Genomic DNA, 288,358 nt, shown 5'->3' on the forward strand with positions numbered 1-288,358 from the left:
AACTGCAAGACTGCAGGGGTAGTCTATCTACTCACATGCAACTGTGACAGATTCTATGTCGGAAAAACTTCCATTCCATAAACGAGCCTCTCGTATATACAAGTGACAGATTCATGGTAATAACCACAATTCATTAATAAATGTCAATGATATGGTCTTAGATTACTTTTTATTACCTCTGCTAGTTTATTAAGAAGTTAAATAGTGGATATGTAAGTGCAACTATTTAGTGGAAGCATTGGGGGTTATTTACTAAAGGCAAATCCACTTTTTATTACAAGTGCAAACTACAAGTGCAAAGTGCACTTGAAATTGCAGTCACTGAAAATCTGAGGGATAGATCTGAAATGAGTGGAAGCACTGCTGAGTTTATCATCCAATCATGTGCAAGCTAAAATGCTGTTTTTTATTTTCCTTGCATGTCCCCCTTGGATCTACAGTGACTGCACTTCCAAGTGCACTTTCAGTGCAATTTCAAGTGCACATTGCATTTGTAATTTGCACTCGTAGTGCAAAGTGGATTTGCCTTTCGTAAATGACCCCCATTGTGTTATAAATTGAATGCTGAGATTTAGTGAATAAATGCTAAACATTAACCACTACCCTCCCACCATATAACAGAATGACATGCACAAAGTGGTTAAGTTATCCTGACTGGACGTCATATGACAAGCAGCAGGATAATCTGCAATTGCGTGCCTGTGGAGGTGGGCAGAGCGGCGATCGTTAATGTGGTGTGTCAATCTGACACACCGCATCACCGATCTCAGTAAAGAGCCTCTGACATAGGTTCTTTACCATGTGATCAGCTGTGTCCAATCACAGCTAATCACAGCGTAAACAGGAAGAGATGTGTACCTGTGTACAGGCTTTGAAGCGAGTAGAGGAGAGACAATTGGCTGCTTTCTTGACAAGGGGGTCTGTGCTGTTTCTACCCCTGAGGATGCCCACCCAGGACCACCAGGGATGCCACCCGGGACCACCAGGATTTCCCACCATGGATGACCACCCAGTGCCACCGGGTATGACCACCAGGGTTGCCAATCAGTGCCCATTAGAGGTGCCAATCAGTGCCCAGAGGTAATGCCTGCCAGTGCCTCCCTATCAGTACTGCCTATACAAGCCATCTATTAGTGCCCATCAGTGCCACCCATCAGTGCCACTTAACAGAACATAACAGAAACAAAGAAAACATTTTTTTTTAATTTTCAGTCTTTTTTTATTTGTTAAGTGAAAACAAAAACTCAGTGGTGATCAAATACCACCAAAAGACTGCAATTGTCATTCAAAGTGCAACAGCGCTGAAAGCTGAAAATTGGTCTGGGCAGGAAGGGGCGAAATTGGCCCTGTATTGAAGTGGTTGAGGACCTAATAATAATAATAATAATAATAATAATAATATTATAGGAAATGTCTGTTCTAAATAGTTTTAGGCCGGAATCACACTAGTGCGTTGCGTTTTTGAGCTGCGTTCCCGTTGCGAATTTCTCTAGAGGGTGTTCTGCGGATCAACTGCGGTTTAGCTGCGGATCGGGTGCGATTTATAAAAAATAATTACTTGAGCTGCGTTTTTGGTGAGGGCCAATCATTGTTAGCTGTGTGATGATGTAGGTAATAAAAGGGAGTGACCTTTCTTGAACTCTTCCTTTTTCACGAGCATTCAGTATAGTGTGGAATAGGATTTGGATTTCCTAAGAAATGTGTGCTGCCCTGCCCATGATCATGCCTACAGTTGTTGCTGCAACAGCAGCAATCTTGATGGAAGTTGAAAGGAGGAGAAGGAGGAGTAGAAGAAGAAGATACTGGGTTCATCCTATCATTGCAAATAGGGATGAAAGAGGGCAGTTCATTATATTATATGAAGATCTCCGTGGGCATGAGGACAAGTTTTTTAATTATACACGCATGTCAATAACCAGGTGATTATTTGTTTAATTTTGCTAAACATTTTCTTTCTCCATTGTTCCATATTAAATTTATAATTAAAAATTTTATTTTTGTTTGAAGTTTTGATGAATTGTTAGGACTAACGTACCATAGTTTGGAGCGCCAGAACACATGCTTCAGAGCAAGCATCCAGCCTGCACAAAGATTATTAATCACATTAAGGTACTTTTCCACACCTATGTGCATTTTCAAATTGATGTTGAAGCATGTATTCATTTTTGGTTTCAACTATCCAACATCTGTACTTATAAATGAACAACCAGACATAAGATGCCCAAAAATATATTTATTTTTTACTTCTTTCACAAAAATAAAGAAATAGACAACATATTTTTGCTTGGACTAATATAAAAAATAAAAACTTTGCCTTCAAGTTTTCCTCTGGATTAAACTTTGATTCAAAATATGCACACATGCTTGTTTACTGTGGGCATAACGTAAACTTTAGAGATGTTGATATGTTTTGGGAAATAATGGTGTGTCTGAGGAGTATTGACTTGCTGAGGTAGATTCATCAATCTCGGTGCTTGAAGCATGGCTAGACTCGACATGGTGCTGTGGCACATGGTGCTGTGGCACATGGTGCTGTGGGCCATGTTGCTGTGGGCCATGTTGCTGTGGGCCATGTTGCTGAGGCACATGGTGCTGTGGCACATGGTGCTGTGGCACATGGTGCTGTGGCACATGGTGCTGTGGGCCATGTGTCTGAGGCCCATGTGTCTGAGGCCCATGTGTCTGAGGCCCATGTGTCTGAGGCCCATGTGTCTGAGGCCCATGTGTCTGAGGCCCATGTGTCTGAGGCCCATGTGTCTGAGGCCCATGGTGCTGTGGCACATACATCCCCTGCATTTGTGTTTGTGGCATAATTGAAGGGAATGTGGATGGGATGGGATATGGAGTTCGCCTCTGTTGTACCTCATATATTGAAGTTGGCTCCTGAAAGCTTGAAGTGTAGGATGGAGGAACATAGGGGTAAGGTTGGTTTCCTGGGTCTGGGTACTGGCCTGACATTGGTAAGTGTATGTGTGTTGTTTCTTTAGTTACATATGGCCTTTCCAATGTATGTTGCTCGCTTGGCACTGTAAATGACTGCAGAACGTGTTCTACTGTGGTTCGCATTTCTAAATATCTCTCAGGTACAACTTTTTTGATCAATGGTACAAAATTAAGCGCCAGTATTGTAGCTGGACATAAGAAAGCATCCACCTTTCCAGCCATTTGTTGTAACATCTCTAGAAGACGCTCGCTTATGTCCATCTGCGATACTGGCGTTCGCTTACGTGCCACTTTGGCAGGCCGCGCAATGGTTGTTGGAGCTGAGGAGGGTCCAGGCATAGGCTCAGGCAATCCAGAGTCAGTCTCTGGGTTTGTGACCCATAGATCTGACCCAAGTGGCATTTCAGGTATTTCCTCATTTGGATCAATGCAAACTGCTGGCACGGATTGGGCCTCAGATTGGCTCTCTGGTTGATCCTCCAGGACATCCTGTTCGTCCCAACTTGCTTCTGTCCTGCTTTTATTAAAAAATAGAAACATTACTAATGCTAAATATATAGTCACGATACATAGATGATGTAGAGGATAACTTACTCTCTCATCTCTATGAGTGGTTTCAAGAAGGCAAGGTCCTCTGCATACATATAGGGTACTCTAGCTGGTGCCCCCGAGCCACTCCTCACTTCTCTTAGATGTTTGTTGTATTTCTTGAAGGCATCACGCATGCTTCGCCAACGATTCTTGATGTATACCACTGTAAAAAAGAGAAGATAATAATTATTTAATATTTCTTATTTGTTCAAGGTACCTAGCTACAAGAAAATTCATTTGGAAGTCTCCACTATGAGTTTAAGGTTGGAAAATCAACTATATCTGGCATTGTACATGAAACATGCCTTGTTATATGGAATGTACTAAAACCATTGGTCTTCAAAAAGCCTACAAAAGAAGATTGGTTGAAGATATCAGATGATTTCTGGGAGAGATGTAATTTTCCAAACTGTGTGGGAGCCATCGATGGCAAGCACATACGCATCCTGAGGCCATTTGATAGTGGGAGTCAGTTTTTTAATTATAAAAAATATTTTTCGTTTGTATTAATGGCAGTGGTAGATGCCAAATATAATTTCATTTATATTGATGTGGGTGCTTATGGTAGCAGCTCTGATTCTGGTGTATTTAATCATTCCACATTTGGGAGAATGATAAGGGCGAATAGTCTGGATTTACCAAACGATTCCTCCTTGCCCGGAACAAATGAGCCAGCCCTCCCATTTGTTTTTGTAGGGGACGAAGCGTTTGCCCTTGGTAAAAATCTTCTTCGACCATTCTCAAGTAGAGCGCTGAGCAATGATAAAAGAATATTTAATTATCGGCTCACTAGGGCACGTCGAGTAGTAGAGTGTGCATTTGGAATTCTTGCCAATAAATGGAGAATATTGCACACCGCCATCAATCTCAGTTTGGAGCATGCTGTCTCTGCTGTGAAAACTGCGTGTGCACTGCACAACTATGTGCGAGAACGTGATGGAATTGATTATGAGGATTCCATGATGCATAATATGGAGGCGGCACAGTGGAGTTTGACTAGGGGCACTAGCAGTGGGAAATTGATTCGAGATCAATTTCTTAATTACTTTCTATCGCCAGCTGGCGAGTTACCTTGGCAGATGCAGGCAATTTAAAACCAAAAAATGTGGTGTTGTCATTAAAATATATGGCCCTTTAAATATTAAAACCTAAAATACTAAGCTAAAAATGTCACTATGTGTAATTTGAATGCATCTTGAAAAAAAAAGATTAAAGTTATCTTTTGGCAGCATATTAAGGACTCCGAAGTGATTCTCTACCTGCAATTGGACAAAAACACCAAAAATTGGCTTGGTGATACTGTTATGTGTGTTCTGCTGGGTGTCATTGTACAGAGGATGATGTCTTTGTAAGACCACCATGGCCAATAACGTCATAATAGGATGACAAATACAGATAGTCACTCCCCCAAGGATCTGCAAACATACTTGGTAAAGTGAGTTTACATATTTTGGTGATAGACACACGCAGACTCATACAAACAATGACCAAGGGTGTGGGAATGAGTCACGTGCCACCAGCAACACGGGGACAGGGTGCATTAGGAACACCATGCCAAGATATAAAACATGTGGCATGGTATGGGTTAGCAGACTTTACATGTCCACACAGAATGCATGCTTGGATAAAGGCCTGCTCTGGATTTGTGGGCGGTATGCACTGTAGTTATTGGGGTCTACTTAGAATTATAATTTAAGAAGTTAGGGAATGAAAAAATAAAACAAACTTACCTTTGTCAGCTTGAACTTGGGATGAGCACATGCTCCAATCTGGCAAAAGGCTTTTGGTAATTTCAACCCAGGTAGTTTTTTTCAATACATTGTCCTTATATTTAGGATGCCGGGTGTCATAGATTTGTGGGTTCTCCCTGACAAGGCGGATAAGCTCCTCGGAATCCACACAGTCCTTCACCTTAGCAGTGACTTTTTTGCTCCGTTTTTTGGACATGGCTACTCACCTCAGCAGCATGAAACAGACAGAGGAGGAACTAGGAAAAGGGGGAGGTGGTGGAGGAGAAAAAAAAACTTCCGTTCAAACCGCAACACACCTGCGATTTAGATGCGTACCCATAGAAGATAATGGGACTGAATTCGCACCTGAGCCGCACCGCAAGACATAAAAACCGCACGCGGTTTGGAGGCAATGCGCAGTGCGGATGCATCGCACATATGTGAACCAGCCTCATTGAAAACAATGTATTTTAAAATGTCCTGCGATTTGGATGCGGTTGAAACCGCACTCAATTCGCTTAGGTGTGAACCTAGCCAAATTACCAGTCCCCAAGTCCCCAACAGTGGAGTCATAGCCTGGGAGTCCCTCCACCTGCTCCAGCGCTAAACTCTGTGCGATAACCTCCTCCTCCGGATTTAATCGTAAAGAGCAGGCTGGTCCTCCTCCCGTTCCCCTGCTATGCTTTCTGATTAGGACAATTTTGTCCCTGACTCGACGACGCATGTCAGTAAATTTTTTTTGGATGTCCTCCCAGGACCTCTCCTCAATGCCCAGTGCGTTTATGCCCAATGTAATAGCCTCATATATTGCCCTCCTTTGGGCTACGGTGGTATTCTTCCGCTCTGAACCAAAAAGAACGGCAGTATGGCGCGTCAGTGCCGCAAGCAGTATATCCATCTCAGCGGAGACAAAATTTGCTTATCTTTTTTTTTTCTTATCAGTAGGTGCCATCTCAGAAAAAAGGGCAAAATTACCTTGCTCAGGGGGGGTGGAACAAGCAGGATGTAATTTTGCACAGGACCTGCGCAGGTCTGCCCCTATTTATTTGCTCAGTGCAAGCAGGTGGGCAGAATTTGCCCTGAAAATAGGCGCAAACCACTGCTGAGTGGAAAAAAGATAATTTGCATAGGGCACACCCACTTTCACTTGCGCTGCCTTAGGCCCTGATTTTTGCCTTACAAAGGAGCAAGTTAGCAGACAAAAGGAATCCTGAATCAGGTGGCAATCTTTCCAATTTGCCCCAGCGCAGAGCAAATCAGCTGCTCTTCACATGTGCAACTAATGGGCAAATCTACCTGAATCTGGGCCAGTGAATATATGAACATGGAAAGTTTTTGTGTGTTGCAATGTCCCAAACAGACTTTTTTTCTTTGTTCAAAGCTAGTAGAATTAATTTTCAAGATTCAAACCCCAGATACATAAATGAGGTTTGGATTAAAGTTTGCAATTTTGGAACTCGGTGGGCTCGTCGAACAGCTCATGAACCAAACCCAGACCAATTCACTCATCCCTATATAAGAGGGCTCCTAGAGTGCTCTTAAATGTGTATGGATTTATGCTTACGGTATACATGTGAACATACTTAATGGGCTTTAAATAATTTTGTAAAGCTGGATCAGAAACTATCAGCATTCTAAACAGCATTAATTATCAATCCACTGTGCCAATCTATGCTCTTTAAGCTTCCATTGCACTAAAACAACAAGTTTATTTTTTATTTGGTGGAACAGTGAACACGGATGTTTGTATCAGTGGGATTATATTACTAAAGGCAAATAGGTGTTTGTCTTTGCAGGGCATTTTTTAACCTAGAGCTTAGTGAATATGGTTTTAAAGAATATCTAATCATGGAAATGCAAGGAAATAAAAAAATATAAATTTTTGCTTGCACCTCGTCGGATGATGGAAGTCAGCAGAGCTTCACCTCATTTACTAAGCAAAATCTAGGTTTTCTTGCAAACTTAACAGCCTATTTATATCATGAGACTTTTTTTGTAATAAAGATAATCTAAGTGTGTGGTGTGTCTACCATGGAAAAATAATTCAGCCCTAGTAACTGCAATAGGAGTCTCAAGAAAAAATTGGCTTAATAGGTACATATATATATAAATATTTAAAATTGTATTGATTCCATAAAAAAAAATGTAAACAGTAAAATACTGTACTTGTTTCAGAATTATTTCAGATATCACAGTATTGGGTCACAGGCTAAATGTAATTCCCCCTAGAGGATAGGTAAGTATATAAAACTTGAGTATAAGCATAAACCAAAATTCATATACCCTCCAGACATTGGGATTCCATTGTGCTCACTCGACCTTGTAAGTTGTGCTCTACATGTTATGGGACCTAGTCGCTTCTTCAGGAGCTTGAACAATCTATTTAGGTAAAAACATACATTAATTAGAATATTTGACTACGGTATATGTGCAAGTATATATGTATATCTATACAGTACAGACCAAAAGTTTGGACACACCTTCTCATTCAAAGAGTTTTCTTTATTTTCATGACTATGAAAATTGTAGATTCACACTGAAGGCATCAAAACTATGAATTAACACATGTGGAATTATATATAACAAAAAAGTGTGAAACAACTGAAAATATATTTCATATTCTGGGTTCTTCAAAGTAGCCACCTTTTGCTTTGATTACTGCTTGGCACACTCTTGGCATTCTCTTGATGAGCTTCAAGAGGTAGTCACCTGGCGCAGCACCCCATCACTCTCCTTCTTGGTCAAATAGCCCTTACACAGCCTGGAGGTGTGTTTGGGGTCATTGTCCTGTTAAAAAATAAATGATGGTCCAACTAAACGCAAACCGGATGGAATAGCATGCCACTGCAAGATGCTGTGGTATCCATGCTGGTTCAGTATGCCTTCAATTTGATTAAATCCCCAACATTGTAACCAGCAAAGCACCCCCACACTATCACACCTCCTCCTCCATGTTTCACGGTGGGAACCAGGCATGTAGAGTCCATCCGTTCACCTTTTCTGCGTCGCACAAAGACACGGGGGTTGGAACCAAAGATCTCAAGTTTGGACTCATCAGACCAAAGCACATATTTCCACTGGTCTAATGTACATTCCTTGTGTTGTTTAGCCCAAACAAGTCTCTTCTGCTTGTTGCCTTTCTTTAGCAGTGGTTTCCTAGCAGATATTCTATCATGAAGGCCTGATTCACATAGTCTCCTCTTAACAGTTCTAGAGATGTGTCTGCTGCAAAAGGTGGCTACTTTGAAGAACCTAGAATATGAAATATATTTTCAGTTTTTTCACACCTTTTTTGTTATGTATAATTCCACATGTGTTAATTCAGGTTTTGATGCCTTCAGTGTGAATCTACAATTTTCATAGTCATGAAAATAAAGAAAACTCTTTGAATGAGAAGGTGTGTCCAAACTTTTGGTCTGTACTGTATGTATATATATATATATATATATATATATATATATAGATATATATATATATACACACATGTAAACTTTTACTGCTCTCACTACATCTAGAGAGTGCAATAAATTTTCCTTCGCTGTTTGCGGTTCAGGAAAAAAAGGAAGGCAAAACAATGTCTTGATTTAAATGAAACGCTGACACCACCTTTGGAAGAAAGGTAGGATGAGGGCGTAGAACAATTTTGTCTTTGTGACAAATTAAATAAGGCTCTTTACAAGAAAGAGCTGCTAACTTCGATACCCTTATAGCAGAAAAGATAGCAATCATAAAGGCCAATTTCCTGCTTAAAAAAAATCAAAGGAATATGGCAGATAGGTTCAAAAGGTTGCTTTTGCAGAACTGATAATACTAAGGTCAATCCCAGGGACACAAGGGTGACTGGACTGGCGGGTTTATCCACAGTACTCCCTGAATGAATGCCCGGACTAGGCATGAAAAAAGACTGATAGAGCCGATATTTGACCCTTAATGGTACTCAGGGCCAATTTCATATCCACTCCTAATTGGCAAAAGGTGAGAATTTTACTTATAGTATACTTTAGAGGATTTCACCCTGTGGAAACATACACCTTCCAGACTCTGTAGTAGACCAGTCTGGAAGCTGGATTTCTAGCACTAATGAGTGTAGAAAGAACTGGACCCGAGAGTCCTCGTTTCTTCAAAATGTGAGTCTCAGTAGCCAGACCGTCAAATTTAGCTTCTGTAAGGAAGGGTGGAACACTGGACCCTGTGACAGCAGGTCGTGACATGGTGGAAGCACCCAAGGTCTTCCTACCGCCATCTTTATGATCTTGTCGTACCAGGACCTCCTGGGCCAATTTGGGGCCACTAGGAGTACTGGTATTCCCTCTTTTTTGATCCTGCACAGAAATCTCTGTAAGAGAGGGGTCGGGGGAAATGCCTAGATCAGTGAAAACTGATTGCAAAAATTGTCAGAGCATCCGTTCCGTAGGCCAGCGTCCTGGACACAAAGTTGTCCAACTTCTGTTGAGCCTGGAAACTAGCAGGTCTACATCCAGGGTCCCCCCATCTCTGGCATATTACCTGAAAGACATTGGGGTGGAGAGACCACTCTCCTGGTGACTTAGTTTTCTACCGCTGGAATGAAGATTGCAGAACGACAAGGAACATATTTTTCTGCCTATTTCAAAATCGTATTCACCTCTTTCTGAGCATCCCGGCTCCGGGTGTCTCCTTGGTGATTAATATAAGCTACTGTAGCAGCATTGTCGGATTGAATTCGAACCGGGTGGCCCTGTAACCTGGGTGTCCAGGTTCTGAGGGCTAAATAAAACTGCCCGAATTTCAAGTATATTGATGGGCAGGCTCTCCCTCGGTTATGGCCCAGGTACCCTGGGCTGAAGCTTCTTCTAATACTGCTCCATTTGGTTTTGGAACCACAAAGAGCTTTGAATAAAACCCTGCACCTTGCTCTTTTAGGGGACTTCCTTGATTACCCCCTGAGACAGCAAATGATCCAAACACCTCGGAAGAAAGAGTTTCTCTTTATTGGATTTTTGGAGACCCCTGAACTTTGGAACCAATAGGGTGGGGTCTCTCTAAATTTCAGCTTGTACCCCAGGGATACAACAGAAATCACCCATTTGTCCTGGATCTCTGTCTGCCAAGCCCCGCAAAATTGCTGAAGCCGTCCCCCCATTCGGCCAAGTGGGGGAACCCCTTCATGAAGAAGAATTGGGGCTTTGCTTGTTAGCTCTTTGCCCCCACTGCTTCCTGTTCCTCTGGGCCTGGCCCTGGTCTTTAGCCTTTGCGGCTGTCTGAGAATGCTGTCGCCACTGCCTGATGGTAGATGTTCCTGGAGCTGGGGTGAGAGAACGCTTAAAACAAGGACGCTTGTTTTTCTTTTTCTCCAGCAATAGAGTAGTCTTGCCGCTTGATATCTTTTGGATATACTTTTCCAAATCATCCCCAAAGAGGCATTCACCATGGAAGGGAAAGCTGGTCAAAAGCTTTTTGCATGGGGCTTCCGTTGACCAGTGCTTCAGCCAAAAATTCTGTGCATGTGCACCAGCTGAAGCATAAGGCGAGATGCTTGTTGAATAGAATGCCTGATGGCATCTACTGTGAAACATAAGACCCTGGGCATATTCTCCCAAAATTTGATCCGCTCCGGAGGCAGGTCTTTCAGCCCCTGTTTCATCTGATCCTTTAAGACCTGACACATGCCCACTGCCGCCACAGCAGGTTGGGTCACTTCGCCCACCAGGAGAAAGGAAGACTTCAGTAAAGATTCCAACTTTTTCTCAGAAGGATTTTTAAATACCTGGGCATTGTCCACCGGACAGGTTAAGCTTTTATTTACATAGATAGCCGCATCCACTGAAGGCAGACTCCACTTCTTGGTAAACTTCTCCTCCATGGGATAAAGAACTTCAAACTTCCTAGGAGGAGAAAAACGCCTAACTGGATGCTTCCATGTCTGTGTAAATCAGATTCTGCAATACAGGATGAACCAGAAAGGAGCATGCAGCCTGTGGGGATTTTAATGAACCCAGGAAGGAGACAGGTGAGTCAGTTAACTCCGCAGACGGTAACTAGTGATGTCGCGAACCTAAAATTTCGAGTTCGCGAACGGCGATTGCGAACTTGCGCATATTTTCGCGAATGCGCGAACCGGGCGAACCGCCATAGACGTCAATGGGCAGGCGAATTTTAAAACCCACAGGGACTATTTCCGGCCACAATAATGATGGAAAAGTTGTTTCAAGGGGACTAACACCTGGACTGTGGCATGCCGGAGGGGGATCTATGGCAAAACTCCCATGGAAAATTACGTAGTTGTCGCAGAGTCCGTTTTTAATCCATAAAGGGCATAAATCACCTAACATTCATAAATTGTTTGGAATAACGTGCTTTAAAACATCAAGTATGGTGTTATATTGATCAGGTAGTGTAAGGCTTAGGGTTAGGGTTAGGGTTACAGATAGGGTTAGGGTTAGGGTTAGGTTAACAGATAGGGTTAGGGTAACATATAGGGTTAGGGATAGGGTAGGGTTAGGGTTACAGACAGGGTTAGGGTTACAGATAGGGTTAGGGTTACAGTCTGTAACCCTAACCCTAACCCTAACCCTATCTGTAACCCTAACCCTAACTGTAACCCTAACCCTATCTGTAACCCTAACCCTATCTGTAACCCTAACCCTATCTGTAACCCTAACCCTGTCTGTAATAGGGTTAGGGTTCACAATGACAGTCCAAACTCTGACAGATCAAACTCCCCGTTTAACGCACCGCAAACACCTGCAAACAGTCCATTAGCATTAGCTAATTAGCATCATTTTTTTTATTTGTTTAGTTGTACTATGCGTGCAAGCTACTGTGACACCAGATATTAGTGGCACTGTGCACTGGCAGAAGTTGGCAGAGTAGACGCTGTAGGCCTGACATACGCCTGCAGACAACTAACTGCTATTCTATTGCAGTCAAAATTGTGTTTTTTCTTTTTAAATTTAATATACTATGCCATCAGATATATGAGTGGTGGCACTGGGCAAGTGGGCACAGTTTACACTATGAGCCTGACACACGCTGGCAACTGACTACTATTCTATTGCAGTCAATTTTTTGGAGTTTTTAAATGTTATGTACTGTGCCACCAAGATAGATGAGTGGTGGGTGGCACTGGGCACAGTGTACGCTGTACCCTGACACACACTGCCAGCCAGGCAACTGACTACTATTATATTGCAGTAATAATTTTTTTTTTAAATGTTATCTACTGTGCCACCAAGATAGATGAGTGGTGGGTGTCACTGGGCACAGTGTACGCTGTACCCTGACACACGCTGCCAGCCAGGCAACTGACTACTATTATATTGCAGTAATAATTTTTTTTTTATGTTATCCACTGTGCCACCAAGATAGATGAGTGGTGGGTGGCACTGGGCACAGTGTACGCTGTACCCTGACACATGCTGCCAGCCAGGCAACTGACTACTATTATATTGCAGTAATAATTTTTTTTTTAAATGTTATCTACTGTGCCACCAAGATAGATGAGTGGTGGGTGGCACTGGGTACAGACACCAGAGAGCAGTGTGTGTGTCCCACGAGCGCAGGCCCCTCCTCCTCTGTGGGTGTAAACAGAGAGGAGGGCCGCCGTGCTGGGTGTACCAAGATTGCCGTGGCTCCGGAGCTAGGCCGAAGCCGCAGATTACAGTGTGCCGATCTGAAGGGGGTGACCCCTTCGGATAACGGATCAGCGGTGATCCGTGGCACCATTAGCGGCCATGTTAAATATTGGCCTAATTTGGATAAAAATCGGCCTGCCGTTATATCGGTCGACCTCTAATCCAGAGTACTTTGTCTATTTGTCTCTAAAGCCCTGTACACACGATCAGTCCATCCGATGAGAACGGACTGAAGGACCGTTCTCATCGGTTAACCGATGAAGCTCACTGATGGTCTGATGTGCCTACACACCATCAGTTAGAAAACCGATCGAGTCCAACGCGGTGACGTAAAACACAACGACGTGCTGAGAAAAATGAAGTTCAATGCTTCCATTCATGCGTCGACTTGATTCTGAGCATGCGCGGGCTTTTAACCAATGCTTTTGCATACTAACCATCAGTTTTGACCGATCGGTTAGGCATCCATCGGTTGAATTTTAAAGCAAGTTCTACATTTTTCGACCGAAGGATAACGGACCGATGCGGCCCACACACCATCGGTTTGGACCGATGAAACTGACCTTCAGTCGGTTTCCATCGGTTTTGACCGACCGTGTGTACAAGGCCTAATGGTAATTGGGAGGGTAGATGTATCATAGAAGATGTATATTGAGACATAGGAGTAGGGGGGTGGTATACATTGTCTAGTATCAGTTCTACCTCCCCATTGGGGTGGGGGTGGACCTAATTGTGATGTCTGAGGCATGAGATTGCCTGTGTGCATACATTGTAGGGCTTGTGTCGCATTGGGCCCCATATATGTGTTGCAAGGTGTATCCACGTTGTGACCGCCCATCACCTGCTATGTGTGCCACATGATTGAGAGGGAGTAGGTGTGAATTTGGGAGTAGGTGTTAGCATTTGTGGGTACCCACCATCATAGTGATCCCACTTACTTGATCCCGTTTAGGGCTGGTTATATGTTCTAGACTGTGATTGGTGAACTTGTGAAGTAGAAGAAGACATGGAAGAATCAGATTCAATTTCTTCATCTGGTGGTACAGAGCTATTATAGTTAGCATTATGCCTATGTCTATTGCCCGACCCTCGACCTGTGGGTTGGTTAAGTTATCTATATGCGTAGCCTTCTGCAAACGCTATTCTAACTTTCGATATCTTTGCTTGTTTTTTACCAATAATGTCTTTGTTGAGTTCGCTAGGAATTCTTTGAGTTCCTGGCATTTACCCTCATAGCTGGTATGTTAATTTTCAGTACAAGTGGTGACTAGAAAAATATCTATTGGGGACACAACCTGTTACTCTAGTGGCAGGTACGGTTGTAATCATTTATAGAAAAGCTAAGTTAGAAAAAATTGGATACTGCCACCTATAGGTTAATTGGAAATTGGATGCTTCCACCCTGGATTAGTATTTGGAACAAAGAGGTTAGGTGTCCATTTGGTGGCTTATGGGCACCCAAAGTATTCACCGTGCCACGTCCTAATATATATTCAATAGAAAATTCAAGAAAAAAAATTCTTTATAGGCACATATATATTAAAATTAACAATTTTATTGATTCCATTAAAATCTTTTTTGACAGTAAAATTACTTCAGATATCACAGTATTGGGTCGCGGCTAAATGTAATTTCCCCTAGAGGATAGGTAAGTACTGGTATATAAAGCTTGAGTATATGTATAAACCAAGATTCATATATCCTCCAGACATTGATATTCCATTGTCCTCACTCGACCTTATAAGTTGAGCTCTTCTTCAGGAGTTTGAACAATCTATTTAGGTAAAAACATACCCCCAACAGACCTGGTTTGGCCCCCCACCAGGGACGGCCACAGAAATGTTTACTTGTCCAAATGCAGGGAACAAAAAACTGCTAGAGAAGATGTAAAAGCAATTAATATTGAAATCAGTAATAGTAAATTACATGCCCAGAGCGGACACCCTGGATGGTTTGAAGTATACCTTATGCACAATGGCCCAGATTCTCGTAGATTGGCATAACTTAGGGTGGGCATAACGTATCTCATTTACGTTACGCCGCCGCAAGTTTTTCAGGCAAGTGCTTTATTCACAAAGAACTTGCCTGTAAAGTTGCAGCGGCGTAGCGTAAATCACCCGGCGCAAGCCCGCCCAATTCAAATTAGGCGAGTAGGGGGCGTGTAGCATTTAAATTAAGCGCGTTCCCGCGTCGAACGTACTGCGCATTCGCCATCCATAAAATATCCCAGGGTGCATTGCTCCAAATGACGTCGCATTGGTTTCGACGTGAACGTAAATGGCGTCCAGCCCCATTCACGGACGACTTACGCAAACAACGTAAATTTATAAATTTTGACACGGGAACGATGGCCATACTTAACATTGATTGCGCCTCATATACCCAGGGGCAACTTTACGCCGGGACAAGCCTAACGTAAACGTCGTAACTTTACTGCGTCGGCCACGCGTACGTTCGAGAATTCGCGTAGCTAGCTAATTTGGGGAAAACGACGGAGGCGATACCTAGCGGACAAAAAAAAAATTGCATTTAAGATCCGACGGCGTAAGAGCCTTACGCCTGTTGGATCTAATGGATATCTATGCGTAACTGATTCTAAGAATCAGTCGCATAGATACGACGGCCCAGATTAGGACTTACGACGGCGTACATGGCGTTGCGCCGTCGTAAGCCCTTTGAGAATCTGGGCCAATATGTCCGACTTAGACGAAACTGCACACATGAACAAGATTTTAGGACACAAACAGCTGCCTTGTGACAATGCCTTCTCCAGTAAGGGTACAGCAAAACCCTCTTGCGGAAGGCATACAATCAAGCTCTTACCCAAAATGGTATTTCCCTTTTTACCCTGCCCAGACACCCACAATTGAACAGCTAACAACTAAATTTATCACAAAATACACAGCATCAAGATCTACAAAACTGCTTTCAAAAACACTTTTTACACCTCCTCAGTGAGGATACTACCCTTAAAAAATATGTAAGGGAATCCCCAGAGATAGTGTTCCATAAGGCGACAAGTGTGGGTAATAGAATCATTTCTAGCCGCTCCTACCGCTGTTATCTATATGCTCCTACCTCGAATACAAGGAGGCCCCTCTAGGTGTCTTGAGATGTGGATAGTGTGCTTACTGCCCCGGGTTAACATAAGTATACACTTTCAATTACCTAACAAAGAAATACTCACCCCACGCAAGTTGTGAAACGCAAGGATTAATATATCTTATGTCATGTAAGTGCGGGGCCTACTATATTGGCATAACCATCCGCCAATTTAGGCAAAAGAATGAACAACCTTATATATTACTCACATAACATGAAAATGGTTACCCCAGTCAGCCACCACCTGGGCCTGTATCACAAATTTGACACCTCATTTGTCCAGTTTATGATACTAGAGGTGATATTGGAGGACCCGTGGAACGGGGACTGGGAAAGACAAATTCTTCAGAAATAAACTTTATGGATAGAAAGACTTGAAGCTACGAAACTGCCAGAGATTAACAAAATACTGTTCTACAAATAGTTTCTCTTTCTTTTTGACACTATCTCTGATACAGTCTAAGTTATGCTATCAATTGTTAAATGTTCCTTGTGGCTTGTCACATTGTGATCTGTTGCAATGTGTATATATGTTTTATGTGCCAATTATATTTTATGTATGAACTGTATTTCTTTTCCACAGCAGGGATATGCCTGCATGGGGTGTCATGTTTCAGTGTGGCCCCCTCCGTGGAGGCTCTGCAGGCACGGATTCTCTGTCTCAGTCCATAAGTGCGGCCACCCAGGCCCGTGGGGTCCATCAGCATTGCCTGCTCTGGTGGTGACACAATGGGAGGCCTCGCTGGCAGATATCTGCGGCACCAGGGGACAACTGCGGTGCTCTACAGTGTTCCAGTCATTCACTGAAAGTGCGTACATCTGGCAGGCACTAGGACCCAGCCAGCAGTCCGGTGCCTGATGTGCATGCGCCGGGATGTCACGCATGCACGGTTTGATCGCAGCCAGGCTGTGTGACTTCAGACGTTCAGTCAGCGTGGTGTCCCTGGCTGAGACACACAAATAGTAAAAGGAAAAGCGTCAGACTATCAGGTGCTCAGAGGGACACGGATGTTCCCTCTGTACTTCCCCCCTTTACTGCACGGAGAACACTGGTCATTATCAGGAAACAACCCAGGACAGGTAACATGCATCTACCTTTTATTTCTGATTGAATTGACTAGTGCCCACCTTCCCCCCTTTGTTAACCCTTTTCCAACTGGTGTTTTGGAGATGATAGAATTATATTTATGTCCTTCCATGCTCATTTTGGGGTAAAGTTTTATTATCTTGGCTCCCCTTTGTCATACTTGGTAACATTTCCTATTCATGTACTGTATATATGTAGTGATACTTTGGTCTAATTCTTCTATAGGCATTGTGGCATGGACTATTGCCCAGCCCTGTCATCTGTGGCCTAAACTAAATGTTGCAGCTCCACACCTGCTGCAACAGACATAATATATAGACATCAGCGTAGATTCTGTACCAAGTTATAGTCTTTGTGACGGTATTGGTATGATATCCCCGTCAACGTTCCCTTCTTCCCATAACGAAAATCACCCCAATATTCCACGAGGAGGGATATCCCTGGAATCGCCCAGAAAGCCACACATGCCAAGCTTACTGCTAGAACAAGACACTTTAATGACAGAAAAACTCAGCTTATATGTGGTTACAGCCTGTTAGGAACGCCCCCCTCACACAGTGGGGTTTCCCATACAGATTATAGGAGACAAGTCGGAGCCGACCATGCAGACACGTTTCTTTAGATAAAGACATCAGTGGAGTTAATTAATACACTGAAGCAATCAGAATAATTAACATACTACTTCTCTAATCATTTAGCCTGATGATACAATACACATCTTTTAAGGGTAAACACAGATCTTCTTCACACAACACAATAGATCAATTAACGTTTAGAATAGTGAGGGGACATTAGCACGTCAATAACCTGTCAGAGGAATGAATCACACATGAAATTCCTTTCTACCTCTACCCATATGGCTAGCAGGGAGCAGTAAACTGAGACATATAGGCAAATGTATCACAATGGCCCCCCTTTTACTCCCTGCTCCGGCAAACCCGGTTGGACCTTCCCTGGTCCAGTAGGGTTGACGGGTTCAGAGCTTTTAGTCCGAGGTTAACTCCGTTTGACATGACTGACCTCCCTTGACAACTGCTTCAGACTCAGGTATGTCACCGGGTCGTCAGATCACACGCCGGTCAGTCCCCAAGTCTTTGTGCGATCTGCAAAGTCACCAGAAGTCAGTGTGAAGACAGCGAATGGGTCTGTGCGCCACCGTCTAGGTGTCCCGCTATGGGAGGGGGCAGGTTACGGCTCTGAAGTGACAATCACAGGAGATTCATAAAAAGAAAAAGTTATATTTGTTGAAATGCTGTAGCACTGGTGCTCAGAGTCCGGGGGGGGGGAGAGGGGACTCAGAGCCCCATAAGGTCAGCCACCCCCTGCTCCCTCCGCAGCCGCCGGTTCTCCTCTTTGAGCTTCTCCAGCTCCATCTCCAGTTCATGGAGCCTGGGGGGGTCAGCCCGCTGTGACCTCAGGTGGTTGTTCTCCTCCTCCATGCGGCTTATGCACTCCTCCAGCTCTATGTACTCACGGATCAGATCCTGCTTGCTCATGTCCTGCAGGCTTTCCACGTGGTCCTTCATCATCAGGAACTGGGTGGTGGTGTAAGGGGCCACCGGTGGGCCCTTGGCGAACATCTGGGGCGCCCGCTGCGATTCCATCTCCTCCAGTCACTTCTTCTCCTCCCAGGTCCGCTGGTTATATGACTTCCAGGACCTCTTCTTCTTGGAGGGTAGCTGGCGGTGCCTTTTTCTGCCCAGCTCCCTCCAAGGCCCCTCTGGCTCATGGCTGTCGCCCATGACCAGCTGACAATGGTGTTTCCTGTTGTCCGTAATAACAGATTGTACCATGAGGGCTTCGTAAGGGGTGCCCAATGGTTCTTCCTGACCCAGCTCCTGGGGATCCCAAGCCGAGTCTACACAATGGGCTGCTGCTGGTGGGCGGTACCCAGGTTGAGACCAATTTGACCTGGTGTTGTCATTCATGGGGCAATTCTGCTTGAAGTGACCCAACTGTTTGCACCGGAAGCAGCTTTGTTCGTTGTCCTCCTGGCGTGGGTAGCGAGGGCTATATGTCATCGGTCTGTTAGGCGGTTGGTATCTAGCGGCTGGTGGGTGTGAGGGCGCCGTTGGTTGTGGGGGTTGTACCCGTGGTGTGACCTGGTTTGTCTTGCGAGTATCCGCATATTCATCCGCCAACTTCGCGGCCTCTGGTAGAGTCATGGGCCTGCGATCTCTCACCCAATCCTTGACGTCCGTCTGGATGTGATTGTAAAATTGCTCCAGGAGCATTAGTTGCAAAATGTCCTCTGCGGTGGTGGCCTGGCTGCTGTTAACCCAGTTAGAGGCCGACAGGGACAACTGGCATGCCCATTCTGCGTAAGAGTCTTTCGTGGTTTTGCGTGAGTCCCTGAACTTCTGTCGGTGGGACTCTGGGGTTACTGCATAACGAGCCAGGAGCACTTCTTTAACCCTGGCGTAGCTATGGATATCCTGATCTGGCACGGTCCGGAAAGCATCAGAAGCTTTGCCTGACAGTTTGCCTGACAATATTGCAACCCACTCTCTTCTAGCTATTCGGTGCAGGTTACATTGTCGCTCAAAATCCGCCAGGTAGTTATCAATCTCACAGTCCTTTTCATCAAAAGCTTTAAAAGCGCTAAACGGGATCTTCCTTGCGTCTGCTGTGCTGTACTCACTGTTTGGAGAATGTGCGGCTGCTTTTAGTTTTAACTGTAGCTCTGCGTCTCTTATTTCTTTAGCCTTCTGTAGTTCTGCGTCTCTTATTTCTTTAGCCTTCTGTAGTTCTGCGTCTCTTATTTGTTTATCCTTCTGTAGTTCTGCGTCTCTTATTTCTTTAGCCTCCTTCGCTAACAGGTCCATCACTCTCAGCACCACATCTGCCGTGTGGTTCAGGCCGAACCATGCTAGCTTCTCTCTCATTAGCTTGTTGGCTGGCGATTCCTCCTCCTGAATCACTGGTGTCTCCATCTCTTGTACTGCTGGCGTTGCTGCAATCCCGTCCTCCTGGTCTATCTCCATTGATTCTGCTATGATGACCCGCTTGGTTTTGTTGCTAGCAATCCTTCCACGAACTTCCAGTAGTTCTTCCAGTGTCTGCTTGGAATCCGGGTGTGAAGGGGAATAGAAGGGAAAAATCCCACTGCTGCCAACCAATTGTGACGGTATTGGTATGATATCCCCGTCAACGTTCCCATCTTCCCATAACGAAAATCACCCCAATATTCCACGAGGAGGGATATCCCTGGAATCGCCCAGAAAGCCACACATGCCAAGCTTACTGCTAGAACAAGACACTTTTTTTGTTTTTAACAGAAATGTTTTTATTGATACAAAAGGAAGCATTTGAGACAGGACAATGCAGAGTTTTAGATTAACAGCTTAACAGAACTGTGGTACAGCAAAATGCAGTATTTCAGGAAGTACAATACATTATGATTACTAACTTAGGTACAGATTATGACACTGGAATGAGACCCAGCCGGGTCTAGGTCGGGAGGCCGGATAAAATGAAGATTGCTCATGTGTAGTGCAGGGTAAGAAGCATTTTCCCCCTGCCTGGGGGGGGGCGAGGTGTAAGTCTCTATAGTGGTACAGAGGAGAGAGCTCGTGGTAGTCTTTCATTGTGGATCAATGGCATTTAGCGATTCGTGACCCCGGGGTCTCCGTCCAAGGGCAGAGCATTTTCAGCATGTAGGGGGTAGTGCGTGGGGCTAGGCACAGCAATAAGGCCAGGCATTCGGTCATGTAGGGCGTCACAGGTCTACGGGTGTCGTCAGCCACACTACCGCACAGAGGTTGACCCAGCCGCCACCCACGAACCCCAGACCTTGTCAAATTTCTGGGGGCATTTCCGCCCCATGTATGTCAGCTTGAAGAGAGGTAACACGGAGTCTACCAGAGCAAGCCACTGAGCCACCGTTGGGGGGGCCGTTAGTCTCCACTGGCGCAAAAGTGCCTTCCTGGCGTAGAAGCTAAGGTAGAACAGTTGTAGACCAGCGTGTGTAGACTGTGTGACCCCTTCCGTGATACCCAGGAGAAGAACCTTAGGGTCCAGTGGCACTCGGAGGCCAGTGGCGGCAGCAATTTTGCCCGCCACCTCCTCCCAGTAACCCCGGATCACCGGGCAATCCCACACCACATGATAAAACGTTCCCGTCTCTCCCTGGCATTTCGGACACTGGTCCGATTGGGTGCGGAATATCCGGGCAAGCCGCTGGGGGGTGTAGTAGGCCCTATGTAAAAATTTCAGCTGGATGAATCTATCTCTAGCAGATATGACTGTTGGAATATAATGTGTCAGCGCAGTCTCCCAGTCATCATCCGAGAGATCCGGGATGTCTACTCTCCACACTCTGAGAAGGGGGGACTCCCCTCCTGGGTCTTCACACGTGAGTCGGAGGTAGGTGGATGAGACTATCCTGTCAATCCCCCGGGAGATAAGGAACCTCTCTATCCTATGTGGTTCTACCAAAGTTGTCCTGGAGAACTGTGCCTGGGCCGCGTGTCTCAGTTGCAGATATCTGAACAACATCCGTGACGGAAGTCCAAATGCCACTCGTAGCTCCGGAAATGAGAGCAGCGTTCCAGCAGGCATGATATGTTGAATTTTAATTATTCCATATCCGGCCCAGACGCTGGGGTCTGGGATAGATCTGAAATGCGAGAGCCTCGGGTTGCCCCAAAGGGGAGCATGGGGCGAGATGGAGTCAGGGGCCGCCATAGCGGCCGTAACTTCATCCCACACCTGGACTGTGGTGCGCATTGGGAGGGTAACCTGTGGAGAGGCCCTGGGCCCCCTATAGACCAGATTCGTGAGGGCGGCGTATGAGCCCAAGGCAGCAGCTTCGAGATTCACAGCGGGATTGGACCTAGTCTGTTTAAACCACCAGCGCACGGTGACCAGCACCACCGCCCAATAATATTTTTTAAAAGAGGGCAAGGCCAATCCCCCTGAGGACAGGGGGAGCTGGAGCTTACGCAAGGCTATTCTAGGGACCTTCCCCCCCCAGACAAATGAGGAGACCACGCTGTCCAATTTACGAAAGAAGGAGGCAGGGATAGGGATCGGGGTATGTCGGAAGATGTAAAGTAACTTGGGGAGAAATACCATCTTGAGTAGGTTCACCCTTCCCACTGGGGTCAGAGGAAGAGTCCTCCAAGCCTGGCATTTCACAATTAGGGCCTGTAGAACCGGGTATAGATTGTCAGTGAGGTAGTGGTCCAAGGAATTACTGATCTCCACGCCAAGGTAGCGGAACTTAGACACCCTACTCAACGGCGTCAAGTCCGCCGTGGGGGGGTTGAGGGAAGACAAGCGGAATAGACTAGATTTCCCCCAATTAATTCGGATCCCGGAAAACCTACCGAACCTGTCAATAATTTCAAGGGCTGCCGCAAGGGACCGGGAATCGTCGCCAAGATATAGAAGGGTGTCATCAGCATAGAGCGACACCCTTTCAATCAACGGGCCTACCTCCAGACCCCTCACCTCGTGCGTCGAACGGAGCATAATAGCCATAGGTTCGATGGCCAGGGCGAAGAGTCCTGGAGACAGTGGGCACCCCTGCCGCATCCCTCTACACAAACTGAATGGGGGGGATATATTACTACCAGTGCGAACCCTGGCTGTAGGCGATCCATACAGCAACTTGATCCAGCCTATGAACCTAGAGCCGAAGCCGAATTTAGACAACACTTTCCACAGGAAGGCCCACTCTACCGAGTCAAAAGCCTTCTCTGCGTCTAGTGAGGCCACTGCCCCTTCAGTGTTCTGTTCACTAAAGAGTGCTATATTAGTGTGGAGCCTGCGAATATTTATATCCATGCCCTTCCCTGGCATAAATCCCGTCTGGTCACCATGTACCAGCGAGAGGATCACTGTGTTCAACCGACCGGCCAGGATCTTGGTCAGAATTTTGGCGTCTACATTGAGTAGTGATATTGGCCGGTAGGATGAGCACAGCTCCGGGTCTTTCCCAGGCTTAGGTATTACCACAATCACTGCATCCATCATGGAAGGCGGGAGGTTTTGGCTCTCCAACGCTGCACAGAGTGTAGAGTGAAAATAGGGGCCTACCACCTCAAGATTAGATTTGTAGAATTCCACGGGGAGTCCGTCAGGGCCTGGGGTCTTACCTGCCTGCATAGATTTAATTGCATTTTGGACCTCCTTCAGCGTGACAGGGGCCTCGAGGGTTCGGCTGGCAGCGGAGGTCAAGGAGGGGAAGTCTAGGGTGTGCAGGAATGCGTCAAGGTCTTCCATGGTATAGGAAGCTCTGGACATGTAAAGGTCTTGGTAGTAGCGCTCGAATCTAGCGTTAATTAACAGAGGGTCCGAGATCAAGGTATGATCCTCGTTCCTAATATTTGCTATACAGGAGTTCCCCGATCGCTCAGTCGCCAGCCAGGCCAGCATCCTACCCGCCCGCTCCCCCTGCTCAAATATTCGCTGGGTTTGAGCCAGAAGGAAACGGCGGCAGGAGGCAGCTCGGATGAGTGCCAACTCCCTATAGGCAGTGAGCATGTCGGCGTGGGATCCCGGGTCGGGTGTCTCTGCATATCTAGTTTCTAATCTCATGGCCTGTCTCTCTGCCTCAGATAGCTCCAACCTGGACTCTTTTCTCACTTTAGAAATGTTAAACTGGTATCTTCCCCTGGTATAGGCCTTGAAAGCGTCCCAAACCACCCCAGGGGGAGCCGTGCTGTCATTGTGGGTCCAGTAGTCCCCAAGCTCTGAGGGCATTAAGGGCTCCAGTCTCTCGTCAGTAATCCAGTATCTAGAGAGCCTCCACAGACCCTGCGCAGCGGCAGTGTCCGTGGAGAGCTCCAAGAGGACCGGGGCATGGTCCGAGATCCCCCGCGACAGGTGAGATATCGCCTGCACCCTGGACAGGAGGGGGTCTGTGACATACATCAAGTCTATCCGGGACAGTGTCGCGTGGGTGGCTGAGTGACATGTGTATTGTTTGTCATGCGGGTATTTCCATCTCCATACATCGGTCAGTCCATACACCTTCCCATCTAGACAATGCCGAGTCAGTCATTTGGTCAGGGTTCAATCTGTCAACAATGGGCTTGGGGGCCATGTTGAAATCACCTGCCCAGAGCACCGTGGCCAAGGGGTAATCAGCAATGGCTGTCTGCACCTTGCGTAGAACCGTCATGCCCATTGAGGGGGGCAGGTACAGTCCGACGATCACTACCTCTAGTCTGTCACACAGAGCATGTATAACGACATATTGGCCATCGGGGTCTAGGCGTAGATCCAGGAGGACGAATGGAAGCGCTTTGTGAATTAGGACACTGACTCCGCGGGAGTGAGAGGAGTGGGTGGAGTGAAAGTAAGAACCCACCCAAGGCTTTTTAAGTGAGAGGACCCTGGAGCCAGTAAGATGGGTCTCCTGGAGTATGCTTATGTGCGGGTGATATCTCTTGAGATATGAGAACACCAGGGACCTCTTAAATTTAGTGTTCAACCCCCTCACGTTCCAAGACAATATTCTCAGGGGAGCCATAGCGAGGGGAAGAAAATATACTGCGCTCCACCGTCTCCCGGACCCCCGCCCATCCCCCTAGTTAGAGAGCAAGGACACTCCCCTTCCAGCAACCACATCACACCCTTCATAGTCAGTAGGAGAGCAAAATTAAGCATGTAATCACATCTATTATTAAATGCACCTGTACCGTACCAGTAACTGAAAAAAAAGAAAAAACAGAAAAGAGAACTGAACCCCCCCCCCCCACCCCACGCAACCGCTAAAACTTGGGCGCGTTTGAAATCCCAAACAGTCCATGACTAATAGTCTCTGGGAGGCAATGCACCAACAGGGCGCCTAGGAGGCCCAACAGAAGATGTCCACTAGATGGACCTGCATCTATGCCACCCGCTTCATAAAGGAAGTGTAAAACAAATAAAAAGATGCATAGAAGCAAGGATTCCGGATAAGAAAAAGTATATATAAACGTTTTCCCTGCGAAGGAATCTAATCACCCAGCTACTGCTGGGGGCACGTTCTTAAAAACAAAAAAAGGTTAAGCGGTGCCCCGCCAACTGTTACAAACCAAGAGTGTAGGTAACGGAACCTTGTTAGGAACCGAATCTGCTCTGCTCCCAGGTCCCCGGGCAACAAGTAATAAAGTAGCTCCGTCCCCCGTCAACTGTTACAAACCAAGGAATGTATGTAACGGAACCTCGTTAGGACCCGAATCTTCTCCTCTCCCGGGTCCCCGGGCAACAAGTAATAAAGTAATAAAGTAGTCTCGTCCCCCAGCGCCCCACATACTCACAAATGGGTCCATGGTCAGGCGTCCAATGGCGGGGGGAAGCATCTTACCCGTCGGTATCCGCAGGACTCGGAGTGGTGACGCACGGCCGGTGAAGGCTGGAGAGGTGAGTCCACATCAGGGCGGGCAGGGGGAGACAAAGCTGATCGAGTGGAAGCGGGATCCGTCCGGGAGATCATCGGGAGCGACGATCAGGAAGGCTCCACAAGAGAGCACACCTGCTGTGTTGATAGCTGATCAATGGCGCGGAAGGGTCTCCAGCCAGGCAGCCGCCTCTTCAGGAATCACAAAAAAGCGATGGGACTCCCCATCCTGGACACGTAGTCTGGCGGGGAACAGCATACTGTACTTGATCCCTCTCTGGCGTAGGGCCTGTTTCACCTGGTCGAATGATTTCCGTTGTTTTTGAGTCTCCACGGAAAAATCAGGGAAAATCATTAGGCGAGCTCCCTCGAAGCGCAGGGCCTCAATCTTCCTGCTTTCACGTAGCACTGCATCCCTGTCCCGAAAGTTTAGAAGGCACAGGATGAAAGTGCGTGGGGGTGCACCTGGGGGGCCCCGGGCAGCCGGCATCCTATGGGCCCTTTCCACGGTGAAGTATGGAGAGAAGGGAGCCTGGGGGAGCAGCTGGCAAAGGAGGCGTTCTGTGAAAGCGACGGGGTCCGGGTCTTCTGCCCTCTCCGGGAGGCCGATGATACGGAGATTATTCCTCCTGTTACGATTTTCCGCGTCCTCTGCGCGGTGCTCGAGGGCTCTGACCTTGGTAGTAAGGGTGCGAATAGAGGAGGCATGGTCCCCGAGCACTTCTTCCGCGTCCCCCACGCGGCGCTCGGCCTCCGTCAGTCTGGTCCGGACCTTATCCATATCTTTCCGGATAAAACCCATCTCCAGCTGCATGCCATCTATTTTCTCGGTCAGGGTAGATTGGCAGGTGGAGATGGCTTGCATCAGGGCAGCGAAGTGGTCCTGGTCTTGCAGCGCCGGGTCTGCTTCGTCGGTTTGGGATGCCATGTTGGACACCACGAGGGATCCGGGCTTCCCGCCACTAGGACGAACGCGGGCTGGAGGAGACTTCTGAAAGGTGGTTTTCTTCCGCTTGTAGGGCATACCAGCCCAGGGGGCAATCCGGTAGGGTCCCCGATCGTCAGGGACAGGATAAACCGCAGGGAAACAGGATAAATAGCGGGTATGGCTGCGGAGCTCCTCTGCTAAGCGTCCATCTCCGTCGCCATCTTGGACACGCCCCCAGAACAAGACACTTTAATGACAGAAAAACTCAGCTTATATGTGGTTACAGCCTGTTAGGAACGCCCCCCTCACACAGTGGGGTTTCCCATACAGATTATAGGAGACAAGTCGGAGCCGACCATGCAGACACGTTTCTTTAGATAAAGACATCAGTGGAGTTAATTAATACACTGAAGCAATCAGAATAATTAACATACTACTTCTCTAATCATTTAGCCTGATGATACAATACACATCTTTTAAGGGTAAACACAGATCTTCTTCACACAACACAATAGATCAATTAACGTTTAGAATAGTGAGGGGACATTAGCACGTCAATAACCTGTCAGAGGAATGAATCACACATGAAATTCCTTTCTACCTCTACCCATATGGCTAGCAGGGAGCAGTAAACTGAGACATATAGGCAAATGTATCACAGTCTTTATTAGTAGATATAAGGTGAGGCATACAACTACTTAATTCTAGCCATGTAATGGGCTATATTTCATTCTTACCCAAAAAGCTCTTTTGGTTTTCAGGTCAGAGTCATTTAGCCCCAGAATTAAGTGTGTAAGTACTATAGGGCTAAGTTTCAAGTAACACTTCTAAATTGAAACATATACCCATTATTATTATTACTTTCACTCTTACTTTCGCTTTTATCATTCCTCTAGGGGGAATAACATTTAGCCCACGACCCAATATTTTGTTATCTGAAAAAATTCTGCAACAAGTATTTTACTGTTTAAAAAGATTTTAATGTAATCAATAAAATTGTTAATTTTTATATATATTTGCCTATAAAGTAATTTTTGTCTTGAATTTTCTATTGCATATATATTAGGATGTGGCACAGTGAATACTTTGGATACCAAAGTATTCACAAAATGGACATCTAACCCCTTTGTTCCAGCCCTAGTAATTGTTATCTATAGCAGTCTATGTAATGTTTGCACATTGTATTCCACTACAGATTACTCTGAAAAAAAAACTTTCACCTAAAACATGTGAACAATTTTAAGTAATAATTATCCAAAGAAATTACTTCCAGCGTATTGATATCGCAGGAAATAGGAAATAAGATAAATTCAGAATACCAAAAGATAAGTGATAGAAAAGATTAATCCATAACATGTACTAATCCTCAGATAATAAATTATGTTGCTGACTATAGTAGTGATTAGAGAGCTAAAACGTGGCTGGTGTTTATGGATTTGTAAACATTGCTCTTAAATAAAGGTCTCATTGGTTCACTTCTTAAAATGAGTGACATTGTTGACTAGTCAGGTTCCTTGCTTTCTTTTTCATACTCATTTTAAAAAATAACTGCTTACATTGGTATGATTGTTTTGGGTCTGCACTGGGTGTGATGACTTAAATCAGTCATATGGTGCTAATGGGGTTTATTTACTAAAGGCAAATCCACTTTGCACTGCAAGTACACTTGGAAGGGCAGTCACTGTAAATCTGAGGGGAACATATAAGGAAAATAAAAAACTGTATTTTTTTCCTGCACAAGATTGGATGATATAAATCAGCAAAGCTTCCCCTCATTTTTGGTCAAATGTTTTTATTGAGATTTCAATAGGGGAACATAAGTTAAGGGGGGGGGAGAAAATAAAAAAAGGAAATGTACTGAAATACATAAGTGTATATATATATATATATATATATATATATATATATATATATATATATATATATATATCTGGGTTACATTTTCAGTACCTAGTACAACACATTTAATCAGAACATATGCAGTTAACTGTTCCCTATAAATTAACAAATACACATAGAAAATTAAGTGAGTATATAAACTAAGTAGGAAAAAATTGAAGATGTATCGATCCAACTATTTGTCAAGGAATTATTATAATGTAATAGGACATGAAACCATAATAGAGTTATGAGTGAGTAACCCTAGAAAAAAATGTTAAATTGCCTTCTAGTAACCCTAGAAAAAAAATGTTAAATTGCCTTCTAGTAACCCTAGAAAAAAAATGTTAAATTGCCTCGCGATTATCTTATCGTTAAACAAAAAAAAGAGAAAAAATTTAAAATAATAAGATAAATAAAAAAGCCTGTAGATAATAAAAAATAATAAAGGCTACAGGAGAGGAGAAAGTCAAGAATATGAGAGAAGATTATCTTCCTCTGCCCTGATATATCCCTGGAAGGTGTGTGACTTACCAAGATCGTCCCCTGCTCCTACCTGGACAATTTGGTGGATTTTGATCGACTGGATCAGCAGATAGCTGCGATCTGACTTCACAAAGCTAACTGAGGCCATCTTGGGGCCTACGACTCCTTCACCAGTGCCTGCCCTTGGAGATTGTATCCCGTGGCTTAAACGGATCCACCGACCTAATCCAGCCGCCACCTCTGTACGAGATTCCGGCGGGTGTAGGACTTCTGGAGACCCGACGGGCTGCGATCCCGTATACAGCCACCCGCCCGCCTCCGACATCAATCGGGTCGTTTGTAGATCCCTTCGTTCCCCGGGACCCCTCTGTGGTCTTCCCCGTGTCCAGCTCGGCCTCCGGTCCTTCGGTACATCGCCAGAGGCGGCCGGCGCTGCGTCTTTCCCCACTTCATCTAATCGAGGCCGGGGCTTCGGCATATTCTTTGGAAGCCCGGCGGCCATCTTGCTACACCCACAGCCTCTCCTCCTCACAACCCTGTGACGAACTTCCTCCTGCTCCTCCCTATATTGCCTATTAGGCCTTGCTCCACCTACAAACCTCCTACAACTAAATGGATTGACAGTGACACAGTGGACGTACTAATACACCATAACCTTTATTGGGATAGCACTTGTTTCATTAAATTATTGACATTAGATGGGAGCAAGCGGCAGGAGGGTGACAAGTGACATAAAACAGTCCGTCCAGGAGGGAGTGACTTGCGAGCGACTGAGATGGCCGCTTGAGTGAGAAGCACTGATGGATACCCGGGGATTCACGGCTAAACGATCACTTCAGACACGGCAACCGGGAAAACGATTGATACGATCGCATGTAACGAGATGGATCCGACACAGCGAGGTAAACGGAAGGAACAAAAATCCAACAAGAAGCTAGTTAACTTCTTTGAAACGCCAGACCAAGCGGGTGAGCTGTCACAGGATGGCGGGAGTGACGCAGTACATTTAAAATTGCGGCCATACACTGACTTACCTGACGATAGTCCCAGCCATCAAGTCTCTGAAACGAATAGTGACCAAACCCCTGATTCCCCTCTAACCAGCCCTTCTTCCCAGAGCCCTGCAAAATCGAGGAGAAAGGTTGATGGCGGATTGCATATTCAGCAATCAAACATGGCGGCTGTCAGTCAGTTTATAACAGGCCCTGGTGATGCGTCATCAATAATTGACTATCCCACAACAGGACTACCCGTACTGGACACAACTATGAAAGCAATGCTTGTTTCCCTGCAATCTTCCCTTATGTCACATTTATCTACCTTGGTAAATAGTTTTTCTTTGGAAGTGAAAGGTCTGAATGACAGGGTGCTCAATATGGAACATGAAGTGAAAGATCAGTCTGAAACTGTTCATGACCTAGTTGAAACCTGTAAGGAGCAAGTGGAAGAGAACATTTGGGTCAGGGCTAAGCTCGCGGACCTGGAGGACCGATCAAGACGCTGCAACGTGAAATTAAGAGGTGTCCCAGAGTCCATTATCCCAATTGATCTGAACAGGTATGCTACAGATTTGATCACCACTTTGCTGCCGGATATACCTCCGATAGAACGCATGATAGACAGAATTCACCGCATTCCTAAACCGAGACAATTGGATGCCTCTATTCCCAGAGATATACTAATGGCTGTCCATTTCTTTCCTACTAAAGAAAAGCTGCTTGCTAAAGCCAGGATCTTAAAGATATTACTGGAACCCTATAAATTTATACAACTATATGCTGACTTGTCACAGCACACTTTGGCTTTAAGAAGACAGCTGAAGGTTGTTACAAAGTGTCTGCAAGATCATAAAATATCTTACAAATGGAAACATCCAGCAACTTTGTTGATCACTAAAGATGAAATAACCACTATGGTGTCCACTCATCAGGATGGAATGAGACTTTTGCATTCCTGGGGAATAACTCCTGCGATGCCTCCTGTGGATCACAGCTACAAAGGAGGAAAGAGAATGAATAACAACAAACAAGATGGATACTTTCCCCCCAAGGGCAAATGAAGATTGATAGAAGAATAATATGTTCCTTTTTGTTTTCCCTTTTTCCTTTTTTATCCTATTGCAATATCTACATACACCCCCCGGTGTCTGTTGCGCTTCCTTTTTTTTTCTTGTCATTCTTACTAACTTTTAGACATTTCCCTCTCTCTTAGTCGGATCGATTATTCCCGACTTATAAAAACTCTGTTGAATTAATTTCTCAATAGAATATATACTACGATATTTATTTGTCTTGTTGGGAACATACTTACCCATTTATTTGTTTGTTTATTTATATATTTATTTTATCTATAGTGTTTGTTTCGTTACTTTGTTTTGATTGTTTTTGTTTTGAATTTCTTTGTTATTTACTATTATTTATTTATTTATTTATTTTTTATTTCAGTTTTTCAACAAGTACTCGTCTGTCCTCAACAAAGTAAGTCACGTCTGTTTTGTGTCAACCTACTGTCTCATCTGATTTTCCTTTTTTTTTTATTCTACCACCGCAGATTTTATAGATCCGTAAGTACTTTATTGTCTGAGTCTCGCATCTTGACACTATGGGGGTTATTTACTAAAGGCAAATCCACTTTGCACTACAAGTGCAAATTGCACTTGAAATTACACTGAAAGTGCACTTGGAAGTGCAGTCGCTGTAGATCCGAGGGGGACATGCAAGGAAAATAAAAAAAAGCATTTTAGCTTGCACATGATTGGATCATAAAATCGGCAGAGCTTCCCCTCATTTCAGATCTACCCCTCAGATTTACAGCGACTGCACTTCCATGTGCACTTTCAGTGCAATTTCAAGCGCACTTTGCACTTGTAGTTTGCACTTGTAGTGCAAAGTGGATTAGCCTTTCGTAAATAACCCCCTATGTCCATTAATCTCCTCTCTGTAAACGCAAATGGCTTGAACCATCCGGCTAAGAGGTCCTCTCTATGGAAAACAACACTTTCTGGAGGTTACGACATTCTTTGTGTTCAAGAGACTCACTTTGTTCTAGAAAGGGCTCCACAATGCAAACACAAGAATTTCCCTCATATTTTTAAGGCCGATTATACGCGTAAACAGAGAGGAGTTTTAAGTGCAGTCCGAGACACATTGGCTTTTAGTTTGTTACAATCGTACACTGATCCGGGCGGTAGATATATTATATTGGTATGTACACTTGATGATATAAATTACACTATTGTGAATGTATATGCACCAAATGCCAGACAAATGCAGTTCCATAAAAAGGTTTTAAAGAAAATAAGACAAATGCAGAATGGTCACCTTCTGATTGCGGTGACTTCAATCTAGTCCCAGATGTTAATATCGATTCTTCCTCAGGCGCCAAGAGATTTGCCTCACCACTATCAATTTTTTTTTCAGAAAACGATTTATTTGACATATGGAGATGTTATCATGCGGCAGAGAGAGATTTTACGTTTCACTCTCCCCGACACAATACGTATTCCAGAATAGATCTGTTTGTCTCTGAAAAGTGGTTACTTCAGAACATAATTGAATCACATATCCATGATATTACCTGGTCGGATCACGCCCCCATTAGTGTCAAATTAAAGAATGCAAACTCCTTAGGGGATCCTACATTTGGCGCATGAATAATTACCTTCTGCAGCAACCTGATAGGAAAATTAGCGAATTTTTTTCAGATAATGTGGGGACGGTGTCCGACCCGGCGGTAATATGGAACGTGCATAAATCCTTTGTCAGAGGTCTTTTCATACAACTAGGATCTCAGGCTAAGAGAAAGCGTAATACAAAAATTGAAGATATAACTTCAAGACTAAAGACTCTAGATGCAATGAATAGAAATATTCCCTCGCCCACCCTTCGGTCTGAAATTTTCAAATTAAGACATGAGTTACGCTCTATATTACTGGAATCTTATGACTTTAAACTTAGGAGATTAAAAGCAAACTCCTATGCCACTAGTAATAAAGCAGGTAAAATGATGGCCAATCGTATCAAAGGTTATAGGACTAAAACTAAAATTCCTTATCTTATAGATCCTGTCACTCAAGCGAAGATAATACACCCTCAAAAAATAGCGGATGAATTTAGTTCATATTATAGCAATCTTTATAATCTAAATAAGAATGGTAATATTCACCAACCCTCTGTCAATGATATTCAATCTTTCCTCTCTCAAATTAATTTACCCAAATTACCTGCAGTTGATCTTGAATCTCTAAATGCTCCCTTTAATGATTTGGAAATATCTCACACCATTGATTCCCTACCTGTAGCCAAAGCGCCAGGTCCAGACGGCTTCACTGGTGAGTACGTTAAATTATTTAAAAAATTGCTGGTCCCACATATGAAAAATGTATTTAACCAATCTGCCTCAACTTCCTCCTTTCCAGATGAAATGTTGTCTGCACTAATTATAACTCTTCTCAAACCAGGTAAAGACCCAACATCTCCCTCAAATTTCCGTCCTATTTCCCTGCTTAATATCGATGTTAAAATATTCGCCAAAACTATATCAAATAGACTAATCAACATACTTCCGGATCTGATTTATATTGATCAAACTGGATTCACCAAAGGACGCCAAGCTTCCGATGCAACTAGGCGACTAATTAATGTCATTCATAATGTGAATATCACGGGAACGCCTTCTCTGCTCCTGTCCTTGGATGCAGAGAAGGCTTTCGACAGAATCAATTGGAATTATATGTATACGACTCTTCGGAAGTTTGGTTTTGAAGGCCTTATACTGAATTCCATACTAGCCCTTTATTCTAGACCTAATGCACGTGTTTTGGCTTCCAACATATTATCTCAAACCTTTCCTATCTCCAATGGCACTAGACAAGGTTGTCCTTTATCTCCCTTAATATTTAATTTACTAATGGAACCTTTAGCCGAACACATAAGATCTCATTCCAAAATATCCGGAGTAACTATAGGTTCACACACACATAAGATCAGCCTGTTTGCTGACGATGTGATATTGATGCTAACCTGCCCATTCACCTCCCTGACTGAAGTGCAAAAAATTATATTTTGGTTCAGCAAGATATCTTATTACAAAGTGAATACATCTAAATCGTCAATACTTGACATAGGCATAGACGCTGTAACTAATACTCTTCTACAACATCAATTTCCCTACACCTGGGCTGATTCTGAGATCCCATATTTGGGTATTCATCTGACCAAAACTACTAAGTCTCTTTTTATACATAACCATATGCCCCTCAAAAATAAATTGCAGTCGGATTTAATTACTTTAAGTAAACATGAACTCTCATGGTGGGGTAGGCTTTCGGCGTTCAAAATGATTCATCTACCTCAAGTCCTATATTTATTTAGATGTATACCCATCCCATTACCTGTAAGTTTTTTCAAATCACTTCAATCGCTTCTGTCCAAATTTGTGTGGCAGGGGAAGAAGTCTAGATGTGCCCATCATAAACTGATAAAGCATAGACTGTGTGTGTGGGGGGGGGGGGGTAGGTTACATTGATTTTCAAGACTACTTCAATGGCTCAGTACTAACGCAACTGAAAGAGTGGTTTCAATCTTCCTCATCGACGAATTGGGGAATGATTGAATCATCTTATTACATTCAGAAACCAACTAATCTTTGGCTTTTTGGAGCGCAAATAGGGTTTAAGATTCCTTCGCATCTTCCACCAACTATGAAAGTTTCAATCTCGACATGGCTTAAAAGATACGGAAAACTCTTTTCCCAGGATTAAAATAGGTATTCCCTTTCAAGTTTTACAGTTGGTTATGGACCAGGTTACTCTAGAAATATGGAGCTTGCACGGCATTAAACTTATTCAAAACCTATACTGTGGATATGATATTAAATGCATTAAATCTAAATATAATATACCTCAAACATGCTACGTTCAATATAATAAGATGTTACGCTACTTGAAGAATTTAAAATCTAACAATCTTTACGTCCACACATATGCTTGGTCTTTTCTAACGTCCCAGACTTTAAAGAAAAAAGGTATCACATTATTTTACAATGTACTTCAGGGGAAAAAAGAGTTTGTGAAATCCTCTTCCCACTTAAAATGGGAAGAGGAACTGGAACATTCATACACGTGCGATCAGTGGATTATTGCATGTAAAATGAATCAATCTGCCTCCAAATGCGCTTCCTTATGGGAATTGTCGGTCAAGATAAGTTTAAGATGGTATTATACGCCCAGCGTCTTATCTAAATTTGGTAGTCAGCAATCCAATAAATGCTGGAGATTATGTGGAACTAGGGGGGACCTGCTCCATATCTTATGGAAATGCCCTAAACTGAAAGATTACTGGGAAAACATATTCAGTATTATAACAAGCATGACGGATATAAAAATAAACCCTGATCCAGCACTGGCTTTATTGTCCATAGGTATAGAAAACTTTTAGCCCACCCAACGCAATTCTATTATCCACTTACTTCTTGCCGCTAGACTTTCAATTACCAGGAGATGGAAGGATTCCTGTCCCCCTTCTGTAATTGAAGCTATTGATCTTACGAATCTCCATATGTCATATGAACGATTGTTGGCAATATCCCAAAATACTTTATACAAACATGATACTGCATGGGCCCCCTGGAAAACATGGTTTAACCACAAAAATTTAATGCCCATTTTGTTGCTCATTATGTGAAGTTTTCATTTTTCTAGAAATACCCTTTTTCAGGTATGTCATGTTCGAGAACGAAAATGATAAGTATATTTCTTTAATAAGATTTTTTTTTCTTCTTTTCATCTTGAATATTGAATGGTATTTTATTGGTTGCAGAATTTAGGAATGATAATAGTCTACTGTGCTTCTTTACTGACTTACTATTTCTTTCTTATGTGGAGTCACTCTTGAGTACAGTTATATATTTGGTGCATCCCGTATTTTTTCTTGTGTCATACGGTACTGTTTATTCATTGTTGATACTGCTTACATGAAAAAAAAAAAAAAAAAAACTTACTTATGTATGAAAATTGAAATACTAATAAAAATTTATTGAGAAAAAAAAAGAATATGAGAGAAATAATAAGAACCCCGGGATGGTGGTCTGACTCCTGGCATACATATACATATTCTTTGAAATATTGTAAAAGATTCTAGTTTGGTAACAACAAAGACTGGTCAAAATCGGCGGGGAGGTAATGTTTCACCCAAGGCTGCCACATTTTACGAAATGTACTTATGTTATTTTCTTCAATAGCTGTCATTTTTGCATATAACATTGCTCTATTCACTCTATGTTTAGCCTCTGCCAAGATTAGAGAGTTTGATTTCCAAGATTTGGCAATAGTCTGTTTGGCAGCTGTAGATCTACAGAAAGTGCACTTCCAAGTGCACTTATAGTGCAAAGTGGATTTGCCTTTAGTAAATCAACCCCAATGTCAGTATTTATTTACTAATAATGCATTCCTATTTGCATCCCTGTTTTGAATATTTTTGCAAAATCTGATTACAGATTTTAATTTATATATAACAATTTAAAACATGTTAAAGATAAATTATGTTGAGAAACACCAGGCCTAAATAATTCCTATATTTGTTTTTATTTAAAATCATGTTAAATAGCATATAAACACTATCTGATAAAGCCGTAACCGCTATATAATTTTCTGATATTCCAGTCATCATAAAAAAAAGGTCCTCTCTTATTAAAAGTGCTGTAGGAATTTAACAACTTATAATGTTTACCAAAATGTCTCTGGAAAGGATGCATCTGCATGTTCTAAATGTTATTTTTACAAGAACGGCTGTTTTACTGAAGTGGACAAGGCAGGAAAGGCTTTGGGGAAAATGAAGCTTTTTGATAATTTGATAATTTTGACCTCATGCCTGAATCCACAAATGGGCAGATATGTCTGCTTTGAAGTATCCACAGTAGAGAAATAATTTTAATTCCGTGCTGTTCTAAAGTATAAGAAGAAACAAGTATTTAGCTAACAAATGAAATTAAAATATGTATACATATCATTTTAAAACTTCAACATGTTACTGTGCTAACAAGAAAGTTAAAAAAAATGTTCTAAGACCTCTAAAGTTGAGGTGCTTTGTCAAACCTTTGAAATTGTTAGATAAATGAACTATAGTTACTACAGGGAAGGGCTTGGGGAATAACAATACAAAGTAACCACTACAATTATGAAGGAGGCCAGAAGGCAACAAAAAAGCCCTCCACAAAAATAAAAGCAGAAGACACATACTTGTCAACACTTGTAAGAGTAGCTAAGCAGACATTTATTTATATAGCTTACCATTCATCTTGATTAGTGTTCAGCTTGTCATGATTTTGGCTATCTATTCCTTTTATGATTGAATATGGCAATTCAAATTTGTGCAAAATAGCTTTTTGTGGTTTATGAACAAAATGGATTCTTGGAATGACCAAGAGATTCTAAAAAAAAGGTCTTGAACAACAACCTTTTCAAAATGAGTCGGCTTGTTCTTAGTTTGTCGTGCTCTGCAGAAGCTGAAACAGTCTTTATAACTGAATTGTGTTGCTTTAACCCTTTCCCTGTCAGATTCATTTTTGTGATTCTGGCACACATGTTTAAAAAATAAATCTAGGCGTGAAGATTACACAAAACCCACAAACATAAAATATATATATTATTATATATTTTCTGAAGGCAACATTTCAGTAAAAAACACAGTGATGTGAATTTTAGGGCAAAAAAACACAATAAATTACCCAAATTGTTGGTAGAATATAAAAGACGAGGTTGCACTAAGTTAATAGATACCCAACATACCAAACCTTAAATTTATGTGCACCCGTGAAATGGTGACAAACTTCAGTGCCCTATATTTTTTATAGGCGATGCTTCAAAAGCCCCCTATAGGTATCAGTTTTAGGGGTGTTGAAAATGATCGCCACATTGATGCATCACAATTATGCCTTTCACGATTCGGCATCAATGCGGTATGCAGCCTAATCGATTATGCATGATGTCATTCCGGCTCCTCCCCCTCGCCCGCACAGCAGTGTCTTTTCCGGTCATGACAAAGCACCAATGAGCTGCCCCCACCCACGCTCCCCCCCTCCTCAAGATTTGTACCTGTGTGGACAGTGACACCGGTCATCTCCCCAATGCACGGAGCTGTGAGACAGATCACTGTAGTTGTCTTATCATCCATGGGATAAGGCATTGCGTCGACTTCAGAAAACAAGCTGTGAGGAGAGGAAGGGGGGTGGTAGGAGTGCTCTGGAGGTGAGAGATAAGTCTGTCATGCTTGATGTTTGTGAGGGTGAGTGCGTAGAAGTTGCACATCCCCCCCCCCCATCTGCTGCACCTATCCAGTATGTACTATGTTCCTAACACATTGGGGAGCTGATCCACTAGTGCTATTGAATTGTAAACTGAACACCCACTGGAAAAAGTGACATGCAAAAAAAAAACAAAAAAAACTCCTGTGATACCATAGGATCTTTTTAATCATTCCTATTACATCTAAACATGTACTGGTCCTTCATGTTTTTTTAATCAAATAAACTTTTTTTTTTCTTTATTACTGTCACTGATGGATTGACTTCATTCTGGTATTAACCCATTGAGCGCTGACTCACATTGGGGGCTGCACAGTGCACACTCTTTTTCTGTCTAATTTCTTCCTAAGATTTCCCTATCATCTCTCCCCTCTGGAAACATCCACTGATCTGCAAGCAGTATATTTATTGCTGATTGGAATGTCTTCCTTTTTCTTTCTTTTTTCTTTCTTTTTTTTGCACTGATGTTTACCTGTTTACTATCCAAGTTGCTGCCAAAAGACTCAATGATTTGTTAGTGATACTAAAGGGTATTATTTTTTCCTCTAAAATAAAAAAGATATCAGGCCAGATTTACTTATCTGGCCGTATCTTTGTGCGGGCGTAGCGTATCCTATTTACGCTACGCCTCCGCAACTTGGACAAGCAAGTGCAGTATTCACAAAGCACTTGCTCCGTAAGTTGCGGCGGTGTAGCGTAAATTGGCCGGCGTAAGCCCGCCTAATTCAAAATAGGCTGGTAGGGGGCGTGTTGTATGTAAATGAATCGTGACCCCACGTAAATGACGCGCCTAACGAATGGCGCAAGGCGCGCAAATGCTCAGTATCACGTTGAATTTACTCCATAAGATACGCCAGGCCCAATGCCTGTGACGTGAACGTAACCTACGCACCCCATTCACATACGACTTACGTAAACGACGTAAAAAGCTACGCTTGCCGACGTCCATACTTTGCATTGGCTGCGCCTCATATAGCAGGGGTAACTTTACACCGGACGTAAGCCTAACGTAAACGGCGTAGCAGGCACAAGTACGTTCGTGAATCGGCGTATCTACCTAATTTACATATTCGATGCGTAAATCTACGGAAGCGCCCCTTGTGGGCAGCGTAAATATGCACCCAAGATACGACGGTGCAGGAGACTTACGCCGCTCGTATCTTGGCCAAATATATGCGCAACTGATTCTAAGAATCAGGCGCATAGATACGATGGCTCACATTCGGACTTACGACAGCGTACGTGGAGATACGCCGTCGTAAGTCCACTGTGAATCTGGCCCATCATATTTACCTGCTTACTGTCTTCTGTACTATGTTTGCAGTCTCTGACCGTCTCTTGTACCATGTCTGTAGTCTCTGACCGTCTCTTGTTCTAAGTCTGCAGTCTCTGACAGTCTCTTTTACTATGTCTGCAGTCTCTGACCATCTCCTGTACTATGTTTGCAGTCTCTGACCATCTCCTGTACTATGTCTGCAGTCTCTGACCATCTCCTGTACCGTGTCTGCAGTCTCTGATCATCTCCTGTACTATAGCTGCAGTCTCTGACCAACGCTTGTAGTATGTCTGCAGTCTCTGACCATCTCTTGTAGTATGTCTGCAGTCTCTGACCATCTCATGAAGTATGTCTGCAGTCTCCGATCATCTCCTCTAGCATGTCTGCAGTCTCTGACTATCTCTTGTAGCATGTCTGCAGTCTCTGACCGTCTTCTGTAGCATGTCTGCAGTCTCTGATCATTGCCTGTAGAATGTCTGCAGTCTCTGATCATCTCCTGTAGCATGTATGCAGTCTCTGACTATCTCCTTTTGTAATTTGGGGGGGAGTGGTTGTCTGCTGTGTTTAGACTTTGCTGCATGCAGGGAGTGTTGTTGTTTTTTTTTTAAAGAACAGATAAAATAAAAAAAATTGAGTTTTCCTGACTGCTTGAATTATTTTTTTTGAAAACCGTACGCAGCAATCGTGATGCATCATGATGCATCACTGAATCAAATCAAATCGAATATTTGACATGATAATCAAATCGAATCGTGAGGTCAGTGAAGATGCGCACCTCTAATCAGTTTAGTGTTACGGAGGATGTCTGGTGTTAAAATGATTGCTCTCACTCCGGCTTATGTAACATATGTATCGCAATTGACGTTTACACAGGTAGATGCCCTGACATATGTGTTTATGTTTGTGCATGTGGGAGGTGGGGGGTCTCAAAAAAAATTGGGTGCAGGGATTTTATGTGCTTGGGTGTAATCTTTTTAGGACAAGGTACAGTAGTGTTGGAGGTTGTTACGCCACCACGCCTCCAAAATGCTACTACTGGTTGTGACACACCTCTCTCCTCCACCCCCTCCTCTTCTTCCTCTGTGGCCTCTTCCTGTGCTGATGTGTCCCCGGAACCAGCGGTTCTCCCTAGGCGTTCAAGCGCCTACGCAGGTACGCAGACAAAGAGATGCCATGCGGTGCTTGAGCTGGTGTGCTTGGGAGACAGAATCCACACTGGGGCAGAGGTTCTGTCAGCTATGCAGGGGCAGGCTCAGAGGTGGTTGATGCCACGCCAGCTTAAGCCAGGAATGGTGGTTTGCGACAATGGCACCAACCTCCTCTCCACCCCGCGACAGGGACAACTGACCTATGTGCCCTGTTTTGCTCATGTCCTTAATTTGGTGGTGCATCAGTTCTTGGGCAGGTACCCGGGCTTACAGGATGTCCTGAAGCAGGCCAGGAAAGTCTGTGTGCATTTCCGACCGTCATATAATGCCAGTGCTCGGCTGGCAGACCTCCAAAGGGAATACAACCTGCCCAAGAACCGCCTAATCTGTGACATGCCCACCAGGTGGAATTCTACGTTGGCCATGCTGCAGTGGCTGCACACACAGCAGAGGGCCATCAATGAGTATCTGTGCCAATATGGCAGCAAAACTGGGTCAGGGGAGCTTGTTTTTTTTTCCCCATGCCAGTGGGCCTTGATCAGGGATGCATGCACTGTCCTGTCACCATTTGAGGAGGCCACAAGGATGGTGATCAGTGACAGTGCATGCATCCGTGAAACTGTCCCTCTTATTCACATGTTGGAGCACACTCTGCATGGAATAATGGACAGGGCCCTTGAAGCAGAACAGAGGGAGGAAGAGGAGGACTTCCTTACCTCTCTATGCCCTCTTTATCCACACAGTGTTCCTGCTTGCCCTCCTATCACACAGGAAGAGGACGAGGAGGAGGATTGTGTCAGCATGGAGGTGGAGCCTAGCACTCAGCATCAGCAGCAGTCTTCAAGGGATCAATTACAGTCCCAAGGAACCCATGGACTTGTACGTGGCTGGGATGAGGTGGCTGCGGATCATGTTGTCCTCAGTGACCCAGAGGACTCCACACCGAATGCCTCAGCAAACCTACGCTGCATGGCCTCCCTGATCCTGCAAAGCCTGCGTAAGGATCCTCGTATTCGTGCTATCAAGGAGAGGGATCATTACTGGCTGGCAACTCTCCTTGATCCACGTTACAAGGGAGCAGAAGATGAAACATCTTCGGGAGGCCTTGCAGAAAGGTCTGTGCAACGCGTTCCCAGAGACTGGGGGGTTACAAAATTCTGGTCCTGGGCAACGTGTTGCTAAGGCTTCGGTCAGTCACAGAAGGAGCGGTGGAGAAGGTGGCAATCTGACCGATGCGTTCAGACAATTTTTTAGTCCGCAGCCCCAAGGTATGACTGGTTCCAGCAACCATCGCCAGCGTATGTTTTACATGGTGCGGGAATACCTAGGGGCAAGATCAGACTTGGCCACCTTTCCCATCGAAAATCCTCTGGCTTACTGGATCTTGAGGCTGGATCACTGGCCAGAGCTAGCACAGTATGCAATTGAGCTACTGGCTTGTCCTGCATCCAGCGTTCTTTCAGAACGCACGTTCAGTGCTGCTGGAGGCTTTGTAACCGATCACAGGGTGCGCCTCGCCACCGACTCGATCGATCGACTGACCTTCATAAAAATGAATCAGGCTTGGATCACCACCAGCTACCAAGCACCTGATGCTGATGTAACTGAGTAATTTTTTTTAAATGTCAGATCCCTTCAAGACTGGCTATGCTAATGCTGAGTGACTATCCTGTTATGCTGAGTGAATATCCTTTTCCTCCTCAATGATCTTGCTGATAGCTTGTAAGAACATTGTTGGTTCTGGGCACTGCCACCAGTGGCCAAGGCCCAATTTTTCTGCCTCTGTTTGACAGGTGCGTGTAATTACAATTTTTGATGCAATGCTTTGCAGCAGGCTCATTGCTGCGCTCCAACTAGAGTATCTGTGAGGGGTTGCAGTGTTGTGGCACAAGAACCAGTGCCTAAGGCCCAACTTTTCTGCCCCTGTTCAACAGGGGCATGTAATTAAAATTCTTGATCGAATATTTCACAGCAGGGCGTTCCAGCACCCACCAAGACTAACTGTGAGGGCTAACAGTGTTGTGGCAACACCTAGGGCCCAAATGTATGCAGAGTATATACGGCAGGCCCCTACTTTCAAACATCCAACTTACAAATGACTCCTACTTGCAAACGGAAGGAGACAACAGGAAGTGAGAGGAAATCTACCCCTAGGAAGGGAAATTCTCTTCTGTAAAAGATGTCTCCTGTCCACTGATGCCAGGGCCGTCTTTAATATGGTTTGGGCCCTGGGCAAACATTTTTTTTGGGCCCCCCTCCAGCTTATTTTGGGCCTGGCTGGTTCACATGTATGTTTTGGCAGTCCTCATTTGTGCAGGTACAGCAGCCCATTGATTTGAATGGGCTGCCATGCCTTCGTTTCCTGCAGAAAAAAGGTGCATTCAGCATTTTAAAAATACAGTTGCCTTGAAATCCATTCTGCTTTTGCACCATGCTACTTACCTGCAGTTCTTGCACCATGCTACTTACCTGCAGTTCTTGCACACACAAACGCACTGTGTTTTTAAAAGCGTGACCTAAACATCTAAAAATGCAGCAAGTTTGACAGTGCGGGAACTGCAGATAAGTCACAGCAGACAGCAGAATGGACAGACAGTGCTGTATTTCAGTGCTTGATGGGCATAGGCGTGCCGTGTGCGCAGCCTATTACATGAGGCATGCGCTTTTCTTTGCAGGAAACGCAAGCATGGTGGCCCATTCAAATGAATGGGCTGCTGTGCCTGCGCAAATGTGGGCCGCCAAAACACATACATGTGAACCAGCCCGGCCCAAAATAAGCCCATCAAGCAGTTAAATACAGACAGTAATGTCATGTGCTCTGAGGCCGTACTCAGCCTGGACTGCAGGTCTGGTCTGTGATTTAAAGAGTTCCTCTATTTTACACATGGCATGGCATGGGGTCCCATGGTGCTAAAGCAGAATGGACAGACGGTGCTGTGACCCCATGCCATGTGTAAAATAGAGGAACTTTTTAAAACACTGACCAGACCTGCAGTGAATCATCACATATTATAAAGACTTTGGGCACACTCTACAGAAAACTTCAATTTACAATATAGATTAGCAAACAGTGACATAATACCTTGAGGAGCAGGACATGAAGAAGTCAGCCTCGGGAAGAGCAAACTGGGGATGTTATAAAATCACATTCTAATTCACTTTTATATACAAGCAGCACCCAGTGGCAGGAAGGGAGAAGTGCACGTCTAAAGGGAAGCCAGGGGTGCTGTACATTTTAAAACACTGGGAAGGGAAGCAGTACTGTCACTGGCTGCGTGCCGCTGATGATTTTCAGCCTGATTTGTGGGCATCAGGAATTATGGGGCCACTTACATAGCTTCAGGCATGGGCCCCCTGGAGCAGAGAACCGGGATGGGGGGTGCTGCCGCCTGAAATTGAGAAGCAGGGGGAGCTGCCGCGAATTTAGAAGCGGGGGGCCCTTTACAAAAATGAAATAAAGAAAAATATATATAAAAAAGGGGTGTAGCCATCCGGGGCCCTGGGGACGTCTGGGCCCTTTAATAAAAAGAAAAAAAGAAATAAAAAATATATATAAAAAATATATTTTAAAAAGGGGGTTGCCATCTGGGGCCCTGGGGACCGCTGGGCCCTTTAATATTTTTTTTTTAATAAAAATAAATTACAAAAAAAGGGGGTTGCCATCCGGGACCTCTGGGCCCTTTAATAAAAAATATATATAAAGAAACATTTATAAAAAAAAAAGGGGGGGGTTGCCATCCAGGGCCCTGTGGACCTCTGGGCCCTTAAATAAAAAAAAATAAAAAAAATATATAAACAAAAATAAAAAAATAAACATTTATAAAAAAGATAAAGGGTGTTTGCCATATGAGGCCCTGGGGACCTCTGAGCCCCTGGGGGCCTCCGGACCCCTAAAAAAAATTGGCCCTTTAATAAAAAGTAAAATAAAAATATATAAAATTGTCCCTTTAATAAAAATATATAATTTTTTTTTTATTTAAAAAAAAAAAAAAGGGGGGTTGCCATCTGGGGCCCTGGGGTCCTCCGGGCCCCTGGGGGCCTCCGGACCCCTAAAAAAAAAAAAAAGGGGGTTGCTTTGGGCCCCCAACAGTGACAGGGCCCAGGGCACCTGCCCCATTTGCCCTGCGGTAAAGACGGCCCTGACTGATGCTTTATCACAATCCTTGTTTCACAAAAAAAAAAATTATAATAATTTGTCATTGGGACAGAAAGTGAGGTGCAATCTTCTGAACAGATGCACACAGACAGCAAAACAAATGTTACAGGGGTGATAACCCCTCTCTATGTTTTCCATAAAGCTTAACCACTTAAGGACCACCTCCTGTACATATACGTCGGCAGAATGGCACGGCTGGGCACAAGCACGTACAGGTACGTCCTCTTTAAGTGCCCAGCCGTGGGTTGCGGGCAGGTAAAGGTTTAGGAGATATTTTTTTTTACCTACAGGTAAGCCGTATTATAGGCTTACCTGTAGGTAAAAGTTAAAAAAACCCTATACAACCACTTTAACCACTTCATTACTGGGCACTTAAACCCCCTTCGTGCCCAGACCAATTTTCAGCTTTCAGCGCTGACGCATTTTGAATGACAATTGCGCGGTCATCCAACACTGTACCCAAATTATATTTTTATATTTTTTTTCCACAAAGAGAGCTTTCTCTTGGTGGTATTTGATCATCTCTGCGATTTTTATTTTTTGCGCTATAAACATAAAAAGACAGAAAATTTTGAAAAAAAAAACACAATATTTTTTACTTAATATTCCGATTTAAAAAAAGAAAAAAAAAATTCCCTCGGTTTAGGCCGATACGTATTCTTCTACATATTTTTGTTAAAAAAAAATCGCAATAAGTGTATATTGATTGGTTTGCGCAAAAGTTATAGCGCCTACAAAATAGGGGATAGATTTATGATTTCTTTTTTTTTTACTAGTAATGGCAGCGATCTGCATTTTTTTTTGTCAGGCCTGCGATATTGCGGCGGACGTATCGGACACTTTTGACACAATTTTGGGACCATTCACATTTATACAGCGATCAGTGCTATACAACATGCACTAATTACTGTATAAATGTGACGGGCAGTGAATGTGTTAACACTAGGGGGTGAGGAAGGGGTTAAATGTGTATCCTGGGTGTGTTCTAACTGTGTGGGGGGAGGGGACTGACTGGGGGAGGTGACCGATGCTGTGTCCCTATGTACAAGGGACACAGATCGGTCTCCTCTCTCCCTGACAGAACGTTTACACACAAAGCTCCATGTCCCTGCTGTCACTGACGATCGCGGGTACCTGGCGGACATCGCGGTCGCCAGGCACACGCACGTTGTTTCCCCGCTGCACGCCCCCAGCGGCGCTCACGGGGAATGACAACAACAAGGCGTCCAGGGACGTCCACCCGGCACTTGTGAGACCTGTGCTGTGGACGTCTTTCGTCCATAGCGCGGATCCCAAGTGGTTAAGTGAACACAATATCTACATTAAAAAAAAAAAAAAAATGCAAAAAGAACATTGTTCACACCAATTTTTAAAGGAGTGTTTAAAGAGACAGGTAATTCCCAGGGAAATTGTTCATTGGAAAGTCAATAAAATCCATTGTTAGTGTGGAAATGATTTCTTTCTATGCTTTACTAGCAACTTTTTACCCTATAAACAGCATTCCTCCTTCAGCCTTGTACAGTTTATCATTCGAAAAACATGTTTTGTCTAAAAGTTTGATCTTCATCCACAGTGTTTGATTCAGTGCCAATGATGTGTCTACTCTTGCTGCTGGTCAGAGTGGACATACTGCTCATAACCTATTGAATGGACAGAAAATGGGTCTCATGGAAAAAAAAAATCAGCATTTTTTTTCAGCTGAGGCTATTTAGTCTGCAGAAGTGTAAGGCAGCACACACACAGACAAACTGGCGTCCTTTTGCATTCCACCATGGTAAATAATTTAGCACGATTAATGCTTATTAAGTGCAAATAGGAATAGGGTTGGCAAAGAGAAGTCGGTGATACAAATCCCTATATTACCAGGCCTGTGTCACATTCTGAGGATCTGCTAAAGGACTCTAAGGAACAAATCAAATAAAGACACACCAGCATTTAATTTTGTTCACACAAACCCTTGATGAGATGTGTTCCAAAACGGCTGCACTTAGTTCCAAAAATAATTTACTTTTAGAATATTCAACACATGAAAATGTATATACTGTAATATACAAATGTCCTTTTTTATCTGAATAATGTATATTTAGGTTATTTGAAAAGCATTACAGTAGCCAGTTTCAAAGGTCTATCTACAGACATAAATAAAAATAAGTCATACTTGGATTGGGTGAAGTGATTTATAAGTTCTTTGAAAAATGTGGGACAATTCTACTAAGATAGTATTAGTTTTCCATTTCCCATGCAGTTTCTACAATACATAATCACCAGTGTAAATTTGTAGCAGTAAGCTATAAGCAGATCATAAACAATAGTTATGCGATGTGAATTAACCTGACACATCCTATTTCATGCTAATTAATCAGCTCATAATCAAAAGTTTTGCTTCATGAACTTACAGTATATACTCATCAAATCATTATAAAAGGAAAATTGTTATGGGTATAAGCATTAGATCCTTTTTTTCACAACTTTTGTTCCAGTCAGGGCACCCCTAATAATGTCTCAAGGCACCCCAGTCTAAGGCTTGGTTCACATTAATGCAGGTTAGGCCCTGTACACACGGTCGGTTTGGTCCGATGAGAATGAACCGAAGTTAATTTTCATCGGACCAAACCGACCGTGTGTATAGGCTATCGGTCAGGTTTCCTTCGGTCCAAAATTTTAAAACATGCTTCAAAACCAAACTGATGGACCGCTGCCCCATCGGACCAAACCGATGGTTAGTACAGAAAAGCATCGGTTCAAAACCTGCGCATGCTCAGAATCAAGTCGACGCATGCTTGGAAGCATTGAACTTTGCTTTATTCAGCACGTCGTGTGTTTTACGTCACCACGTTCTGACACGATTGGATTTTGAACTGATGGTGTGTACACACATCAGGCCGTACGGCCACTTCAGAGGTGAACCGATGAAAACGGTCTGTCGGATCATTCTCATCGGTTTTGTCCGACCGTGTGTACGGGGCCTTAGAGAACGTGCACAAAATCCATCTTTTCCCAACACGCAGACAAATGCCCTACTCTTTAGCAGATGCACAGGGGTTTCATTAATTCTTAGGCCTCGTACACACGACGGGACCTGTCCGATGAAAACAGTCAGCTGACCGATTTCATCGGACATGTCCACTGGGATCATTTGGTCTGATGGCTGTACACACATCAGACCAAATTTCCCACGGACAGGATACGCAGTGACGTGGCCGCGCCGTGGCCGCGACGATGACGCGGCGACGTGCGTGACCCTGGAAGGTCAATGCTTCCACGCATGCGTCGAATCACTTTGATGCATGCAAGGGCTTTCGGCCGAGCGGACATGTCCGGTGAGTCATACAGACGACCGAACATGTCCGACGGACAGGCTTCCAGCGGACATGTTTCTTAGCATGCTAAGAAACATTTGTCCGCTGGAAACCTGTCCACTCGGCCTGGAATCCGGTCCGGTCGGCCGTACAGACGACCGAACGGACCAGTTTCAGCAAACATGTTCGGTCGTGTGTACGAGGCCTCAATGGTAACCCCAGTCCGGCATTTTTTGCAGGATTTTAAATTAATGGGCTACCCTACACACAGCATTCAGCCACATAGATGTGAACCCCCAACTGCTCCCCCTTTTTTTCTCTTTAACAGTTAGGTTAAAGCCAATCCTTCTTTTTTTTAAAGTGGTGAGAGGATAGAACCTATGTCAGGTTAAATGTGTTCCTGCTGGGTAGATTAACTGTCAAAAATGTCCTGGTGATCACTGTCACTAGGACTGGAAGTAAGGGGAAATCCAAAATGTTGAGTTGTTACCCCAACTGGAACATAGCGGAAACCTGCCAATGCAGTTCCATTGACAACTGTGTAAGTGCATTTTTTTCTCACTTGAATGTAAAGTAAAATCTCTCTCTACAAAAATGAAACAAAGTACATTTTAGGCAAACACCAGTCTAATATAGTAGAAAATTTAGTTTTTGCCTTCTGTCTTTATTTAGAGTCCATCTTAACAAAAATCATAACTGACTATCTGATTTTAGTGCATGCATGATGACATAGATGAGAGATAAGTCTGGTCAAAGAACCTTTAAAAAAAAGGTACAGATTGATTTGAAGGGGGGAGATTTACATGGTTGTAGTTGTGATCTAGTATTTAACTAACGACCCATCAATTCTAATTTACTTTACCTCACTTAAGTCTATTATATGACCTTGCAGAGATATGCCCTTACTTCAGGCCGGCCCTCACTGGATATCGTCACAAGGAAGCCTAATAAATACTTCTTCTCATTATAGGTTATTAATTGTCAAGTGCTATGCTTGCTTGGTGCAGCCAAAGTGCATTTACTGAACTGCCAAATCAGTTTATTTATTCACTGAAAAATCTGTAAATGTATTTCAAATACAGCTGGTAAACATGCCGAATGTCTTTATATTAGCCTCCTGCAAGGTTCTACACAGCATAACCTGGACTTAGGGTAGGAGGGGCAAAATGACAAGCACGTAAGATACTATTATATTGCAAGGTCTGTCAATCTAACACAGGAAATTTGATGACAGTTGGGAAGAGCGATGACCTTTTTGATTTGGTGAGGCTTCTTTAGTGTTTAATCAGGAGCCCGGAGTGACAAGTTTGAATTGCTGAATTGTAATATAGAAAAAAGTGATTGTTACGAGCTTGGATAAGCTGTCTGGTTGTGGTGCCTGGATCACAAGCATAATTACACAGATTTATAAATTCCTTGGCAAGTAAGAAGTTCACATATACAGTGTGCATTAGACATTTTTTTTTTCATCTGTTTGCATATAGTTCTTCTTGAAGACAAAAATTGTAACATGTCCAATTACAACATAACATGTTTACCTAAGTGTGTTGAATTTTGAAGATACATTCTTTAACACTGTTGTGTAAGATTAGGTGATCTGAAAAGCTAGCAGTCATGAATCACCAAACATTATTTGCCTTGTCCCAATCTGTCTTAGACATTTCCTTTTCAAATTCATTACATGTCAGTGCCTATTGTGATCTTTTTTAGAGTGCTGATGTTCTTGTGTACCCACTTTTGAAGTGTGCATGACCAAGGATCAAAACATAAAAGCTGCTCAAAAATCCATGTTTTTTTGATGTGTTTGCCATGCTTTCAGCAATACCTAATTCAACTGAAATGAGCCTGATGAATGCATAACAAACAAATTAAAACCACATAAAGATGCCTGTGTGCATTTAATGTGGTTTGCATTCATTTGTTTGAAACACCACAAGTACCAACAGTAGACAAATTAAAAAAAAAAAAAAAAATGTTGTAACTGTTTTGATGCATTTCAGTAGGAGTAGAGATATTTTACTGTTATAGCAGCTGCAGCACCGTTGTGTACTTATCTCTCTTCTAATAGTTTGAGATGCTTTGAGCTTTGTGACATGGTGCATTATCCTGCTGGAAGTAGCCATCAGAAGGTACAATGTAGTCATAAAATGATGGTCAGCAACAATACTCAGGTAAGCCGTGGCATTTAATTGCTCAATTGGTACTAAGGGGCCAAAAAGTGTGCCAAGAAAATATACCCCATACTATTACACCACCACCAGCCTGAACCATTGAAACAAGGCTGGATGGATCCATGTGGTCTTCTGCTGCTATAGCCCATATAAGTACCTTAAATAATAATAATCTGCTTCAAGTTTTGATGTGTTGTGCATACAGAGGTGATATTCTGCATACCTTGGTTGTAACAAGTGATTATTTGTATTACTGTAGCCTTTCTATCATTTCGAACCACTCTTCCCATTTTCCTCTGACCTTTGATATCAACAAGGCATTTTCGTCCATACAACTTCCACTCACTGGATAGTTTCTCTTTTTTGGACCATACTCTGTAAACCCTAAAGATAATTGTGCGTAAAATATCTCAGTAGATCAGCAGTTTTTAAAATACTCAGACCAGTCGGTCTGTCACCAACAACCATGCCACATTCAAAGTCACTTAAATTCCCTTTTCTTCCCCATTCTGATGCTCAGTTTGAACTTCAGCATGTCTAGATGCCTAAATGCTGATGTGATTGACTAATTAGCAATTTGTGTTACCAAGCAATTAAACAGGTGTACCTGGCCGGTGAGTGTATGTCCGTGATTTTATGATTTTGTTGGGGGACAGAATACCTTTAATCACATCCCACCCGGCTACTGCACATAAACGGCCTGGTGGTCCTTTCCTTGTTCTGAGTGGACATTCTGGAACGTCCCTTCGAATGAGTTCTCTCAGCACAGGCACTCGGAGACATCATTGAATCAAGCAGGAGACAGGAGCAAGGTCACAAGGATAGCCGGGTTCAGTAGCAGGCGGGTAGCGAGGTAACAAGACATAAGCAGAAGCAAGGTCAGATGGGAAGCCAGGATCAGGAACCAGTAATCGGAGTAATCAGAGTCCAAAAGCAGGGTCGAGGAAAGCCAAGTTCAGCAACAGGAATAAAGCAGGGTTTAACAGAGTTGCAGGATATCAGGACACAGCTGAAGACCAGTCAGCACTGTTCAGAAGTCAGGGCACCCTTTAAATAGGCCCTCTGGTGCCAATTGTGGCTAGGGGCGCGCTCCTGCTCGTGCACGCATGCGCATTAGTGTGTGTGGGAACCTGCTGTTCCCTGTGAGTGTGCGCGCCAGGTGCATTCTAATGCCTCATACACACGACCAGTTTTACCGGCAGGAAAACTGCCATGAGAGCTTTTGGCGGGGAATCCCGGCCGTGTGTATGCTCCATCGCAGTTTTCCCGACAGGACAACTGCGGGAAAAAAAGAACACGTTTTCTTTTTTTCCCACCCGGATTCCCAGCAGACTTTTTCCTGTCTGGAAAACCGGTCGTGTGTATGCTTTTCTGAGGGAAAAAAAACAGGCATGCTCAGAATCAAGTATGAGACGGGAGTGCTTGTTCTGGTAAAACTAGCGTTCGTAATGGAGATAGCACATTTGTCACGCTATAACGGACTAAAAAGCACGAGGCTGAAAATCGACTCTCACCAAAATTTTACCAACACAAGGATCAGCAAAAGCAGCCCAAAGGGTGGCGCCGTTTGAATGGAACTTTCCCTTTATAGTCCCGTCGTACGTGGTGTACATCACCGTGCTTTGGACGGGCGGTATTTGGCCTGAACGTGTGTATACAAGGCAGGCTTGAGAGGAATCCTGTCGGGAAAAAAATTGTTTTTTTTTTCTGCTGAGAAAAACGGTTGTATGTACAGGGCATGCCAGTTCTCTTACAGTAAGTGAAGCGAAAGAGGAGAAACTTCTGATTAATTACAACCTGAGAAACCAACTTAACATTATACTTAGTCCATACAATAGGTTCAGGTAATTTATAGATCTGGAGGAATGTAGAATTCAACCATAGGGGGGCATTTGGTGAAATTGCTGCTCTAGGATAGTGCTCACATCTATAAACAGCCCTCCAAGCTCGCAATAGTAGTAAGCATTAAGGGGGTCAAATGATAAGGGACCCGAGGGCCTCTAAATAACAGAAACTTAAGAGCTTCTATAGATTCCACCACCGCTGCTTCCAACCGAATGGAAGGATTAGATATATCTGGGCATAACCACTGTGTGGCCATCACCAGCTAAGTAGCTAGAAAATAATTATAAAGATCTGGAAAAGCTTGACCGCCCTGATTACAGGGGCGCATCAAATTTGTCAATTTATAGAGGAGAATAGTTGATTGAGTCTTACAAACAATGGTCCAGGGATCCACTGAGGAGAATGTCTAAAATAGTATGTACATTTTGGAATAATTTAAATTTTCAGAAGATTAATGTGTCCCAATTGGGATAACAGTAAAGATTCCCATGCCTTCAGTCTTGGCCGCATATCCCGCAAGACTGGGGTCAGATTAAAAAAAATGAACTCCAAAGTCTGCCGAGATATCACCACTCCACAATTCTCCACACACTGTAATGGGATATCAGAAGGAGCTGTATTTCGAGCTTCAATATCTATTGGGAAAACAATGATTATGTCCAGTCAACCCCGTAATGGACGGAAAGTAAGTTAATATCTGTAAAGCACCCTGTAGGGAAGGTCTGGCATCATTTAGGAACAATAGGAGATCATTCACATATACAATGCTCTGTTTAGTGTTGAATATTTTATCTAGGGCAGCTTTTCTCAACCTTTTTACCCCAGGGGAACCCTTAACATAATTTTCAGTTCTCTGAGAACCGCTGATAAAACCCATTCATTGGGGTTCAGTGGGAACAATGCCTCTTACTTTGGTGGTCCGTGAGAAGAATGCCCTTTTTTACAGTGGTGGTAAGAATGGCCCCCTTACAGAGAACTATGGAGAACATTGGCGTCATACCACTGGCTCCTCCAAGTGGAATTGGCTCAGAACTATGTAGGCACCATCAAACAGGTAGTAAATCAGCCACAGCTCAAGGAACCCCTAGCCACCTTTGGAGGAACCCTAGGGTTCCAGGGAACCCTGGTTGAGAATGGCTGATCTAGGGTTTGATGAGGTCTATCAAGTGTGTAAGAAATGTTGTATCTGTTCTGCATTTTCATTCACTCCACCTTTAGGTGTTGGCTCCCCAGGGCTTGTTTCAGACCGCATACAGCAAGAGTGTCGGCAAACTGAGTATATTCCTTCTTAATTTTATTATTCAATATACCGATCACACAAACTCTTTCCTCTTATGCGTTTCACCCTTCGGAGCTTAGTCTACGACTAAGCCCTGAGAGGTGAATTGCACCACAGGGAGAAGTTCATGTGGTCTGTGTTTTAAGTAATAAGGTTAAGTTGGGTAAATGTAGCCACAATTCTTGTATGCTTTTAGAACTTCTCATTTAGTAAAGCATACGGAATTCCACACAGAATACAGTTAAATTTGTAATTACGTTGTTTCTATGCAGAACCAAGCTGCAGATATGAATAAAATACCACAGTCGCTCATAAAATTTGTATTTCTATTCTGCTAATTCCACTGAGGTTTAATTAATTTTATAGCTTTATGTCACATTTGTAGATACAATGTAACCTTTGGGTTATATGTGAATATCCAGTTTAAATCAAGCATTAAAAAAGTACAACATCCATATCCAGTAAAACATCAAACGTTAAAGACAACTGCTGATTGGTATGAAATAATATTGTGGTTGAAGTGAGTTAACACTTTTCCCTGTTGTGTGTTACCACATCAGAGCAATAGCTAATACTGAACAATATGATACTTTTAAATATGGTTTTTTTTAATACTTTGTTTGAAAAACCATATGCTGTGGAATACTTAGACATATAGAACAGGGGGAACCATACTCTAGGGTGTCTACTAGAAAATCATATCCAAAGTTGTCAGATAAAATAATCTCTTTAAAAATCTTTGTTCGGGTTTCATTGCAAATGCTCGCTTTTATATGTGTTCTTTTGGGAGGATGTAAAAGTTCTAATGTCACTCAGAAGGGCATTTAAATGAATTACTATAGCAGTTGGTTTGAAGATTGGTTCGCATTTCAGTTAGCTTTCCATCCTCTCACTGTGGCAATAGATCAGGCCTTTCTGGGCAGCATAAGTCTGGAAAACACTGAGTAAATCATGTCAACATGGAAGTTACAGTTTTACATGAGCTGTGAGGATTGAATTAGTCTCTATTTCTTGCTTCCTTGTTTAACAACAGAGACGTAAAGGAAAGGCTACATAACTAGCAGCTTAATTCTTGAGCCAAGAAATTAACTTTCATCCTACAAAATGGTTTCATTGTGAATAAAGTATGTTCATTAATATTTTCTTATTCACAATGTAGGTTATATTTCAGGCAAAAGGAAACTTTGGAAATATAAAATATATAGCCAACCACACAAGAATACAAAATGCAGTATGAGGGAATCCTGTATGTAAATGCTGCATGCTGTACATGATTATTTTTCATTGTCATGTTTAACATTTTGGCATTGGCATGCATCTATATATATTTGCTGCTTTCCTTAGACATATAAATGTAAGCATGGACTTTCTATTACAAAGTGTAGACTTGTCATAAGAGGATTGTGAAAAAAATTCACATGTCCCTCTAGCATTGGAATAACATAGTAAAAAGGATAGACTTTCCCTGATTACCCTATGAGTACCACACTGATATACAATATATTGTCAAAAGTATTGGGACACCTGCCTTTACACACACATGAACTTTAATGCCACCCCAGTCCAAAGGCCCGTACACACGGTCGGACTTTTTGCCAACAAACTTCAAAATCTAAATAGGTTAAAACTCCTGCGCTGTCTGTGAATGGGAGAGGGAGGGGAAAGGGAGGTGGAGGGAGCACTGCTGCAAACACTAGGAAGGTCTACCTTAATAGACAAAATATGATATAGTAAACAGGTGAAAGGTGTCTGAACTGTGAACAAAAATTTAATATTAATTTATACTAAAACTATAAGAATGTGAAGGGAAAGGGCACAAGTGACTGGAGACAAGTGAAAAGTTACAGCATGGTAGCAATAAGATGAACAGTCTCTAGATATAAAATGGTAGCACACATATGATCTGAGGCAGGAAAGTCCGAAAACAAAGGACCACACAGTCACTGATAAGTCTGATTTAACTGATGGATGGAAGAAGAGAAAACACTCAAATGGAAGAAGATCCCGCAACCGAATCTTGTGAGAAAGGCAAGCCGCACACCTTGAAGTATCACACACACCTCTAGTGGTCTCAGCAGCTCACCTCACGGCTGACATATATAGCCTGATCAGAGAAACTTGCATATGAAGGTCTGGTCTTATAACGGATGTTGTTCTTAAGGTCCCAATACAGGGCAATACATGCAAGAAAATAACACACAGCAAGATGGTGTAATACTGGTATACCAGGGAACCTCGCACGCAGCCAGCACTGGATGCACTTACATGAAGTGAAAGGATAAAGGGCTTATCTACACGAGCAGCGAGCTCGTCAGTGTCCTGCTTCTCCTCTCGCTCCGAGTCTCCCGTGTATCACGCTGGGGATGCTAAGTGACTCGAGTAGCGATGTCACAAAAAATAGAGGGAAGGAGGGCACATCGCATAATCCAGTATACCAAATAAATTTTATTAAAAACAGCATAAAAAACTCACATTTGAGCAGGTAAACGGTGCATAGTATCCACGAGTAGCGAACTCGTTTGCCGTCTGTCAGGTGCTAGAGTTTGTTCAGCACTCCAATCCCGACGCGTATCGTCACACCATGTGATAAAGTCACATGGTGTGACGATACGCGTCGGGATTGGAGCACCTGCTGCCAGAGGACGGTTAGGTAGTCCAGACAGCGATATTCCAGCCTCCTACATCCAGCCAGACATCCAGCAGAACTCTGCACCCCCAGCGCTGACTCCTAACTCTCACTCCTAGGGCCAGACAGGCAGGGGTCTCCTCAGCCAGGATTCAAGACAGCTACTCTTCCTCCACCTTTGGCCCCCCTCTTTCCTCCCCATCATCAAGGTAAGGCCTTTTTTCGTTCAGTCCTATCCACCTCCCCTTGGGCTAATTCGCGACTGTCCTTTTCAGGATAAGTCGCGGCTGCGGCCCAACAAAGGGGATAACGGATAGATCTTCCATCCCCCACACTCCCAGCCGCAATTGGGGCATCCCCGCTGCCTCCATTCCTCAATCCCACCTCGACCTGAAGAATTCTGCGGCAAGCTCGTGGCGACCGCATTTAGGAAAGTCTGCGGCTTCAGCCGCGGCCTATCGGTGCGCCACGCTTGCTCCTCACAAACCCCCTCAAACTTCACTAAACCACCCCTGCCCCTGGAGGATCTCTACCATCGCCCTTTGGTGCCCCAGAGCCCCCTCCTCCCTACAACCGGGCCTCACCCAGCTGCACAGCCCCCGGCTCGGGCCTAGTCCCGGTCGGCGGCCATCTTGCTACACACCAGCAACTGTGATATTGCTGGGACATAGCCCCACTCCCCTTCCCCAGCCCTAAAGCTGGGATTTGGCTCCCACCCCCACATCCTCAGGACCAACAGCTCCAATTCCAGGGTCCGCCACCATTTAGTGTTTGACCCAGGGCTCCCCCGATCGCCCTTGTGGGATCAGGAAGGATTTTTTTTCCCCCCGGTCAAGGCAGATTGGCATAGCATGGCCAGGGTTTTTCCGCCTTCCTCTGGATCAAACGGGGAGGAAGATTTTCTGAGTGATTTGTAGGCATGTGCATTTCGTTTCGTTCCGAATCGAAATTCGGACAAATTTTTCATTATTCGGACATTCGGATGCATACGAATTCCCGAATTGCAATATTAATGAATTTACCGAATTCGAACGAACGTTTTCAAATCCGAATCGAAAACCCGCGGACGAAATTCGATCGGAATTCGAAAAATAAAAATAAAAATTCGATCGGAATTTGAAAAAAAATAAAATAAATTTGAATCTAATTCGAAAACAAATTCTATTCGAAAAGAGACTATTTGTTTTCAAATCCGGTCGAAATATTTTCAAATTCGACCGGATTTTTCGAAATTCGGTCGAAAACGAACGAATTCCGAAAACGGTCTAAATATTTTCGAATTCGACCGGATTTTTCGAAATTTGGTCGAAAACGAACAAATTCCGAAAACAAATTTAACACATGTAACGAATCTAACTTAACAAAATTAATTAAATAACAAATTAAAACGAAACGAAACAAAACAAATTTTTCCCTTTTGCACATGCCTAGTGATTTTCGATTTGGAAATCGCCCTTCCCATCATCATTGAATACCTCCCTAATCAATTATAACTTTCCCCGGCATTTTTCTGTGATTATGTCTAATCTGAGATACTCTGCAGAAATCATTTGGGGTCTAAAGCCATTCGCCTCAATATTACCAGTCGTCACCAAAAAAGCTCTAAGGAATGAGCAACTGTTAAGAATCAATCGACGATCGACAGTCAAAAATTACACGCATTTACCCCAACCTAAGCACATATCATGCGCTTTGGTCAGTACAAGGTCGGCAGTAAAACACAGACAAGAAATCCATGATTTCATTCTACAAAACAATTTAGACTGCCTTTTTATCACAGAAAGCTGGCTCACAGCTGACTGTAACACCATTCTAGGAGAATTGGTGCCAGAGAATTATCGCATCCTAACAGAAAACAGAGTGGGGAAAAGAGGAGGAGGCCTGGCCGTGATCCACAAGACCCACCTCTCGATCACTAAACCAGGCCTTCAGTACTCACTTCCATTAATGGAAACCCTCACTCTGCAACTGCAAACAAATCCCCAGGACACTGTTCACATACTCCTGTGCTATAGACCACCGGGTCCAAAAACACACCTGCTCATGTCATTGACAGAGTTCATCTCCACCTATACCCTAAACACCAAACATCTCCTGCTGCTCGAGGATTTTAGCCTCTGGGCCAACTCCTCACAGGACCCCGTCGCCAATGCCTGCATTGACTACTTGGAAGGATTAGGTCTGCAGCAACTAGTATGTGGGCCCACACATGCTTCAGGTCACACGCTCAATTTCATTTTCAGACAAGATCTGGAAATCAATAGTCTGGAAAATGAGCCGCAACCATGGACTGATCACCAGCCCATTAAATTCACAATCAACATAAACGCCACCTCAAAAAAACTGTAAAACCGGTGACAACACACTGGACTAGATCTCAGAAGAAGCTCCACTCGGAACTCTTCAAAACTACATTAGGGAACAAAATAAAAACAATCCAACTACATCAAACAGCCACAGAAACTATTGATGCTATAAACAAGGCTCTGCTACAGTCAGCCGACTTAGTAGCGCCCAAACGCACAACGTGCATCCGGAAAAATAACTCCAGCTGGTTTAACGACTAGCTGTCGTTGCTAAAGCAGAAGCGCAGAAGAGCAGAAGCAGCCTGGAAAATAAGCCCTTCAGAGGAAAACCACACCATTTATAAGATAATAACCAAAAAATACCATAAAGAAATCTTTATTGCCAAAAAAAAATAATTTTTCCAATATTATCACCAATGCTCTAAACCGCCCCCATGAACTCTTCAATCTAGTTACCAAGACCATGAACCCAGTCTGTCTAGAAACCCCTAATTCTGATTCACAAGAATTTTGCAATGAATTATCGGATTATTTCATCAACAAAATTGAAAGAATCCGTGAAAGTATTCAGCAAAATACAACCTCCATCTACCCCCCCCCCCCAAAATCACAAACCTAATACCCACATAATTCCGCCACAATCACCTAACTTCACTCTAAACCCCATTTCCATTGATGCCACTAAAAATATCATCAGGACTCTGCGAAATAGCACAGCGCCCAATGATATCATTCCCACCAAACTGCTGAAAGAATGTGCCGATATTTTGGCTCCAGCTATCATGCAGCTCATAAACCAGTCATTCAAGGAGGGCGTGGTGCCACCCTTGCTGAAACAAGGTATAATCAAACCAATTCTAAAAGAAAACACCCTCGACCCCAAAGACCCTAACCATCGTCGCCCCATAACAGGCCTGAATGTTTTCTCCAAGGTAATGAAGAAAGAAGTTGTACAACAGCTACAACATCACTTAGACACCCATAAATTACTTGACCCATTCCAGTCCGGTTTCTGTCCAGGTCACGGGACAGAAACAGTACTGCTCAAAATATGGGATGACGCTCTAGAGGCCGCAGACGAAGGATAATCTTGTCTTCTAGTACTGCTGGACCTAAGTGCAGCTTTTGATACAGTAGACCACAAATTATTACTGACTCGGCTAGTTGAAGTAGCCGGAGTTGCGGAATGTGATTTATCGTGGTTCTTTTCCTTCTTGGAAAACCGATCACAAATAGTGAAATTGGGCTCTTTCACTTCTGAAAAACGCACAGTCATGTGGAGTCCCCCAAGGATCCCCTCTGTCGCCTGTTCTTTTCAATATCTATCTTCGCCCTCTTTTTGAAATCATCAGCAACCAGAAGTTACTTTATCACTCTTATGCAGATGACACACAACTATATTTTCGCATCTGCAACAAAAAGGATCATTATCTTGGAATAGAGAAATGCCTTTCTTTGATAGAAAAGTGGATGACAAAGAGTTACCTTAAACTCAATGGCTCAAAAACAGAACTTCTCCTGTTTCAGGCCAATCGGAAGATTCATCCCGCAACAACATGGACGCCCCTGCCCATTCTGGGTCAATCCATCACCCCCAGCACCAAAGTCAAAAGTCTCGGAGTCATCTTCGACACCTACATGACAATGGATGCACAAATAGGGTCAGTAGTCAGCGGATCGCACCATCTGCTGCGCCTTCTACGCAGACTCACTCCCTTTATCCCAAAAAAAGACATAGCAGGCGTGGTGGGGACTCCAGACTTGACTATGCAAATGCCCTCTATCTTGGACTCCCAAAATACCAAATCACTCGTCTGCAAGTCGTTCAAAATACGGCCGCTCGACTTGTGACTGGGAAAAAAACATGGGAATCAATCTCACCTTCGTTGAGATCCCTTCATTGGTTGCCCGTAAAAGACAGAATCACTTTCAAAGCACTCTGTCTAACGCATAAGTGTATTCTGGGAAATGCCCCCCAATATCTATGCGAGAAACTAAAAGCTCACAACACCAATCGCATTCTGCGATCCACCAACCAAAATCTACTCCAGATACCGAAAGCCAGATACAAGTCCAAAGGAGAACGAAGATTTGCGGTCCAAGGACCCAGACTATGGAACGCTCTACCAACCACCATCCGATTGGTGGTAAACCACCTGGCCTTCAGGAGAAAGATCAAGACCCATCTCTTCTGAGGGCCCAGGGAATGGATACCAAGCGCCCAGAGGCGATTCAGTTTGCATGTGTTGCGCTATATAAGTTTCTCACTCACTCACTCGCTTCACCGATTTATTTATTTTGAGGTCCCAAACTCATCTAGCCCCTCCCCCTAAAATGTGTTTTAAAGTATAGCTTCACCATTTTTTTTGAGGTCCCAAACTCATATAGCTCCCCTCCCTAAAATGTTTTTTAAAAAATAGCTTCACGAATTTTTTTTGAGGTCCCAAACTCATCTAGCCCCCCCCCTTTAAATTTTTACAATGGGCCATCAGAGGGGGTGAGGAATGTGATAATTGGGCCTTATATTTTTGTATTTAAATGATCCTTAACCACTTAAGCCCCGGACCATATTGCTGGTCAAAGACCAGGCCACTTTTTGCGATTCGGCTCTGCGTCGCTTTAACTGACAATTGCGCGGTCGTGCAACGTGGCTCCCAAACAAAATTGGCATCCTTTTTTCCCCACAAATAGAGCTTTCTTTTGGTGGTATTTGATCACCTCTGTGGTTTTTAGTTTTTGCGCTATAAACAAAAATAGAACGACAATTTTGAAAAAAAAAATATTTTTCACCTTTTGCTATAATAAATATCCCCCAAAAATATATAAAAAAACTATTTGTTTCCTCAGTTTAGGCCGATACGTATTCTTCTACATATTTTTCGTAAAAAAAAATCGCAAAAGGCGTTTATTGATTGGTTTGCGCAAAAGTGATAGCGTTTACAAAATAAGGGATAGTTTTATGGCATTTTTATTATTCTTTTTTTTTACTAGTAATGGCGGTGATTAGTGATTTTTATCGGTACTGCGACATTATGGCTGACACTTTGGACACTTTTGACACATTTTTGGGACCATTGGCATTTTTATAGCGATCAGTGCTATAAAAATGCATTGATTACTATAAAAATGCCACTGGCAGGAAAGGAGTTAACACTAGGGGGCGAGGAAGGGGTTAAGTATGTTCCTTGGGTGTGTTCTAACTGAAGGAGGGGGGTGGACTGACTTGGGGAAATGACTGATCGCTGTTCATACATTGTATGAACAGACAATCAGGCATTTCTCCCCCTGGTTCTCGCTCTATAACGTACCCGGCGGTGATGCTGGGCACGCGCGTCGGCATCAGGGGCGAGCGGGGGGCACGCGTGGTTGCTCGGCGAGATGACGTATAGCTACGTGATCTCGCCCAGCAGACCCGACCTGCCGCCATATAACTGCGGCGGCTGGTCAGCAAGCAGTTACAATAAATGTTATAATGATGTTGGCCAATAATGTTTTCTATAATCTTCTTGCAATGTTATGTGCAAAAGTACTATTTTTTTTATCTTGTTTGATTCCACAGCTTCATTCCACGCCACAGGAATGGCAGAATGTGCCATCAGGGTTTGCTACACGGTGGGACTTCCCCAACTGTGGTGGAGCCATTGACGGGAAGCACGTCCGCATCGTGCCACCACCCCGTTCTGGTTCCCATTACTACAACTACAAGGGGTTTCATAGCATTGTGCTGATGGCAGTGGTGTCAGCACAGTATGAGTTCCTCTTTGTGGATGTGGGGAAGAACGGCCGGATGTCGGATGGGGGAGCCTTCAGGCAGATGGAGTTTGCGCTTCGTCTCCAGAGTGATGAGCTTGCATTGCCACCGGATACAGAGAATGTGGAAGGGCTCCCCTTTGTGCTTCTGGCTGATGAAGCCTTTGGCCTGGGACAGCATCTCATGAGGCCATTCCCCCAAAGGACAATATTTTAAATATATATATATATATATATATATATATATATATATATATATATTTTTTTTTTTTTATTATTATTATATAATATAATTAAATAAAAATATTAATGAGATCAGCATGAAAAATGTTAAAAAAGTTAGTCAGAACTCTGTGTGAATATCAGCAGCAAAATAAGTTCATTATTGTTCATTATTGTACCATTCTAAAGATGATTTAAATGCGCAGCTATCTCCATTACAAACGCTACTTTTACCGAAGGTGCGCTCCCGTCTCATACTTTATTCTGAGTATGCGCGGGTTTTTAAGCATACACACGAACGTGTTTCTCGTCGTAAACCAGCCCGAGGAGAAACATGATGAGGAAATTGAGATTCCTGACGAGAAAAAAGAGAACTCTTTTTTTCTTGTCGAGATCCACGACAGTTTTCCCCCGATGAAAAACATACACACAACCGTTTTTCTCGGCAATGATGCTCTGCCAGCATTTTCTTGGTGGTTTTTGCTGAGGAAAACGGTTGTGTGTACGAGGCCTAAATCTAGGCTTACCTGTAGGTGCAAGTTGCAAGAGTGGGTTTACAACCACTTTAATAACTGGTGAAATAAAATATTCATTGGGTTTTGTATTGCCTTTTCAGTTGTCCTGTTCTTTGGGCAAAATATAGATATACTTTCATTTAGAGAAGGAAATGAACAGAAGAAAAGCAAGCTATTAAAACTGAATCATGTGTCTAATACAATAAATTAGTCATTTCAAATAGGAAACCCCCATTGTTAATGCTTCCTATTGTTGCCTTTTAAAAATAACAAGATTATGCTTCAGATATTTCATGTAGTGTGGGTCACTACTCACTAGCTTAACATTTTGTTTAATCAATTGTTTCTTATATCTGCTCAATAATTTCATCCCCTTGATTGCCAAGCTTCCCTAAGGCTGTGAAGGCTAACCCCTGTACTTAACAGACAAGTTGTTATTTTAATACTGACGCCAAATGTTTGGAAATCGACTTCATTGACAATTTAACCAATTCTGACTTGAGAAATTAAAAAACGAATAACAATTCATGAATTCCCACCATAGGTTTTCCATGGTTATTTTTTTTTTTCAATAAAGAAAAAAATCTCATTACCCACACAAATACTGTATCTACTGTATGTGTCTAGATTCATAATCCATAAGGGTAAGGTTTATTTTTGTTTTTCTAAAATCATTCATGCCCTTGTACCACCAGCATCCTAAACCAGGCAGGGAATATTATGATGTACGATGATGCAGAATGAAATAATACAAATTCTGCTACTGACTTCCTATGTGCTTTATCAGTGCCACAGCAAAAGCTTACTATCAGCATCTTGGGCCAAATAGGTAATGGTTATGTGCAGCATGGTGTAGTGGCAGTAAACACTCAGAGTCTAGTTGCAGAGAACAGAACTTGCATTAATGGAGCCATGGACCTAAATAGGCTCTGCCTGGCCCAAGATGGCTACCAAAGTTATATGTGGTGGGAGCATCCAACAGGATAGCCCCCCCAGTGACCCAAGAAACCTGTTTCCTCTACCCCTGCAGTGCCGCTACAGTTGAGTGCCACCTGCAGTGGAGAAAGTAGACTACACCTGCCTACACCCCCCGTTTGACAGCTGTCCTCGACATCACAACACAGTAAAGAGCATCATAAGAAATGCAATGAACCTAATTAAAGCATATTAGGAACAAGTTTAAACAATATAATCAGTATTTTGCAGGAATCTGCCCGAGGTTAGACTGCAAAGGCAGTGTCCTCTGAGGAGTCAGATTTCACCACTCAGCACACAGGGCCTCACTGTGTTGAGGTGGAGACATCTCTTGACAGGATTAGGTTCCTCTGAGATTACGTCATACACTGGAGTAGGAGGAATGGGTTGTTGTTCAAACCCATAGGAGGTACCCTGCCACTTGGGCTCCAGTTTACTGCCTCGCTCATTCTTAGTATTTTTTACCAAAACTCAGTCCTCTTCTGGCAACACCATTACCGCTCGACAGGGGTCATCCTTCAAGGAGTTAATGACCAGCTCCACAATCAGCCGGATGGGAACCTGATACAGGTGTGCAGCACTTTCAAGTCTCATCTCCCACTCAACCAGAGAAACATGGGAGCCATTGAACTGGGGCACCAGAGTCAGAGCATATCCTAGCTGCGTCATTATGGTACCTGCTCCTCCTTCAGCACCTGCTGCAAGAAGGGTCATATTCTGCCAAGTGTGGAGAGGTGCAGCATTGTGCAGCAGCAGTAAACACACAGGGTTCATTTACTAACGGCAAATAGGCTGTGCACTTCGCAAAGCAGTTGCTCCAGAGCTTAATAAATGAGCAGAAGCGCTGATGACTTCCATTATCCAATTATGTGCATGTGATTGGGTATTCTTTGCAAAGGGAATTGTAACATCATTTACTAAGCTCTGGAGCAACTGCCCTTGCAGAGTGCAACTGCACTTTGCAAAGTGCACAGCCTATTTGCTTTTAGTAAATCAACCCTTATGGGGTATATACGTCGCTGTAGGAAAGCAGTAATACCAGGATCATGGTTGACCAGGATCATGATCTTGGTATCAATTTTTAGCTCCGGCAATTCCCTTTCAGGTAAAAGTACCCAGAGCGGCTGGGCAGCCGCTGAAATACTTTTATAGGTGGCGGAAGGGGGTCCCGTTTTTTTTTTATTTTTAACCACTTCAATACAGGGCTTTTATACCACCTCAATACCGGGCCTATTCTGGCACTTCTCTCCTACATGTACAAGTCATCATTCTTTTGCTAGAAAATTACTCAGAACCCCCAAACACTATATATGTTTTTTTTAGCGGACACCCTAGGGAATAAAACCCGGAAGTAACTCCTGGAGTGATGTCACCGGCCAGAGCAGTATACGGTGACCGCTACGGGGTGAGTATTTCACAATGAACTAGTATGCTATGCATACTAGCTCATTATGCCTTTGTCTTGCGGGTTGGCGGGTTTGTTTGTTTATTTTTTATTGTGGGTTTACAACCACTTTAAGACCCTAAAACCTTATAAATGCCCTGGGCCCGTAATGGCCTTCAGGCCAATTATTACAAGACATTTGCTGATTGTCTAGCCCCCACTTTTGTGACAACACACCTTTGGTCATGACACATTGACTGTCATTATTTTGATGCTGACTAAGCCAAACACAGACAGTATTGTTTAGTACTATTAGCTAAAATTCTCCTATGGATCAGAGGCATGTAGTTCGTTTTGCACTCCTGTGATCTGTCTTTAGCAGAGAGCGGGCTGAAGCCTGCTCAGTGCTGACGTCACAGAAGTCAAGCCAGGCTCTGCGTCATCATGACCATGGAGTCGGGATCCACAAGATTCCTGGACCAATACCCGGCTCAGCCTCTCAGCAAGCCATTGAGAGGCTGAGCCTGCCGCCCCCCATTTGAGCAAGGAGGGGGAAGAGTAAAGAGCTGTGGCTGACAGTCTAGAGCTCTCTGCTCACAGAGCTGTGAGAACCAAATGATTGACAGTGTTAGAAACGCCGGCAGACCGATGCTGCATCCACATAGGTGAGTAAGAATCTTAAATGTAGAACAAACCCATACTCCTCTTTTAACCCCATTATATAATACTTATTTCATAAAGATCAATTGGGCTTTATTCCTTGGTGGCAACCCAGTGATAATGTTAGGAGAGTGATTTTGTTACAATATTTGGGCCATTATAAAACCTTTATGCCATTATGTCACCTATGGTAATAGTCATCATTGAGTCAGGGAAAGATCTATGTTAGAGATGTTTACAAATTTAGCCATAAAAACTCTGCATGATACATTACAATACAATAAAAAAAAAACACTCTGCATAGTTCAGTGAGGAGAGCTCTGGCAGTTGATTGGAGGGAAGGGACGCACCCCCCTTCATGCAGCCCACTGGAACAGAGCTGAGCTTACCCAACCCTCTACCCAAGGCACCTTTTTTCTCTTGTTTTTTTCTCTTGGTGTCAGGAAAACTTGTCAAAAGTGATTCATGCTGATAGCAGAGGAATGAAACAGCAGCCAGAAATTACACTTAGTGCTCTTAATTGAGACAGGTACATACTATAGAAGGTTATGATTTGTTCATATCTCATGTCTGAGGTTTACAGCCACTTTAAAGCAAAATAAGAACATGAAGTATCCCACTCATAATATGACTAGGGAACAACTAGGAATTATTAAGGATTTTTTTGTCTTTCTTTATCTAGGCAAAATGAAGATACTGTCATATCAACCCTTCTAAAAATCAGAGTTTTGATAGGAGACTTCAAATACCTGTCAAATGTTTGTGGACACTGGACACTTAACTATCACACCTATATAAAGATGTTGGCCATTCCACAGAATTTGCAGTCATCAAACAAAGAAAATGAAAATAGGGAACTGACACTAACTTGTGGCTACCACAAAGTGATGTCAGTTATCTAAATTTATTTTTCTTTGTTTGGTTCCAGTAATTGCTAGGGCAAACACCTCATTACTTGGGTAGGGCACCACATTTTAAATCATAACAAGCCTTGCTGCTCTGAGGGGATTTCAACATAATTGTGTAGCGTGTCTGCAAGAATTAGTGCCCATTTAGCCAAAAAAGCATGTGTAGAGTCAACTACTGATGTTGGATGACCTCTGTTTAATCGACATTCCACTTCATCCTAAAGGTGCTTAATATGGTTGAGGTCAGGGATCTGTACAGGCCAATCAAGTTCCTCCATACCAAACTGTCTTTATGGGCCTGTTTTTATACACCAATCATAAATCTAGACATACTTTTCGCCATATAGTGTACCTCACACATTTTTGACAACCTTTTACCACTAAAGAAAAAATAATCACTAAATAATTATTATTATGATAAAACAATTATTAAGCAAAAGGATCAGGTTATTATTATAGGATGCTGGTGAACTGAATGAGCCATGAAAACCCAAAATTATTCTTTTCATCTATCAAGAGCCTGACATGTATAGATATCGTTTTCCAGTTTGACTTTTGTTTAAATTTTGCTGAACTGTTGCCCAACTCAATCTATGTCACACAGTTTACTTTGTTACTTTGTTAAGACCTGGCAGAAAGATCCAAGCAGTAGACTTGACATTGGAAGTGCTAAGGGATATGTGACAATTACATGAACAATACAAATATTAATTTTCTTTCTACTTGCTCTACAAGTAGGGTATTTTGAAACCTTTCATGTGTTAAGATTAAATACCCATTACAAGAAAGAGTAAGTGACAAGAAAATGTCTTAAAAAAGTATAAAGTAGGCAAATAATCTGTGCAATCAATTTCTATGGTCTTAGTTATAGTACAACTAAAGGCTATATGACAGTCTAAACAGGTACCAAATACAGTTACTAAGTCCTGCCCTAACCTTATAAAGTAAACACAAAAATGATTTTGTCTTCTCTGATTGACACAGATTCTCCTTCATTTATGTCTTGTATGGTCCACCTCCCAGAAACTGCATAACACAGTGGGAGGGTTTCAGCAATGGAGGCCTTTCCAGAAAGTTGTGGTCAGGTACTAATTGCCATACTACACATTAGTGAATCAGCCATGACAATGCTGATAGCCATGCCCCCTGCAACATATTTTCATCCCACTTTAGTGCAGCCAGAAAAAGCTAACATAAGTGGCAATGATTCTGGGCTGTTTCTGAATTCAGAGCAGCATCTCCACTCTCATCTGCCTGCACTACAATGGGATGAAAAAGTGCTGCATGTATCATGGCAATGAAGAGTACTCAAACATGTTGAAAGGCATATGGCTTGATATGATACAGGCAGGGGGGAGCCATATGCTTTCTGCCCTCCATTATATGTTAATTTAATTAAAAAAAAAGATCTTGTGGGATTCCCATTAATCCCTGCATACAGCCTGGGTGGCCAGATAAGAAAAAGCAGTAAGCATGCAGCTTCTCCTTCGTGTACCAGATTAGGCCAGATTAGGGATCATGACTTTTAACATTTGTGAAGGGATGTGGTAAAAAAAAAAGGGGTGGACAAAATATGTCCAAATTCCCTGCTTCTCGAATGTAAACAGACAACGAGGAATCTCTGATGATTCATTGATTAAATTAGGTCATTGACTATATTTGGTTAATTGCATCACCCAGGATGCCCGGCAATGTGTTACTTTATTGCAATGTCGGGGATCTGCCATTTAGCAGAAGGATTTCAGTGGGTAAACATCATGTCAGGCATCAGATGGTCATGATTAATCATATATAACTGGATGTCACGACTGATGATACATGTACATCGCTGCTCAATGTGATAAATGTGGATTTACATCTAGGGACATCAATAAAATTTCAATCCAAGGATTTTTTCACAGTTTTTTTTTTTCATTTTAAGTATCTGTGGGAATGAATAATAATGGGTAGTACTGTACTCCTATTCTAATTTCCTTGAGAGGGACAGATAACCGGGGGGGCTTATTTTTTTTAAAAAAAAAGAGGGCTTTGAGATTCATGTAAGTCCCTCACTTCCTTTTTTTTCAGAGGACATGATTCAGAGGTTAGGGAGGTCAACATTGGGACAAGTTGCATTGCAAAGGGGGGACTTTGCTGCTTTGCTTAAGGAAGCACTCCAATGTTGAAAGGCATGTGACCTGGTATAATGCAGGAAAGTAGGGATGCACACTTGCTGCCCGCCCTTTCCTGGCCACCCTGGCTGCATGTCTGGAGAAGGGTCTGATTGGATTTTTCCCCCCTTTTTTAAGTGACAGTATATGATACATTATTTTTTTTTAAGGTTTGGGGTTCCCCTAATATTCCAAACATCTTCTTAGAAAGAGATGCAGCCTGAGTTGCTAGAGAAGATAAGGCAACAAACAAATTAGCTATGGAAGGTGGGTACAGAATATCAACAGTACTATAAAAACTATCCAGGCTAAATAAAAGTTCCTAAGATCTATGGAGTGTCTAGCAGAGAAGAAGTAGCTCTGTAGGAAACAAGACTAAAAGACAAGCAGCGCTAATCTTAGTGCAGTAGGTAAAGTCAAAACACAGGTTTATTCATTGTTACACTTACAGGATAGTTGATAAAAGACAGCATGTATCAAGACCGCTCCATGGTATCCATTTCCACATATTTATTTTTATTTTTTTAATAAGCACCCCCCATCATGTCAAGGAGGCCAACAATGAGAGGCATACATTCCCATGGCACTGTGATGGGGCCAATTTACTTATACTAAGGGGACCCCCCAGGCACTATAATGAAAGGAATTTATTTTTTAGTAAATCACTGCTCATTTTAAAAATATGTTTTTTAAAAACTCTTTTTTCATTGATACATGCCCCCCAGGGCAGTGCCCAAACCCCCATACCACTGTATGCCCAATTACTTGCATATATGCCTTCAAACTGGGCAAGTAACATTTTTACAGTTCAAGCCCCATAGACTTCAATGGGGTTTGTTTTCAGTTCCGAACTTTTGCAATGTTCTAAAGTTCTGGTGCGAACCAAATAGGGGGTCGTGTGGCCCTTCCCTAATCTTGCCTGTTATTCTTGAAAAAGCCAGAAACTGCTACTGTCACCTCAAATAGACTTCGGTAGGGTTTTTTTTCCCCTTTATGTTGTAACTGATCCCACTCACACAAACCCTTTTAGTAAAAATAAAAAAATCTTAAAAACATCCATCACTTCTTTAAGTTTCTATGTTGTAGGAAGACTGCATAAGATCAACTAAAGTAAAATTTCATTTAGAACATGACGAATCACAATACTGTTTGTTAATAAATATACTATAACTTGTCCATGTATTATTACTTTGAAAACCCATAGGGTATGTGAAAGGTATCAAAACAGCAAGCTGGGCAGTGTAAGGGGAAACACATGATGAAATTTAAATTTTCAAAGGTCTAATATTAACAAATCAATGGGTAGTATTAAGTAAGAAAAAAAAATGCATCTCTGATTCTTAACACGTGAATGCCAATGGTGTTCCATATTGATGTTTTTTCAGAGTTTTGGTGCATATGCACCTGGGGAAACAAAGAACAAATATTTATGTAGCTTCCATCAGCCAAACACACTATACAACAATAGATCACTTTGTAAGTAAATATGTTTAACTCACTTTTTTACCCTGAATTTTTTTTCCTGAAACTTCCCTTTTAACGTTAGGGTGCGTGTTATACGCCTGTGCGTGTTATGCGCCGATAATTACGGTACTTAAGGTTCTCTTTCTGTTAATAACAACATTTGCAGCCTTAATGGCACTTTGAAAAAACATTTCCATCAAGTTGCTTCCATCATGTTGTTTATTTTGCTGCAATTATGATAAGGTTAAAATATGGAATATTTGATGACTAAACAACATTGACAAGTTTACATGTAGGCCAACTGCATCATCCTATAGATTTGGGAAAGAAAATGTCAAATTTTACCTGCAAATTGTTTAAATCCCCTTCCTCCAAAGAAATAAAAGATTTGCATATGTCAATATTCTTTTAATGTTATGAACATTTGGGGAATAAATCTAATGCCGCGTACACACAATCGGTCAAACCGATGAGAACGGTCTGATGGACCGTTTTCATTGGTTAACCGATGAAGCTGACTGATGGTCAGTCGTGCCTACACACCATCGGTTAAAAAAACGATCGTGTCAGAACGCGGTGATGTAAAACACAACGACGTGCTGAAAAAATCGAAGTTCAATGCTTCCAAGCATGCGTCGACTTGATTCTGAGCATGCCTGGATTTTTAACCGATGGACGTGCCTACAAATAATCGTTTTTTTTTCTATCGGTTAAATTTAAAACATGATTGCTTTTTTTTAACCTATGGATAAATAACCGATGGGGCCATCAGACCGCTCTCATCGGTTTGACCGATCGTGTGTACGCGGCATAAGATTTCAAGCTTCATCAGTTTTTAGGTTTTTGATATATGACTATTAACTACAGCACTTTCTTGATATTAAAATGTTTACTAATTTGTTTTGATTTTGATTTTGACATGTGGGGCATATGTTAAAATGTTAACTGTTTACATGCAACATTCATTAACCTCTGTGCACTCAGTATGCACAATGGTCATTTCATTTAAGTAACCATTTTACAATCTCATCATTATAAATATGTAAAGAAAGTTATTTCACAGTCAAGTGTGGCCTAACAAGATCAATTATGCACTGATGCTATGTACATTTTTGTAATGTTCAACTTTTAAACACATGCAGGTGAAAAATACATTTAAAACAGCCACACTCTTATATTAGTTTTCTATTTGATGTTGGTTCTGAAAATCACATGTGCATCATATATGCCTTGTACATCAGGGAAGGAGACTCTTGACTGGTTTGAAGCATGGCAGGCAGTGCTGCAGAGATTCCCTTTACATGGGGTAATGAGTAGACCAAAATAAAAGGGACAGCAGGAAGGTGCATAGCCTCTTTGTACTCCAGGTTGACAAGATAGAGCTGCCTGTTAGGATGAACACTGATCAGCTGGTATCTTGTTTTAGGCAGTTGATAGAGAGGGGAAGATGCTGCATGACATATTCCCCCAATCACTGGTGATCTCCACACCTGTCTTTATTCCTCCTTTGCCCAAACTTCTTTTAATGACCCCCCCCCCCCAATCCCCAATCCCCCACATTCTGAAAGTTACCACCATTCACAACCATCCACCTCATATAGAAGTAGAAGGTATGAGGATCCCGGGGCTTCTGGCCCTCAGGGTGCAAGCTTTACTTCTATTCCTGCCCATTATCTACATCAGAATCGGCACTAAGATCAGTCGAAGATGCCAAATCTAAGGAGTTCCTGGAGCCTGCCCAAGGACCCCTCCTCACACTGTTTAGATGCCCAGAGCAATGCCTGTTTAAGGTAACAGCTGCTAATGGAGCAACTTTGCTGCAGCTTGTTACACAGGCAAACAAATGTAATTTAATTCCCGCTCATATCCCATGCATAATATTATTAGTGATCATTGCAAAGCAGCTAATCCTTATCAAAAAACAATAATAAGCTGCTAAATTAATCTGTTCCCTGCAGGGCTGGACTGGGACAAGAATTTGGCCCTGGACCTTATCCAGACTGGCCCACTTTGACAGGTCTCTCCCATGGCGGCCGGACAACTCCCGCACCCCCCCCCCCCCGGCCACCCAAGCCCCCCCTCCCCCTTCACTAGCCACTAGCCGTTCTACTTTTTTAGATACTGGTACTCTTATAGGCAGTACCAGTGGGGAAGCTAGACATTATTTCACCTGGGGCAAAGAATCAGTTTGGTGCCCCCCCCCCTTATGGGACAAGATTAGGCAGAAGTGAGAAACTCCCAGGCCATAGCTGTTGAGTCAGCTGTCTGTCCCCTCCCCCCTGCTCCTCCCCCTGCTTCTCTGTTCCCCCCAGGTGAGCGCTGCAGGGAGGGAGAGACAGAGGAGCAGAGGGGGGCGGCGGTCCGCTGTCACTGAAGCCGGCCCACTGAGCCATTGGCCCACCGGGAAACTCCCTGTAGTCCCAATGGCCAGTCCATCCCTGGTTCCCTGTATCTCTAGCCCTATCTTTCCCTTACCTTTAGCTCTCACAGCAACATAGCTCTTGCCAGTGTTCCTGCTTCTACAGTTCAAGTGGATAGCACTTTCTCTTGGTGCATACCTACAGAGATCACCAGTTTACCTTTGTCACAGGATCATTTAAGAATAGTGCCAACATTCTCTCTGCACATGTGGATACGGTTCAGTGTTGTTGGAGCTTGTTCCATCACCATGAGTCCAAAATGCTAGTGGTGATTCTGCCACAGCTCTCTCCTCCACCCCCTCATCTTCTTCTTCCTCTATGGCCCCTTCTGCAGATTTGTCCTCTGAACCAGCAGTGCTCAGTAAAAGCGTTCAAGGTGCTATGCAAGCAGTCAGGCTAAAAGAAGCCATGTGGTGCTTGAGTTAGTCTGCCTACGGGACAGGAGCCACACTGGGGCAGAGATTCTGTCAGCTCTACAGGGACAGGCTCAGAGGTGGTTGATGCCACGCCAGTTTCAGCCAGGAATGGTTGTATGTGACAATGGCACCAACCTTCTCTCCGCCCTCCGACACATGTTCAATATTTGGCACACGTTCTGAATTTGGTAGTGCAACAGTTCTTGAGCAGGTACCCAGACTTACAAGATCTCCTGAGACAAGTATGTGGTCATTTCCGCTGGTCATACAATGTTTAACAGGAACATGTAGTTACAATTTTTTATATATTTAACAGCAGGTCCCTTTCCTGCGTCCAACAAGAGTAACTGTGAGGGGTTATAGTGTTCTGGCGCTACCAAAACCAATGGCCCAATTTTTTTGCCCCTGTTTAACAGGGGCATGTAATATTTTTTTTTTTAAATAATAGTTAGGCAGGGCCCGCTCCTGCACCTGACACGAGTATCTGTGAGGGGTTACAGTGTTATGGCACCACCAACACCTAAGGTCCTATTTTTCTGCAGAGTATATAGAGCAGCCCGTATAGTATATATACTGCTGTTCGGAGTATATACAGGCATTCCCCACTTTTAAGTACACAATGGGATTTATTTACTAAAGCTGGAAAGTGCAAAATCAGGCTCACTTTTGCATGGAAACCAATGAGCTTCCAGGTTTTGTTACCAAAGCTTAATTGAACAAGCTGGGGTTAGAAGCCCATTGGTTTCTATGCAGACGTGAGCCTGATTTTGCACTACCCAGCTTTAGTAAATAATCCCCATTACTGTACTTAAAAGTGGGGTATGCCTGTAGTGTCTGGAGGACCCCCACACCATGTTTTTTTATTTTCATGTGGGGTTCCCCTTTGTATTCACACCAGACCTGAAGGGCCTGGTATAGATTTGGGGGGGGGGCATGTATGGCATTTTTTCTTTGTGTGGGGTTGCCCTTAATATTCACAAAAGACCCAAATGGCCTGGTACTAGACTGGGGGGGAACCCACACCGTTTTTTTTTCAATGATTTGTATCTATATTGCTGGGATCTGACAATACATTACAGCCGCAAGAAGTTTTAAATTACATTATTTCCATTAGAAAGAAAATTTTGCTGTGGTACTGTTCTAAAGATGGGGAAGATGTGCTACTTTACAAGCAGACTAAGGAGACGCCCCCCCCCCCCACGATATTTAAAGGAATATTTCATTTTTATTGTTATAGCATTATTAAAATCACTGCTCCCGGAAAAAAAATTAAAACTTTTTTTGCCGTCAATACATGTCCCCTGGGGCAGGCCACAGTCCCCAAACACTTTTTCATGGCAATAACTTGCATTTAAGCCTTTAAAATGAGCACTTTTGATTTTTCATGTTCGCATTCTATAGACTTTAACAATGCACGTGTGTTTGCACACATGAAGAAGCGGGGGGTGTGTTCATCCTTACTTGGGAATTTAATAAGACTTTCAGACATTCACTAAAATTAGAAGAAAAGCGGTTTAACCTTAAACTGCATTGAGTGTTCTTTTCTGTAAGAACTGTAAGGATGTTAAAGTGGTTTCAGCTGGGAGCATCGATAATTCCAAAAAACGATTAGATAAGCACCTGAACGACCACAACATACAGGGATATACAATTTAATACTGACATAAAATCACACACATAGCTTGGACTTGATGTAACTATGTAATGATCAGTTGCAATAGGTTAGTGCACATCATTACTGCTTACTGATTGGTTGCTAAAGGTTATAGCACATCATCTCCTCACTACTTCCACACAATGGACTGGGGAGGTGAGGGGACACATCAATAGACAGGATCCTAGGATCAGGATCCTAGGATCAGTGGCTATGCTGGGAGAAGGGGGGGGGGGGTCTGACCAGTGGCAATGCTGGAGGGTTAATAGGATCAGTGGCAGTGATTGAGAGATGGGATTAGTTAGGAGGCGGTACACTGTGGAAAATTCTGAATCATTTAGAGCAAAGCTGGAAATCTTTGGCAAGTATATAGTTGGGGATTCTACACTGACCACCAATGTTATGGAGAATTTACAATGACCACCAATGTGAGGGGAGATTTACACTGATCACCAATGTGAGGGTGAATTTGCGTTGATCACCATGTAACGGGGGAGTTTATGCCACCCACCAATATAAAGAGGGAATTCTACACTGACACCAATGTAATAGGAGCATTTCCACCAACTACCAGTGTAAGGGGGAATATACAATGACCTCCATGTAAGGTGACACATATACAACAGGTACCAATGTTAGGGGGGATTTACACTGACCACCAATGTAAAAGGAGATTTACACTACACTTACCACTGACAACCAATGTAATGGGGGATTTTACATCAACAACCAAAAAGAGGGATATCTACACTGGCCACCAATGTAAGGGGGGGTTTACATTCACCACCATTTTAAAGGGGGCTTCTACATGGACCACCAATGTAAGGGAGGATTTAAAACTGACCACAAATTCAAGTTTGGATTTTTTTTAGCAATTACCAATATAAAGAGGAGTTTCTGCACTGGCCAATAATGTAATGGGGATTTACACAGACCACTAATGTAAAACGAGCATTCACAGTAACCACCAATGTAAGGAGGGATTTAGATTGACCACCAATGTAAGGGGGACATTCACACCGACCACCAGTGTGAATGAAAGATTGTACACCAAGCCCGAATGTAATGAGGAGATTTACACTGACCACCAATGTAACTGAGACATTTACCCTGCGTTCACATTTGTGTGTGTCAGGAATGCATGCAAAATTGCTTTCCTGACACCACAGAAACAGATGTTCAGCAGTGCTATTAATTGTTAATGACACCCTCACACATCTGCATATTCACATGCTCCAAAATTCAAGGTGCTGTGGCACCACATTATTTTGAAAAAGGCTTCCACCTCCAATTTTTTTACCTTTGCAGAACAGGCTGATGTTAGGCTTAATGAGCACATTTGCAGGCAAGACTTTCAAGCCTGCCCCTTTTCCTCCCAAGTGGGCAGCATTCAGCAGAAGTGATGGTGGATGTGACCCAAGGGGGGCATGATATACATATGAATGTCACCTCTATTTACATATCAATGCAGGTTATTTACATGTAAACACAGGGTCTGCAGGGGAGTCATCTATACGCGGCAATAGGGCAGAGCTGGGCAGCATTAGTAACATAACTTCACACTGAGATAACGGGACACATCACATGACTAAAACCTCAAGGAGCAAGGGAATTTAAACTGGGATCATTGGCAAGTATGAGGCAGTTGCTTTGGGCATCAAACACAAAAACACATATTTTGCAACTACTACCTCAAATCTGTTTTTCTCCAATTGAATCTCTTCTATTTCAGGTGGCGTTTAGATGTTCCTTTTTTAAAGCATTGTGGAAGAACTGGTTTCTAGCAGCCAGACCTGTACTGGCATTTTTCTAATTTAACAATATTTTTTTTTTTGTAAGCTAATGTAACGATATATATTTACACCATGAAAACTGAATAAGTGGATTAAGGAAAACTTGCTCTATAAAGATGCAGGGGTCTTTTCTGTCCAGTTTATTTGGCTCTGGGGAAGGGGGAGTAACCTAATGTTACTCCCCCTTCCCCAGTTTTCTTAGTTCATGCCAATTCTAAAAGTTTAGCCATTTTTAGTCCCTTGGAGTCTTAGGCCTCGTACACACGATCGGTTAACCAGAGGACAACGGTCTGATGGACCGTTTTCATCAGTCAAAACCGATCGTGTGTGGGCCCCATAGGTTATTTAACCATTGGTTAAAAAAAAGCCAACTTTCTTTAAATTTAACCGATAGATTCCTAACTGATAGGCACAACCATCGGTTCAAAATCCACGCATGCTCAGAATCAAGTTGACGCATGCTTGGAAGCATTGAACTTCGTTTTTTTTCAGCATGTCGTTGTGTTTTACGTCACCGCGTTCTGACACGATCGTTTTTTTAACCGATGGTGTGTAGGCGCGACGGACCATCAGTCAGCTTCATCGGTTAACCGATGAGAACGGTCCTTCAGACCGTTCTCATTGGATGGACTGATCGTGTGTACGAGGCTTTAGGTTATGCTTATTCAAATTGGGCTTACTCACATCTGATTTTTGTACTCGTTCATTGTGTATTGATGAAGTCACTACTGTAGAAAGTATGTGTTTCTTTGAGTTAGGTAGATATGAATCCTCTTATTGTTTGCTATATTTACAACCTCACCTTCTTTCTTAACCTTAGATTCTCAACCTATTCTGACCTGGATCAGCGATTTTTACATCAATGGGGTGGGTCATCTTGCTGAAAGCAGACAATATGGAAGAAACTTAAACATTCATTATGAGGTAGCTATAATTTGCTGGTGGGGTACCAAGAGTTTGCCCTTATTTCATGTTTTCTCAGCATATTTTCAGCTATGTAGATTTTTTCTGGTACCATATTAATAATTATCCACACAAGTGGTAATAATAGTGGGTGGGTACGAGGTGATGATCTGAAAACTATCATGAAGGTAAATTGTTCCATGTCAGGCCTGGGCTCATTGTATACCAGCCATCTACTTGAACAATAGAAGAAAAGTAAATTCACACGTGTCAAAATTTGCTCATAATATGGGGGTCCAAAGTTGTTTCAGTGGGAAGGTGATAATGGAGACTTATTGAGGGCTGATGGAATTCATGTGAATGATAGTGGCCTAGACATTTAATATTGGCCTCTGCTCCAGCATTGAATGAGCTCTGGCATCAGTAGGGTGCTACGTCAATTTGTGACTGACGTGCAGAGGGCAGATTGTCACTTTGCCAACTACAGATTATTTGTATAATCCTCAGTGGTTTATATTTAGACAATACCTGTCCTGAACCTATGTTTAAGACAGGTATGTTAGGTTATGGTAATTCATTCCTCACAGCTCAGCTGTTTTATTGAACCTTGATGTCAATTGCTTTGATTTCATTGAAGGTATGGATACTGGGGCAAATTTTTTAGCAGTTAAGTTACACTGGCGGAAAATTTCTACCTAAGTGCCCGATCCACAAAGCACTTACCTAGAAATTTTCGGCTGTGTAACTTAAGTGCCTCCGTCGCAAGGCGGTCTTCTCATCCAGGGGGCGATAACAATTTAAATGAGGCGCGCTCCCGCGTCGGACGTTCTGCGCATGCATGTGATGTCATTTTTCCCGACGTGCAGCACGCGAAATTACGTTACGTCGGGCTTTGTGGATTGCGACGGGACAATAAAGTTGCGTCGGGAAAAAAAAAAGTTACGCAGCGAAAAATAAAATTTGAAATTTAAAAAAAATAGCGGCGATCGAAAAAAAGGTATGTTTTTACAAGGTGTAAACAGTTTACACCTTGTAAAAGCATCCCTAGTTTTACGCATGCAAAACGTAACTTACGCAGAAAACACAAAGCTAAAAAGCTTTGTGGATCTGCCTAAGTACTCATTTGCATACGCAAAGCGGCATTTCGACTCAAAATGCCCCCAGCGGCGGATGCGGTACTGCATCTTAAGATCTGACAGTGTAAGTGTCTTACAGATGTCAGATCTTGGGCCAGATTCACGTAGCTCAGCGGATCTATAGATCCGCTCGATCTACGTGAATTAAGATCCGCTCCCGCAAGTTTAGGAGGCAAGTGGCTAATTCACAAACCACTTACCTCCAAACTTGCGACGGCGGATCCTAAATCCCCCAGCGGAATTCAAATTCCGCGGCTAGGGGAGTGTCATATTTAAATCAGGCACGTTCCCGCGCCGATTTAAATGCGCAGGCGCCGTCCGCGAAATTTCCCGGCGTGCATTGCTCCCACTGACGTCGCTAGGGATACGCAGGCTGAACAGCAGTTCCGCCTGCGTATCTCTTTTGAGGATTTGGCCCACTGTTTATAAATCAAGGTGTAGGCTTGCTCTTTCAATCAATAGTTTTGGTGTTTTTATTAAACAAGGAAGAGCAAGGTCTTGATTATGTTAGTTAAAAGGCGTCATGCATATGCCTATAAACAGTCAAGGAACTTGAATAAACAATGATGCAGAACTCTAAAATGCTTATTTAGTTGCATCTTAATACTCTAATGAAAGCAGCACAATTCTCCAATGATACCATTCTGTGAATATTCCACTGACTGTGGATGTGTACTAAAAGCAGAACCTCACCCAAAAGAGGAAGTTCTGCTTTTCCTCCTCCTTCCCCCTCCTCTCCCATACTAATGTATTTTTTTGGGAGTGAGAGAGTGAAAAACTTATATAGCGCAACACATGCGAACTGAATCGCCTCTGGGCGCTGGTACCTGATTTTGACCTGATTTTGAAGTTCGGCCCCCCATCCTTCCCTCGCAGCCTCTTTGGGACACTTCACAGATCCCAGGAGACTGCAGGACCATTCACAGGGGGAAGCGCATTGCGGCTTGTGCATGCTCAGTGGGCAGCCGGCTGTGAAGCCGCAAGGAGTAACAGTCTGGGTTTGACACATTCCCATAATGAATGTGGGAAATGCATTACAATTATAGTACTCTTGTAGTCATATGTTCCCAACATGTTGTTGTGCTGGAAAACTAATGTTATCCAAGCAGCTAACCTCAATATTTGGTCTAATAGGCAAAATGGTACAGTTGTGTTAAATTGATGTTCATATTTCTATCCTATTCACTCCTCTTGGAATGAGTAAAGTGAATGTCTTGATTTCTGCTCTTTATAAAGTAAAAATAAGGTGTTGCAGGTTTTCAGTTGCCTATGGCACCGAAAAAGTAAATGTAGCTTACTATTGCTGAAGCTGTAATTGCTATTGCACCCCAGCAGCATGACTGGACACATTGCAGATGGATGAACAATGAGATTAAGGCCGGGTACTAACGAGCAAACATGTACGATGAAACCGGTCCGTCGGACCGTTTTAACCGTACATGTCTGCCAGAGGGCTTCTGTACGATGGCTGTACTAACCATCGTACAGAAGTCCGCGCGTAAACAATACGCGGGGCGTGTCCGCGTCGTCGCCGCGACGATGACGCGGCGATGACGCGGCGACGTGGGCGGGCCTGCCATTTAAAGGCTTCCACGCATGCGTCGAAGTCATTCGACGCATGCGAGGGACGGCGGGCGCTCGGACATGTACGGTAGGTCTGTACTGACGACCGTACATGTCCGAGCGGGCAGGATTCCAGCGGATGGTTTTAAAACACGTTCAGGAATATTTGTCTGCTGGGAAAAGGCCCGGCGGGCAAATGTTTGCTGGAATTCGGCCCGCTCGCGCCTACACACGACCGAACATGTATGCTGAAACTGGTCGTGTGTACGGGGCCTAAAAGAAAGGAAAAAAGTGGTTCTTTATACAATATGTTGATTTTTTTTTTAGGAACATTGTCAAGCATTGTTAGTTGAAATTTTGGTTATTATTAGGGTTGTCCCGATACCACTTTTTTAGGACTGAGTACAAGTACCGATCCTTTTTTTCAAGTAGTCGCCGATACCGAATACCGATACTTTTTTTAAATGTGTCCCCAAATGCAGCCATGTCCCCCCACAGAATCACAGATGCAGCCATGTCACTCTAGCCATGTCCCCCCACAGATTCAGCCATGTCCCCCCACAGATGCAGCCATCTCCCCCCCCATTATCCAGCCATGTCTCCCCCCCCATTATCCAGCCATGTCTCCCCCCATTATCCAGCCATGTCTCCCCCCCATTATGCAGCCATGTATCCCCCCATTATGCAGCCATGTCTCCCCCCATTATGCAGCCATGTCTCCCCCCATTATGCAGCCATGTCTCCCCCCCATTATCCAGCCATGTCTCCCCCCCATTATCCAGCCATGTCTCCCCCCCATTATCCAGCCATGTCTCCCCCCCATTATCCAGCCATGTCTCCCCCCCATTATCCAGCCATGTCTCCCCCCATTATCCAGCCATGTCTCCCCCCATTATCCAGCCATGTCTCCCCCCATTATCCAGCCATGTCTCCCCCCCATAGCCCGCCATGTCTCCCCCCATTATGCAGCCATGTCTCCCCCCCATATCCCGCTTACCTGCATCCCCGCTACCGCCGACTGTGCAGTGCCGGCCCAAGACATTGTGCTGCCTGGGACCAAGAATGAAATGCTGTCCCCCCTCCCCAAATAAATCACGCCCACCAAAAGGCCCCCACATTCATGATTTTATATCATGATAACTAAAGGGGACACGTCATGGCTCTATACATGTATAAAAGGAGGGGGCCGACGGGGGTTGCTGACACAGAGGGGGCCGACGGGGGTTGCTGACACAGAGGGGGCCGACGGGGGTTGCTGACACAGAGGGGGCCGACGGGGGTTGCTGACACAGAGGAGGCCGAAGGGGGTTGCTGACACAGAGGGGGCCGACGGGGGTTGCTGACACAGAGGGGGCTGACATAATAAAAAAAAAAGTATATATATATATATTTCTGTTACCTCCATCCATGAGAGCTCTTATCTTTGAACTGTTGTGCGGCACCACCAGCTATTTCAGATATATATCAATTTAAAAATGTTATTGCAAGCAAATTATAGCTGTTTTATGATAAAACAGCTATAATTTGCTAGCAATAACATTTATAATTTATATAACTGAAATAGCTGGTGGTGCCTCTCAACAGTTCAAAGATAAGAGCTCTCATGGATGGAGGTAACAGAAATACTTTTATGCTGGTTATTACCTTCCTTAAACAAAGTGCCTTACCTTTCCTGTGGCAGAGGCACTGGCGGGCAAAATATGGTATCCGATGATGGTAGTTGTAGCACGCAGTAGGCTGGCTCAGAGCTGTTCTTCTGAGAGTCACTGACTCCACCCCCCGGGAGCAGGGAGTTGAGCATGTAGCCGGCGGGGCCGCGAACTACAACTCCCATAACCCCTAGCGGCGACGTCACCTGACAGACTGACGTGAGTCAGGATTTCAGCCATGACACATGCAACACTCACAGGCAGCGGAACGGGCTGGCAGGGGTGTCAGAATGCGGGGCCGGCTCTGCGACTGTGTAATACGCGCCGGGAACATTACAGCTTAGAATAGCTGTAATGATTGGCGTCGCGCATAGACACTCCCCCTCGCTCGGGATTGGACAGTTCACCCGAGCAAGGGGAAGTGTCTATGCGCGGCGCCAATCATTACAGCTATTCAAAGCTGTAATGTTCCCGGCGCGTATTACACAGTCGGCGGTAGCGGGGATGTGGCGAACGGCGGCGGGAATGCAGCGTGACGGTGATGGCGGCGGCACGGGGGGGGGGCGAAAGTATTCTATTTGGGTATCGGGGGTATTTGCGGGAGTACGCAAATACTCGGAATCGGTCCCGATACCGATACTAGTATCGGTATCGGGACAACCCTAGTTATTATTGTTACATTTGCTATGTTGCATAGTTATTACATTTCCTTTTGCTAAAATATAACCTTGCACGGCTATTGCAGCTGTGTCCAATTGACCTGCACATAGTGGGCCAGATTCAGAAAGGATATACGACGGCGTATCTCCGGATACGCCGTCGTATCTCAGAGTGTGCGGCGTCGTATCTATGCGACTGATTCATAGAATCAGTTACGCATAGATTTCCCTAAGATTAGACCAGCGTAAGTGTCTTACACCGTCGTATCTTAGGCTGCATATTTACGATGGCCGCTAGTTACGCAATGAATATGCTAATTAGGTAGATAAGCCTATTCAGAAACGTACGTCCAGCCGGCGCATTTTTTTACGTCGTTTACGTTAGGCTTTTTCCTGCATAAAGTTACCCCTGCTATATGAGGCATAGTATGGACGTCGTTCCCGCGTCGAGTTTTGAAAATTTTACGTCGTTTAAGTTTAAGTCATTCGCGAATAGGGCTGTACGTAAGTTACGTTCACGTCTAAAGCAATGATGATTGGCGGCGTAATTTCGAGCATGCGCACTGGGATTTTGCGCGTGGTCACCATTCATTTTAATAAAACACGCCCACATCATCCCCATTTGAATTAGGCGGGCTTACGCCGGACAACATACGTTACGCCACCGTAACTAAGGGCACAAGTTCTTTCTGAATACGGAACTTGCACCCTAATTTACGGCGGTGTAACGTATCTGAGATACGTTACGCCCCACCTAAAGATACTCCAAAGTATCTGAATCCGGCCCAATTGTGTACTTTGCTCAATGTATTGTATTTAGAGAAACTTGGAGAGACATTGTGTAAATGAGCATCATTTATATCTACACAGAACCACACACAGGGACACGATTTTGAATATGTGAAGAGATTATCAAGTAAACTTATTTTGGTAAACAAAATGTATCTTTAAAATGTCAATCAATAGCATGCATTTTAATTACACACTTTCTGGGATCTTAAATAAGATTTTGTGTCATTCAAATAGCTCAGTAAACTGCCAGGAGTGGAGTGCACAACAATAATATAGTAAATAGACCTGTTTCAGGTCTCCACATTTAGGCATGTTTGTATTTCAGAGTGAAAAAGAAATGTGTGCAGGTCTGCTCCTAATTAACAGGGAATACAGCGGTTTTCCAAATCCAGTTTGGCTCAAGAGCAATTTGTTTTCATTTTTTGAACTCAAATAAAAATCTTAATTTTTGGAAATAAAATTACTTAAACCCCCAGAACGTTATATGTTTTCTGTAAGCAGAGGCTCTGTAGAATAAAAAGGTGATAGTTGCATATTTTTATGTCTCATGATTTGCTTAACTGTTTATTAAGCAAAAAATTTCGGGAAAAAAGTAAAAAAATTTAATTTTGTGCAAAAACACACAATATAATACCCACTTTTGGTTAAAATATAAAAGATGAGGTTGCATCGATTAACTAGATACCAAACATTCCATTTCTTAAAATCGTGTGCGCCCGCATTATTGTCAAAAACTATGGTGCTCAAATATCACCATAGGTGACGATTTAAAAGCTTTTACAGCTCATCAATTTAGTATTGTTTGCATGCGAGATCAAGGCATGGATTTGCTTCAGTCTCAAAACGCTCTTCGTCCCCTAGCCGCAGGAGGGGGAAGGGCACTGACAGGAGGGGGAGGCACAGCGCTGCCATCTCTGTGAAAGTGATTGGCAGCTATAAAACTGCTGTATCACTTTCACTTTCAAGCCGGGAACTGTCTAAAAAAAACCTGCATAGTTTGATGGCTTGTGATTAACCTCCCTGGCGGTATGATTCTGTCTGGAATTACGTACCAAAAGCGGTACAATTATTTGCAAGGAAATTTGGTGTTTTATACTGTAGGCCTGTAATTCTTAGGAATAACTCACTTAAATCTGACCAAACAAGAATCTAATAGGCATCCCGGGTATGACATTTTTTAAAAAACAAAATTATAAATTATAATATAATAAATAATTATAAATAATTATAACAAATAATAATATAATTCTAATAAAAATTATTCAATAATGTAATCAAATCAAAATCACTGAAATTTTCTTAGTTGCAAAATTGTTGCTGTCATTATTATTATTTTTTTATGACGAATTTCCCCACAAATCGCTATCGCACAATTCTGCAAGTGATTATAATTTATTATCGCTGTTTTTTAGCTGATCTAAAACCATTTTTGACATAAAGGGACACTTTTGGTTGCTATGGACAATCTACAGTTTGCCAGCAGAAAAAAAAGTTTTTTATTATATAAAATGACATGTAGGGCACTGGGGAGACCACTAGGGACAAGGGGGGTATGTTTTTTTTACATACAGTACTGTAATCTATAAGATTACAGTATACTGTATGTATAGTGTTTGTTTACGTTTTTGAATTTGGCGCCGATCTCCGCTCCCGTGCGTCGTAACATCGCAGGGAACGGAGATCGGCGGCACAGGAGGACGCTGTGTGAATCGAGCGAGGTCCCGCTCGCTCACACAGCGCGGTGGCATCGCTGGATCCAGGACAAGGTAAGCCAGCGCACGCTGCAGGCTCTGCATAGCTTACCCTGAGCGTGACTCGGGGATACCGATCGCAACATAAAAAACCCACCCCGAGTCACGCTCGGGGATACCGCCAGGCAGGTTAAAGGTTCATTCTTTGGACGTACTGTACATAGTACATCCAAAGAGCTGCTGAACTACCGGTAGATTTAGAAAACTACCACAAATTACTGCCAGGTATAACCTCTCATGGAATGTGAGCAGACAACCCACATTTCCATCTCTGCTTGTGCAGTGATTACACAACATGAGCAGAGCCTGCAGGGTTAACAACTATTCTCCTCCCTCATGCTCTGAGCCAAAAGGGGAGAAAAAGGGAAGGAGGGAACAGCAGAGAGATTGGACCATACAATTCCAGCTCGTATTTTCTCTGTGCTGCCTGTCACAGACACAGACACACTGTTTATTGACCACGTTTCTGCCTGCTGCCTGGATCAATCCTGTGCCTGTTTGCTGACCATGTCTCTGCCTGCGGCCTGAACTGACCCATCTTCACATCACACTGACTACATTCCTGCAAGAGGCCAGTGGATTTGTGTCATGTACCTGACTGTAGAGCTTGGCATGTAGAGGTAGGCTTCTCTTACAGTTCAACTTTTAGGAGCTTCTGGTAGTGAGACAGTAGCAATGAGGAATGGGAGCCTGTAGTTCATCCAAAGATCTGTGCCGGTAGGTCGCTGGTGCTTCCTCAGGGATGTTCCAGGTGGCAAAGACAGCCGGTAACAGGTAGGTGCTAGCGGACCTGGGCTGGAAGACAGCAGCCTGGCAGATGCAGGGCAGGCAAGTGACCAGTTGGTGACCATATGTTGATGCTGCTTCCCTAGATATATGGTGATCATCACTATTGCTGTCTGGTAATTCTGTTACCTTTGGATGCGGTATACAATATTAGTTTGGCTGCTGGACAGGTTGTTGGCAGGTAAGCCCCCCCCCCCCCCAGTTGATGCTATCTGTGACTCCATCTTTATTGTGGCATGGTTGGGACTGTGGTCATTATGTCTGTGTTAGCAATCAGTGATGATAGTTATCCATTTTTGTCTCTCTGCCTGATGAGACCATTCGCTTTGACTGACTGGTTTGGATTGGATTCAAGGATGTGTATCCATGCTCCCCTTGGATTCTCCCATAGGAACAAGGAATTTATACAGGTATTTAACTTAGTTCAGTTGGGCTGTGTAAAGCCATTCCGTTCATTTAGTGGTATCCAGGGTTTTGTGTTTAGACATGCATGGTTCATGTTTTTTTGGGGCTTTTTTTACTTTTCAGATTTCCATTGAGGAATGTGTTTTTGCAAACATAGGCCCAGATTCTTAAAGACTTACGACGGCGTATCTCCAGATACGCCGTTGTAAGTCCAAATGGCCGCCGTTGTATCTATGCGCCTGATTCATAGAATCAGTTACGCATAGATTTGGCCAAGATACGAGCGGCGTAAGTCTCCTACGCCGTCGTATTTTGGGGTGCATATTTACGCTGGCCGCTAGGTGGCGCTTCCGTTGATTTCTGCGTTGAGTATGCAAATGAGCTAGATACGCCGATTCACGAAGTACTTGCGCCCGTTGCATTTAGTTACGCCGTTTACATAAGACATACGCCGGCGTAAAGATAAAGCAGGTCTCTAGGTGGCGCAGCCCATGCAAAGTATGGACGTCGGAACAAGCGTATCTTTTTATGTCGTTTGCGTAAGTCGCACGCGAATAGGGCTGTGCGTAAGTTACGTTCACGTCGTAGGCAGTGTTCAACGTATCTTAGGCATTCTATCCAACGCATGCGCACTGGGATACGTCCACGGACGGCGCATGCACCGTTCGTTCAAAACGTCATTTACGTGGGGTCATGCTTTATTTTCATAAAATACGCCCACCTCGAATTAGGCGCGCTTATGCCGGCACATGCCGCTTATGTCGGCACATTTACGCTACGCCGCCGTAACTTAGGACGCAAGTGCTTTGTGAATACCGCACTTGCGCCTCTAAGTTGCGGCAGCGTAGCGTAAATATGATACGCTACGCCCGCCAACACTTACGCCGCCCTACGTGAATCTAGGCCATAGTGTGATCGCTACCTTATGGCCTATAAGTGCTGGTGTCACACTTTATGTGTGTGCAGATAGTTTATTTGATTTAGGGGACTATTTTATACTATATACTTTATTTTTTCTTTCATGAATCCAGCTTTATGCTGTATCTGTTGGCATCCTTTGTTCCGTCTCTGTCTGTTGTGGGAATAGATGCATGGCGGGTGCATACATAGAAGGTGTCACTTTAATCTTTTAATGTTTGTAAGTCATAGTGGGTTATTTTGTTCTAATGATTTTTTTTTCTCCATATTTGGTTTCTGTTATAATTTTTGTTTTTCTTGTAGACCTTTTCTATATCATCAACTTCCTGAAGAAGACAAATAAAGTTGAAACTCTAAAGGCAGCATACACAAGCAGGTGTTATTTATTACCTCCTATATGGATTTATGAGCTTAACCCCTTAATGGCAAATAAGTGGCCCCACTGGACTGGGCTTTTTTTTTTGCAGGGCCACGTATTTGCATTTCTGTCTTGGGGCTGGGAGCGCACCGCACAATGCTTCCTGCACAAAGACTGGGGTCTCACTGAGAGTTTCGGGCCCTGAAACTACATCATATCTCTCAGTGTGTGGGAAAAAAATTATATAATAATAATAAAAAAAGTAAAGGTTTGATCTAGGTTAGTGCCAGGATTAGTGTTTGGTTCAAGGTCAGGGTCAAAAGGTCAATGTCAAAGGTCAGGATCAGTATTTTTTTGGCAGGAATTTTATTAATTATAATCAGTGTTAGTGTCAAATAAAAGCCCAAATTGTCCTGAAAAAACATGGTATAATCCATTTAGATGCCCAAAGTAGTTGTGATGATATATACGGTTTTATATGTCAAAATTGCAAAACTGTGTTTAGGCATTGACATTTATTTTACCCTTAGGCCTGAAGCTGGTTACTGATGTAAACTTTTAGAATGAATGCTCTCATTTATTGTGAACTTAGGTCTGTTTTTGAATTAATGTTGTATAATAAAATGTATGTATTTTTATTTGTAACATTTTTTGTGGTGCCTATAAAATTGTATCCATTGTTTAGTTTTTTTCAAGTATTATATATCAGATACTTTGGAAGTGCATGGTTTTCAGCTGTAATGTTAAGCTAAAGCAGTGAATATCGCATTCAGCAATCAGTCACTGCAGGTGCATCTTAAATGTACATGTGCTGTTAATTACACTGATTGAATCACCCTGAGCTCTTGAAACATTAGATTGTCTCTACTAGATATTTTTGGGAAGCTTTGCAACCTTTTAAATAAAGCATCCTCAATGGCTTCTGGGCTGCTGAAGCTATGCACAAGTCTGTCCCAAACAGCATTAAGACCTGCGGGAGGGTTGTCAATGTGAACAACTTTGAGTCTTTTGCTATGTTCAGCAAATTGAGGACCTAGCCACCCGATAAGCAGATCTAGTTCTTCTGTAGTTGTGACATCTAGTTCCCAGTGTACGACTTTGAAGGTGGAGTTGTCAGGCTTTTTTTATCAAAATTAGTATTGTTGGGGGGGGGGGGGGCGAATGGTTCAACCTGAACATGAGTTCAGAGAAGACTCAAATTTGCAGGGTGTTCGCCCTTCCGAGAGCCCTGCAATGCACAGTGCATTCTGCATTCTGCACTCTGATTGGGCAAAGTCTTGCCTAATCAGGGTGCAGTAAAAGCTGTTTGTTAAGGAGCAGGGTCGGGAAGCTGGCTGTGGCGTCCTTAACAACCGATGATTTATCAGCTGTCAATGGGCTTCCCTGCCTTCAGCTGAATAAAAAAAAACTGTTGCCAGTAAAAAAAATTGTAAAAAAAATGGTCCCTCCCAGTCCATGTGGTTGCCCTTTGGGTCTGGTATGGATTTTAAGGGAAGCCCCACACCAAAAACTTTTTGTGTGGTTCACCTCAAAATCCATACCAGACCCTTATCCAAGCATGCAGCCTGGCAGGTCAGAAAAGGGGGGGGGGTGAGTGAGTGCCCCCTCCCCTGAACCATACTAGGCCACATGCCCTTAACATAGGGGGGTGCTTTGGTGCATCATTTTTGATAATTCCTTTATTAAAAAATAAAAAAGTGTCCCCCAATGTATATTCATCATCAATCACGCCACCCGCCGCACCTGAAAAATAACAAAAAACCCTGCTCTGCCTTCATTGACTGCCGAATGCCTCCTCCGTTGTTTGAGAGTTCTAGTATAGGTAAGGGTGGGGCCACCTGAGGACGTCACCTGGTGCCCCTTGTAATGTCACAACCCTGCATGCATCTGTGTTTTTATTACTTTTTGATACTTTTATAGTGCATGGGTAGAGGTACTATGTACCCTATACTCATTTACATGGGGGGAGGGGGGATCTGGGGGCCCCCTTGTTCCAGATTCCAATAAGTCACAGACCCCCACAGACCACAGACCCACAGACCCCCTCAACCACAGCCCAGGGTTGTGGGGAAGAGACCCTTCTCCATCATGGAAACAAGGTGCTTTGTGATGGGGGTAGAGCCCCCTTGCCCTAAACCACCCCGCTTTTACATGGCATGTGGCCTGGTATGGTTCAGGAGGGGGGCGCTCGCTCATCCCTCCTTTATTGACCTGCCATGCTGTGTGCTTAGATAAGGGTCTGGTATGAATTTTGGGGGGACCCTAAGCCATTTGTTTTTTAAATTTTGGCGTGAGGTTCCCCTTAAATTCCTTACCAGATACTTAAGGTCTGGTTTGGACTGGGGGGACCCCACACTCTGTTTTTCTTTATTTTTTTTTCAATAGTTGGGTGTTGGCATTTGGCATGGCGAGTCAATTTACATGTGTTTTGACTATTTTTTTTTTTAGAGATGTAATTTTTGCTGCAGCATGTTCTATGCATGCTGCAGATGTGCCACTTTACAGGCATACTAAGGGGACCCCCAGACACTATATTTAAAGGAGTTTTTCATTTTGATTGTTGCACTTTAAGCAGATTAACCACTTCCTATCCAGCCTATAGCAAAATGACGGCCGGGCGGTGGTTCAGTTATCTTGACTGGATGTCATATGATGTCCAGCATGATAAAAGCTGCCACGCGCCCGTGAGGGCGCACATTGTGGCAATCAGTGGTGCGGTGTGTCAGTCTGACACACCACTACACCGATCTTTGTAAAGAGCCTCTGACGAAGGCTCTTTACCACGTGTTCTGATCACGATGTAAACAGGAAGAGCCATTGATCGGCTTTTCCTCACTGCCGTCTAAAAGGGGGGTCTGTGCTGACTGTTTATCATCGCAGCCCCCCTCAATTTCCCGCCCAGGACCACCAGGATGCCGTCGGGACCACCAGGGATGCGCACCCACACTGGACCACCAGGTATGCCCCCTAGACCACCAGGGAAATGCCAATCTGTGACCAGGCAGCTGCCAATCAATGCCCTGGCAGCTGCCAATCAGTGCCCATCCATAAAGCCTACCAGTGCCAGTGCCACCAGGGATGCCTATCAGTGCCATATATCAGTGCCCATCTGTGCCAAGTATCTGTACCCATCAGTGCCCAGAAGTTCCACCTATCAGTGCCCATCAGTGCCCAGCAGTGCTGCCTATCAGTGCCATCCATAAGTACCCATCATTGCAGCCTATCAGTGCCCATCAGTGTCACCTATTAGTGCCCACCAGTGCCACACATGAGTGCCTATCAGTGCCACCTATCAATGCCCATCAGTGCTGCATATCAGTGCCACCTATCAGTGCCGCCTACTAGTGCCCATCAGTTCGGCGCGGGGACGCGCTTCATTTAAATGATACACGCCCCCTACCCGCCAAATTTGAATTCCGCCGGGTGATTTACGCTACGCCGCCACAACTTTACAGGCAAGTGCTTTGTGAATAAAGCACTTGCCTAAAAAACTTGTGGCGGCGTAACGTAAATCGGATACGTTACGCCGACGCAGAGATACGCCCAAGGAACCAGAATCTGGCCCTAAGTGTCTACTACTGTTACACCCTTCACTTTCGTGAGCAGTTTGCTCTTAAACCATTAATCTTGTCAAGTCTGCGACATGCTTACTTTGTTTCTCCAATGCCTCCATTTTGTTTTCTTACATGCAGCTTTTGCTTCCATCTCTGTCTTCTTGAATGCAGCTTCTGCTTCCATCTCTGCTTTATTCTGGGAAAATGCCACCTGAATTATAGAAGCTTCAGCACTGCCACAGGCTTTAATAAGTTGTTGGCTGAGAGTGGAAGATCTTATTTTTAGCAACTTGGTGGATCTGGGGGAACATTTCGCAGATGCAAAGTGATTGGATTTAGAGTCATGAACTTGTGTGATTCTCACCTCTGCCTTTATTTTTGTTTATATGTATATGTATATGTATTTATATGTATATGTCATGATGATTTAGGGATTTATGAATGAACCCCTGGCTTTTCAGTCTGGGGGTCATTCAGGCTTTGAGAAGATGGTCAGGGATGGCTAGATCACATCAATGCACATCAATGCACATCACATCAATGCATTAAGAAGATCTCTGCAATTTATAAACATCAAATGTGGATCATGATACCCGTAATAATAAAAAGAACAGGTGCCAAATTTAGTACTGTTGACCAATAAATTTATTGCGCAAGTGGACAAGTACTTACAAACTGAAGGTAAAATTAAGCATGGATCCAGCAACAGTTTATAACAGCAGATGAACATCGTCAGCGGTAGGGAGTTGGGTGAAGTACTTGATAGGTGGTGCATGGGGCTACAAGGATTTCCACTCCGCCTCCCTTCCATCTACTTGGCCTGGGGGAGTGAGTCCAGAGAAGGCCACCATATGAGAGGGAAGCAGGAGAAGTAGTATAAGAATCATGAAGCCAGCAATTAGGTTGAAGGAATTTGTGATAAAGAGGTCATGGAGGGAAGTGAGTTTGTTACAGACAGAGTGGGCATTCCAGAGAGCACAGGAGAAGGGGAGGCTGGTTTTGGGAAGAATAGCAATAGAGACTGAGTTCTGTTGGTTGCGGCTCCTGCCAGATGGGAGTGTCAGGCAAAGCCAAATAACGTAGGTCCAAGGTTTTATGAATATGTAACCAGAGTCCTGGAGATTTTATCAGTATATGGATGTAGAATTAGCAAGAGTTGGTAGGAGCAATAACAGGAAGAGGACAGAAGGGAGGTTGATATATATATATAAACTGTGGGTGGAGAAGAGGGGTGAAGGTAAGAGTTTGAGAAGAGAGCACAAAACTGCCAGCAGGAGATAGTGCATGTTACAGATTTGAAGGATAGCTGAAAAAAAGACAGTATCACCTGCAGCCTGTTTGGTGCTTTTCAGTGTAGATTTATGTGTTCACTTTGTACAATCGCTGAAGTACAGAGTTTGAAGTGCATATCACTTTTATAGAGAATCACTTAGAGAAAAAAGCACTAAGGAAAGAAGCCCCACAGTGTGCTCCCCCAGCAACGTGCTGACCCCTTAAGGTGCTCCAGCTTTATGCTGTTATGTATGGGGGTGGATGTTTGTTAATTAATCATGAGTCAATTAAGGATGAGCCGAACACCTCCTGATTCAGTTCGCACCAGGACTTGCGAACAGGCAAAAAAGTTGTTCGAACACGTGAACACCATTACAGTCTATGGGACACGAACATGAAAACAATCAAAAGTGCAAATTTTTAGACATTTTTAGACATGTGCAATTCGTTTAGTTCCGAATTCATTTTTTAACAAATTTTGACAAATTAGTTAATTTTGAAATTTCCATTTCCGAACTTTCAGATTTTCGGAATTCCAAAATTTAGAATTTTCTAATTCCGAAATTTAGAATTTCCAAAATGTTGGAATTTCCAAAATTCGGAATTTCAGAAATTCGGAATTTCAGAAATTCGGAATTTCAGAAATTCAGAATTTCGAAAATTAAAAATTTTGGGAATTCCGAAATTTGACATTTCAAATTTTCAAGGGTTAGGTATACAGTGTTAGGGTTAGAGGGTTAATTCCAAATTCGGAAATTTGAAAATTCAGAATTTCGGAATGTCGGAAATTTCGGGTTAGGTTTAGAGGGTTAGGTTTAGAAGGTTAGGGTTAGAGGGTTAGGGTTATAGTGTTAGGGTTATAGTGTTAGGGTTATAGTGTTGTATAGGGGGGAACTAATGCACAAAACCACATTGACCAGGGCACTGAAACCTATATTATAATATAAATAAGATTAAATATGAAATTTAGAAACTAAAAAACTAAGCAGCAGCCACAGCTAATAAGTGCTCACACACTGGTAACAAGTAAAAATGAGGGGTGCAGTTGATCATTGGTTATTGGCAAGCGCCACTGCACCCCCCCTTTTTACTTTTAAGGGTTATAGTGTTAGGGTTAGAGGGTTAAGGTTAGGGCTTGGGTTAGAGTTAGGGCTAGGGCTAGGGTTAGGGTTAAGGGTTAGTGGTTAATTCCAAATTTGGAAATTCTAAAATTCAGAATTTCGGAAATTTGAAAATTTGAAAATTCAAAATTTCGGAAATTCGAAATTAGGAATTTTCAAGGGTTAGGTATTTAGGGTTAGGGCTTAGAGTTAGGGTTTAGGGTTAGGGTGTTAGGGTTAGGGTGTTAGGGTTAGGGTGTTAGGGTTAGGGTGTTAGGGTTAGAGGGTTAAGGTTAGGGTTAGATGGTTAGGGTTATAGGGTTAGGGTTAGAGGGTTAGGGTTATAGGGTTAGGGTTATAGCAGGGGTGTCAAACTCAATTTCATTGTGGGCCGCATTAGCATTATGATTGCCCTCAAAAGGGCCGGTTGTATCTGAAAGATTCGATGTTCAGCGCATCCCCTTCCCTTAATGAAGGGAAGGGGATGCTGCTGCTGGGAAGAAGCTGGATGCATTGCTTGAAAGCAGAAAATAAGGGTCTGGAGTAGGACCAGAGGAGGGCTGGAGCTCTCCTGTAGTTGCAGGAGAGGTGCAAGGGGCAAGGGCCACATGAAATGACCTGGAGGGCTGGGTACAGCCCGCAGGCCTTGTGTTTGACATCTGTGGGTTAGAGGATTAGGGTTAGGGTTAGGGGGTTAGGGTTAGAGAGTTAAGGTTAGGGTGAGGGTTAGGGATGGGTGTTAGGGGTTAGGGTAAGGGTTTAGGGGTTAGGGGTAGGGGTAGGGTTTCCCCTTGAAGAATAAGGCTATGAATTGGAATAGGGACCTCCCCTAGAGGTCAAAGATCAGAAGGAGGGTTCCCAGAGGTCAATGGTCACAAGGCATGGCTGACTCACCCCAACCAAAGACTACCCTAACTAAGTCAGGGAATGAACAAGTCAAAATACCAAAACTTTGGAAATTTAGAAAATTAGGAAATTCAAAATTTCGGAAATTCGAAAATTTGAAATTCTCTATATATTCGAATACCTGTAATTTAATAGTTAATATTAGTTAGTATTTCAAATTTTACAGATTTTCTTTTTTTCTTGGATCTTCGAATTTCCAAATTTAAAGTTTTGGATTTCCAGAATTTCTGAATTTCCGAAAAAAAGCAAAAAAAGAATGAAACGAAAACAAAATTATTATTTTTTTTGGCAGTGCACATGTCTACTATTTTTAAAGGCTTATATGCAAGTTCTTGCCATAAAAAGTGTTTGGGGACCCGGGTCCTGCCCCAGGGGACATGTATCAATGCAAAAAAAGTTTTAAAAATTGAATTTTTTTCGGGAACAGCGATTTTAATAATGCTTAAAGTGAAACAAGGAAAAATAAATATTCCTTTAAATTTCGTGCCTGGGGGTGTCTATAGTATGCCTGTAAAGTGGCAGATTTTCCCGTGTTTAGAACATTACCACAGCAAAATTAAATTTCTAAAGGAAAACATTTTCATTCATTTAAAACTGATCGTGGCTGCAATGAAGTGTCGGGCCTCATCAATATTCATAAAACTCAGTGAAAAAAAACGGCATGGGTTCACCCCCAGTCCATTACAAGGCCCTTTGGTTCTGGTATAAATATAGAGGGGAGCCCCGAACCAAAAATGTGGAAAACCCCAGTGGCGTCAGAGGTGGGCGGGGTCACCCGTTTACATCACCGGGTGGACCTGCCCTCATCTATATAACAACTGTCAAAGCGAGAAGAAGCGTCACTTGGCGGGAGCCGTCGGGGGCCGTCGGGGGTGTGGATTTACATCGTATTTTTTTTTTAAATAAAGGACTGTCTCTTGTCTTTTTTTTTATTTTTTTACACTTTTTTGTGAAATGGTAGAGGTACAATGTACCTGTTACCAATTCACATAGGGGGGCTGGAATCTGGGGGTCCCCTTGTTAAAGGGGGCTTCCAGATTCCAATAAGCCCCCCGCCTGCAGGGTCTGGTATGGATTTTGGGGGGACCCATATACCCTTTTTTTTAAAAACATTTGGCGCAGAGTTCCCCAGTTCCCCTTAATATTTATACCAGACCTGAATGGCCTGGTATGGATTTTGGGGGGACCCCCATTTAATTTTTTTTTACATTTTTTCAATGAGTTTTATGTGTATTGCCAGGACCTGACAATTCATTACAGCCGCAATCAGTTTTAAATTACTTATTTTTAGGGTTGAGCGAACCCGAACTGTAAAGTTCGGGTTCGGTACGGACTTTGGGTTTTTCCCGAACCCGGACCCGAACCCAAATAATTGGAAAAAGTTTGGGTCCGGGATCGGAGTTCGGGAATAAAAAATGCGCGGAGGTCCCCGCAAATTCAATGGAAATTAACGGGAACCCCGTTAGGTATGGTATGGATATTAAGGGGAACCCCGCCGTCAATTTAAAAAAAAAATGACGTGCGGTTCCCCCTAAATATCCATAACCAGACCCTTCAGGTCTGGTATGGATATTAAGGGTAACCCCGTCGTCAATTTAAAACAAAAATGACGTGCGGTTCCCCCTAAATATCCATAACCAGACCCGTTATCCGAGCACGTTGACCTGGATGGCCGCAGAAAAGAGGGGGAGACAGAGTGCGGCCCCCCCTCTCCTGAACCGCACCAGGCCACATGCCCTCAACATGGGGAGGATGTCCCCATGTTGATGGGGACAAGGGTCTCATCCCCACAACCCTTGCCCGGTGGTTGTGGGGGTATGCGGGCGGGAGGCTTATCAGAATCTGGAAGACCCCTTTAACAAAGGGGACCCCCAGATCCTGACCCCCCTGTGTGAAATGGTAATGGGGTACACTGTACCCCTACCATTTCACGAAGGAAGTGTAAAGTCTTGTAAAAAAAAACACACACACACCGTAGAATAAAGTCCTTTATTAATAAAAAAAAAGAAAAAAACTCCAGCGGTGATAATCCACTCGTTCCCCGGCTTCCTGCTCCAACGATGAGAAGATCCAGCGACGGGTGATCTCCGCTCCAGCGATGAGAAGATCCATTCATCCGGAGCGCAGCATCCCTGACCTCCTCTCACTGAAGCTGTGACATTACTTATATAGAGGAGGCAGGGCCACCTGTCACGTGACCCGGCACCCTCTGATGTACCCTCTGCTATGTCACTGGGGAAGCCCAGGAAGAGGGAGGCCGGGGCTTACCCAGTGACGTACCCAGTGCTACGTCACTGGGGAAGCCCAGGAAGAGGGAAGCTGGGGCTTACCCAGTGACGTAGCAGAGGGTACGTCAGAGGATGCGGGGTCACGTGACGGGTGGCCCTGCCTCCTCTATATAAGTAATGTCACAGCTTCAGCGCGTCATTCGCTGGGCTGTGTCCAGCGGTGAGAGGAGGTCCGGATGAATGGATCTTCTCATCGCTCGAGCGGAGATCACCCGTCGATGGATCTTCTCATCGCTGGAGATCACCCGCAGCCGTCGCAGGATCAGGACAACGTTGAAGCAGGAAGCCGGGAACGAGTGGATTATCACCGCTGGAGTTTTTCTCTTTTTTTTATTAATAAAGGACTTTATTCTACGGTGTGTGTGTTTGTTTGTTTTTTTTCAAGACTTTACACTTCCTTCGTGAAATGGTAGGGGTACAGTGTACCCCATTACCATTTCACACAGGGGGGGTCAGGATCTGGGGGTCCCCTTTGTTAAAGGGGTCTTCCAGATTCTGATAAGCCTCCCGCCCGCATACCCCCACAACCACCGGGCAAGGGTTGTGGGGATGAGACCCTTGTTCCCATCAACATGGGCACATCCTCCCCATGTTGAGGGCATGTGGCCTGGTGCGGTTCAGGAGAGGGGGGGCCGCACTCTGTCCCCCCCTCTTTTCTGCGGCCGGCCAGGTCAACGTGCTCGGATAACGGGTCTGGTTATGGATATTTAGGGGGAACCGCACGTCATTTTTGTTTTAAATTGACGGTGGGGTTCCCCTTAATATCCATACCAGACCTGAAGGGTCTGGTTATGGATATTTAGGGGGAACCGCACGTCATTTTTTTTTTAATTGACGGCGGGGTTCCCCTTAATATCCATCCCAGACCTAAAGGGTCTGGTTATTGAATTTGCGGGGACCTCCGCGCATTTTTATTTCTAAAAGTCCGTGTCCCATTGACTACAATGGGGTTCGGAGTTCGGGTTCCCGAACCCGAACTTTTTTTTTTAAGTTCGGGTTCGGACCCGAACCCGAACATCCAGGTGTTCGCTCAACTCTACTTATTTTCCTTTAGAAATGTCATTTTGCTGTGGTAATGTTCTAAACACAGGAAAAATCTGCCACTTTACAGGCATACTATAGACACCTCCCAGGCACGAAATTTATAGGAATATTTCATTTTTATTGTTTCACTTTAAGCATTTAAATTACAGCTCTCCAAAAAAACGGTAATTTTTTTATTTATTTTTTGCATTTATACATGTCCCTTGGGGCAGGACCCAGGTCCCCAAACACTTTTTATGGCAATGACTTGCATATAAGACTTTAAAATTAGCACTTTTGGTGTCCCATAGACTTTAACGGGGTTCCGCGGCTTTCGAATTTTCCCCGAACTCTGCATATTGCTCATTGTTCACCAAACATCCGAACAACCAAAGTTCGGCCCGAACTTATGCTCGGGCTGAACTGTTCGCCCATTCCTAGAGGTGATATAAGGATGCCTAATGCTGCGTACACACGGTCATTTTTTGTGATGAAATAAAACAACGTTTTAAAAAACGTCATTTAAAATGATCGTGTGTGGGCCTTACGTCGTTTTTTTGTCTTCTAAAAAACGACAAAAAAATTCGAACATGCTTCAATTTTTTATGTCGTTTTTCAAAATGTGGTTTGTTTGTAGAAACCAGACGACCTTTGAGGCATTCTCATTATCTTCTTCAGTTGTAACTGGTAGGTACTTTTTTACATGTGCCATTGTCATTTCATGTGTCAGTTTGTCAGTACCAGTAAAAGCTTTATATTAGAGGATTTGGAGACAGGCAGTGACATCTTACATGATTGGTTATTAGGGATGTACAGGGTTTGGTTTGCGTAACATTCAATAAACAGCTCACAAGTTTAAATGTTAATCGGAACCCCTTTGAAGTCAATGGTAGCCAATATTTTCAAGACTATTAGGCAAGAAATTGTCAAGGAAATTACTTGGGGCACTGCCCTGAAAAACATGTAGTAATGGACACATATTTAAAAAAAAATCTTTGACAGACAGCAGCAATTTTAATAACGCTTAAAGTAAAGCATTCAAATTCATTTAGATAACATGCTTGGAGGATGCCCTTAATCTGCCTATAAAGTGGTAAAATGCATATAGTGTATAGGGATGAGCCCGATGTTCAAGTCGAATGTAAGTTGGGCTCGAACATCGGGTGTTTGCCGAATAGCGAACAATTTGGGGTGTTTGCGTCAAATTCGAAAGCTGCGGAACACCCTTTAAAAGTCTATGGGAGAAATCAAAAGTGCTAATTTTCAAGGCTTACTGTATATGCATGTTATTGTCATAAAAAGTGTTTGTGGACCTGGGTCCTGCCCCACGGGACATGTATCAATGCATATATATTTTTTTTAAATGGCCGTTTTTTCAGGAGCAGTGATTTTAATAGTGCTTAAAGTGAAACAATAATAGTGAAATATTCCTTTAAATTTCATAACTGGAGGGTGTCTATAGTATGCCTGTAAAGTGACACATTTTTCCCGTGTTTAGAACAGTCCCTTCACAAAATGACATTTCTAAAGGAAAAAAAGTAATTTAAAACTACTTGCGGCTATAATGAATTGTCGGGTCCCGCAATACAGATAAAAGTCATTGAAAAAAATAGCATGGCCCCCCCAGTCCATTACTGGGGCCCTTTGGGTCCGGTATGAATATTATGGGGAACCCCAAACCAAAATTAAAAAAAAATTGTGTGGGGGTCCCCCAAATTCCATACCAGGCCCTTCAGGTCTGGTATGGATATTAAGGGGAACCCTGTGCCAAATAAAAAAAATGGTGTAAGGGGTCCCCCTCAAAATCCATACCAGGTCTGGTATGGATTTTGAGAGGAAACCTGTGTCAAAATTTTAAATAAATGGTGTGGGGGTCCCTCCAAAAATCCATACCAGACCATTATCCAAGCACGCAACCTGGCAGGCTGCACGAAAAAAGAGGGGACAAGAGAGTGCCCCCCTCCTGAACTGTACCAGGCCACATGCCCTCAAGGACCTGAGGGGCGTGGTATGCAATATATTTTTTTACATTTTGGTTAGGGGTTCCCTTAATATTCATACCAGACCCAAAAGGCCTGGTAATGGACTGGGGGGGACCCATGATGTTTTTTTAATGACTTTTATCTGTATTACAGGATCCGACAATTCATTATAGCCGCAAGTAGTTTCCTTTAGAAATGTCATTTTGCGCAGGGACTGTTATAAAAACAGGAAAATGATCCACTTTACAGGCATGCTATAGACACCCCCAGGTACAAAATTTAAAGGAATATTTCACTTTTATTGTTTTTTCACGGCCATTTTTAAAACATTTTTTTGCATTGATACATGTCCTCTGGGGCAGGACACGGGTCCCCCAAACACTAAGTATTTTTCCAACATAAATGTTGATTTTAACATGTATATGAAACATTTGAAAATTCCCCCAGACAGCTAGTGGTTAAGCAAAATGTCATTTGCATATTCTACGCCGACCGCAATGGAATCGCCACCAAGCGGCCGGCCTAGAATTGCATCCTAAGATCCGACGGTGTAAGTCAATTACACCTGTCGGATCTTATGGCTATCTATGCGTAACTGATTCTATGAATCAGCCGCATAGTTAGGATGGGCGGATCACAGAGATACGACGGCATATCAGGAGATACGCCGTCATATCTCTTCTGTGAATCTGGCCCTTAAAGCCCAAACAAACATGTAAAAAAAAAAAAAACAAGTGCGCAACCATTATTGAAGACTGTTGAAATGCAAGTAATTCAACAGATGGGTTAATTAGTAAAAGAAGAAGTTAATGTGCAAAGAAAAATTACATCACTCTTTTACAAATTAGTCCATACATCTGTGTATCTCTTTTGGAGAGTGCTGTGTAAAAACAAACAAATGTCCACGTGGATTATGGATATTTGAGATGACACAAAAACTCTGAGAATCAATCCAATAATGGCTAGGGTATCCCAGTGTTCAGGAGAAGCCTTGATCTATTGACAGCTGAAAAGATGTAATATTAAAGCTGCTTACCAGATAAACAGGATCTCATGTTCTGCAAAGCATGTACTGTAGGACAGCCCGCCGTCAGCAATGATGTCCACATGTATCCCGATCAAAGAATGATATACCCGTCTGATAGTAATGAACGTTGTCAACTTCAGATAGGTAAACTGACGAATCAGGAAAGGAATTTACAGGCGGAAATCGCTCAGCTTTCTAGGCACTTTCCTGGGAGTGGTGACTCAGCAAGAAAAAAATTCTAATGAAGGCTTCATAGTATAGTATTTCCAAAAAGTGAGGTTTATTCCATAAAAAACATAGCAAGCAAGCTCAAAGGTTATAAAAAATAGCAAATGTCACAGCAAGCAAACTGGGTATTAAAATATATATATATATATATATATTATATATATATATACATATATATATATATATATATATATTGTAAGATTGGGGAATCAGACTCCAATGGTAGGAGCGTTTTTCAGGGAGTATGCCAATCCAGACTGAGTTTTTTTAAGGGCCTGGTAGCCCACTTTCATTTAAAAGACATCATAGTTCACAGATACAACAGCAGCCCTCGCAGGGGTGTTCCACCATTTCTGTATCTTGGAAAAACATCAACAGTTCAGCCTCCCGGCTTTCACATTTGCCATATGGCTGTTTCAGGCCTTTAGCTTAGGCCCCAAGTTCTGCTCCTCAGAACTACCAGCTTCTTAGACATAAGCACCCATCTAGTTTACGTCCTGCTGCAGCTAAGCACACACCTAGCTTATATCTTGCTGCTCCAATAGTAATGACCTCTGCCTCCTGCAGAGATGCATCCACTCTGTGACTTCTCTCACAGAGCTTTCGGAGTCACCTGACTCCTAGCACAGACCTCCTGTCTGTGGGGTGGGGCACTGAATGCTGTTCAGGTCAGACTTAAAAAGCCCAAAACACAGCTGACCCATTAACGTGTGTTTCTCTACAGAATTTGGCGTAAAGCAGCCATTTCTCCCACAGCACAGGGTCCCATCCTCACAATATATATATATATATATATATATATATATATATATATATATATATATATATATATATATATATATATCCATGACCATATTTTATCAGTGAAACCAGTCACCACCCCTGCCCATTTTGTTTACATACAACTATGAGCCAGGGATCTGGCTTGACTAATCTAATTGATGCAGCCTTTTTAAAGTGAAAAGCTGCATGATAAATCTGGAACGTAACAATTTTGCATAGTAACCTCCTTTGTAGGTAGAATTTAATCTGCATTGCCATCCTGAGAGTGGAAAATTATATGGTTCAATGTATTTAAAGTATGTCGGGTATGTAGGAGAGACACAAGGAAAAACAGGTCACTTACTTTGGTTTTCAGATGGCAGGGGTCCAGTAATTTCCCTGTCAGGCTGTCGCCATGCGAGGAGAGAGTCCTCTGAAGGGTTGACTCTGAAAGGTGTGGTGGTAGAAATTGGAGGCATGAAGAGATGTTCGAGAAGTAAGAGACCTGGAACACAGAGAAGAAGACCCACAGGTGGAGGACAAGAATGATAAACAAAAAGCAATAAGCTGGGCTAATATACCTAAACTAGTCAAAGATGTGCTCATTATTAGAGAATGGTGCTGTGTTGCAAAAACATACAATTTTACTATATTAATTTATTTTATAAATATTAATTTACCAAACTACAAAACCACACTATAGTGTATCACTTCATGCAATATATATAATCCTGTAACCAATGTGAAAAAATTAATTCTTTAAGTGCATAAGTTCAACAGTCCGTGCTCAACTGCTTCAACATATGTGCCACTTCAATCCACAAATAGCACTTCATGTGGTGATCCAAAATGGGTCCCATATATATATATATATATATATATATATATATATATATATATATATGTATATACAGTATATATATATATATATTTGCAATAAAAAGTATGTGAACCCTTTTGGAATGATATGGATTTCTGCAAAAATTGGTCATAAAATGTGATGTGTTTTTAATGAAGAAAGTTCAAGAGTTTCTGCACTTAAAATCGTTTACCAAAAAAGTATTCAAGATATTCAGACATGGATGATATCCGTTTTGGGCTTACATGCTTACGCCCTTCCTCAGATCAAGTCAGAACACATAAAGATATTATGAAGATAATAATATTAAATTATAAAAAATAAAGAAACTATTTTAAAAACAGCAACTCTTAAACCTTCTTCATATATATATGGTCAGTGGGAAGACCTGTTTGCTGGCACTTGTTGTACACCGGATGCAGTTCTCGCCTCTCACGCTTAAGCAAATGATCCCCTCCACGTCATTGGTAAAGGAAAAGGGCCAGATTCAGGTACAAATACGTTACGCTGCGGCTGCATAACGTATCCCATTTACGCTACACCGCCGCAGGTTTACAGCGTAAGTGCCTGATTCACAAAGCTCTTACCTGTAAACTTGCGGCGGTGTAACGTAAATCCGCTCGGTGCAAGCCCGCCTAATTCAAATGGGGCGGGCACCATTTAAATTAGGCGCGTTCCCGCGCCGAACGCACTGCGCATGCTCCGTCCGTCAAATTACCCGACGTGCATTGCGCTAAATGACGTCGCAAGGACGTCATTGGTTTTGACGTTAACGTAAATGGCGTCCAGCGCCATTCACGGACGACTTACGCAAACGACGTGAATTTTAAAATTTTGACGCGGGAACGACGGCCATACTTAACATTGGCTAGGCCACCTAGAGGGCAGCCTTAGTTTTACGCGGCGTATCTCGACGGAAACAAAGTAAATTTAGAGCGACGGGTAAATCGTACATTCGTGAATCGCCGTAACTAGTCATTTGCATATTCTACGCCGACCGCAATGGAATCGCCACCTAGCGGCCGGCCTAGAATTGCATCCTAAGATCCGACGGTGTAAGTCAATTACACCTGTCAGATCTTAGGGCTATCTATGCGTAACTGATTCTATGAATCTGCCGCATAGTTACGACGGGCGGATCACAGAGATACGACGGCGTATCAGGAGATACGCCGTCGTATCTCTTTTGTGAATCTGGCCCAAAGTTCCTAGAGTTCTGTGTTTAGATGCGGCATGTCTAGAAATAACTGAGATGTTGTTGGAATTGGTGAAAATCTTTCCCATGTATACCTGCATGTATCCACAGCAGAGGGGTGACCTGGTACTGCGTAGTACCAATCAGTGGACACAGGTGGTACAGGCGTTGTTAAACAATGTTGATGAAAATTGGTTGCTGCACTGTTGGTTAATTTTGTGGAAAGTTGTCTCACAGTTCTCTTCGAGAGTGCTTCCAGTGGCAGTTATGTGCAGAAGGCGCTCAGGGGAATTGTTAGAGGATTCAGAAATAATAGACATAGTGGAGGTCTCACCGTGTGCTGGTTTGGTGGGGTGCATTCCTGCTGGTGCTGGTGCGGTCCGAGGTGCGGCTGAACGGTGGTTGGTACGTGGTGCTCATACTGTCTCACCCGCTAAACCTCATGTAAAGGAAGGGCTCGGAATGGACGTGGCAGTAGTGGGAATTCGGTCCATCAGTTTGAGGTACCCGGAGACACTTTGATAGGAAATTACAGTAATGGTAACTGTAATGGAAAAGTGTATGAGTGGCACTGTAGAGCACTGTCAGACAACTCTGAGCTATTGGTTGAGGTACCAATGGACACAGAAATGGTTAAAGAGATTGGTTTGGAAAAATGTGGCGAAAAATGTGCGTTGGTAGGACAATGTAGGATGTGGTGTTGATCTCAGATTGTGTGGTTGCCAAAGGTAACCACACAGGGGTTAGTGAACCTGAGAAAGAAATATTGTTGGTTAATGTTGCGTCAGGTAGTGAGAGTGGTCAGTCCCTGACAGATTTTATGGAAGTGGGTCCCCAACAGTCCCGGGAGAGTAGGTCTGTGGGAGGAAAAAGAAGGTTCCTGAGGCCAGAAGGTAGAAGGGATAGAGAGATTAGTGGGAGCCCATGGTTCAGGAAGAAGTGCTGGTGGAAGCACACCCGGAAGAAGATGTGGGTGGAGTGCCCCTTTAGAGAACAGGATGGGCAGATTAGGACTACTGCTGCTGATAGTTGGCACAGAGGCGCCACAATGAAGTGCTGGTGGAAACATACCTGGAAAAAATGGGCCTACGCAGCCAATCGCTGGCACAGAGGTGTCCCAGTTTTGATAACGGGTTTATGTTTTCCTCCCTCAGGTTCGAAACAGTGGGGGAGGATATGTAGTGGTGGGACTCTGTGCGACCTTAAAGATTCCTGGTTTACGCCATATTTTGGAGAGATGCACTAATTGCACAGCTGTGTGTTCAGCTATTTAGTTCTGACCTGACTATGGATCAGAGCCCCACCCAACAGACAGGAAGTCTGTGCTGGGAGTCAGGTGTGTAGTGATATAGATGTATAGTGTCCAGTAGTCCGGTTAGATAATTCATATCTTAGATGTTAGTATGATGACTATAAATTACGTTGTTTCGCAGCAACACACAGGCTCTCCAGAGAACGCAAATTTAATTAACTTCCAATAACATACAAAGTCCAAAGTCCACAGACGATACAAACAAATCCAACAGAGTAATTCAGAATTCCATCTTTTCCTAGACTTGTGCCATGTTCATATCAGAGAGAATACCGAGAACACATTCTCTCTGTGACAAGACTGAACTTCCAAGATTATATTGCTTATTCACTGATAAGCTGAGCAATTTGATTGGTCGTCTTTGATCTAACATCCTGTCATTCAGAGTGGCAGGTAGCCGGAGTCAGTAATTAGTATGCATCCTCGCATACTAATAAGCCCCCTCTAATAAGTAATTAGATTGCATGTGACCTGAGTAACTGTTTGTTTGATTGGTTTGATGTGTAAAAACGACTCCATCCTGTCTCTGCCTTTTTGACAATGGACAAATATCTTTTGACCTGTATCATGTAATTACAGGTCTGATGTGTAAACTAGACTTATCATTTAATTTAATTCAACTGATTGAGTAATGGTTTGATGTGTAGAAATAGACCCTTCCTGTCTCCCCATCCATTGACAATGTAAAACTGGACCCATCCTGTCTTTTTTGCATATTGACAATAGACAAACCTCTCTTGATGTGTAACATGTAACTACAGGTTACTGAAATCTGGCCTGATCAATCTTGGACTTATATAATACATATATATATATATGTATATATATATATATATATATATATATATATATATATATATATATATATATATATATATATATATATATATATATACATATATACAACACCCAACATATTACTACATATATTACAACATATTCCCCTACATGGATCGGAACCGATTCACAACCGATTCACAAACAAAACTGCTCAGGCTCTTAAGATTGAAGCCATCTCTAGGTTTTCCTTACCTTTCTGAATTATTCTTAATTGCCTTCTTCCACAACAATATAAACCAAACAAAAAACATATTAATACAAATTGAATAAACACAGAAATTATAGAAAGAGTTCTCAATAGCGGGAGAGTAAAAGTGTTATTGGGTATGCTCCACCAAGGCTCCTGAAATGCCTTAGTAATTTTATTAAAACTGATGAGGTTTTCCTTCACCAGTTCTTGTAATTCTATAATTTTCCTACTATCCCTCTTAAATAATGTATCCAATTCAACTGTAAGTGGTGGTATTTTCTTAAATAAAGGAGAAATCATAGAGTCCCATTTGCCAAGATCAGTTTGCTCAATGTCCATAGATACTTGATTCGTCTGGATATTAGCTCGAATGTCTTCCTCTCCAATTGTTAACAGTCCATCTGTAAGGTTCACACACCAGCCTGTGATAGGTGTCCGGCACTGAACTTGTTTCTGCCAAGTGAATGAGGGAACCCCTAATGCACAGACCCTCGAGTCCTCTCCATATATTATTATCTTCCAGGCCGGTTTAAATTTTTGCAATTAAACCATGCAGTTTCCAGAGTGTGTAGCAGCACAGCCATCTATGTACTCCAGCCGCTCAAAAGAACAGGAACAAAGCCAGGCCTGGGCACGTCTGGTACAACAGTTGGGATCCATGGTTTTCCACACTTGGTTGTCCTTGGCGACAAGTCTGCTTTGCGGTAGCAGTTGTTTCAGTATATTAGTGCCATTTCTCACCTCCACCTCACCAAGAACGATCATCTTGTATACGGGTAAGGGTGTTGCTAACCATGTAGGGATGTCGACGGTCAGAGGTATTTCCTGCTTTCCAATGCGATCTTTATTGCAAAGAGTATCCAGGCTCCTTACTTTGGCAAGGGCAAAGTTCCTACAAGTAACACCACTGTCTTTGATAAGATGGAATAATAAAGTTGAGTTCATTATCCTTGGCCATTCTCCTTGTTTGATTTCTCTAAGCTCTAGGCTCAGGTGTTCACTCAGCAAGTGTCCTATGATACCACAAACTATAGACTTGGATACATTATTGGTTTGAAGTGTTTTATTCAGTGCACTCACCAACATTTGAATGTTCTGCAAATCTGCAGCAATGGTGTGAATGTTCTGAATATCTACTTTCATTTCAGCTAGAGCGTTTAAATCCACTCTTCCCCCTTTAAGCAGTATCTTCTGTAATCCACCCACAAAATTTAGTTTTCTTATATTTAGGCTGTCTATATCAACCCTATTCCAAATTGAACTACCCAAACTGAGGCCTGATATGATATCAGTACCCAGATCCCTCATTGAGACTTTCTTAAAATTAAGCCCTTGTGTAGCATCCCGAAATAAGTTTATATGTGTTTGAAAGACCATTTTAAACCATAATCCTATTGATTTTGGGCAACTCTCTGGAATGTTAAATGACGTAAAATTCAACAATAATGGTACTGATAAGTATGAAACATCGCTATACACTAACATTTGAGTTCGCTCAAGGAAGAGTCCATGTTCTGGCCACGGTAAAATTGTAGGACAGTCTCTAGAATTTGTGACCATTATATTTAAGACTTTTGTATAGACTCCATCCTTCATATCATGAGGGCTACATGATATAATACCCTCCTGGAATATTGTAAAATTCCTTTCTAAAGTCATTTGCAATCGTGTCCTGACCACCCTCAGGGTCATGTTCCCCTCGGCCCCGGACTCCTGCTGGAGGTGCACCACAGCCAAGGGTACGTATAGTCACATTTGGTGGGAATGCGATCGGATACGCCCGTTTTGGTCCCAAATTTTCTTGATTTACTCCGACCTCTATGACAAACCACTCGCCCCCTCCCCATTTGTAGCCCTTCTCTCCATCTTACCCGGAGCCACTAAGTTTCAGAAGAACTCCCTTCTAAAATTTTGTTTGAGTGCTGGGCGGCAGTTGATTTCTAGGCATTGGAAGTCGACCTCCCCCCCTCGATTATAGAATGGATAAACAAAATGAATAGCATTATGCTTATGGAGGAAATGCAAGCCAGATCTCTGGATAGGTATGCTAAATTTTCCTTTACCTGGAGTGTTTGGAGGCATTACTCCAATTCAGACAAACTTAAAGACAGGGTCGCTCCTGCGGTGTCCACTTGAGGGCCGAAGACTAGCTTCAGTTACAGTCTCAGAAGCTTCTATTTAGTTAATTTATTTTCCCCCTTTTCCTAGGTGTCACTCGGCTGAGTCCGTCTGGGACAATATGATGCGCCCCTGATGGGGGGGTAAGTGCACCGCTTCCCATGCCCTATCCTCAACCCCTTACCTTCTCCTTCCCCCTTTCCCTTCCCCCTTTTTTCCATCTCGGACCCCCTCCTCTCTCTACTTCCTTTTTCCCGTTTCCTTTTCTGGCTGACTCTTCGGCCGCATCATGGTTTCATTATTACACAATCCGATTGCTGCATATGGTCGCTTGCTTGCACATTTCACTTTAGCATTCTAAAACTAATTGCATATTGTACTATTGAGTAAGGGTGTCCTGGTCAATTGCCTTTATCGGACAATTCGACCCTTCCTACTCCCCTGGGCCATGGACGCAGATGGATCCCATAGGGGCATCCGGGCCGGGGGGAGGCCATTGCAGGCCAAGGATGTGCCCTGTGTGAAGTGAAGTTTACCGTGTCTTTATCTTGCTGAAATGACTTCTTGTTTCATTTTTTACCTTTTATAACAAGGATTGTTTATGTTTTATGTTTTATGATTTTGTGTCCGAGTCGCCCTGTGTCGGGCTCTCGGTCACGCCATGTTATCCTCCTTTTTTTACTGTCTTAAAAACTCAATAAACCTTTATTGAACCTAAAGTCATTTGCATTTTTGGTCCATTCTTTGTCTCCACTAAAATTATATTTGTACTCCTGTGACAATCGCTTCCTTCTGGGTAAGTCCAAATGGCATATTCCATAAGGTAATCAGATTTTGACATCATGATCTCACATTCAATGGTTATCCACCCCCCGACTATGCCCTTGACAGTATCCCCATGTATCTGGATGCCTTCTGAGTTCTCTAAAACTGTAAGTTCTGTAGTATGATCCATTACACTTCATTTATTTCGATCAGATTTTCCCAATGGTAAGCATTTGAATTTTTTAACTTGACACTTTTCCACTCTGATGTTTGTGATGCAAAGTAGTAGAGTGATTGACGCTGTTATGAACACATATGCTAATAGAGGCTTGTATTTGTCCAGGGGGGGTGTCTTCATTTTGGTGTAGTCTTCTGATATTCACATTCCTCCTAGGACCTGAAAGACAATCTCAGGAAGAAAGTTAGACAATGCTCTCATCCATAAAATCAATTTTTCCTTTAAATGCTTTTATCTGACATGCATGACTCCATCTTGACCTACCCTCTCCCAAATCTAACAAGTAAACAGAGGGTCCAATCTTGTCTATGACTGCATAAGGGCCCTTCCACTTTGCCCTAGGGAATGGGTGAAACCCAGAAAAATCCTGTAACATTACACTAGTCCCAATTTGGTATTCACTAGTGTCACCCATTGCATTAAACCACTGTTGTGAGCTTTTATGAGTACATTCATCAGTAGCACACACAGCCTTATGTACTGTAATCACATGATCCTTTAAGATCTCTACTTGTGATTCAGATAATGACACAGTTTCTAATGCTGCTGGGACCGGATTTATCAGATGTTCCCAGGTTCTCATTGTTCTGCCAAGCAGAGCTTCAAAAGAGGCAAAGCCTATGGACCTGCACAGTCTGGAACGAATAGTTGCCAGCACAAATGGTAATTTTTCATCCCAATCAGTACCTTGCTCATTTACAACCTTTCTAAGAGCATTTTTAATTGTCCTGTTCATTCGTTCAACCTGTCCCGCAGACTCAGGGTGGTAGAAGATGTGAAATTTTTGGACGACACCAAGGAGCCTACATGTCTCTTGCACCACTTTACCTACAAAGCCTGGCCCATTGTCACTGTCTGAAACTTTTGGTATCCCCCACCGACTAAATATTTCTTTGATCAAGATCCTTGCAGTGGTAGTGGCAGTACAGTTTTTAGTAGGGAAAGCTTCAACCCAGTGACTGAAAGAATCCACAACAACCAGCAAATATTTGTTCTGGTGTGCAGTGTTAGGTAATTTACCTGTGTAATCAATTTGAATTTGCTCCCATGGTCCCATGGGAGCTTGTCTCATCAGTGCGCCTCTCCTCTTCCTTTTTGCAGGATCATGCCTGACACACATCAAACATGATAAGATATGGTCCTGCATGTGTTGTTTATTTTGAGGCCACCAGGCTACACGATCTAATCTCTCTAAAGCTAAAGGAAGTTTGGGGTGTCCACCAACAGGGGACCCATGAATCCATGTAAGAATGTCTTTCCTCACACCTTTTGGGGCAACCCATAAAGATAAATCATTTTTGTAGGTTATTAAAAGGCCATCCTTCACCTGCATCTCTTGACCCTCAAATTGTATGGGCCCAGTCCCACACATTTCTTTTAGTTGAGCTAATTCCTCATCCTAATCTTGTATTTTACCCAACTCACATGTCCTTTCTTCAATTCTTTTTGCTTGAGCACGTGTAAGGGCAGACACTGGAAATGACAAAGTATGCTCTATATGAGGCCATTCGGGGGATGTTACTGCAGCCTCCTTTGCTAATCTATCTACAGTATTGTTCCAGTAGTGCTCGGTTGTTTGTTTTCTGTGGGCCTGTACCTTTCGGATACTGATTTTTGAAAATAATTGGGTTTCCTCCTCTATCATTTTCCATAAGGATGCATATGTTATTTCACTGCCATCTGTTCCTTTAAAGCCCATCACATTCCACCATGAAAGATAGACAACTGCACCCTTGCATACCTGGTCTGAGTCAGAAGCAATGTTAACAATTCCACCATCATCTCTTAATTCAATGAGAACTTGCAAAAATGCCGCTATTTCCACATACTGTGCAGAACGAGCTCTACATGAATATGAAAATTGTCTCTGTACCCCGCCATCTTTTACACAAACACCAGCAAATCCTGAGATTCTATTTCCATCTTTATAGTAAGAAGAACCATCAATGTACCAGCACTCATTTTCCAAGTCAAAGGGTTTGGATACAGCAGTAAAAATTCTGTGCTGCAAACTATTTCCTTGCACTCGACATTCATGCGTTTCACCTTCAATCAACAATCCACCAATCAGGACATTAGGTTCTTTTAACATCAAACCCTGAATATTTTCTGTCAACAAAGCCGTAGTCCACCTTGCCAGCCTTTTACAATTTACATCTACTTCCTTCCATTTCCCATTTTCTAACATGACTATAGGAGTGTGATGACTAGCAATAATGATGACCCTTTGTGTACCTGTCAAGTACCTGAATTTGTTGATTGCCCAATAACAACACAGCACCATACGAGTACACAAAGGATACTTTAGTTCTACAGATGATAGTAAACGTGATGCATAGGCCACAGGTCTTTGTTTTCCAAAATAGTCTAGGGTAAGTGCAACAGACAAAGTACTAAGGCCCACATGTGGATAGAGTCTGAATTCTTTGTTGGGGTCTGGTGATGCTAATGAAGGGGCATTGCCTAACGTTTTCATTTAATGCTTCAATAGCTTGTGTGTGCTCTGATCTCCATCCCCATTCATCTTGCTTCAGCAGATTATACAAACATTCTGTTAATGATGCATAATGAGGCACAAATTCTCTGCAGAAACCTGTCATGCCTAGGAACTGCCTCAGACTTTTTTCATCAGTGGGCAAGGGTAGCTTACCTATCAGCTCAACCCTTTGCTCATTGATACTCTGCCCTGACTGTGCTACAGTAACCCCCAAAAATTGAACTTCTTACTTTCCCAATTGTATTTTCTTTGGATTAACTTTCAAACCTGCTCCTCTCAAAAGCAATAACATTTCACTCACATCGTTCACATGTTCCTCACTAGAGGCTGATCCAATCAAAATGTCATCAACATATGAAATTACTCTTTCAGGTTTTAAAAACTTATCAATCACTTCTTTCATATGTGAGTGAAATATTGCTGCACTGTCTTTGTACACTTGCGGAAGAACTGACCAATAATATTGAAAGCCCGCCCAGCTGAAGGCTGTTTTGTATTGACATGTTGGGTCAAGGGGTAAATTCCAATAACTGTTACTGATATCAATCACCGTGAACCATATCATTTCTGGTGTTAATTTGGCAATCATTTCAGGGTAAGCTGCTACCACAGGAGCCATACTTTCAGCATATTTGTTTAAGGCACGGTAATCTATCGTCAGCCTGAATGACCCATCAGGTTTGATGACTGGCCAGGCTGGCGAATTGCATGTTGATGCACCCCTTTTTAATGTACCTTGCGCCTCCAATTGTTTTATAGCTTCTGTTATAGGTTTAATGGCGTCTTTTGGAACAGGGTAGTGTTTGTGAGGTGCTGGATCAAATCCTTCCAATAAAATCATTGTATTCATCCTACCACAATCTTGTTTATGCTTAGCCATTATGTCATCAAATTCACACATCAGACTATCCCAACAGGGATCCCAATCTCCATGTAACACACTGACTGGCTTTACTGCTGCTGTCACCAATCCCATGGGAGGATGCCACACATGACCCAATCCATCATTTCCAGGCATCATCCACAACTTCATGTTTGCAAGATCAACCACCAGACCCTGCTGTACACAGGCATCAGCACCAATTATGTCCTGATTTTGACAAACAACGTCACACTCCCACTTCTCTCCCCCTATTTGCATCTCAACACCATGCACAAAAGGAGCTTTGATGGAATGTCCAGTGACACCTGTTATTCTAATTCTCTCATTTCCAGGGACAACATATTTACTAAAGCTAACCGCAGCTCCACTATCTAATAATGCGTTTAAACGAGTTCCCCCTAATGTTACATCAACAGTGGGCCGCCCCCAGGAATCTAACGTTGAATCAGTTAAAATCGTCAGGAAGGGGCGTGGGGGGCTCGGAACCCCTAACAATGACTGGTAGAGGGTGACACAGCACTTTCCATTCCTATTGCTGCTACCTTGACCCCTCCTGCTTTTATTCTTTCCATTTCTTCCTTTATCTTGTATAGCTCCTCCTGCAAACGATCTCTCTTACTTCTCATTTCACTAAACGGCACCCAAGGCTGTTTACTAGGCTTTTCTCTGGGTTCTGGCCTTCTATAACTACCTGTATTGTTATAAGATCTTCCTCTCCATGGCCCATAATCATCTCTATTATGCTGTCCCTCGACTCAAAAAACTCTAGCTGCATCAACCGCAAGACTGTCTTCTCTACACCTTCTCCTCCACAAATTATCTGCTCTTAACAAAATATCATTATAATCACTAGGATCAGGTGTAACAGATAAAATGCCTTCCCTGACATCATCATCCACTGCTTCCAATAACATTGACCTATGAACCAGACCACCACGTTCAAAACCAGGATTCCCAGTCATCACATATTTCATCACACTGCTAATTCTATCTGCAAGTTCATTCGAGCATTCAATCTTCATTTGCTTAATTTTTCCTGACAAGGACACATTTGTCGTCACACCATACAATGCTTTCAATAATTCTCTTAAAACATCCTTAGTTTTATGACGCTGGCCACAATTTTGCAAAATCCGTGCCCACAATCCATTGCCTACACTTTTCTGCAAAATTCTAGCTAGGTCCTCCACATTCAAGTTATATGTGTCTCTGACTCTCTGCAAATCACAAAACCATTTCATGAACCTATTTACATCATAGCGGGGTACCTAACCTACCTCTCTTATAATAGCTTCCATCTTCTGTGGCTTTAATTGTTTTGTGATCAATTTAATTTCACTTGTATCGTCAGTGTTCAATACAGTTGTTGTAGTGGTAGGAGCTGCTGGTATGCATGGGGCTGCATGTAACTCACCCCAGGGATATATTGGCTTATAATCTTTGGTATCAAGATGTATTTTAGAAGTATCATTTTGATGCGTGTAACTTGATTTTTATGCCAATTTATCAAAAGCAATGTTCGCAGCATGTTTACACTCCTCTAACTGTTTCTCAACAATTTGTATTTTCACTGACAATTCCTCATTTACCCGACTTAAATCATCACATAATTGTGCCTTCTCAATCAGTGCCTCCCCAGTAGTGATGGCATGTAACCTGAGATCTGACATCCTCTCATTCAACCCTTTTTCCATAACCTCATAGCTCTGATTATGTTCTAGGATTTTCTGCTTTTTCCCTTTAATCTCCTCTATTAATTCTGTACAACAAGACAGTAGTCCCTGAATAATGATACCCATACGTTTCTTTTCTTTTCTTTTTTATTTTCTTATCAAAGACACTATCAGATAAAACACATTTCATTAAATCCCATGACTGTCTACATTCTTGGAGAATCTCATAAGGCCCCCCATGACTTTTTATATAATTTAACAGCCATATATTCACATTCTCTCATTTAGGGCTATTGTCACCACCAGACAAAGCCAAAGCCATTGTGAAAAAATACAATGAGAAAGAAGAAAAAAGAAACGATTTAAAAAAATAATAATAATGAATAAGGCACACTTACTAATTGTTAGGTTTCTTGGAACTTCCTTCCTGGGTCCTCACGGTCTTCTGTCACCTCACAGATTGTGAGATCCAGTCTCCAGAAAATAATTCTAGGCTTTCAAACTTGTTAAATTTTGTAGATCAGACTCTTGGTTCTTCATCAGGAATTGTTGTCATCACTGGCTTCTGTTACTAAGTCCTGAAAATGCGCTTCTAGTCACTTGAAAGGCACCAATGTAGTGATAAAAATGTACAGTGTCCAGTAGTCCGGTTAGATAATTAATATCTTAGATGTTAGTATGATTACTATAAATTACGTTGTTTCGCAGCAACACACAGGCTCTCCAGAGAACGCAAATTTAATTAACTTCCAATAACATACAAAGTCCACAGACGATACAAACAAATCTAACAGAGTAATTCAGAATTTCATATTTTCCTAGACTTGTGCCATGTTCATATCAGAGAAAATACCGGGAACATATTCTCTCTGTGACAAGACTGAACTTCCAAGATTATATTGCTTATTCACTGAATAGCTGAGCAATTTGATTGGTCGTCTTTGATCTAACATCCTGTCATTCAGAGTGGCAGGTAGCCGGAGTCACTAATTAGTATGCATCCTTGCATACTAATAAGCCCCCTCTAATAAGTAATTAGATTGCATGTGACCTGAGTAATTGTTTGTTTGATTGGTTTGATGTGTAAAAGCGACTCCATCCTGTCTCTGCCTATTTGACAATGGACAAATATCTTTTGACTTGTAACATGTAATTACAGGTCTGATGTGTAAACTAGACTTATCATTTAATTTAATTCAACTGATTTAGTAATGGTTTGATGTGTAGAAATAGACCCTTCCTGTCTCCCCATCCGTTGACAATGTAAAACTGGACCCATCCTGTCTTTTTTGCATATTGACAATAGACAAACCTCTTTTGATGTGTAACATGTAACTACAGGTTACTGAAATCTGGCCTGATCAATCTTGGACTTAGATAATACATATACGGCCTCAAACAGCTGGATGGCAAGAATGAAAGCCAGGAGGCTAAAGTTTTGAGTATACAAGATACCCTTATGGTGGAACCCCTGGTGAGGGCTGCAAAAATGTATAAGAAAGAACCGGGACGGCCGCACTCCAAAAATAAAAATGTGTTCCTTGTAATAAAAACTGGTCACAACATGGATGTCACAGCAAAAAATCACGAAAAAGGGCTAACGCGTTTCACACTCTCATACAGTGCTTATGAATAATCCTGATTTTTTGCTGTGACATCCATGTTGTGACCGTTTTTTATTACAAGGAACTCATTTTTATTTTTGGAGTGCGGCCGTCCCGGTTCTTTCTTATACATTTTTGCATACTATTGCAGTGCCTGCACCCAAGTGTTTGGACTCCACTTTGCTGTTCTCTAGGACCTCTGAGCGGTAAACTTTATTTCTTTTCCCTGGTGAGGGCTACTGATGTATTTGTGAACTTTTTGTGCTTTTAAATAAAAGTGGGTTACCAGGACCTTAAAAATTCAGTTCTGGACTGGCGTACTCACTAAAAACGCACCTACCGCTGGAGTCTCATCACCCCAATCTTACAATATATATAAATTCACCAGAGTCTTGGACCCTGTTAAAGATGGCTCAACATGCCCTTATATTGAATGCTGCTCCTTGTCTCCACTCCACCAAAAAAGGTCAGGTACTCCACTCAGCAGGCTGAATCTGTATAACTAATACCAGGGAATATAAAAACACCACATATGTACTAGAATGCCTTTGTGGCCTACAATATATGGCCAGCACCATGGGCAGACTTGCAGTGTGGTTTGGCAAAATAGTTTTTAAAATTGTATGATTTTTTTTAACATAGCACAATTCTTTCATATTGAGCACACCTTTGACAGGTTTAGGTATATTAGCGCAGTTCATTGATTTTATTTATCACATGTATGTGCTATTGTTGGGGAGCACATTGAGAGCAGCAGCTTGATTTTTACACACAAAAAGTTAATTTATTTTAATCATTATTTTTAGATCCATAGCGCAGATGTTATCACAATATTTTTGGAGGCCAGGGCTGAGCTGTGTAAACTTTTTCTTTTTTTTTGGGAGGGTGTTATTTATTTATAGGGTTTTAATACTTATTTGCAACTTTTTTGCCAAAGGAAGGCCACACCTATTTTATATGTTGAGTAAATTATTTATAAATATATTTATTTCTGCAAAAACATTGTAAAAATGTAAACATTTCTAACAACATATTAGTTTCCATATTTGTAATATTTTTTTTTTTTTTTTATGGCTATTCTGCAAAAGCATTAGGCTGCATACAAATCATTTTAAATAAACAATCTTAGAAGTGTAATAATCATTTTTACATTACTGACTTTTCAGCAGACATATTAAGACAGGAGCTGCCACTTAAGAAATTATGCATGAGACCGCATATCATTTATGCATTGGTAGCTGAGATTCTCACAGAAGATAATTTGTATCACTAACACATAATCAACTTATTTTTTTTATTCCATTTATTTATCACAGAGAAACAGCTATGTTTCAGAGTTCTACACCAGCTCCTTCATCAGGCAACTGTGACCACTGTTGCCTGATGAAGGAACTGGTGAAGAGCTCCAAAGTATCCCTGTATCCCTGTGATAAATACAGGGAAAATAGGAGCAGCTGATGTGACCGATACACGTTACTCTCTATGATTTAGTCATGTCAGCACTCGAGATATATCACGTTAGGGTTCAGAAAGTAAAAAATGTAAAGCACTGTTTGGAGTGTATCATATTCCATTTTATTATGATGATCCTCAGAGAAGACTTAGATCTCATTCAACGAATGCATCATGCTGAACTTCCTGAAACAATACATTAAAGAAACCTTTTAAAGGAAGAAAAAAAATTGTGCAAACAATGAAGAAGAAAGAAAAAAATCAGCTACACAGACTTGACTGCATTGCCAAACATTGGTAAAATCAAAAGACCATCCAAATCCAAAGACCTTTTTACTGGGGATTCACTACACCAACCTGTATAATAGTTAATACATTTAAAATAAATTCTGTTGGACAGGTTTCAGCCAAATTTAAAAGTCAACTATCCAACAACATTCATCAGGGTTACCCACACTATGACATCTAGAATAGTTTTAATATTCTACTACAACAAACATTGTTCCATAATCAAATGTTATATTTCCCTGGGAATGTTACATTCACCCCATGAAAGACATGGTAAATAACATCAAAAACCTTTTACCACATAAATAATATATTGCATATTTGCATATTGGTTATCAATTAATTGGAAATACTACTCTTTTGCAGGGCTTTGCACCTGATTGAATTGCACTTGGGTTAAATCACATTAATTTTCAGAAAAGCCTGCATGATGTTTAATGCTGCATTGATTGTAGATATGAATTCAAATTACTTATGAAAATATGACCATTTTATGTACCTCATAGGCATTCACATATGTGGGAATAGGTATCTGGATGCCCCCTTATTGTTAAAAGGATTTTCCAGATTCCAAAAAGCTCCCTGCCCTCAGACACACGCAGGGCCAGGGTTGTGGGGAAGAGTTCATTGTCCTCATTAACATGGGGACAAAGTGCTTTGCCAGGGGTATTCCTCCTACCAAGATCCTCCCCATGCTTAAGCATGTGGCCTAATGTGGTTCTGGGGGGGAAGGGGGGGCACATGTTTGTCTTCCCCTTTCCTGGTCAGCCATGCTGCATGCTTGGATCAAGGAACTAGTATAGATTTTTACTGGGCACATTTTTGTGTGTGGAGTCCCCCTTAAAATACATATGAGAGACAAAAAGGTCTGGTATGGATTTTTTCTTATTTCATGAAATAACTCCTTTTGAGTTTGGTATGCATGTGGTGGTGGTTGGGGGGGGGGGGGGATGGGGGTCTATGCAAATGTATCTTTCATTCTGTTTTTCATTCTGTAGTTTAAAGAGGCACATCTCTGTGATGTGCTGCAGCAACACTGAAATTTACATAGGGAATACGCATTTTAAACTGCTGGCAAATTCATTTTATTGCTGGCTTCTTTACAAAAAAAACAGTGCACATGGCCCTCCAAATGTCCCCCAAAGTACATAGCAGTCCCCTCGAAGGAGTCAGTGAGTTTTTATTTTTATTTTATTTTTAAAGCTGGCAACGAAATGTAATTTCTCAGCAATTTTCTGCAGCACTTTCTGTACATCACCGAGATATGCCCCATCACAAGCAGGATAAGGACACCAAATCCCCCCCTAGGTATGTTATTTAAAGGATTTGGACATTTTTTTTATTTACCTTATTTACCTCCTCATGCAATGTTTTTGACAACCTCCTGCCTATTAGCCCAGAAAATGGGTATTTTTAATTTGACAGATTCACCTCTTATTGAATTCAAAGGGGATCAGGTTTGGCATCAAAACTTCTTTAAAGGTTTCTGAATAATGCTCAAACTTAACCCAGGGAAGTTTGGCTTATCCCTAGTATATACTGTAATATATAAATATACATGCCCCAGATATAGCACACATGTGTTTTCTTTATTATCCTACATAAAACATCTCTAAAAGCATATAATTATAAAACATAATACAAATATATTTGTGGTGTTTTTTTCTTGTTAATTTGCCATGTGTCCTACATGATTTACATGTTGAGGACCCATTTGTTAACCTTTAATAAAACACTCTTGAGACAGGAGAAAAGTGCCTGTCTCAAGGGACGTTCTCAAGGGAAGTTAAAAAAAATCAAAAAGCAACCCTAATGATAAGTCGTTAGGGTTGCTTTTTGATTTTTTTAACTTCTTAGCTTTTTTTTATACCTCTTGGCTTTTTAATTACCGTATTTATCGGCATATAACCGGCACAGACACCCTAACTTTAAGAGGGAAGTTTCAGGAAAAAAACTTTCTACAGCCCCCTGCGTATAACACGCAGGCACAGTTTACCCTCTATTTTCAGGGTAAAAAAGTGAGTGTTATACTCCAATAAATACAGTATTTATTCCTCGAATTAAGTCCTTGGGACCTAATTCGTAAGGCAGAGATAGGAGTTGTGGTTTCATTATGTTGAGCGGGTCTGTCCCGCAGTGAGAAGTTCAAGCACTGGGTTATTCTGAGATCTATTGTTTCTCTGGCATGTCATTTGTGAGTGAACTAAGAACTATTCACATGAGGGTTTTAAATCTATTTCAGTACTTTAATAAACAACCAAACAGAAAGCACTATGATGCTTTCTAGTCTTTAATTGAGCTCTGATCAGAACAGTGTTGCCAATCTTTTGATGGTTAGTAAAAAACAGCCACTTTTCTCCTGTCTGTCTGTAGACAAGAAAAGAGCACCTGTAAAAAATACCCTTGTTGATGTCTCTGAACTGCACAAGACCTAACTCGGAATCTGCACCGTCCTAAGTTTAAGTGTATTCTCAAACTGAGATACACTTAAACCTATCTAAGATATGACGGCTTGCGCGGTCGTATCTTAGGGTGAAATATTTAGGCTGGCCGCTAGGTGGCGCTTCCGTTGAGTTCGGCGTAGAATATGTAAATGCATAGATACGCCGAATCACCTACGTACGTGCGCCCGTCGCAGTAAAGATACGCCGTTTACATACGGCATTTTCAGGCATAAAGTTGTTCCATCAAATAGCTGGACTAGTAATGTTAAGTATGGCTGTCGTTCCCGTGTCTAAATTTGAAAATTTTACGTCATTTGCGTAAGTCGTCCGTGAATAGGGCTGGACGTAATTTATGTCCACGTCGAAACCAATACGTCCTTGCGGCGTACTTTGCCGCAATGCACACTGGGAAATGTACACGGACGGCGCATGCGCCGTTCGTAAAAACCGTCAATCACGTCAGGTCACCCCCCATTAACATAAAACATGCCCCTCAGCCAAATTTGAATTAGGAACGCTTACGCCGGCCACATTTACGCTACACCGCCGTAAGTTAGAAGGCAAGTACTTTGTGAATACAGTATTTGCCTATGTAACTTAAGGCGGCGTAGCGTAAATACGATACACTACGCCGCCTTAAAGATGCGGCGGTATTTCTGAATCCACCTATATATGTTGTTTTGTTTGTTACTTACTTCTGACCCCTTCACTTTATATATTATGCTGTACATAGACCTTACTAAAGGTGTTCATTTTTCTCAACAGTTGTTGGTTGAAGTTCTTGTTTAAGGTAGACTCAGTAAGACAAAAATATCCATTTTGTGTGCATTAAAACATATGTGCTAGAAACCTTAAATAAAAAAAAATGTTCCATTGTTCTGAGGTTTTTTGTGTCTGTGACTGCCAGTTTGGCACAGTAATTAGTATTTTGTGGATACTGTGGTATATGTGTGCAGTTTATACAGCAGGTGCAGATTGTGTTCAATCCCCCTTTTAGGCCTCGTACACACGATAGGTTAACCAGAGGACAACGGTCTGAAGGACCGTTTTCATCGGTCAAAACCGATCGTGTGTGGGCCCCATAGGTTATTTAACCATAGGTTAAAAAAAGCCAACTTGCTTTAAAATAAACCTATGGATTCCTAACTGATAGGTCAAAACTGATCGTTAGTAGGCACAACCATCGGTTAAAAATCCACGCATGCTCAGAATCAAGTTGACGCATGCTTGGAAGCATTGAACTTCGTTTTTTTCAGCACGTCGTCGTGTTTTACGTCACCACATTTTGACACGATCGGTTATTTAACCTATGGTGTGTAGGCGTGACGGACCATCAGTCAGCTTCATCGGTTAACCTATCGTGTGTACGAGGCTTAAGACTCTTCCACTGGCCATGCCTATTATTCTGAACTTACTTTTCTGTTCTTTCATAAGGTGATGGAGCACTTTCATAATCTTAGTCTTGCTTACATTTTGTCATGCTGTTTTGACTTTTTAATTGTAAAGCCAGGTAGATTACTTGTTATGAGTATTGTTAATGTTTACATATTGTTTGTACTGTTTAACCTCTTCCTAACCAGTCCTGGGCTGGACTGGGCACCAGTCCTCAGGAAGAATGTACTGGACATGGAGAGAGTGCAAAGAAGGGCAACAAAGCTAAAAAAGGTTCTGTAGGATATTAGTTACGAGGAAAGGTTGTGAGCACTGAACTGGAGAAGAGACGCTTGAGAGGGGATATGATTTCAATTTACAAATACCATACTGGTGACCCCACAATAGGGATAAAACTTTTTCGCGGAAGGGAGTTTAACTAGACAGAAAAAAGGTTTAACCTTAAACTATGTAGAAAGTTCTTTACAGTAAGAGCGGCGGCCAGGATGTGGAATTCCCTAAAGTTCATCTGTTCTAGTATGTCTTTCCTGACATTTTCCTAGTCGCATCCTACAGCAAAAGCCATGGCTCGGAGAGAGCTTCCAAAGCATCAGAGGGATCTCATTGTTAAAGGGTATCAGTCAGGAGAAGGGTACAAACAAATTTCCAAGGCATTAGATATACCATGGAATGCAGTGAAGACAGTCATCATCAAGTGGAGAAAATATGTCACAACAGTGACTGGACAAGATCTGGACGTCCCTCCAAAATTGCCGAAAAGACGAGAAGAAAACTGGTCAGGGAGGCTGCCAAGAGGCCTATGGCAACATTTAAGGAGTTGCAGGAATATGTGGCAAGACTGACTGTGTGGTATATGTGACAAGAATCTCCCGTATTCTTTATATGTCTGGGCTATGGGGTAGAGTGGCAAGATGGAAGCCTTTTCTTATGAAGAAAAACATTTAAGCCTTGTTAAATGTTGCAAAAACACATCTGAAGTCTCCCAAAAGCAATTTAAACTCTTTGACCATAATTCCAAAAGATATGTTTGGCCCAAAAACAACACTGCACATCACCAAGATAACACCATACCCACAGTGAAGTATGGTGGTGACAGCATCATGCTTTGGGCTGTTTTTCTTCACCTGGAACAGGGGCCTTAGTCAAGGTAGAGGGAGTTTTGAACACTTCCAAATACCAGTCAATATTGACACAAAACCGTCTGGCTTTTGCTAGAAAGCCGAACATGAAGAGGAACTTCATCTTTCTGCATGACAACGACCCAAAGCATCCATCCAAATCAACAAAGGAATAGCTTCACCAGAAGAAGATTAAAGTTTGGGAATTGCCCAGCTCCAGCCCAGAACTGAGTCCGATTGAAAATCTGTGGGGTGATATGAAGAGGGCTGTGCATAGGAGATACCCTTACAATCTGATAGATGTAGTGTGTTTTTGCAAAGAAGAGTGGGCAAATTTTGCCAAGTCAAGATGTGCCATGCTGATAGACTCATACCCAAAAAGACTGAGTGTTGTAATAAAATCAAAAGGTGCTTTAACAAAGTATTATGCCCTGTACACACGATCGGTCAATCCGATGAGAACCGTCTGATGGATTTTTCCATCAGTTAACCGATGAAGCTGACTGATGGTCAGTCGTGCCTACACACCATCAGTTAAAAAAACGATCGTGTCAGAACGCGGTGACGTAAAACACAACGACGTGCTGAAAAAAATGAAGTTCAATGCTTCCAAGCATGTATCGACTTGATTCTGAGCATGCGTGGATTTTTAACCGATGGACGTGCCTACAAACGATAGTTTTTTTTTTCTATCGGTTAGGTAATTTTAAAACAAGTTTCACATTTTTTAACCGATGGATAATTAACCGATGGGGCCTACACACGATCGGTTTGTTCTGATGAAAACGGTCCATCAGACCGTTCTCATCGGATTGACCGATCGTGTGTACGCGGCATTAGTTTAAGGGTGTGCACACTTATGCAACCATATTATTTTATTTTTTTATTTTTACTTCCTTCCACCCAAAATATTTCAGTGTGTTGTTCAACTGAGTTTATAGGTCACATTAAAGGTGGAAAAGTTCTGAAATTATTTATCTATGTCTCATTTTAAACATCACAGAAACCTGACATTTTAACAGGGGTGTGTAGACTTTTTATATCTACTGTACTGTACTCTAATTTTTGTTATTTTAACCAAAATAATATATTGTGGCCTAAATTTATGAAGAAAGAGTACTTAATTGCAAAAGATTATAACAGAAACTAAGAAAACATATTTACAAAATAAAGCAGTCTTTTTTCATTTATATAGAAACAAGTAAAAAAAAAAAGCACAGTGGCGATTAAATACCACCAAAAAATCTATTTGTTTCAAAAATATGATACAAAATTTAATTTGGGTACAGTTTTGCATGACTGTCATTCAAAGTATGACAGTGCAGAAAGCTGAAAATGGCATGGACTGGAAGTGGGTGAATGTGTCTGGACTTGAGGCTAAGTTTGCATTTGGAAACATGTTATATGTTACACCCATACTATTTAAAGCTGAGTTCCAGCCTTTTAATGTTTATTAAAAGTCAACAGCTACAAAAAGTATAGCTGCTGACTTTTAATAAACAGACACTTATCTGTTCCACGGTCCAGCAATGCGTCGCTCCTCTTTCGGCTTCACGGCCGGGCACGCTCTGCGCATACGCGAGTCACGCTGCATTCCCGGAATTGACAGGCGATCTCCTGGGACCTGTCATGTGTCCCAGGAGATCGCCTAGAGGGAGGGGCCGCCTAGGGGCAGAAGAGGAGTTGCCTAGGCGGTCCTTAGGTGTAAGTAGTAAGTGGGACAGGAAGTCCCACTCCTAACAAAGCCCCCACTTCCCCCCAAAAAAAATACATGCCAAAAAGGGGGAGAGGAGTGCTTAAAGCAGAAGTTTCACTTTTGGGTGGAACTCCGATTTAAGGTGTAACATGTTTCTAAGCTCCATGCTCTGATGCTGATGCTCTGTCCCATCAGCACACTCATAGTCCTTTGACACTTCCACCAGCTTTCTACCTGAAAAAGCTGGAGAAGGAATCTGCAGGAGTCTGACATTGTACCTATGATCTACTGATCCATTGATTGCAGGCTCCAGTGGGAAAAAAGTAATAAATGCACATTTTTTCCAGCAAAAACATGTGCATTTATATTTTTCCTTAATTTAGCATTTTAATATTGATTGTCTTGCTTTGTCTAATGGTTGTCAGTAAAAAATGTGCAGTCAAGTTTTTAATGTCTTGTTAGTAAGACGTCATCAGGGGTTGGTAACACTGTATCAGAACAATATGGATTCACTCCTGATGTGAATGAGCCTGCTTAGACCTCCTCTCTACTGACAATTCTAAGTTGTGTGCGAATATTGCACCCAATGATCCATTTCCTTGGCCCCCCTTGTCTAAAGCGGCAGTTGTGGATATGTAGGCAATCACATTATATTGCACTTCGGTTTGCAACTACACACCTTGTTACATACATACAATACAAGTGTAGTGCTGGATAATAAAATAATTTGTGTTCAAATATAAGTGAATAAATAACACAAAAATATTGAAATTATTGAGAAAATAGTGCTAATGTATACATAAATCATGCAACATTCTCAATTAACATTTGTAAACAGTTCATAAACGTGAATATCCAGTGAAAAATAATACCATGGAAGCATAGATGAAATCAATCAGTTCTTGTGCTGCCTGCCACCTTAGGTAAAAATTAAGGCTTACCAATAAGTCTGCGACCACCCTTGTTCAGGGGGGTCAAACAAGGCTTAGTAGAGTGACAGTATCCTCACTGGAACATGGACGCTCCTTTCATAGATGATCAGCTGCAAATGGTGAGTGTGCGCTCACATGTACATTTCCAAGGGGCAATCCATACACCTCAGTGTGTATACTCTTCCATAGATGTGGAGGCAGACATCTGGTGGGTAGCGAGAATGTTTTAAGAAGAGGAAACAAAAACATCCAATAGTGCAGAAGTTCCTCCAATATTTTTATTTAAAAAGGTTTCAACAAAAAAAGGACCAAGTCCTTATACTTATACATAATAAAACACTCCTTGCAAGGATTTAAAACAGCTCTGGCGTGTATCAAAAAACGGATGGTTCGCGCATGCGCAGTGCGTGACCCTATGACCGTTTCATCACAACTGATGTCATCAGGATATTCACGTTTATGAACTGTTTACAAATGTTAATTGAGAACGTTGCATGATTTATGGATACATTAGCACTATTTTCTCAATAATTTCAATATTTTTGTGTTATTTATTCACTTATATTTGAACACTAATTATTTTATTATCCAGCGTTACACTAGTTTTGTACATATTTTTGTTGTGCCCCATATCACAGATTTTTTTTCACAATTTTTTTCATTATTTTTCACTATACACCTAGCGCAAATTTATTTTTATAACTATACACCTTGTTACATGCATTGTGCTGCACTTACTTGAAAGTGTACACACTCATTAAGTAAATATTAAAGTATAACTAAAGGCAAAACCTTTTTTTTTTGTTATGTTTTGGATAGAGTGGAGATGCATTAGAATACTTGTCAGTTTATATTGCTGTCTTTGCCCATGTTAGGTAAATTCACCCTCACTATTTGTCCTGTTTACCATTAGGATTGAAAGTAAAAGAAAATCCCCGTACTGGGAATACATGGTATGACCAAACTTAGCACATTTAACAATTCACTCTTACATCCAATTGCAGCCTTTGGTAACCATTAGGGTTGTCCCGATACCACTTTTTTAGGACCGAGTACAAGTACCGATACTTTTTTTCAAGTAGTCGCCGATACCGAATACCGATACTTTTTTTAAATGTGTCCCTAAATGCAGCCATGTCCCCCACATATGCAGCCATGTCCCCCACATATGCAGCCATGTCCCCCACATATGCAGCCATGTCCCCCACATATGCAGCCATGTTCCCCCAGCCATGTCCTCCACATATGCAGCCATGTCCCTCTAGCCATGTCCCTCACATATGCAGCCATGTCCCTCTAGCCATGTCCCTCACATATGCAGCCATGTCCCTCTAGCCATGTCCCTCACATATGCAGCCATGTCCCTCTAGCCATGTCCCTCACATATGCAGCCATGTCCCTCACATATGCAGCCATGTCCCTCTAGCCATGTCCCTCACATATGCAGCCATGTCCCTCTAGCCATGTCCCTCACATATGCAGCCATGTCCCTCTAGCCATGTCCCTCACATATGCAGCCATGTCCCTCCAGCTATTTCCCCCATACCTTTGCCGCCGAAAGCCGCCGCATGGAGAAAATCACAGCATTCATTTGAATAGCTGTTTTGCCCGCGCGTATAGACACTCCATTGGACAGATCACGATCACCCATCCAATCCCGAGCAAGGGGGAGTGTCTATACGCGCGGGAACACTACAGCTATTCAAATGAAAGCTGTGATGTTCCCGCACGCCATTTAACCCATGCGGCGGCTTTCGATGAGGCGGCAGCGGCGGGGGGGGGGGAAGTATTCTATTTAGGTATCGGGGGTATTTGCGCGAGTACAAGTACTCCCGCAAATACTCGGTATCGGTCCCGATACCGATACTGGTATCGGTATCGGGACAACCCTAGTAACCATGACATTTAAAATGACTGTGAACTTATGTATGTTTTATTATGTTGTATGTTATGTGCAGGGCACGCCCCTACCCACCCCTAGAACCACCCCCTAGAACCACCTCTTTAGAGAATAGGGAACCAAGTACATCAAAGAGGCAGCTACAGCCCAGTCCAGCAAAGGGACAGCCACAGCCCAGTACATAATCTTTTCATGTACTCAACTAAGATTCAATTGAGAAAGGGGTCTTAACTGCGAAACGTTTTGATTACCACCTCCACTTGAGTGTCCTCATGTAAACTGAAGGTTTTTTCTAGTATCTATTTATGTGTATTGATGTTTGACAATTGCTCTACTATTAGCCTGGATCTCCTCCCTGCTCTAATGAAAATACATATGTTGTTTGTAGCTGAGAGGAACTATAGGGAAATCGTGTGCATGTACACTGTTGTACTGTTTTGTCTGTATATGTGGCTTTCTTTTTTATAAATATATGAAAATCAAAATGTTAGCTGTGGGAGTCCTGCATATTGTTTACTTATAGGGTCATTTTTGATGAAGCCTAAACTAGGTGCTAGCACCCATATGCATGCAATTATTTATTTAATCACTGATGTTGTGATTTTGCTGTGCATTAGCTTACCTTTTGTTTTGCTAATTTAATGTAGTTGTAAAACTTATGGATGACATTTAGTTTGCTATGGCACCTGGTATATTATAAACTGCCATTTTTTTTATATAAAATCTGTCACCTTTTTCTTCTGTTTTTGTATCTCAGTGTGGCTGATTTCCTGCCTCTTTTAGCCACATCCTGTCTGCTGCAACGCTGTATCCTGGCCTAGGCCAACAAGGCCCAGGCCTAGGGCAGCACTTTGCAGGGGGGCAGCACGGAAAGAGTCCCCGCCAGCTTGCGCTACACTGTAAGCAGAAGCGGCCCACCGGTGGTGCGTGTGTGCCCTAGGTGGAAGTGCAGAATCACGTGTATATATATGTGATTCTGCACAGGAGGGTCACCCTGTAGCAGTATATCTACTATGGGGTTGTCAGGGATCTGTTGCCCGACAACGGCGCGGGCGCATGCTGCTGCTCAAACTAGGCAGCTGCAGCTATCCGTGTCTGTGCGCTAGCACGCGCCAAATGCGCACGCGCCAGGGACGCGTGCGTGCATGTTAATAGTCACAGGTTCAGGTTGCCTGAACCTGTGACTATGCACCTGCCCATCGCACCCACTACCTGATTACCTATTGTGACCCGGCCTGCCTGACTCTGCTACTGCCTGTTGCTCTAAACCCAGCTTGCCTCACCAGCTCCTGTTGCCGCTGTACCAGTATCGCCAGCTTCTGGTTGCTGATCCGCGGCTCCTGCTCCAACCCTCCTCGGTTCCAGCCGTTCCTGAAGGATCACCATCCAGCACCTGGCTACCACCATCACTCCGGCACTCCTACCTCGCTGTGCTCCTGAGCTTGCTGTCCCCACTTCAGTAACTCACGAGCCAGGGCTGTAAGAGAGGCCTTTCTTCTGCAACTAGGCTCTGATTACCAGGTACGTTCGTACATAACAGGGGTGGTCCAGAAGTGGTTATAAAAAAAATAGGTGCTCCACATGGGGGAAGCAGAGGCTGAGACATGCTGAGACATGATGTGCTGATGTGAACACTGTACTGACAGAGTGTGGGACCCACAAATTGTAGCAGCTGAAGAGTGATGGTGAGCCAGTGCAGATAGCAGTAGAGTGCCATCAGGTCCAGAAAAAGTGTATATCCAGGGCGCTCCACGCATTTGAATCCTGACAGATAAAGTCTGTGTTGGAGAGGGTAGCAAATCTTCACATATTTTAGGCAGCACTCAGGGAGCCAAGCAATCTCTAGTGGAAACAGAAAAACAAACAAGGCACCTCTAAGTGCAGAAGTATAACATTTTTAATATCCCCTAGAGGGTTCAAAACACTTACAAGTGAATAAAACAGGCATGTAGCAGGTCAGTGCGTACAGGAGATGTTCCAGTGGCAGGGCAGTCCAAGTCTGTGATGGTAGAGCTTCCAGGGAAGTCCACAAGATAACAGCCAACTTGTGCTGTGAATGTTCAGAGGACACAATAACACTAGAGACTGGGGATGACGTCAGAGGAAGCGAGACAGAGATCAGCATGGAAAACAAACAGGAAGTGGACATAAGGTGTGTCATAGAGGCTGGACACATTTCGGAACAGCTCATTGGTTCCTTCTTCAGCCAGTGCCGTCAGTAGGGATGAGCTTCGAGTTCGAGTCAAACTCATGTTCGACTCGAACATTGCCTGTTCGCCTGTTCGGCGAACAACGAACAATTTGGGGTGTCCCCGGCAAATTCGAAAAGCCGTGAAACACCCTGTTAAAGTCTATGGGAGAAATCTAAAGTGCTAATTTTAAAGGCTAATATGCAAGTTATTGTCCTAAAAAGTGTTTGGGCACCCGGGTCCTGTACCAGGGGACATGTATCAATGCAAAAAAAAGTTGAATAGTGAATTTAATAATGCCAAAAGTGAAACAATAAAAGTGAAATATTCCTTTAAATTTCGTACCTGGGGGGGGGGTGTAAAGTTAGCATGTGAAATAGCGCATGTTTCCCGTACTTAGAACTGTCTCTGCACAAAGTGTCATTTCTGAAAGAAAAAAAGACATTTAAAACTGACTTGCGGCTATAATGAATTGTCGGCTCTGGCAATTCAGAGCGAATTCATTCATAAAAAAAAAATAGTGTGGGGGTCCCCCCAAATTCAATTACCAGGCCCTTCAGGTCTGGAATGGATATTAAGGGGAACCCCACTGTCAATTTAAAAAAAAATGAGGTGGAGTTTCCCCAAAAATCCACACCAGACCCCTTTCCGAGCACGTTAACCTGGCCGGCCGCAGAAAAGAGGGGGGACAGAGCGCGGCCCCCCCTCTCCTGAACCGTACCAGACCACATGCCCTCAACATGGGGAGGATGTCCCCATGTTGATGGGGACAAGGGCCTCATCCCCACAACCCTTGCCCGGTGGTTGTGGGGGTCTGCGGGTGAGGGGCTTATCAGAATCTGGAAGACCCCTTTAACAAAGGGGACCCCCAGATCCTGGCCCCCCCTATGTGAATTGGTAATGGGGTACATTATACCACTACCATTTCACAAAGGAAGTGTAAATAGTTGGAAAAAATACACACACACCGTAGAAAAAAGTCCTTTATTAATAAAAAAAAATAAAAAAAATCCAGCGATGGTAATCCACTCGTCCTGGCTCCCTGCTCCAACGTTGTCTGTATCCAGCGACGGGTGATCTCCTCTCCGGTCCAGCAATGAGAAGATCTTCCGTCATCCAGAGCTCCAGAGCACAGCATCGGAGGCCGCCTCTCTCCGCCGGACACAGCCCAGCGGAATGACGCGGCTGAAGCTTTGACATTTCTTATATAGGGGAGGCAGGGCCACCCGTCACGTGACCCCGCACCCTCTGATGCAAGGGGGAAGACTGGGCTTTCCCAGTGACATAGCAGAGGGTGCGGGGCCACCCGTCACATGACCCCGCACCCTCTGACGCAAGGGGGAAGACTGGGCTTTCCCAGTGACATAGCAGAGGGTGTGTCAGAGGGTGCAGGGTCATGTGACAGGTGGTCCCGCCTCCCCTATATAAGAAATGTCAATCTCCAGCCGCGTCATTCCGCTTGGCTGTGTCCGGCGGAGAGAGGCACCCTCCGATGCTGTGCTCTGTAGCTCTCGATGCCGGAAGATCTTCTCATTGCTGGACCGGAGAGGAGATCACCCGTCGCTGGATACAGACAATGTTGGAGCAGGGACCTGGGACGAGTGGTTTACCACCGCTGGATTTTTTTTATTTTTTTTTATTAATAATGGACTTTTTTCTACAGTGTGTGTGTTTTATCCAACTATTTACACTTCCTTCGTAAAATGGTAGAGGTACAATGTACCCCATTACCAATTCACATGGGGGGCAGGATCTGGGGGTCCCCTTTGTTAAAGGGGTCTTCCAGATTCTGATAAGCCCCCCACCCGCAGACCCCCACAACCACCGGGCAAGGGTTGTGGGGATGAGGCCCTTGTCCCCATCAACATGGGGACATCCTCCCCATGTTGAGGGCATGTGGCCTGGTACGGTTCAGGAGAGGGGGTGGTCGCACTATGTCCCCCCTCTTTTATGCGGCCGTCCAGGTTAACGTGCTCGGATAAGGGGTCTGGTGTGGATTTTTGGGAGAACTCCACGCCATTTCTTTTTTACATTTGGGGTGGAGTTCCCCTTAAAATCCACACCAGACCTGAAGGGTCTGGAATGGATATTTGGGGGGAACCCCACGTCATTTTTTTTTAATTGACGGCGGGGTTCCCCTTAATATCCATTCCAGACCTGAAGGGCCTGGTAATTGAATTTGGGGGGACCCCCACGCTATTTTTTTTTTTTTTTTATGAATGAATTCGCTCTGAATTGCCAGAGCTGACAATTCATTATAGCCGCAAGTCAGTTTTAAATGTCTTTTTTTCTTTCAGAAATGACACTTTGTGCAGGGACAGTTCTAAGTATGGGAAACATGCGATATTTCACATGCTAACTTTACACCCCCCCCCAGGTACAAAATTTAAAGGAATTTTTCACTTTTATTGTTTCACTTTTAGCATTATTAAATTCACTGCTCCCGAAAAAACAGCCGTTTTTAAAACTATTTTTTTGCATTGATACATGTCCCCTGGGACAGGACCCAGGTCCCCAACACTTTTTAGGACAATAACTTGCATATTAGCCTTTAAAATTAGACAAAAAACAAATAAAATCAAGCGCTCACAAAAATGAAATGTAGGAGATGGGAATACACATTTAAGGAAAGAGAAAAAAAGAAAAAATGGTGAAACTCATGTGAAAGCTGAAAAGATTAAAAAATTATAAAAAAATGGGCATGGAGAGAATTTTAGGGGGGGGGGGGTTTGTGATCAAATTCAGCTGTCCATGAGAGAGTAAACTGGAGAATTAAAAAAAAGGTGTTTTTTTAAAAAAACGATTAGAGTTATTTGTGATAAAAATTCAGTCCATTGGAGAATTCATGGGACAGTAGCACAAATTGTTTTAAATTCAATACACACTCTTGCTTGGAGGGCTGCCAGCTGTCAAGAAGAAGTAGTTCTGAAACAACAATAGGAAAAACAAAAAGCGGCGCCCTCTAAGCGTAGTATGGAGTTTAATAAGGACAAACAACAACAATTCATATAAGAAGTTACTCACAAAGATACAGAAAAATACGGGTATTGGAATAATGGTGTCATCTGAGACTGGCATCTGGAGTGTAAATGACTCTGCTGATAAGATCTTCTTGCAAGCTTCAGGCAGCGTGATGGTGCATCCACATGGTGGGGGCCGAGGGCGGTATCTCTGGGGGTCCCTGGATGGTATCGTGGCACTGTTATTAGGGAAGGCAGGCAGGCAGGCAGAGACGCCACATTCGGCGCAGTGGAATGCAGCCGTGGAGCGCAAACAGCTGAGCGTCACTTCCGGGTACAGTCTCAGGGCGGTGCACGCGTTCGAGACATGCGTGTCTCTTCGTCAGGCTCTATGGGGGCCATCTTGGATGAGGGACAGAAGAATAGCTCGAACGGAGCTGATTGGTTAATACTACAAGACCCGGAAATCAGCTTTACATAGCAAGCAATCGAAAAACGGGGAATCGAAAAGCAGTATGGAACTATATTGAAAAATCTCACAAGGCACTAGTACAGGACGGGCTTAGAGCTGCAGATATCTATTAGCAAAATTTATAATGTTACAAGAAAAAATTATTAAGAAGGAACATATATATATATATATAAGAAATATATAAAAAAATCCATACACACATAGAATATATATAAAAAAGAGATATACATATATATATATATGTGTGTAATTCGCAGCAACAGAATTGGGACACTGATTTTAGGAAAATAGATGTATGAATATATGGGGTGAACTACCCATTGGTGGCTTGATGTTAAAAACAGAATATCTGTTTAAATTGGTACACAAAAAGAGCTTTTTTTGAAAAGATCTATTTGACTGATACAAAAAAGATTATTTGAGGGTAGGTATGGAATGTGCACGAATAACATATAAGTAGATGCGTGCACATATACAGAACAATAATTGCTCATGAATCAGTATCAAAATATATAGATGGATATATATGTGTGTATCTCAAAAATACGCACTAAAAAGTGTGAAAGTTAAAAATATGTAGAATATGTAAAAAAGAAGAATTGCTATAAACCAGACATGATTTTAAGGAAGTTATGACCTCAAAATAAGATATACAGAGAAATACTATGAAAAATGGTGTATATTATTGTATATTATAGTTAAAATTAGAAAAATTAGAAAAATTAAAAAAGTTAATTAATTAATTTATTGAAAAATCAAAAAATTATCAATTAATAAAAGTTGGTAAAACGTTAATAAGAATTAATTGAGAGAGGAGTATTATAATAAGATATTAATTTCCAATCCCTCATTCAAGCCTCGAAGCGATAAACAATCCAAGGTGAAAATCCAATAATTTTCACATTCGCAGAGTTTTTTGTATCTCTCAGCCTGGGGGAGAAGTCTGGATATGGCCTCTATGACCCAAACACGAAGTTCTGAAGAGGATTGTTGGTGGACCTCTTTAAAATGCCTAGCGACACTGTACTTTTCCAGGCCTTTTTCAACGAAATTCCGATGTTCACCAAACCTCTTCCTTAGTGTCCGAATAGTATGGCCCACGTAGAAGAGGCCGCAGGGACAGGTGAGGCAGTATACCACATACTCGGAAGAACATGTAAAAAAGTCAGGGAGGGTATACTGCTTGCCTTTACAAGTGAAGTCTTTCTGTCGATGAGTTACATGGGGACAGGTAAGACAACGGGCTTTTCTACATTGATACATCCCTTTGATGTGGAAAAAAGTCAGGGAGGCGGTGTTGCTATTCCGTTTTTTGTTTTTCTTTATCTTACTGGGCGCTATACTTGCCTTTATGTTTTTGGCTCTTCTGTAGCTTACTATAGGGCGTTCGGCTAAGGAGGTTTTTAAGTGTGGGTCTTCTTTTAGAATAGGCCAATGTTTAGCAAGGATCCTCTCCATTTGTCTAAATTGGCTGTGAAATTGTGTGACAAAGCGCACTATAGGTGTTGTCTCATCTTTTTTATCCTGTGTCTTTTGCGCTCTGGGGATTAGTTCTGTGTGTGAGTAATGTTGAAAGGCACCTTCAATAAGATCTACAGGATATCCTTTTTCAGAAAACTTGTCTTTTAGTTTCAGACCATGTGTGATATAGTCCTTATGTCTAGTGCAATTGTGCTTAAGGCGACAAAACTGACTTTTTGGAATATTTTTTAGCCATCGGGGATGATGGCAACTCCGGTAGTGTAAGAAAGAATTCCCGGCAGTAGGTTTTACAAAGTTTTGGGCGCAAATGGTAGTATTGTCATATGAGAGCTCCAGATCTAAAAAAGCTAGGGTTTTGTCATCAGTGACTGCTGTAAAAGAAAGGCCCATGGTATTGGAATTACAATGTTCAAGGAACTTGGGGATTAGCTCATCGGGGCCATCCCAGATTATAACGATATCATCTATGTACCTACCGAAAAATACAAGATGAGAGGCAAACGGATTGTTATACCATATGTGGTGGAGTTCCCAATAGCCCATGGTTAAGTTTGCATAACTGGGTGCAAAGTTGGCTCCCATGGCTGTTCCTTGAACCTGTATAAAAAACTCACCATCACTTTCGAAATAATTGTGTGTGAGACAATATTTAAGTAAGTCCAATAGAAAGTGGATTTGTCGGGGATTCAGCAATGGATCTTTGTTTAAGAAATATTGGGTTGCTAGAATACCCACTTCATGTGGTATTGAAGTATATAATGATACTACATCCAGGGAAAGCCAACGGTAGGACTTCTCCCACTGATAGGGTTGTAGCATCTGGAGTAGGTGTGTACCATCCTTAATGTAAGAGGGAAGGTTCGCCACTAAGGGTTGTAGAAAATGATCTATGTAGATCGAAAAATAACTGGTGACACTTTCCATTGCTGCCACTATGGGTCTCCCTGGGGGATTCATTTGGTTTTTGTGGACTTTGGGTAAGTGATAGAAGTAAGGTCTCTTGTAAAAATCGTGAAGTAGAAAAGCCACTTCCGTTTTTGTTACCAGGCCTTCTGCTTTTGCTGCATAGACTAAATCGTGGGCTTCTTGTGAGAAGACCACCAAAGGGTCAGTTTTCAATTTACAGTAGGTGGTAGTATCAGATAAGAGACGAGAGCTCTCTACCTGATAGTCAGTCAAATTCTGAATCACTATACCTCCGCCTTTGTCAGCTTGACGTATAACAATGGAATCGTTTTCAGTTAGTCGTTTCAAAGCTAAATTTTCTGCTGCAGAAAGATTAGAGGAATTTTTGTGGGTGGTAGTTCGTTCACACATACGTAGAATGTCACTATAGACTACTTGATAAAAACTTTGTATAAATGGCCCTTTCGAATAAGTAGGGTAGAATATAGATTTGGGAAATTAGCATTAGCTTTAGATTTCAAACGTTCGAGTCCCATAGACTTTAATAGGGTTCCAAAGTTCACACGAACATTTGGTGTGTTCGCAAGTTTTGGTGCGAACCGAACAGGGGGGTGTTCGGCTCATCCCTAGCCGTCAGATAGCTGTGATGATATGGAATGAAGATTAACTCAAGTGTGAGTTGACTTATCCATAGGAATATCTTCATTGTAGGCAAAGGAAAAGGCAGGTGGTAGAGTACAAAGATCTGCGAGAATATGTGTTAATGGCGAGTGAAGTTGCAACCTGGTTTATGATTTGAATTAATGTATGATATGTGCACCTAATATTGCATGGATGCAATGCTACTCTCTTAGATTGGTAGACCTTTAACAACCGACTTAATAACACCCAACTGTGAACCACTTCAACCTTTATGCCATCAAACCAAGTGCTATGAAACTTCACCATCTAGTGTGAATATAAGCTCACCCATACAGTTGGACCTCTAAGTCATGGGAGGTCGTATACAGCTTTTGGATCTCTCCCCAGGACCCAGATAATGGCAGAAAGCTACTAATCACTCCGAGCACTCTCTCCCGGACTAGTGTTATCAAATATTTATCCTCAATAAAACATTTAAAGAATCATAGTGCTCTCCATTTTTATTTTATTTAAACATAGAATATTAAAAACACATACTGTACAAGTATCAAGTTAAAATTAGAAACAGCCAATCCTCTGTGCAAAGTTCAAAATCCCAGCCCAGCCACTGCTATACGATCCTCCGTCCACTTGCCTCTCAGCGTTCCTTTTCTCTTCAGACAGTGTCAGTGTGCTCGCTAAAGAATGATGTCATCACAAAGGATACCCCGCCTTATGAGTTGCATCTCATACAGACTTCATCAGTAAGTCTCAGATGAAATCTATATGGGACGTAACACATAAGCCAGGATTTCTCCCCTTCAGACATACTGCCACTGTCTGAAGGAGAGAAGAGTGAGGGGAGTGATTAGTAGCTGTCTGACAGGGAACATACAAATATAAGGATAGAGGAGGGGGACACTGTTTTTCCAAACTGTAGGTGGTGTCATCTAACTGTACGGAAGGCTGTATAAATCTTAGAACTGGATGGGCAATAAAACAAATAATTTAGCAGGTAAACAGCTTCAGTATATGTATTTCATCTGTGCAAATAACTTTTTCCTTGTCAAGAATATCTTTATTAAATGCAAGAATAAATTGTACATGAAGCATACATTCGTTACAGTAATCAGGTGGTTATTATAACATAAGATTGACTAACAGTATCATCTTTCTTAAACAACAATAAACGGGAATATTTTAGCCATGTTCTGTGTACTATCGCAGGAAGAGTTTAAGTAGTTAACATAGCCAAATATGTAATCCTTACAACTTGTCCTAGTGGCTAGTGGATAATATATCAAAGATAATACGTCCTTATTTAATGTAACCTTACTACCTATCAACTTTAAATTTCTAAAATGTGCTACCTTTTCAAAGTTAACGGTAGATACACGAGGGTACTACCTTATGCAGTATCAGATCAGGAAAAGGAAGAAGGGAAGAAAAGGAACGAAAATGGGGGGGGGGGGTCAGGTAAGGAAGTCTGCAGGGATGGGCTAGGATCCGTCGTCAAAGCATGAAATGTACAACGGTTATTTTTGTATAGGAAAGCTACCATGGCATCATTACACCTTTATTAAAATTTTCTGGTATAGCATATTGTATCCAAGGGTTCCATATTTTTTCAAAGTTGGCGATCGTGTCCGTTTCTAACGCTTCCATTTTGGCGTGCGTCATAGCAATATTCATTCTATTTTTTGTTTCCGTCGTTGATAAAATTGGAGTTTTCCAAGCTTTTGCTATGGTTTGTTTGGCTGCCGTAAAGAGTTGTGTTAGTAGCTTGAAGTGCGTGTGTGTTAGATTGATGGGCTTTAAATTCAGTAGTGCCAATTTAGGGTCTGGAAGTATTCTCAATTTAGTCACCGCATTTACCATCTTGAAAATCTTATCCCAGAATTTCTGTACTATTGGACACGTCCACCAAGTATGAAAATATGTACCTTCGGTGATGCAACCCCTATAGCAATGTCCGGTGCAGTTTGGTGCATATTTAGCTATTCTGCTTGGCACCAGGTACCATCTCATTAATACCTTATAGCCCGCTTCCAATGCTATTATATTCGAGGAAGCCGATTTAGTGTTTCGCCATATTTGATTCCAATCCGAGGTATTAAGTTCTATACCCAGGTCACTCTCCCATTTCTGAACATAAGGAAGCTTTGTTGTGTTATTGTGGGATAGTGACTGCAAGTACAGAACCGAAATTGTACCTCTTACATGAGGATTATCTTTACATATACTTTCAAAAGGTGACATCTGGTTTTTCAGAGCCGAAGAGGTCAGATGTGTTTCCATGAAATTTTTTATTTGGAGGTATCGAAACAATTCTGATTGAGGTATACCGTATTTTTTACATACTGTCGGGAAGGGCATGACACCCGATGAATCCAAAAATTTATAGACATATATACAGTCTTTCCTTACCCATTCCTTGAATGTGTTAGGGAAGATCCATGCCGGATAAAATGTTGGGTTTTTATAAAATGAAAGCAGTGGGTTGAGAGGGGACACCAGTGAATACTTGGATTTATAGCTATCCCATAGTGAGAGAGAATGTTTAATAATTGGATTGCAGATTTTCCCGCGTAGCTTGGGAAGAATCCATAGTAAGTTAGCTGGAGGGATGGGATCACACTCGGTTGCCTCAATCGCTACCCAGAGAGGTGTTTCCTTTTTTGCATGATATTTGGCCAAGGTTGAAATTTGCGCTGCCCTATAGTAGTTTGTAAAATTCGGATATGCTAACCCTCCTTGAGTTTTGGGGAGATGCAAGATTTTTGCCTTTATTCTGGGCCTAGATGTGCCCCATATAAAGGTTGTCATTCTGTTTTGTATTATCCTCAGAAAGTAAGCCGGTATTGGACTCGGGAGCACTCTAAAAAGATACAACAATTTTGGTAATATTGTCATCTTAACTGCGTTGATCCTACCTAACCAGGATAATGGGAGCTGGGACCAGGATTTGAGTAAGTTTGTTATCTGTTTAAGAAGAGGGGGATAATTATAAGAGAATAAATCAGATGTATCAGCCGTTACGTGTGTTCCTAAGTACGGGATGCTCTTATCCGACCATGTAAATGGAAGACCCACTGTGGCTGCACTTAATTCTAGTCTTGAGAGGGATATGTTTAGTGCTACACATTTCTTGGGATTAATGGCTAGACCTGAGAACGTCGCGAATCTATCAAGTATTGGGATGAGATTAGGGCCAGTTACTTGCGGGGAAGAAAGAAATAAAAGAATGTCATCCGCAAATAGGCATAATTTATGTTTATGACCTCCTAATTCTATACCTAGGATAGTGGGGTCTGATCTGATTTTCTGAGCAAGCGGTTCGATAAGGAGGGCAAATAATAACGGGGATAACGGGCAGCCCTGACGTGTTCCTCTTCTGATATCAAATGTGTCAGACTTATATCCTGCGTATTTAACATAAGCTTTAGGGTTATTATAAAGTTCCATAATCCAATTAGTGAAATTAGGGCCAAAGCCCCATTTCTGTAGAGTATATTTTAAATACGCCCAGGAAACAGAATCAAAAGCTTGTTTGATGTCCAGAGAGAGAAAACACGCCGGTATACCCCTTTTCTTTGCTATGTTGGCCAAGAGGCATGCCCTGCGTATATTATCGCCCGCTTGTCTGGATGGCATGAAACCTACTTGATCTCGATTGATTAGAGTACCGATAAAATTGTTAAGGCGGGTAGCTAGTATTTTACCTAATAGTTTTATATCTATGTTAAGCATAGATATGGGACGATAATTGCTACAAAGTGTGTCATCCGAATGTGGTTTGGGAATCATACAAACCGTTGCTAGCAACGTTTCAGGTCTGAAGGTTTTTTGCTCTAGTAAGTTGTTAAATGCCTCTGCCAGTCTGGGTGAAAGTAACTCAGTAAAAGTTTTGAGGTAGTTTGCCGAGAACCCGTCAGGTCCCGGTCTTTTGTTAATTTTGAGTTCCCGAATGGCTAAAGCTACATCCTCTTGCGTAATTGGTTCTTCCAACTGTTCTTTCTGTGATTGACTTATTTGTGGAAGATTAATTTGTGCAAAAAAGGAGTCAGCTTTAGATTCGTCAAATACAGTAGTTTCTGAGTAGAGTTGTTTTAGATGTGAGCTAAACTTTTGAACTATTTTAAGTGGGTTGCTGGAGAGAACCCTGTTGGCAATTTTTAACTTTATGGGTTTAAAAGTCTTATTGAGTGTGTTTAGCGCTCTAGCTAAATATGTCCCTGGTTTATTAGCTTGCTTGTAGAAAGCATGTCTAGATCTATTAAGTGTTCTATTTGCCGAATCGGTTATGAACAAGTCGTATTCCAGACGTGCTTTGTCCAGCCGAGTTCTATTAGTTTGAGTTTGGCAGTTTTGTAGGGCCAGAAATGCTAAGTTGAATTCTGTTTCCAATTTTCTTGCCATCAGTGCTCGCTCCTTTTTTAAGATCCCTATTTGCCGCTGGAATGCTCCTCTGAGGACTGGCTTATGTGCTTCCCATAATGTAAGTGGGGATATTTCAGGGCATGCATTGAGTTCTAGATAGTCTTTTAGAGCTTGTTCAATCAATTGGCAATGGGCAGGGTGTTTGAGTATAATTTCAGGAAGATACCAAGTGGGATCATGGTTTTTCGGAATGGTTGATGCCATTGTGGTGTACACCGCATTGTGATCTGACCAAGGGATGGGTATTATATTTGAATATAGTATTTCAGGGACCATACCGATTGTCACAAAAATATGATCAATTCGGCTGAAGGATTGGTGTGGGTTTGAAAAGTATGTGTAGTTACATTTTGTGGGATTGTGTTCTCTCCACGTGTCTACTAAATTGTATTTGGCTAATAAGTTGGGAAGGGTCCATTTAGCTTGGTGTTTAGGTGTGACATAGGGGGTTTTATCTAAGAATGGAAGAAGGACTTGGTTGGAGTCTCCGCAGATGAGGAGAGTCCCTATTTTATGTGAATTAATTATTTGGAAAAGATGCGATAAGAAGGGTAACGGGTTTAGATTAGGAGCATAATAAGATACTATCGTGATCTCCGTATCTAACACTTGGCCTGTTAATAGTATGTATCTGCCCTCTGGATCTTTGATTTCCGTTTTTAGAGTGAATGGTGTGGTGCGATGAAAAGCGATAAGGGTTCCCCTTTTTTTGACTGAAGCAGAGGCTGAATAGACTTGTGGATAGGAGGGGTTAAAAAATCTTGGAGTCGTGTTCGTAGTAAAGTGAGTTTCCTGTAGGCAAACAATATGGGCTTTTTTGGCCTGAAATGTTCTGAAGGCCTTGGTTCTTTTCTGTGGCACATTCAATCCCTGTACATTTAACGACAAAATATTCAATGGTGCCATGGTAGCTTTACTTCTCTGTCCATCTTGCCGTGATAAACCGGAGGACATCTGGCCAGCCCAATCCCTGCAGACTTGGGGAAAGAAAAGGAAAAGGGGTCTATGGGGTATTCAACCTTGAAAAAGAAGGTAAACACAGAAAAAATTTGTAAATAAACAGTCAACAATAAACCAATAAAGTTTGTTAGGTTTACCCGTGGCGGGGATGGACTACCCCGCCAGGGGAAAAGGGGATCCCATCAATCCCCCGCTTAATCTTGCGGGGAACTGAGGAGATCATGGTGGAGCACAGGTTGGTTCCGTGCGGTGGAAAACCGCTGTAAATATGTTCAAGTAAACACCGTCTGAGGTGTTTTTTCTCAACTAAGCTGTTAATAACATTTCGAACAGGATAACACTAACTACTCGCCTTCTGTTGTTTAGGCGAGAGATATGAGAGGGGGTTAACTATCCTTAATTAATTAAATAAAGAGATTGTAGAATTCATTAGCCTATACCAAAGATGTTTTAATTGGATCATGTGTTCCATTGGAATTTTAGGAAAAAATTCCTCAAGTAGGTCCAATAGTTTGGGTAAGATTAGGCTTCTATTGATCAGATATATGTCAGATTGGGTATCTACCTATTGACCATTAAAACAATGCAGATTCTACACATCAAAACTCGCCTTGCGCCTGGACGCTGACTGGGCTACTAGTGCACGAGGTGGTGTAATGTGGTGAAGCAACTTTGGATATTATAACTAGAGGAGGATAAGAGAATGGGTTTTAGAGGTGTCTCTTAGGTCCCCGGGGTGTAATTAAATGGTGTGGGATGTCATAAGTCTGAGGGACCCTGCGAATGAAGGGGCAGGCCTTGTCGTTTCCCCCCCCCTCCTCCCCACCCTAAGGTGAGGAGGAGGTGAGGAAATAAAAAGTGGGGGGGAAAGTGGGAAAAAAATGGAAAGAAGTAAGAATGTGATAAAGGTAGGAGTGCAAGGTAAAAAATGAAAAATAAGAATCGCAATAAGCGGTGAAAATGAGAATAAAATTGGGTCAAAAGAGAAAAATTTAAAAGTAGAAATAAAAAATAAGAGTAAAAAAAATAAAAATAAAAATAAAAAACATCAAGTTCTCAATCCATGCAATCTGTACATCTTTTCTTGTGAAGTGTTCTTGTGACCAGGGGAAGAAGAAATTCATGAGGTCCTCTGGAAGGTGGTCAGTCCATGGTATCCTCTTGGTCTTGGGGTTGAGACACAAATCTTCCTCGCTTGTTTGTGTGATGAGTTCCATTGTTCTTTTCAGGTTGAATGATGCCATTGCGGGAAGATGTTGATGCTGATCTTCTGCGGGAGGAGTTGTGTGTGATACTGTGATCAATGAGCTTCAGATCAATTAAAGCTTGGTGTAATTGATCAGGTGATCTGCACACTATCTTTGAGCCCTGGAATGTAAATCTGAGGGAGAAGGGAAATCCCCATTGGTACTTTATGTTTCGCTGTTGTAATTCCACTAAAAGGGGTTTCATTGCACGCCGTTTGGTAATTGTCAGTTGCGATAGATCGGCAAATATCTGGAAATTGTTTCCCTGGAATGTTAAAAACTGCTCTTCTCTCTGGCTGCTTCCAGAACCTGCTCTTTTGTTCTGTAGTAGTGGAATTTTGCAATGATATCCCTGGGGGGTCCCTCAGATTTTTTGGGGGCTAATGCCCTATGTATTCTATCAAATTCCAGGCGTTCTACAGGCAGTCCCGGCACTAGCTCCTGACACAGTGCTAGAATGGTACCTGAAAGGTCCAGGACCGTCTCAGGAATTCCCCTGAATCTCAAATTCGATCTCCTGGCGCGGTTCTCAAAATCTTCTAGTTTGCTATGAAGTACCAAGTTCTCCTCTTTAAGCGCATCTAGTTCTGATTGGCAATCTTGAGTATAAATTTCAATTTCATCCATTTTTGCCTCTAAAGTCTCTGTGCGGCAGCCCAAGTCTCTTATTTCCTTAGTTAGACTAGTGGTGATTTGCTCTGAGGTGCGCTTTAGCGCTTTATTCAGCATTTTCTCGAATTGACTTAGGAGCTCTGAGGGGACTGTCTTACTTAATGTAGCTATTCGTGGGGTATTAGACAAGTCCTCCTCCTCACTGTCCGTGTCCATGTTCCTCAGAGAAGCTGCGGATTTCACTCCCTTTAACAAGCATTGCTTGCCTTTCCCCTCAGTATTAGACTCTGAGGTAGCTGAGGTGGCTGAGGAGAATGCCGCCTTTTTTACAGAGCCCTTCATCTGCTGGGCCGTGCTATTAGGGTTGGATTTACCCTTATTTCTGGCACCCCCCAGCACCATATTTCAATAAAATGGTTCTCCTCACCTCCTGGGAACTCGACCCGTCGTTTTCTGTTCGTTTGCAGCTCTATTAAAATCAATTATTTGCGGTTTTCTTTCCCCACAGAGCGGAGCTCTAGTGCAGCATGACTGTGCAGCTAGACCCCGCCTCCTGGCTCCGCAAATAACTTTTTCAGAAGATCAGGTTTAGTTGATACAGATTTGTATTTAGCGATATGCATATACGATTTACTAAAGGTATCTAGGCTTCATGAATGCATGTACTGAATAAGAAACAAAACACATTTGAAACGGTCCTAACCAGTAGTGTTGAGCAGAATATGCCATATTCGATTTTGCGATATATCTCGAATATATATTTGAATATTCGAGATATATTCGCTAAATTCGAATATTCGTGATATTTTATCGAAATTAATTGATTGCGATTTTTCGCTATTGCGAATGCGAAAATAATTGCGATTTTTTTATAACTGCGGTAGGAGCGCTCTGATTGGCTCAGAATATTCGTGATATTTTATCGAAATATCGCAACATGCGAATGCGATATTGATTGCGGAATTTCGAGATATGCTGGAGGAGCGCTCTGATTGGCTCAGAATATTCGTGATATTTTATCGAAATATCGCAACATGCGAATGCGATATTGATTGCGGAATTTCGAGATATGCTGGAGGAGCGCTCTGATTGGCTCAGAATATTCGTGATATTTTATCGAAATATCGCAACATGCGAATGCGATATTGATTGCGGAATTTCGAGATATGCTGGAGGAGCGCTCTGATTGGCTCAGAATATTCGTGATATTTTATCGAAATATCGCAACATGCGAATGCGATATTTATTGCGCAATTTCGAGATATGCTGGAGGAGCGCTCTGATTGGCTCAGAATATTCCTGATATTTTATCGAAATATCGCAACATGCGAATGCGATATTTATTGCGCAATTTCGAGATATGCTGGAGGAGCGCTCTGATTGGCTCACTCTGAAATCGAATATTCGAGATATTTTAACGCAATTTCACAAAATGCGAATGCGAAATTGATTGCAGATATTTCGAAAACTGCTGTAGCAGCACTCTGAAATCGAATATTTATGATATTTTAACCAAAAAACATATTGCGATTGCGATTTTTCGATCGCGCATGCGCAATCGCGCGAACAACACGCGACCATTTCCTGGAGCCTTGCCAGTTTCCAACTTATGATCGCAGCGCAATCACACAGCAACATGGTTGGAAGCAATTTCACTAAGTCTGAGGAAAAGTTGCTGATTTGTGTAAGTATTTTGACCACTGTTATTTCATCATCTTGAACTGCATTTTAGTCTAGTTTAAAAGTTAGTATATATGATCAGATATTAGTATTTCACAAAAAATGTGTCTCCTGCTTTTACAAAACTACAAGTCCCAGCATGCCTGGACAGCTGCAGACACCCTGGTTGGCAAATGTGTATTTAGGCACTTTTCCTTGTTATTTAGCATAATGAATTTAACATTTTTTTGGACATAGGACGTATGCGAACGTCCTGACTTCAGTGTCCTCAAGGCCCAAGGACGTTCGAATACATATTGCCCTTTAGATGTTGCAGAACTACAACTTCCAGCATGCCTGGGAATGCTGGCACTTCTAGTATTGTAAGTTCTGCAGGCCCCCATTTTTCAGGCCTTTATGCACGGGTCTCTAAACTGTGGCACCCTAGATGCAGCAAAAGTAAAATTCTTAGCATGCACTGACAGACCGTGGCTGATGGGAGTAGTAGTTTTGCAACAGCTGGAGGTGGACTGGTCTTGAAACCCAGAGTTAGGTAACAAACCCGTAGTGTTTTGCAACCATTCTGCCTCCAGCTGGTTTTTTTCTGTTGAAAAGCCTGTGGCGTGCAAAACACAACCCAAAAACTCCACCCGGTGGAACGAAAAATTTGCACACACCTAAAGAGTGACATCACAAAAAACTGCGACGGTTGCATACGTCAGTGGTTCTCCGAAAAGGTCCCGTCTCTGACCCCCCGGGGCGTTAGGCTCCTGACAGGGAAAAGAGTTACTGTGGTCCATACAGCCGAAGCCATATGGACCCATCTCGGTCCAAGCAGCGCAATCAACACGCGAACAACACGCGACCATTTCCTGGACCCTTGCCAGTTTCCAACTTTATGATCGCAACGCAATCGCAGAGCAAGATGGTTGGAAGTAATTTCACTGTATCTGACGAAAAGTTGCTGATTTGTGTAAGTATTTTGACCACTGTTATTTCATTATCTTCAACTGCATTTTAGTCTAGTTTAAAAGTTAGTATATATGATCAGATATTAGTATTTCACAAAAAATGTGTCTCCTGCTTTTACAAAACTACAAGTCCCAGCATGCCTGGACAGCTGCAGACACCCTGGTTGGCAAATGTGTATTTAGGCACTTTTCCTTGTTATTTAGCATAATGAATTTAACATTTTTTTGGACATAGGACGTATGCGAACGTCCTGACTTCAGTGTCCTCAAGGCCCAAGGACGTTCGAATACATATTGCCCTTTAGATGTTGCAGAACTACAACTTCCAGCATGCCTGGGAATGCTGGCACTTCTAGTATTGTAAGTTCTGCAGGCCCCCATTTTTCAGGCCTTTATGCACGGGTCTCTAAACTGTGGCACCCTAGATGCAGCAAAAGTAAAATTCTTAGCATGCACTGACAGACCGTGGCTGATGGGAGTAGTAGTTTTGCAACAGCTGGAGGTGGACTGGTCTTGAAACCCAGAGTTAGGTAACAAACCCGTAGTGTTTTGCAACCATTCTGCCTCCAGCTGGTTTTTTTCTGTTGAAAAGCCTGTGGCGTGCAAAACACAACCCAAAAACTCCACCCGGTGGAACGAAAAATTTGCACACACCTAAAGAGTGACATCACAAAAAACTGCGACGGTTGCATACGTCAGTGGTCCTCCGAAAAGGTCCCGTCTCTGACCCCCCGGGGCGTTAGGCTCCTGACAGGGAAAAGAGTTAGCAACGCATATCTCCCCTATACGTGTATCCTGTGTTGTTAATAATATATTCATAATTATGCAAATGATAATGGCTGCTATATTTATGTAAAAAAGGTGGCGACCGAAATGGCAGGATATAAAATCTGTCATGTTACCCCTGTCATTGATTAATAAGGCGAGAATGCTTCCAATTGTTGAATAGCATACATTTACATCATATATCCATAAGGCTGTCAACAAAAGTATTACAATATACTTTGTTCTTCATCTTGCAGAAGTTCCTGGAAACAGGATACGATGAGCTGCGGAGGCAGCAAGAAAAACAGGGAGTTGTAAGCTCCCTGATTGAGGAACTACGCGCCCAAAACGGCGAAGCACCCACTCGCATGGCGATCCTCAAAAAGTGGTCCGACCTGAAGAGGCGCCAGATGAACCGGGTCAGGCGTATTCGGAATAAATATCATCCTGGTAAGTTATTGGTCACAGTTATGTTTTTTTCCCCCTAAAGTGTATTTTGTGCGTGTACTCGAGAGAGGAGCCGGACTGCAGGAGTTGGGAGTAGGCAGGCCTCCCCCAGAGGTAATCTGCCACCTTTCTCCATGCCCCGGGTGGCAATGGCGGGTGTGAGGGGGTCCTCCCACACAGACCGTCCTACCTGCTCCGCTTCGAAGCCCAACGGGGCAGAGGGACTCCCTATAAGGGAGTGAGAGGATTTGCCCGCTCAACCAGCCCCGTTAGTCCTTCACCTCTCTTTTTAGAGACCGCATGGTCAGAGTGCGTGCATGTTAACCCAATTGCGAGTGCGTGTGTAAGTGTGGTGGTTTTTGTGGGAGGGAGGTGGGCATACTAAGCGCAGGCTTACCTCGCATAGCACACCCACCGGGGGCCGAGCTGAGACCACCAAACTCAATTCACATGTAGCCGAGAGCGAGATCCGAACCCCTAGCTGCAGAGGTGAATGGCTTGTCAGCGCAGTGGCAATCGCGTTGAGCCAGCCCGGGTCCCTTGGGGACAGTTATGTAAGGTCATATGTAATTAATGTAAGGTCAGATGTTGTTAACCAAGACGCCATGTTGTTGTAACATATATCACCACCAGCCAAGGTATTCATAGTACTGTTGGAAAAAAACATGGGACAGCAGACAGGAACACAGAAGTTATGTGGGAACATACTTTTCCCATTGCTTTGCATGGGACTTTAAACAAAAAGCCCGACCCTCACCAATGGGGTTAGTTAAGGGATAAATTAACGATCCTATACTTTAAGTGGACGTATAGATAACATGTGACCAAGTGTTATCGAAATATCTACAGCTGTTATGAAGTAACATGTATTTCCCATAGAGTTGAATGGGACTTTAAAGAAAAACCCTGACCAAGGCAAATGGGGGTGGGTAAGGGTTAAACCACCTATCCTATGTTTGTGGCTGACATATAAGTAACCTGTGTGCCAAGTTTCATGTAAATATCTTTAGCCGTTTTGACGTGATGGTGGAACATACATACATACATGCATGCACACACACGTTGAGTTTTATATATATAGATTCCCACTAAATTCCTGTGTTAGGCGTGGGGTTGTTATAGTAATCCCGTGTACTCCATCAAGCCCTTTTTTTAACATGAGATCGTCTGAACAAAACAAAGGAGACAAAAACAGCTCATTTTACCATGGTGGCAGCCCAGCTCACGCTCAGTCCCCTGTAGTGCCCACAAGACCCTTTAATATAACATTGTCCCATTGGTTAACTGTCTATATAAATTAATTTTGTATTCATATACAATACAGCAGAGTACACAGAATTTGCATACGTCATTAGAAAACATTTTTATAATCTATGAACATTGTGTTATTATAGGAGCTCCGCTACCAACTGTGCGCCCCAAGCGCACAAGGCGACAGGCCGCAGAGGAGGAGGATGCGGCAGGGGAGGATGCGGCAGAGGAGGATGCGGCAGAGGAGGAGAGGGATGAGGAGGAGCAGCCAGGGCCCTCCCACTCGCCAACCCCAGCTCCTGCTCAAGTTGAGGTGCCTGATGTGGAGCTTACCCCCTCCCCCCAAATTTCTGGTCAAATCGCGGCTGCAGGGGAGGTCGAGGAGGTGGAAGAGACCGTTGCTGTGAGCCTCGGTCAGGAGGGTAATTATGTGCACAAAGCTTAATAACATTTTAACAATAACATGTAGATATAAAAATTGACAACATTTAAAGCGCACCCGTCAGATTTCAGAACCATAATATGGTATTTATGATAGAAGTATACAGGTAGTGCAGAATTATTGGGCAAGTTGTATTTTTGAGGATTCATTTTATTATTGAACAACAACCATGTTCTCAATGAACCCAAAAAACTCATTAATATCAAAGCTGAATATTTTTTGAAGTAGTTTTTTTTAGTTTTACCAATTTTAGGGTGATATCTGTGTGTGCAGGTGACTACTATTACTGTGCATAATTATTAGGCAACTTAACAAAAAAAAAATATATACCCATTTCAATTAATTATTTTTACCAGTGAAAACATTCTAAAATATACATTTCTGACATTCAAAAACAAAACCAAAACAAATAAGTGACCAATATAGCCACCTTTCTTTGCATGGACACTCAAAAGCCTGCCATCCATGGATTCTGTCAGTGTTTTGATCTGTTCACCATCAACATTTCGTGCAGTAGCAACCGCAGCCTCCCAGACACTGTTCAGAGAGGTGTACTGTTTTCCCTCCTTGTAAATCTCACATTTGATGATGGACCACAGGTTCTCAATGGGGTTCAGATCAGGTGAACAAGGAGGCCATGTCATTAGTTTTTCTTCTTTTATACCCTTTCTTGCCAGCCACGCTGTGGAGTACTTGGACGCGTGTGATGGAGCATTGTCCTGCATGAAAATCATGTTTTTCTTGAAGGATGCAGACTTCTTCCTGTACCACTGCTTGAAGAAGGTGTCTTCCAGAAACTGGCAGTAGGACTGGGAGTTGAGCTTGACTCCATCCTCAACCCGAAAAGGCCCCACAAGCTCATCTTTGATGATACCAGCCCAAACCAGTACTCCACCTCCACCTTGCTGGCGTCTGAGTCGGACTGGAGCTCTCTGCCCTTTACCATTCCAGCCACGGGCCCATCCATCTGGCCGATCAAGACTCACTCTCATTTCAGCAGTCCATAAAACTTTTGAAAAATCATTCTTGAGATATTTCTAGGCCCAGTCTTGACGTTTCAGCTTGTGTGTCTTGTTCAGTGGTCGTCGTTTTTCAGCCTTTCTTACCTTGGCCATGTCTCTGAGTATGGAACACCTTGTGCTTTTGGGCACTCCAGTGATGTTGCAGCTCTGAAATATAGCCAAACTGGTGGCAAGTGGCATCTTGGCAGCTGCACGCTTGACTTTTCTCAGTTCATGGGCAGTTATTTTGCGCCTTGGTTTTTCCACACGCTTCTTGCGACCCTGTTGACTATTTTGAATGAAACGCTTGATTGTTCGATGATCACGCTTCAGAAGCTTTGCAATTTTAAGAGTGCTGCATCCCTCTGCAAGATATCTCACTATTTTTGACTTTTCAGAGCCTGTCAAGTCCTTCTCTTGGCCCATTTTGCAAAAGGAAAGGAAGTTGACTAATAATTATGCACACCTGATATAGAGTGTTGATGTCATTAGACCACACACCTTCTCATTACAGAGATGTACATTACCTAATATGCCAAATTGGTAGTAGGCTTTCGAGCCTATACAGCTTGTAAGACAACATGCATAAAGAGGATGATGTGGTCAAAATACTAATTTGCCCAATAATTCTTCACTCCCTGTATGTGCTAGACACATAACAAGTGTATAGACATGATAATGATTGTTTAATAAGCAACATAAATATTTTATTTATTTGGTAACGGTCTTTGAAATCACAATGTTTTTTTCTTATATCCTAACAGTTGCAAAAAAAATGCTGCAGAGGCAGGCTTTGATCCAAAAAACGAATGACAAGATCCTCTCGAATCAGGAAAAAATTCATTACCTGGACCAGCAGAATCGGCAGCTGGAGCAGCAGCAATTAATAAATTATTCAAAGATGGCAGAGCTTCAGCAGCGCATGCTTAATTACGTTTAATTTTTTTTTATGTTAATAAAAAATGTTATTTTTTTGAAATGTTTCCTTTCTTTTTGAGATAAATTTTTAGGTTTTTCAACACATCTAACTTCACATCTAACACATCAACATCAACACATCTAACTTCCTAATAAGCAAAAAAAATGTTATACTATTATTTTATGTAACACAAACCTAGGACAAACTAAAGTTCGCGGACACAGACACGACGAACACAAACTAAACTGTTGAAAAATGAACATAACAAAAGCAACAATATATATATATATATACAGAGAGAGAGCAAGAAAGAGAGAGAAAATGCAGTTTTGCTCTTGCAGACAGGCTAATGGTTGCAGTATAAAGGCCGCAAACCAGGCTTTAACATAAAGTTCATTGTTTTAGTTACACTTGCTGTTACGATCCGGTCTGGTAGCTTGTAGCGGAGGCTGTTGGTGGATCCGCTGTGCCAGAGAGGTCATGAAGCATTACTCAGCATGGAGGCAGCAGCAGTAGTATTAAAATGTAATGTAACTAGAAAGGATACAATTTCAGGGTAAATTGTGCTGCGTGGTCTTGCCTCCACCAATACTACTGACTGGAGACGGTGCCCCTGGAGATGTAAATGTGATCCAACCGTGTGTGGATCCAGTTCGGTCCATTGCCCCATCAAAAACTGCTCCATCCAAAACTAGCCCATCAAAACTGCACCATCAAAACTAGTGCTGCGCAGCTTCACCCGTCTCACAATTCGATGCGATTACGATTATCAAGTCCACGATTCGATTCGATTCGATTCCGCAATGCATCACGATGCATCACGATTGCAGCGCAAGTGCGCATGTCTCTCCCCCCAAAATACTAAAGGAGATTATCAGAGACTGCAGACATAGTACAGCAGATGGTCAGAGACTGCAGACATAGTACAGTAGATGGTCAGAGACTGCAGACATAGTACAGGAGATGGTCAGAGACTGCGGACATAGTACAGGAGATGGTCAGAGACTGGGGACATGCTACACGAGATAAGAGACTGCGTGCATGCTACACAAGATGATCAGAGAATGCGGACATGCTACAGGAAATGGTCAGAGACTGCGGAAATTATGCAGAAGATCAGTAGGTAAGTATGATTTTTATTTTTATTTTAATTTTAAAGAAGAAAATAATACCTTTTAGTATCACTTTAACAAAGCCATTGAGTCTTTTGGCAGCAACTTGCATAGTAAACAGGTCAACATCACTGCACAAATAAAAAAAAGGGAGACATTCCAATCAGCAAGAAATATACTGCTTGCAGATCAGTAGATGGTTCCAGAGGGGAGAGATGTTTGGGAAATCACAGCAAGAAATTAGACAGTAAAAGAGTTTGCCTTACACATTGGGGGCTGCACAAACAGTACACACACACACAGAGGATCGCTGCAGCAGGAATGGGGGGGATGCTGCCACCTCTCTACACTCACCCATATATCAAGCATGACAGGCTTATCTCTCAACTCCGGAGTACTTCCATCCCCCCCTCCTCTCAGCTCGTTTGTAGTTTGCAGAAGCCAAATTTATGGCTCATCGCACGGATGTTACAACAGCTCCGTGCAGTCATGATCTGTATGCCTCTGTCTCTCAGCTCCTCGTGCGGCTCGGCACCGCCCATCGGGGAGATGTTGCAAAACTACAAGTCCAATGAGGCATTGCAAGAATGACAGTTACCAGCATGACTCCCACAGGCAGAGGCATGATGGTAACTGTAGTTTTACAACAGCTGGAGGGCCACCAGTTTGAGACCCTTGCTTAACAGAGGAAAGTTCCCTCAGCCTTGTGTGGGAGGAACCAACTCACCTCACAACTGTTTGTGAGGTGTTATTAAACTCCTCAGCTTTTCCTAGGAAACCAATTTTTGGGTTTGCAGGCTCTCTGTAAACACAGCAGAAATTGAGGAATGTTTTTTGAATACTTGTCCTTTACATTGTTCGATCTTAAAAACTATAAATCTCACAGTTAATATATTTATAGTTTACGAATCACAAGACCCAGACCTACATTTTGATGTATAGTATGTCTCTGAAATAATAAAATTTAAGGCACAGTCGAAGTTTACAAATTCAACAGCAGATTTTAGTTTTATAAACTTTGACCTCCATTGACTTCCATTGAAATAATGGATGTCGTTGGTTGCAAACAAATTATCATATTGTGAATACCGTTTGATCATTCGCTTAGCCGTAAACACGTGTGATGGCAGCAGGGAGAGCTGAACTTTTTGATATAAGATTTGTGTAGGTCGGCTTGAAAATGAGGGAGTGGTCGCAGTTTACAAATCATGTGCTGATTTTTCCGGTGTTCACATTCCACACTCTAGCTCTCCTCATTCACTCCTATGGGAAAATTTCGCCGCAAAAATGACGATATTTCATGAATGATTAAGCGAAACGTTCCACAAAGTAATAGCACACCATTCTGGAACAATCCACACGTTTCGATATATTACTTGTCTATGTAGTGTAAAAACTGTGGGAGGAGATACCGTTTAAAAGTGTGACGATCCTGTCTAGATATATATATGATTTGTTAAATTGGATCTCAACTGCGGAGGTTTCTCAGGCGTAAACCAATTATTCACTCTAATATGTAATAAGAGTTAATGGTTTATATCATCACAACCTCAAAAGCAACACCAACATAATCAACTAGCTTATTACTTCATAAGCTTGTATTCTGTAGCATAAGAATAAGGTAGAATGTGTAAATAGAACTTTATAGTTATGATGAGGTTCTTGTAGTATTAAAACAAAGTCTCTGAAGTAATACAGTGATAATGAATGAAAGAAAAGGCAATTCCAGATTGTACAAGTATATGTTCAGGCAGACTTCAACTGGGCAGATAGTAACTTATGATAGGCAGAGTTCCATCAGAGTATAGCACAGATAGATAATGTTAATAAGTCTTATAAAGATACTTGCGGTACTGCTGGTATGCCAGTTCAGATAGGTATAACCTGGTCTCCGGAGTGTAGACTGTAAGGAATCCTCCCTGTAGTGAGTTCCCAGGCTGGGAAGCTATGGATGGAGGGTTGAGGCTGTAGAGGGTGAACTGGAGTCTGAAGCTGGATGTGGATGCGTCTTGTGGCTGAGACGAATGTGCCTCAATGCAGCAGGCTCTCTGAGGTCTGTAGCGTGCTTCCCGGGGGACAGCAGGGGTCCAACAGAATAGTGGAACACCCTGCTGTCATTTCCAGCGATTTAAATAGCCGCCGGGGCGCGGGAAAGAGGAGAGCACGCTGGGCGCGCTTCCGCGTTCCAGCGTGGAACGCAAACACTGGCGCGGCGGAAGTGACGCGACCAGTGCAGAGAGAGGAGCGCAGCCGATGGAATAGGTAAGGCTGCGCTCGTCTTATACTGAATAACGCCAGTGGCGTTACATAAAGTTGGCTATAATAAGAATAATATATATGTGAGATAACAATAAGTGCTCTTGCTATGCAAGACCACTTTACTCTCACACAGGCATCATTTACAAGGAGTATTGGTAATATTACTAGATAGCATCTAAACACGTGGGCAGGACTTTACAACATCAGTAATGACCATAGTAGTCAATAGTGTCAAATAACTTGTGACATAGGTGTCGTGAGCAGCAGCAGTATTAGTAACAGTAGACAATATAGTGTCAAATCACTCGGGAAAGAGGTGCCATGAACAGCAGCAGCAGCAGTGGTAATAGTAGTATAGAGTGGCAATTAACTTGTGACATAGGTGTCTTGACTGAGCAGCAGTAGTAGTAGTAGACAGTGACAATAGAGAGTCAAATCACTTGGGCAGGAGGTGCCATGATGAACAGCAGTGAAAATAGTAGTATAGAGTGGTAAATAACTTCTGACATAGGTGTCTTGACTGATCCAGAGGAGTCATGGGATAAAGTCATGTGGTCAGATGAGACCATAATATAACTTTTTGGTCATAATTTCACTAACCGTGTTCGGAGGAAGAATAATGATGAGTACCATGCCAAGAACGCCATCCCTACTGTGAAGCATGGGGGTGGTAGCATCATGCTTTGGTGGTGTTTTTCTGCACATGGGACAGGGTGACTGCACTGTATTAAGGAGAGGATGACCGGGGCCATTTATTGCTAGATTTTGGGCAACAACCTCCTTCCCTGATTTAGAGCTTTGAAGATGGGTCGAGGCTGGTTCTTCCAACATGACAATGACCCAAAGCACACAGCCAGGATAACCAAGGGGTGGCTCTGTAAGGAGCATATCAAGGTTCTGGCGTGGCCTAGCCAGTCTCCAGACCTAAACCCAATAGAGAATCTTTGGAGGGAGCTCAAACTCCGTGTTTCTCAGCGAGAGCCCAGAAACCTGACTGATGTAGAGAAGATCTGTGTGGAGGAGTGGGCCAAAATCCCTCCTCCAGTGTGTGCAAAGCTGGTGTAAAACTACGAGAAAGGTTTGACCGCTGTAATTGCAAAGAAAGCCTACTGTACCAAATATTAACATTGATTTTCTCAGATGTTAAAATAGTTATATTCAGCACTGTAAATACATCAGGTCCGGGGCTTCATCAGGGAATGCATGACAAGGGACCCTTCAGCGCCCTTACCCGATGACGGGTGCCAGAAAGTCACCGCCGATCCAGGACTCTCATCTTTATGAATGTGAGTCTGTCCACGGAGTCTGTGGACAGACGGGTCCTCTTGTCCGTGACCACCCCACCTGCCGCGCTGAATGTCCGCTCAGATAGTACGCTGGAGGGGGGGCAAGACAATAACTCCAGCGCATACTGAGCGAGCTCGCGGCAGGTGTCCAATCTGGCAACCCAGTACTCCATGGGGTCGTCGGTGCTCATACTGTCAGAAGCACCGACGGACGCCATGTAGTCTGCCACCATGTGGGCCAGCCGCTGGTGGTGACTGCTGCTGCTGCTGGTGCTGGTACTGGGTCGCTCGGTTTGGAAGAACATCCTCATCTCATCCATTAGGTCCCCTGCTCGGCTGCTGCTGGGTGCAGCCACCTGCTGGGTGAGATGAGGGGGGACAACTGGAGGCCGGGGAGTTGCCTGCTCCAACCGGCTGACAATGCCTGCCTGCAGTTCCTCCATCCGGTGCTGCCTCCGGCTGGCTGGGATGAACTGCTCCAGTTTCCCCTTGCACCTGGGATCCAAAAGGGTGGCCATCCAGAAATCATCCCTCGCCTTGATGGTCTTAACCCGGGGGTCCCTCCTGAGGCATCTCAGCATGTGGGCAGCCATGGGGAAGAGCACAGCCCGCTGTGACTCCACACTGCTGGCCAGGTGAATGAGGTCCGACTCTTCACCCCTGAGGCGCTGCTGGTCACGCTCAGAGATGCCCAACCCCCGGACTATCGGTGCCCCCAACACCGGCTCTCCCTCCTGACCAGGCCCTGACTCCGGGACGACACCAGCAACCACCTCCTCCTCATCATCATCATCCTCCTCCTCCTCCTCGTCCTGGCCCTGGTCTCGGTGGAGCATTGCTGACTCCTCCTGCTCCACCAAGGCACTCTCCCCAGCTTCGAGCAGGCGATCTAGTGTCCTCTCCAGCATGAACACTATTGGCAGCACGCTATTGAGGCCGATGTGCTCACTGCTGACCATCTTGGTCGCCTGCTCGAAGGAGGACAACACTTGGCAGACCTGCTTTATCTGCCCCCACTCCGCACAGGCGATGAAAGGGAGTTGTGGTGAAGCCCTCTCAGTGCCTAGTTCCATCAGGTACTCCCTCACCGCCCTTTGCTGCTCCCACAACCTCTTCAGCATGTGGAGGGTGGAGTTCCACCGCGTCACACTGTCCACAATCAGCCTGTGAAGGGGCGGACTGTACTGCCGCTGCAACTTGGACAGGGACGCGGTAGCGGTTGGGGAGCGCCTGAAGTGGCTGGCAATCCTACGCGCCTTTGCCACAATGTCACTCAACCCTGGATAAGTGCGCAGGAACTTCTGCACCACCAGGTTGAGGACATGTGCCAGACAGGGCACGTGGGTCAGACTGCCAGCACTAAGGGCGGCGAGTAGGTTGCTGCCGTTATCGCAGACAACCATACCTGCCTGGAGCCTTCGGGGTGTCAGCCACTTCTGGACCTGAGCCTGAAGTGCTTTCAGCACTTCTTCTCCAGTGTGTCTCCGGTCCCCTAAACTAACAAGCTGGAGCACGGCCTGACAGCGCACGTGCCCCACACTTGAGTAGCTACGGGGGCGCTTGCTGGGAGGCTCAGCAGCTGCGGAGACAGTGGCTTGAGGGAGACCAGCAGTTCTCCCCTGGACACCCCGGGGCGGCACCACAAGATCGGTTGCCGCCGATCCCTCACCGACGCCTCGGAGGGAAACCCAATGGGCCGTGAAGCTGATGTAGCGCCCCTGCCCATGCCTGCTGGTCCAGCCATCCATTGTCAGATGAACCCTGTCGCTGACAGCGTGATCCAGCGACAGGGTTACATTCTGCACAATGTGCTGGTGTAGGGCAGGGACACCAGTCCTGGCAAAGAAATGGCGGCTGGGGACACGCCATTGGGGTTGGGCCTGCTCCAACATCTGCCTAAAGGGGTTGCTGTCAACTATGTTGAAGGGCAGCAGATGTTGGGCAATAACCCTTGCCAGGAGCCCATTGAGGGAATGCACACGTCGGTCTCCAGGGGGGAAGGGAGTGGTGCGGCCAAAGGCGTCTGAAATCGACGCCTGGCGCCGGACGGCAGTGCGGGACACAGACGTGGAGGGTGCTGTGGAAGTAGAGGTCTGGCTGCCGGTACCAGTACCTCTACTAGAGGGAGCGGGGGGGCATGACCTGCTGGAAAGAGATGAAGATGTGGCAGGGGCTGCTGTACCCTGCTCACTTGTGGTGGTGGCGCTGCTACCACCACCACGCTTCATCTCGTCAAACACCGCCCAGTGGTTTATCCTCAGGTGCTGGTTCAGGGCTGTGGTACCCACCCGAGCCAAACACTTCCCTCTCTTCACCCTCACTTTACAAATCCGGCAGATGGCCACGGTAGGGTTGTCTGCCACCAGGGTAAAGTAATTCCAGACAGGTGACTTCAGCACCGCCCTCCTGTCAGATGGGGTGACGCTTACTTGCACCTGCTGGGACTCGGTGCGCACAGGTGGAGCTGCCTGCTGCTGCTGCTGCTGCTCCTCCTCCTGACACCTCCTGCTGCCATCACCAGTGGAGACCCTGACGATGGTCTCCCTGGTGGTGACCTGGCGCACCGTTTCACCAGGGTGCCTACCTGCCCCGTCGTCACTGACGTAGTGAGCCGACGCGTCAGATGGCAACCATGATGGGTCACCCTCTTCGCCCCCAGAGATGTCAGACCAAGGGCTGAAATGTGTTGGTCTGAGGGAACCAACTGACATGGAGCCTCTAGCCTGGCTCCGCTGTCCCCTCACCCACGCCTGGGTCTGACTAGGTGCTGCTGTTTCCTGCACCAAAACAGCAGCACCAGTTTGAAGGGATGTCTCTGGGATACTGCCAGCAGGTATCCCATCCTCCTCATCCATCCCTTCAAAAAGGTCCTGACCATCAGGACAGAGCTGAAGGTCTGCCTGATGCATGGCCTCCCCCAAGATATCCCTATCACTGTCGCTGTCGAACAGTAAGATGCTGGACTCTTGGGGGCTGGGGGGGGGGTACTACAGGCAAAGGGGGAATGGTGGTACTACTGTGAGTCGGGACCGACGACTCAGTGGCACTGCTGTGCCCCATGTAGTCCACCACTACTTCAGCCTGAGATGGCAATATCGGGCGGCTGCCCGATGGGAAGAACTCCCGGATCAGGCGTACTCCCCTTGCACCCGATCCTCTACCACTAGTAGGGGCACGAGAGGTACCCCGTGCTGGCAGCGATCCAGCACTGGGAGTAACTCCCCTACCCCTGCTGCCACGGCCACGGATGCCGCTCATTATTGCTGATATGTGTGTGGGGGGGTAAACTTTATTGGGGGGGGGAAATGTGAACAAAATGTGTTTTTGTGTTTTTTTTACAAGACAGGCACGCAGACAAAGACGTACACAGACAGCTACTAAACTATAAGAAAAGTAGTACACCAAAGACAAGGACTACAAAATTAAAGAAAAAAAAAAAAGCACTAAACAAACACTAACTTTTTTTTTTTTTTTTTTAAACACAAAACACAGACACTAAACACACACTAAGCTAAGCTAGATGAAATAAATGTACACTAACAGTGTGTACACTTACTACACAAAATTTAACTAAACTGAACACAAAACTTAGCTTTTAGAAAAGCTCTTTAGGAAAAACTAAACAAAATGTGCACTGAAATGCCTAGCAAATATCACTGAACAGCGAACCTGCAAGATCTAACAGTAACACAAGATGAACAAAACTTAGCTTTTAGAAAAGCTCTTTTAGAAAGCTCAGCAAAATGTGCACTGAAATCTCTAGCAAATATCACTGAACAGCGAAGATGCAGGATCAAACAGTAACACAAATGAACAAAACAGCACAAAACAGCACAAAACGTAGCTTTGAAAAAAGCTCTTGGGTCTATTGCTTTGAAAAAAGCAGTTGATATACTGGAAAAGATCCACTGGAATCACTAAATAGCAATGCTGGTGATGATATAAATCAATCAGGAACAAAGACACAGGAACACAGAAACAGCCTCCACACTCTCTAGCCAGCTTCTGAATCTGCAATGAAATGGTGCTGGGAGTGAGCTTATATAATGTCCATGCAGGCAGGTTCCTATTGGTTGCTAACCTCTGACGAGTGTGGAAGGAGAACTCTGATTGGCTCTGATGCAAAAGGGCGGAGCAAATAATCGCGCAATATTCCTATTGCCGAATATTCGCATTGCGAATATTCGGCAATATAAAATGATCGCTTCAGCTACTCGGCCCAAGGTCTCTAATCATACCAGCAATGCTTTTAGACGTCTATGGAGATCACTAGGATGTGATCTGTTTTAAAAATGAAACTGTAAAAATCGCTCTGATGCGGAAGATCGGGGCGAGGAAAATAATCACGCGATATTGCGTTTGCCGAATAATCGCATTGCGATTTTTCGGGAAAATTCAATGAACGCTTCAGCTACTCGGCCCAGGGTCTCTAATGATACCAGCAATGCTTTTAGACGTCGATGGAGATATCTAGGATGTGATCTGTTTTAAAAAAAAAATTGTAAAAAATCGAATATTCGGAATTGCGAATATTCACCGCGAAATTCGAAATATAGCGCGATTTCTCGAATATGCTATATTCGAGTCGAATATTCGCAATGCGAATATTCGTGAGCAACACTACTAACCAGTTATTTAAAATGTTATTGCTGAAAACCTCACAAGCTGCTGGGAAACATATTATAAAAATCAAGCAAAGGGTGATATATGTTTTAGAACAGATTCGTTTTAGCTGCATTTCCTGTAATACTCTTATAAATTATATAATCACATTTTCCACAAGAACAACTGTGATGAATTCATATGAATGAACGGAAATAATTATACTGTATTGTTTTCTAGAGGTTAAAACAGCTGTTTCAAAATTGTGTCAATGATGGATAATCACTTCATGTTGTGCAGATGACAGGAGATAGACGTTGCATAATGTGGAGCCTTAAGGATGGTCTATAAACTTTGTAAAGTGAAGTTTCACTTATGAAGAACGGTGGTCTAAGATGATTTACTCACATCTAATAAGATGATTCTGATGGATTATTTTTTATTGTCTTACCTTTTTATGTTCGATAGAGGAGAGGACTGAGTGGACCCCACATGAACTAGATTAGGGTAATTTAGCATTTTTATTTTGTCCTTAAAAGTAGTATTGTCAGATTGACTGCCTGAGAATTTAAAGACCATAAAGTGTTGGCATTTAAAGCTGAATGTATATGTTCATGGGCAATTTTTATTCATGATCACACCAGCAGTTGCTGAGAGCAATACAATGTTGTTAAATAGGGAATTACCTTTGTTGCACTTGGTTACTTTATAAAACATTGTGTGATATTGAGTGCACAGAGATCTTGTAAAAACAATTTTTTATTTATTACTCAACCAAAAATCAAAAAGTTGTACATGAATGCACACAGTCATAATATAGTAGAGATCATTCAATCAAGCATTTTATTTATCAAATCTAAAATGATCAAGGCCTACTGAAGTTTGACAAACAATGAAGAACTCACATCTACCAGTCCCAGAAAAGGACCATTGGCACTTAAGGACCCTTAACTTACTGCTTCAACCTAAATAGGCAACACAAAAAAGTCTGATCTATACAGCTTACAGCAAACATTTCCTTTGTATAGATAATAACTAGACATGTGCATTTGTTTTCGTCCGAATGCATTTTCGTCCGAATTTTGGGTAATTTTTGTTATCGTTTTAACAAACAAAAATGAACATGCAGAATCCAAAATCCAAAAGATCCGACATAAAAAAATGCAGGATTATTCTACATAGAGAAGAAAGATTCTACATAGAGAGAAAAGATTCTACATTATAGACAGTGTTGGGGTAGACCATTCGACATGAACGACGAAGTTTGACGAATCAGCGAAAAACATACAAACGTCAAATCTGTCATTGAATGCTTATTGTGTCTGTCGTAAGTTCTAAGAAGATTTCGACAAGCAGCTAGGCTATAGAAGAATTTGAATGTTGGTTGACTAGTAATAATAATTTATAAATATAATTATTACTAGTGTCATACAACATTAGAATTCTTCTATAGCTTGTAGGCGAAACATTCGACTGGAAATGTACGATTGCAGCGTCGTACAGTTTAGCTGCTCCGTTCTTTTAATGACAGATTCGACCTTAATTCATTCGGATTTTCAGACAAATGCATTTTTGCATTTTCTGTTTACAGAAACGGAAAAGGCCTTTGACATAATGGTGTGGGACTTCCTTTTTGCAACCCTAAATAAAATAGGACTACCCCAATCCATGGTTTCATGGATATCAAGCTTTTGATCAAAACCCACAGCCCAACCCAAGAATAAAAATAAATCAAATTCTCTCTACTTTTCATATTATCCAAAAAACTATTTATCTGCACCATTGACTCGTTCCTGGTTTTTATGGTGGGTGAAAGAGAGTACCAAGTTTTAGTTTTTTCAGATGACCTTTAGAACTTTATCACCCATCCAACCCAGCTGATACCACATCTTTATCAGGCCTTCTAAAATGTTGTATCTCTTTCCAATCGCAAAATTATTATGATAAATTCATGACCCTTACAATCCTTGTCCCTCACCCCCTTTGCCATAATAAACATACCATACTTAAAACCTTAAAAAAATAAAAAAGAATCTCTTTTTTTATAAGGCTATTAATTATGGTATTAGCTCATCCAACAATCTTCTAAATTAAACATAGGCAATTTTTATTTATTTCTTATTAAAAGCTTTGGCTTTTTAGTACCATTTCAATGTCCCCCCCATGATGTGCATTTGGTTTGTTATTACCTTTGTGCATAACAGCTGAACCTGCCTACAGCTTTGGATATGCTTATGCCCTGCTCAAAGTGTTCATTAAATCCCAAGAGTGTCATACTCAAAACGTTCTGTGTGCTATGAGGCATGAAAAGTGATGATATATGTTAACCCCAACACTGGTGATCTCACAATACTTTTTTCTGTTATTTTTATATGTTAACCCCCCTGCACACTGTGGAGTCATTGGCCCAGATTCACGTAGGGCGGCGTAACTATGTGCGGGCGTAGCGTATCTTATTTACGCTATGCCGCAGCAATTTAGAGAGGCAAGTGCTGTATTCACAAAGCACTTGCGTCCTAAGTTACGGTGGCGTAGCGTAAATGGGCCGGCGTAAGCGCGCGTATTTCAAAGTAGGCAGGTCGTGGGCGTGTTGTTTTTAAGTTAAGCTTGACCCCATGTAGATGCATGGCCGAACGAACGGCGCATGTGCGCGCATGCTCAGTATCACGTCGTATTTATGCCCAAAGATACGCCGGCTCAATGCCTGTGACGTGAACGTAACCTACGCACAGCCCCATTCACGTACGACTTACCTAAACGACGTAAAAAGATACGCTTGTTCCGACGTCCATACCTTGCATGGGCTGTGCCACCTAGAGACCAGCTTTATATTTACGCCGGCATATGTCTTACGTAAACGTAAATGTCTTACGTGAATCGGCGTATCTTGCTCATTTACATATTCAACGCGGAAATTAACGGAAGCGCCACCTAGCGGCCAGCGTAAATATGCACCCAAGATACGACGGCGTAGGAGACTTAAGCCGCTCGTATCTTTGCAGAATTTATGCGTAACTGATTCTATGAAGCAGGCGCATACATACGATGGCGCCCATTCGGACTTACGACGGCATATCTGGAGATACGCCGTCGTAAGTCTTTGAGAATCTGGGCCATTGACTTTTATATGTCTGCATCTTACAACAGTATCTGGATATTGGATATAGGGACATACCTGAGAAGTTTAATATGGATTTTAGATGGTTTTAGAACTATTGAGTAGAGTGTATACATTTAGATGTTCTTTGCACAAGTTAAAATGATACATGTTTTCTATGTAGCCAAACAAAATAAGACATTGTATACTTTGTAATGATTTTTTTTAAATTGGTGTTTTGCTCATCCCTATCTTCAATTTAGGGTTTATTTGTTTATGATTAGAAACTCTTTTGCATTTTGATGGGAACCTAGAGCCATTCAATTCCAATGCCATGTTCAGATGATCGGATATTCCGACAACAAAACCGTGGATGTCATCTCAAACTTGTCTTGCATATACACGGTCACACAAATGTTGTCGGAAATTCCCAACGTCAAGAACGCAGTGATGTACAAGACGTACGACGAGCCGAGAAAAATGAAGTTCAATAGCCAGTGCCACTCTTCTGCTTGATTCTGAGCATGCATGGAATTTTTTCCAACAGCAAATGACCGATGGAGCCTGCACACGGTCGGAATTTCCGTCAACAAGCTCCCATTGAAGATTTGTTGTCGAAAATTCTGATCGTGTGTACGTGACATTAGGGTTCACATCGCAACCCAGCAAGATCTTTCAAGCTAATTTCCCCCCCACTGCTTTAAGACATGAAGCGTGACCTTAACAAATTGGATATGCCATCCCTATTTTAGTTTGGGGGTGCAAATACAGTGTAATTAAAATGAATAATTTTTCTGAACTTCTCAATGCTCTTCAAACCATCTCCATTCTACTTTTTCAATCTTTTCTGAAAACCTTACAGATATGCATCACTAAGTACTGTACCTGTGGAATAGCAAAAGGCCAAGAATTAAACACTCATTCCTCACTTTACCTACACAATCGGGGAGGGATAGGCCTTTAGACTCTACAATCATGCACCCTGATAACCAAAATTGTACTGCTATGCCACCTTCAAAGATTGGCTAACCATAAAAATTATTCATATGCAATATAATTCCATGGATCCCCACATTTTACAGACCAAAAGCATCACAAGAAGACATATCACAGACAATGCTTGTGGGCTACTGAAAGTGGCCTCCTCTTCAGGTCTTATGACCCTACTCTCTAACAACCCAGAGTTTCCACTGGGTAATTCCATGCCCTTGACCAACTTCAATAATAATGCACTAACACTAAGGCCCCGTACACACGAGGAGACATGTCCGATGAAAACGGTTCGAGGACCGTTTTCATCGGACATGTCTCCTGGGAGCTTTTGGTCTGATGTGTGTACACACCATCAGATCAAAATCCCCACGGACAGAGAACGCGGTGAAGTAGAAGACACCGACGTTCTCAAACACGGAAGTGCAATGCTTCCACGCATGCGTCGAATCAATTTGACGCATGCGCGGGATTTCGGGATGCTGGTTACACGTCATAACCAGCGCACATGTCCGATTAGGTGTACTAACCATCGGACATGTCCGATGGACATGTTTCCAGCGGACAAGTTTCTTAGCTTGCTAAGAAACTTTTGTCCGCTGGAAACCTGTCCGCTAGGCCGTACACACGGTCTAACATGTCTGCGCAAACTGGTCCGCGGACCAGTTTCAGCGGATATGTTCGACCGTGTGTACGCGGCCTTAGAGTGAAAGATTTTCTTTACAGAGGAACATTTAGAGATAGGCCAGACTTAGAACACCTAGACCTTAAAGGGGTTGTAAAGGTTCATTTTTTATTTTCTAAATAGGTTCCTTTAAGCTAGTGCATTGTTGGTTCACTTACCTTTTCCTTTGATTTCCCTTCTAAATGTTTTTTTCTTTGTCTGAATTTCTCACTTCCTGTTCCTCCTCAGTAAGCTGTTCAGTAAGCTGTTCTGGCTGACTAACCACCGCTCGGATGACGGTGGCAAGTTTACTGAGGAGAAACAGGAAGTGAGAATCTCAGACAAAGAAAAAAACATTTAGAAGGGAAATCAAAGGAAAAGGTAAGTGAACCAACAATGAACTAGCTTAAAGGAACCTATTTATAAAATAAATAACAAACCTTTACAACCCCTATAACTCCCCCTGCCTTTCTGGTCCTATTTTAAAATATGTACTGTAATTATATTATAAATCACAGATGCAAACACAATTTCTTGGGACCACTGCATACCTTGAAGTCTCTTTGTACTCAGGTACCCCAGTGAAACACACAGTTTCATTTCTATACAATGCCCTAACATGAAATGTATTAGCTCCTCCTCCTTATTTTAAAGTCCAACAGGAAAAGGAACTCAAGATAACCTGGGAGAGTGCATAAAGTATATGTATTCTCACATGCAAATGTTCCATCAGTTTGAACATTCAAGAATACCCAAATAATATGGTATTGGCATGGTACAGAATCAACCACAAATTAAGACAAATATTCCCTGACATCTCTGACAGATGTTGGAGGAGTTGTGGTACAACATACACAATTCGTCATCTATGGTGTGATTGCCCGCTCATCAAACTTTACTGGAATGCCATCTGCAAAACCATTACATAACAGCTTACCCCAGCTTTTACTCCTCAGACCTAACTTTAAAAATTATATAATTTTATCAATGTGAAAGTACTCAAGATTAGGGATGAGCCGAACACCCCCCGTTCGGTTCGCACCAGAACTTTCAAACAGACCAAACGTTTGCGCGAACATTTAGAACCCCATTGACGTCTATGGGACCCGAACGTTGGAATTCAAAAGTGCTAATTTTAACCACTTGCTAACTGGGCACATATACCCACCTCCTGCCCAGGTGAAATTTCAGCTTCCGGCACTGCGTCCTCCAAGACCCCCTTCTTTTTCTTACAAAAGCCTGATCCGATTCAGCGGTGTGCACGAATGCCGCTGTCTCTCTCCTCATTGGACAGATTGGTAGCAGCAGAAGCCATTAGCTCCCACTGCTGTCAATCAAATCCAGTAACACGGGAGCGATGGGCAGGGCTGAATTCCACTGTCTGTGTCAATAGACGCAGCAGCAGGATTCGGAAAGCAAGCCCACACGAGTGCCCCCAGGGAAAGTGGCTTTCCGTGAGGGCACCCTATGAAAGGAGGGGCCTGGAGCGCCAGCTGGACACTCCAGAAGAGGAGGATCGGGGCTGCTCTGAGCAAAATGATTGCACAGAGCAGGCAAGTATAGATATGTTTGTTATTTTAGTTAAAAAAATAGGGTTTACAACCACTTTAATTTTGAAAAACATACTTATCCAACCACAACTCAGTGGGTTACCTAGTTGAAATGTCCCAGAACCTAACGTTATACCCCACTCTTTTTAGATTTAGATCAGGTTTATATGTGTTTCTCAAATTGTTTGGGTTGATGACAACTTTATATTACAATATCTGTCTGCACCCAGTATGACTTCATCATACTATTTATTTTGTATGTATACCTAAATAAAGTCATTTAAAAAAAGTCTCATGGACGATACTGATACCCAATTGTTTTGTTGTAAGTGCAGCAATATGGCTACAAGCGCCTTAACCACTTGCCGTCGCCGCACCGTCATAATACGTCCACAAGGTGGCTCTCCTAGGCGAGATCACGTATTATGACGTCCTACCTTTTAGCCGCCACTAGGGGCGCACGCGCGCCGCCGGAGGCGCGCGCACGCGCCCCCCGCTCGCCCCCGACTCCCGTGCGTGTGCCCGGCGGGCGCGATCGCCGCCGGGCACACGCGATCGCTCGGTACAGAGCGGGGAACGGGAGCTGTGTGTGTAAACACACAGCTCTCGTTCCTGTCAGCAGGGGAAATGCTTTTCTTCGGTTCATACACTGTATGAACCGAGGATCAGTGTTTCCCCTAGTGAGGCCACCCCCCCCCCCCCACAGTAAGAACACACCCAGGCATACTTAACCCCTTCCCCGCCCCCTAGTGTTAACCCCTTCACTGCCAGTGGCATTTTTATAGTAATCTAATGCATTTTTATAGCACTGATCGCTATAAAAATGCCAATGGTCCCAAAAATGTGTCAAAAATGTCCGAAGTGTCCGCCATAATGTCGCAATACCAAAAAAAAAATCGCTGATCGCCGCCATTACTAGTAAAAAAAATATTAATAAAAATGCCATAAAAATACCCCCTATTTTGTAAACGCTATAACTTTTGCGCAAACCAATCAATAAACGCTTATTGCGATTTTTTTTTACGAAAAATATGTAGAAGAATACGTATCGGCCTAAACTGAGGAAAAAAAATGTTTTTTTATATATTTTTGGGGGATATTTATTACAGCAAAAAGTAAAAAATATTCATTTTTTTCAAAATTGTCGTTCTATTTTTGTTTATAGCGCAAAAAATAAAAACCGCAGAGGTGATCAAATACCACCAAAAGAAAGCTCTATTTGTGGGAAAAAAAGGACGCCAATTTTGTTTGGGAGCCACGTCGCACGACCGCGCAATTGTCTGTTAAAGCGACGCAGTCCCGAATCGCAAAAAGTACTCTGGTCTTTGGGCAGCAATATGGTCCGGGGGGTAAGTGGTTAAGCATGTTTTCTTGAAATAGATCTCAATCCAATCTCTAAAATCCTATATAAACTTTAACATGATGATGTAATTTCAACAATCCTGTCAAGAATATCCTTGACCATGCACTTCCTGTTACTGGGTGACAGCTGTCTCCCAGCTATGCCTATAGCTAAATTAGATACAATCTCATATTAGCTTTAACATGTTAATGTCATTTAAAAAGTTTCCAATCTTTTTACAAAAGGTCCTTGTCAGGCAATTCTTGTTACGGCGTGACATCTGTCTCGCATTTGTGCTTTCATATTGTCACCTTGTCACATGTGCCCCTGTCAGGGACTACAAGACGATATGACAATATACATTAGACAGATATGGTAAACGTTTATCACTATCAGGAAAAGAGGCTGGAAATGATCAGCAGTGCTGAAATGTTAAAAGGAATAAAAAATAAGATGAAAAAGGTATATGATTAAAAAAGAGATGGCAATAAAAAGAATATGATTTAAGGTGAGGAGAACATACCAGGGTTTGGTAGGGGCGTGAAATCCAACTCCCATTGAGGTCAATGGGAGCAGAATTTTAATAACAGTAATGACCATTTCTAGGCTAATATGCTATGAATTGTCAGCCAAATGGAGTGGCAGGGTGCTGCCCTGGGGGACATATACCAAAGCAAAAACAATTTTTAAAAACGTTCCATTTTGTGGGGAGCAGTGACTTTAGTAGTGTTTAAAAATTAAAAAATGTAATTTAATACCATGCCTGGGGGATGATCCGACCCTGCCTGTGAAGTAGTGCATCCGTATGATGTATACAATCTACTACATCAAAACTAGCACTTGCAAAGAAACAAGTGTGTTTAAGACCCCTTTCACACTGAAGCGCTAAAACAGCTGCTAAAGCGTTGGTTGTTTTTGCGGTGCTTAAGTAGCGTTTTAGCAGCTCTTTTGTGGCACTTTTCGTGACAACATGACCTTAAGGGTGCTTTCACACTGAGGCGTTGGCGAAGTCAGACGTTTTTGGGGTAGGTTTTCAGCCACTAGCAGGTGCCAAAAACTTTTTATGTTAAATCCACCTAAAAAGTGCCGCTGCAGTGGCGCTTTGCCGGCGGTTCAGTGGCGCTGCCCTTTCATTGCATTTTATAGAAAGGGCCAAGGACTTTTTTTTCTAACTTTTGGTTTCTAATACACACGGTCGTTTTTTGTTTTGAAAAAAAACGTCATTTTTAAAAACGTCATTTAAAATGACCGTGTGTGGGGAAAACGTTGTGTTATGTCTTCTGAAAAAAAAAAAAAAATTCGAGCATGCTTCAATTTTTTTAAAAAAACGTTGTTTTTTGTGTCATAAAAAATGACCGTGTGTAGCTAAAACGATGTTTAAAACAACGTTTTTAAACCCGCGCATGCTCAGAAGCAAGTTATGACGCGAGCTTGAATGGAACAGAGTGCCGCCGTACATGCTGAACGTAACCGCGCTTTGCTAGAGCTCTTTGAAAAAACGATGGTGTGTATGCTACGTCGTTTTTTAAAATTAAGTTTTTTTTTTTCATGCTAAAAAATTACCTTTTTTTTTCATCACAAAAAATGACCGTGTGTATGCGGCATAAGACTTCAATGAAAAACGCAAAATGCACCTGGAATATGCAAACTGCAACCAGCATATGTGTGAATCAGGCCTCAATCACATCATCCAGTGATGTAGATCTATGTCAGTCATGATGCCCAATGCCCACCAAACTAGCAAGCAAAGTAAACATGCCTCCTGCCAACATGTGTCTGTTCCTCTCACTTTACTCCCGCCAAATTACAAGTTCGGCTGATGACAGCTGGTATAGATAATATAGACAAAAGAGGGTCACGCAAAGGTGATGCCATTGTCTATATACAATGTCATTGTCTATATACAATACACATATATAACTAACATATTTGAATAGTGCTATAAGGCCTGATTCACACCTGTAGGTTTCATTTTGCATATTCCAGGTGCATTTTGCATTTTTCAATAAAGGATGTTTATCCATTAAAGTCTATGGAACCAAAAACCAGAATAAAGTCCCTGGCCCTTTCCATAAAATGCACAGATGTGAACTACATCCATAGGAAACCATGATAAATGGACTGTAGTGTGTTTCTGCAAAACTGAAAATGCACAAAAAAATTCATAGGTGTGAACCAGGCCTAATGCTGCGTACACACGATCAGGCTTTTGCCCGGCCAAATCACATCAGAATTCTGACGGAATTCCATCGGAAAAATATAGAACATGTTCTATATCTAAACTCCGATGGAATTCATCAGAATTTCTGATGAAGAAACTCAGATGGGGCTACACATAATCGGAAAATCCGATGGAAAAAGTCCATCAGACTTTTTCCATCAGAAATTCCGATCGTGTGTACGGGGCATAAGGGGTAAGGGAGCTTAAATGTTTTCACAAGATTCACACAGCTTTCACACATGATCCAATATTATCTTGTGCCTCTTTTATCATAACTTGTTTAACAAGTTGGTATCAGTAAGTTAAACTGTATGACTATATGAAGTTGACTGAGCATGTGACTAAGCCACAATTTGTTTTTCCTTTTTTTAGCCCTGGAACGTATTCTGCAAGGACAGCTTATTTTGTTACACATCTGGTATGGTGAAAGTGTTTTCTCTAATCCTTCCTATTGTAGTCAGTCTAAATTTTTGGAGTATATTTGTGGGTGGTTTTGTAACTTGCAGTTCCATAGCTGATCACAATTGAAGTCGACTTAACTATGATTTGTGATCAGTCATAGTGATTACAATCTTAGCCATCACTGGCCTATTTAGTGTAGATGTATTGGCTGGGATAGCCAGGTGCAAAAACACTGCTCGTTTCCTAAGCCAAGCATATAATCGGAAAAGACTGTTCCCATTAAATCAATATGTAAGTCTCATCCGGCCATATTTATCACTCATTTTATAAAATGAGCTTGGAAGTAGTTGTGTCTGATAAGCTGACAGAAGGGAAAGAAAAACACATATGTTTAAAATATTCAAGAGGCTTGTCCATACAGTATAAGCTGAAGGAACTTATTGCTTTATTTTTTTTATTAGTGATTTACGGTAACAAAATGCTAAGTTATATATTTTAGCAATCAAACACCTTTGGGTTTTGGGGGCTTTTAATGATGAGACGTTTCCCTGTGACTCATGGAAAATAAGACGAAGGACTCATATTTTAGTGACATTGTCCATCTCTAAATTATTTGCAGTGAGATTTCAGGATTTCAAGTGGCTTAACGGCAAAACTCAGCTTTCTGCTAGGAGATATAGGAGGGATATGTACTGCAAGACTTATCTATGACCCTAACAATGTAAATAAATGCTATGGGCCAGATTCACAAAGAGATACGACGGTGTATCTCCAGATACACCGTCGTATCTCTGACTTACACTGCTCCTACTGTATCTATGCGTCTGATTCATAGAATCAGTTACGCATAGATATGGCTAAGATCCGACAGGTGTAACTGTGTTACACCGTCGGATCTTATTTTCAATTTAAAAATGGCGCCGGGGGCGTTCCCACTGATTTACGTTGAATAATATGTAAATCAGCGAGATACGCAAATTCACGAACGTACGCGGACCCGACGCAGTGTTCTTACGACGTTTCCGTAGCGGCTTTCCCGGCGTATACTTACCCCTGCTTCTATGAGGCGCAGCCAATGTTAAGTATAGCCGTCGTTCCCGCGTCGCTTTTAAATTTTCTTACGTCGTTTGCGTACGCCGATTCAGAAAGACGCGTGTCGCAAGTTACGCTCACATCGAAACCACTGACGTCCTAGTGACGTCAGTGGGAGCAAAGCACGCCGGGAAATTCCGCGGGCGGTGCATGCTCATTTAAATCGGCGAGGGAACGCGCCTGATTTAAATAGTACACTCCCCCTAGCCGCCGAATTTGAATTCCGCCGGGGGATTTACGATCCGCCGCCACAAGTTTGGAGGTAAGTGGTTTGTGAATTACCCACCTGCCTCGCAAACTTGCGGGAGCGGATCTTAAATCAGGTAGACTGAACGGATCTAAAGATCCGCTGATCTACGTGAATCTGGCCCAACATTTCTGTGTATGCCAAAGCAGGCCTTGAATTTGTGTTCCTGTGGTGCTTCAAATGCTTGTCCATGCCACTAGAAGCATTTGTGTGCAAAAAAATAAAAAAAAAACTTTTTTTTTGTCTTACTTACTTTTAGTTACCATGCAGCATGGTAAACTGAAGGCAGCTTACAGCACCTGGCCTTTTTCATTGTGCAATAGATATGTGCATTCCCGTTCGTACGAATGTTATTTTCGTACGGAAATGTTCATTTTCGTACCCGCAGAATAATGTGTACATACGGAAAAATTTAAGCACCAAAATACGAAAACGACGGGATTACGAATGAGTCGCATAACGAACAACCGCAAATACGAACGAACGATCCGACGAAAATACGACAAAACAAAAACGGCAAAAGAACGAATATGACATTTATAACAAAAGACTTGCATTCTTTATTTTGTTTGAATCCTTGTTCTGTTCGTATTTTGATTTTCAGTCGTATGTTCATATGACATCTATAACAAAATATTTTCATTCTGTATTTTGTTTGATTCCTTTTTCTGTTTGTATGTTCATATGACATCTTATAACAAAAGATTTGTATTCTGTATTCTGAATTCCTTTTTTCTGTTCGTAATTTGGTTTCAGAATACAGAATGCAAATCTTTTGTTATAAGATGTCATTTTCGTTTTTTTGAATGGACAGTGAGTGTAGTTAGTTAGTGAAGCAGCTTCTCTTTTGTGCTGAGTACAGTAGTACAGTAGAGCCAAATAAACTTTTCTGTGGATTTTCGTCTGAAGGGAGAGATCAGTTGGCTAGACTTTTGAACCTGGAACCCAAAAATGGTTTTCTGATGGAGTTTAAAAACGAACGAACGTTCGGTAAAACGATCATTTTTATGTTTGTTGTTAAAAAAGTCTGACCAAGTGTATGTGGCTTAACAATAGTTAATATGGATGAGCCGCGTGTTGAAAGTGCCGCGAATCTCGCGATATATTTACGAAAGTACAAAATGACGAAAATTCACGAAAATTATTGTCTAACAAGTAACGAACATGAATTAAACAGAATAGCGAACCATCCCGCATGTACGAAAATAAAACGGTAACCAAAATACGAAACGATCGGAATATGAAAAAATCGCGTTGTACGAAAAACGAACGGGAACGAACAGGAAAACGGGCGTCTTACGAAAAACGAACGGGAACGAACCTACGGAACGATACGAAACAGAACAAAAAAAAAAACGAAAAAAAATTCTGTGCACATGTCTATTGTGCAGTTCTTGTTGACTTCTGCTGATTCTGCACACTTGCTAAAAGAGCTATCTTGCATGACCACGGATTTGAGTGCAGAGCTTATGCCCACCTGCATTCTACTTTTTCTGAATTTGTAAATTTTCCTGTGCTGCAATGGGTTTATTCAGGATGCTTTCATTTCCCTATGCAATCCAAAAAGGTGCTGGTAGGTTGATTGGCTTCTGACCAAAGTGGGTGGAAGATATAACTACCTATATGCACGTTGTTAACAGTTGCATAATAACTGATCACTATTGTATTTTAAATTAACATAACATGGTGATTTACTAATAGGGATGAGCCGAACACCCCCCTGTTCGGTTCGCACCAGAACTTGCGAACACACCAAATGTTTGTGTGAACTTTAGAACCCTATTAAAGTCTATGGGACTCGAACGTTTGAAATCGAAAGTGCTAATTTTAAAGGCTAATATGCAAGTTATTGTCCTAAAACTACAGACAACGTTGGAGCAGGAAGCGGGGACCGAGTGGATTACCACCGCTGGATTTTTTTTTTTTTATTAATAAAGGACTTTTTTCTACGGTGTCTGTGTGTTTTTTCTAACTATTTACACTTCCTTCGTGAAATGGTAGGGGTACAATGTACCTCATCATCAATTCACATAGGGGGGGCAGGATCTGGGGGTCCCCTTTGTTAAAGGGGTCTTCCAGATTCTGATAAGCCCCCCGCCCACAGACCCCCACAACCACCGGGCAAGGGTTGTGGGGATAAGGCCCTTGTCCCCATCAACATGGGGACATCCTCCCCATGTTGAGGGCATGTGGCCTGGTACGGTTCAGGAGAGGGGGGGCCGCACTCTGTCCCCCCCTCTTTCCTGCGGCCGGCCAGGTTAACACGCTCGGATAAGGGGTCTGGTGTGGATTTTTGGGGGAACTCCACACCATTTTTTTTTTTAAATTTGGGGTGGAGTTCTTCTTAAAATCCGCACTGATGAGGAGGCACTTATATGCAGCACTGATGGGCACTAGTCAGCATTGATAAGCATCACTGATATGCAGCACTGCCAGGTGGCACTGATGGGCACTGATAGGTGGCACTGGTGGGCACTTATAGCTGGCACCTATGGGCACTTATAGGCGGCACTGATGGGAATTGATGGGCGGCACTGATGGGCGGCACTGATGGGAACTGATAGATGACATGATAGGCAGCACTGATTAGGAGGCACTGACATGCAATCACTGATGGGCACATATTGTCATTTCAATGGGCACTAATTGGCATTCCTGGTAGTCTCTAGTGGGCATCATTGGTAGTCTCTAGTGGGCACCCTTGATGAGTCTGCACTAATAATCAATGTGCTGATTATCAGCATAGACCCCGCCTGTCAGGAGAGCAGCTGATCCTCATGTCTTGTCAGTGGGAGTAGAGGAAAAGCCAATCAACAGCACTTCCTAGTTACCATGTGATGAGCTGTGATTGGACAAAGCTTATTAAATGGTAAAGAGCCTATATCAGGCTCTTTACAGGGATTGAAGATGCTGTGTATCAGACTTTCCAGCCATAATTCTGCAATATGGCAGGCGGGAAGTAGTTAACTTCAATTATCCATTCATGTGAAAAACAAATTCATGTTTACTTACTTATTTCATATTTGTATGATTGGATCATTGAAGTGAATATTCACAGAATTTATTGTGTGAAGATTCTCAATTTCTTTAGTAAATGTCATTGATCAGTTGAATTAAATTATCCCTATTGGGGACATGACCAAGTCATCAGCATGAAGACACATATTTGCGGAGGAGGGGGGGGGGGGGGTTAAAGTGATTTATCAGCAAATTAAAGCATACCATAATAGATGGATGAGTTTGCTATAAATATAAAAAAAATATTAAATACCATTTTTGGATTCCACCACCTCAACTCTAGCTAAGTTGACATAGGATGCCTGCAGGAGAACAGGTTTTCTTCCACTTCTGCTCCAAAATATCTTAACACCTATTTCCCCACATTCTACCTGGCCTCCACTGCCAAAAAGCATAGAGGGGTACTGATCGCTTTCCAGGGCAGTCTCTTACAGTATTGTCATGCAACAAAGAGATTGCCGACCCGACGGGCAGGCATCTCTTTCTTCAAGGTGCCTTGAATGATCAAGACGTCACACGAGTTGCTTACTACGCTCTGAAGCTTAATGGGTGACACCAATGTGGCCTTAGATTCCACAATGGATAGGAAATATGCACCAGAAGCCTCTCATTCTCACGATTTGGCTGTGGACGAACAAATAAGAGATCTCTTGCAGTCCCACGGCTTGGTGGACACCTGGAGGGAACTTCATCCCCTTGATCGCAACTATATATTTTACTCTAACCGACAAAAAAGCTTTTGTAGGATTGACCGCATTTTTATCCCGCTGCGGTCTATCTCCAACATACGCAAAATCACGATTTCCACCTCTCCATGGTCAGATCACGACCCTATCACCTTTCTGTTCACACTTCTGGCCCTAACCCATCCTACCTTCCAATGGCAGCGTAACGACTCTCTTCTCACGTCCCGTGATGCCTTTCTTAACCTTCATTCTCGCCTTTAAGCCTTTCTCTTGGAAAACAAAGGTTATGTGACTGGGCTACTGGCTAAATAGATCTCCATAGCTGACCACAATAAGCACAGGCTGCTCATCGCACAGTGTGAGGTGTGTTTTTGATGCCTGGTAATTAGACTGTACTAAAGAGCACTCCCACCACTAGTAAGGAAGGAAAAGTGGGACTTTCTCAGCAGAATTAAAAGGGAGAGAGAGAGATCACAGCAACTGCTATCCCTGTCTTACTTGAACTGTCTTACTCCGACACATGTCTGGGGACCCTGGATCTGGAAATAGACTAGCATTGCACAAGTTAATCTGTTGTTGGATGTGAACTCCTTTTTTTTTCTAGGGCCCTAAATTTGCCGGCCAATGTTTTTTTCATTATTCACCAGCCAGTATGGCAAAACAGGGACTGTTATAGCAAGTTAAGACAGAATACTGCAGGTGTTTAACCATAGAAAAATCACAAAATCACCTCTGGGAGTAGTGCTACACATAGCTCAGACTAAGAACATTATGAATACAAGGTGCATTTTACAATTTATAGAAAAAAAAAGCAAGGCACAACAATCATAGATAGATTTAACTATTCTTTAGTTCTTCATCATGTCTTCATGTGTATGCAGCTTAATCTTTGTTCTTTGATAAAGTATTTATTAAAGGAGATATCTCCACGTCAAAGGTCCACAACTTACCCTACCCTTAGATAACCAGAATCCATATACCCAAGTCCTCCTGGCAAGTCTATAGTGAAGTGTTAAAAAATCATTTGTGGCACAGTACAGTATACAATCGCACAACATAGAGTCAGAACATAGCACGTCACATGGTATACAGTATTTAGCCAACAGACTACTCTGCCGCTTTAGCTTATACAAGATGATTCCTGATTTGTGTTTCCTAAGGGAGACATGAAGACTTCTACATCCGTATCACAGTATAAGTCAATGTTTATGCTGGTAGTATCCTCAAACAACACATCACAGAATGACCAGTGAGATTAAATAGTTCAACCTTACTCTGACCCATGTAAGGTTAACTAGCTCCATATGTAATAGCAAAGAGGTGGAAAATAATATTTATCCATTTCTAGCTGTCAACTGTGCGTAAAGGACTGATATATTGTTCCCTCTTGATAGGTTAACATTATCCATAAGATGTGATGATGTTTCAGGAAACAACTAACAATTATGAGGCATTTATTTACGAAAGAATTATAGAATGTTAAGTTTGTAACAAAACAGGAGCAGATTCATCACAAGGCACAGTAGGTAGCTGAGACAAAGGGAAGTAAGGAAATACATGTAACTTTTTTAGGTTTATTAGTTGCAGGGAGGATTGGGGAATAAATATTCCTCGATCACCTCCTAATCTCAAAGTTACCACAGTTTACCATGGTCCTGGGCTTCCCAGAAGACTGAGAGAGCCCAGGGACCCATTGCAGTCAGCAGAAGCAGGATTGGCTGGCCCCTCTCACTATAAAGTCGGCCATAGATAGATCAAATATCAGCTAGTTCAGCAGGGAATGGCTGAGATTCCCATTCATCTATAGACAGGCTGGTTGTACTGAATTCGATCCATTGATCAACTTCAGTACAAACAGCCTGTCCAAAAAAAATCTTGCGATTGCTGCCAGTGGCTATTGCCAAAACAAATACAGGTGTGTTCAGTTTATCACTGCTTTTTTTACTGTGGTATCTATGCATCAGAAAACACATTGAAAACTGTACATTTCGTGGCCCGGATTCACGTAGCACCTACGCCGACGTATCTCGAGATACGCCGCGTAAGTGCACATATGCGCCGTCGTATCTATGCGCCTGACTCTGAAAGCAAGATACGCCTGAAACTAGGCTTCATCCGACCAACGTAAGTTTCCTACGCCGTCGTATCGTGGGTGCATATTTACGCTGGCCGCAAGGGCCGCTCCCATTGTTTAACGATTCGAATATGCAAATGAGTGAGATACGCCGATTCACGAACGTACTTTGCGCCCAGCACATTAATATACACGGTTTACGTAAGTCGTACGTCCGGCGTAAAGTTATGCCTCATAAAGCAGGTGTAAGTCAGTAGCATCAATGCAAATGGCTGCACCAGGGAACACAGCCGTAGTTTTTTACGTTGTTTACATAGTACGTGAATAGGGCTGGGCGTAGGTTACGTTTACGTCGTAGGCAGTGATTCGACGTATGTTAGGCATTCGTTCCAACGTGCTTCTGAGCATGCGCACTGGGATACGTCCATGAGCCGGCGCATGCACCGTTCGTTATTCGTATCTTGATGGCGCTCGGCCCTCATTTACATGGGGTCACGCCTCATTAGCATGGCTCACGCCCGCTGCCACTTACGACGAGTTACACCGAGGGAACCCAGCGTAGATTTTGGAGCAAGTGCTTGGTGAATACTGTGCTCGCCTCTCTGCGCTACGACGGCGTAGCATATATTCGATACGCTACGCCGGCATAACTATGCGCCGCTGTACGTGAATCCGTGCCATATGTTTTTTCATCAGCAGTTTTTAGGTAGAGCAGCAAATTGTGTTTGCAAATTGAATGCCTGCTACATCTAGTGATCTGAAACCCCTATAATGAACACAATAACAAAATATGGAACATCAAGAATGTAAATAGTGAAACAAACATTAAAGTTGCTTTACAAAAAATACAGCAAAAACCCACACATGTACACAGTGAAACTACATAATATCCCCATGATTCATCGATAGGGTTTTATAACAACAAGTTCAAGGGCTTCCAACTCATCCCTTTAATTACCAACACATATAGATTACACAGTTTTATGGCTGATTAAATGGTGGTATGATAGTGAGTGTCTCTAATTAGTATTGGAGCTTGTATAACTGCAGGTAATCTAGAGATAGGCTTCTAGGCTTGTATAAGCTTACGCTATTTGTTAGTCACTCTCTTAACATCAACAATGCATGTACACATTATATAAAAAGATTGAATAAATAAATGTAACCAAGCCATCTAGTTTTCTTACCCTTTGAAAAAATCTTTGTACATTCATGTTTTCAGCAACGCTCACTCTAATAGAAACCATTGTGTCATAAGAAAGAATAAGTGTTCAATATGAATGAGTTTAATTGTTTCCATCAGTAACAACTTATCACTACAGTTGATCTTTTCAAGTAACTTAACTGGAATATTAGAAGCTTAGATAACAGATATAACCACAGGTTTTGTAGACTCCTTGAGAATGTTCTTTTATACCTATCCAGTTTCTGCTATCCATGTAATAAGGAAATATTGGCGCTACACCTATCACAGTTACGGAATGCATGATTCTATTGCATTTTATAAACATGTACAAGTTAATTAAATCTCTAATTCGAAAGAAATTTTGTTCTGACTCCAACTTATTCAACTGATTGAAAACTGTTCCATAAAACAACGACATGTTTATTATAAAGACAATGCAGCTTTGCTGTAATCCTTGTTTTTATAAAAGGTAACCTTGATAATAAAATTGTCATTTAAAGAGAATTATAACAACACCCTGCCAGAGTGGATGCACTAAAGTGGAGGTGAAGTAAGAAAATAGGAGAAGGACTAAAGCTGATTTAACACTATGCAATTTAATAGTACAATCTCTGTACAAATAATCCTTCTATTGATGCAAGAAATAGTTTGTTTGGGCTAGCATGGCCCAAAAAAATAAAATGTTTAAAGTGTAAACTCTTTACAACCACTTTAGCCTACAGGTAAGCCATCTCGGGTCATGCCGTTAAAGGCGGCTCTCGCGCGCATGCTCGGGAGTGACGTCACGCGACTCCGGCCAGTCACAGTGCCGGACTTTGCGACCCCAGAAGGAAGAGGGGTGATGAATGGCCGCTCGCTACTAGCGAGGAAGACAGGGACAGTAAATGAGGGTTTACTTCCTCTTTAAAGTAATAGCAAAACTAGAGTTAGGCTGGCCACGCATGAATAATTTTTTTTTTTTTGCTCAGCCATCAGGTTGAAGAATGGCCGCTCGCTACTAGTGAGGAAGACAGGGACATTGCAAGCTTCTCCTGCAGGTAAGTGTCACATAATGGGCTACTATGCAAAGCTAACTAGAGTTAGGCTGGCCACGCATGAATCTTTTTTTTTTTTTGCTCAGCCAGCAGGTTGAATAATTTTTTTTTTACTTGGTTACTTCATTCAAGGTGAATAGGGCAATCCTCTCTGCTGGACTACTGTGATCTGACAGTGAGGAGAGTTCCCCACCATCAGACTACACTGATCAGTGCTACCAGCTATAGCTGGGCACGTTAATTAAGCAGCAAAATGCTGACAAGATGGGTTGTACAGGAGTCAATCATTTCTTTCAACCCGCGATTGGGTGTTTAGTAAATGGGAATCCAGGTGGCTCTACAGCCCCCTGATCACTTCTACAGTAGTGAGAATCCCACCCCCAACTGCTGCTATCACCAATCTTCTGGTAAACTGCCCCAACAATAAAAGCAGTAGGGAAACAAGGAACATTTGTTCCCCACTCTTCTCTGTCAGTAATGGAGCTGGAAGCATCAAGCTGTCACCATTTTCAGTTTGTTCATTCTCTTGTTACTGTAGCTGGAGAAGCAGCTAATCCAGCAGACATTGGAGGGCTAATAGTCTGCTGACATCTCCAAAAAGGGAACTTGTCACCTCTGCATTCTACTACTTTGGGGCTTGTCTTCCCCCTTGTGATAGCAATAAAATAAAGTAAACGCAAAACATATTAACTGGACTATTTGGCTGGTTAAAGACTGGGCCACTTTTTGCGATTCGGCACTGCGTTACTTTAACTGACAATTGCGCGGTCGTGCGACGTGGCTCCCAAACAAAATTGACGTTCTTTTTTTTCCCATAAATAGAGCTTTGTTTTGGGGGTATTTGATCACATATGCGGTTTTTATTTTTTGAGCTGTAAACAAAAAAATAGCGACAATTTAAAAAAAAATATATATATTTTTAAGTTTTTGCTATAATAAATATCCCCCAAAAATATATATATACTGTATATATAAATTAAAGGGGACGTACCTGTACGCCCATTTGCGCAGCCGTGCCATTCTGTCGTCGTGCGCCAGTAGGGAACCAGTTAAAAATGAAAGTAAAATAAAATATATAAAAATATTTTTTTAAATGTTAAACGCACCCCTATCACCCGATGCATACATGCCAATGCAAGTATAGGATGTGCATGCCTATGTAAAAAGCACTCTAAACTGATAACCTGAAAGGCTTTTAAAGTATCATCCACGCACAATTGTGGGTAAATTCTTGTTTCACCATTTCACAGGCATGCACAATTTTGAGGCTTGACATGTTTGGCTATCTATTTACTTGATATATATTTTATATTTTCCCACAAAATTCATTTTAGTGTATTTCTCCTGAAAAGTGTTTGATAAACAGCTGTGCAAACTTTATGTGACATAAAAATATGCAACTGCAACCATGCTATTCTACAGGGTCTCTGCTTTCATAAAATATGCAATTGTTTGGGGGTTCTAAGTAATTTTTGTAGCGAAAAATGCAGATGTGTGAAAACATTTGTAATTGCCCTGGGGCAAAGTGGTTAGAGAATGTTCACTTTGCCCAGTGAATGTCTGTCCACTTTAATCCAGTCATATACCAAAGCAAATTTCTATTTTCTAATCTTTCTCTACAAATGGTTGGATATTCAATGTGAACAGAGCATCAGTGTGAACATTTTCCACCTTTATTTAATAGACTTCAGTGAGTGTGACTTGTGCATATGTGTGTTTCCTTCCACCTGTACATGACTGCTGAATTTTTTGATATGCAATCTTCCAACTACATATTCAGTACAATTCTGCTTTGTATTAATCACGGAAGCACAATAGAAATGGAAACAGTTTGAATGAAAAATGTACTGTCAAAATAAAAAGAACATTATGAGTATGTAAGTGAGAAATTTAGCAGAGTAAATCTGATAATGAATTTTGCAGAGACTGTATCTTGGCATAAGACAAATTAAAATTCATAAATGTTTTTTTACCCATTTTTGTTTGCCTTGAATGTGTTCTTAATGTACCTTTTTTCAGTCAAATTTGATTAGTTAGCTAGGATAACGGGAAATTTGATCCTTAGATTTGGAGCCATATTGCCTTTTTATGTAAGCCACATGGAGAGAAATGACCTCTCTGCATAAAACACAGAATATACCGTTGTCAAAAGCAATTTTTGGAAAGATATATTTGGCATAAAAGGTTCCTACTCACATTGTAACTATGTAAACCACCTACAAATAGTACAGTGTGTTATGTGCTACTTTTCATTCAATATGGTGAAGAGTGTCCAGGTTACAATTCTATTACTTCTAAATATACCAAGACCAAGTGTTTCTTTAGAAAGCATTGCTTCTAGACATAAATTTATTTCTATCAATCCTGTTCATACACTTTACCTATCATTTTCCAATACTAGGTAGCCAGTAGTGTATTTAGAGATAGAAAAAATACTGCGCATACTCTAAGAAAATAAATAAAGTGGAAGCTGCGACTCAAAAATGTTATACAACATAAACAGCAACATACAGAAAAAGGGAAGTCGCGCTAAATGTAATAAGCAAAACGGTGTGCTGGAACCAGTGAAAACAAATTAATCAAACCACTGATATGAATAAATTTGCTGTGATCAGGTTGAATAATGAATAAATAGCACAGTTGTGGAAGAACCACAATCAATGAGAAAAGAGTCCAATATAAACAGGTGTTGACATTTAATAATATCACCAGTGAGAAATTAATCCACAGATGGTCCAGAAACAGTGATGTCACCTCCCTACCACCCACCCCTGTAATCTCCATCCCCCTGTCCCCTCCCTACCACCCTCCCCTGTCATCTCCATCCTCCCTGTCGCCTCCCAACCACCCTCCCCTGTCATCTCCATCCTCCCTGTCGCCCTCCTACCACCCACCCCTGTCATCTCCATCCTCCCTGTCACCTTCCTACCACCCACACCTGTCATCTCCATCCTCCCTGTCACCTCCCTACCACCCACCCCTGTCATCTCCATCCTCCCTGTCACCTCCCTACCACCCTCCCCTGTCATCTCCATCCTCCCTGTCGCCCTCCTACCACCCACCCCTGTCATCTCCATCCTCCCTGTCACCTCCCTACCACCCACCCTATCATCTCCATCCTCCCTGTCACCTTCCTACCACCCACCCCTGTCATCTCCATCCTCCCTGTCACCTCCCTACCACCCTCCCCTGTCAGTTTCCTACCACCCACCAGGGACAATGTTTCTCTTCACAACACAGACAGAAGGACATTCGTCCTTCCAGTGAAACCACAAATTAAGGGACTTTACTTTTTTTTTATTTCAGCGACACCAAGAAGGGACATTCTTTTTTTTGGGGGGGGCGCACATAACTGGTCTTGCCTAGGGCGCCAAATTGCCTAGCACCGGCCCTGAGAAGATGTTGTGTCTGTAGCAAACATGAAATAAGATGAGACACCTTTTTTTCTGTCCCTCCTGTAATGGACAACCTGGCCTCTGCATCAAGGACTGCTTCCGTTGACGGTTAGTAAAAAGTAAAAAAAAAAACAGTGTTGGGTCCTTGGGATTTTAAGAAAAAAAAAAAGTGGGGTGACCCCCAAAAACCATATCAGACCCTTATCTGGGCATGCAGCCTAGCAGGTCAGAAAAAGGGAGGGACCAGCGAGCACCAAATACTTGCCTACAAGCCTTCAAAACAGGCACTTTTGATTTTTCTTGTTCAGCTAACATAGACTTCAATGGGGTTCGCTGTTGGGGTGAGAACATTTCCCCTTTTTGGGAGTTCTGCTGTGAACTAAACAAGGGGGTGTTCAGCCCCTCTCTACTTGGTTGTAACAAGTAGTTATTTGAGTTACTGTTGCCTTTATATCATCTCAAACCAGTCTGCTCATTCTCCTCTGACCTCTGACATCAACAAGGCATTTTTGTCCACACAACTGCCACTCGCTGGATATTTTCTCTTTTTTGGGCAATTCTCTGTAAACCCTAGAGATGGTTGTGCATGAAAATCCTAGAAGGTCAGCAGTTTTTGAAATACTCAGACCAGTCTGTCTGGCACCAACAACCATGCCACGTTCAAGGTCACTTAAATCCCCTTTCTTCCCCATTCTGATGCTTGGTTTGAACTTCAGAAAGTCATCTTCACCACATCTAGATTCCTAAATGCATTGAGTTGCTGCCATGTGATTGGCTGATTAGCAATTTGTGTAACCAAGCAATTGAACAGGTGTACCTAATAAAGTGGTCAGTGAGTGTTATTTATTTATTTTTCTTGTTGTTTTATTGAGAAAATATTCTATTGTTACTGGCCTGGATTCAAGAAGCAATTGCGCCTGTGTAACCATAGGTTACACAGCGCAATTGCTTACTTGCCCCTGGACGCCATTCACGTTCTCTTTGAAGCAAATGACGTCCTTGCGACGTCATTTGCCGCAATGCACGTCAGGAAAGTTTCCCGACGGAGCATGCGCTCTACGATCGGCGTGGGAACGCGCCTAATTTAAATGATTCCCGCCCCCTACGGGATCATTTAAATTGCGCGCGCATACGCCGGGCATTTTGCCGGCGCACCCGCGCAATTTACGGGGCATCAGTTAAAAAAGGGCAGCGCGCTACACACATGCACAGAAGGAAAACTTTTCCCTTACCATGAATGGCGGCGGCAGCACACGAGAGCCAATCTGAAAATCATCTAGGGTGCCGACATTGCGGGAAGCCTGGACAGATAAGTGTCCTAATATTAAAAGTCAGCAGCTACAGTATTTGTAGCTGCTGATTTTTAATTTTTTAGGGTGGGGGGACTCCTCTTTGGCCGCATGCACACGATCGGTCCATCCGATGAGAATGGTCTGATGGACCGTTTTCATCGGTCCAAACCGATCGTGTGTGGGCCCCATCAGTTAGTTAACCTTCGGTCAAAATAATAGGAACTTGCTTTAAAATTGAACCGATGGACGCCTAACCGATAGGTCAAAACCGATCGTTAGTATGCAAAAGCATCGGTTAAAAACCCACGCATGCTCAGTCGACGCATGCTTGGACGCATGCTTGGAAGCATTGAACTTATTTTTTTTCAGCACATTGTTGTGTTTTACGTCACCGTGTTGTGACACGATCAGTTAATTAACTGATGGTGTGTAGGCGTGACGGACCATCAGTCAGCTTCATCGGATGGAATGATCGTGTGTACGAGGCATTTAAGTCAGCCTCTCATATTCTCCTAATTATATTTCACATAATAATTTGTGTAGCCAAACTTTGATAAATAAAACATTACATCATCTCTGTTTAAACCAATAACCATATTTTTATATAGTGTATAAAAACATTAAGTACAATTCCTGTAACCTAATGCTAGAAAGTTTAAATTACAGCTAAAAAAATGGTCATGTCTGTAAAAATTTCAACATTCTCACTCAGAACCATAATATCTCATCGGTTTGATGAGCGATTTGAGAATAAAGCTGTCTTAAAGTACCTGTGCTGAATATCTAGAGTGTTCCTTGTATGTTTTTACACTTAGTACACATCTGCTCTTACTCACAAGCTCCCTGATGTGATATAGGGAAAGTGACATTGGAAAGAAAATGTATTATATGGTATCAGTTTTTCTACTTCGTGAAATGAGATCAGAACTTTGACAGATATTAATTTTCTATTGAAAGAGCATAATACTCAGACTATTTATTTACTATAAAAGTATGATCTCTAAATGTTCCTTATTTAGAGTATACTGCTGTGCCATCTGTCCAATCATACATTCATTCATCCATCCATTGAATGCATCCATCCACCCATCCATTCCACTATTAAAATTAAATGCCCATATCACTTCTGCAGGTCAAAAGACTTACATTTTATATCATCTTTATTATTACATTTGTACTGTATGCATATGCAAAAAAAAAAAAATGTATACTTTGAGTTGCAATTATTTTCGCTACCTTCCATAATAACATTGGTTCGAAGCCGCAAAATGTGCAGCACAGATGAACAGAGAAAAAAAAACTTTAGAGTACTCCCTACCAAGATTCACTGAATTTGTTTTGTTTATCTGCTCCAGCGTTGAACTACATGCATGGTAGTAACAGGTTATTAACCACTTGCTGACCGCCGTCTGTAAATATACGTTGGCAGAATGGCACGGCTGCACAAAGCCGTAGAGGTATGTTACTTTGAATTTGCCGCCACACGTGCCCCTGCCGCGAGCTCCGTGACCGTGCCCGCAGGACCCGCAGACTCGATGGAGCTGTAGAACAGGAAGATGCCTGTGTAAACAAGGCATTACCCTGTTCTGCCTTGTGGCAGGGCACTGATCTATTGCTCCCTGTCATCGGGAGCAGTGATCAATGTCGTGTCACTGGTAGCCCAGCCCTCCACAGTTAGAATCACTCCCTAGGACACACTTAACCCCTTCCTCGCCGCCTAGTGGTTAATCCCCTTCCCTGGCAGTGTTATTTACACAGTAATCAGTGCATTTTTAAAGCACTGATCGCTGTATAAATGACAATGGTCGCAAAATAGCATCAAAAGTGTCCGATTTGTCGCCATAATGTCGCAGTCACAATAAAAATCACAGATCGCCACCATTACTAGTAAAACAAAATATTAATACAAATGCCATAAATCTATCCCCTATTTTGTAGACGCTATAACTTGAAGTCATTAAGAAGCTCTTTTGATGGCCAAAAAAGCAAAGAAATAAAAACTAGCATGCAACTGCCTGCATCTTAAGTGTATACGCACACTTCTGCCAGCTTTAGGTATTTAGGGCCAGATTCACAAAAGAGATACGCCGTCGTATCTCTGTTTCTATCTATGCGACTGATTCATAGAATCAGTTACGCATAGATAGCCAGAAGATCCGACAGGTGTAATGGACTTACACTGTTGAATCTTGGGATGCAGTACCTTGGCCGCCGCTGGGGGGAGTTTGCGTCGTAAACCAGCGTCGGGTATGCAAATTAGGAGTTACGGCGATCCACCAAGATTTTTCCCGTCGTTACGGCGTTGCAAGTGTTAGATTTCCGTCGCAAAGATAGGGCACCTTTAACATGGTGTAAAAGTACTCCACCATGTTAAAGTATGCCTGTCTTTCCCGCGTCGCTTTTGAATTTTTTTAAAATCTTTTATTTTTCCCGGCGTAAGTCTTTTTTCACGTCGCGATTCACAAAACGTTGGCGCGTCGTAATTTCGCGCAAAGCACGTCGGGAAATTTGCGACGGGAGCATGCGCAGTACGTCCGGCGTGGGAGCGTGCCTAATTTAAATGGTACCCGCCCCATTTGAATTGGGCCGCCTTGCGCCGGACCTGTGTACGATACACCGCCACAAATTTCCAGGTAAGTGCTTTGTGGATCGGGCACTAAATCGGAAAAATTGCGGCGGTGTAACGTAAACCGGTTACGTTACGCTGCGCCCGCTGTACATGAATCTGGCCCTTAAACACTATTCTTTTTAGTTGATGTATTTGCTATTATAAACATTTTGCAATCAATTTTAAAAAAATGCAGACATTTTGAAAATGTTTAACTCACTAAGGAGGAAATAGCCTGTGTGCATCCTTATGTTTGTAAACATAGGCCCAGATTCTCAAAGGACTTACGACGGCGCAGCGCCATGTACGCCGTCGTAAGTCCTAATCTGACCCGTCGTATCTATGCGACTGATTCTTAGAATCAGTTACGCATAGATATCCATTAGATCCGACAGGCGTAAGTCTCTTACGCCGTCGGATCTAAACTGCATTTTTTTTTCACCGCTAGGTGGCGCTTCCGTCGAATTCCACGTCGAGTATGCAAATTAGCTAGATACGCAAATTCCTGAACGTACGCATGGCCAACGCAGTAAAGTTACGACGTTTACGTTAGGCTTTTCCCGGCGTATAGTTTCCCCTGCTATATGGTGGCATAAGTGCGGCGCATCAATGTTAAGTATGGCCGTCGTTCCCGCGTCGAAATTTGAAAAAGTTACGTCATTTACGTAAGTCGTCCGTGAATGGGGCTGGACGTCATTTACGTTCACCTTGAAACCAATGATGTCCTTGCGGCGTACTTTGGAGCAATGCACACTGGGAAATTCCACGGACGGCGCATGCGCCGTTCGGGAAAAAAGTCAATCACTTTGGGTCACAGTAGATTTACATAAAACACGCCCCCCTGATCCAAATTTGAATTAGGCAGGCTTACGCCGGCCGATTTACGCTACGCCGCCACAACTTACGGAGCAAGTGCTTTGAGAATACAGCACTTGCCCGTGTAAGTTGCGGAGGCGTAACGTAAATCAGATACGTTACGCCTGCCCAAAATTTCGCGGAGATACGAGAATCTGGCCCACTTTTTTTTGTCCCAAGTATAACCCAGTGAAATGTAGGCCACATTTTTGCAAGCAGTGTCCTTTTGAGATCTCTGAGAGGGAGGTTGCACAACACAGATTTGTGTACCATCGTGCTGTGACTGGTGGCATGCGCGGGAGTGATATCATCGCAGCTCCGGCCAATCACAGTGCCAGAGCCGCGATACCCAGAAGGAAGATGGACGCTTTGTGGAAGAGGGGACATCGGTAAAATCGTAGGCTTTGGACTCAGGTAAGTGACACATAATGGGCTACTATGCGATGCATAGTAGCTCAATATGCTTTACCTTTGCAGGCAAACAAAGAGGAAGTAAAACCCATCAGGGTTTACTTCCTCTTTAACCACTTCACCACTGGGCACTTAAACCCCATTCCTAACCAGACCAATTTTCAGCCTTCGGTGCTCTCACAATTTGAATAACAATTACTCAGTCATGCACCACTGTACCCATATGACATTTTTGTTCTTTTTTCCCCACAAATAGAGCTTTATTTTAATGGTATTTAATCACCTCTGTGTTTTTTTATTTTTATGGCTATAAAAGAAAAAATACTGAAAATTCTGTAAAAAAGCATTTTCTTTGTTTATGTTATAAAAAATTTCAAATTAGTAATTTTTATGTATACTGTTACATATCTTTGGTAAAAATAACCCAAACCTGTGTATATTATTTGGTCTTTGTGAAAGTTATAGAGTCCACAAGCTATGGTGCCAATCTCTGAAAATGTATCACACCTGAAGTAATGACGGCCTATATTATATTTCTTGAGACTCTAACATGCCAGGAAAGTACAAATACCCCCCAAATGACCCCTTTTTGGAAAGTAGACATTCCAAGGTATTTAGTAAGAGGCATGGTGAGTTTTTTGAAATTGTAATTTTTTCCCATAATTCTTTGCAAAACCACGTTTTTTCTTTTCGTATTTTTTCCAGAAAATTGTCATATTAGCAGGTTATTTCTCACACACAGCATATACATACCACACATTACACCCCAAAATACATTCTGCTATTACTCCGAGTATGGCGATACCACATGTGTGAGACTTTTACGCAGCGTGGCCACATACAGAGGGCCAACATGCAGGGAGCACCTTCAGGCGTTCTGGAGCATAAATTACACATCCAATGTCCTGACTACTGAAAAAAACGCCCCAAAAATGACCCCATTTTGGAAAGAAAACACCCCAACGTATAATCTATGAGGCATAATGAGAATTTTGAACATGTTATTTTTTTCTAAACGTTTTTGGAAAAATGTGGAACGGAATCGAAAACACTTTTTTTTTAACACAAAGTTGTCCATTCATACAATATTTCTAACATATAGCATGTACATAGCAAAAATGACACCCCAAAATAGATTCACCCACTTCTTCTGAGTATGGTGATGCCACATGTGGGAGACTTTCACAGCCTGGCCTCATACAGAGGCTGGGTGAGGCTGGGTATGGCTGGGTACTGCCGAGTATGGCTGGGTACTGCTGAGTATGGCTGGGTACTGCTGAGTACGTTTGGGCTGAGTATGATCTCCCTGTTGTGATATATGGAATAAATTACGGCTAGGTATTGCCGAGTATGGCTGAGTACAGCTGAGTATGGCTGGGCACGGCTGAGTATGGCTGAGTGTGGCCGAGTATGGCTGGGTACGGCTGAGTATGGCTGGGTATCACTGAGTATGGCTGGATATGGCTGAGTATGGCTGGGTATCACTGAGTATGGCTGAGTATGGCTGGGTATCACCAAGTATGACTGGGTATTGCTGAGTATGGCTGGGTATGGTTGAGTATGGTGGAGGGATAGCAGAGTATGGTGGAGGGATAGCAGGATGGCAGAGTATGGTGGAAGGATGGCAGGATGGCAGAGTATGGTGGAGGGACAGCAGGTTGACAAAGGAATGACAGGATGCAGAGTATGGTGGAGGGATAGCAGGATGGCAGAGGGATGGCAGGATGCAGAGTATGGTGGAGGGATGGCAGGATGCAGAGTATGGTGGAGGGATGACAGGATGGCAGAGGGATGGCAGAATGGCAGAGTATGGTGGAGGGATGGCAGGATGGCAGAGTATGTTGGAGGGATAGCAGGATGCAGAGTATGGTGGAGGGATGACAGAGGATGTAGTTGTCACTGAGCAGCGTGGTGGGCACTACAAATCCAGCCCGCGGTGCTGCTTCATCCGATCGCTCCGCTCACACTGTACGGAGAGGGAAGAGAGGAACCGGACATCATGCCGTCACAGAGCGATCACGTGGTAAACGACCACCATCAGTGGCCATTTACCATGATCCGTGATGCACCGGGTCCTCTGTATGCTCCCGTGAGCGTGCCCCAGGGGACGCGCGGGAGCGAGATTCTGGGAGAAAGTCAATGTACGTCCTGCCAGAGTTATCGCAACCTCCCTGTAGCCGTCATTCAACTATGGGCCGGTTGTTAAGTGGTTAAGTGTCCCATGACAATGGATCAAAATAATATTAATTTAATCTTGAAAGTTCTAAATTGTTTACAAGAGATAGAAAAAAAATATCAAATCTGTACATTAAATACAATATAGAGAAAATACTGTATTAAAGTAATGTAGCCAATAACAAATCATAGACATCAGGTTTATATTACAGCTATAGATGGGGCGGTGGACATGTTTATGTTTCACCTGTGGTGCTTGTATTGGTCCAGCAACACACCAACACCTTTGCAGCCATTGTGCTATATGCTGGGTGTTTGGTGTGCTCCTGCACCTTTAAGGAGGGGTGGCTCCCCTTCAGTCCACCTGCCCCTATCTATCCATTCGAATGCATGTGCCTCCATTGTGGGGACACTCATTGTTTAGTGTTAGAATCACAGATTACAGGGTGCCTTGGCGCGGCTCTGTGGATCACGCATGCGTTTGCAAATGCGTGCGGACAAAACCCCTGGTTTTAACGCATACTGTTAGACAGGTTAATTGGTTGTTCTGCGAGCTGGTCGGTAAGTAGGCTTGGTTATTCCCTGGGCATTCCCCAGGTTTTTTTGTTATCATATTACAGTTGGCATCTTAAAAGCTTATCTTCTTTCAGCTGGCAGTTTGTAAAAAATCTACGTATGTATAGTGTACAGTAGTGATGGTCATCTCCATTTAGTGGCCGACGTGCACACTACTTATTTAAATGTTATCCCACTAGAGCACACGCACGAGCAATCTCCAGATACCTGTGAGGGGGACCCATGGTTTTGACATTGTAGGGGCCTTCACAGAGCTTAATCCGGCACTGTTTAAAGGCAGCTGAACCAGTTTGCAATTTTTACATACAATTTTGGCTTCATAGAATGGACTGGACATTCACTACTTCAGCACTGTTGCAGCTTTGATAATGTATTGACTAATTTAATTGATTGCCTGCATTTTTTTGTTGAATGGAAGTTTAAGACAAAGGATTTCCCTGACGTGATATATGGAATGAAGTTTAAATTGCAGAAATCATTTTAAATTTCTCTATGAAGAAATAAATAATCAATTACGTTTACTAAATTTCTAGACTTCCTTCCCTTCCACAACCTATGTAGCTGGCAACAACACAAAAAAACAGCAGCTCCCCTGCAAATGAAGCCTGCAAACAGTGTTTGTAGACTCCAATTATAAATATAGTTGTAGCGCCTGGGTACTTTCAGTACAGGTGCTATGTTAAATTTAGAGGGGGATGAGAGAGTTACTTTGCTCTCATCCATGTTGATTTGTTAAATTGGGTTTCTGCCAAGCTGGGCTGTTCTGTGGTTCCATTCTGTGTTCCAAAGATACCGTTCCATCTTTGGATGTCAGGTGGCGCCAGAGAGGTCCAGGCGGAGGCGCCTTTCTCCAGCAGCCAATCAGAGGAGCGTTTCTCTCGCGGGCATGCTGGAGGAGGGTATTTCTTTGGCGGACGCCATTTTGTGGGGTCTTCGCCCGTTCCGGGTTCGAGGTGCGGCACCCACCTTTAGGGTGTGCGCACAATCACGGGCCCCGGCGAGATGGCCTACCAGGCCGGGGGGCACATGCTACACAGAGTTTCTGACTCTGAGCTCTCATGGCCCGGAGCAACTAAAGCTGCAAAGGGGCCCCAGTGACTTACTGGGTCCCCACACTTCACGAGAAAGATCCCAAGCGAGTTATGCTGTTCGGTGGGGAGTTGGTCTGAGGTGAGCCCGGAAGCAGGTGATCCAACAGGGCTTAGACAATCCATCTGGGATCTGGGTGGCCGGACACTGAAAAGTTGTATGCTGCAACTTGTCAGTCGGTGACCCCAAACTAAGAAGTCTACCTGAGGGAGATTCAGGCAAAATTGTATTTACTTAGAGGATTCGCTCTATTATCTTCATTCCTGAGTAAAGGGCCTGTGGCAGAGGTTCCACTCCAAATTCAAATTCCACTAGAGCCAAGTCCGTGGCAGAGACTTGTTCCTTTTCAGAAGTTCTAAGTGATACTCTGGCTGCCAGGTCGGTGTCCAGGTACACTTTACCCACCCCGGCTGGAGTGGTGACGTGAGTTAAAGTCCCATTGGAGGCAGGACTGCTTCCGTTATCTATGGGCCTGAATCTGGAAATTCTTCTTTCACCAACCTTTCTCTGTCTACCTCGAGTTAACTGTTTGCCATGTTGGGCAAGAAATAAAAACATAGAAAACGACATCCTGCTGTTTGGACATTCCGTTACTGCTCATTATCCCTAGACACATCACAGAGGTAACATAATCATGCCAACCCAATCTAACCAGTTGCTCCTGAGGGGGTAGAGCTAAATAGTGTAGCATTATTATTGTTATAAAGAATTTAGGTTTGTTTTGTATGTGCAGATCAAGGGAGTGTCCATTCATCTTTATGAAATGGCCTAGTTAGGGCAACCATACAAGTGACTTTATTTTTTATTTTATTTTTTATTTTCCTATTCTTCCTTTTTAAACGTTTAACCTAATCAGCTACAATTGACCTCCTCCTCCCCATCTCCACATACCTATTATTTTTAGTGACTTGTAATTTTTCTACCATTTATTTTTATTCATGTGTGTATTGCCAAAAAATATGTTAAATATTTGTGTTTATTTTATTTGTGAATAACTTCATATTGCTTTGTCCTAGAAACATAGTTTTAATGTCATTATAAATGAGACAATTACATTAATAAAATATGTGCTTGTTCTCTACAGTAGCTCTAAGTTACTTCAGAAAGAATACCAGTCAAGCTAGTAAAAAAAAAATACATTTTAAGTTTGGTAACGTTTTTTTTCCAGTAGAGTGCATATAAAATAATGTATACAGGACATTGGCAAGAGAAAACCTTTTTTATCCTCCTTTTCCTCCCTATAAAGGATAGACATGTGGCTTCAGTGTTGTAATTCAGTTATTGCTGAATCAATAGGCCCATATTTGTAAAATATACAGGTCTTATTTGAGCAAAAATGCTTGAGACATTATAATCATGTTTTTATTATGATAAAACAATTTTGTATTAACATATGGGTTGTTTTATTTCTAAGGGATTGGATAAGAAAGGTGCTGCAAAGCAAAGGTTAACACATAAACATACACAATAATAACTTTAAATTTATACCTCCTTTCATTATTGTAATAAACTAGATTCCCTGTTATTAGCCATGCAAGTTCAAAAAACTTGACCTTTGCAGAATGTCTTAAATTTACTCTTTTGTTTAGTACCTGGCAGAGTTCTCAAGACAGCAGTGGGCTCAGACACAAGTGCATAGGCCAAGCTAAGAAGGGACCATTTATCTAACCACAGTAGCCCTTTGTCTTCTATAAATTGTCATTGGCAGTTTGGTCAGGTGCTCAAATTTATTGGCATTGGACACTGTACCATTCTAAAACAGGAAAACTAAAGAAACCTTGACAGGGAGAAAAAGGAAAGATATACAATGATACCACCATATCTCAGCTTCAGAATCAGGAAGAAAACTAGATGAGGCTTTTAGTTTAAATGTTTATCATCAGGGTGACCATTAAGTTAAAGTTATCCTACTTGAAATTTATACCCGTGGTAAAATGAAAAAAAAAAAACTGTTGAACAAGCAAACAACTAAATTACACCTTTATTTAGGTTGTTTTCCTATATTAAAACTGACCACTTATTATGAGCCGAATTTGCCTGGATTTGGTTCTAACAGGGTACAGCAAACATGATTAAGTTTGCATGCCAAATCCAAACCCCTTTAAAGTCAATAGTAACTAAATGTTAAAAATAAAATAAAAATAATAGGCCTGTGAAGGGGCACAGTTGTGTTATGTAAACAACCTACTATGGCAAAACTGATCTGATATAGATGAGAAAGGAGAACTTCCAAACATTAAAAAAGCTGCATGGGCCCTTCAGAACCATATAAAAAAATATATGGCATGAGGTCCCCTTCAAATTCTATACCAGACCCAGGGCGTGGCTACCGAGCTCCTGTATGGACGCCTGAGCAGTGAGCTCCGTGCCTGACAAAGGAACAACGGAGTGCCGAGGTCCCATCAACAGCTCATAGCTGCTCAGACTGCCCCCACAGGTCCGGTCAACGGTCCGGGATGGCCCGAAAATGGAAAGGTCCGCTGCAGGTCCAGAAATTGTAACATTTCTTCCCGCCGACGGCTTGCGGCCCTGTCCAAGATGGTGCCGGTGGCACTTCTCCGGCCTCCTCCAGAGGCTCCAGCTCTGCTCCAACGAGCCCGGGCATACAGGTCAGTGCCGTCCATGGTTCCCCGGATGTCTCTACACCGCTGTCGCGGAGCCCGGTGAAGTCAAAGCCCCGCTTGTCCACTGAGATTGCCGGTGATGGGGGGAGCAAGGCCCAGGACTCGCTGAATGATACCAGGGAACGTGCAGAGGCCATTAACTACTTCCCTACTGCTGGCAAGCCTATCTCAGATACCATGTTAAAAGATATGCTGGTTTCTTTGCGCAGCTCCCTTCATGCAGACATGATGCAGTGCTTGAGAGGTTTCAAAGCAGATGTACAGGAGCTGGGGGACAGAGTGGATCATGTGGAGCAGAAAATGGGGGAGTTTGCCACTTATTACAACTCACTTGTTGACGCTCATAACGACCAATTTGATGAGGTGACATGGCTGAAGTCAAAGGTGGCAGACCTGGAGGACAGGTCCAGGAGGAATAACATTAAGATCCATGGTGTTCCTGAATCTGTTCCTCCTGCGCAACTTCAACAGTTTGCACAAGATCTTATGAAATCCTATGTCCCTGACCTGTCTGACTCGGACCTTAATATAGACAGGATCCATCGTCTTCCCAAGCCATCTCACCTACCGGATAACATCCCTAGAGATGTTTTAATGCGAGTACATTTTTTTCAAGTTAACTAGTAGCCGACCGCGCACCGTCATTATACGGCGGCAGGTCGGCTCTCCTGGGCGAGAGCCCGTAGCTATACGTCCTATCGTATAGCCGCCACTAGGGGGCGCGTGCGCGCCGCCGGAGGCGCGCGCGCGCGCTCCCCGCTCGCCCCCGACTCCCGTGCGTGTGCCCGGCGGGCGCGATCGCCGCCGGGCACACGCGATCGCTCGGTACAGAGCGGGGAACGGGAGCTGTGTGTGTAAACACACAGCTCTCGTTCCTGTCAGCAGGGGAAATGCTGATTTTCTGTTCATACAATGTATGAACAGAAAATCAGTGTTTCCCCTAGTGAGGCCACCCCCCCCCCACAGTAAGAACACACCCAGGCATACTTAACCCCTTCCCCGCCCCCTAGTGTTAACCCCTTCACTGCCAGTGGCATTTTTATAGTAATCTAATGCATTTTTATAGCACTGATCGCTATAAAAATGCCAATGGTCCCAAAAATGTGTCAAAAATGTCCGAAGTGTCCGCCATAATGTCGCAATACCGAAAAAAAAATCGCTGATCGCCGCCATTACTAGTAAAAAAAATATTAATAAAAATGCCATAAAAATACCCCCTATTTTGTAAACGCTATAACTTTTGCGCAAACCAATCAATAAACGCTTATTGCGATTTTTTTTACGAAAAATATGTAGAAGAATACGTATCGGCCTAAACTGAGGAAAAAAAATGTTTTTTTATATATTTTTGGGGGATATTTATTACAGCAAAAAGTAAAAAATATTCATTTTTTTCAAAATTGTCGCTCTATTTTTGTTTATAGCGCAAAAAATAAAAAACGCAGAGGTGATCAAATACCACCAAAATAAAGCTCTATTTGTGGAAAAAAAAGGACGCCAATTTTGTTTGGGAGCCACGTCGCACGACCGCGCAATTGTCTGTTAAAGCGACGCAGTCCCGAATCGCAAAAAGTACTCTGGTCTTTAGGCAGCAATATGTTCCGGGGGGTAAGTGGTTAAAGAGCGCTTTATGATGGCCTTTAGGAAAAATAAGCACCCGCCTGAGTAGTATTGCTCCATCCAGCTCTTTGTGGATCTTTCACAATTTACTATGCAGAAACGCAGGTCCCTGCTGCCAGTTACCAAGGACTTACGCAACCATGATATAGTTTACCGGTGGGGATACCCGGCTAAGCTTACTGTCACGCGTGATGACCGCACTTCTGTGATCAACAACTTGGATGAAGGCCTTGCTTTGCTGCGGACCTGGGACATTGTTCTGGAACAAACTAAGGAAGATCCCCCGTCTACGGCCAAACTGGACAACCAGGACTCGTGGCAATTGGTCTCCCATAAAAACAAGGGCAAGAAGCGTGCCACTTAATTACCTCGGGCACAGAGCGGCTTTTCACTACCAGTTCCCATTTCCTATGTTCTTTTCCCTCCTTGATATATGAGCAGGTACACTGCTACCAGATTCAAGACTGAATCTCCCTTTTTAATTTCAATAGTTTTTAATTGATTTTAGCAGTTTAAACAGAAATGACACATACAAGAACATACATGACATCATATTGGTAAAATAACTAACAGGACATAAAAAGTAGCTTATCCAAACCATACACTACAAACACCATAATGGCGTCTTGCATCATAAATGAGTAGAATTTATTGCCTGTAAATCGACCATGCCATGAGGGACCGGTTCCTGTGTAGAACCATAGCAATAGTATGTTAATATACTAAAAATAAACTAAAATAAGAAAAACAGAGTAAAACTAGAATAGTAAAAACAATAAAATACAATAAATGCAGTCAGTCACCACCTGCAACGAGTAATAATCCTTCTTATCCATCATGTACAAGGTAGTATCTAACTTAAGGAGAGCTAGATCGGGTCTTAACTTTATACCATTCGTTCCAAGGTTCCCAGATTTTATTAATCTCAGTATATTTACTAGACATGTGCATTCGTTTTCGTCCAAACTAATTTTCGTCCAAATTTCAGGTATTTTCGTTATCGTTTTAACAAACGATAATGAAAGTACAGAAAACGAAAACCGAAAGATCCGACATAAACAAATGCTTTATTTTCGTTTTCGTTGCGGTCGAATGTGCCTAACCTTAACTCTATTAGTCCAATATTATTCTACATAAAGAGAAAAGATTCGACATAGAGAGAAAAGATTCAACATTATAGAGACATGAAGAAGAGTCGACATAGAGAGAAAAGATTCGACATAGAGAGACATGAAGATTCGACATAGAGAGACATGAAGATTCGACATAGAGAGACATGAAGAGTCAATTTTTTTTTTTTTTTAAAGATTCTGTCGAATCTTCTTTTTTTTTTTTTTTTTTCTTACAACATTCGACAGACACCATAACGCTTCAATGACAGATTCAACCTTAATTTGGATTTTCGGACAAATGCATTTTTTTAACGAAAAACGAAATAAATAAAAACGAATTTCGGGAGTAACTAACCTCTTGACCACTGGGCACTTAAACCCCCTTCCTCACCAGACCAATTTTTAGCTTTCGGTGCTCTCACAATTTGAATGACAATTACTCAGTCATACAACATTGTGCCCATCTGAAATTTTTGTCCTTTTTTTCCCACAAATAGAGCTTTCTTTTGGTGGTATTTGATCACCTCTGCAATTTTTATTTTTTGTGCTATAAAAGAAAAAACACTGAAAATTCTGTAAAAAAAAAAAATCTTGTTTCTGTCATATTAGCAGGTATTGTGGAGTATTGGGGGTATTGCGGAGTATTGGGTGGTATTGCAGAGTATGGGGGGTGGTATTGCAGAGTATGGGGGGTTATTGCAGAGTATGGGGGGGGTTATTGCAGAGTATGGGGGGGTTATTGCAGAGTATGGGGGGTTAAATGCAGAGTATGGGGGGTTAAATGCAGAGTATGGGGGTTAATTGCAGAGTATGGGTGGTTAATTGCAGAGTATGGGTGGTTAATTGCAGAGTATGGGGGTTAATTGCAGAGTATGGGTGGTTAATTGCAGAGTATGGGTGGTTAATTGCAGAGTATGGGGGTTAATTGCAGAGTATGGGTGGTTAATTGCAGAGTATGGGTGGTTAATTGCAGAGTATGGGGGTTAATTGCAGAGTATGGGTGGTTAATTGCAGAGTATGGGTGGTTAATTGCAGAGTATGGGGGTTAATTGCAGAGTATGGGTGGTTAATTGCAGAGTATGGGGGGTGTGGGGGTATTGCAGAGTATGAGGGGTTAATTGCAGAGTATTGCACAGGGAGGGAGGGATGGATCTGTGACTGCATTTGTCACAGATCTAGCCCACAGCAGCTGCTGCCGCTCTCCCCCCTCTCCTCTCACACTGTACCGATCGGTACAGAGAGGAGAGGGAGGAACCAGCGTCATGACATGACGCCGGTTTGTTTACAAGTGATCGCTCCGTCATTTGACGGAGCGATCACGTGGTAAACCGCCGCCATCAGCGGCGATTTACCGCGATCTGTGATGCGCCGGGTCTCCTAGACCCGGCGCTCACAGATGATTCCGGGAGCGCGCCCCAGGGGGCGCGCGAGTGAAGGATTCTGGGAGGACGTCCCAGGGACGTCGTCCCGAAATAACTCCACCGCGCTGTAGCAGTATTTTCGCTATGGCGCGGTGGGGTAGTGGCTAAATAAATACATTTTTCGGTGTGCACATGTCTAATATTTACCCAAACCCGAGGCAAATAATTGCTCATACGTGCCATGAGTGTTATTTATTTGTATAACTTCAGAGAGTTTGGGCAGTGTCCTCAATTGGTATGGGACCAGGTCTATACCCAAGGACAGTAGCACCAGCCCTGAGGACAGGACCAGATTAATTTTAAGGACCTGTGCTATAAGGTTTTGGATCATCTGCCAGTATTGTGTTATAGCGGGACAAGACCACAGTATATGAAACAGTGTACCGATTTCCCCACAGTCCCTCCAGCGCCTAGAGGATACCCCCTGTGCAAACCTGGACAATCTAAATGGGGTAAGATACCATCTCAATAAAATCTTTTGGAATAATTCATATTCAATAACACATTTGGTAGAAGAGTATGTCGTCCTCAAAGCCACTTGCCACTGATCTTCTGAATATACCTCATTAAAGTCTTTCTCCCAAGTCTGCATATTAGGAGATTTGGCGAATGTTAATTTATCTTGAAGGTAAGAATAAAACAGCGATATGTCTTTAATATTTGTGCGTCTTGCTAAGTAGTATTGCATTATATGCCATGGAAGGGAAATACATAGGTTGGTTCGCTGTTTCAATAGGTGTGATATTTGCCCATATCTATATTGTTCAGTCGGGGAGACAGAGTATTCCAGCTGAAGAGCCCTAAATGTCTTGAGCGCGGGTCCCACGTATAAGTCCACCAAGTCCAGCTCCCCACCCGGACCCCAGCCCGTCAGAGAAATGTAAGGTATGAAAAGAGAAAGAGCTGTCAGCGGAAATTTCAGAGGGGTAAGTTTGTACTGTGGAGGAACATGCGATGTTAGTATTCGCCAGGCATCGGTAGATGCTCTTATGGTCGGTCCAGCATCCGAGGAAGGGCGTGGAAGGAGGATACCTAAAATAAGATAGTTATAGAGATTCCGGCCTGGGATCTGTTGTTGTTCAAGTGCAGCCCACAGGGATGTGTAGAGTGAGGAAACCAGCCTTTCAACTGAGCTAGAATCGAGGCCGTGTAGTAGTCCTTAATATGAGTGTGGCCTATACCTCCCGCCCTCCTATGCTTTATGATCTTGCTGAATGCACATCGTGCCCGTTTACCTCCCCAGAGGAATTTGTTGAGAATAGATTGTGCTGAATAGAAGAAGGAGGCTGAGACCGGAATGGGCAGAGTTCTAAAGATATATAAGAGTTGCGGAAGGACCTGCATTTTGAAAGCGGCCAAGCGTCCCGACCATGATACTTTGAATTTTGCAAGAGCATCTAACTTAGTATGGAGCAATTGCAAAAATTGGGTATAGTTTTCCTTCACCAACTCGGAGGTTGTGGAGGTGAGAGTAATGCCTAAGTAAGAGATATAAAGGGGAACCTTGTACTAAGGGTATGTTTCGTTTGAGCAGGGACTCCCAATCCTAGAATATGCGATTTGGTTTCATTGATCTTGTAATATGACACTGACGTAAATAATTGCAACACTTGGTGGACCGAAGCCAGGGAGGATTCAACATTGGAGAGCATCAAAATGATGTCATCCGCAAAGAGGCTTATGGTATGTTGTAGGTCGAATCTCCCTTTTTACCCGTTTGGTTCACTTTTAACAAACTGTCTTGTTCTTTTGACTGTCACTGTTTTTTTTTTTTATTTGTTCCCTTTGAGATGGACTTTTCTTCAATGAATGGGATGGTGCGAGAGACATGTCTACAGAAACGACGTTCAGGATTCCACATGATCTACGGCATCACATTTCCCCTGAGGTACTGTCACTATCACCCTTGCCCCCCCTCCCCATGGTGATTAACATAGTTTCATTCAATGTTCATGGTTTGAACCACGCAGCTAAAAGGTCCATGCTTTGGAAAGAAGCTCAAAAACTACATGCAGATATTTTGTGTATACAGGAGTCCAATTTTCTTTCCTCCAATCTTCCTAGTTTTAAGCACAAGAACTACCCTCATGTATTTTTTGCCTCTGCTCCTGATAAGAAAAATAGAGGTGTCATTATAGCCATCAGGGACTCGGTTGCCTTCACGCTCAGAGAAATGTTCTCTGAACCTGCTGGTAGATATCTAATTCTTGTTGGTGAATTTAATAAACGCATCTATACGGTTGTCAATTTGTATGCTCCTAATTCTCATCAGCTTCGATTTATGAATAGGATGTTAAAGAAAATTTAAACTGTTAAGAAAGGGGCTGTGATTGTATGTGGGGATTACAACATGACAGTTGATTATAATGTGGACACCACCTCTAAGTCTAAACGCCCTCTACCTATGTTGCAATCTACTCTTCATATAGAGGATCTTTATGACGTCTGGAGGTGTCAGCATTCTAACACCTTTCATTCATCCAGGCACAACTCGTATTCACGTATTGACATGATCCTTGTTGACAGACCTTTGCTCCAGGCTTTCCTCCTCCACCATCCACGACATTTCGTGGTCGGACCATGAACCTGTCTCTATTACGGTGGTGGAGGGGGGGACCCCTAGCCTGGCTTATCTTTGGAAAGCCAACACTAGCTTGTTCCAGACACCCGCCCACGTGGCTTCTATTGGCGAGCACCTGAAGGAATATTTTGCCTTAAACACGGGGTCGGTGTCTGATCCAACGATACTATGGTGTGCCTATAAGGCCTTTATTAGAGGTATCTTATTGCAACTTAGTTCAAGGCTTAAACGACAGAGGACCTTGAAATTGGACCTCCTTATGGGTGACATTTGGTCTCTGGAGCTTCAGAATAAGGCTTCACCAAGTGTCGAGATATTGATTAAGTTGAATAAGCTTCGCTCAGACCTAAGGTCCCTAATCCTAGAACGTTATAGTAAATTTGTTAATGCACTAAAGCTGACACATTACTCCTCGGGTAATAGAGCGGGAAAATATTTGGCACACCGTTTGAAGGACCAGAGGACTCGCACGAAAATCCCTTATTTACGTAGCTCATCTGACAACAGCAAATTGTATAACCCTAGAGATATTGCTGACGCTTTTGCGGACTATTATTCGTCCTTATATAATATTAAAAATTATCCCGATACCCCCCAGCCCACGGATCAGGATATTCAAATATTTTTGTCAGACCTTAACCTCCCTACACTGTCATCTACACAATTAATGGCCTTAAACGCACCCATTCCAGAGGCAGAGATATTGAAAATTATCAAACAGCTACCCTCTGGTAAATCTCCTAGTCCTGACGGGTTGTCAAATGACTATTATGAAACCTTCTCAGATGTTCTTTCTCCCTCATTGCAATTGGTCTTCTCCCAGGCGGTTTCTTCCGCAACATTCCCCTCTGAGATGCTTAGGGCCTATGTTGTTACCATTCCCAAACCGGGTAAGTCCCCTGATATCCCTTCTAATTTCCCCATTTCACTTTTAAATACTGATTATTATTATTAATTATATGCTAAGATAAGATTCTGTCTCATAAACTTTTAAACATTCTACCAACTTTTATCAACCCGGATCTATCTGGCTTCACTGCCGGTATTCAGTCAGCTGACGCCACACGTAGGATCATTGGTGTCATACAGCATGCTTGGTCCTGTCGGACGCCTTCTCTGCTACTATCTTTGGATGCAGAGAAGGCGTTCGACAGGGTACACTGGGGTTATATGACCCACGTGTTGACCAAATTTGCCTTTCAGGGGCCCATTCTATCAGCCATTCTAGCCCTCTATTCCTCACTCTTTGCACAGGTTTACACTTCTAACAGTCTCTTTCGGTCCTTTCACATCACTAATGGGATGAGGCAGGGGTGTCCCTTGTCCCCTTCAATTCTCAATCTCCTTATCGAACCGTTAGCTGAAAAAATTAGAGCTCACCCAAATAGGTAGACTATCCCTCCATGGCACGTCCCACAAGATAAATTTATTCCCAGACGACATCATTTTGTCCATAACTTCCCCGGCTAAATCACTTCCTCACACCCAGGAGGTCTTGAAGTGTTTTGGTAACATTTCATATTATAAAGTAAACTGTGCCAGGCGTCCGGGCTTGCTTGGAGAAGTCCCTCCCCTACTCTTGGAGCAAGAAGAGTATATCCTACTTAGGGCTCCAACTCACTGCAGACCCATCTGACTTAGCTTATGCCAACTACTTACTGTTGATAGATAAACTTTCAAAGGAGACGACTCGCTTAGCTAAGACAGAACTGTCCTGGTCCAGCTGCCTCGCCTCCTTCAAAATGCTTTTACTCACCCAGATCCTATACATTTTCCATACACTTCCCATTCCCATTATATCTGCTCATATGAGGGCCTTGGAGGCTATCATTCGATTATATGTCTGGAGCTCTCGAAGACCTAGATGTTCTAAAGCCTTATTGATTAAACATAGATCTGCGGGAGGCATGGGTTTTACTGACCTGCGTGATTACCATCGTGCTTCTCTTCTAAACCAAATTAAAACAGGGCTAACCGATACTATAGACACCTCTTGGTGTAGTATTGAACAAACATTGAGCCCCACCAAGGAGTTACTTTCTTCTTTACTTCTAGATAGATGGAAACCCTTCTCCCTACAACACCTTCCCCTAGCTATTCAAGCTACTTTGGTGGCCTGGAGGGAACTTGGCGCCATTATAGACCCACTGTCTAAGACAGTTGAATTACCGATCCCTATAGAAATTCTAACTAGCGCTATTCCTGACATCAACCTTAGAGATTGGTGCGATAAGGGGATAGCTCATATCTCTGATCTTTACTGCGGTGACTGCCTTGTCCCCTTCCAGTCCCTCCAAATTAAATATAACCTCTTACCTAGGGAAATGTTTAAATATCACCAGATATCCCTCTTTTTAAATACCATTAAATCACATTGGATATTCCTACATGACCAAGTGTGGAGCTTCTATACTTCTCCAACCTCCCCACCAAAGGCATTCCCCTTTTCTACAATCTTTTCCAGCACAAACGTGACTTTATCAAATCTACCCCCTTCACAAAATGGGAGGATGATTTGGGTAAACCCTTCACAAACCTACAATGGCAAACTGCCCTCAATTCAGTCTACAGAGCTTCTAAATGCACTAATCATTGGGAACTCACACAAAAGATTACCCTGATGGTGGTACCTCACTCCGTATCGGATGTCCAAATTCTCCCAGGTCAACTAACCTTTGTGCTGGAGAGGTTGTGGGGCGGTAGGCAACTTTATGCACATGTTTTAAAGTGCAATCATCTAACTCGTTTTTGGCATAGCTTATTCAGATTTATCTCTTCAATTACCGTTTTTTTCCCCCATCCGAGTTTGTCGGAAACACTTGCAATTACACATACCAATTAAGTTTATGAGTCTTTTCTAGCCATCAGAGGCGGCTCCAAGAAGAGCTTTGATGGAAAGTGGAAGATTTGGACAGAGAGACCCAGGGGATGCACTATCCTTGCATATTTGAGTACTTAATGATTACTATTATTCTCAGACAGTTGCTCTCAGCCCATTCCATCACAGGTATTTGTTAACTAAGGAATTCCCCATCTCAACCCCCCCCCCTCATGTTTAATCTACCCCTTTCTGGAGTATTTTACTTTTTGCTTTTCTCGTTAACCAGCAAGCCTGTCAGCACATCATCAGTGCCAATCAGTGTCCATCAGTGCAGCCTATCAGTGCCCATCAGTGCAGCCTATGAGTGTCCATCAGTGCCACCTATCAGTATCCATCAGTGGCGCCTATGAGGGCCTATCAGTGCCACCTCATCAGTGCCCATCAGTGCAGCCTCATCAGTGCCCACCAATGCAGCCTCATCAGTGCACATCGGTGAAGAAGAAAAATTACTTATTTACACAATTTCATAACAGAAACTAAGAAAAAAATATATTTTTCAAAATGCTCTATCTTTTTGTGTTTGTTTAGCAAAAAAAAAAAAAAAACAGTGGTGATTACATACCACTAAAATAAATCTCTATTTGTGTGAAAAAATTATAAATATGTAATTAGGGTACAGTGTTGCATAACCGCACAATTGTCGTTCAAAGTGCGACAGCACTAAAAGCTGAAAATTAGCCTGGTCAGGAAGTGGTTAACAATAAAGGGACCACAGATACTTCCCCTATGTGAATGAGAAGACGGCACGGAGGGAGAGGTGCACAGAGGGGGGAGAAGACATCACGGGGGGACAATATATCATGGGGGACAAGACATCATGGGGGGACAAGATATTTTGGGGGGACAAGACAGCCCAGGGGGACAAGACAGCACAGGGGGAGAGAGGCACGGAGGGGGAGAAGACGACACGGGGGAGAAGACAACACGGGGGGAGAAGACAGCACGGAAATGACTTGTACCTCCCCCACCACCCGATACCTGACTGCCCAGGTATCGGGTGAAGCATCGGAGCATTTCCCTCCGAGTACAAGTACTCAGGAAATGCTCGCTATTGGTACCGATACTGGTATCGGTATCGGGACATCCCTAGTCTTAAAGAGTTCCACCCTTTTTTTCAACTTTATACCATTCAAATTAACACTGCCCCCTTAATTATATTTGGCATGTTTTTTTTTATTTTATTTAAAAACTCACTGTGTTATTTCTGGTTGTTTATTTCTACCGCCGCGGCGCATCGACCTCGCCACGTTATCCAGTGCTATTTCTCCTGGGAGATGTTTATCATCAATCCCAGGAGACAGAAAGGTTGCCGTGCTGAAGTATCGCGGGACTTCCGCCGCAGTTGAAAGTCCCGCCACCGCCCGCTCCGCCCATAGTCCCCGCCCTCACTCATCGTGCACACTGCAAAGTCTCGGCAGTGAGTGAAGGGGCGGGGCGGGGGCGGCTCCGCCTATCCTCGCCGCCCTCACGGGCACAGTCTCCTCCCGCCCGCACACACTGTATAGTCGCGGCTCCGCCCATCCTCCCCGCCCTCACTCACGGGCACACAGCAAAGTCTCGGCGGTGGGTGAAGGGCGGGGGGCGGCTCCGCCTATCCTCGCTGCCCTCACTCACGGGCACAGTCTCTTCCCGCCCGCACTCACGGGCTCACCGTATGGTTCTGACTCCGTCCATCTTCTCCTCGCCGCCCTCACTCACGGGCACAACTCAAGTCAATATAAACACTGCTACTGATTTCCCCCCACACCACCACTGCTGCCACTGATACCCCCACCACCACCATTACTGTCACTGATGCCCCCCACCACCACCATTACTGTCACTGATGCCCCCCACCACCACCATTACTGCCACGATGCCCACCACCATTACTGCACAGCACCCCGCATCGGTCACGGCACCCCGCATCGGCCCCGACACCCCGCATCGGCCCCAGCACAGCACCCCGCATCGGCCTCGGCACCCCGCAGCAGGGTTGCCGGGGCCAATGCAGTGTGCTGTGCCGGGGGCCGATGCGGGGTGCTGTGCCGGGGCCGATGCGGGGGGCCGATGCGGGGTGCCGGGGCCGATGCAGTGTGCTGTGCCAGGGCTGATGCGGGGTGCCGGGGGCCGATACGGGGTGCCGGAGCCGATGCCGGGTGCTGTGCCGGGGCCGATGCAATGTGCTGTGCCGGTGCCGATGTGGGGTGCCGGGGCCGATGCGGGGTGCTGTGCAGTAATGGTGGTGGGTATCGGTGGCAGTAATGGTGGTGGTGGGGGCATCAGTGACAGTATGCGGGGTGCTGTGCCGTGGTCAATGCGGGGTGCCGGGCCGATGCGGGGTTGCCGGGGCCGATGCAGTGTGCTGTGCCAGGGCCGATGCAGGGTGCTGTGCCAGGGCTGATGCAGGGTGCCGAGACCGATGTGGGGTTCTGTGCCGGGGCCGATGCGGGGTGCTGTGCCGGGGCCGATGCGGGGTTCTGGGGCCGATGCGGGGTGCCGGGGCCGAGCACAGAGATGGTGGGAACCCCTCATAATGAGCACAGCAGGAGTACAGCCACAGGAAGTCAGTGCAGGGATGGTGGGAACCCCTTATGAAGGGTTCCCACCATCCCTGTTCTGTGCTGACTTCCTGTGGCTGTACTCCTGCTGTGCTCATTATGAGCGTACGAATCCGAAGTGAGTTTCGGGCACAAAATACGAAATAGCGGCTAATGCGACATGGAACTAAACAAAATTAATTTATTGACAGTGCACATGTCTAGTATATGTATACACGCCACATATATAACAAGAGATATATATATATATAATCTTCTTATGTAGATATATCTGCACAGGAACAAATTATTTAGCATATTTACTGGTTCCTGGAAGGAGGAGGGGAGGAGAGGTTTGCATAGATAAGGGGCGGCAACTTTCTCTGACACTCCCGTTGCTATTGAAACCTGATCTGAAACCTATTACACTGCTTGTGTGGCACTGAGCATGTGTGAGGTATGCAAGGCTGAAATCCAGGAAGTCATACAGTCTGGCTTCATGATGCCCACACTTAAGATGGCCCCAGTCCATTTCTATTTTATAAAGTGTCTAAATGCTGTAACAACCTAACAAAACGGACCTTAGTGTACAGACTAACTTTACTAGAATACATTAAAGCGGTTCTCCACCCTAAAGTGGAGTCCTGCTGATCGGAACCCTCCCCCCCTCCGGTGTCACATTTGACACCTTTCAGGGGGGAGGGGGGTGCAGATACCTGTCTAAAGACAGGTATTTGCACCCACTTCCAGCCACACGCTACGGGCAAAATACGGGCATTCCGTCACATCCCGTCTGTCGCCCGTTGTGTGCTGGGAACACTCGGCTCCCAGCACACAGCGTGTGAGCCAATCGGCGGGCGCAGCGCGACTCGCGCATGCGCTGTAGGGAACCGGGCAGTGAAGCCGCAGCGCTTCACTTCCTGGTTCCCTCAGCATGGATGGCGGGGGGAGCAGCAGAGTGACGAGCGATCGCTCGTGCTCTGCTGCGATCGGCGCTGGACTCCAGGACAGGTAAGTGTCCTAATATTAAAAGTCAGCAGCTGCAGTATTTGTAGCTGCTGGCTTTTAATATTTTGTTCCCATGGCACATCCGCTTTAAGCTTGTGTATTACAGGGGTATTTATATTTAAAAAGTGAAATTGTGGCCGTAACTCCGCTTTAAGCCTCATACACACGTAGGGGATTCCCGACGGTAAAAAGTCCACTGGGAAACCCGAGGGGAAAACTGAGAACCTGCTCTGTAACTTTTTCCCCCAATACACATGACCGGGTTTCCTGACAGGAAAACTGCCATGAGAGATTTGGTCGGGAATCCCGGCCTTGTGTATGCTCCATCACAGCGTTTCCCATAGGAAAACTGCCAGGTTTAAAAACGCCAAAAAAAAAGGGAGCTGGTTCTCTTTTTTTTCCAGCAGTTTTCCTGTCGGGAAAACTGCGATGAAGCATACACACGGATGGTTTTCCCGGCCAAAAGCTCTCATGGCAGTTTTTACGACGGGAAAACCGGTTGTGTGTACGAGGCTTTACAGGAAGCTCCTGCATAGAGCCGAAGTTTCACACCGGATTACTGCGCAGATCTGGAAGAATTACACAAAACACACTAAGATTCAAGTAAGAATACATATGCCTCTTGTATTTAGACAATATTTGTACATCTCAGAGTTCAGCTTTAATGCCAAAATGTTTGTCTCAATGTTGTAGTTATTCAACACATAAACAAGATTTTGTTTAAACTGATTGTGCTTCCTAGTACATCAGCTGTACTGTTTTCACATCATTGAATAGCTTTCTTTTTTCTTTAAACAATGCAAGTAATTTATACAAATCTGGGAAACCACATTGGAAATTCTGCATAATGTGAAACTACAGGGGATTTTATTATTAGTGTGAATTCCCTTTATTTACAATTAACCACCAGTAATATACTGACATTTTCTTTTTGTTGTTCACACTTGTTGATTGCTTTAAAAGAACTGCTATAAAATGCATAAAGTTGTCTAATTCAGGCATGTCCGGTATCTATGATTATTTTTATTGGAAGGTAGTGTATGCCTAATAGGAGTAATAAGAAAATCAGCTATCAGTGGTTTTACGATCAACCTTTTTATGGTTAGCTACTGTATTAATGACTGTATTATTTTCACATTTTTCATTAAAGTGCATGTCACTACTACAAAGAAAAATGTGCAGTATATCTCTGCAGAACATATTTCCTTGTGTTTAAAGTATATAAAAGTATATGAAAAATAAAAAATAAAATAAAACAACTGATCTTCCAGAAATGCACTAAGCTACTACATCCATTGTAGGCTGAGTGGCGTTATTATTAACCTGCACGGCAATGTTTTGGACTTAGTGGTGTTAACTCTGCACAGTTGTCTTTGCTAAACTACTCAAACTCTCCACAATGTGTATAATAAAAAAAAATCTTCAAAAAACACAGGAAGGGTGCACAGGACAGGTCTGAATTTTGTGAGGGAGTGAGTAGATGGCTTTGGTATCTTGAGATGATGATGAGTGAAACTATAGTTCTGGGATTTCTGTAAAAATGAAGCTGGTGGTGTCCCTGATTTGTTACAAAAGCCAACATGTTTTGGAGCCACACAATGCCCCCTTCATCAGGGCTTTAACATAGCATAAAGGGTAAAACTTAAAATAATAATTAACAAATTATAACAAAATACAGTTTCATTTAAGTGTGTCTGGTTATTTATTCAAAAAGTATAGAGTAAAAAACAAAACCTTTACTACAATTTCAGATAGGAGTAGGGTACAGAGAAATAAAAAAGTAAGTGGGGGCACATCTTCTCAATTCAGTATAAATAAACAAATTGACAGCGGGAGTCAGTTGTTGATCACTCCATTGGATAATGTAGAAATACAATAATAATAAAATGGTCAAACCCCCCGAATCCTAGTTCACCAATAATACAGAGTTTTGGGAAGAAGTGGAAAAAGAGTATAAACAGTAAAACAATAAAAGTTAAGGAAATAAAATAGGAACAATAGGAATGGATGAGTGAGTTTGGGGTGGAGGAACTTGACTGGCCTGTACAAAGTCCTGACCTCAACCCTTTCTAAACTTCTGAATGTTCCAGTTAGCACTGTTGGGGCCATAATCCTGAATTGGAAACAAAATAATTTCACCATAAACCAGTCACGACCAGGTGCTCCCCACAAGATTTCTTACAGGGGAGTGAAAATAAATATCAGAAGAGCCGTCCAAGAGCCAAGGACCACTTGTAGAGGGCTTCAGAAAGACCTGGAATTAGCAGGTACAATTGTTTAAAAGAAAACACAAAGTAATGCACTCAACCGCTATGGCCTGTATGTCCACTCACCATGCAAGACTTCATTGCTGAAAAAAAAGCATGTTGAAGCTTGTTTAAAGTTTGCTGCACAACATTTAGACAAGCCCGTGAAATACTGGGAGAATATAGGGCCAAATCCACAAAAGGGATACGACGGCGTAACTGCTGTTACACCGTCTTATCCCTGTTCCTAACTATGGAACTGATCCACAGAATCAGTTTTCCATAGTTAGGCAGAAGATCCGGCATGTGTAAGGGACTTAAACGGCCGGATCTTAGGATGCAGTACCGCATCCGCCGCTGGGGGCATTTTGTGTCGAAATGCCGTCTCGGGTATGCAAATTAGCACTTACGGAGATCCACGAAGCTTTTCAGCTTCATTTTTTCTCCGTAAGTTTTAGTTTGCAAACGCAAAATTAGGGCTGCTTTTACAAAGTGTAAACTGTTTACACCTTGTAAAAACAGACCCTTCTGTCCAGCGATGCGATTTTTTTTTTTTTATTTGAATTTTTTTTTTCGCGCCATATCTTTTTTTTTTTTCGATGCAACTTTATTGACCCGTCGCAATCCACAAAGCTCGGCGTAACGTAATTTCGCGCTATGCACGTCGGGAAAATGACGTCACTAATGACGTCACTAATTTAAATGGGAATCGCTCCCATGAAAATAGGAACGCCTTGCGCCGGTGGAATTTAAGTTACACAGCCCAAAATGTCTAGGTAAGTGCTTTGTGGATCGGGCACTTAGGTAGAAATTTTAAGGCAGTGTAACTTAAATGGAAAAAATTAAGTTACGCCGGATTTGGCCCATAGTCTGGTCAGATGGGACCAAAATTGAACTCTTTGGATGCCATAATATACACAATGTTTGGTGGTCAAATGGCACTGTGCATCATCCCAAAAACACCCCCATACCCATAGTAAAGTTTGGAGGTGGGAACATCATGGTGTGGGGCTGTTTCTCAGCATACAGTACTGGCAAACTTCATATCATTAAAAAAGGGTGAATGTAAAAATGTACCAAGACATTCTTGATAAAAATCTGCTGCCATCTACCAGGACGATGAAGATGAAACAAGGGTGGATATTTCAGCAAGATAATCATGCCAAACACAAAGCCAAGGAAACTCTCAATTAGTTTCAAAGACAGAAAATCAAGCTACTAGAATGACCTAAGTGCTCCTCAGTTCAAATATTAATCTGAACCCGACTACTAAATGTATGACTTCCAAAATTTAGCTTGGTGGAAAACATGCCAAGTTCACCTAAATTCTGAATAGCAAACTTCAGGCCAAAGCCTACATTTGCCTTCAATTAAACCTCATCCCTACTCATCTCATTAAAAAATACCATTTATTCCACAACACATATGTATTCAAAACAGAAGATAGGGCCAAATTCTCAAAAGAGATATGCAGACTTAACTGCTGTTCAGCCTGCGTATCCCTGTGCCTAACTTTGGAAACGATTCTCAAAAGGCTTTTTCCAAAGTTAGGCAGAAAATCTGACATGTGTAAGACACTTACACGGTCAGATTTTAGGATGCAGTACCGCATCCGCCACTGGGGGCATTTCTCATTGAAATGCAGCTTTGCGTATGCAAATGAGGACTTAAGCAGATTTTCAAAGCATTTCAGCACTTTGATTTCTGCCTAAGTTCCGAATTTGCCGGCGCAAAACTAGGGCTGGTTTTATAATGTGGAAAGTTAGCCAAACCTTGTAAAGGCCCATTCCAGCGACAGCATTTGGTATGCATTCCTGAGGGAGAACTCCACGGCAATTTTTTAATTCAAAACCGGCATGGGTTCCCCCCCAGGAGCATACCAGGCCCTTAGGTCTGTTATGGGTTGTAAGGAGACCCCCCCACGCCGAAAAATTGACGTAGGGGGTCCCCCTACAATCCATACCAGACCCGTATCCAAAGCACGCTACCCGGCCGGTCAGGAATGGGAGTGGGGACGAGCGAGCGTCCCCCCCCTCCTGAGCCGTGCCAGGCCGCATGCCCTCAACATGGGGGGGTTGGGTGCTCTGGGGCAGGGGGGCGCACTGCGGGCCCCCCCACCCCAGAGCACCCTGTCCCCATGTTGATGAGGACAGGACCTCTTCCCGACAACCCTTGCCATTGGTTGTCGGGGTCTGCGGGCGGGGGCTTATCGGAATCTGGGAGTCCCCTTTAATAAGGGGGCCCCCAGATACCGGCCCCCCACCCTAAGTGAATGGATATGGGGTACATCGTACCCCTATCCATTCACCTGTAGGCAAAAAGTAAAATGTAGTAAACACACAACACAAGGCTTTTTAAAATAATTTATTATTCTGCTCCGGATGCCCCCCCTGTCTTCGTTATTAGCTCAATTACCAGGGGGGGCTTCTTCTTCCACTCTCCGGGGGTCTTCTTCCACTCTCCGGGGGTCTTCTTCCACTCTCCGGGGGTCTTCTCCGCTCTCCGGGGGGGGTTTCTTCTTCCGCTCTCCGGGGGGGGCTTCTCCGGACTCCGGGGGGCTTCTTCCATCTTCTCCCCTCTTCCGCTGTTGACTCGGCGAACCCCGGTTCTTCTGCAGCTCTCCGGTGCCTTCTTCTTCAGCGCTGGCTGCCTGCTATGTTTGTGTGTTAGCTCGATTTCAAACAGGCAGCCGGCGCGGTCTTCTGTGACGTCAGGGTCTTGTCTTCTGTTCTTCCGATGTTGACTCGTCGCCTGTTGTCGCTGTAATGATGGAAGCGCGCCTTGCATCCCATTTATATAGGCATCACCGTCCCATCATGCTCCGGTAGGTACCCACGTGGTGGGTGCCTACCCACGTGCACCCACCACGTGGGTACCTGCCGGAGCATGATGGGACGGTGATGCCTATATAAATGTGATGCAAGGCGCGCTTCCATCATTACAGCGACAACAGGCGACGAGTCAACATCGGAAGAGGGGAGAAGACCAGAAGACCCTGACGTCACAGAAGACCGCGCCGGCTGCCTGTTTGAAATTGAGCTAACACACAAACATAGCAGGCAGCCAGCGCTGAAGAAGAAGGCACCGGAGAGCTGCAGAAGAACCGGGGTTCGCCGAGTCAACAGCGGAAGAGGGGAGAAGATGGAAGAAGCCCCCCGGAGTCCGGAGAAGCCCCCCCCGGAGAGCGGAGAAGACCCCCGGAGAGTGGAAGAAGACCCCCGGAGAGTGGAAGAAGACCCCCGGAGAGTGGAAGAAGAAGCCCCCCCTGGTAATTGAGCTAATAACGAAGACAGGGGGGGCATCCGGAGCAGAATAATAAATTATTTTAAAAAGCCTTGTGTTGTGTGTTTACTACATTTTACTTTTTGCCTACAGGTGAATGGATAGGGGTACGATGTACCCCATATCCATTCACTTAGGGTGGGGGGCCGGTATCTGGGGGCCCCCTTATTAAAGGGGACTCCCAGATTCCGATAAGCCCCCGCCCGCAGACCCCGACAACCAATGGCAAGGGTTGTCGGGAAGAGGTCCTGTCCTCTTCAACATGGGGACAGGGTGCTCTGGGGTGGGGGGGCCCGCAGTGCGCCCCCCTGCCCCAGAGCACCCAACCCCCCCATGTTGAGGGCATGCGGCCTGGCACGGCTCAGGAGGGGGGGGGACGCTCGCTCGTCCCCACTCCCATTCCTGACCGGCCGGGTAGCGTGCTTTGGATACGGGTCTGGTATGGATTGTAGGGGGACCCCCTACGTCAATTTTTCGGCGTGGGGGGGTCTCCTTACAACCCATACCAGACCTAAGGGCCTGGTATGCTCCTGGGGGGGGGAACCCATGCCGTTTTTTTCTTTGAAAATTGGCATGGAGTTCTCCCTCTCAGGAATGCATGCTGAGCGACGCTGTCATTTTTTTTTATAATTATTTGTTTTCCCGGCGCGTCTTTTTTTTTCACCCGTCGCAACTTTAGTGTCCCGTCGAAATTCTCAAAGCCGACCGGCGTTAATTACGTTCGCGCGCTGCACGTCGGGAAAATTACGTCACACGCATGCGCAGTACGGCCGGCGCGGGAGCGCGCCTCATTTAAATTTTAAACGCCCCCAGGAGAGGAGGACCGCCTTACGACGGCGGCACTTAAGTTACACAGCGTGTAATTTCTACCTAAGTGCTTTGACGATCAGGCACTTAGGTAGACATTTTAAGTCAGTGTAACTTAACTGCTGAAATTTAAGTTACGCAGACTTTTTGAGAATTTGGCCCCTTATTTACATAGTTGGTAAGGTTGAATACAGACACCAGTCCATTCAGTTCAACCTGTAGTATGTGTGTATACATTAACGTCAAAAGCAAATTGCATATGTCTATAGGTTATGATTGTTAAGATCAAATTGTTTAAAACTATTGAAGCTCCCTGCTGATACCACTGCTTGTGGAAGAGAATCACTATGCAGTTTAGTGTTATACCTCTTCTCTTCCAATTTCAATGAATGTCTTTAAACTCCCTCCCACTGAAACGTTTTTTCCCTATGCTAGGGTCACCAGTAAGGTGTTTGAATATCGCTATCATATCTCCTCTCCTTGTCAATTTTATCTTTATTAAGCTTAAAGTAAGTTAAACATGAAGCATACATGCGTTACAATATAATGGTGGTTAATATGTCGTAAAATTAACACGTAGCATCATCTTCACATGAGTAACAAGAAACAAAAATTTGTCAGTCACATTCCATTAACTATTAGAGAGAGTTTCAGCAACTAATACTGCAATGTATAAAGTTTATACTACTAATTGCATTGACTGATGGGTAAAATATTAAAGACAATACTACCTTATTTAAGATAACCATATCATCTATCAACTAATAAAGTCTAAGATTCATAGCCTTCTCAAAGTTAGTGGTAGGACCGTGGCGGTACCCCCTTATACAATATCAGACCGGAAAAAGGGGTAACAGAAAAATAAAAAATAAAGGAGGAGAATAGGAAGGGGGGGGGGGGACAGGAAAGGAAGTCTGCAGGGATGGTTCCTTGTTCGTCACCAAAGTGAGAAAAATACGACGATTGTGGTCACTTAGGAAAGCTACCATGGCAGTAATACATGTTCATTAAAGTGTTCTGGAAATGCATATTGTATCCAAGGGGTCCATAGTGTTTCAAAGTTGGTGAGCGTGTCCGTGTCTAACGCATCCATTTTGGCATGTGTCATAGCAATATTCATTCTGTTTATCGTTTCAGTCGTTGAGATACGTGAGGTCTTCCAGGCTTTTGCTATGGTCTGTTTGGCTGCCGTAAAAAGTTGCGTTAGTAACTTAAATTGTGCGTGTGTTAGAGTATCGGGCTTCAGATTTAAAAGTGCCATTTTAGGTTCTGGGAGTATGCTCAAATCAGTCAGTGCATTCGCCATCTTAAAAATCTTGTCCCAAAATTTCTTTACTATCGGACACGTCCACAAAATATGAAAGTATGTACCCTCAGTGTCGCAACCCCGAAAGCAATGTCCATCATAATCTAAGGCATATTTAGCTATCCTACTTGGTACCAAATACCATCTAGACAGTACCTTATAGTTCGTTTCCTGCGCTATAACATTCAGAGAGGCCGACTTGGTGTTCCGCCATATTTGGCACCATTCCGAGGTACTGAGTTCCACACCCAAGTCGTTCTCCCATTTCTGTACATAGGGTAATTTTGTTGAGGTATCAGGGGACAGTGACTGTGAGTATAAAGCCGAAATCACACCTCTAACGTGCGGATTATCTTTACAAATATATTCAAAGGGAGTCAGTTGATTAGTCTGCGTCGTGGTAGTTACTTGGGTTTCCACAAAATTTTTTATTTGAAGGTATCTAAATAATTCTGATGAAGGGATATCATATTTTTTACATACTGTTGGGAAAGGCATGATACCAGAGGAATCCAAAAATTTATAAATATAAATACAATCCTTCCTAACCCATGCCTTGAATGTATTAGGGTAGATCCATGCCGGATAGAATGCTGGATTTTTGTAAAAGGAGAGCAGTGGGTTAAGGGGGGACACCAGCGAATATTTAGATTTATAATTGTCCCATAGCGAGAGAGAGTGTCTGATAATGGGGGTTGTCAATTTTCCTACATAGCTTGGGAGGAATCCATAATAAATTAGCTGGAGGGATGGGATCACATTCAGTTGCCTCAATCGCCACCCATAGTGGTGTTTCCTTTTTAGCGTGATATTTGGCCAAGGTAGAAATTTGCGCCGCCCTATAATAATTCGTAAAATTTGGAACCCCTAGCCCTCCCCGTGTTCTGGGGAGATGCAAGATTTGCGTTTTTAGTCTGGGTCTAGATGTTCCCCATATAAAGGTTGACATTCTTTTTTGTATTACCCTCAAAAAATAAGCCGGTATCGGACTCGGGAGTACTCTAAAAAGATATAAAAATTTCGGCAATATCGTCATCTTGATTGCGTTGATCCTACCTATCCAGGACAATGGGAGCTGGGACCAAAATCCGAGCAATTTCGTTACTTGTTTCAGGAGTGGAGGATAATTATAGGAGAATAAGTCAGATGTGATTGCTGTAACTTGTGTTCCTAAGTAAGGGATGCTTTTCTCAGACCAAATAAACGGGAGACCTACTTTTGCTGCACTTAATTCCATAGTTGAAAGAGATATGTTTAAAGCTACACATTTCTTGGGGTTAATAGCTAGACCTGAAAACGATGCAAATCTGGTAAGTATTGGGATGAGATTAGGACCAGTGACTTGTGGGGATGAAAGAAATAAGAGTATGTCATCTGCAAACATGCATAGTTTGTGCTTGTATCCACCTAATTCTATACCTAGGATAGTGGGATCAGATCTGATTTTTTGGGCAAGCGGCTCTATAAGAAGGGCAAACAATAACGGGGATAGCGGGCAACCTTGACGCGTTCCTCTTTTGACCTCAAAGACGTCCGACTTGTATCCCGCGTACTTAACATATGCTCTTGGGTTATTATATAGTGCCAAAATCCAATTAGTAAAGTTAGGACCAAAGCCCCATTTCTGTAGTGTAAACTTTAAATACGCCCAGGATACAGAGTCAAACGCCTGTTTGATATCCAAAGAAAGAAAACATGCCGGTATACCCCTTTTTTTAGCTATGTGTGCTAAGAGACACGCTCTGCGGACATTATCACCCGCTTGTCTTGAAGGCATAAAGCCTACCTGATCACGATTTATAAGATTACCGATAAAACTGTTTAAGCGAGTGGCCAAAATTTTGCCTAATAGTTTTATGTCTATGTTGAGCATGGATATGGGCCTATAATTGATACATAGTGTGTCATCCGAATGTGGTTTGGGAATCATGCAAACCGTTGCTAACAAAGATTCAGGTCTCAAGGTTTTTTGCTCTAGCAAGTTGTTGAATGCCTCAGCCAGTCTGGGTGAGAGTAGTTCAGAGAAGGTTTTAAGATAATTTGCCGAGAATCCATCAGGTCCCGGCCTTTTGTTAAGTTTCAGTTCACGAATGGCCAAGGCAACCTCATCTTTCGTAATGGGTTCTTCCAATTGTATTTTCTGCAATTGACTTAATTGTGGAAGGTCAACGTGGGCAAAAAAGGTGTTAGCTTCAGAAGTATTGAACTCTGTGGATTCCGAGTAAAGAGCTTTCAAATGTGAGCTAAATTTTTGTACTATCTTAAGAGGGTTACTGGAATATATCTGATTGGCTATTTTTAATTTTATGGGTTTATAGGTCTTATCAAGTTTATTGAGAGCTCTGGCTAAATATGCACCTGGCTTATTAGCTTGTTTGTAAAAAGTATGTCTTGATCTATTAAGAGTTCTATTCGCCGCATCAGTCAAGAATAGATCATATTCTAAGCGCGCTTTGTCGAGCCGAGATTGATTAGTGTGAGAGTGGTGATTTTGAAGGGCCTGAAATGCTGCATTATATTCTGTTTCCAATTTATTTGCCATCAAAATTCTTTCCCTTTTTAGGATCCCTATTTGTCGTTGGAATGCTCCTCTGAGGACCGGTTTGTGGGCTTCCCATAACGTAATCGGGGATATGTCAGGACTGGAGTTGATATCAAGATATTCTTTCAGTGCTTGTTTAATCATTAGGCAATGAGCAGGGTGCTTGAGAATTACCTCAGGAAGGTACCAAGTAGGATCACGGTTTTTCGGAATAGTAGATGCTATCGTGGTAAACACCGCATCATGATCCGACCAAGGGATGGGTACAATACTAGAACATAATATTTCTGGAGCCATACCAATCGTCACAAATATGTGATCAATTCGATTGAATGATTGGTGTGGATGTGAAAAGTGTGTGTAGTTCCGTTTAGTGGGGTTATGTTCTCTCCAAGTGTCCACTAGGTTGTATTTAGCCAATAAGGTGGAAAGGGACCGTGTATCTGGACGTTTAGGCGAGACATAGGGGAATTTATCTAAAAATGGTAGAAGGACTTGGTTAGAGTCCCCGCAAATGAGGAGAGTCCCCCTTTTATGTGTGTTAAGCATTTGAAAAAGATGTGATAAGAATGGTACTGGATTGAGGTTTGGGGCATAATAAGAAACTATTGTGATCTCCGTATCAAGCACTTGACCTGTTAATATGAGGTATCTACCCTGCGGATCTTTAATTTCAGATCGTAGAGTGAAAGGAGTGGTACGATGAAAGGCAATTAGCGTGCCCCTTTTTTTAACTGAGGCTGAGGCAGAATAGACTTGAGGGTATTGTTGCTTTCTGATATTATATTTGTATATTATATTAATAATTATTATTATATTGTATATTTAAGATTTAATATCTCGCATATACGATATATGGTTAAAATAAGGGTTCTGTGACCAGAGTGAAAAGCTTTAACATAACACATTTATTTAGAGAAAAGATATTAGCTATCTAACATACTGCATACATATACAGTTTTAAAGTAAGGGAAATAAAAGTTAGTTTCAAATACAAGATAAGCACATCACACTAAAAGTATTAAGAAAACAAATTATGACAAAGTAAATAAGTGCAGGGGAGAAGATAGATTCTGATGTTACCTTGACATCCCGGGCCCGGGAAGTTCTCATCATCTCTCTCTAATTCTATTGATGAGACCCCCTGACTTTATAATCCTGATGTCACTTCTGATTGGCTGAAATAGCCTTTTCCAAATATGGGCAACTTCCTTCTATCTTTAGGGATGAATAGGCTTGAAGTTTAAACTAATTACCTCTAGCTAGTTAGACCTCCTGTCTATTCATGAAAGAGTACAGTCGTTTCCAGGTGACACCATAAAGTGCAAACCTTTCCCACTGTGATTTCTTCCTGACTTGCTTTGTATGTCAAAAGATGTAGTAGACTGGTCGTCTCCGGCCACCTTCATACAAAGCAATCATGCATATCAAATACAGAGAGTGCTAAATAGATATATGCAATCCCTAACTGTCAGCCTATTTAAAGTATCTATCAGAACTTCTCCCCCACCACACATACACTGTTATCGTAATATATATTTATACCTATGTACAATAATGGCGATTAGACATTAACAATTCACCCAGGGCAACAGATGACCCCTTGTGGCCAGTTGAGACAGATGAGACTAGGCCACACTTTAAGTGAGTAATTGTTTATGTCTGATATCCATTAGAATGTTAAGTTTCTCCCTCTGCCAATATTTTTTTTTTTTTTTTTTTAGAAGTCAGCCAATATATATCACCATGCCCGTCATAAAAATCAATACCCCACATTGCAATATGAGAAAACCTTTTCATCCCATTTCCCTCCAGGTTCTAGTGGTGACTAAGCTAAAATCCCCATCATGTAAAAGTTCATTTAACCTTTCCTCGGTTTTCACCATATCATTACTAATTTGATTGTGGAGGTTTACTGACAAAGTATACCTTTTTACATCAACATGGGGTATGTATGTGCTAGGATCTGGGACCTCAGGGGTCCTCTCAATGATGTCAACACTGGTATGGGGTTTCTATATTTTGCCCAATAGTACTGTACTCATGTGGAATGAAGCAAAAATTTGGATAGGGTATTTGGACACGACTGACCCCCATAGAGGAATGTCTGGTGATTGGTAACGACACAGTACAGTCCATCCATGTGGTAGGTGACCCTTGTGCTTGGTGTTCTCCATTTTGACCACTTCACTGGGCAGTTAGCCTCCATTTCACGTGGAATGGTTTCTTGAGGTGGTTGGCGTGGACTTTCCAGTTGGGGGTCCCTTGCTACGTTGGCTGTGGGATCCGGGTCATTGTTTAGACCACAGACTGGAGTGTCAATTTCAAACACATCACAACGGCATACGTATCTATTGTCTTTGACAGTGCAGCAGGCAGTGTGCGGTGCTTTCCATCGCCCTTGAACTTGAATGAGCATTTCGGGGAGGTGCAGCCTTTCCTTGTACACGTCATTCTCGAGGTATCCGAGGGAGTGTATGGACGCCATTGTGTTAAAAGTAGTCCTCTTGTGGATGGAACACGGCAGCGACATTGTGAAGGATATGTACATTAGGTCACGGTAGGTGCACAGTGACTGGCTTTTCTTGCAAGAAAATGGTCCTCTATTTGGGTGTGGTGTCACTATCCCTATGCTTCAAATTGTGGAAACTGGCAAAGGTTTGCACGTGTCTCCAAAATGTACATTCATTCCACCACTAGTATTAGTGTGAGTACAATACCATTGTGTAAGATCTGTGTCTTTTAAGATAAAATTTCCATACGCGGTGCATATCACCTCTTGGCCCATACCATCCTCTCTAGCTTTATGTTATAAACCGTAAAAAAAAATTAAATAACAAAACCTTTCCTCCCCTGCAAGCCCCTCAACACCCTGCAGAACTGGTTTCAGCACTTGCCGAACCTTTTTCCTATTCACCATTTCCGATATGCCGGCGAATCGCTGTCAAATCGGCTTGGTTCCAAATTGACATGTCAGTTTCACAAAGTTATGGGTTGGATGCTAGTATGCTGTCCGTGCCCTTTACCTTTCTGGATCTGAAAATGCCCCTGTGGTTCTGCCAATGGATCCTGAGTTTGCTTGCCTGGGAGGTAATAAAAATCTACTAGCAAGGAAGAGTAAAACAAAGATACATTTGTCCGGGCACATGAGCCGAATTCGGCCATGTTCCACTGGGACAAATTAAGTACCACCTGCACATGAATAAACTTAACGTTATTAAACAATATTCCAGGGATTGAGTTTTCCGTTAGGCTACTTGGTGGTTCCTCTTGCAGTGTTGGGCATTCCAAGGAGGTTGGTTTGTAATAGGGGATTGCAGCTGTATTTTTGGACAAAGTTGTAGGGGTGTTAGTCTTTGGGGACACCTGCAAGGTAATTTTCCCTGGGACGTACTGAAGAGTGGATGCATGAGTGTTGCTGGACAAGAGGATGGAGATAAATATTTCCACTCTCCGGCATCCCTCAACCGTGTCTCTTGAATCAATAAACAATAAAGATCCGTTGTGAAAGCTCATGGCTCTGTTCTGGTAGTCCGTGATTTTCCCAGCAACGCCATTCATCCAAACTAGATGATTATCAATGGGACTCCACCAATAAACTTGCTTCCCTGCAGTCCCTACAATGGCCACAGGCAATAAGACGGATTCCCCCTCTAGACAGTAGACCGTATTCTGGTCAACGATCACGCTGATGAGCGGTCCAGTCTTCTCTCCCTTGGTATGTCTGATCAGAGCAGGATCACAATCCACATCGACTTCATGGCTCTAAAAGGGAAGAAAGCAAAACATTTTAGTTGCAGAATTTTGTGAAGGCACAAACAATGGGGCACAAAACTGAGCCCAGTAAATTCAAAGGAATTTCCCAGATCTCCCCCCCTTGTGCTCCTTGTTTGGCCAAGCAATCTGCTACGTAATTTTGTTCCCAGTATGGGGCAGTGCCTATATGACCTTTTACTTTGCACCCCCATGTTTTGACTGGCAACTTTTGCACCAATGTTGCAATATATTTCACCAGGAATACGTGTTTACGTGGAGACCCATCTGAGGACATGTACTGGTGGGTGTGCCAGAAGGGCAGAAATTCTGTAAGAGCCTTACAGACCCACGCAGAATCTGAGTATAACACAATTTCTTGATCCCCTTTCATCATTTCTAGGGCATGAGCAATCGCAGCCATCTCAGTGAATTGTGCTGATTTGACTTGACATGACCGAAAGATTGATGTTTGGGTCTTTGCATGCGGATCGATAATGTATATTCCAAATCCTGCATGTGGGGAACCCCCCACGTAAAAACATGATCCATCTGTGAAAATTGGGACTGCCTTTTCCGGGACCTTTTCATTTGCTGACAAAGGTCTAGAGAAATGTTGTGCCGCTGATTGTGGGGTGATAGCACATTCATGCGGTGTTCCTTGGAAAAGGAGGCCATGGGCAATAGTGGAACGAATATTTGTTTGTTTGACTTTAATGCCTTGATTTTGGAGCAACAGAGCCCAATGGGCCTGTCTGGCATTGAATACACTGCCATCTTTCACTCTGTCTGTGAGTAGAAACTTAGTGGGCATGTGCAGAATGACTGTGTTAAGTCCTATGATGTATGTGTAGTATTTAACTGCCCACAACGTGACAAGAAGGTGTTTTTCACATAGAGAGAACTTCCTTTCCACAGGAAATAATGCTTTAGAAGCATATAATATGGGTTTTTGTTGCCCATGGATTTCCTGTGCCAGAACAGCTGACAGGGCTGTCTCTGATATGGCAGTCTCAATGTGAAAGGGCAGTTGGTACTCTGGGTTGGCTAATACTGGCGCTTGTGCTAAAGCTTCTTTAAGCTTCTGCACTGGATTGGTGTGTTGCTCCTTTTTCCCCCAAACATACAGTGGTGCGGACTTATGCGCACCATCAGGGATGATATCCCACAAATAATTTACCACTCCTAGGAAAGATCTGAGAGTGGGCATACTCACTGTTAGAGGGAAGTGTAGGATGATTTTTACCTTCTCAGTGGCTATCTTACTACCGTTTGCTGCCACTGTAATCCCCAGAAAAGACACAGATTCCTGCGACAATTGTGCGTTAATGGGGTTACACGTCTGTCCCGTTTTTCCTAGGATTCTTCGGAGTTCCTCCAATAGCCGCAAATGCTTTTCTTTGTCGCATGTGGCTATAAGCAAATTGTCATTGTACTGAAAAAGATTCTTAGTAGCAGAAAAATCAGTTAAAATATCTCTCATGGTTACATGTGAAGTACTGTGTTCATGGGATCTAATTTTGCTAATGACATCAGCCATACTCATAATGATTTGTACCGGTTGAATGGGGTATACATTGGAAATCATCTCATTCCCTTCACTATCAAACCCTAAAAATGTTTGATTTCCTTCATTGGAAGATAGGATCTGGGGAGTACCCATGCTGGGGAGCTTGTCCTTCTCCTCATTTCTGGATAGCTGGTCCCCATGGTCTGGTGAGTCCATGACAATGGGACCTTCTCGATTTTCCTGTGGCTTTGCGATTTCTCCCCTCGCCACAGGCAAAGTCGAACTAAGATCCATATCTTCCTCAATTTCAAAGGCACAGGTATTACTGTGTTCTCGTATGCTAGCCACAGCCTGTCCTTTAAATTTTTCTTTGTTAGGTTCATGTAACTGATCTTGCAACACTTTGTATGCAATAGTTACATGGTCCAGTTGTGTTTCAACTTTAATTAGCATGCTTTTGTATTGTACCAGTTCTTTTTGGGCCAATTGGTACTTTTTTAAATTTTCCTCCTGTGAGGCATTAAGTATTTGATTAAGGGTAGATAAGGATTGTACTTGGCTTTTTAAAGCTGTATTCTCCTTTTCTCTTTCAGAAATTGTAATATTTTTATTACAGACTATACCTTCCAATTTCTTTATTTTAGTATGCATAGACATGCAAGCCGCATACATGCCTGCTAAGGCTAGATTTTTAAGTTTTTTGTTATTTTTGGTTGCTTTTGCTTGTTCTTCCAATACTTTAGTATCACAGGCAAAATCCTTGTTCTCATGTTTATGCGTAAACGTTGCTACAACACTTTCTAGCCAGGAATCCATTACGAACAGCTAGTATGCACAATTTGTGAGCTGAATTGAATTAATTGTGACCTTCTACTATAAAGTCATTTACAGTAAAGGAGAAAAAGGCCAAGAGAAAAACAACCAAATAACCCAAAAATACAGTTTAAAAAAAAAAAATATTTTCAGCTGTCCCTAACACAGTCTTTTTTATTTTTTTATTTTTTTAGATTAGAGTGGAAACCTAATTATCCTTAACAAAGCATTGTGCCTATCTTGTCTGAATAGTAGACAAAGGAAACAATAGAAGCCCCCAAGGATCAATTAGGATGAACACCTCTAAGCTATCAATAGCAAAGGTAAATAACTGAGTGTTTACACTGTGTAACACTCAATTCAGTAAAAACTGAACTAATCCAAAAAAAATAAACAAAATGCAAGATATCACTTTCAGTATTAAACATCCACTGTTTTGTACTGAACTAACAATAATGAGAATGTTACTACTTGTAAAATTTCCTCATAATAAAAAAAAGTCAAATAAAACTACATAAAATTAGAACCAACTCTTTTGTAGATTTGATTTCAATGTTAGTGGACATATAATTCAACTAACAAAAACTCATTGAACTTTTTGAACATCAAAGTCTAGTCAGCTTTTTCTTTTTTTTTTTTCAGTGTCTTTCTGCAGACAACAGAAAATAAGCACGTTTTTTTGTATATATATAAAAAAAAAACAATCCATAAAAATAAAAGCTAAAACTAATAAAAAAAAACAAGAACAAAAAAAAAATCTTAACAGCAAAAATTGTGTAATTTGCAAAAAAAAAACAATAAACATTTATTTTTTTCCACAAAAACCAATTGACAACCCTTTCAGTGTGTCAATATACATGATATTTAAACAAAAATGTGTGATCCCATCCTTATCTCTCCCCAATACATTGACCGGTTATAATGGTACATCCGAGATTTTTTATTTTGGGATATTAATGAAACACAAAAAAAAAAAAAATAATCAAATAACCTTAGAAAATATTAACATATATTTTCCCTAGCTAGGATAGGATAAACTGACTCAGTTTGAACTCCTACTAACCTTAAAAAAAAATAACCTGTGGGTAAGCTGACTCAGCTTGAATCCCTTAATTAAAAAAAACTTGGTGTATTATCTCTCCTAATACCCACTAAAAAAAACAAAAATATTTTACTTATCTTTTCCTTAGATATTTGTTATTATTAAATACTTTCAGTCTTGTTCACAACGTCGTGGTCGCCACTGTTGCTTTTTGATATTAATATTTGTATATTATATTAATAATTATTATTATATTGTATATTTAAGATTTAATATCTCGCATATACGATATATGGTTAAAATAAGGGTTCTGTGACCAGAGTGAAAAGCTTTAACATAACACATTTATTTAGAGAAAAGATATTAGCTATCTAACATACTGCATACATATACAGTTTTAAAGTAAGGGAAATAAAAGTTAGTTTCAAATACAAGATAAGCACATCACACTAAAAGTATTAAGAAAACAAATTATGACAAAGTAAATAAGTGCAGGGGAGAAGATAGATTCTGATGTTACCTTGACATCCCGGGCCCGGGAAGTTCTCATCATCTCTCTCTAATTCTATTGATGAGACCCCCTGACTTTATAATCCTGATGTCACTTCTGATTGGCTGAAATAGCCTTTTCCAAATATGGGCAACTTCCTTCTATCTTTAGGGATGAATAGGCTTGAAGTTTAAACTAATTACCTCTAGCTAGTTAGACCTCCTGTCTATTCATGAAAGAGTACAGTCGTTTCCAGGTGACACCATAAAGTGCAAACCTTTCCCACTGTGATTTCTTCCTGACTTGCTTTGTATGTCAAAAGATGTAGTAGACTGGTCGTCTCCGGCCACCTTCATACAAAGCAATCATGCATATCAAATACAGAGAGTGCTAAATAGATATATGCAATCCCTAACTGTCAGCCTATTTAAAGTATCTATCAGAACTTCTCCCCCACCACACATACACTGTTATCGTAATATATATTTATACCTATGTACAATAATGGCGATTAGACATTAACAATTCACCCAGGGCAACAGTATGAGGGGTTGAAAAATGTAGGAGTTGTGCTTGTAGTAAAGTGGGTTTCCTGTAAACAGACTATATGGGCTTTTTTGGCCTGAAACGTTCTAAATGCCTTGGTTCTTTTCTGTGGTACATTCAATCCCTGTACATTCAGCGATAATACGTTTAGTGGTGCCATGGTAGGTTTACCTCACTGCTCATCTTACCGTTACAATCCAAAGAACAGCTGACCGACCCGATCCCTGCAGACTTAGGGATGGAAAAAGGAAAGGGAACTATAGGGTATTCAACCTTGAAAGGGAAGGAAAACACAAAAAAAATTAGGAAATATGCATTCAACATTAGACCAATAATGTCCATCGCGTTTACCCGTGACGGGGTGAAACTGCCCCCGCCAGGGGGAAAGGGGATCCCATAAATTCCCCGCGAATTAGTGCGGGGAACCGAGGAGATCATTAAGGAGCACAAGTTGTTTCCGTGAGGTGGGAAACCGCTGGGTGAATGTACAAGTGTACACCATTAAAAGGTGATAATACACGGTAGAGCCGTGTTATCATGTCATATGGGACACTGCTAATGTCCCGCTATCCATTAAGTGGGTGAGAAGTGTGTGCAGAGGCAAAATATCCTTAGTTAAACTGACTAGGAGAATATATAAAAAAAAAAAAAAAGGGTAGGAAGAAAAAAGAAATAAGTCAGCCTGTATGTAGTGCATAATAAAAGGATCAAATATGTCTGCACATCCTACCCGCAAAGGATCTATTGTATTGTACTACAGTATGTGCGGGAGTGGAATTCTATTTATAAACCATATACTAAATTAAGGATCTATACTACGTATAACAAAGTAGAACAGATTCTACACTTCAAAGTTTGCCACTCATTCAGGAGCAGAACGGGCTGCCAATGCATGAGGAGGTGCAATATGGTATAAAATACAGGTAGTGTAACTAGAAGATAATAAAAGAGCATGTGAAAAGAGGATCTTATAATGTGTCTTAAGGTATAAGAAACAATAACTGTCAGCAGGAATGTAAGGTGCCCTACAGAGGGCACAGCTGGTTTCAATGCCTCTCCCCTCCCTCCCCCCCGCCGAATGGTAAGGGGGAGGGAAAGGGCCACAATGCAGGAGAAAAGGTGATTTAAGAATGTAGGGCAGTGAAAGATTAAAATGGGAAAAGAGAGATAATAATAAAAAAAAATCAACAAACTAAAGTTGCTGAGCAAAAAAGAGAAGAAAGAGGAACTGAAGAATAGATCAGCAAAAGATGGTAAAAATAAAAATAAAATTAGGGCAAAAGGGAAAAAGTTAAAACAGATAAAGAAGAAACAGATAAGAAAAATTAAGATAAAAATAAAGATAAAAATAGAAATAAAAATAAAAATAAAAATAAAAATAAAAATCATCTAGTTTTAGGTACTGTCAGTCGTCCCTTCATCTCATTGTGCATTCTCATGAGCATGAGAGGAAAATAAAATCGTGAAGTTCTCCAAAGGATAATCAGTCCATGGTGTCCTCTTGGTCTTGGGGCTGAGGTACAAACCGGCCACGCTTGTTTGTATGATGTATTCCGTTATTCTTCTCAGGTGGAGTGATGCCATTACGGGATGATGCTGTTGCTGTGCGTCTGCGAGAGGAGCTGTGTGTATTGCTGATATCAATAAGCTTCAGATCAATTAAGGCTTGGTGCAATTGATCAGGTGTTCTACACACTATTTTAGCTCCCTGGAACGTAAATCGTAAAGAAAAAGGGAACCCCCATTGGTATTTAATATTTCGTTGTTGTAATTCCACTAAAAGGGGCTTCATAGCACGTCTTTTGGTGATAGTCAGCTGCGATAAGTCAGCGAATATCTGAAAAGTATGCCCTTGAAATGTTAGATTACCTTTCGCTCTACCTGCTTCCAGAACCTGCTCCTTTGATCTGTAGTAGTGGAATTTAGCTATTATGTCCCTGGGGGGGCCATCAGTTTTTTTAGGGGCTAGTGCTCTGTGTATCCTATCAAATTCCAGTCGCTGAACATCAAGTCCTGGTACTAATTCCTGACATAATGCCAAAATGGTACCTGAGAGGTCAAGAACTGTCTCTGGAATTCCCCTAAATCTTAAATTCGATCTTCTGGCGCGGTTTTCAAAATCTTCCAATTTACTATGGAGTTCCATGTTCTCTTCCTTCAATATATCTATTTCTGATTGACAATCCTGCGTATAAACTTCAATTTCGTCCATTTTTGCCTCCAGAGTTTCTGTGCGGCTGCCCAGGTCCCTTATTTCCTTAGTCAGGTTTGTAGTAATTTGTTCTGAGGTGCGCTGCAGTGCCTTATTTAGCATCCTCTCAAATTGTTTTAGGATCTCTGAGGGGACAATGGCATTTAATGTAGGCAATTGTGATAAAGTAGACATGTTGTCTTCCTCACTGTCTGTGCTCAGGACACTGAGAGATGCTATTTGCTTTTTTCCCTGTGACAAGCGCTGCTTGCTATTCCCTGCAGCGCTTGTCTCTGAGGTACCTGAGGTGAATGGCGCCTTTTTCACTGTGCCCTTTGGCTGCTGTGCTGAGCTAATAGGGTTAGATTTGCCTTTACTCCTGGCACCCCCGAGCACCATTATTATATTAAAAGCTGCTCCTCACCTCCGGGAATGTTATCCTGCTTGTCCTGATTATTTGCGGTGTTTAAAGATGTGTTTTCATACGCGGTTTGTCCACCCCACGGAGCGGAGCTCTAGTGCCGCATTACCGTGCAGCTAGACCCCGCGCATGCGCTCCATCATATCTCCTCTCAAGCGTCTCTTCTTCAGAGAAAATAAGTTTAAACACTTCAATACAGCGCTGTCACACTTTGAATGAGAAATGCCGGTCATGCAAGACTGTACCCAAATTAAATTTTTATGATTTTTTCCCCACAAATAGAGCTTTCTTTTGGTGGTATTTGATCACCTCTTCTTATTTTTTGCGCTATAAACAAAAGAAGAGTGACAAATTAAAAAAAATAAATAAATAAAACAATTGATATATATTCATCAGTGTAGGCCGATATTTATTCTTCTACATAGTTTTGTTAAAAAAAAAATCACAATAAGTGTATATCGATTGGTTTGCACAAAAGTTATAGCGTCTACAAAATAGGGGATAGATTTATGACATTTTTTTTATTATTTCTTTTTTACTAGTAATGGTTACGATCTGCAATTTTTATCATGATTGTGACATTGCGGTGGACATATCGGACACTTTTGACACATTTTTGGGACCATTTACGTTTATATCGTGATCAGTGCTATAAAAATGCACTGATTACTGTCTAAATGTCACTGGCAGGGAAGGGGTTAACACTAGGGGGTGATCAAGGGGTTCATTGTGTTACCTAGAGAGTGATTCTAACTGTAGGGGGAGGGGACTTCACAAGGTGAGGAGACCAATTGGCGTTCCGCTGTACTGGGAACACGCCATCGGTCCCCTCTCACCTGAAAGGGCATGTATTTGTCTGTTTACACACACAGATCCATGGTTCTGCTCTGTTATCCGGCAATCACGGGTGTCCGGCGGACATCGTGGATGCCCGGCGGACATCATGGCCGCCGGGAACGCAAACCGGCTCCCGAGCGATGCGGCAGGTGTGCGCATGCGCCCCCTAGACGGCCGGGAAGCCCAGGGCATTCTTGCACATATCTAGAATGGAGCATTCCATAAGCAAAAATTGCAACAAATAAACTTACATGCACTTACATATTTACCCTAATAATGCAAGGACATATTTATATATTAAAGCGGAGCTCCACCTAAAAATGGAACTTCCGCTTAACCCACTCCTCGCCCCCTTACATGCCACATTTGGCATGTCATTTTTTTGGGGGGGAGTGGGGGCTTCAGGAGAAGGGGACTTTCTGTCCCACTTCCTCCTTCCGCCGAGAGGCTGGAAAGGCGATTAGCTTAATCGCCTTTTCACAGCCCCTCCCTGTAGGCGAGCGCCTGTCCAATCGGACGGCGCCGTGCCGCCCGCGCATGCGCAGTGCCGCTCGCGCATGCGCAGTGCCGCTCGCGCATGAGCAGTGGGTGCCCGGCCGTGAAGCCGAAAGCTGTCACTGCCGGGTGCCCACACTAGAAATGAAGACGAGGCGAGGAGCGGAGCCCCGGCCGGCGAGGAGCTGGAGCCGTGGAGCAGGTAAGTGTCTGTTTATTAAAAGCCAGCAGCTACACTTTTTGTAGCTGCTGACTTTTAATAAACGTAAAAAATGGCTGGAAAACCCCTTTAACATTATTTGGTAATTCTTAATGTGTAGATGCATCTATTTTGATTTTCTTATAAAGAGCAATGTCTTTGTGCTTTTATCATATGATGTCATTGTTCAGTGAAAAATAAATGCCAACTGATACTATGTTTTGTTTCTTTTTGTTAACTTCAGAAAAACACAAGTGAGTGCTGTAGCTTTGCAAATATAAGCAATGTGTCAAGCTTTTGTTTTTTTGTTTTAGCTACTGGTTTGTTTTATAAAGACATTGGCCTTCAAATATTTATTTCTTCTTGTCTATTCCCATGAGGTTATCCACAGAGAAGCTGCTATTTTATGTAGGGTCATTATGTGCTAAATCTGTTGTTGAGTCTTTTTGGTGCCGCAATAACTGCCAGCAATCTGATAATAATGATAGCTGTGCAATTACAAATATGCCATGGAAATAGAACACAGAATTTAAAGCAATGCAACAGACCCAAGCACAGCCCTATGATGGGCTGTTATCTAATGGGTTGATAAAATGTAATGGCATAACACAGATCTGCTGTTTTCTATCTAACATTCCAGGATGTAAAATTAGGTTACAAATACCTTTACCCTTTGACATATATCAATATAGAAAACATGCCACAATGCCCTATTTGTTTGTGAGCCATGGAGAGACTTGGTTATTAGGGCTGTTACTGATTAAAAATTTTGTGTTCGATTAATCGATTTTTTTTAATCGACTAATTTCGATTAATTATAACGCACATATAGATCCAACTACTTTTAGCTGATCTCCTTGCAGGCTGATTCCCAATGCAGCTTCCAACCACTGGAAAAATGGATAGCAGGATACAAAAAACACACAAAGGCAGAGCTCGATGGGAATAGCATTAAAACTTTAATAGTCTTCAAATAGGTAACAAAATAAATATTGCACTGGAGATAAAATCGATGTAGCTACATAAACTGTAAAAATGGTGCGAGTAATACCAAACGGTAGCAAAAGCAGTCATAAAAACATGTAGCCAAGTATGATACTGGTATAAAAATGTGTACAACGATACCACTGCTGCATCCAGATGAGGAGAGGTTAACATCAGTCCGTCGGCATGTAGATGTCCCCGTGAAGGGAACTATCACAACTCCCAGGTTGATAAAGGGAAGTGATAGAGGGAAGTGTAACAGCCCTTGCGTGTGGCAGATAGTAAGGTCCCGCTGGCATGCAGATATGAAGGCACATCAAAGGAGCCCTTCAGATGGACACGGCAAGCCCTGCCGGTGTCCGTGACGTTTCTGGATCTCCGATGGAACTCCCTGAAGGCCCGGAACCGGCGGAGAGGTGAGTACCAATCAAAAGAATTTTGATCGAACAAATAAATGTTGATTGATCAAAAAAAATTAAGGTTAATCGAGGAATTAATAGTTAATTTCCACAGCCCTATTATTTATACAAAGTATTAACAAGATAATGTATAATTGCCCACAACAAGCAATAAAATACAATCTTGCAATCACACTGGAAAAAAAATCACATTAAAGGCCCAGTTCACACCTAATTTATTTGCAAATGTTGTCAATCAAGCCTTAATAAAGTTGTTTCTAGACTCTTAGCAGTGGTATGGCGCTTCAATTTCAATTTTTATTCTGTATTCTATAAAGGTAAATTAAATTCTCTTGGTGCTGAAAATGAATGGCTTGAGGGTCTTAGAAGATAAGAACACCCAAAAGTTTTACTTGAGCCAACTGCTGGCTTTATACAACTTTTGGGCACTTCATGTATAAAGATACAAGTGGGCCATATAGTGAACTTGGTGTTGAGTTATTCTTATTATTGGCTCATGATTTGCTGGAGTTTTTTGCCTTCCTCTGGATCAACTGTGGGTATAGGACTATGTATTTAGGATTGTACTTTTTTTTTCCTTTTATTGGTTATACTAGATTCTCTTTTTGAGAATTTTTATTTTATAACATAATGGCAGTTTGCCATTTTTACTTGTTTAGAAAAGTTTAGGTAGTACTGTATGTATGAGCTTAGATCTCTTTAATATGAAGATTATACTATATATTAATCTAGGAATACAGACCTTCTTAAAGATGATATTTGTATGTTGCATAATGTTAGCTGCCCACCTAATATCATTGGTGGAATGGGAATTGCGAATGAAGTCTGACTGGTTAGGGTGAATCAAACATGAAATAATTTTGACGAGTCTTTGATTGTCCAAGGTAAAAGAAGGATTGTTTAGTACAAACATAATAAAGTATAATATTTGTCCCTGAGACATTTTCACACATTATTAAAGCACTTAAGGACTGCCCCACATACATTTACTGCGGCAGGGCGCCCTTAAGCGCAAAATCACGTACCTGTACCTCATCGCTGCTGTCGGCTCTTGGGGCACGCACGCGTGCAACCGAAGCCGCACTCCCGCTGTGATTGGACACATTGGCAATGGCCACCCCTCAATCGTTCAGAGGAGAGACAAACAACGGTCTGCCCATGTAAACAAGGCAGACCGTTGTTCTGCGAGGGAGGAAAATTGAGATCTTGCATTTCTGCTGAGCAGACACACAGATCTCTGTGTTCCTCTAGTCACAGCATTCCCACCACAGTTAGCAAGCACTCCCTAGGAACACACTTAACCCTTTGATCACCCACTGATGTTAATCCCTTCCCTGCCAGTGTCATTTATACAGCGACAGTGCATTTTTTGTTTAGCACTGATCACAATATTGGTGTCACTGGTCCCCAAAAAGTGTCACTTGGTGTCAGATTTGTCTGCCACAATGTTGTAGCCCTGCTAAAAATGCTGATGGCCACCATTACTAGTAAAAACAATAAAATAATAAAAAGTCCATAAAAATATCCCATAGTTTGTAGACGCTATAACTTTTGCACAAACCAATCAATATACACTTATTGGTATTTTTTTTACCAAAGATATGTAGCAGAATACATATTGGCCTAAATTGATGAAGACATTTTTTTTTTTTTTTATTTGGTGTGTTTAATAGCACAAAGTAAAAAATAATGTTTTTTTTCAGAATTGTCAATATTTTTTTAATTTACAGCTCAAAAAATAAAAAACGCAAGTAATCAAATACCACCAAATGATAAGCTCTATTTGTGGGAAAAAAGAACATGCATTTTGTTTGTGTACAGCATTGCACGTGTAATTGTCATTTAAATTAACGCAGTGCCATACTGCAAAAAATGACCTGCTCAGAAAGGGGATAAAACCTTCTAGCGCTGAATTGGTTAATAGTACATTCAAATGCATGTTAAAGCCTTTACAGCCTGCTACATGCAATAGAAGTAGAAAAAACAATAATACAAGAAATACAATCAACTATTGTGAGTAGGGTTGAGCGAACCGAACTGTAAAGTTCGGGTTCGTACCAGACTTTTGGATTTTTGGTACCTGGACCCGAACCCGAACAATTTGCTGTAAGTTCGGGTTCGGTGTTCGGCAATGTAATGGTGCACTGCAGGGCAGCCAATCAACATTTGTTTAACTCGTCGTGTGACCTAGAAGCCATCACAGCCATGCCTACTAATGGCATGGCTGTGATTGGCCAGTGCAGCATGTGACCCGCCTCTATATAAGCTAGAGGCACACAGCACGTCACTCTGCTTTAGATAGAGTAGGGAAAGGCTGGCGCTGCTGCTGCTCTGAGGGAGAGAATTAGATAGGAGTCAGACTGTCCTGCTTCAGAAATCAAATTACTCAGCGATCTACATAGCACTGCAAGTCACTCTGCTTTAGACACTTTAGGGAAAGGTTCCTGCCTGGTTTTGCTTTTAGGGAGAGAAATAGATAGGAGTCAGTCCTGCTTCAGAAATCAAATTACACCAGCACTGCATATGTTACTGTGAGATACACTCTTTAGATACTTTAGGGAAAGGTTCCTGCCTGGTTTTGCTTTTAGGGAGAGAAATAGATAGGAGTCAGTCCTGCTTCAGAAATCAAATTACACCAGCACTGCATATGTTACTGTGAAATACACACTTTAGATACTTTTCTTCTATTGTGCTATTCAAAAAACATCCATTGAAGGAAAAAAAAATGCAGTGTTTCCACCATATCTGTACTTGTGAGATACACCCTTTAGATACTTTTCTTCTATTGTGCTATTTAAAAAACATCCATTTAGGGAAAAAACATTTTTTTGCAGTGTTTCCTCCAGTGTTTGCAGTGTTTCCTCTATTCTGTACGTGTTAGATAAACACTTTAGCTACTGCTTCCACCTACACCGCCACATCCACCGCCACCTCAACCTCCTACTCCATATGGACCTCGTCCTCCTAGGTCAAGATTATTTATTTTTTATTTTTAGGTATTTTATGTTATTTTAAGTCATTTCCCTATCCACATTTGTTTGCAAAGTACTTGCCATGCTCTTACCAACATTTCACTGCCATGTGCAGCCCTCTAGCCCTTTCCATTACTTTTTTAGAAACATTTTTTAGAAACATTTTAGTACTCAAAAGTTGACTTCAATGGGGTTCGGGTTCGGGTTCAAGTTCGGGTCAAGTTCGGGTCCCGAACCCGGACTTTTTCCCGAAGTTCGGCCGAACCCGTCGAACCCGAACATTCAGGTGTCAACTCTAACTGTGAGTTTAAAAAGGTCATGTAATTTTACAATGTTGCTACATTTGTGGTTGAGAAGTTTGTTGTCAAAAAGTCCGACCGTGTGTATGGGATTTAAAGCGGGATTCCACCCGCAAATTTTTTTTTTTAAAAGTCAGCAGCTACTAACAGTGTAGCTGCTGACTTTTAATAAGGACACTTACCTGTCCTACTTGCCCGCGCTGATGGCCCCCCCCGATGCCGATCCCACGATCGATGCAGATCCCGCGCCGCCATTCACACTAGGGTAAACAGGCAGTAAAACCTTTACGGCTTCACTGCCCATTTCCTACTGTGCATGCGCGAGTCTCGCGCCGACTTGTGACTGGGCGGCTGCTCTCTGAGAACACACACAGGGGCAGATTCACGTAGAAATCTGTTACGCTGCGGCAGCGTAACGTATCCCATTTACGTTACACCGCCGCAGGTGTACAGCGTAAGTGCCTGATTCACAAAGCACTTACCTGTAAACTTGCAGCGGCATAGCGTAAATCCGCTCGGCGCAAGCCCACCTAATTCAAATGGGGCGGGCACCATTTAAATTAGGCGCGTTCCCACGCCTAAAGTACTGCGCATGCTCCGTCCCTAACATTTCTCGACGTGCATTGCGCTAAATGACGTCGCAAGGACGTCATTGGTTTCGACGTTAACGTAAATGGCGTCCAGCGCCATTCACGGATGACTTACGCAATCGACGTGAAATTTAAAATTTTGACGCGGGAAAGACTGCCATACTTAACATTGGCTAGGCCACCTAGAGGGCACCCTTAGTTTTACGCCGCGTATCTCTACGGAAACAACGTAAATTTAGAGCGACGGGCAACGCGGACATTCGTGAATCGGCGTAACTAGTCATTTGCATATTCTACGCCGACCGCAATGGAATCGTCACCTAGCGGCCGGCCTAGAATTGCAGCCTAAGATCCGACGGTGTAAGTCAATTACACCTGTCGGATCTTAGGGCTATCTATGCGTAACTGATTCTATGAATCAGACGCATAGATACGACAATCGTATCTCAGAGATACAACGGCGTATCAGGAGATACGCCGTCGTATCTCTTTTGTGAATCTGGCCCACAGTTCCCAGAAAGCAGCGCGCCCCATTCACCAGGAGAAGATGAAGAAGAAGACGGACCGCGGCTATGGAAGAGGCAGATTACGAACTTCCGCATAGCAACAGGTTTTTTCGGGTGAGTAGAATTTATTTATTTTTTCACATTTTTTTTTCAATTTTTGTTATGATTTTTGGGCAAATGTTTTTTTCCTGGGTGGAACTCCACTTTAAGTCTTATCATGTCTAAACAGTTAGAAGATTTTATTGTGGACTTTTGTTTTGCAAATCTCAGTTTTAATTGGTCACTTATTAGTCTTCCTTCTTCTACTTATGACATGATTTTAGTAAGCAATTAAAAAGGATTAAGGATGAGAAATGGAGTTCAGATATGATACTCTAGTTAAATTGACTTCATCACAGCAAACATCAGACAAGAAGTATAATTTACATTGCAATGTCATCTTATAAAGCAATTTCTCAAAGATGTATATAATATAAAGTGAATTAATTTAAATATATACAAAAATATAAAATAAAGATAAAATATAAAGTAAAGAAAAATTATTAGAAAAAAGTAAGTGGGTTAAATATATTTAAAATGATCCACATATTAGACACAGTTTAGGCAGTCGCTGTAAAGAATTTCAAAGATCACTAAATAAATAAATATTCTTAGTCTCATGTATTTATTTGAAATCATTTGTATTTTGGCGACTGCTTCATTTATTTATATTATTTTGTTTCTCTGAAAATTTTGTAACAATACATTAACATGCTGCATTGCCATTTTACAAGCCAGTCTTTGTACATGTGTTTTATTTTTAAAAGTTCTTTAACATGTCCATGTTTGTTGGTTTTCTTCATGTTTTATTTTTATAAACTTTGTTTTTGCCTATGACAAAGTTTACAGGTCTTCAGTTACATGAACGGCCCATTGAGAATCACATTTGTGTAAACTGGTCGTAAAGTTTTTTAAGGTGCATTCCATTAAAATAGTAACACACAAGTTCAAATATAGGGGCCTATATCAGGCAGTCAGGTGCATTCAGCGAAATACTGCAGGTTAACACATATGAGGCAAAGCACTGGAATAACCACAGAGATATAAAAGAACCTAAAATATTTTACAATAAATTATTCTAGTAATTTTTATTTAAAAAAGTAAGGGCGATGGAGATTACCTTGATATGATTCTTACTTTAATTCAGATTTAATTCTTAAATCTAAAAAAAAATCATCTTGCTTTTGAATAGCAGCAATGGTTACAATTATCACTGATGCAATTATACAATCTAGGGAATATTATGTGATTGTTAAAACTAATAGCTCTCTGTGTTTAGCGTTATTATTAGCTTAATATAGTTTTGGTATGCGTAATAGGTAGGGATAATGATGCAAGTTGTAGCTCAGTTATCCAGTAATAATAAATGCTATGCTAGGGATAAAAAAATAAAGCAGATAAAGTAAACATTAAAAAAATGACCTGTCTCAGACAGTATTCACCCAGCCCAAATTAATTGCACATGAAATTCTTGATCTAGTAACATTAGCATGTAACCTCTCATTAGATTCAGAATAGGTACCAGATGACTGGAATATAGTCAATATTGCTCTAGTCTCTGAGCAATAATTATACTAAAGGTGAGTCTAGGAGGGCTGCAGGCAGAAAATCATAAAACCATTAGAACAATTGTATCCTCTTGTACAGAAATTACATTGGGTTACCTAAAAAAAAAAAAAAAAATTACAAACAGGAATTTTTCCTGCTTGCACTGTCGGTCGATAGGGAGGAAGTTCCATTTTATGTTGGTTTAAAGACAGTGGACACTTTAAAGTGGTTCTAAAGGCTGACATTTTTTAATTGCATGCATTCCATGCATTAATGTAAAAAATGTCTGTATCCAGCTCCCCCCAAAGCCCCCACCCCCTATACTTACCTGAGCCCCATCGCGATCCAGTGATGTGCACAAGAGCAGCGGCTTCCCCACAGGGCAGATCCACAGCAGTGAGCACCATTAGCTACAAGAGGAGGTCCGTAGCTGGTCTATGAAAACCAGCATCCAATCAGCATTCAAACAGCACTGGCAGCCATTGGTGTAGTGTGTGTTTTAGTAGGGGGCAATCCCCCTTTCAGAATACAATAGTGCAGTGGGGGAAATCGTTTGTCTTGTTTTTTTTTCTACATTTTGCCCGCTGAATTGAATGAAAAAAAAAAACTTCTAGTGTATACCTTGCTTTAGTATATCCATATAAATTATACCTTTTTTTGTTGGGCTTTCATTTACCATTGATAAATAGTAATGGTAAATAGTAAAGGATATCTCCTGATTTTTGTTTTATTATCAAAGGAAAACTGACACAAGATAATAGAAAAATATATATTTTTTACATTTAACTGTATGTTTCCTGCTATTAATATACCTTACCACTAAAGAATGACTCAAAATAAATTCTGCTGCTCCTATCAATCACAGCGATACCACATATGTATATGTTGTTTGTACCTGTAGTAGCGCCCAGATACAGTAGTGCACATTCTACTTTTTTTTTACTCCTACCTAAAATACACTGGGGAGATTTACTAAAACCGTAAAGTGCAAAATCTGGTGCAGCTCTGTACAGAAACCAATCAGCATTCAGGTTTTATTGTCAAAGCTTAATTAAACATGCTGAAGACAGACACTGATACCATGGATAGCTGCACCAGATTCTGAGTGTTCCACCTTTTAGTAAATCCTCCCCACGAACACTAACTCATTTTAAAAATGCTTTTTTATCCAACTGAAAATACACAGAGCCTGACCTTTGACCCAAACCTTTAAACCTAACCTTTGACTCTGACCATTGACACTAACCCTAAACCTGGTCTGACCTAGATCAAACCTTTAAATTTAAAAACATTTTTTACACATTTTTTGTTTACATTTTCTCCACTAAATAGGAGAAAAAAACACAGGGGCTGGCTGTACAGTGACTGATCAGTGTGATAATGAGTGCCAATCACAGCAATCAGGTGGTCTGGAACTGGGCCCTCTGGTCCCCAAACTTTAGTGTGTAATTTGAGGCTCACATTGTGAACTTGGTCTCTGTGCTGGGAGCATGCTGTGCAGTACATGCTGCCAGCACAAACATAGGTACACATATATGCAGCCCACGGATAAAGACCCACTTCCTTGAGGCCTCATATATGTGTACAGTCAGCGGGAAGGGGTTAAAAAGAAAAGTAGCTGGCTTTTGTATGAGGGAGCAGCAATTTATAGAGATCAGTGAATCTGCTTAGGATCAATTCTCCAATGGTATCCATTTCAGTGAACCCAGACTGGTGAAAGGGGGGTCTAACCATGTTTGTAAAATCTGGTCATGCTTAAGGCTAATAGGCAGATTACTGTCCAAAAACGCATGACAAGTTGGGCATTGCCATGGGAGACATGGTACTAATTATGGATGGACCAAACACCCCGGTTTCGGTTCACAGAAGAACTTCAGAACAGGAGAAATGTTCTAACCCAAACGGTAAACCCCATTGAAGTCTATAGCCTCGTACACACGGCCGAGGAACTCGACGGGCGAAACACATCGAGTTCCTTGTGAGGCTGTCGAGGAACTCGGCGAGCCAATTTTCTCCATTCCCGTCGAGGAAAAAGAGAACATGCTCTCTTTTTGTCTCGATGAGACAAATGTACACATGACCGGTTTCCTCGGCAAAAAAAAAAACAGCAATTTTCTTGCTGGTTTTTGCCGAGAAACTCGGTCGTGTGTACGAGGCCTATGAAAGCCAAACAGGAAAAATCATGCTTAATAAAGGCTTAAATGCAAGTAATTGGCCATAAAAGGGTTATGGGGGTCTGAGTACTGGGCTAGCACTCCGCTATTAAAAAAAAAATGCCATAGGGCATTTGGGTCTGGTATGGATTTGGAGGGGAACCCCACGCCAAAATTAATAAAAAAATGGTGTGGGGTCCCCCCAAAATCCACACTAGACCTGTATCTGAGCATGCAGCCTGGCAGGTCAGGAAAGGAGGGGCGAGCGAGCACCCCACGAACCATACCAGGCCACATGCCCTCAACATGGCTGGTATAAGCTTTGGGGCTGGGGGGGGTGCTTTGCACCCCACCCCAAAGCATCTTGTCCCAATGTTGATAGGGACAGGGGCATCTTACCCACAAACCCTGGGCTCTGGTTGTTGGGGCTCTGTGAGCGGGAGGCTTATCTGAATCTTAAAGCCCCCTTAAATAATGGGGGCCCCCAGATCCCGCCCCCCTATGTGAATAGGTATCATACATAGTATCGGTACATAGTTTCCCTACCCATTCACCAAAAAAGTGTACAAAAGTAATAAAAACAAGACAGTATTTGGCAAATTATTTATAAAAAAAAAAAAAAATAATAGTGTCCCTCGATGTAAATCCATCATCAATCATGTTAGGAAAGAGTTTACTTGGCTATGCACACTACTTTTTGGCAGTGTCAGCTTTTAAACTATATGCGCCATAGTCTGTTATATCATGGGTTTTATTTTAAATTTGTGGCCAATTTTTTTATGTTTTTATCCAACTTCAGATTAACAGTGTTAATAAATAAAATTAATATTTCACATTAATAGGTGTAAGGCTGTGTTATCCACGCTTATTACAAGATTTGAACGTAATATTATTTGAATTGGTGCCCAAAAATGTATCTTATTTCTGCAGCAATGACCTTATCTATAATTTTGGTAACATCTTGGCTTCTTCAGCCAATTAGTTTTATTTCCACTAAGTAAACAGATTTCCTGCACAGCATGAGCTCATGGGACCCAAGGTTACAATAAGAAGAGTTAGTGCTTGACTCAAGTTTATAGGATGTGCTACTCTGTGTCTAAGATTACCTACAGTATTGGACGGTGGGAGGCAGTACACTGTATGATGTCACCTGCAACCTGCATGTAGCTAAAGCCACAGTTTAAAAACCTGAAAAAAAGGCAATATTATTTAAGGAAATAAAAAAAATATGTTATGAAATGTGATAAGCAAATTGTATCAAAAAATAGGGCAATTAGCAAACTGCAAATTATATTCTTCAGAATATACTAATTTGTCCAGTCTGCAGAGAATTTTCCATTTCATGAATTATCTAGATTTCTATATAACAAGGTTCTCTCCTGTGCAGAAAATACTCAGGAAATGAAAAAGTGATTACAGCATTTCTCCCTAGCTTTCAATATTAACTTTATATTCATATAATTTCTTCGTTGTAAAACTAATTGCAATAGAAGAGTACAGGGGTATCAATCTTCTTAACAAGAAAGGTTTTCTGTCCACTTTGTTAAATAGCAGAAATAAAAGAATAATGAGAAGAAATATTATAGTCAAGACTTCCCAGAACCAGTGGTCACCTCCCTGTAAAGGGGCCCTGCTTGGCTTGCTCTTATCAACCCATTCAATAATGGGCTCCAACCCATGAAACTTCCTATTTTCAGAGACCAAAATGTCTCTTTCAGAGAAGGACATTACCATTTTTTTGTATGGCAAATGCAAGTTAAAGGCCTGAAATTAACCCTGTCACACTGGAAGTATATGACTGCGGGGGTCAATTCAACTAAGGGGCTATCACAGGCTCTCATCAAGAGAGCCTGACTATGCCTGCTGATTTTTCTGTTTTAAATTTTAGCTTTAAAGTACTGTCTACCACCTTAGAAGCAGAAACAGAGCAGTATAACTTATTTCCCTAGCTTCAAATTTTAAATATTTAATTGTGAAGTAAACGTTTGAATGTGAAAATAATGGGATGACACGCATCAAAATATCCCGGAAATTAGATATGTCACAAATGTTGTGACATAACACACTGTGATGCGTTGCAGCTTGCTGAAACACATGTGCATTGCCTTAGTACTTTGGGTTAGGGCCATTTAAGATGAATGACACTAAAATGTATGGACTCAACTATATCTGGCCAATGACTCTTTCCCATGCAGTAAGCATGTTTTTTTAAGGGTTTTTCAATACCTTGACAAAAGTTGCTAGATGCACCGAAAATGGCTGTAGGACAAGTAACTAAGTAATTATTTTAGTTAATGTATGCTGCAAATAAAGAAATTATCATTCCGTGAGTATTGCTGTATTCTTCTCCTGTTTGGACTGTCTTTACATAGTTAAGCACTGGGATTTACACAGGAACAAAAAGTGATCATAGTGAAATCCTTGGGACAGTTTTTTGGTTGCTGTGCCAACTATCTGCACCTCCCTTGGCTTTTGCAAGAGCCACATGCTTCTTTTCAATAGCTTTCCCTATTGTTATATCTTTTACTAAATTCTTCAAAACTACTTCAAGGAGGACAGTGATGGTAAAATTTTCCCCGGTATATTGAATTTCTAATTTGCTGCTTTTAACACCTTGTTTTTCACAAATGTTCTTTCTAATATTAGGGTGTGTCTTTGATCAATATATAGAGCATGAATATTAAATGTAATTACTTAAAAACATAGGGGTTGATTTAGTAAAGGCAAATCTACTTTGCACTACAAGTGCACTGCAAGTGCACTTGGAAGTGCAGTCGCTGTAGATATGAGAGGAAAATCTGAAATGAGGAGAAGCTCTGCTGATTTATATCATCCAATTGTGTACAAACAAAAATGCTGTGTTTATTTTCCTTGCATGTCCCCCACAGATCTACAGTGACTGCACTTCCAAGTGCACTTGAAGTACACTTGTAGTGCAAAGTAGATTTGCCTTTAGTAAATAAACCCCATAGTGTTTAGTATTAGAAAAAGGTGGTATAATAAATCTTATTTAATAAATCACTGCGTACCACTGAGCTATCATTGGCATGCCATCATTCATCAAGAAAATATCTTCGACATGTGTATCATTATATCATGGTAACATGCCACCATACATCAAAAGAATATCTTGACCATTTGTATTATGCATATACTTAAATTTAAATGTTCATATCCACTCAGTGTATATGCTCAGATGAAGCAAATCCCACCAGGTCTTTCAAAACATCATGCACCTGTGGTCCAAATCACCATAATTTTCGAAGTATACTCAAAGTAGCCTAGGGAGATCTCTACTGTGAAGCTTTCCCAAAATAATGGGTCAACTGGGTGACATTTAACAATGCAGAATAAAATCAGTGGGCTAGTAGATCTTTTAATAGTGCTTAAAGGTACTACAGAAAAGGAAACATTTAGAAGTTAAAAAAAATTGCCTGTAAATTACATGTCCCCATCACTTTGCTTTGTAAACAAAGTAGTGGGGGATTCCGTGATTTATATCTGACTCTTATTCTATATGAGGGTCTGGTATTGTTTATACTGGGTTCAAAAAATGTCCCCGTATCCTAGCAACTGATGACACCATTGGATAGCATACAGATGGCTGCATAGACATTGGTAGTTTGGGTAGTTAACAACCAATTAATTAAAAATAAATCATTGTGGACTTGCCCCTAAATATGTCTTTTGAGCAGCACTGACATCATATAAATATATAATTATATTAATTGTATAATTAACTATACTGTACTTCTCATTTTGATATACTGTATATCACATATACGGATGCTTGAGAACAGCCTGTGCCACCCAGATGTTTGCCACCTTGGAGTCAGGATTATTGCCATTCACAACATTCAGATTATTTGGCAGCCAGTTGTTCACATGTGTGACCAGACCAATAAAAGTGTATGAGTTATCTAGCAGAAGTTTGTTTCTTCAAGCTTGCTTCCAGATTTTTTGAACCGAACGAAGGATCTCGTAGACTAGGAATCATGGTACAGACTGATTTCATGGGACGAACCTTCAGTGCTAACTATTTCTCCAGATCTTTACTGAAAGAGCTCCTTTGACAGGGGTTAGCTTTTCTAAACCTTGATTGATATTCCTGCATTGGAAAAGCAGTGTATCTAAAAAGCTGGCTCATGTAAATCTTCCTTTCAAATTATCCACAGAGGATCATGTTTAGAATGAATAATGATGAATTCTGAGTTTTTTATCTGACGTAATAAGTTCTGCAGTTGCCAATATTTGAAGGTAACTTTCCTGCTTTATAGCTGGAAATTTAATGAACAATACAAAACATGCTTTGTAATAGAACATACTACTGTGCAACTTTAGTCATGCCATTTATTCACATAGTTAAACAACTGCTTTGTTGAGCTGATTGACTCAGAGACATTGTTACATTGTAATGTCAGCCGCATCATAGATAATGGGGCAGCACAAGTCGCCCCAAGTCATGCTGTTGAGAAAAGCAATTGAAGTGAATGGAGCCGTGTTAATGTACACTACTGAAGTCGCTCCAACTTCAGAAAAGGTTCCTGTGCTACTTCAATCCGACTTCTAGGCAACTTGTAGGCAACTTGTACCCATTGATTTCAATGGAAGTCACCTCAGAAGTTGAATCACTGTCTTAATAGAAGCAACAATACAGGAAGATAACATACATTTCTCAGGCAAACCCCTCCCTCCCACTCCCTCCCACAGAGCTGATTCTTGTTTGATTGGCCACTAGAAAGCCTCCTGTCCTGGAGGCAACTTGAAGTTGCCTTGTAAGTTGCCTCATGTCGCGCTGTGATTCATACTCAAGTCGTAGTTGCCTCCCAAAGTCGTGCTGGAAGTCATGGTGCCCCTGTGTGAATGGAGTCTTAGGTGTTCAGTGATATGAGAGATACAAACAGATACAAAGGATCATAATAGGTCCAGAGGCCCTGAATATACAGGGCAAATGGCTTAGAAAACATCTAGTGGGAGCCCTGTCAAATACTTCTAGTAACTGGGAGGAAGAACTGTATGATGCGTATGTTATGCATACAGTCTGAACACGTCAAATAGACATCATACAGTTATGCCTTCTAGTTGTTAGGAGACAGAAGCAATGTGCAGTCAAAGCCCCAGAGGGTATATTGTATGTAGCAGAAGGACGCAGTTAGCAGTGTGTGTGAGAAGTGGAAGACTAGGCTGTATTCATCAACTCCATAGCCTGGCCCACCCATTGAAAGCCACAGACATGTTGTGCTCAGGAATCCCACACACATGCCTGCCTTTGCATTAGAGCACTGCTAATGCAAAAAAAAAAAGCTCTAAAAAGTTTTCAGCAAAAAGCCTGGTGCTTTTCTGAAGAAAAACAAAACAACCAGCATATAGATTGATACAAAATATTTTAGGGAAAACATTATACATTGCAAGATTATGGGTTATAACTTGTTTTGGTCGTTAAAAGATGAAGGAATAATTAGGTAAATTTTGTTGGACTTCGCTTTAGTCTGTGAAGTCAGTTCAATTGGGGTCAAGTGGACTTCAGTTTAGTTTAGCTGGCAGGCTTTGCAGGCTAAGGTCTCTAGTGCCTCTCCCTGGTTTCTGGAAGCTTCTGGAAAGTAACACAACTCAGTGGGCTGGGGGTATGGAGAAAGAGGCTAAATATTCAATAGATCTCTGCCAATCCCTGGACAAGGACAGCCCAGAAGATGAGGAGATGGCTCTTAAATATTGTAGCGCCTGGCCATGTGGGGAGAGATTCCAGGATCCAGAGGCCAGAAGTACTGCTGCTGAGAGAGAGAGAGAGAGAGAGAGAGAGAGAGGGAGAGAAAAACGAACCAAGGAGGAACCCTCACCCCATTAACTCTCAGCTAGGAGACACCCTGATTTGCTTAGTGAGACCTGACCAGAGGGAGGCTTAGTGTCACGGTCTGGAGTCAGGCTCAGAGGCCAATAGCTATAGCTTCATAGCAGGTATTCACACAGGTCACCCTGGCTGATGACACAGGTTCACCTGAGGTGTGGGGTCTTTGCTGCGTGTTAGTGCCAGGTCACGGTCCTCAGGATAGCCCCACCATGAGGTGAGCAAGCCAGGGTCCAGTAGCAGATATAGCAGGTAGGGATCAAGCAGAAGCATAGTAGAGAAACAAGCCCAAAATCAGTAACAAATAGTTGCAGGTTGGGGATTCAGCAGAAGCGTAGTCGAGGAACGAGCCAAATGTCGGTAGCGACGATACCAGGAACCAGGAAGTGCAGTGGCATGACTTAAATCATGAAGTTAATGAGAGGAGCAAAGGTTTCAAGGTTCAACCAAACAGGATTCAAGACAAGATCATTCAAGGAATTGTCTAAGGAACTATCCAAAGAAACTGTCCAGCATTCCATGTGGCTCAGCTAGCAGAGTCAATGCAGACACGCCAGAGGTCCCAGGTTCAATCCCAGGTCCTAACACTTAGCCAGAAGTCACCAGTTATGCTTCAGGATAAAAAGGGACTGAGCACATAAACCTTCACATTATCCAACTCCCCGTGCCCTCCAAGGTAGTTTGCAGCTGAAGGTAATCCTCAACTAGCATAACCAAGGGACAGAGAAATGTTAACCTTGCCCCTTGCTTGGGGATTCTGCACTAATGAGACAGGTGTTTTAGCATTTTGTCATCAGCGAAAGCTGTAGTACCTGCATGTAGTTTGGATTGGTTTTGTGTATCCAGCGTGTGTCAGTATTCTGGAGAGTGTACACATTGGAACTGTTTCTAACAAGTCGGATCGTTCAAGTTGTCCTCAAAGTTTCTTCAGTGGTCATCTTCTGGGCAACCCATAGCTTCCAATTCCCATCTAAGTTATAAACCATCAAAACAAAGCTCATGGATTGGATTATGACTGTGGAGTGCTCGCTAAAATTGTGTTGCCTGGTTATGCGGGTAAAGGGGACCCAAAAATCCAGCGGCCCTTTAGGATATATATCCTTTACAGCTGTTAAGGAATATATTTGGATGAAAGTTTTTGTGCTCAGAGTTCAGTTTTAAATGTTTCTTTGAGCTTTTATAGAGATTACAACCAAAGAGTATTTATGAGATGTATACTGTGCTTTGTTGTGTTAAGGAATATGTTTTAAATTACATTTTTGGTGCTTAGAGTTCATCTTTCAATGCTGCTTTGAGCTTTTATAAAGATAACCAATGAATATTTTTGAGATTTATACTGTGTATTGTGTATTTTTTTTAGCTGTACCATGCCTTGCCAAAGGTACAGCATTTTAGGGCTGATCTGAGGTCTAAAGGTGCAGAAATGGGAGCAGACCTGAGATCCTTATATGCTGCTGTAAGACAGACATACAACAGGTAATTCCAAAGTGTGTGGGCATCTGAAATTAACCACTGGATGGGCTTTAACGCCAAGTGTCCACACACCAGTATATGCATTATGGGAAAACAGTTTACTGTGCTGGTAACTCCCAGCATAATAAATAAAGTGTCATTGAAAGCTTTCGATGCATACTTGTGATCGAGAGCTTTCACTCATCTGAAGGGTAGATGTTACAAGCAAGAAAGACAGATGCACAAGAAAATCTTGTGATGGGACAAGAGGCTCAGCAGCTACAGATAGATCTGTAATTGTTTGAAGTGCGTTAAAATAGTCTTTGAGGGAAAAGCTTATTAGGATCAGTAGATTGCTTATGTACATTAGATGAATTTATGGTTCAAATCTACAGTCCTAGAGAGGGATGTATATACACTGAGAAAAAGACCGTCCTGTTGATTGCAAGAGCATGACTGTGGGCAGAGAGGCAGCAGAGGTACTGTTAGTGGAGTGTGGCAGGCCAACCACCAGAGGAGTGTGTCAGAGACATAGTTGTCATGGAGGTGCACAGGTTGCCCTAAAAGTCACTAGATGACAAAGTATTCTCTGGGATGTGCTGAGGTCACAGGGTGCACTAGCAACATTAGGTAACACTGGATATTCTGGAATGCACTGGTGTCACAGAGGGTACACCACTTGGGTCACAGGAGGACGTAGATTTCCTGGGCTGCACTGGAGTCATGGGGTAAACAGGGACACAGTGTCACAAAATGACACAGAATTCTCTGGGGTGCACAAGAGTCACAGAAAGCATTGGGCCAAAATATTACACATAATTCACTAGGGTGCACTATCATTGGTGCTCAGGGATACGCTGGGGCTACAAGAACACAGAGAATGCTCTGATGTCCTGGAGTGCACTGGTGTTACAGGTAGACAGGGACATGCTGGGGTCACAAGATGACACAGGATGCTCTAAATCTCTGGGAGTGCATTGGTAAGTACTGAAGTGGGGGGGGGGGGGGGGGTGTGCTGAAGCATAGCAATGCGTTGCTCAAATTTTGAGCCATATACAGGCAGTAGGGGTGGTAGGCTTGTCCTTAAGTTGAATCTGTTTGTAAGTTGGAACAGGTAAGGACAGTTTTTACCTTATTGTACCAGTGACCCTGTTGCTGAGAGGAGGTCTGATTCAGGATTCCAGGAGAGGCGTGACAGTGAGCAGAAGAATTGAAAGTGTATCTCTTTAAATGAGCCCTGTATAGCAGTAAAAATCTAGTTTTTGATTGGACAGTAGAGGAAACAGTGATTAACTCATCTCTCTGTAACCCTGCTTTATCTGATTCACTATTTGTATGTATTCTTCCTTTCATGCCCTGCCCTGCTCTACCAGGTCAAAGTCAGGTACTTGCACTATTTGCAATTATTAAACAAAAATATGATGTATAAATGATTACAGAGCTACACTAATTTGTGTCTTTTAAATCTGCCTTTAGTTCAGCTTTAATCCCCAACTCCAGGCCCTGAGAGATTATCACCATGGCTCTGTGTACTCACATTCATCAATGCACCATTGAGGACTACCCACTACCAGAGACAATCCAAAGAGGAAGTGGACCTTGCATGTCATGTGAAATGCCTGAAGAAATGGGAAAAATCAATATAGAAAAAAAACAAAAATACATTTAAACAGAAGGCCACCAGGGGGAGGGGCAAGTACTGGGACAGGGGAAAATAGAGCCTGGAGTTTGAGTTTAGGAGCGATTGTTTTGGAACCTGACACCACACTGGATCTTTCCAGCTGCTAAGTAGGGATGAGCCGAAAACCCACCCGTTCGGTTCGCACCAGAACCTGCGAACAGACCAAAAGTTTGTGTGAACCCCAATAAAATCTATGGGACTCGAACATTTGAAATCTAAAGTGCTCATTTTAAAGGCTAATATGAAAGTTATTGTCCTAAAAAAAATTTGTGGACCTGGGTCCTGCCCCAGGGGACATGCAAAAAAAGTTTTAAAAACGCCATTTTTTTCGGGAGCAGTGATTTTAATAATGCTTAAAGTGAAACAATAAAAGTGAAATATTCCTTTAAATGTCATACCTGGGGGGAGGGGGGGTGTATAGTATGCCTGTGAAGTTGCGCTTGTTTCCCATGCTTAGAACTATCTCTGCACAAAGTGTCATTTCTGAAGGAACAAAAGTCATTTAAAATCACTCGTGGCTATAATGAATTGTCGGCTCCCGGCAATTCAGAGAAAAGTCATTCATGAAAAAAAAGCGTGGGGGTCCCCCCAAATTCTATTACCAGGCCCTTCAGGTCTGGTATGGATATTAAGGGGAAGCCCGCGTCAAATAAAAAAAAAATTACGTGGGTTCCCCCCAAATATCCATTCCAGACCCTTCAGGTCTGGTGTGGATTTTAAGGGAAACTTCACCCCAAATTTAAAAAAATAAATGGTTTGGAGTTCCCCCCAAAAATCCACACCAGACCCCTTATCCGAGCATGCAATCTGGCAGGCCGCAGGAAAAGGGGGGGACAAGAAAGCGCTCCCTCCTGAACTGTACCAGGCCACATGCCCTCAACATTGGGAGGATGCTTTGGGGGTCTGTGACCCCTCAAAGCACCATGTCCCCATGTTGATGGGGACAAGGGCCTCATCCCCACAACCCTTGCCCGGTGGATGTGGGGGTCTGTCTGCGGGAGGCTTATCGGAATCTGGAAGACCCCTTTAACAAAGGGGACCCCCATATCCTGCCCCCCCATGTGAATTGGTAATGGGGTACATTGTACCTCTACCATTTCACTAAGAAAGTGTAAAGAATTGTAAAAAAAACACACACACACACCATGGAGAAAGTCCTTATTAAAAAAAAAATACAAAATCCAGCGGTGGTAATCCACTCTCGGTCTCTGCTCCAACACTGTCGGTATCCTGCGACGAGTGATCCCCTCTCCGCTGGGCACCAGCGATGAGAAGATCTCCTCTTCATCCAGGTCCGGGATTCAGCGATGAGATGTCCATCCAGAGCACGCATCGCCTGTCTTCACCGGAGACAGCCCAGCGAATGACGTGGCTTCAGCCAGTAACAACTCTTATGTAGGTGAAGGCGGGGCCACCCGTCACGTGACCCCATCCCCCTCTGATGCAAGGGAGAGCCCAGGCTTCCCCAGTGACGTGACGGGTGGCCCCTCCCTCACCTACAAAAGAGCTGTCACATCTTTCGCTCTGGATCCCGAGCCTGGATGAAGAGGAGATCATCTCATCGCTGGACCCCGGCGGAGAGGAGATTACACGTCGCAGGATACCGACAGCATTGGAGCAGAGACCGAGAGTGGATTACAACCTGGATTTTTATTTTTATTTTTAATAAAGGACTTTTTCCACGGTGTGTGTGTGTGTGTGTGTGTTTTTTTTTACCTAAGAAAGTGTAGAGAATTGTAAAAAAAAAACACACACACACCGTGGAGAAAGTCCTTTATTAAAAAAAATAATAATCCAGCGGTTGTAATCCACTCTCGGTCTCCGCTCAAATGCTGTTGGTATCCTGCGATAGGTGATCTCCTCTCCACCGGGGTCCAGCTATCAGAAGATTTTCTATTTATCCAGGTCCGGGATCCAGCGATGAGATGTCCATCCAGCGCATACATTGCCTGTCTCCACCGGAGACAGCCCGGCGAATGACGCGGCTTCAGCAGTGACAGCTCTTATGTAGGTGAGGGAGGGGCCACCTCCCTTTTACAATTCTTTATACTTTCTTAGTGAAATTGTAGAGGTACAATGTACCCCTTTACCAATTTACATAGGGGGGGTGAGATCTGGGGGTCCCCTTTGTTAAAGGGGTCTTCCAGATTCCGATAAGCCCCCCACCCGCAGACCCCCACAACCACCAGGCAAGGGTTGTGGGGATGAGGCCCTTCTCCCCATCAACATTGGGACATGGTGCTTTGAGGGGTCACAGACCCCCAATTCATCCTCCCAATGTTGAAGGCATGTGGCCTGGTACGGTTCAGGAGGGGGGGTGCTCTCTCGTCCCCCCCTCTTTTCATGTGGCCTGCCAGGTTGCATGCTGGGATAAGGGGTCTGGTGTGGATTTTTGGGGTGAACTCCACGCCATTTTTTTTTATTTAAGGACTTTAAGGACTTAAGGACCGCCTCCTGCACATATACGTCGGCAGAATGGCACGGCTGGGCACATGTACGTACAGGTACGTCCTGTACTAGTACCCAGCCGTGGGTCGCGGGCACGCCCCCGCGACCCGGTCCGAAGCTCCATGACCGGGAGCGCGGGACCAGCAGACCAGATCGCCGCTGGAGTCCCGCGATTAGTCCCCGGAGCTGAAGAACGGGGAGAGCCGTGTGTAAACACGGCTTTCCCGTTCTTCACTGTGGCGGCAGCATCGATCGTGTCATCCCTTTTGTAGGGGGACACAATCGATGACATCACACCTACAGCCACACCCCCCTACAGTTGTAAACACACTTCAGGGAACACATAAACCCATCAGCGCCCCCTAGTGGTTAACTCCCAAACTGCAATTGTCATTTTCACAACAAACAATGCATTTTAAAGTGGAGGTTCACCCCAAAAATACATTTTTAACATTAGATTGAGGCTATTTAAGGGGAGCAGAAACGGGTATTTTTTTTAAAATCAATTCCGTACTTACCGCTTTTAAGATAGATGTTCTTCCGCCGCTTCCGGGTATGGGCTGCGGGACTGGGCGTTCCTATTTGATTGACAGCCTTTCGACCGTTGCATACAGCGCGTCACAAGTTTCCGAAAGTAGCCGAACGTCGGTGCGCAGGCACCGTATAGAGCCGCACCAATGTTCGGCTTCTTTCGGCAACTGGTGATGCGCTGTATGCGACCGTCGGAAGGCTGTCAATCAAATAGGAACGCCCAGTCCCAAAGATCATACCCGGAAGTGGCGAGAGAACATCTATCTCGAAAACGGTAAGTACGGCATTGATTTAAAAAAAAATACCCATTTCTGCTCCCCTTAATTTACCTCAATCTAATCTTAAAAAAAAAAATTCGGGTGAACTCCCGCTTTAAATGCATTTTTTACTGTGAAAATGACAATGGTCCCAAAAATGTGTCAAAATTGTCTGAAGTGTCCACCATAATGTCGCAGTCACGAAAAAAAATCGCTGAGCGCCGCCATTAGTAGTAAAAAAAAAAAAATTTATAAAAATGCAATAAAACTATCCCCTATTTTGTAAAAGCTTTAAATTTTGCGCAAACCAACCGATAAATGCTTATTGCGATTTTTTTTACCAAAAATAGGTAGAAGAATAGGTATCGGCCTAAACTGAGGAAAAAAAATATTTTTTATATTTTTTTGGGGGATATTTATTATAGCAAAAAGTAAAAAATATTGAATTTTTTTTAAATTGTCGCTCTATTTTTGTTTATAGCGTAAAAAATAAAAACCGCAGAGGTGATCAAATACCATCAAAAGAAAGCTCTATTTGTGGGAAAAAAGGACGCCAATTTTGTTTGGGAGCCACGTCGCACGACCGCACAATTGTCAGTTAAAGCGACGCAGTGCCGAATCGCAAAAAGGGGCAAGGTCCTTTAGCTGCATTTTGGTCCGGGTCTTTAGTGGTTAAAATCCACACCAGACCTGAAGGGTCTGGAATGGATACTTGGGAGGAACTCCATGTAATTTTTTTCTTTTAATATCCATACCATACCTGAAGGGCCTGGTAATTAAATTTGGGGGGACCCCCACACTTTTTTTATTTTTTATGAATGAGTTTTCTCTGAATTGCCGGGAGCCGACAATTCATTATAGCCACAAGTGATTTCAAATCACTTATTTTCCTTCAGAAATGACACTTTGTGCAGGGACAGTTATAAGCACGGGAAACAAGCGCTACTTTACAGGCATACTATACACCCCCCTAGGTACGAAATTTAAAGGAATATTTCACTTTTATTGTTTCACTTTAAGCATTATTAATTTTTACTGCTCCTGAAAAAACGTCAGTTTTTAAAACTTGTTTTTTGCATTGATACATGTCCCCTGGGGCAGAACCCAGGTCCCCAAACACTTTTTAGGATAATAACTTGCATATTAGCCTTTAAAATTAGCACTTTAGATTTCTTCCATAGACTTTTACAGAGTGTTACGTGGCTTTTCAAATTTGCCGCGAACACCCCAAATTGTTCGCTGTTCGCCGAACAGGCGAACAGGCAATGTTCGAGTCGAACATGAGTTTGACTCAAACTCGAAGCTCATCCCTGCTGCTAAGGAGCTCAGCAGAGAATCCTCCTAAAACCAAAGTAAAAGCTGTAACTTGCAGTACACCTCTTCTTTGGTATACATATAGATCTTGTTTTTTTATAGAATACTTTTCCTCATAAAGGTGAGGTCAATAATAACAAAAAAATGATAACAGGTAGTGCACACTTCCCAATGCACAATCTTTAATAGTAAATAAATTACTTTATGTGCATCACTCAGTACTCCAGGTGTAACCCCACCTACTGGACTAGAATACATGGCATTGGAATACCACATTTTTTAAAGGTAAGTCAAAACCTTAAAGTTCAAATTTTTTCAAAATTCCAGCTTCCCTATGTACTAGTATACAATTAACCATTTACCATATGTGCTATAACAAAATGCTGGCTACAACGTGGTCGGCCAGTTCTTGGAGGACACCATGTAATGTCCTCCAGTGATCACGCACCTGCGCACCCGCTGCGCCCACAGTGGCTCTTTACCACGTGAACAGCTTTGTCCAATCACAGCTGATCACAATGTAAACACACTTGCCGGTTATCGGCATTCATTTCCTCACGCTGTCACATCGTGAGGAGAGACAGTAATGGGCTAGTTTGAAAGGGTACATCTGCACTGATAATCAGGGCACTCATCATCAGTGTCCTGATTATAAGTGCAGCCCCAACAGTGCCCATCAGTGATGCCAATCCGTGCCCATAAGTGCTGCCAATCAGTACCTCATCATCAGTGCCACCTATCAGTTCCCATCAGTGTTTGGCTATCCATGCCACCTTTAAATTCCACCTATCATTGTCATCCAGTGCTGCATATTAGTGCCCATCAGTGCCACTAATCAGTGCCTGGCAGTGCCACATATCAGTGCCCATAAGTGCCACCTCATCGGTGCCTCTTCATCGGTGCCCATCAGTGCTGCCTTTTAGTGGCATTCAGTACAGACTCATCGCACATCAGTGAAGGAGAAAAATTACCTGCTTGCAAAAAAAATTAAGCTGAAACTAAGATAAACGCTTTTTTTAAAAATAAGTTTTTTTTCTTGTTTGTTTAGCAAAAAAATAAAAAACACAGTGGCGATTAAATACCACCAAAATAAAGCTCTATTTTGTTTGTGAAAAAGCAAAAAAAAAGTGATATACAGTAGGTACAGTGCTGCATAACCACACAATTAACATTCAAAGTGTGACAGCGCTGAAAGCTGAAAATTGGCCTGGGCAGGAAGGGGGAAAAAGTGTACAGTGAAAATAAGTGTACAATTTCCTTTTTAGAGAGGCCAGTTATTGGCTCTCTTCTCATTTAATTCACAGTATTGTCCAGAGAGATGAACACACCAGTACATGAGATGTTATGACATTTTCTGTATTGTCACATGATGCTAAAGGAAGTGATGGATTCAGAATACATTTTTAAAATTTTGAACAGAGAGGTGCAGAGTCAAAGCTGCCATAGACTAGGTACGTGAGAGATAATCACAATGGGATCGCTTGGAGAAAGAAGACATTACTAGTATGGCTTGGGAAGAAAAGACTATTTATTATGAAAAGTAAAATTCTGTCTGGAAAGGTGAACTTAGACATTAAGGCCCAGATTCTCGTAGCACTTACGCTGGCGTATCTCGAGATACGCCGCGTAAGTGTCAATGTGCGCCGTCGTATCTATGCGCCTCACTTTGAAAGCAAGATACGCCTGTAAATAGGCTTCATTCGACCAACGTAAGTTTCCTACGCCGTCGTATCATGGGCGCATATTTACGCTGGCCGCAAGGGGCGCTCCCATTGATTTACGATTTGAATATGCAAATGAGTGAGATACAGCGATTTACGAATGTACTTGCGCCCGGCACATTAATATATGCGGTTTACGTAAGTCGTACGTCCGGCGTAAATTTAAGCCTCATAAAGCAGGTGTAAGTCATGTCAAGGTATGGACCAGGGAACAGCCGTCGTGTTTTACGTCGTTTACGTAGTAGTACGTGAATAGGGCTGGGCGTAGGTTACGTTCACGTCGTAGGCAGTGATTCGACGTATCTTAGGCATTCGTTCCGACGTGATTCTGAGCATGCGCATTGGGAAGCATCCACGGGACGGCGCATGCGCCATTCGTTTGACCCATCATTTGCATGGGGTCCCGGTGCATTTAAATGGATCACGCCCAATTCCACCTACAGTACTTTGAATTAGGCCAGCTTACGCGGAAGAATTTACGTTACGCTGGCGCAACGTTGGGAGCAAGTGCTTTGTGAATACTCTGCTTGCCTCTATGTGTTACGTTGGCGTAGCACATATGAGATGCGCTACGCTGGCAGAAATATGCGCCGATGTATCAGAATTCAGCCCTAAGTATGTTTCTGACAAAAGTCTGGGTGGTGTTTTGCGTAAATATTCTGGCTTGGAGACATGTTGGCACACATCAATATTTTGAGAGACATTTGATACTGGGTTTGTAACTGGATTTGTGACTATGATCTGTTATTAGGGGTTAGTTAATGTTATCTGTATACACGTGGAATACCGGACAGTGCTGGAGGCACATATGTTATTTGAGTGTTTACTTCTGTGTTTTAAAAATTAACCTATCACACTATGAGAAGCCTTTTTACTCTTATCTGAGCATTGTGCATTTATTTGCTGGTACAAGATCATATTGACTTGCCAGTGGGATGTCCATCTATATGGAGTTCTAGGGCCAGATTCACAAAGAGATACGACGGTGTATCTCCTGATACGCCGTCGTATCTCTGAGTTCTAATGCCGCGTACAGACAGTCTTTTTTTGTGTTAAAAAAAACCCGACGTTTTGAATCATGAAATAAAACGACTTTTTTGAAACTTCATTTTCAAAAACGACGTTGCCTACACACCATCGTTTTTTAAAATGCTCTAGCAAAGCGCGGTTACGTTCAGCACGTACCACTGCACTCTTTTCCATTGAAGCTAGCTTCATAACTTGCTTCTAAACATGCGCGGGTTTAAAAACGTCGTTTTGAAATGTCGTTTTGCCCACACACTATCATTTTCATTGACACAAAAAACGACGTTTTGAAAAACGACACCAAAAATTCGAGCATGTTCGAAAAAAAAAATTTGTCGTTTTTCAGAAGACATAAAACGAAGTTTACCCCACACACAGTCATTTTAAATGACGTTTTCAAAAACGTCGTTTTTTTTCATCACAAAAAACGACCGTCTGTACGCGGCATTAGGCTGCAATTCCAGGCTGGCCGCTAGGTGGCATTTTGTTTTTTTTACGCGACGAATATAGAAATGAGGAGATACGCCTATTCAGAAACAAACGACTGCCCCTGCGCTTTTTTTTTACGTCGTTTGCGTTCGGCTTTTTCCGGCGTATAGTTACCCCTGGGTCTATGAGGCGCAGCCAATGTTAAGTATGGCAGTCGTGTCCGCGACTAAATTTTGTTTTACGTCGTTTGCGTAAGTCGTTTGCGAATACGGATGGACGTAATTTACGTAAAAGTTGAAACAAATAGAGTCCTTGCGACGTCATTTGGAGCAATGCACGCTGGGAAAATTTCAGGACGGCGCATGCGCTGTTCGATCGGCGCGGGGACGCGCCTTATTTGAATAGTACACTCCCCCTAGCCGCGGAATTTGAATTCCGCCGGGGGAGTTACGATACGCCGCCGCAAGTTTTGAGGTAAGTGCTTTGTGAATAAAGCACTCGCCTCAAAAACTTGCAGCGGCAAATCGTAAATCAGATAGGTTACGCGGATCTAAAGATCCGCTAACCTATCTGAGTCTGGCCCCTAGTCCATAGTGGACTTATACTATATATTGCCTTGTTTTTCCAACGTCAGCTGCTGCCTATAGACTCTGGGGTGGAAGCGCGGTTTTTTGTTTTTCCATAGTGGAAGTAAGTTAGATTACATGGAGAGGAAACTATGAAGTGCATTTTGAAGTGAGTTCATGAACCCTGTAGTAATACACATACATGGATTTATTTACTCTACAGGAATAAATATAGGAATTTGGACTAGCGTCTCTTTAAGATATTTATGTACAAAGCATATTCACAAAGTAACTCAGTGTCATTATAGCTATTAAAACTCAATAGTAGACATGTGCATGACGAAAAAATGTGTTTAGTTTTGTTTTGATTCGTTAATCTAGTTATTTTGTTTAGTTAAATTCAGTTGATTTGTTCAATTTGTTTTCGAAAAAAAAAACGTTCGAAATTCGTATTCTGAATTTTCACATTTTCTTTCAATTTATAGATTTTTCCGGATCAAAACGGTCAAATCTATACATTTTTCGAATCGGTCGAAAAGAAAATGTTATATTGTTTTCGATTAGAATGCAGCAAAGTTAACAAACAAAGGAACATTTTTCATCAAATGATTACAATGACTCTTTAAAGGGGTTGTAAACCCTCATGTTTTTTCATCTTAATGTATCCTATGCATTAAGGTGAAAAAATATCTGACATTTAATAAACCTCCCCCCCCCCGGCCGCCCGCTTTACTTACCTGAGCATTGGAAAGTCCTGTGTCGAGAACGCACTTCCTGGGGGTTCTCTGCTCTTCATTGGATAGATTGATAGTAGCGTAGCCATTGGCTCCCGCTGCGGTCAATCAAATCCAATGATGCGTGGGCGAGGCTTTCAGGGTGGAGGAGAGGTACATTGCTACCCCCTCTACAGTGTCGGAGCGCAGATGGCAGGAAGCACAAGTCCTGTATCAGCAGGTCCCCACCACTGCAGTGGAGAACAAGAGGTTCTTCTTGCAGGAAAAATATTTTAATGAAGGGGAAAACACTGGTCACTTACTAGCAATGATAGCTAAAGCCCAGCAGGGCATGACCCATATTGAGGCCATTCTAAATGTAGAGGGAGAGACAGTGACTGACCAGACCCACATACAGTACCTGTACTTTAAGAACCTTTACACGTCTAAGGTTCATCCCACGCACGAGTAACTGACCCACTTTTTGGACCAGTGTTCTTTTCCCCGGTTGTCACCACAGGGTCTTACTGCCCTTAATGCACCACTGAAGCTGGAGGAGTTGTCATTGGCGGTGGCACAGATGGCCAATAACAAGTCCCCGGGAGCTAATGGCTTACCCATAGAAACATATGGGAGGTACGAGGACGCTGTCTTACCCAACCTACTTAAAACCCTAAACAATGCCTTTCAGGAAGGTAGCTTGCCCGGCTCCATGAACGAGGCTATTATTGTAGTTTTTCCAAAACCAGGCAAGGACCCATTACAACCTGACTCCTATAGGCCTATTTCTTTGCTCAACGCCAATGTCAAATTGCGGGCACGGTGTTGGCCACTAGACTTTCGGGAGTTGTGGCAGGGCTGGTCCACTGTGACCAATCCGGATTCATTCCTGCTAGATCCACAGCATTGAACATTAGAAGACTATTCCTTAATGCTCAGATCCCAGTAGATAACCCTGGCAACAGAGCCATCTTCTCCCTCGACACTGCCAAAACCTTCGACAGCGTGGAGTGGAAATATTTGGGGGAAGTTTTACAGTGCTTTGGTCTGGGCGATACATTTATCTCCTGGATCCAGCTTTTGTACGCTGCCCCTGGGTGAGGATAATTGACTCCCTTTCGGAGCCCTTCCCTTTGTTTCGCGTTACACGACAGGGGTGCCCTTTGTCACCCCTGCTGTTTGCCCTTGCACTGGAGCCTCTGGCTGCTATGGTAAGGGCCTCCCCTAACATCACAGGCTTCTGCAGAGGGCAGCGAGAGGAAAATATTTCCTTGTACGTGGACGACACCTTGCTGTACTTGGGGGATACTGGATGTTCCTTGGGAGCAGTAATGCGCCTAATAGATCAGTTTGGAGAGGTGGAGTGGTGAGAATTAAACTGGCCATTCTACAACTCCCAAAAAAACAGGGGGGCATGGCGGTTCCTCACCCTCTAATATACTACCTAGCTGGGCAGATGCAACATTTCACGGGGTAAGATCTCGGGACCCCTCCAGGGATCTCCTTATAGGCCTTGGAACGGACTATACTGCCCTGTCCCATATGGAGATGGGCTTCCCTAGTGTTCCCTCTAACTGCCCCACAGTTAGGTTTACTGATGAAAATCTGGAGGAGGGTTAACACCACTTTGGGACTGATGGGTTATCCCCGTCAGACCCCTATATGGCTAAACCGCTTTTACACGGACTTGACAAGGGTGCCTAACCGCTTTCAATACATACAATTACAACATGCCATTAGATACCAAAGTAGATAATGAAACTTGCAATTAGAAGACTCCACGTTCCTTAGATCCATATATTCTGACCCTGAGAAAAAGGGAATAATTTCTAGAATCTACACCCACCTACTATCACACATACAAGCGCCTGGCTTGTTACCAATGTAGTGAGAGCAAGATATTGGCCCCAGCAATGGCGAGCAGTGGAATCAGATCCTGGGAGTGGGTCCCTTGGTATCAGTATCGGCGACACAGAGACTGTCTCACCTGTTTATACTACACAGAGTATACCGCACTCCAGTACAGTTGCATAAGTGGGGCAGGCGTGACTCCCCCATATGTCCCAAATGCCAGGCTCACCCGGCTCTGGTGATTCATATGCTCTGGCGATGCCCCAAGCTAGTGAGGTACTGGAATTGCGTTATTGCCAGAATAAACAATGTATACCAAGTTCAGTTAGTGGTAGAGCCGTTGGTCTGTTTACTGGGTTGCCTGAACAAGGACTTGTACCTCCCCCCTGTGAACATTGCCCTCACAATGCTTCTGTATTTAGTAGGGCTGTTACTGATTAAAATGTTTGTGTTCGATTAATAAATATTTTTTTTAATCGATTAATCAACGAATTTCGATTAATTATAACACACATACAGATCCAACTACTTTTAGCTGATCTCCTTGCAGGCTGATTCCCAGTGCAGCTACCACTGGAAAAATGGATAGCAGGATACAAAAAAACACACAGTAAATGCTCAATGGGAATAGCACTAAAACTTTTATAGTCTTCAAGTAGGTAACATAATAAATATTACACTGGAGATAAAATCAATGTAGCTACATAAACTGTAAAAATGGTGTGAGTAATACCAAACGGTAGCAAAAGCAGTCATAAAAACATGTAGCTAAGTATGATACTGGTATAAAAATGGGTACAACGATGCCACTGTTGAATCCAGATGAGGAGAGGATAACATCAGTCCGTCGGCATGTAGATGTCCCGTGAAGGGAACTATCACAACTCCCAGTGGAAGGTTGTAGAATCCCAGGTTGATAAAGGGAAGTGATAGAGGGAAGTGTAACAGCCCTTGCGTGTGGCTGATAGTAAGGTCCCGCCAGCATGCAGATATGAAGGCACAGCAAAGGAGCCCTTCAGATGGACATGGCAAGCCCCGCCGGTGTCCGTGACGTCACCGGATCTCTGATGGAACTCCCTGAAGGCCCAGAAGCTGGTGGAGAGGTGAGTAGCAATCAAAAGAATTTTGATCGATCAAAAAAAATGTGATCGATCAAAAAAATTAAAGATTAATCGATGAACTAATAGTTAATTTCCACAGCCCTAGTATTTAGCAAGGAAACTGATTGCCCTATGTGGCTCTCAGCATGCATCCCAAAGAGGCACAGTGGATACAAATGGTCAATGCTATCCTTAATCAGGGAAAAAAGACTTATCGCCATAGAAAATCACCCAGAAAAATTACCAACATCTGGCAGAGTTGGCTTAACTCCCCCGATGTTGTATCACCACAATTGGCCACAATTTGCCCTGGACAGGCTGCTGATAGGATAACTGGGCCTTTGGAACTGATGTTGGTGCCCTATATGGTTCAGAAAGATGAGTGGCGTGCTAGGAGGGCTTTGTATGCTCAGCAAATGTTAACCCCTACTGGTATATGATGGGTTGGTTCACCACTTTTTTTTATTTAATTTACCTATGTTTCTTTCTTAGTTGAGTACTAGGCTGTTCATCTGTTTGTTTGTATTTTTTTCTCTTATGTTCAAGGCAACCAGGAAATCAGGGTTTTATACAATGTTTTTCAGCTGTATGATAGCAGTGTTGGCCTTACTGTTAATGCCACTCATATGTTGTACTGAGGAATGAGACTCCTGTTTTATATCTATGTCATACGATTGCAATTGTCCCATGTTTTGCCTTGTGTTCTCATTAATAAAAACTTTTTTGTTTATTAAAAAAAATCCAATGACGCAGGCGCCAGGAGTGGGGCCGAGTCCTGCACTCAGTGACTATGGACGCTGAATGCTGGACTCGGGAGCGTGCCCGCAAGGTAACCTCCTTGGGAGAGCGCTTCCCATAGGGGGTTATCTGAAGTGGGGAGGAGCCGAGTGAGCTGTTGGGGGACCCCAGAATTCGACTGGAGTTCGATGTAAAATTAAATTAGAATTTCAGTCCGAATTTCCCAAATTCTGTCAAATTTCGTTTTTTAGCATTATTCTGAGCATTCGGTAACATTTGTTTATATTGTAATTTGGGTATTCGAATATATCCGAATCCCTGAATAATGAAAACGTTGTCTGAATATTAATTCAGAACGAAATAAAGCGCACATGTCTACTCAATAATAAGAAAGGTTTGATAAGAAAATATTGACATATTGACATGTGAAATCGCATCTCAAATCTGCGGCATTTGCCGCCAATTGTCGGCAATGACACTGTCCTAATCGTAGTTCCTGTACTACTTTTTGCGATTTCGGGCCGCGATTTACATAGACATCTGTGCAGAAACCTGCACAGATGTCTCTTAAATCGCGGCCGAAATCGGGACTGCCGGCGGCTTCACTCCCGCAGCCCAGTGTGAACCAGGGCTGAACCCTGCACAGATGTCTCTTAAATCTTGGCCAAAATCGCGGCAAAACCGCAGCCGCAAAATCGCGGTAAAATCACGATTTTACCACGATTTTGAATTTGCAGCAGTGTGAACCTAGCCTCAAACACATTTTCTTGATTCAGTTTTTCTTTTTAAAATGTTACACAAAATGTTCAAGAAATAAATATCTGGAAAAACAAATTAAATATGATGACGATTAGTCAGTATTTTATCCTCTATGAACCCATTACTAAATTTTAAGTGCCTTATTGCCTCTGAAATACTGTAAACCCTTGTCAGTTTTATATTAAGTTTTAACATTTCAAATTTAGAACTATCTAGTAACCATGGAAACTGTAACCACAGATCTAAGATAGATATGTAAATGAGATAGATAGATAGATAGATAGATAGATAGATAGATAGATAGATAGATAGATAGATAGATAGATAGATAGATAGATAGAAGTGTGAAACTTACTTAAACTGTAAACTGGTCCTAATCTTGATCTGTAGCTGGTAATCTTTCATGTAGAAATAAAAGTACATAAATATTTTTTTTAAATAATTTATCATATGTTTGTAATCAATTAAAGTTATAGTTAGTTAAACTGATCAGTTGCATGCATATACTTGTTAGGTCATATAACACCTTGCCAATAATCTCGGAAATAATGTTTAACTGTACGCAGAGATCAGCTCCAAAAAAACTGTGGTAGGCAAATCAACTAGCCCGAACTGAGATTGTTTTGTAGTACTGACCTACACAAAGTCACCATTATTCTTGTATCTGTTCTCACTTTACATACACATTATTACCACAAATATTGGAGTTTCACTTTTCATATTCCACTAAGCATCAGTTCAAGAAATACATTTTCTTTTTCTATTTCCTAACCACTTACCTACCGGCTGTTGTACAGAAATGGCTGGATGGCTCCTTCCAGAGGGATAGAGACCATTTTAAAATTCCCTTCATTGTGTGGTACTTGTGCGCACCCTCTAGCACACACATAAGCACACTCTGTGATTGCTAGACATGTGCATTAGTTTTCGTCCGAATGCATTTTCGTCCGAATTTCAGGTAACTTCGTTATCGTTTTAACAAACGAAAACGAACGTACAGAATAGGAAAACCCAAAAATCCGACATAAACAAATGCTTTATTTTCAATTTCGTTGATCGAATGTGCCTAAACTTAACTCTATTAGTCCAAGATTATTCTACATAGAGAGAAACGATTCGACATTATAGAGAGAAAAGATTTGACTTTATAGAGAGGAAAGATTCGACATTATAGAAAGAAAAGTTTCGACATAGAGAGAAAAGATCGCTGCTGGAATTGGGTGGGGGAAGTAAAATAAATATAATGTTGATGATGAATGTTATTGGCTGATTGTAACCAAAGAGGAGGAGCAGTAAAATAGCTAGACCTAACTTGACAATTCAACATGAAGGACAAAGATTTGACAAAGCATCGAAAAACGCTGAATCTGTCATTGAAGGCTTATGGTGTCTGTTGATAGTTCTAAGAAGATTCGATGGAGCAGCTAAACTGTACGATGCTGCAATCATACATTTCCGGTCAAATGCTTGGCCCATAGGCTATAGAAAAATTCTATTGTTGGTTGACTAGTAATAATAATTAATAAATATAATTATTACTAGTCATACAAGTTACAACATTAGAATTCTACTGTAGCTTGTAGGCGGAACATTCGACCGGAAATGTATGATTGCAGCGTCGTACAGTTTTGCTGCTCCGTCGAATCTTCATTGAACATTCGACAGACAGTCAGCCTTCAATGACAGATTCAACCTTAATTCGTTCTGATTTTCGGACTAATGCAATTTCTAACGAAAAACAAAATAAATAAAAACAAATTTCGGGAGTAACAAAATAAATGTATTTTTCGGACGAAAACGAAAATCCGAATCAAAATATTTCAGTGTGCACATGTCTAGTGATTGCTGTGTTCATTGGACGCAGAAGATCACAAAATGAGGGTACAAAGCCAAGTAAATTGGCCCGGTACCTCATGATCACTGTGACTAATCCAAATGATTACATTTGTAAACAAAGGTTGCTATTTGTAGCCAGATTGTCTTTGATCACTAGCCACACCAGTACACAATGTCACCGGACCAGTGCAGTCAACCACAGTGTCCCTGATTGCTGCCACACCAGTACAGTGTCACAAGAGCAGTGCAGCCAGCCATAGTGTTCCTAAATGCCTCCATACTATTTTCAAAGTTTGATAGACCAGTGTAAGCCAGACAGTGTTCCTGAATGCCACCACACCAGTTCACTAGCACCAGAGTCTGTGCAATAGCGTTCATGATTGTCACCTTAACAGTGCCAGTGTCACTAGACCAGAGCAGCCAGCAACTGTGTTCCTGATTACTGCTCATATCAGTGCCAGTGTAGCCAGAAACAGTGTCCTGATAGCTAGACAAACCAGTGCAAGTACATGCAACAAAGAGGTTTGACCTCATTCCAGTCCTCAGATAAATGCAAGCTCTATTGGATAAAATCTACACCACAAGCCCAAGACACAAGATGACAAACAAATGTTAATGTGTTTCACGCAGATTGCACTTATGCCACGTACACACGATCGGTTCGTCTGATGGAAATGGTCTGATGAACCGTTTTCATCAAACGAACCGATCGTGTGTGGGCCCCATCAGTTTTTTTCCCATCAGTGAAAAAACTTAGAACCTGTTTTAAAATTATCTGATGGTTAAAAAAACCGATAGAAAAAATCAAGGCATGCTCAGAATCAAGTCGACGCATGCTCGGAAGCATTGAACTTAATTTTTCTCAGCACGTCGTTGTGTTTTACATCACCGCGTTCTCACACGATCGCTTTTTAACTGATGGTGTGTAGGCAAGGCTGATGAAAGTCAGCTTCATCGGATATCTGATGAAAAAATCAATCAGACCGTTTTCATCGGATGAACCGATCGTGTGTACAGGGCATTAGTCATAACACCAGTGAAGTGTCACCAGTGCCAGTGTAAACCAGCAAAAACAACAACAATGTTTGTCGCGCTAGGTAGGCATGAACAGGGACAATTATACAGAAGGGGCAACATATAGCCATACACAATAATGCACAATAATGAAAATGTTTGGGTATTGAGTCGATGTTGACGACATTAAAAACAGTAGTATTCAAATTATTGGTAGGGAAATGGAGAGAATGAATTAGGAAATTTGTTTCTTATTGTAATACATTTGATTACAATAAATTAATCAAGGTAGTTCAAAACAGAGTCTATGCATTCTGGGTAGTAACCTCAGGAATTCATGAAGATCTGGAGGTTAACAATGGAGAGGCAGCAGGCTGTATAGCAGAAGTACAGTAACTATGGGTATAGGAACATAAAGAACAAAGAGCAGCACCAATCTAAGTGTAGCAATTTAAAAGGCAAGATTAAAACCCAAAATAATGCACATCGATATTAGTGAGCAATAGGTTCCAGATGTCCAGGCTTCAGCGCGGTCTCATCACACTCAGTGGCGCCGGTGGTTTCCGGGGTCCCGGGCTGGATGTGGAGGGTGTAGAAGGAAGTCGTCAGAAGGACATCTTTGGTGACAGGTGGTCACTGGTGTATGGCTACAGAATCATGCATGCGTTTGGAGCATGCATGCTCCTTCCTCAGGCTATGGAAAAGTTCCTATTGCCTGCTACACCATTGCTACAGTCAACAAAACCAGTGAAGCCAGAAATATGTCCTGATCGCTAGCCACACTAATATCATCTTCACCAGAGCCAGTGAAGCCAGCAAAATTATTCTGATCACTAGCCACACCAGTGCTAGTGTCACCAGAGCCAGTGTTAGACAGCACAAGTGTCCTGATTGCCTTGAAACCAGTACCATGTCACCAGTACCAGTGTAAGCCAGCACCAGTAACCAGTCATTAGTACATTCTCATTTAACACCAATATTATTTGGAACGAGTGTTCTGATCACCAACCAGCACCAGTACCAGCACCAGTACCAGTGTCATGTACCAAAATTGTACACTATTGAGGAGGCCTTTCAAATCCTGAGAGTGACTGATAAAAGCAGTGGAGCAAAGACCTGGGGAAAGCAGCTGTTCATTAACGGCCAGCTTTGATTTAGAGGATAAAGGAAATTCCTGCTAAAAGGGCCAGGCATACTATGCCACCAGGCACGGAACATCCTACTTAATTGCAGCAGGCAAGCATCAGCAGTATGGTACAATCTGGTGAAAATGTGATCAGGAAATTAAAAACATAATTAATGCCATTGAAGGTGCCTGGAGGTCTTTCATGGATTTTAGGCCCCACATGCAGCTAGGCTCTGAAAATTATATCAATAGAAGCAGTATTTCTACCAATTTTGTACATGACAACATCACGCTGTCAATGGTCGCTAAGAAAATATTAACTTTATTTGGTCAATGATCCCAGCCCCTTTTCTATATACCTGATGATAACTAGGGGAGCTGTCATTTGACTATGAGTACTTTTAGGATCAGATGTGTGTTTGGTTGTCTGTATATATTTTGTGGGCGAGTCGATGGGCAGCAGGCATTGTGATTGATGATGGATCTTTTTTTTGGGACAAATGTCAAATTTTTTTTTTTGTAGGGGTATGGGAGGATGCCGGCATCTGGGTCCACCAGACTCTGAAAAACCTCTGTACATAGCCCACTACAACCATTGACCAGGGTTGTGGAGGCTCTTGTCCTCATCAACATGAGGCAAGGTGCATTGCCAAGAAGCTTATCCCTGGCAAGCCCCCCCCCCCCCAATGTTGAGGGCATGTGGCCTGATACGGCTAAGGGGAGGGATGCATGCTACTCCTTTTCCTAATCAACCAGGCTGCACGCTCAGATTAAGAGTCTAGTATAGATTTTTAGGGCAACCTCAAATGGTCTGGTATGAATTTTGGAGGGGGCAAGGAGGGTAGAAGTTTTTTTCATTCTTGCTGTAGGATTTGCTACAACACAAGTGACCTTTACAAAAAAAAAAAATGATATTGCTTAAATTGAATGTAATAGCTGATATGTATTTTGGGGGACCTTTGAGGTATGTGTGCTGATTTTTTTGATTATTTTTTACATTGGTACATGTTCCCCAGGGATTTTATCAATGCCTTGTTATTTTTTGACACTCCTTTGCCTTTTAGAAATGGGCATTTTTAATTTGACAAATTTGTCTCCCAAGATTTTAAAAGGGATTTGGGTTCTGCACTGTAACATAAATGTAAAAGCAGGGTAATTTTATCAATCACTGAGATGTAATATAACCTCTAATGCCACGTACACACGATCGGTTCATCCGATGAAAACAGACCGATGGATTTTTTCATCAGATACCTGATGAAGCTGACTTTCATCAGTCTTGCCTACACACCATCAGTTAAAAATCCGTTCGTTTCAGAACACGCTGATGTAAAACACTACGACGTGCTGAGAAAAATGAAGTTCAATGCTTCTGAGTATGCGTCGACTTAATTCTGAGCATGCATTGATTTTTAACCAATGGACTATCGGTTTTTTAACCATCAGATAATTTTAAAACAGGTTCTACGTTTTTTCATCAATGGGGAAAAAAACGATGGGGCCCACACATGATCGGTTTGTCCGATGAAAACGGTCCATCGGACCGTTTTCATCAGACGAACTGATCGTGTGTATGCGCCATAAAAGTATTATGGTTTTAGATATATTTTAATTCAGCGGTATTAAAGATACAGTATTCTCTTAGATCGGTGAACAGTAGTAGACAGATGGTCCCAAATTTGAATTTGAAAGGAAAGAGCAGGCATGTAGACCAGAATTCACATCTACTGTAGGTGCCAATGACATTCTTGTAGGTATAGTGTATATAAGGGTAAACAAATTATTAACTCATGGGCTTCAAAGAGAGGCCCTAGCTGTTCTGTCTATAAGCCCAGAAGGGTAAGAGGTCTATGCACCCAGAAAGCTCTGAACATCTAAACGGTCTAACAACAATTGACCTTTTGTCAAAGATCAGAGGATTATATTTTATTTTTCATTAAAAAAAATATATTAATTGCAGATAGATGAAAATAATGTCTTCTGATTGTGTGCATAGAAGAGTCACAAAACAGTTATCTGGAACCTGCTTGTGACAGCCAAGCAGGGACTGATCTTGTTGCGATCAGACTGGTGTCAAAAATGTTATGCCCGACCCAGCATCAGAATCATCCATGGTCCATCTAACCCTGGTCACTTCAGAGGACAGAACCGGGCTGAGGAGGAAACACCCCCAGAGTTGATTGGCTAAGGGTTAGAGTCCGGTTAACATCCATATCTCAATAAATCGAGGAGCATGAGATATGGGCATCAGGATAAACTTTGGTAATTTTTTATCCCTTTTTATTTCACAGCCAATAGTCAAACCTTGTATGTCCTTTTGTCTTTTTTTGCAATTTGTATAATTATTTTCTTTGTACATATATTTAATGCCCAATTTGGGATACAAAATTATTAAATGAATCAATGTTTTTTTTTGTATACTAATATACAACATATCCCTAGGGTGTTTGTTGCATTGTAGTGGCTGTGTGCTTGGTTTAAGGTCATTATAAATATGTATGCAATTGCACTGTGTGTTGGCAGATTGTAAACTAGCAAAACTATCAGACAGAGATCTATGAGTTTATGGTTAGATATCAGACCGGTCAGTGAACAAAATGCTAAGTGGTGGCAAGATCATGTGTCTGATGTGTGGGTGTGCATGGACAGGCCAAAGAATGATTAACACAAGGAAAAATCGTCGCTAATTGCTAAACTGAGGTCCAACCCTTAGAGTGCACCAGATTGCATGTACGTTTTTTATCTGTCCAAGTGTGGTCAGCCAGTTAGATTGGAGTGGTGTCTACCTCTAGTGGTGGCAAGAGGTAGTGCAAGCTGTGAAAGGTGTATCACAGGCAGTCTTACCTGATCAAAGTAAGGTCCCCCTCCTACACCAAACAATGCGCTTGCCTCAGTTAGCGAGTCACTGTCAGCTTGTGTTCTTCGACAGGCATCCAAACTTCTTTGAAGTTTGCCCAACCCTGCTAGAACTGAACTTTGAGCTTCCACAAATGGGGTGGGTAGTCAGGAAATCCTAAAGGTGCTCCTTGGGTTTTGGACCCTTCTATGTGTCTAGGCAGCGAAAATGACTCACACATATGGTATCGCCATACTCAGGAGAAGAATATGTTTTGGTGGTATTATAAGTGTGTCTATGCTGTGTGAGAAAAACTCAATAAAATAAGTGATTGTTAAAAAATACAAATAAATCACCCCCATGGAAAACAACACAAACAAGTGACTCACCCAAAATAAACAACCAGTCTCCCAAATGTATAAACATAGATTGTTGAACCCAAAGTTGACAGAGTCATACAATTCTTTTTTTGAAATTGCAAACCAGTCTTCAAAAACTTTGTGGAATGCCATTTGCACCAAACATCTGACAGCAGGTGTGCAGAAGTATATGGTTGTTACAGTAACTACCCTAAATAGCCACCACCTACCTGGAAATCATGAAGTTACATGGTGACTTGCAGCTGAAAATTATAGAAGTAGCATATACATATCTTTCCTCTAAAGAAACACACAAAATATGAACTGATTATGTGCTAATGCAGAATACAAGTATGTATACTTGCAGGATTAAAAAAAAACAGGTTGCTCAGTGTATAGCTGTCCATTAAATCCTCCTCTCATAATTGCTCAGCACTTGAAAATAACGATACAATCCTAGTAAGATGGTATCTTGTACCAGCGAGAATTGCAAAATATGTCCCATCATATCCAGGGACTTGCTTTCGGGGCTGCTCAGATCCAGGCACCCACATACACATATGGTGGCAATGCCCGCTTGCCCAAGAATTCTGTAAAAAAAACTTTGCTATGGCCTCCAAGGCCTTGGAAACTGATATTCTTCCTGACACGGACATGGACATTTTAAACCTTAAACCTGTTGAGCTCACCCATACTCAATTCTGATTACTTATCCACCTTACCATGGTTGCCAAACAAACCATAGCCAAGGCATGGAAATCTCAAATTTTGGTTGTGGCTGAAGCTAAACACAGGATGAATAGAGCCCTTATCTTTGCTAAAATTACAGACATTGAAAATGATAAAATAAATATATTTGAAAAAATATGGCAACCATGGGTCAAGCACTGCTTACCCTCTGACTTCAACAAGTCTTTGCTTTTGCTCTGGTAATTGAACCGCTCTATTACCTGCTTGGAGCATTTCCTGATTGGCAGCTGCACTACCGTCATGGGAGACTTTCCCTTTCTGTCTGATCCTCTGGGAGTGGGCGTTGTACAGAGGCACTTGTTGCCCACAAACATTAGAGAAACCCTAACCTGGCACACACCTGCACATCTGTCTTTCACCCACTTTACTTTCCTACGCTATCCTCAACCATATTGCCCATCTATATGGCATATCCTTTCATCTTCCAAGCTATAACCTGTTAATGAGGTTGAACACTTACCAATTTACTCCAAGCTATCGATAGATACTTTAACAGTCTAGTATATTACATAAGGGTGGGTAGTGGTATACGTTGCACACCCCTATAAACCCTTTCCCCTAAATAACCCTTGTTGAGGGCGAGATAGCTCATACAATTGCTCCCTGAGGCAATCGATTTCCTTGGGTTCTTATACCTACATACCTCTTACACCACACCTCAATTTTTAGACAAGGTCGTAGTGAAAATTGATGGATATGCCCCCACATATTCACAGTTTGGTCCCCTTAGGGGTGTTCAGGTGGACTGGAGGCATATTCGGCATCGCTCAGAGGCTAACAGAGTTCTTCTGTTTCAGTCTTTTTTGAGGTTCAGTTGTATTGGTTATATATTGATTACATTGTTTATGTTCATCCTTCTACATATGATCTTGCCTTTACTTGTATACACATTGAAAGTATCCCATCTAAATGTTTGTGATACTTTTGTCTTTCTTTTGAAAACCTCAATAAAAATATTGAACAAGGAAAAAACTGGTTGCTAAGAAGTATTTTCCTGTTTTCCTGTAAACATGAAATCAGTACATCACAGGTATTCCGCAATTAAAGGATGCAAGCAACCATCCACCTGACACCCCTAACCAAGTGTGTTTATACCAAAGTGTCAACCACTAAGCAAATGTCAATGCTTTTCCATTTTACCATACTCTATATCTGCCAGGTTGGTTACCCTAGGATGGCATCATTTTCCAATACTATAGAATAGATTCACTAAAACTAAAGGGACCACCTCCAGTTCTTGCTACCTAATCATACTCCCAGAAGCATTGCTAAGATTGTGAAAGATTCAGGACATGGGGTACACTGAGGAAACAAATTCTGTGATGCATATAGCATGAGCAATAGATTTTACCAAAGGGTTCACACCAGGATCCGGTGCTGGAAAGGTGATTTCCCTGTGCATTTCCCTGTGCATTTCCTGTTCCACAAGGGAATGTGCTGCCCTTGTTAGACACGTATAAGTCATTCATTGTTAATGGCCCCCAAATGCTCCATGCAACACATGCAGAACATAAACCACATGGTACCATTCAGCGTGGTGTGGCAGAATTTTTAAAAGTCACGTCTATCGTACTTTTTGCTTGTTTTCATGTGTTTGGCAGCCCATTGAAATGAAAAACATGCACCCACAGATACGCACATTGCTGGCCGAAGTTGCCCTAACTTTATTGAAACTAACTACATTGAAATACGAGAAAAAGAGTTGGGGTGTTGGCAGTGAGGAGTAGGAGGAGTGTATGAGTGCTGGTGGTGGGGAGGAGGGTTTGGTTGCTGGTGGGAAGGAGGGTTTAATTGGTGGCAGTTTCAAAGAGAATGTTTCACCTCTCTTTAATACAATGGCAAAATCGGGGGATCTACTGCCAGCATTCCATAGGGAGCCCAAAATGTCAAATGTCAAATGTCAAATTTTTACGAGGTGAGCAAACTCATAGCTGCAGGTAGAAAACATATCACTATAGCAGGGGTATCAAACTGGCGACCCTCCAGCTGTTAAGAAACTACAAGTCCCATGAGGTATTGCAAGGCTGACAGCTACAAGCATGACTCCCACAGGCAGAGGCATGATGGGATTTTCCACAATGCTGGGGGAAGGGCAGGCAGCAGCAAATGGAAAAGGAAAGTCCTATGACCAGGATGTAAGGGCAAATCCTATGGCTAGGGGAGAGAGGAGAAGGCAGCAAAAAGTATGTGAACATACAGTACCTTTAGCTATAAACTGCTGACTCGGCCCAAATCACGATCTCAGTTTTTTTGTTTACGTATATTAAAGCGGAGTTTCCATCAAAAAATACATTTTTCATTATTGTGCATATTATACCTGAAAAAAAAAATAGAAAAAAATAAATAATTTTACTCACCTGGAAATCACCGCTAATCAGGAAGTAACTGCTTGTGGGCTTCACATGCCCACAAGCAAAATGAGAACTTCAGAGAAAAGGATTTTAAAAGTCTATTTACAATGTCACTCAGCAGATCGTGAACTTAATTGCACAATTGTCTTGCCAGATGAAATACGATACTTATAAAAATTGCAAAATGGGATTGGAAAACCCCTTTAATGTATTTTTTCTTTCTTCTGGCCTTTTTTAGGGCCCAGGCAGCATACCCTTGTTGCTGACACAGCCAAAGCTGCCTTTTTTTTGAAGTATGTCACTGCATAGCTGTGCAGTAAAGTACTGTGTACCAAAGAACCAAGGCCCAGATTCACAAAAGAGATACGACGGCGTATCTCCTGATACGCCATCGTATCTCTGTTTTAGGGTCTTCCTAACTATGCGACTGATTCATAGAATCAGTTACGCATAGTTAGCCCTAAGATCCGACAGGTGTAATTGAATTACACTGTCGGATCTTAGGATGCAATACCTCGGCCGCCGCTGGGGGGAGTTCACGTCGTAAACCAGCGTCGGGTATGCAAATTAGTAGTTACGGCGATCCACGACGGTTTTTCGCGTTCGCTACGTCGCTGCTAGTCTAGTTTCCCCTCGCAAAGTTAGTCATCGTTTTTGCTGCCCTAACTTTACACAGCCCACGTATGTGCTGTATAAAGTATGGCCGTCGTTCCCGCGTTGAAATTTGAAAATGTTTTGTTCTTTTGCGTAAGACATCCGGGAATACGAAAGTACGCTACACACGTCGCCGTTCGAAAAAATTATGTCACTTCGCGCAAAGCACGGTGGGAATTTCAAAACGGAGCATGCGCAGTATGTCCGGCGCGGGAGCGCGCCTAATTTAAATGGCAACGCCCCTTTGAATTACGCGGGCTTACGCCGGAGGCCGCTAGCGTAAGTTTTCATGCAAGTGCTTTGAGAATCAGGCACTTGCAATGAAAACTTGCGGCGGTGTAACGTATCTACGATACGTTACGCTGCCGCGATTCTACGTGAATCTGGGCCCAAATATTTATTTCCCCATTCCTATATCTGCTAATAAATTTAGGAAATCCCCTTTATGAAGAAAAAGGCCAGATAGGCCTAAAGTAAATGGTAGAGGTTCTACACACGAAAGTAGTATTTTTTTTAGAATATTTTTAAAAAGTATATACAGATTTGTTTTTTGTTTTTTTTCTTGTAAAGCCACCCACTCCCTGGTCAAGCAAATAAAGCCAGGGGTGGTAATGCAAACTGAGTATTACCTTAGGTAAGAAGGAAGTCCAAAGTTTCAGCGCCACCTTGTCTGTATGAAAATAAAAGTGTCCTTAGCAATATAAGGCCATCCGCTCAGGCCATGAAGAAGTATGCTGCATACAAAAGTCAGCTCTAATGCCGCGTACACACCATCACTTTATGTGATGAAAAAAAACGACACTTTCTGTGAAGTAAAAAACAACGTTTTTGAAACTTCAATTTTCAAAGACGAAGTTGCCTACACACCATCGTTTTCTCACAATGATCTTGCAAAGTGAGGTTACGTTCCACCACGTTTTTCCATTGAAGCTTGCTTCTGGGCATGCGTGGATGAAAAAACGTCTTAGAAAACGACGTTTTTTGCTACACACGGTCAATTTCTGTGAAGTAAAAAGTGCACTTTTGAAAAACGACACATAAAATTGAAGCATGCTTCAATTTTTTTTGGTCGTTTTTTACAAGACATAAAACGACGTTTTCCCACACACACAGTCAATTAAAGTGACGTTTTTAAAAACGTCATTTTTTTTCATCACATAAAGTGATGGTGTGTACGCGGCATAAGAACAGATGGTTGGTAACAAGGGAATGTTGTGCTTTCAGCACCCCAGAAAAAAAATCACCTTTTTTTCAAGGGATGACTATTTGCTGTAAATAAAAGCCCTATCAACATAAAATAACAAACAATACAGCATACCTCAAAAATAAATAAAATCAGCAGCAGCAAAAAATAAAAATGGTGACACCAACCTCATACAAGTGATGCCTACAAAGAATACCACCTTGTAGCTAACAGTAGAGAGAGGAATGTCTCTAGCAAGTTTAAAAGGCCTTTTCTGAAGCACAAATAGAACCAGATGGTCATGGAAAAACTGAATAGTGGCCCCTCTGTGTTCTGCACTTTGGATAGGGTGTGAGTTTTTAACCACTTCAATACTGGGCACATTCACCACCTTCCTACCCAGGCCAATTTGAACTTTGCGCGGTCAACACTGTACCCAAATTAAATGTTTCTTATTTTTTTAACACAAATATTGATTTATTTTGATTGTATTAAATCACCACTGGGTTTTAGTTTTTTACTAAATAAATGAAAAAATACCCAAAATCTTGATTTTTTGTTTTTGTTTTGTTTCTGGTATGCAATTTTGCAAATAAATATTCTTTCTTCAAACATTTAGGCCAAAATGTGTTCTGTTACATTTTCTGGTGAAAAAAAAATCAAAGTCCATAAACTATGGTATACAGTATATCTAACAATTGATCAATCCTGATATACAGGATATATAGTACACATAACCCCCAAATGGCCCCTTTTTTGGAAAGTAGACAATCTAAGGCAGTGATGGCGAACGCGTGGCACGCGTGCCGCTCCCGGCACGGCAAGCCGTTTCGGTGGGCACGCCACACGCCATGAAAAATTGATAAACACACACTAAAATCAATTCGTCCCCACCGCACCGCAAACTACAACTCCCACAGTTCTCTACTGCTATTGATGACATGTCCGTGTGGGAGTGACAAAGAAGAAACTCCCTGGGTGACGTTCGTGCGTGCGTGTGCACGCACGCTGATCCAATCAAAGAAGCTGTCTCATCCACACCGCATCCACCATCAAACAAATCAGCGGTGATGTGACTGGGAGCACACGCGGCTGGAATCAGAGGAGCCTTTCGGCGGGAATGAGCTGCTGGAGCAAGGTCAGACACTGGGAGACAGGAGTTAATGTGGTTATCTTGTTAGTCCTAAGCCTGCCCCACTCTCAGATATCAGGTGCTAGCTCAAACAATCAATTGTGCAAAAAGAACAGCCTCATTGGTGTCATTGGGAAATATTGTGCCCCATCATTGGTGTTATGCAGCCTCATTATTGGTTTCATTAGGAAACCTTGTGCCCCATCATTGTTGTCATCATTGTGCCTCATTATTGGTGTCCTTAGGGAACATTGTGCCTCATTATTGGTGTCATTGGGAAACATTGTGCCCCATTTTTTGTCATCATTGGTGTCATTGTGCCTCATTATTGGTTTCATTAGGAAACCTTGTGCCCCATCATTGTTGTCATCATTGGTGTCATTGTGCCTCATTATTGGTGTCCTTAGGTAACATTGTGCCTCATTATTGGTGTCATTGTGCCTCATTATTGGTGTCATTGCATGTGTCAAGTAGGTGAGTGTAATGGTCAGGTAGGTGAGTGTAATGGTCAGGTAAGTGAGTGTAATGGTCAGGTAGGTGAGTGTAATGGTCAGGTAGGTGAGTGTAATGGTCAGGTAGGTGAGTGTAATGGTCAGGTAAGTGAGTGTAATGGTCAGGTAAGTGAGTGTAATGGTCAGGTAGGTGAGTGTAATGGTCAGGTAAGTGAGTGTAATGGTCAGGTAAGTGAGTGTAATGGTCAGGTAGGTGAGTGTAATGGTCAGGTAGGTGAGTGTAATGGTCAGGTAAGTGAGTGTAATGGTCTGGTAGGTGAGTGTAATGGTCAGGTAGGTGAGTGTAATGGTCAGGTAAGTGAGTGTAATGGTCAGGTAGGTGAGTGTAATGGTCAGGTAGGTGAGTGTAATGGTCAGGTAGGTGAGTGTAATGGTCAGGTAGGTGAGTGTAATGGTCAGGTAGGTGAGTGTAATGGTCAGGTAGGTGAGTGTAATGGTCAGGTAAGTGAGTGTAATGGTCAGGTAGGTGAGTGTAATGGTCAGGTAGGTGAGTGTAATGGTCAGGTAGGTGAGTGTAATGGTCAGGTAGGTGAGTGTAATGGTCAGGTAGGTGAGTGTAATGGTCAGGTAGGTGAGTGTAATGGTCAGGTAAGTGAGTGTAATGGTCAGGTAAGTGAGTGTAATGGTCAGTGTATGTTGCACAATGCATTCTGAGCACAATGCATTCCTGATCCCTGCAGTCTGAGCGAATCTGGCAGAATCGTACATTTCTAGTCCCTTAGGGCTCATTTAGATCAGTCCCATCCTCTGTACAGAGACGCTGGCAGGTTTAATTCTGTGTTGGCACTTTGCACAAAATAAATTGCTCTTGTGTCGCGGTTTGGGCACTCGGGCTCAAAAAGGTTCGCCATCACTGATCTAAGGTGTTTTGAAGTTGTGCAATCAACTTATTGCCAACTTCAGTTGTCAATCAGGGACACTGACTGGTGACAATATGTCATCATTAATCATTTGTTTTTCTTTTTTATTACATGTTTTCCTTTTTTACAGTTATTTTTTACCACACTATGACCAGAGCACTTACAGTGTTACCATAGTAACATTGTGCTAGTGATCAGGATTTTTTTTTACACATTATGATAGTTTTTACCAATGAATTTCACTGATATAAGCAACCATTTTTACTGAATGTAAATTAATTAATTCAGTGAGTTTTGTTGTGATTAGCTATGATTGGCCACAGCTAATCACATGGTACAGATGGGCTGTGATTGGCCCTGTCTGTACCATATGATCACTGTGACGAATCACAGCTAGCAACACAATTGTACACAATGGATAGCATGATCTGCTGTGATTGGTCACAGCAGGCCTCGTACACACAATCGGAATTTCCGATCGTGTGTAGCCCCATCTGAGTTTTTTCATCGGAAATTCTGATGAATTCCATCAGAGTTTAGATATAGAACATATTCTAGTTTTTTCCGATGGAATTTCTGTCGGAATTCCGATGTGATTTGGCCGGGCAAAAGCCTGATTGTGTGTACACGGCATTAGCAGTCATCGGCTGTGTATGACGTCTACCCGGATTGATGAAAGTCCCGACCGGCCATTATTTTGCTATAGACTGGGTGGGGAGTGGTTAAAGTGGCCACAGCCAGTCTCAGAGTTTAAACACATTCACCAGACCTTTACCAGAGCAACCAGCGGGGAGTGATTGACTTTCTCAGTTACAGTAGTGTATCAGTTTGAGACCCTCAGACATACCTGTACTGATGGCAGTTGACTAGAAATATAACCAGTGTATAGTACACTGTTAACACTTCATATTTGAAACAGGGACAGGCAAAAGGTCAGGATGTGCACTGAGCAAGCATAGTCAAATACAACCTGAAGTCGACAACTGGAGAAACAGAAACCTCTGGAACTCAAGAACTAACTTGGACTGGAGCCTGGAGCAAAAAAACGTAAAGTACTCAGGCAATGGGTGTTGGTATGAGTGCAGCTAAATAGTGAGGTTGATTGACAAGCTGGGCATGGACTGGCCATGTAGGTTCTATATCAAGCAGCATGCCTTTACCCCCCAATCCTAAAACACATCAGGATGTAGTAAGGAAGAAGTGACTATGTGGTGGTAGTAGAAGATTAGCTTTGTTGCCGATCTGTGACCCAGTTTAAGACCTAATCAAGGAAGCCAATGGTCTTTTAAGTGAAAGAGAAAGGGCAGAAATGTGACCTTTGATAAAGCTTAGAGCCAAACAATGGTCTAGACCCATCCATTCTTTCACTTCCCATCACTGTGCTTTTATTTTGTTTCAACAATATTTACAGGGTAATGTTTTTTTTTTTTTTTTGTTTTAGGTTTTGCTTTCATAATTTTGTTTTATTTTAATTTGTTTACCATGAGGTCATCACTGCCTTTGCCAAGCTTCCCCAATCCATACTGATAATCCAGTTATTATGGCGGTGGATACAATCATGTCTATCCTTTCTTACAATTGTCTCTAGGACTCACTGAGCCAAATGACTAACCAAACCAGGGGTCAAGTCCTGGGGAAAAAAGTGTGGGAACTCACCCAAGATTCCCCACCCGCCTCAAAAAAATAAAAATTGCATGTGTGTGTTTTATGTACTACTTTTTTTTAACAAATAAACTTCCCCCAGTCTGCACAATTACTCCCCCCCATCCCCCAGTCTGCACAATTACTCCCCTCATCCCCCAGTCTGCACAATCACTCCCCCATCCCCCAGTCTGCACAATTACTCCCCCATCCCCCAGTCTGCACAATTACTCCCCCCATCCCCCAGTCTGCACAATTACTCCCCCCATCCCCCAGTCTGCACAATTACCCCCCATCCCCCAGTCTGCACAATTACCCCCCATCCCCCAGTCTGCACAATTACCCCCCCCAATCCCCCAGTCTGCACAATTACCCCCCCCCCAATCCCCCAGTCTGCACAATTACCCCCCAATCCCCCAGTCTGCACAATTACCCCCCCAATCCCCCAGTCTGCACAATTCCCCCCTGCACAATCACCCCCTTCCTCCAGTCTGCACAATTACCCCCCCCAATCCCCCAGTCTGCACTATTACCCCCCAATCTGCACAATTACCCCCCCTTCCCCCAGTCTGCACAATTTCCCCCCAATCCCCCAGTCTGCACAATTCCCCCCCCCCAATCTGCACAATAACCCCCCTTCCCCCAGTCTGCACAATTCCCCCCCCAATCCCCCAGTCTGCACAATAATCCCCCCCAATCCCCCAGTCTGCACAATTACCCCCCCTTCCCCCAGTCTGCACAACTTTCCCCCCAATCTCCCAGTCTGCACAATTACCCCCCCATCCCCCAGTCTGGTTAGTCGTATGAGTCCATGCAAGAGGCTGGAGTGTGGGCGGAAACAAAGGGGCGGAGGAATGTTGGATTGGACAGACGGCTGAGTGGGGGATGAGCTAGGAAGACAAGCAGCTGAAGCCCGACTCGTGTGTTTGACAGTAAAACAAACAAGGAGAGGGAGGATGGAAGGGAGCATTATGGCACTTTGGCGCCCCACCTCTGCAGGTGCTAGGGATGAACTGTACCCCATCACTAGAGCCGGGACTTTTTTATGGCGGTCGCTGGAGGAGGAGGAATAGGCGGACCGAGGGAGGGGAGGACGGGCGCGCCTTCGATTACTATGGGAACGACGTTCCTGCTGTGGAAAAGGTATAGGAAACTTGGTTCCCATGCGTTCCCGCAGGACTCGAGCACTGAACCAAACCATGTAAAAACTCTTTCCTACACTCAAAACACGTCCTACACTCAGAAGGGTCTACTACTAATTCCAAGTAATTTTACTCTTGAAGTTGCAAAAGGAGGAGTTTGGGATTTTGTCTGATGAGCGACCAAACAACATAAGCTATCAGACGACTCAGAGACCAATAATGGCATGTTTGTGCTTTTTAAAAATGGTGAATGGGGGGGAAAAAATTGAAAACATAGCAATCTGCTTAGGTTTATATACTTCCAAATGGCTGTGAATCAGATTGAACTGGTTTAGGTCTTAAAGGGGTTTTAAAAGAAATTTTTTTTTTCATAATAAGCATCCTTTACCTGCAGACATTCCTCTTTTCACTTCCTCATTGTTTGTTTTTGCTCAGAAGTTGCTCTATTTCTTCTCTGTTCTGTTCACTTCCTGCTTGTCTGATTGTTACTCACCACCGTGAAGGGAGGCTTTACTGCGGTGGTCAGTGATGTGCTCGCCCCCTCCTGGGAACTACATCTGTGCAGCAGGACGCTCTTTACGTGAATTACTGGGTGTGCCGCAATGCATACTGGGAAATGTAGTTCTTACATGAACAAGCGTCGCAAACCAGGAAGTGAATGAGAGAACAGAAACTAGAACGCCAGAGGTGATATAGATGAAGGAATTTAATAGGTATTTACTAGTTTTTTAACAGAATCATTACACTATTCTGTCTGCCTACCTTGCAGAAATTAATTTTAGGCAAAAAATGTTTTTACTTTAGAACTCCTTTAAGCTCATTATTTATTTTTAAAAGCCTTATGTTCATCGGGGGTCCCCGATACCCCGCTCCTCCTCCACCCCTCTACCTTTTTTTTCTTACAAACTCCACAATTATTGCAATTTTAGCAATGTAGTGCTGGTTTGCCCTTCTTTTCTTTTTTCTTTGTTTATTTAAACGTTTTCTCTTTTTGATATGATTTGTTTAAATATGTTCAAATATGACATTTACGTGATATATTGACATTGTATGTATTTCTGTCATTAATATTCTGTTTGTATTATTTATTAGCTATAAACTCTATTAATATTGCAAGGCAGATCTGGAGGAAGCCCTCCTTTTTGCCGAAACGCGTCAATCCATACACCTTATGCTATCTTTCCAAGCTCAGATGGTTATAATATTTGTCTATGTCTAGAACATACTAATTTGCATGGAGTCTACACACCTTTTGCTTGTAAACAATTGTGTATATATTCTGTGATTTTGCTTGCTTTATTATAATAACTTATAATGTGACGTTGCCGTGCCGTGGAAGTCGGACATTTTTATGGTTGAAAACTTTCTTCCTGCTTTTATGGATTGATATGCAAGTTTTATACCGACACTTGTGAGTATATTGGATATCAGTAATACTGCACAATTAAGTGTGAGTTGAGGTCCTCTTTTTGTTGGAAGCCCTCCTGGCAGTGAGGTTAAAGACATCTGGTGATCCCCTGGATTTTGTGGTTTGGAGCTGGCTCAATTAAACATATTTAATCATTATATTAGATGGTTCACTATCGAGAGTAAAGGTCTAGGTGTACTTTGCTCTTGGTGGAGGACCTCTATAGCACTTTTTGTGTGTGGAAACTGCACAGGTTGGATCCCATACTTTGGAACTATAACACATAATGAAATTGACTCTCATTGGGAACTATATGTGAAAGCTGCACCGAGGAGCTGCACAGATGATACTATTGTTTAAATGTCTAATTTCCAGTGAACTGTGCTAGCTGTTTTTTTTTTTTGTTAATATGTTATATACTTTTCTATCCTATAATATTGTAAGCCCAGGTGTATTGTGGTTACTTACTATACTGACTTCCAAACCGATGAGAATGGTCCGACGGGCCATTTCCATCGGTTCAGCGCTGAAGTGGCCTGATGGTCTGATGTGTGTACACACCATCGTTCCAAAAACCGATCGGTTCAGAAAGCGGTGAAGTCAAACACACGACATGCTGAATAAAACGAAGTTCAATGCTTCCAAGCATGTGTCGACTTGATTCTGAGCATGCACGGGTTTTGAACCAATGCTTTTCTGTACTAACCATCTGTTTGGACCGATCGGTCAGCGGTCCATCGGTTCGATTTTGAAGCATGTTTTAAATTTTTGGACCCAAGGAAAACAGACCGATAGGCTATACACACGGTTGGTTTGGACCGATGAAACTGAACCTCGGTCCATTCTCATCGGTTTTGTCCGACCGTGTGTACGCGGCCTTATTGTTTCTGGGCATTTTAAAATCCCCATAGTCTCCCCCTCGGGAGAGTCATGGGAAATACCTTTTCTATATTTTTTTTACCTTACCCTGTGGATTGTGCCAGAATGTTTAAACAAGCTCCCCCACCCAATACACATTGTATTTACAGCTAAACTCCAGGTACAATCACTTTCTATTTAAAAATATGTTTCTTATAGCCACAAAGCATATACATCTAATTTGTGCACCAATTGCCCTTGCAGACATTTTCTTGTAAAAATAACACTGACATAATCCCTGTGCTGCACATAGCCTAAACAGAGAGTACAGCTGTGGAAGTAGGGTTGCCACCTGTTCGGGATTCACCCGGACAGTTCGGGTTTTGAATCATTTGTCCAGGTTTTAGTCCACCTGAAACCTGGACACATTATTCAGACAGGAATGTGGCTCAGAACAGGGCTTGACAGGAGGGTGAGGGGGCACTATGTGTGCCTCATTACTATTCTCTTTGGAGTGTGCAAAGGTGTCCCAGTCTGTTACAATCCTAAAGTGTATAATAAAAAAAAAAAATTACTGTGCGCCGCTAAATTTTTCAGGTTTGACTTGAAGAAAAAGTGGCAACCCTATGTGGGAGAAACCCATCTGGCCCAATCACTACAGGCTGACTGCACTACAAATTATGTGCAGGACTTTCTAATAATCCAAGGCCAAAACTACCAGAAAAGTTTTGCAAACGCTCTATTAAATTGCCCCCATGGTGTGGAAGAGGTCAAGGTAAGTCAGTTATTTGAAAAAGATAGGTTTCTGGGAGCCTTCAGGCAGTACTACTGATGAGTGCTTTGACCTCTACTTTCTTTTTTGGGGGGGGGGGCACAGCTTGCACAGTTCAGATCCTCTTTAAATTGAATGTTATAAAAGGCAATTGTTCTTTGAGCTGTTAGAAAGTCACTTCTAAAATCTTTCCAGAATTTATTTTCCTTGAATGTTTCTCCTTTTCTATTGATAATAGTGGTTGTCAGTCTAGGTCTATGTCCCTAAAATAAAAAGCAGAGGTGCAATATAGTATGTTATTTTTAATGAAGAATGTTCAATGAGAAGGGAAGCGTGGGTGAACTAAACTAATAAAGCAGGCTGTCTATTTTGGCGACTGTTGATGGAATGCTATGCACTTGCTATTCTGGAAGGGGAACAAGGAAGTTACACAGGCCATGTTGTAACTATTCAGTGTATTGGGAGGGACTTTACTTCTAAAACTATTGGCCATCTGTGACATATTCCTATTGTTATGCTCTTCCAAAATACTCAAATGACTCTTAAGCCACACACTTTTAAACAACTTTTGAACTAACATCTTCTATTTGTGAACATAATGCAGGTGCTTTATTTTATTTGAATTATTTCAAATATAATTTTCTGTTTTGAATGCTAAAGGAAATATGAGCATGAGAGTGGTAAACCCTTACAGATAGCAAGAATGGGGGGTGTGACTTTGCTTTAAAGCTATGGTAGCAGATATAGCATTAGTAAATGTAAAAAAACAACAATGTTATATATTGCAGTTGCCAATCTCTAACTATAGTGGCTGCTTTAGCTATTTCCGCCCTTAATTTTCACTTTCTGATCTGGCCAGTAATTGTTCTAGAATGTCTACACTCCAGTTTGAGATCTTCTTGTGGTGATAAGGGGGGGGGGGCAGATAAAACAAAGCACAGGCATAGTTAATAATGGCAGAAATACACTGTGGGGCTGATTTAACAAGCCTTTGCTCCATGACTCATGGAGCAAAGACAGGAGTAACAGCCAATTTGACATTTACTAAAGAAATACGCCGGCAGAGCAGTGTATTTCTTTAGTTACGGTATGGATCTTGGGGGAACCCCACACTGTTTTTTCGGTGTAGGTTCCCCCTTACGATCCAGACCAAACCGAAGGGCCTGATGTGCCACTGTAGGGGAACCCACGCCATTTTTTTTTTAAATTTGGTGTGGAGTTCCCCTTTAGCGTCCCCGCATGCCCCTGGTCCCAGAGCGAGAATCGGGAGTTGTGTGTGTAAACACACAGCTCCCGGTCCTGTCAGGGGGACAAATGCCTGATCGTCATAGCGATCTGTCATTTCCCCTAGTCAGTCCCACCCCCCCTTCAGTTAGAACACACACAGGGAACATAATTAAACCCTTCCTCGCCCCTAGTGTTAACCCCTTCCCTGCCAGTGGCATTTTTATAGTAATCAATGCATTTTTATAGCACTCCTCGCTAGAAAAATGCCAATGGTCCAAAAAATGTGTCCGATGTGTCCGCCATAATGTCGCAGTACCGATAAAAATCGCTGATCACCACCATTACTAGTAAAAAATATTTTTTAATAAAAATGCCATAAAACTAACCCCTATTTTGTAGACGCTATAACTTTTGCGCATTTTGCAATTTTTCTTCAACCAAAAATATGTAGAAGAATACGTATCGGCCTAAACTGAGGAATTTTTTTTTATTGCTTTTTGGGAATATTTATTATAGCAAAATGTTAAAAATATAATTTTTTGTGTTTAAATTGTCGCTCTATTTTTGTTTAAAAAGGTGATCAAATACCACCAAAAGAAAGCTCTATTTGTGGGAAAAAAAGACGCCAATTTTGTTTGGGAGCAACATCGCATGACCACGCAATTGTCAGTTAAAACGACGCAGTGCTGAATCGCAAAAACTGGCCCGGTCATTGACCAGCAAGTGGTTAAAAAAATAGTTAGCCAAATTTTTAGGGATAATGTAAAAGATGATGTTACACTGAGTAAATAGATACCTAACTTGACACGCTTTAATATTGCACACACTCATGGAATGGCGCCAAACTTCAGGACTTTAAAATCTCCATAGGCGACGCTTGTTTTTTTTTACAGGTTACCAGTTTAGAGTTACAGAGGAGGTCTAGTGCGAAAAGTATTGCTCACGCTCTAACGCACGCGTCAATACCTCACATGTGTGGTTTGAACGGCGTTTACATATATGGGCTGGACTTACATGCGTGTTCGCTTCTGAGTGCGAGCTACTAGGGACAGGGCGTTTTAATTTTTATTATTTTTTTTTACGTAATAATTCAATAAGACCTCACATCTGTCCTTCAGGCTGGAAAGCATGCGATCGAAAAAAAAAAAGAGATCTCATGCTTTCAGCCGCGATTGCAGCTTTTTTTCTGTTTCTGCCTCTGCATTTCGGGTGAACTGAGCATGCCCAGGGACTTAGATTTTTTTGATGTTGCTTTTTGTGTGTGAACTCGCTTGGATGACTTAGTATGGGACTTGGATGGGTTAGTAATTTAAGAACATCCTTAACAGGTGTAACAAGTGCACCCAATGTAGAGACTGAACTTTGCCCATGTGTTTTCAATCGCATCATTATTAACACACAAGCCTATGTTATATAAAGCGTGTCTTGAGCATTTGCTAGCTGCCCTGACAAGAAGGCAGGTTGTGTGTGTGGGGGCTGGCAAGAATGTCTTTGCAAAACAGATATGTTTTTGATGAAGGTTTTTTTTGTCAATGTATGTTTTATTTTATTTTACGGTGTTCACTTTGTCTGTGCTGCATTATTTTGCTAAATATTTCTCAAGATGTTGTGACTAATGTTTCATTCCTGTGTCTGTGGCTCTGTCTGTGTTATTTGCAAAGCATAAACCATATGCTGTTTACTCTCTCAACTGAACTATGTTTATTTATTTTTGTTTATTTTATTTATTTATTTTTGCTTTCCTTTTTTTGTTGACCAATAACATTACTTTCAAATTTTGAAGTTTGTTTTTGTTACTTTTTCATGCTACAGATTTTGACAGCTGCAGCTGAGTTATGGCTGATTGGTGATTTGTCTGGAAGCTCCTTTCCTGGTGTGTATGCATGAAATGTTTGCTGCCATGTTTAGCCACCAGGAAAGGAAAAATACAGCGCGGTAAGTATTGTTTCCTTTTACTGCAGTGATTCTCAGCCTCAGTCCTCAAGTACCCCAGACAGGACATGTTTGGTGGATTTATCTTAAGAAGAATTTCTGTCCAGACTGTCTTTTAAAGCACATGTGCAAGATGAAGGGAAACCTGCAAACATGGCCTGTTGTGGGGGGGGTTTATTGGCGGACAGAATTGAAGTGCTGATTTACAGCACAGTGCTTAAATCTAGCGCAAGGCAATCCTATTCTAAATGTGGGTGTTTGAGGGAAGCCAAGTGAGTGTTAGAACCCCCTTGTGTTTTTTGGGTTGGGCTTTGTGTCCCTTTTCTTAAAATTGGCTTCACTTCCTGTCACACAGCTGAACAGGAAGTGAGGTTAAAACCCTACCAATGTCTTTTCTTGGGGACACAGGTCAATCTAACTAGTGTCCCCATTAAGCAAATTGCACTCCAGCACTGCTGTGTACACCCCAAATGATTAGTTTGTTTGGGCTTTAGTAAAGGCAAAGCCACTCTGCAGTAGAAGCGTAGTCGCTGAAAATCAGATGGTTTTAACATCCAATCATGTAGAAGCAAAGTTTTTTTTTCTTTGTTCTTTTCTTCCTTGCTTGTCCACTTGTAGTGCAAAGTGGATTTTCCTTTAGTAAATGGACCCCAAAGTCCAAGATCCCTAATAATTTGAGGTGTACACAGAAAAATGCTAGAGTGCAATTTACATAATGGGAAACTATTTAGATTGATCTCTGTGTCCCCAAGAAAAGATTTTAGTAAGGTTTTACCCTCACTTCCTGTTTGGCTATGTGACAGGAAGTGAATGAATTTGAAGTAGAAAGTGACAACATTTGTGAGGTGTCTTCACCCTATCAGGGGTGCGGACATCCCCAAAAAATGAGCAGATGATACTTATTTGCAAATTAAAAAAATTGTTTATTTAACATTGGGTGGTGTTTGTGGGGGTCCCTAGCACACATTCATACATATTAGCAACGCTGTATCCTGGCCTATTGGCATGGTTATATTTTCTTAGTCCTCTCAATAAAATTAACAGAAATTTGTGCTTAAAGTAGAACTATAATCAACATTTTTTTCTTTAATTTTGGATAGAGTGAGGGAGGGGTATAGGCCCTGTCAGTTTATTTTATACCATCCCTGTCCAATTGGGGAGATTTGCCTTCACTTCCTGCCCCATAGCCAAACAGGAAGTGAGAGAAAAACTATGCAAATTAAAGGAATCCAGTGCCCCCCTCCCCCCCAGAACTAGTGTGTGTGTGTGTGTGTGTACCCAACCTGAAAATTTCTGGGTGGGTCCTAACAAAATAGGGTGTGGCCTTGACAGGAAGGGGTGGGTCATTTTTCTATTAGGAGGTGCAGACGTTTAGTCAGGCCTAGGGCAGCACAAAGCCTAAATATACTACTGCAAATTAGGGCTTATTTAGACAGGATCCGATTTACAGCATGTTTTTAGATTGTGGAAGGAAACCCAAGCAGGCACAGGGAGAACATGCAAACTCCAGGCAGATGGTGTCACAGGCGGGATTCGAACCAGCGACCCTTTTTGCTGCTAGGTGAAAGTACTATCCACTACACTACTGTGCTGAACGAACATGATCACGGCTGAAAGGATGAGATCAGTGTTTTTTTTTTCCGATCTCATGCTTTCCAGCCAGGAGGACAGATGTGGGGTCTTATTGACCCCGCCTCTCTCCATAAAGAGGACCTGTCATACACTAGTCCTATTACAAGGGATGTTTACATTCCTTGTAATGGGAATAAAAGTGATCCAAAAAAAAGGGACAAAAAAGTGCAAAAATTAAAATATTCCGTAAAAAAAAAAAAATTAAAACGCCCCTGTCCCTAGTAGCTCACACTCAGAAGAGAACACACATGTAAGTCCCGCCCACATATGTTAACACCGTTCAAACCACACATATGAGGTATTGACACGTGTGTTAGAGCAATAATTTTAGCACTAGACCTCCTCTGTAACTCTGAACTGGTAACCTGAAAAAAAACTTCAAGCGTCGCCTATGGAGATTTTTTTGACAGTAAAAGCCTATGGAGATTTTTAAGTCCCGAAGTTGGGCGCCATTCCATGAGTGTGTGCATTATTAAAGCGTGACAAGTTAGGTATCTATTTACTCAGTGTAACATCATCTTTCACATTATCCCTAAAAATTGGGCTAACTTTACTGCTGTGTTATTTTTTAATTCATGAACCTTTTTTTTGGGCAAAAAAAAAAAGGCATTTGAAAAATGATTACGCAAACACAGTTGGAAATCAAAAAAATATAATGACCGCCACTTTATTCCCTAGGGTGTCTGCTAAAAAAAATATACATAATGTTTGGGAGTCCTGAGTAATTTTCCAGGAACAAAATATCATTTTACATGAAGGAGAGAAGTGCCAGAATAGGCGCGGTATGGAAGTGGTTAAAGTGAAACAATAAAAGTGAAATATTCCTTTAAATTTCATGCAGGGGGGGAGGGGGGTATAACATGCCTGTGAAGTAGTGCATGTTTCCCGTGCTTAGAACTGTCCCTGTACAAGATGTAATTTCTGAAGTGAAAAAAAAGTAATTTAAAGTAGTCATGGCTATAAAGAATACAGTCATTGCTCATAAAAAAAAAAACCTGGGGTCCCCCCAAATTCAATTACCAGGCCCTTCAGGTCTGGTATGGATATTAAGGGGAACCCCCGTTGTAAAAAAAAAAAAGAGGGGGGTTCCCCCCAAATATTCATACCAGGCCCTTCAGGTCTGGTATGGATTTTAAGGGTAACTCCACCTCAAATTTAAAAAAAAATGGCGTGGAGTTCCCCCAAAAATCCACACCAGACCCTTATCCGAGCACGTTAACCTGGCCGGCCGCAGAAAAGAGGGGGGGACAGAGTGCGGCCCCCCTCTCCTGAATTGTACCAGGCCACATGCCCTCAACATGGGGAGGATGTCCCCATGTTGATGGGGACAAGGGCCTCACCCCCACAACCCTGGTCGGTGGTTGTGGGGGTCTGCGGGCGGGGGGCTTATCGAAATCTGGAAGACCCCTTTAACAGGCGACCCCCAGATCCCACCCCCCGTGTGAAATGGTAATGGGGTACATTGTACCTCTAC

Source organism: Rana temporaria, chromosome 5, assembly GCF_905171775.1.
Source record: "Rana temporaria chromosome 5, aRanTem1.1, whole genome shotgun sequence".
In the NCBI taxonomy this organism is placed as follows: Eukaryota; Metazoa; Chordata; class Amphibia; order Anura; family Ranidae; genus Rana; species Rana temporaria.